The sequence below is a fragment of the Lithobates pipiens genome, unplaced genomic scaffold (genome assembly GCF_037356315.1).
Source record: "Lithobates pipiens isolate NorthernLeopardFrog02 unplaced genomic scaffold, aLitPip1_a1.2 Scaffold_8, whole genome shotgun sequence".
Taxonomy (NCBI): domain Eukaryota; kingdom Metazoa; phylum Chordata; class Amphibia; order Anura; family Ranidae; genus Lithobates; species Lithobates pipiens.
Window position 1 is genome coordinate 656,747,289 of NW_027507903.1, and position 255,830 is coordinate 657,003,118.

General features: G+C 47.3%; 3 protein-coding genes across 3 annotated transcripts; all 3 read right to left on the bottom strand.

Annotated features, from left to right (window-relative positions):
* Positions 1-54,128: 54,128 nt before the first annotated feature.
* On the bottom strand, positions 54,129-94,469 carry LOC143961743 (uncharacterized). The gene is made up of 21 exons (XM_077471084.1): positions 94,374-94,469; positions 93,882-93,941; positions 92,250-92,345; positions 92,105-92,161; positions 91,741-91,836; positions 91,596-91,652; positions 90,790-90,885; positions 90,647-90,703; positions 89,250-89,345; positions 89,105-89,161; positions 88,141-88,236; positions 87,997-88,053; positions 87,637-87,732; positions 87,495-87,551; positions 86,707-86,781; positions 78,831-78,905; positions 78,232-78,303; positions 72,139-72,213; positions 68,891-69,039; positions 64,699-64,805; positions 54,129-54,720 (listed from the first exon to the last, which is right to left on the bottom strand). Exons 1-21 carry the CDS (start codon positions 94,408-94,410, stop codon positions 54,573-54,575), a joined length of 1,716 nt encoding a protein of 571 aa, XP_077327210.1. The 5' UTR covers positions 94,411-94,469; the 3' UTR covers positions 54,129-54,572.
* Positions 94,470-94,634: 165 nt separating this feature from the next.
* LOC143962479 (uncharacterized) lies at positions 94,635-156,020 on the bottom strand. The gene is made up of 8 exons (XM_077471754.1): positions 156,003-156,020; positions 119,405-119,956; positions 116,708-116,798; positions 113,295-113,411; positions 110,209-110,292; positions 110,063-110,119; positions 108,103-108,111; positions 94,635-94,645 (listed from the first exon to the last, which is right to left on the bottom strand). The coding sequence occupies exons 1-8, from the start codon at positions 156,018-156,020 to the stop codon at positions 94,635-94,637; spliced, it is 939 nt and encodes a 312-aa protein (XP_077327880.1).
* A 29,235-nt stretch (positions 156,021-185,255) lies between these two features.
* On the bottom strand, positions 185,256-211,456 carry LOC143962480 (cornifelin homolog B-like; the record flags this gene model as incomplete). Its single annotated transcript, XM_077471755.1, has 4 exons — positions 185,256-185,716; positions 189,106-189,275; positions 190,013-190,133; positions 211,427-211,456. Coding segments are annotated over 4 exons (543 nt in total), but the record flags the coding sequence as incomplete, so codon positions are not given.
* Between the last annotated feature and the right edge of the window lie 44,374 nt (positions 211,457-255,830).

A 255,830-nucleotide genomic window follows, 5' to 3' on the forward strand; every position in this document is an offset into this window, starting at 1 on the left:
ATTAAATTTTTAGAATTTTTTTTCACATAAATAAAGCTTTCTTTTGGGGGTATTTTATCCCCACTGTGTTTTCTACTTTTTTTCAAATAAACAAAAAAAGATGGAAAATTTTGGAAAATAATGTGTTTTTCTTCATTGCTGTTATAAAACTTTGCAAATATATAATTGTTTTTCATAAATTTAGGCCAAAATGTATTCCGCTCCATTTCATTGGTGAAAATAACCCAAATCGGTGTATATTATTTAGTCTATAGGTAAGTTATAGAGTTCACAATCACAAACTATGGCATATATATCTGAAAATTGATCAATCCTGATGTACTGATGGCCAATCTCGATTCTTAAGGCCCAAAGACATCAGGACAGTACAAATACCCACCAAATGGCCCCCTTTTTGAAAAGTAGACAGTCCAAGGTATTTAGTAAAAGGCATGGCAAGTTTTTTGAAGTTGTAATTTATGATTTTTTTTTTGGAAAATTAAGAAATAAAAAAAATATATTCATAATTTTTTATTTTTACATACTGTCACCAGTATAATAGTACATCATATAACGGGTGTGGCGGTGTTCATGAAAACTGACTGGTGAAATTATGAAAAAAAATGGAAAATTTATTGTCAAATACTTACCATAATTTTCCTTTCCTGCTGGACTCCATGGCAGCCTACGTGTGGTTTGACCCCGCCTCCACTCCAATGCTATAGGACCCCATTCATATAAATGAACACTCACCACTCCACACGGTGTTCCGTAACTAGCCTACTCATATGACTCATGGGTGGAAACTCCTTCTGCCATGGAGTCCAGCAGGAAAGGAAAATTACGGTAAGTATTTGACAATAAATTTTCCTTTTTCCCTGACAGACTCCATGGCAGCCTACATGTGGGAAATAACTAGCCAACCACAAGGGTGGGTATGCTTAAACAGAAAACATTTAATTTGATTTATCAGCCGATAAAATCTTTAAATCAAAATTTACAGAGGATAAAGAAGCAGGCTCAATACAGTAATGTGACATAAACGTATTAATAGAAGACCAGGAAGCTGCCTTGCAGATAGTGTCAAGAGCCACATGACGAGCCGCTGCCCATGAGGCTGCCATTCCCCTGGTAGAGTGAGCCATCACCACCTCTGAAGGAGCCAAACCCTTCGCCCTATATGCCTGTTGTATAGTTCTTACAATCCAGGTGGCCAGTGTCCTGGTTGAAGCTTTCTTCCCCTTGTTGCTACCTGAATGTAAGATAAAGAGATGGTCTGAGCGTCTGAAGGGGGAAGTAATAAGAAGATATTACTTCAGGGCTTCTCCAATATCCAGAGGATGAACATCATTAGAACCTGGTGACCTGAAGGTAGGCAAGACAATTTCTTGATTTTGATGAAACACCGAAGTAACCTTTGGATTAGACCCCAACATGGGAATGAGGACTACCTGGTCCGTAAAGAACGTCAAAAAGGGTTCTTCGAAGCCCAAGGATCCTATTTCCGATACACTTTTGGCTGAAGTGACTGCAACTAAGAAAACAACTTTTGCTGAAAAGTCCTTAATAGAGAGCGGGGATGGCCCCATTGAACTTAGACCTGAGATTGAATCCAGGACCAGAGAAAGATCCCACTTGGTAAATCTAGGCTTTCTCTGGGGTTTGAGTCTTGAGGCTCTCCAGAAGAACTGACGAATCAATGGATGCACTGCCCAAGATTTACCTGAGAAGGCCGACAGAGCCGATACTTGCACTCTGAGGGAGCTTATTGACAAAGGAAGATCGAGGCCAGTCTGCAAGAAGCCGAGAATTTCCTGGACTCCTGGATGTTCAAAAGATCTATTCGAGGATGAGTAGAACTCCACAAATTTGGCCCAGATTCTGCCATACACTTTGTTCGTACTTGATCTCCTTGCACTCATAAGGGTGGAAATTACACTTAAAGCACACCCAATGGATTCCAGCCTCTTCCTCACAAGAACCAGACCATCAGTCTCAGAACTGCTGGGTAAGGGTGCAGGACTGCACCCTGAGAAAGAAGGTCCGGCCTGAGAGGAAGAGGTATGGGATCTCGAACACTGAGTTGGACCAGGAGGGGAAACCAAGGCCTGTTGGGCCAATAGGGAGCTACTGTCACTACCTCTACTGCTTCCACTCGGAGCCTCTGAAGGAATCTGAGGATCACGGGAAGTGGAGAGAAGGCATACTCCCTCCTGAACCTCCACTGGTCCGTCAGAGCATCCATCCCGCAGGCCTGACTGCAACGACTTAGTGTGTAGAATCTCTCCATCTTGAAATTGCAGGGAGAGGCAAACAGATCTACCTCTGGACTGACCCCCAACGACAGGATCCACTTGAAGGTTTGAGCATGAAGAGACCATTTGTTGTTGTCCAGCTGAGACTGGGACAGAAAATCCACTTGAGAGTTCTGAACTCTTGGCACAAAGACCGCTGAGATGTTCATCAGTAGGGATGAGCTTCGAGTTTGAGTCAAACTCATGTTCGACTCAAACATTGCCTGTTCGCCTGTTCAGCAAACAGTGAACAATTTGGGCTATTTGCGTCAAATTCAAAAAGCTGGAACACCCTGTACAAGTCTATGGGAGAAATCTAAAGTGCTAATTTTAAAGGCTAATATGCAAGTTACTGTCCTAAAAAGTGTTTGGGGACCCGGGTCCTGCCCCAGGGGACATGGATCAATGCAAAAAAAGTTTTAAAAATGGCAGTTTTTTCAGGAGCAGTGACTTTAATAATGATTAAAGTGAAACAATAAAAGTGTAATATTCCTTTAAATTTCGTACCTGGGGGGTGTGTATAGTATGCCTGTGAAGGGGTGCATGTTTCCCATGCTTAGAACTGTCCCTGCACAAAGTGTAATTTCTGCAGGAAAAAAAGTCTTTTTTTGACGCGGGGTTCCCCTTAATATCCATACCAGACCTGAAGGGCCTGGTAATTGATTTTTTTTTTATCAATGAATGAATTGTCGGCTCCCGTAATACAGAGAACACTCATTGAGTGTTCTCTGTATTACGCCACAAGTGATTTTAAAAGACTTTTTTTCCTGCAGAAATGACACTTTGTGCAGGGACAGTTCTAAGCACGGGAAACATGTGCCCCTTCACAGGCCTACTATAGACACCCCCCAGGTACGAAATTTAAAGGAATATTACACTTTTATTGTTTCACTTTAATAATTATTAAAATCACTGCTCCAAAAAAAATGGCCATTTTTAAAACTTTTTTTTTGCATTGATCCATGTCCCCTGGGGCAGGACCCAGGTACCCAAACACTTTTTAGGACAGCAACTTGCATATTAGCCTTTAAAATTAGCACTTTAGATTTTGAACGTTCGAGTCCCATAGACTTTAATAGGCAAAAGCGCTCCAGCCACCATACAGGGGGAAAAAACAGGATGCCAGGGAGAAAGCCACAAACACATACAAATATATGACTGCCAAGGAGAAAGGAAAAACACTGCAGACCTTGCCAGCCGTAGTAATCTTGATCGTTCATCCGGGGCATACCGAGGCAACCACCCTCATACAGGGGACTGTCCAGCCTCAAAGCTACTCGCCCACCCATGGCTGGGCACTGAGCTTGCACCGCACAGGTATTCCAAAGGAGAAAATCCAAAATCCAAACGAACAGCATGTGAAGGTTCATATGGAGGGACTCCACCGTGTGGAGGGGTGAGTGTTCATTTATATGAATGGGGTCCTATAGCATTGGAGAGGAGGCGGGGTCAACCCACATGTAGGCTGCCATGGAGTCTGTCAGGGAAATATGCATTTTATTTTTTATTTTTTTAAATTATTTATTTTATTTCTTTTATTTTATTTTTTAAAGAATTTTTTTGTGACCAGAACAACCCAGTGTTACCATAGTAACACTATAGTACTCTGGGAGGTGATCAGGATTTATCTTTTTTTACACACTATGATTGCTTATAACAGTGAATATCACTGTTATAAACAACCATTTTTTGGGAATAAAATCTATTTATTCAGTGTTTACTATTGTGAACTGCAGTAAATGTAGGCAGATGCAGCAATCTATTTTCTACTCTGCAGGTGGCGCTCCCCCGCAGTGGCATTGCTGCTAGAGAGGAAGTCAAGAGGGACATGGTTCCTCTATGGTTTCCTGGGTCACTTGGGAAGCTACCCGATTGGATGCTACTGTCCCATGTGACTCAAGCAACCATCATGGGTCAGGCAGAGCCTATTTTAGGCCCTGGCTCCCAGGTTTGGTGTGCATTTGAGACAGGTTAGGGACAGAACTAGCGACAGGAAAAAGCTCCAGGCGAGGAGGGAAAGTGTAACTTGCAACTTCTATGGACATATTTCCACTAGGACACGAGGCTCTGCCCCTCCTAACAGGTGCTGTCAGTTCGGCTGTAACCTGCTCTCTACACGCTGTTGGGACCCATGACTGTTCCCGGTTGGGCCGTCTTCCCACCGGGTTTATTGTGAACTGTCTCTGCATTGTCTTAATACAAATTCTTTTCATCGCACTTAAGACTGTGTGTGCTATTACCAAGGCACCACACTGCACCCCATCTACATACAGATAAAGATAACAAATGTAGTAATATTGGTAAATGTAACAAGAATATTTAGTTATAGATGGTTTTTCACCATGGAGTCCCATGTCTTTATGGCATGGCACGATGATCAAACTAGACGCGTTCTTGCCTTAGTACAAGGCCCACTGGGATTGATTTACTAAAATTGATGTGCAAAACCTGATGTATCTCTGCTTCTAGGTTTTATTGTCAAAGCTTAAGAGCCGGTTCACACAGGGGCGACCCGTCATGCTACTCTTGTAGGTTACAGTCTTGTGGAAAAACATAGTTTTGAGGCTTCTGTTGGTCAAGAGAGGAGCGGTAGAGAAGGGGGCCGCCTCAGTGATGCATTTCAAATTTTTTAGTCCTCAACACCCAACACATGTGAGCTTCCACATCCCATCGGCAGCGTCTGAATCATATGGTGGGTGATTATTTGGGGTCGAAAAACAGACATGGAGAGCTTTCCAGTAGATGATCCACTGGGTTACTGGGTCATGAGAATAGACCACTGGTCAGAACGTGCCCAGGATGCAATTAAGCTGCTAATATTTATTTATTTATGCTGCATTGCCATTTGCACATATTTATACATTGTTTTTGCACATTGCCTATTTGCACGTATGTTCACATTTTTCAAGAAGCACATTGTATTGAGTTTTAAGGAGCACATTGCATTTATTCATCGTCCAAGGATGATACATTTAATTAAGGTTGGTAAGACCGCACCAGTTGTTCACAATTTATTGTTTACATTTATCACTTATCTCTTGAGTGTGAGAGCACTTATATATTGGTTGCAGCTTTATCATTTAGGTATCTTGTTTAACCACTTACAGACCGGACCATTTTGCTGGCTTAAGACCAGACCACTTTTTGCGATTCTGCACTGCGTCGCTTTAACTGACAATTGCGCGGTCGTGCGACGTGGCTCCCAAACAAAATTGACGTCATTTTTTTCCCACAAATAGAGCTATCTTTTGGTGGTAATTGATCACCCCTACGGTTTTTATTTTTTGCGCTATAAACAAAAATAGAGCGGCAATTTTGAAAAAACGCATTATTTTTTACTTTTTGTTATAATAAATATCCCACAAATATATATATATATATATATATATAAAAATTTCCCTCAGTTTAGGCCGATATGTATTCTTCTACATATTTTTGGTAAAAAAAAATTGCAATGAGCGATCATTGATTGGTTTGTGCAAAAGTTATAGCGTTTACAAAATAGGGGATAGTTTTATGGCATTTTTATTAATATTTTTTTTTACTAGTAATGGCGGCGATCAGCGATTTTTTTATTGTGACTGCGACATTATGGCGGACACATCGGACATTTTTGACACATTTTTGGGACCATTGTCATTTATACAGCAATCACTGCTATACAAATGCAGTGATTCCTGTGTAAATGACACTAGCAGTGAAGGGGTTAACCAGTGGGTGGCAGTGTAGGGGTTAAGTGTTCCTAGGGGTGTGTTACTAACTGTTGGGGGCTGGGCTTTCTTTTAGTGAACACTGATCTCTGCTCCAATCACATGGAGCAGAGATCAGCGTCACTTGTTGCTAGGCAGAATGGGGAGATGCTGTTTACAATGGCATTTCCCAGTTCAGCCGCCCCGTGAGACGATTGCGGGTATGCCCGCGGTGATCGAGTCCACGGGACCCGCCACCGTTCTCACGAGGGTCCCAACCGGCATGTGTGCATGGCGCACTCACGATGGCAGGGTGGCATTTAAGATTGTGACGTACCTGTATGCCAATATGCCTGCCCGTGCCATTCTGCCGACGTACATCGGCATGCGCCGGTCGGGAAGTGGTTAAATTATCTTTCCGGAATTTGAATCATATCAGTGTGTCATGGTTATGTAGTAATCTTCCTCTGTTTGCTTACCTCCCCTCATGTGTTCAGACTAAGAGGCCAGCCACTTCCACCTGGTGGTTTTTATAACCTCTCCTCTAAGCATGGCTCCACCCCAGGCCCTATCAGGGAGTCCTATATTAACCTGTGCACCGCAAGCCAGCAGTGCTGATCAACCATTGTGTATTCACTGTTGTTTGGCTTCCTGTTTCTTGCTTGCTGTGTGCTCTACGTTTGTCTCTGTTACCGACCCTAGAGTGTTCTCGACTATTCCTGTCTGCTTGTGACCTTGACCTTTTAGTATGTCTCTGACCATCCCTGTCTGCCTGTGACCCTGAACCTTTGGCATGTACTCTGTTGTTCCTGTCTGCTAGTTGCCCTGACCTCTGCCTTATCCCTTTACTATCCTTGTTGTTCCAGCCTGCTGCTTCCTTTCTTCTGTAGTCTACTGTGAGCGTGAGCTGTGAGACCCTAGGGGTCGTGACCGGGAACCAGACTGCAGAGAAGTCCATCCTCACCACTGGAGGCTCTGGTGAACACCTGCTGGCTCTTAGACTCCGTGCCCTGGGGAATCTATGATCTAGCTCCCACTGGGATCTGTGCTAGTGGTCCAGTAGACCTGCTTCCTGAATCTCCCTGGGTACAATCCGCAGCAGTCAGTCTTAGGGTCCACTATCTTAGTGGTGCACTTTCGATTCCTATGGAGTGCATCTGTCACCTGCTCTCAGGTGACCTGACAGTTTGATCAGCCATGGACACGGCTTATGTGCCGCTAGCCACAGATGATCCGTTGCAGGGCCTAGTTCGCAAACTTGAGACCCAGGAATCGCATCAGACCCAGGTGATGCAATTCTTTCAGGATTTGACCTCCTGTTTTGAACAGGTTCAGGTCTCATTAGGACCCCCGGTTCAACCACCTCAAACGCTATCTGCTGCTGCACCTATCGCACCAGTCGCAGCAACACATTCATTACAACTGCCAGTTCCGTGCCGCTTCCCTGGGGACTCCAAGGCCTCCAGAGGGTTCCTTAGCCAGTGCACAATTCATTTTGAACTCCAGTCCCAATTGGGTGAAGGTAGCCTATATTATATCCCTCCTGTCCGGCGAGACATTAGCCTGGGCTGCTCCTCTGTGGGAACTTAATGATCCAGTGGTTTCTAGCCTGTCTGATTTCTTGAAAAAAAATTCAGAATATCTTTGAGTAACCGGATCGTGTCTTCTCAGCGACCAGCGCTCTTTTACGTCTCCATCAAGAGTCCGCTTCTGTGGGACAGTACGCTCTTCATTTTTGTATTTTGACTGCTGAGCTTGAATAATGAGGCCCTAGTTCGAAACATTTTTATATGGCCTCTGAATTAGCAGGAAGATCCCTTCCTGCCGATCTGGACCATCCATCACCTTGTGTAACCAGAACAATATCCGCTTTCAGGAGATGGCCCTGGAAAAAAGACGCCAGCACTCCCCGTTCTTTAGGGAGCCTGAGCCCCCAGTCCCTTCTCTTTGATCCGAGGAATGCCCCCTACCTGCTGGGGAACCTATGCAGCTGGGCTGGACCAAGTTATCTCCCGAAGAATGAGCTAGGTGCAGAACTCTGGGCCTGTGCCTCTATTGTGGAGCCAAAGGTCATTTTCGTGACACTTGTTCTCTTTGTCCGGACAACCGCTCGGGGCTAATATCGGAAGGTGGAGTATTAGACCCTGAAATATCACCTTCCCCTTCTCGTCTTCTCCTTTCTGTGTTCCTTCATGTCGGCGCTTGCTCTCGTTCGGTCTTGGGACACACCTGGATTCCAGAGCTGCTGGCATTTTCATGGATTGGGAAACTGCATCCTCCATGAGACTTACCCTTTTGCCCCTTACAACACCATTGGTGGTCTTGGCGATTGATGGCACTGTTCTCCCACGGGGCCCTATCCACTTCCAGACCCTTCCTGTTAAGATGTCAGTAGGGACACTCCACCAGGAGTGGATATCCTTCCTCGTCTTACCTAAGGCTTCATCTCCTATCATATTAGGTCTTCCTAGTTACGGCTCTATTCTCCACATGTTGACTCGACTGCTGGACAGATCCTGGCTTGGGGTTCCTCCTGTTCCTCTTCCTGCCTACTCAAGGTTACCCCAAAAGAGAAACTTCCTGTTGCCACCATCCCAGTATCTTCTGCTCTTCCCGCTGTATATAGTGATCTCTGGAATGTGTCTTGCAATAGTCGGACTGATGCACTCTCTAGGTCATGTGGCACTCTGGATGAGAAGCCCACCTATGAACCTGAGCCGATCATTCACTCCAGTTTGCATAACCATTTACCTTTGCCTGTCCCTAATTTATTTATTTCAGGTACTTATATAGCGCCGTCAATTTACGCAGCGCTTTACATTTACATTGTACATTCACATCAGTCCCTACCCTCAAGGAGCTTACAATCTAAGGTCCCTAACTCACATTCATACATACTAAGGACAATTTAGACAGGATCCAATTAACCTACCAGCATGTTTTTGGTGTGTGGGAGGAAACCCACGCAGGCACAGGGAGAACATGCAAACTCCAGGCCGGTAGTGTCGTGGTTGGGATTTGAACCAGCGACCCTTCTTACTGCTAGGTGAGAGTGCTACCCACTACACCACTGTGCTGCCCTAATCTCCCTTGGACGCATGGCCAGGCTAACTTGTTCGCAAGTTCCACAGTCGGATTGCCCTGTGATACGATTGAGATGGTCGCTACACCTGACAATACTATTCAGTCGGCCTCTGCACCAGTTATGCCAGTCCAGTCTGTGCCCAGTGAGCTTCCTGCTTCTTCCTATTCAGGACCTTATAACCAACCTGACCTCAGGGATCCACTGACCTCTGCCCAGTCTGATGGTCCTGTGCTGGATGTCCAGCTCGTCTTTAACGGTCTAGGGGACCCTGCTCAGACTCCTGATGGTCTTCTCATGGACTTATCATTCCTAAGAAGCCCCCTCAATAAGTCCTCTCATCCTTTCCCTACCTTGGTTCCGGTTTCTGAGGATAATCCAAAGTATGTGGTTAGTCAAGTTCTGGATTGCCGGTGCCGTAAAGGCATTCTTCAGAATCTCGTACATTGGAAGGGGCTTGGTCCTGAGGAGGGGTCTTGGATCACTGCATCTGAGATCTTTGCATCTCGTCTGTTGAGGAGGTTTCATCTGGAGTTTCCCTTTAAGCCCGGGTCCAGGCGGGGGAGGGGGAGGCCTCATAAGAGGAGGGGTACTGTCATGGTTATGCAGTGATGTGTGTCTGTCAGCTTACCTTCTCCATGTGTTTCTTAAGATGCCAGTCACTTCCACCTGGTGGTTTTTATAACCTCTCCTCTAAACATGGCTCTACCCAAGGCCCCACCAGGGAATCCTATATTAACCTGTGCACTGCAAGCCAGCGGTGCTGATCAACCATTGTGTATTTACTGTATGTTTAGCTTCCCGTTTCCTGCTTGCCGTGTGCTCTATGTTTGTCTCTGTTACCAACAATGGCATGTTCTTCACTATTCCTGTGTGCTTGTGACCTTGACCTTTTGGTGTGTCCCCGACCATCCCTGTCTGCCTGTGACCCTGAACCTTTGGCATGTACTCTGTTGTTCCTGTCTGCTAGTTGCCCTTTATGCCTTTACTATCCTTGTTGTTCCAGCCTGCTGTTTCCTTCTCCTGTAGTCTACCGTGAGCGTGAGCTGTGAGACCCTAGGGGCCGCGATCTGGAGCCAGACTGCAGCGAAGTCCATCCTCACCACTGGAGGCTCTGGTGAACACCTGCTGGCTCTTATGCCGCGTACACACGGCGGACTGTATGGCGTACTTAGTCCGTCGAAACACATTTCAGCGGACAGTCCGCTCGTGTGTGGGCTTCAGCTGACTTTTTCAGCGTGCAGTCTGGCGTACTAAGTATTTCGGATTTTTCGAAATTCTGTCCGTCGTACTTTGGTTTCAGCGGACAATCCGCTCATCAGTAGGCTAGTTTGACGGACTAAGAATGGCGCATGCCCAGAAAGGATTTAAACGGCGGAAGGGTGCTTTGCTGTGTATTGGACTTCCTATTTCTAGTCCCGTCGTACGTGCTGTACACGTCATCGCGCAAGCTTTCGACGGACTGTTTGTGCATCCGTGTGTGGTCAAGTCCGTTCAGTCAAAAGTATGATGGACTGTCCGTCGGATTGTATGACGGACTAAGTACGCCATACAGTCCGCTCGTGTGTACGCGGCATTAGACTCTGCGCCCTGGGGAATCTATGCTCTAGCTCCTACTGGGATCTGTGTTAGTGATCCTGTAGACCTGTGTCCTGAATCTCCCTGGGTACAATCCGCAGCAGTCAGTCCTAAGGTCCACTACCTTAGCGGTGCACTTCCGACTCCTACGGAGTGCATCTGTTACCTGGTCTCAGGTGACCTGACAATCACATTATAAATGTACACATACAGTTAGGGCCATAAATATTTGGACAGTGACACAATTTTCGCAAGTTGGGCTCTGCATGCCACCGCATTGGATTTGAAATGAAACCTCTACAACAGAATTCAAGTGCAGATTGTAACGTTTAATTTGAAGGGTTGAACAAAAATACCTGATAGAAAATGTAGGAATTGTACACATTTCTTTATAAACACTCCACATTTTAGGAGCTCAAAAGTAATTGGACAAATAAACATAACCCAAACAAAATATTTATTTATTCAATATTTTGTTGCAAATCCTTTGGAGGCAATCACTGCCTTAAGTCTGGAACCCATGGACATCACCAAACGCTGGGTTTCCTCCTTCTTAATGCTTTGCCAGGCCTTTCCAGCCGCAGCCTTCAGGTCTTGCTTGTTTGTGGGTCTTTCCGTCTTAAGTCTGGATTTGAGCAAGTGAAATGCATGCTCAATTGGGTTAAGATCTGGTTATTGACTTGGCCATTGCAGAATGTTCCACTTTTTTGCACTCATGAACTCCTGGGTAGCTTTGGCTGTATGCTTGGGGTCATTGTCCATCTGTACTATGAAGCGCCGTCCGATCAACTTTGCACCATTTGGCTGAATCTGGGCTGAAAGTATATCCCGGTACACTTCAGAATTCATCCGGCTACTCTTGTCTGCTGTTATGTCATCAATAAACACAAGTGACCCAGTGCCATTGAAAGCCATGCATGCCCATGCCATCACATTGCCTCCACCATGTTTTACAGAGGATGTGGTGTGCCTTGGATCATGTGCCGTTCCCTTTCTTCTCCAAACTTTTTTCTTCCCATCATTCTGGTACAGGTTGATCTTTGTCTCATCTGTCCATAGAATACTTTTCCAGAACTAAGCTGGCTTCTTGAGGTGTTTTTGGGCAAATTTAACTCTGGCCTGTCTATTTTTGGAATTGATGAATGGTTTGCATCTACATGTGAACCCTTTGTATTTACTTTCATGGAGTCTTCTCTTTACTGTTGACTTAGAGACAGATACACCTACTTCCCTGAGAGTGTTCTGGACTTCAGTTGATGTTGTGAACGGGTTCTTCTTCACCAAAGAAAGTATGCGGCGATCATCCACCACTGTTGTCTTCCGTGGACGCCCAGCCCTTTTTGAGTTCCCAAGCTCACCAGTCAATTCCTTTTTTCTCAAAATGTACCCAACTGTTGATTTTGCTACTCCAAGCATGTCTGCTATCTCTCTGATGGATTTTTTTCTTTTTTTTTCAGCCTCAGGATGTTCTGCTTCACCTCAATTGAGAGTTCCTTTGACCGCATGTTGTCTGGTCACAGCAACAGCTTCCAAATGCAAAACCACACACCTGGAATCAACCCCAGACCTTTTAACTACTTCATTGATTACAGGTTAATGAGGGAGACGCCTTCAGAGTTAATTGCAGCCCTTAGAGTCCATTGTCCAATTACTTTTGGTCCCTTGAAAAAGAGGAGGCTATGCATTACAGAGCTATGATTCCTAAACCCTTTCTCCGATTTGGATGTGGAAACTCTCATATTGCAGCTGGGAGTGTGCACTTTCAGCCCATATTATATATATAATTGTATTTCTGAACATGTTTTTGTAAACAGCTAAAATAACAAAACTTGTGTCACGGTCCAAATATTTATGGCCCTAACTGTACACCACAAAAAGTGCTGCCACATCCCAATCCCATACCCAGTTTCTATACCCCTATATACCTTCATTTTATATCTTTCCCTAATCAAAAGCTGTTTCTACTCCACCTCTTCTTATACTAATAATCATACACAGAGATGGAATATAACACCAGCCCAGTATAATACCATCCGAATTACCTAGCTCGGATCATAAAGAGGTAATAATTATAGGAAAATACGAATCTTTTTTTTTTTCCAAGAAGGTTTATTGGGAATTGCAGATTCCAATCATAGTATGCATGCATACAAAAGTACAGAAACAGAAATTAAATAACTCAAGAGTAGGGATGAGCTTGGTGTTCGAGACGAACATATGTTCGACTCGAACAACGGCTGTTCGTCCGTTCGGCAAATTCCGCTCACAGCCCACAATGCACTGCGTCATCGCAGTGCATTGCTGGCTCATGATTGGCCAAGCATGCACTGTGACCCCGCATGCTTGGCCAATCACAGCGCCAGCAGCGAGGAGAGCCATGATTGGCCACAGGCAGGATGCCTGTGGCCAATCATAGCTCAGGCTGTGTAGTACACGCCCCACACTATATAAGGCCGCCAGCGTGGCGGCCTTGTGTAGTGTGTTGCCGTCTGAAGCAGTTAGTGGGTGTTCTGTGTACCTTCAACACAGTATACACCGATCGTTATCGGCCGATTTTCGATCTTGCTCTTCTGTAGTGGTTGTTGTCTGTGTGCTCTGACCGCAGTATACACCGCTATATTCACCTCACCTATATAGCTAGTGATCTATCTTTTATAATAGAGTTTGCAGTCAGTAGTGTTAGGAGCTTGTGCGTGCTGTCTGCGTGCTCTGTACCCAGTACACACCGCTATATCCACCTACATAGCTGTTCTCTATTTGAGCCCACTTGCCATCTGCAGGAGTTATTGGAAGTTGTGTATGCCTCCAGCACAGCACAGTATACATCTGTATATACCCCTTTATCTCTGGTGTTCTATAATAAAGGCATCTGCAGGAGTTAGTGGGTGTTGTGTGCCTCCAGCACAATATACACTACCCAACTGCTGTTTTACCCAACTCCCTTCAGGCCATTACCATGTCTGGAAGGCCAGCAAGGAGAGGCAGACAGGCGCGAGCCGATAAAAGAGCGCAAGCAGGCTCTGTGTCTAGAGACAACAGTGCTGGTCGTGGACGGGGTGCATTGTCATCAGCACGTGGCCATGGGACACACTTGTCCTTCTTTTCGGCAGCTGGACATATTGAGCCGCAACATGCCAACGACTTGGTAGAGTGGATGACCAAGCCCTCTTCATCCTCCTCATCCTCTCTCACCCAGTCTCAGGGTACTAGCAAAGCAGCTGCCAATGCATTGTCTTCCCTCGCCTCAATGTCATCATCAGTGACTCCTTTCCTAGACCCACCACGTCCTCCTGAGGAGTCTCCTGAACTCTTTGAGCACAGTGTTGGGTACATGCTCCAGGAGGATGCCCAGTGTTTTGTAGGCTCTAATGATGACACTCAGCTAGAGGAAAGCAGTAGCGTGAATGCAGAGAGAGGGGATGCTCAAGAAGGACAGCAATCTGGCAGTCATGTTCCACAAGCTGCAGCATACTGCCAGGTTTGCTACAGCGATGAAGAGGAAGGGGATGATGAGGGCACTGACTCCACATGGGTGCCTGGTAGGAGAGAGGAGGAGGAGGAGGAGGAGGAGGCACATGTCCAACGAGGCAGGATGCCCTCCGGGGGCCAGCTTAGGGGCAGCACACCGACTGAATCACACCGCAGAGCTCCGCCTGTGCAGGGCGCTGCCTCTGCGCGTTATTCTAAAAGTTCTTTGGTGTGGGCCTTTTTTGAGACGAGTGCATCAGATCGCACTGCTGCTATTTGCAACATATGTCTCAAGCGTATCTCACGTGGCCAAAACATCAGCCGCTTGGGCACCACATGCTTGACCAGACATATGTTGACCTGCCATGCAGCTCGTTGGCAAACGTACCTCAAAGACCCACACCAAAGAACAAAGCGGACCTCTCCTTGCTCCTTATCAGCTAGCATCTCCAACCCCACTAGACCTTCAGTCCTCTCTGAAACCTGCTCTGAGAGGAATGAAGGTGTAGAATTAGGTGTGTCACAGCCAAGTGCTTCCAGGCACTCTGCTAGCAGTATACCCACGTCCGATTATAGCAGGCAAATGTCCCTGCCCCAGCTGCTGGACCGGCGAAAGAAGTTCACTCCCAGCCATCCACATGCCCAGGGGTTGAATGCTAGCTTGGCTAAATTGCTAGCACTTCAACTGCTGCCTTTTCAGTTGGTAGACTCGGCTCCCTTCAGTGAGTTTGTACAATGTGTGGTTCCTCAGTGGCAGGTCCCCAAACGCCACTTTTTCTCACGGAAGGCGATTCCGGCTCTCTACCGGCATGTGGAAGGCAATGTCCTTGCCTCGCTGGACAGGGCGGTCAGCGGTAAGGTGCATATTACCGCTGACTCATGGTCCAGCAGGCATGGCCAGGGAGGTTACCTGTCTTTCATGGCCCATTGGGTCACTCTTCTGGCACCTGGGAAGGATGCAGGACAAGGTGCAGTAGTGTTGGAGGTTGTTCCGCCACCACGCCTCCAAAATGCTACTATTGGTTGTGACACACCTCTCTCCTCCACCCCCTCCTCTTCTTCTTCCTCCATGGCCTCTTCCAGTGCTCTGTCCTCAGAACCAGCAGTGCTCCATAGGCGCTCCAGGGGCTATGCAGAGTACGCAGGCAAAATGATGCCATGTCGTGCTTGCGCTGGTTTGTTTGGGGGACAGGAGCCACACTGGGGCGGATGTTTCGTCAGCTTTGCAGGGGCAGGCCGAGAGGTGGTTGATGCCACACCAGCTTAAGCCAGGAATGGTGGTTTGCGACAATGGCACAACCTCCTCTCTGCCCTCAGACAGGGACAACTGACCCATGTGCCCTGTGTAGCTCACGTCCTTAACCTGGTGGTGCAGCGGTTCTTGGGCAGGTACCCGGGCTTACAGGATGTCCTGAAGCAGGCCAGGAAAGTCTGTGTGCATTTCTGCCGATCATTTAATGCCTGTGCTCGGCTGGCTGAGCTCCAAAAGGAGTTGAACCTGCCCAAGAACCGCCTAATATGTGACATGCCCACCAGGTGGAACTCAACGTTGGCCATGCTGCAGTGGCTGCACACGCAGCAGAGGGCCATCAATGAGTACCTGTGCGACTACGGGACCAGGACAGGGTCAGGGGAGCTCGGTTTTTTCTCACCACGCCAGTGGGGCATGATCAGGGTTGCATGCACTGTCCTGTCACCGTTTGAGGAGGCCACAAGGAGGGTGAGCAGTGACAGTGCATGCATCAGTGACACTGTACCTCTTGTCCACCTCTTGGAGCATACGCTGCATGGAATAATGGACAGGGCAGTTGAGGCAGAACAGAGGCAGGAAGAGGAGGACTTCCTTGCCTCTCAAGGCCCCCTTTATCCAGACAGTGTTCCTGCTGTGCCACCCATCACACAGGAAGAGGATGAGGAGGAGGAAGAGGAGGAGGAGGATGATTGTGTCAGCATGGAGGTGGAGGCTGGCACTCAGCATCAGCAGCAGTCTTGTAGGGATGATTTACAGTCCCAAGAAACACGTGGACTTGTATGTGGCTGGGAGGAGGTAGCTGCGGATCATGTTGTCCTTAGTGACCCAGAGGACTCCGGAGCGAATGCCTCAGCTAACCTACGCTGCATGGCCTCCCTGATCCTGCAAAGCCTACGGAAGGATCCTTGTATTCTTTGGATCAAGGAGAGGGACCATTATTTGATCCACGGTACAAGGGTAAGGTTGCCGACCTTATCTTGCCATCGCAGAGGGAGCAGAGGATGAGACATCTCGTTCCCAGAGACTGGGAGGTTACAAACTCCTGGTCCTGGACAACGTGTTGCTGAGGCATCGGTCAGAAGGAGCGGTGGAGAAGGTGGCCGTCTGACTGATGCTTTCAGACAATTTTTTAGTCCGCAGCCCCAAGGTATGATCGGTTCCAGCAACCATCGCCAGTGTCTGATTTACATGGTGCAGGAATACTTAGGGGCAAGGTCAGACTTGGACACCTTTCCCACCAAAAATCCTCTGGCTTACTGGGTCTTGAGGATGGATCACTGGCCAGAGCTTGCACAGTATGCAATTGAGCTACTGGCCTGTCCTACATCCAGCGTTCTTTCGGAACGCACCTTCAGTGCTGCTGGTGACTTTGTTACTGATCACAGGGTGTGCCTGTCCACCGAATCAGTTGATCGACTGACCTTCATCAAGATGAATCAGTCTTGGATAACCCACAGCTACCAAGCACCTGAAGCTGATGTAACCGAATAATTTTTTTTGAAATATCACATCCCTTCAAGACTGCCTATGCTGATGCTGAGTGACTGTCCTGTTATGTTGATTGTCTATCCTCTTTCTCCTCCGCTGATATGTTGGAAGAACATTTCTGGTTCTAGGTGATGCCATCAGCCCAATTTTTCTGCCCCTGTTTAACAGGGGCATTTAAGTACAATTTTTGATGCAATGCTTTGCAGCAGGGCTAATTCCTGCTATAAAACTAGAGTATATGGGAGAGGTTGCAGTGTCGTGGCACCAGCACCAGTGCCTAAGGCTCAATTTTTCTGCCCCTTTTTAACAGGGGCGTTTAATTACAATTTTTGATGCAATGCTTTGCAGCAGGGCTAATTCCTGCAATAAAACTAGAGTATATGGGAGAGGTTGCAGTGTCGTGGCACCAGTACCAGTGCCTAAGGCCCAATTTTTCTGCCCCTGTTTAACAGGGGCGTTTAATTACAATTTTTGATGCAATGCTTTGCAGCAGGGCTAATTCCTGCAATAAAACTAGAGTACATGGGAGAGGTTGCAGTGTCGTGGCACCAGCACCAGTGCCTAAGCTCCAATTTTTCTGCCCCTGTTTAACAGGGACATGTAATTACAATTCTTGATATAATATTTCACAGGAGGGCCCATTCCTGTTCCCACCCAGAGTAACTGTGAGGACTTATAGTGTTGTGGCACCAGCACCACAACCACCAAAGGTCAATTTTTCTACCACTGTTCAACAATGGCATGTAATTACAATTCTTGATATAATCGTTCACAGCAGGGCGCTCCAGCGCCCACCAAGAGTCACTTTGAGGGCTTGCAATGTTGTGGCAAAACCAACACCTTGTTCCGCCATTTCTGCAGAGCATATAGGGCAGGCCCCTACTTTCAAACATCCAACTTACAAACATCTCCTACTTGCAAAGGGAAGGAGACAACAGCAAGTGAGATGAAAAAAGATGTACGACAAAACAAATTATACAGGGGTGATAACCCTTCCCTATGTTTTCCAAAAAGCTTAAAAATAGATTTTTTGACTGGAGCTACACTTTAAAAATGTACCAGTTGAAAATTACAAACAGATTCAACTTAACACAACAAACCTAAACAGTCCCTGTCTTGTTTGCACCGCCTGTATACTGCTGTTCTGAGTATATAGGGCCTGGGGGCCACACGCATTTCCTTTTTTTAATATGGGTACAGGGTTCCCCTTAATATCCGTACAAGACCCAAATGGGCTGGTAATGGGCAGTGGGGGCTACCCATGCCATTTTTCTCAATGATTTTCATCCATATTGCCGGAACCACATATAACATTAAAACCGCAAGCAGTTTTAAATTATGTTATTTGCGTTAAATGTCATTTTGTGCAGGGACTGTTCTAAACACGGGAAACACGTGGCACTTCACAGGCATACTACAGACACCCCCCAGGCACCATATTTAAAGGAATATTTCACTTTTTTTTTCACTTTAATCGTCATTAAAATCAGTGCTCCCGCCAAAACGGCCATTTTTAAAAACATTTTAGGCATTGACCCATGTCCCCTGAGGCAGGAGCCAGGTCCCCAAACCCTTTTTAGGACAGTATCTTGCATATTAGCCGTTAAAATTAGCACTTTTAATTGTGAACGTTCAAGTCCCATAGACTTCAATGGGGTTCTAAAGTTCGTACGAATTTGGGGTCCGTTCGAAAGTTCGGGTGCGAACAGAACCGGGGGGTGTTCGGCTCATCCCTAATGTTGATGGATTGACATGAGCGCTACCCATTTTAGTATGACATTGTTCCCCTGTAGAACCAAAATAAAAAAAAGGGAGAAATATTACCAATAAAAAGGGGAAGAAATCACATTCTATATCAGTGTCACATGTTGTTATGTTTGTCAGAATTCTATTTCTTGCGGTAATCTCTGAACTTCCACAATTGAAGGTTTTAGAAGTATCACGGCAAAGTGCCAGAGCTCTGACATAACTGCCGAGGATGGTTAACCGCAGACCCAAGAAAGAGATGTGGCTTCTGCTGACAGATGTCTACAGAAGGGCTGGGTCTCCATAATGGAAGTCAACCATTGGCTGTTATTGGAAAGAAAAATATAAGATCCTAATACATTACTATCGTAATTAACTATTTACTGTATGTGTTGGAGATTCAATCTTATCTGCTTTGACTTGATGGAAACTTCTCCCAAAATGAATAATAATTACATAGCAATATTATACATTGTGTTCTGTGTCTGTACACCCGCTGTGCCCATTATGAGGGGTTCTCACCATCTCTGTGCTGAGTTCCTAGACCTGTACACCTGCTGTGCCCATTATGAGGAGTTCCCATTATCCCTGTGCCAAGTTCTCGGGTCTGTACACCTGCTATGCCCATTATGAGGGGTTCCTTTCATCTCTGTGCTGAGTTCCCAGACCTGTACACCTGATGTGCCCATTATGAGGGGTTCCCACCATCCCTGTGCTGAGTTCCCAGGTCTGTACATCTGCTGTGTCCATTATGAGGGGTTCCCATCATCCCTGTGCTGACTTTCTGGACCTGCACATTCGTTGTGCCCATTTTGAGGGGTTCTTACTAATCCTCTGCTTAGTTCCTGGGTTTGCACATCTGCTCTGCCCATTATGAGGGGTTCTCAATAGAGCTGCATGATTCTAGGAAAAATGAGAATCACAATTCTTTTTTTGCTTAGAATAAAGATCACAATCCTCAAAAACTTTTTTTATTTTAAAGATTCTCTTTTATATATATATATACACATATATATATATATATATATATATATATGTGTAGCACTAACCCCTGAAGGAGCTGCTGGTTTTTGTTGGGCCTGTACTCTGAGTGTGCACCCCCAGTAGCTTGGCTCAGTCTCCTTGACACAGTTATGGTACAGTACTGTGTAAAGTAATAACAGAGGATGACCCCACAGTATACAATACAACAATAATGTACCTTTACCTGCCCTGGGTATCCACTGCTTCACCTGCGGGTGAAGGAACAATGCTTCACACCAACTGTAGTTAACCAGAACATATTTTTCAAGGCTATTGCCAAGACTCATTACAGCCATAATCAGTTTTAAATTACAATTTTTCCTTTAGAAATGACATTTTGCTGTGCTATGCCTTGTACACACGGTCAGAAATTCAGACGGAAAAGGTCCGATCGGATTATATTGTTGGAAAATCCAATCATGTGTGGGCTCCATCAGACTTTTTTCATCGGAAATTCTGACGGAAAAAAATTTGAGAGCAGGATCTAAAATTTTCCGACAAAAAAATTTGATCTGACTTTTTCCAATCGCTTGTAAAGAATTCCGAACAGACAAAGTGCCACGCATGCTCAGATTAAATTGCGAGATCAAAGCTATTGGCTACAAGCCTCTACGTAGTCCCGTTGAACACAACAAACGTCACCGCGTTCCAAACGATCGGATTTTCCAAAGACTTTGTCCGACCGTGTCTATGCAACAACAGTTTCAAACAAAATCCGTTGGAAAAAATCTGACGGATTTTGTGGTCGGAATGTCCGACCGTGTGTACGAGGCATTACTGTTCTAAACACGGGAAACATGAAAATGCACCACTTTACAGGCATACTATAGACACCCCCCAGGCACAACATTTAAAGGAATATTTCATTTTTATTGTTTCACTTTAAGCATTAAAAATATCACTGCTCCCGAAAAAAAAAAATGTTTTGCATTGATACAAACACTTTTTTTCACAATAACTTGCATATAAGCCTTTAAAATTAGCACTTTTGATTTTTCGTGTTCCATAGACTTCAACGGTGGCTTTCGAATTTTCCGCAAACACTGCATATTGTTCGCTGTTCGACGAAGAGGCGAACACCCGATGTTCGAGTCGATCTTACATTCAACACGAACATCGGGCTCATCCCTAGTAGGAAGGTGCAGGCAGGTGTCTGCGGTCAGCATGGAGTCTGTACCTATCGTTAGCATGTCACAAAGCCTCCTGAACTTGTGCCCAAGTGGAACGAAGACCACGGAGATGCTCCTACACAGGAATACTCTGCAGAACAAATGAGCCAGGCAACGTGGAAGGTTGGTAACTATGGTTCGCCATAAATGGGGACAATCGAGAAGCAGAATTCAAGGCACTATTGTGAGAAAACTCCGCCCATGGTAAGAGGTCTGACCAGTTGTTATGATAGTGAGAAATATAGCAATGTAGGAATTGCTACAAGGACTGATTGGCTCGTTCTGCGGCCCCATTAGACTGCCGGTGATACACAGCAAAGAGGAGAATGCAAGCTGGATTCCCAACTGTGCACAAAAGGCTCACCAGAACTGGGACACAAACTGACTACCCCTGTCCGAGACAATCACCTTGGGTAGTCCATGTAAGCGAAAGATCTCCCAAGCAAAAATGTAAGCCACTTCCTTAGAAGTGGGCAACTTCTTAAGTGGAATACAATGGGACATTTTTGAGAACCGGTCAACCACCATAAGGATAACTGTGTTGCCCTGGGAGTTAGGTAACTTCACAATGAATTCCATAGACAGGTGGGTCCAGGGCCTCTCTCCATTGGATATGGGTTGTAGGAGGCCCACTGAAAGGTGTCGTGGAGTCTTACTCTGAGCACACATGGAAGAGGCAGCTACGAAGGTGGTGCCATCAGCACGTAGACTAGGCCACCAGAATTGTTAGGAGATGGCCCAAAAGAGTTGATTCTTCCCAGGATGGCCAGCTGCCTTGGGAGAATGGTAAGTCTGGAGCACTGCAGTACAGAGACTCTCTGGGACAAAGCAGCAGTAACAAGGTTTCTCAGGAGGAGCATGGACATGAGAGGCTAGGATTTTGCCACCCAAAGGAGAAGCGAGACTGGTGCGAACCGTAGCCAGAATATGATCAGGAGGAATCACAGGGACGGGAACCGACTTGCATGTGGAGGAAAATTGTCATGACAAAGCGCCAGCCCTTATATTCTTAGTACCCGGTAAGAATTAGACAATGTAATTGAAACTAGACAAAAAAAGAGCCCATCGTGCCCTTCTAGGAGAGAGGCGTTTAGCCTCAGACAAGAATATGAGATTCTTATGATCAGTAAGAATGAGAACAGTGGTACATTTGAGGTGATGTCTCCATTCTTTCAGGGCTAAAATAATCGCTAACAGCTCTCTGTCACCAATCTTGTAATTGCATTCAGCAGCTGACAATTTAATGGAAAAGTAGCCACAAGGATGCATAGCGCTCTCAGAGGTAGGACATTGAGACAGAAGAGTGCCAACTCCAGTCTCAGAAGCATCAACCTCAAGGATAAAAGGTAACGTAGGATCAGGATTTGCCAACACAGGAGCAGAAACAAAGGTAGCCTTGAGAATCTCAAAGGCCTTTATGGGCTGCGGAGACCAACTCTGTGGGTTACCGTCCTTTCTGGTCATATCAGTCAGGGGCTTGACCAGAGGCGAGAAGTTACAAATAAACTTCTAAAAATAGTTGGCAAAGCCAAGAAAACCCCACAGAGGATGTAAACCCACGTGTCTGGGCCACTGTAGGACTGCTGAAAGTTTCTCGGGGTATATCGAAAAAAACAGCAGTGGAAATTACATAACCCAGGAATTTAACGTGTTCATGATGGAATTTGCACTTCTCCAATTTACAATAGAGATGGTTCTCTCTTAGTTTCTAAAACACATGACAGACATCTGTGTGGTGGCTCTCCAGGGCCTTGGAAAATATGAGGATATCATCGAGATAAACCACCACACACAACTGCAACAAATTGGGGGGGGGGGGGGGGCATCATTAACCACTTACAGACCGGACCATTTTGCTGGTCAAAGACCAGACCACTTTTTGCGATTCGGCACTGCGTCGCTTTAACTGCGCGGTCGTGCGACGTGGCTCCCAAACAAAATTGACGTCCTTTTTTTCCCACAAATAGAGATTTCTTTTGGTGGTATTTGATCACCTCTGCGGTTTTTATTTTTTGCTCTATAAACAAAAATAGAGCGACAATTTTGAAAAAAACGCATTATTTTTTACTTTATAATAAATTTATAATAAATATCCCCCAAAAATACATAAAAAAACATTTTTTTCCCTCAGTTTAGGCCGATACGTATTCTTCTACATATTTTTGGTAAAAAAAATTGTAATAAGCGATCATTGATTGGTTTGTGCAAAAGTTATAGCGTTTACAAAATAGGGGATAGTTTTATGGCATTTTTATTAATATTTTTTTTTTACTAGTAATGGCGGCGATCAGCGATTTTTATTGTGACTGCGCCATTATGGCGGACATATCGGACATTTTTGACACATTTTTGGGACCATTGTCATTTATACCGCAATCACTGCTATATAAAGTTAAGTGTTCCTAGGGGTGTGTTACTAACTGTTGGGGGCTGGGCTTTAATTTAGTGAACACTGATCTCTGCTCCAATCACATGGAGTTGCTAGGCAGAATGGAGAAATGCTGTTTACAATGGCATTTCTTAATCCGGCCGCTCCGTGAGACAATCGCGGGTATGTCGCGGCGATCGAGTCTGCGGGTCCCGCGACCAGACTAACGGGGGTCCCGACCAGCGCGGGAGCGCGGCGGCGGCGGCGCGCTCCCGATGGCAGGGCGGCAAATTTAAAGGGACGTACAGGTACGCCCATTTGCCTGCCTGTGCCATTCTGCCGACGTACAACGGGGTGTGCTGGTCGGCAACTGGTTAATAAATTCCTGGAAAACTACTGGGGCATTACAAAAGCCAAAAGGCATTGCGAGGTACTCATAATGGCCTTTTCTGGTATTAAATGCAGTTTGCCACTCATCGCCTTCCTTAATCCACACAAGATTGCATGCCCCTCTCAAATCAAGCTTCGTGGAAACCATTTCTCCGTGGAGGCAGTCAAATAACTCCGTAATCAACAGAATCGGATAGGCATTCTTAATCGTGAAATGATTGCGACCCCTATAATTAATACAAAGTCTCAGTTCACCACTCCTCTTCTTCACAAAGAAGAAACCAGCACCAGCAGGAGACAAGGATTTGCGGATGAAACCTCGAGAAAGTGAGTTTGCAACATACTCCTCCATGGCCTTATCCTCCAAGACCGACAAACACAAAAAGGAAAAGGTCTGGTGTCACCCGCAAACCACCTCCATCCCAATATATGCAACAAAAAACAGGAAGTCGCCCCGGGACTTTAAATGGGGTGAATATGATTAGCCAATTGACAGAGTAAATACAGTCTCAAAATGTATTTAAAAAGTCCTACAAACATAAATGAATCATAGCCAAGCCACTGAAATGATACATACAGTAGAAAATGTCATTACACATATGATATAAAATGTAAATTGCAGAGTACACAAAGATAAAAAGTATCACAATGCATTTCGCAAGCTTCATCAAGGGTAAATGTGTGTGTAGTACATCTGTACGGGATATAATGAACCAAATAAGTATGAACACAGACATGGTATCATGACAATTAGTCAAGACGGTCCAAAAATGCATGGCCCTATATATATCCAAGACTGACAAAGGGTAAACCTGGCCACAAGGAGGTATGGCTCCTGGTTGAAAGTCAATTGCGCAATTATACGACCGGTGTGGAGGCAAACTACTGGCTTAACCTTTGTCAAAGACATTGCTAAAATCGCGGTACTCCTCCGGCAGGGAGGAGAGTGAAGAGGTGCACAGGACCTCAGATGCCTTCAGGAAGCATGTTTTACTGCATTGTGGTGAACAGGAGAGAACCTCAGCACAGAGCCAATCAAAAGAGGGGTTGTGCCTCTGTATCCAAGGATAACCAATAACCAGCGGAAACTTAGGTGAAGAAATAACTTTGAATTGGATTATGTCATGGTGAAGAGCCCCTACGGCCATGGACAATGGAACAGTCTCATGAGTCACACTGGTAGGCTGTAGAGGTCTTCCATCATCTTCCATCAAGAGACTCAATGGCAAGTGGAGTGTCATGCAGCTGCAGCGGAATCGAGTGCTTCAATACTAGGGATGAGCTTAGTGTTCGAGTCAAACTCATGTTCGACTCGAACATTGCCTGTTCCCCTGTTCAGCGAACAGTGAACAATTTGGGGTGTTCCTGGCAAATTCGAAAAACCGCGGAACACCCTGTACAAGTCTATGGGAGAAATCTAAAGTGCTAATTTTAAAGGCTATTATGCAAGTTATTGCTCTAAAAAGTGTTTGGGGACCCGGGTACTGCCCCAGGGGACATGTATCAATGCAAAAAAAAGTTTTAAAAATGGGCGTTTTTTCTGGAGCAGTGATTTTAATAATGATTAAAGTGAAACAATAAAAGTGTAATATTCCTTTAAATTTCATACCTGGGGGTGTCTATAGTATGCCTGTGAAGGGGCATATGTTTCCCGTGCTTAGAATTGTCCCTGCACAAAGTGTCATTTCTGCAGGAAAAAAAGTAATTTAAAAGCATTTGCGGCTATAATGAATTGTCGGCTCCCGTAACACAGAGAACAGTCATTGAAAGTCATTGATAAAAATAAAAAAAAATGTGTGGGGTTCCCCCAAACTCAATTACCAGGCCCTTCAGGTCTGGTGTGGATATTAAGGGGAACCCCGTGTCAAATTGAAGAAAAAAAAATGACGTGGGGTTCCCCCGAAATATCCATACCAGACCCTTTATCCTACCTTTATCCAACCTGGCAGGCCGCAGGAAAAGAGTGGGGGGATGAAAGAGCGCCCCCCCCTCCTGAACCATACCAGGCCACATGCCTTCAACATTGGGAGGATATTTTGGGGGTCTGTGACACCTCAAAGTACCATGTCCCCATATTGATTGGCACAAGGGCCTCATCCCCACAACCCTGGCCGGTGGTTGTGGGGGTCTGCGGGCGGGGGGGCTTATCAGAATCTGGAAGCCCCCTTTAACAAGGGGACCCCCAGATCCCGGCCGCCCCCTGTTTGAAATGGTAAGGGGGTACAAAAGTATCCCTACCATTTAACAAAGAAAGTGTAAAAAATTGTTAAAAAACACAAGGACACCGTTGGGAAAAGTCCTTTATTAAAAATAAAAAAAGTAAAAAAAAGATTCCAGCGGTATTAATCCACTCTTGCTATCCAGCAATGGCTGATCTCTTCTCCAGGGTCCAGCGATGGGTGATCTGATCTCTTCTCCAGGGTCCAGCGATGGGTGATCTGATCTCTTCTCCAGGGTCCAGCGATGGGTGATATCTCCTGATGTTCCAGCACAGCACATCCTGTCTCCACCAGAGACACTGCGGGAATCCCAGCAGCCTGACAGGTCTTAGCTGAGAAGGACGGGGCCACCCATCACCTGACCCCGCCCCCTCTTCCCCAGTGGTGTACGGGTGACCCCGCCCCCTCTGATGTAACGCAGGTTTGGGGTCAATTTGGGGTGATTTGTTCGCTGTTCGGCGAACAGGCGATGTTCGAGTCGAACTCGAAGCTCATCCCTAATCTTCACAGACCGACTCTGTACCATGAGGTATGGGAGGGGAGGGAGGCAAGGGTGGGACTGCAAAGTTCGGAGACAAATGTACAGGAGGCTTCCACAGCCTCGTTATTCTGAGTCTGGAGTCAATGAGGATGGCAAACGTGATCAACCTCTCCAGCTCAGTGGGTATATCTCGAGCTGTTATCTCTTCCTTGATAGTATCCAAAAGACCATGATAAAATGAAGCCATGTGGGCTTTATTGTTCCAAGCAACCTCTCCTGCCAAAGTACGGAATTCAATGGCATAATCGCCAACAGTTCTCATACTCTGATGGACATGGACAAACTCAGGGTAACTGAAGACAACAGGTTTTTGCGTCTCACATAGAGGGTTTGCCCAGGCCAAGGCTCTGTCAGAAAGCAAAGATATCACAAAACATACTTTTCTTCTATCCGTGAGCAACACCTGGGGCACCAGCTCAAAGTATATCTCAACCTGGTTGAGAGACTCCTCTGGATTGGACTGGATTGCCCCCAAATCGCTGGAGAAGTGGAGCAGAACCAGACATACTTCTTATAGAGGTAATATTCGCGGTACCTGCAGAGAGACTGGAGCAGCAGCGGGGATGACATGCAACACAGGTTGTACCAGAGAAGCCACAATGGGAGATTCCAGGTGAGCCGCGCGACTCAGGAGCGTCTGTAACGACATGGCAAACTGATCCGCCTACTGTCAGAAACCATGAATCAGACTGAGACAGAAGTACAATTAAATCACACTTATTTAATGATAATAAAAAAAAGATAAACAGAGTAAACATAGTCAAAACATAGCCAGAGTTTAGGAACCGGAACGGATAGTCAGACAAGCCAAAACGTCAGGGAGCCAGAGATGAGCGTATTAGAACAGCAAGCATGATTTAGAGCCAGAAGGAATGTCAGCCAAGCAAGTCTTTAACAGGAACACAGGAGAGCGTCTCTAGAGACTTTGAGCCTGACTCCTCCTGTTCTCACTTTCAGGGGAGTCTGGAACTTAGGGAAGCCCTCTCTCCATTGGCCTCCAGCACCAAGTACGTGATACCCACACTTCACTCCATAGGTTGAAAATATGACGAGTCCACTGGTCACAAGACAGGAACACCCAAGATCAGAGCTGATTAACAGCCAAACATCATATAAATAAACAAATTATACTAAAAGATAAAGCAAAAATATCCACCAGAAACAGCTTCATGAGTGTTTGGCTATAATTAACCAGTTGCCGACCGCCGCACGATGATGTACGTCGACAGAATGGCACGGGCAGGCATATGGGCGTACCTGTACGTCCCTGCCTTCCCGCGGGTGGGGGGCCCGATCAGGCCCCCCCCCCCCGGTGCCAGCGGCAGTCGGAATCCATTCAGGAGCGATCCGGGATGAGGGGCAGCCATTCGTTCATGGCCACCCCCTCGTGATCGCTCCTGACGAATGGAAGTGCAGCGTGACATCACTTCCTCTCCTGTAATGTAAACACAGGCAGAGGAAGTGATGTAATCTCTCCTCCATGTCGGTATTTTTCGTTCCGGCACCGAGGAGAGAGGATCGGTGAGTTGCACCAACACTACACAATACAGTAGAACATGCCAGGCACACTCTCACCCCCCCTTCACCCCCCGATCACCCCCCCAATCACCCCTGCACCCCCAGTCACAGTGACATCAATTGCATTTTATTTTTTTAATTTTTTTTGCATTGGTGTCATTTGTGACTGTAATAACTGTTAGGGCAGTTAGGGTTAGCCCCCTTTAGTTCTAGGGTACCCCCCTAACCCCCCAATAAAGGTTTAACCCCGTGATCACCCCCCGTCGCCAGTGTCACTAAGGCTGGGTTCACATTGCAGCGGTTTATGAGAACGGATGTGATTCGCACCGCACTGCAGTGCAAATCACATCCGATCTCTGTGCGATTCGAGTTCAGCCATACAGATAGTATGGCTGAATTTGCATCGCACCCGCCGCACCCGCCGCACCCGCCGCACCCGCCGCAAACTCGCATGGGACCCTTTTTTGGTCCGCAGCAGAATCGGATCGCATGGGTGTTCACACCATGCGATCCGATTCCTGTCCGAGTTTGCAGATCGCACTGCCATATGCGAACTGATCTGGGGGTGTCATTAACATTTCACTGACACTCCCAGCAGTTCGCATAGGGCAGTGTGATGCGGGAACCCGCCGCGGATTCGTGGCGTTCCCGCATCGCTCCAGTGTGAACCCAGCCTAATAAGCGATCGTTTTTCTGATCGCTGTATTAGTGTCACAGGTGGCGCTAGTTAGGCAGGTAGGTATTTAGGTTCGCCGCAGCTTTTTATAGCGCCAGGGACCCCCATATACTACCGCATAAAGCCCCCTGATTGCCCCTGTCATGAACCAGATGTGACCAGAACTGTGTGACTGCGACAAAGTGAACCAGACACAAATAAGTGAAGGTAAATTTATTAAGCAAACGCATATAAATGTGAACACACCACCAATACGAACCAAGTGAACAACCAAACAACCAAACAGTAAATAAACCAGTATATGTAACAAAAGAGAGTACCGGAATCGTAGTCAAGCCAGGCCGGGGTCATAAAATAGGAGGTCAGCAGATGGGGGGACAAGGAGAAGGGAACAGGTACAGGAGGCAGGATGCAGGGATCAGGTAACAGGGATCAGGTAACAGGGATCAAGGTATCAGGGATCAAGGTATCAGGGATCAAGGTATCAGGGATCAAGGTATCAGGGATCAAGGTATCAGGTAACAGGTATCAGGTATCAAACAGGCTGCAGGTCAGGGCTCAAGGACAATACCAAGGCGAAGTGTATATGAACTTGCCGGGTATTTATAATGGCTGCTGTCAGTCATGTGACGCCTGACTGCAGAGGGCAATACCTGCTCCATACTGCCAGGATCCCTCCGCTGGTGGACACCAGTACTGCGGACCAAAGATGACATAATTCCAGCAGGAGACACCTGCTGGTGGATCGCAGTACTGCATGCCAAATGATTGATATTACCAGCGGAGGGAACCTTTCCTGACAGTACCCCCCCTCAAAGGAGCGACCTCCGGATGCTCCAACTAGCAGTTGCTGGGGAAAGTCCACTGCGTCAAGCTGGGCTATGGGCACAGTCACATTAGGTTGGGTAATGGACACTTCAAGCAAGGCAGCAGACAGAACCACATCGGACCAGGAAGCTGGCACATCGGGCTGGAAGGCGGGCAGCGGCACGTCAGGCTGGAAGGTGGGCAGCGGCACATCAGGCTGGAAGGCGGGCAGCGGCACGTCAGGCTGGAAGGCGGGCACATCAGGCTGGACAGCAGGCACATCAGACTGGAAGGCATCGGACTGCAAGGCCGGGACATCAGACTGGAAGGCGTCGGACCGCGAGGCCGGGACATCAGACTGGAAGGAATCGGACTGCAAGGCCGGGACATCAGACTGGAAGGAATCAGACTGCAAGGCCGGGACATCAGACTGGAAGGAATCAGACTGCAAGGCCGGGACATCAGACTGGAAGGAATCAGACTGCAAGGCCGGGACATCAGACTGGAAGGAATCAGACTGCAAGGCCGGGACATCAGACTGGAAGGAATCAGACTGCAAGGCCGGGACATCAGACTGGAAGGAATCGGACTGCGAGGCCGGGACATCAGACTGGAAGGAATCGGACTGCGAGGCCGGGACATCAGACTGGAAGGAATCGGACTGCGAGGCCGGGACATCAGACTGGAAGGAATCGGACTGCGAGGCCGGGACATCAGACTGGAAGGAATCAGACTGCGAGGCCGGGACATCAGACTGGAAGGAATCGGACTGCGAGGCCGGGACATCAGACTGGAAGGAATCGGACTGCGAGGCCGGGACATCAGACTGGAAGGAATCGGACTGCGAGGCCGGGACATCAGACTGGAAGGAATCGGACTGCGAGGCCGGGACATCAGACTGGAAGGAATCGGACTGCGAGGCCGGGACATCAGACTGGAAGGAATCAGACTGCGAGGCCGGGACATCAGACTGGAAGGAATCAGACTGCGAGGCCGGGACATCAGACTGGAAGGAATCAGACTGCGAGGCCGGGACATCAGACTGGAAGGAATCGGACTGCGAGGCCGGGACATCAGACTGGAAGGAATCGGACTGCGAGGCCGGGACATCAGACTGGAAGGAATCGGACTGCGAGGCCGGGACATCAGACTGGAAGGAATCAGACTGCGAGGCCGGGACATCAGACTGGAAGGAATCAGACTGCGAGGCCGGGACATCAGACTGGAAGGAATCGGAGTGCGAGGCCGGGACATCAGACTGGAAGGAATCGGACTGCGAGGCCGGGACATCAGACTGGAAGGAATCGGACTGCGAGGCCGGGACATCAGACTGGAAGGAATCAAACTGCGAGGCCGGGACATCAGACTGGAAGGAATCAGACTGCGAGGCCAGGACATCAGACTGGAAGGAATCAGACTGCGAGGCCGGGACATCAGACTGGAAGGAATCAGACTGCGAGGCCGGGACATCAGACTGCGAGGCCGGGACATCAGACTGCGAGGCCGGGACATCAGACTGCGAGGCATCAGACTGCAAGGCCGGGACATCAGACTGGAAGGCATCAGACTGCAAGGCCGGGACATCAGACTGGAAGGCATCAGACTTCAAGGCCGGAACATCAGACTGGAAGGCATCAGACTGCAAGGCCGGAACATCAGACTGGAAGGCATCAGACTGCAAGGCCAGGACATCAGACAGGAAGGCATCAGACTGCAAGGCCGGGACATCAGACTGGAAGGCATCAGACTGCAAGGCCGGGACATCAGACTGGAAAGCATCAGACTGGAAGGCCGGGACATCAGACTGGAAAGCATCAGACTGGAAGGCCGGGACATCAGACTGGAAGGCATCAGACTGGGAGGCCGGGACATCAGACTGGAAGGCATCAGACTGGAAGGCCGGGACATCAGACTGGAAGGCCGGGACATCAGACTGGAAGGCCGGGACATCAGACTGGAAGGCATCAGACTGGGAGGCCGGGGCATCAGACTGGAAGGCATCAGACTGGGAGGCCGGGGCATCAGACTGGAAGGCCGGGGCATCAGACTGGAAGGCATCAGACTGGAAGGCCGGGGCATCAGACTGGAAGGCCGGGGCATCAGCCTGGAAGGCATCAGACTGGAAGGCCGGGACATCAGACTGGAAGGAATCGGACTGCGAGGCCGGGACATCAGACTGGAAGGAATCGGACTGCGAGGCCGGGACATCAGACTGGAAGGAATCGGACTGCGAGGCCGGGACATCAGACTGGAAGGAATCAAACTGCGAGGCCGGGACATCAGACTGGAAGGAATCAGACTGCGAGGCCGGGACATCAGACTGGAAGGAATCAGACTGCGAGGCCGGGACATCAGACTGGAAGGAATCAGACTGCGAGGCCGGGACATCAGACTGGAAGGAATCAGACTGCGAGGCCGGGACATCAGACTGGAAGGAATCAGACTGCGAGGCCGGGACATCAGACTGGAAGGAATCAGACTGCGAGGCCGGGACATCAGACTGGAAGGAATCAGACTGCGAGGCCGGGACATCAGACTGGAAGGAATCAGACTGCGAGGCCGGGACATCAGACTGGAAGGAATCGGACTGCGAGGCCGGGACATCAGACTGGAAGGAATCGGACTGCGAGGCCGGGACATCAGACTGGAAGGAATCAAACTGCGAGGCCGGGACATCAGACTGGAAGGAATCAGACTGCGAGGCCGGGACATCAGACTGGAAGGAATCAGACTGCGAGGCCGGGACATCAGACTGCGAGGCCGGGACATCAGACTGGAAGGAATCGGACTGCGAGGCCGGGACATCAGACTGGAAGGAATCGGACTGCGAGGCCGGGACATCAGACTGGAAGGAATCAAACTGCGAGGCCAGGACATCAGACTGGAAGGAATCAGACTGCGAGGCCGGGACATCAGACTGGAAGGAATCAGACTGCGAGGCCGGGACATCAGACTGCGAGGCCGGGACATCAGACTGCGAGGCCGGGACATCAGACTGCGAGGCCGGGACATCAGACTGCGAGGCATCAGACTGCAAGGCCGGGACATCAGACTGGAAGGCATCAGACTGCAAGGCCGGGACATCAGACTGGAAGGCATCAGACTGCAAGGCCGGAACATCAGACTGGAAGGCATCAGACTGCAAGGCCGGAACATCAGACTGGAAGGCATCAGACTGCAAGGCCGGGACATCAGACTGGAAGGCATCAGACTGCAAGGCCGGGACATCAGACTGGAAGGCATCAGACTGCAAGGCCGGGACATCAGACTGGAAGGCATCAGACTGCAAGGCCGGGACATCAGACTGGAAAGCATCAGACTGGAAGGCCGGGACATCAGACTGGAAAGCATCAGACTGGAAGGCCGGGACATCAGACTGGAAGGCATCAGACTGGGAGGCCGGGACATCAGACTGGAAGGCATCAGACTGGAAGGCCGGGACATCAGACTGGAAGGCCGGGACATCAGACTGGAAGGCATCAGACTGGGAGGCCGGGGCATCAGACTGGAAGGCATCAGACTGGGAGGCCGGGGCATCAGACTGGAAGGCATCAGACTGGAAGGCCGGGGCATCAGACTGGAAGGCCGGGGCATCAGACTGGAAGGCATCAGACTGGAAGGCCGGGGCATCAGACTGGAAGGCATCAGACTGGAAGGCCGGGGCATCAGCCTGGAAGGCATCAGACTGGAAGGCCGGGGCATCAGCCTGGAAGGCATCAGACTGGAAGGCCGGGGCATCAGCCTGGAAGGCATCAGACTGGAAGGCCGGGGCATCAGACTGGAAGGCATCAGACTGGAAGGCCAGGACATCAGACTGGAAGGCCGAGACATCAGGCTGGAGGGCGTCTGGCTGGAAGGCCGGGACATCAAGCTGGAAGGCGTCTGGCTGGAAGGCCGGGACATCAGGCTGGAAGGCATCAGACTGCAGGTTCGGAACATCAGACTGCAAGACATCAGACTGAAAGGCCGGGACATCAGGCTGGAAGGCGTCTGGCTGGAAGGCCGGGACATCCGGCTGGAAGGTGTCTGGCTGGAAGGCCGGGACATCAGGCTGGAAGGCGTCTGGCTGGAAGGCCGGGACATCAGGCTGGAAGGCGTCTGGCTGGAAGGCCGGGACATCAGGCTGGAAGGCGTCTGGCTGGAAGGCCGGGACATCAGGCTGGAAGGCGTCTGGCTGGAAGGCCGGGACATCAGGCTGGAAGGCGTCTGGCTGGAAGGCCGGGACATCAGGCTGGAAGGCGTCTGGCTGGAAGGCCGGGACATCAGGCTGGAAGGCGTCTGGCTGGAGGGCCGGGACATCAGGCTGGAAGGCGTCTGGCTGGAAGGCCGGGACATCAGGCTGGAAGGCGTCTGGCTGGAAGGCCGGGACATCAGGCTGGAAGGCGTCTGGCTGGAAGGCCGGGACATCAGGCTGGAAGGCGTCAGGCTGGAAGGCTGGGACATCAGGCTGGAAGGCGTCTGGCTGGAAGGCGTCAGGCTGGAAGGCCGGGACATCAGGCTGGAAGGCGTCAGGCTGGAAGGCCGGGACATCAGGCTGGAAGGCGTCAGGCTGGAAGGCCGGGACATCAGACTGGAAGGAATCAGACTGCAAGGCCGGGACATCAGACTGGAAGGAATCAGACTGCGAGGCCGGGACATCAGACTGGAAGGAATCAGACTGCGAGGCCGGGACATCAGACTGGAAGGAATCGGACTGCGAGGCCGGGACATCAGACTGGAAGGAATCGGACTGCGAGGCCGGGACATCAGACTGGAAGGAATCGGACTGCGAGGCCGGGACATCAGACTGGAAGGAATCGGACTGCGAGGCCGGGACATCAGACTGGAAGGAATCGGACTGCGAGGCCGGGACATCAGACTGGAAGGAATCGGACTGCGAGGCCGGGACATCAGACTGGAAGGAATCGGACTGCGAGGCCGGGACATCAGACTGGAAGGAATCGGACTGCGAGGCCGGGACATCAGACTGGAAGGAATCGGACTGCGAGGCCGGGACATCAGACTGGAAGGAATCGGACTGCGAGGCCGGGACATCAGACTGGAAGGAATCAGACTGCGAGGCCGGGACATCAGACTGCGAGGCCGGGACATCAGACTGCGAGGCCGGGACATCAGACTGGAAGGAATCGGACTGCGAGGCCGGGACATCAGACTGGAAGGAATCGGACTGCGAGGCCGGGACATCAGACTGGAAGGAATCAAACTGCGAGGCCAGGACATCAGACTGGAAGGAATCAGACTGCGAGGCCGGGACATCAGACTGGAAGGAATCAGACTGCGAGGCCGGGACATCAGACTGCGAGGCCGGGACATCAGACTGCAAGGCCGGGACATCAGACTGCGAGGCCGGGACATCAGACTGCGAGGCCGGGACATCAGACTGCGAGGCATCAGACTGCAAGGCCGGGACATCAGACTGGAAGGCATCAGACTGCAAGGCCGGGACATCAGACTGGAAGGCATCAGACTGCAAGGCCGGAACATCAGACTGGAAGGCATCAGACTGCAAGGCCGGAACATCAGACTGGAAGGCATCAGACTGCAAGGCCGGGACATCAGACTGGAAGGCATCAGACTGCAAGGCCGGGACATCAGACTGGAAGGCATCAGACTGCAAGGCCGGGACATCAGACTGGAAGGCATCAGACTGCAAGGCCGGGACATCAGACTGGAAAGCATCAGACTGGAAGGCCGGGACATCAGACTGGAAAGCATCAGACTGGAAGGCCGGGACATCAGACTGGAAGGCATCAGACTGGGAGGCCGGGACATCAGACTGGAAGGCATCAGACTGGAAGGCCGGGACATCAGACTGGAAGGCCGGGACATCAGACTGGAAGGCCGGGACATCAGACTGGAAGGCATCAGACTGGGAGGCCGGGGCATCAGACTGGAAGGCATCAGACTGGGAGGCCGGGGCATCAGACTGGAAGGCATCAGACTGGAAGGCCGGGGCATCAGACTGGAAGGCCGGGGCATCAGACTGGAAGGCATCAGACTGGAAGGCCGGGGCATCAGACTGGAAGGCATCAGACTGGAAGGCCGGGGCATCAGCCTGGAAGGCATCAGACTGGAAGGCCGGGGCATCAGCCTGGAAGGCATCAGACTGGAAGGCCGGGGCATCAGACTGGAAGGCATCAGACTGGAAGGCCGGGGCATCAGACTGGAAGGCATCAGACTGGAAGGCCGGGACATCAGACTGGAAGGCCGAGACATCAGGCTGGAGGGCGTCTGGCTGGAAGGCCGGGACATCAAGCTGGAAGGCGTCTGGCTGGAAGGCCGGGACATCAGGCTGGAAGGCATCAGACTGCAGGTTCGGAACATCAGACTGCAAGACATCAGACTGAAAGGCCGGGACATCAGGCTGGAAGGCGTCTGGCTGGAAGGCCGGGACATCAGGCTGGAAGGCGTCTGGCTGGAAGGCCGGGACATCAGGCTGGAAGGCGTCTGGCTGGAAGGCCGGGACATCAGGCTGGAAGGCGTCTGGCTGGAAGGCCGGGACATCAGGCTGGAAGGCGTCTGGCTGGAAGGCCGGGACATCAGGCTGGAAGGCGTCTGGCTGGAAGGCCGGGACATCAGGCTGGAAGGCGTCTGGCTGGAAGGCCGGGACATCAGGCTGGAAGGCGTCTGGCTGGAGGGCCGGGACATCAGGCTGGAAGGCGTCTGGCTGGAAGGCCGGGACATCAGGCTGGAAGGCGTCTGGCTGGAAGGCCGGGACATCAGGCTGGAAGGCGTCTGGCTGGAAGGCCGGGACATCAGGCTGGAAGGCGTCAGGCTGGAAGGCTGGGACATCAGGCTGGAAGGCGTCAGGCTGGAAGGCCGGGACATCAGGCTGGAAGGCGTCAGGCTGGAAGGCGTCAGGCTGGAAGGCCGGGACATCAGGCTGGAAGGCGTCAGGCTGGAAGGCCGGGACATCAGGCTGGAAGGCGTCAGGCTGGAAGGCCGGGACATCAGACTGGAAGGAATCAGACTGCAAGGCCGGGACATCAGACTGGAAGGAATCAGACTGCAAGGCCGGGACATCAGACTGGAAGGAATCAGACTGCGAGGCCGGGACATCAGACTGGAAGGAATCGGACTGCGAGGCCGGGACATCAGACTGGAAGGAATCGGACTGCGAGGCCGGGACATCAGACTGGAAGGAATCGGACTGCGAGGCCGGGACATCAGACTGGAAGGAATGGCCTTGGTATTCTGTCATGAACCAGATGTGACTAGAACTGTGTGACTGCGACAAAGTGAACCAGACACAAATAAGTGAAGGTAAATTTATTAAGCAAACACATATAAATGTGAACACACCACCAATACGAACCAAGTGAACAACCAAACAACCAAACAGTAAATAAACCAGTATATGTAACAAAAGAGAGTACCGGAATCGTAGTCAAGCCAGGCCGGGGTCATAAAATAGGAGGTCAGCAGATGGGGGGACAAGGAGAAGGGAACAGGTACAGGAGGCAGGATGCAGGGATCCGGGATGCAGGGATCAGGTAACAGGTAACAGGTAACAGGTAACAGGTAACAGGTAACAGGTAACAGGTAACAGGTAACAGGTAACAGGTAACAGGTAACAGGTAACAGGTAACAGGTAACAGGTAACAGGTAACAGGTAACAGGTCAGGGCTCAAGGACAATACCAAGGCGAAGTGTATATGAACTTGCCGGGTATTTATAATGGCTGCTGTCAGTCATGTGACGCCTGACTGCAGAGGGCAATACCTGCTCCATACTGCCAGGATCCCTCCGCTGGTGGACACCAGTACTGCGGACCAAAGATGACATAATTCCAGCAGGAGACACCTGCTGGTGGATCGCAGTACTGCATGCCAAATGATTGATATTACCAGCGGAGGGAACCTTTCCTGACAGCCCCCTAGTTAACCCTTTCACCAGTGATCACCATATAACTGTTACAGGTGACGCTGGTTGGTTAGTTATTTTTTTATAGTTTCAGGGCACCCGCCATTTATTACCTAATAAAGGTTTAATCCCCTGATCACCCGGCGGGTGATATAAGTTTGAGGGTCAGATAAGGTCTGCGTCGCCCCAGGCAGCGTCAGGTTAGTGCCAGTACCGCTAACACCCACGCACAAAGCATACACCTCCCTTAGTAATATAGTATTTGATCAGATCTATATTAGCGTCGCCAGCAGTTTAGGTTTCCCAAAACGCATTGTTAGTGGGATCAGCCCAGATACCTGCTAGCACCTGCGTTTAGCCCCCCCGCCAAGCCCAGCCCAGCCCACCCCACCCAAGTGCAGTATCGATCGATCACTGTCACTTACAAAACACAACACACATAACTGCAGCGTTCGCAGAGTCAGGCCTGATCCCTGCGATCGCTAACAGTTTTTTTTGTAGCGTTTTGATACAGTCGCTGACAGCCTAGGTGCTTTTTTACCTGTGAGTCTCACTAGTGTACCCCTAAATTTAGGGGTGTCTACTTTCCAAAATGGGGTCATTTGGGGGGGGGGTTTGCCATCTTGGCATTTTATGGCCTTCAAAACTGCGATAGGTAGTGAGGAGTAAAATCAAAAATTTACACCCTTAGAAATCCTGAAGGCAGTGCTTGGTTTTCGGGGCCCCGTACGCAGCTAGACTCCCAAAAATTCCCACACATGTGGTATCCCCGTACTCAGGAGAAGTAGCAGAATTTATTTTGGGGTGTCATTTCACATATGCCCATGGCATGTGTGAGCAATATATCATTTAGTGACAACTTTGTGAAAAAAAAAAAAAGTTTGTAATATTTCCGCAACTTGTGGCAAAATATAAAATATTCCATGGACTCAACATGCCTCTCAGCAAATAGCTTGGGGTGTCTACTATCTAAAATGGGGTCATTTGTGGGGGTTTTGTGCCATCTTGGCATTTTATGGCCTTCAAAACTGTAATAGGTAGTGAGGAGTGAAGTCAAAAATTTACGCCCTTAGAAAACCTGAAGGCGGTGCTTGGTTTTCGGGGCCCCGTACGCGGCTAGGCTCCCAAAAAGTCCCACATATGTGGTATCCCCGTACTCAGGAGAAGCAGCAGAATTTATTTTGGGGTGTCATTTCACATATGCCCATAGCATGTGTGAGCAATATATCATTTAGTGACAACTTTGTGAAAAAAAAAAATAAATAAATAAAAGTTTGTAATTTTCCCGCAACTTGTGGCAAAATATAAAATATTCCATGGACGTAACATGCCTCTCAGCAAATAGCTTGGGGTGTCTACTTTCTAAAATGGGGTCATTTGGGGGTGTTTTGTGCCATCTTGGCATTTTATGGCCTTCAAAACTGTGATAGGTAGTGAGGAGTGAAATTACAAATGTATGCCCTTAGAAATCCTAAAGGCGGTGCTTGGTTTTCGGGGCCCCGTACGCGGCTAGGCTTCCAAAAAGTCGACCACATGTGGTATCCCCATACTCAGGAGAAGCAACAGAATGTATTTTGGTGTGTAATTTCACATATAACCATGGCATGTGTGAGCAATATATCATTTAGTGACAACTTTGTGTAAAAAAAAAAAAAAAAAAAAATTTTTGTCATTATTCAATCGCTTGAGGCAAAAAAATAAAATATTCAATGGGCTCAACATGCCTCTTATCAATTTCCTTAGGGTGTCTACTTTCCAAAATGGGGTCATTTGGGGGGGTTTTGTACTACCCTGCCATTTTAGCACCTCAAGAAATGAGATAGGCAGTCATAAACTAAAAGCTGCGTAAATTCCAGAAAACTTACCTTAGTTTGTAGATGTGACAACTTTTGCACAAAAAAATAAATATACAGTTATTGATTTTTTTTTAACCAAAGACATGTGGCTGAATACATTTTGGCCTAAATGTATGACTAAAATTGAGTTTATTGGATTTTTCTAATAACAAAAAGTAGAAAATATCATTTTACGTTTATATCGCAAAAAAAAAAAATCGCAGAGTCAGTCAAATACCTTTAAAAGAAAGCTCTATTTGTGGGAAAAAAAGGACGCACATTTTGTTTGGGTACAACATTGCATGACCGCGCAATTACCAGTTAAAGCAGCGCAGTGCCAAATTGTAAAAAGACCTCTGGTCATTGACCAGCAAAATGGTCCGGTCTGAAAGTGGTTAAAGAACAGTTATAAACAATAAATTGTTTGAAGGCATTGTGGGAATATTGAAGACTGTAGAAAAATCAACTTTTCACCCGCATGTATATTACATTCAGTACATATAATTTCATTAAAAATAGGAAGTTCATAAGAAACCACAAATTACATAAATAACTAATCACGTGAAAAAAAAAAAAAAACACATAAAAGAAGAAAAAAAAAGAATAGAAAAAAGGAAAAATATGTACGTTTATTACTCATTGTTCAGGAAACAGTTCACATCTTATTCGATATTCATGCCAAATGGGACATAATTTTTGAGGTCATAAATCCAGCGGGTTTCCATCCTCAAAATTTCCCACCTGACATGACTCCCTCTCCAACGTGGAGAAAATGTATTTATCCCCACAAAAAGGGAGTCCTCCGGATTTTTGCTATGGCAACGTGCATTAGAAATGTGGATGATGAAAAACGTTGTTTAGCTTTGTTAAGATTCGGTAATCCAGTTTCATTAAAGTCAGTTGAATCGTTCAATTCGTATTCAGGCTTCGTATTCAAATTTGGTATTTGGTAACTCTTTTTTCAAGTTTTCTTTGAATTTACCAATTTTTAAAACTCAAGATACACTATTAATGGCCTCCCCTCTAGTATATCATCACAGCGCTCAGTCACCCCCCCCCCCCCCCCCCAGCTGCCACTTAAATGTTTAAATATATATCACAGAAGGTGAAAAAAAGAAAAACTGACAATTAAATTACAACAATCACCTTGTGGCGCTGAAAGAAAAAACTGCTGAATAACAGTGTACTAAAGTGTTCAAATAAACCACGTGAAAATTATAAACACATGTGCATGAATAAAATACAATAAACGTTGAAGTAAATTGTGATTAAATATCCAGAAATAATACTAAGCAATCACATATGGATAATAAAATGTAAAAAAATATAACAAAAAATAAATACAAAAGATAAATAATATCCTCTAATAGTGATCTAATATCAATGTGAGCGATAGTGATCAAAGTCCCAAAAAATTTCAAGGTTCAATAATCAAACAAAAAAAAATTTTTTCCTTGTATGAAAATTATAATAGTAATAAAAAATTAGTTCAAAGACTCCTTTTCCAGTGAAAAATATACAACAAAGTGTCCATATAACGAAAAGCCTCCACCGCACCCTTGGTGTTCGTGCCCTCCTTGTTTAGAACACTCACCAGCAGTATTGCTCAGCACTCTCGTGTCGAGCAAAAATCGCTTTTAGTAAATAGAGATGATTAATACTTCTCCAGCCAACTCTTGTGACAGACTTCGCAGCAGAGGGTAATGATTTAATATCTCAGAATTACCTTATTGGCCAATAAGGTAATTCTGAGATATTAAATCATTACCCTCTGCTGCGAAGTCTGTCACAAGAGTTGGCTGGAGAAGTATTAATCATCTCTATTTACTAAAAGCGATTTTTGCTCGACACGAGAGTGCTGAGCAATACTGCTGGTGAGTGTTCTAAACAAGGGGGGCACGAACACCAAGGGTGCGGTGGAGGCTTTTCGTTATATGGACACTTTGTTGTATATTTTTCACTGGAAAAGGAGTCTTTGAACTAATTTTTTATTACTATTATAATTTTCATACAAGGAAAAAAAATTTTTTGTTTGATTATTGAACCTTGAAATTTTTTGGGACTTTGATCACTATCGCTCACATTGATATTAGATCACTATTAGAGGATATTATTTATCTTTTGTATTTATTTTTTGTTATATTTTTTTACATTTTATTATCCATATGTGATTGCTTAGTATTATTTCTGGATATTTAATCACAATTTACTTCAACGTTTATTGTATTTTATTCATGCACATGTGTTTATAATTTTCACGTGGTTTATTTGAACACTTTAGTACACTGTTATTCAGCAGTTTTTTCTTTCAGCGCCACAAGGTGATTGTTGTAATTTAATTGTCAGTTTTTCTTTTTTTCACCTTCTGTGATATAAATTTACCAATTTTATTCGTAACTTTCAAATTGATAAATTTTGAATCAGTCAAATCGAAAATGTTATTATTTCTACAGAGTTCTACAGACGCTTCTAGAATGGTGGCTTGGGCTTGCCAACTGCAGAAGACAATGTGGGTGGTCTTCCCTTTGTGTTCATTGCTGATGAAGTGTTTGGGCTAGGTGACCATCTCATGAGGCCATTTCCGATGAGGACCCTCACCCGGGAGCACTGGGTCTTTAACTACCGGCTGGGCGGGAGCCAGAGGAGTCATGGAGAATTCCTTTTGGATAATGGCTAGCCGGTTCCGCCTATTTCTGACAACAATCCACATGGCGGGATATAAACTGAACCATATTGTACTTGCCTGCTGCATTCTCTACAATTACCTCAGAAAAAATGCAATGAACTATGTGTCCTCAGTTGGGGCTGAGGCCGGATTTCAAAATACAAATCTGACGACACTTGAACCTGGTCGTCCTGGCTTGACCCCAAAGTGCCTGCGGACTTAGACAAAGTTATGTTGAGTACTTTACAGGTAGGGGGTCATTGATCTGCCAGAGAATGTTTGAAACATTTTTAAATTATTTTCTTTTTTGTAAACTGAACTAATATTTAATTTGATTTACTGTTTTTGTTTATTTTAGCTGTCTCATAGGTTCTCCAATGGCCTTTTATTTTTGAGCATTTTCTTCACCGATGCTTCAGAAGCATCACCTCTGTTGTCCGGCTGGGTCCCTGGCTTGACACTCACTGAAGTTTTCCCACTTCTTCCCAGCTGGTGAGAAGTCTGCTCTGGTACTGTCCTCAGCTTACTCACAGTGGTCTCCAGTAACAAGATGGATGGTCCTTTAGTGGGGACAGCTTCCCCTTGACCTCCCACCACAACTGCTTCCCCATCTGGCTTGGCTGCTACTTCTGGTTGGACTGCAAGCCCGCTCATGGAAAAGCCATCAGGCAGCCTAGCAGTCAAATGTGGACCTGAGAATAGGAGGATCCGGGCTGATCTGTGGAAAACCATTACAGACCAGGTAAGTATGACATCTTTATTATTTTAATGGAAAAGCTTTACAATCACTTTCAACTTGATAAAACGTCAAACGGTACAGCTGACACGTTTCAGGGGACTACAACTTCCCTTCATCAAGGCTTGATTGTGCCGGAAACCATGAAATTAGACCAAGACGGAAGTACAGTTAAAGCGGAGGTCCACCCTAAAATGGACCTTCCGCTCATCGGATTCCTCCCCCCCTCCGGCGCCACAATTGGCACCTTTCAGGGGGGAGGGGGGTGCAGTTACCTGGATAATCCAGGTAACTGCACCCACTTCCGGGCTAGCTCTCTGCGGAAAGGGGCGTACATTACGCCCCTTTCCGCAAGTGCCCACCCCCTTCCGCAAGTGCCCCGCTGCCTGCTGGGAAACACACAGATCCCAGAGGCAGCGGGGACCGTCCTCATTGCGCAGCGCGGCTCGCGCATGCCCAGTAGGGAACCGGGAAATGAAGCCGAAAGGCTCCATTTCCTGATTCCCATACCCAAGATGGCGGCGGCAGCACTCGAGTGTCGATCTAGAGATCGGCTTCGGGTGCCGACATCGCGGGCGCGCTGGACAGGTAAGTGTCACTATTTTAAAAGTCAGCAGCTGCAGTATTTGTAGCTGCTGACTTAAAAAAAAAAAAAAAACGCGGAGTCCCGGCGGACTCCCGCTTTAAATCACACATGTTTAATAATAAAAGTAAATACAAAAAACGTAGTCAAAACATAGCCAGAGTTCAGGAACCGGTACGGTTAGTCAGACAAGCCAAAATGTCAGGGGGTCAGAGAGCAGCGTAGTAGAACAGCAAGCAGGATCTGGAGCCAGAAGGAATGTCAGTATGCAAGTTTTTTAACAGGAATGCAGAAGAGTGTCTCTGTGATGTTGACTAAGGCAAAGGCAGAGATCTTCTGGGCTGCACGCCTTAAGTAGGCAGGACTGACAAGCAGAATATCATCAACAGCTGAGTAACTGTGGAGAGGTAGGAGCTGACAATTAGCTGACAGTTGAGCGGCCAGCTCAGAGAAGCTCCCTCCCCCTCGGAGGACCACCAGGCTTGAGGGGAAAATGTATATGGAAATCACGTAGGAGGACAGGGGCATATAAATCTGAGGATGAGATCCAAGAGTGTTCCTCCTGACCGTACCCTTTACAATGCACCAGGAACTGTATGTGCCCACAGAACCTACGGGAGTCAACAATGGACTGTACTTGATACTCCTCATGGTTATCAACCTGTACAGGGTGAGGACATGCACGGAGGTGGTAAAGCGGTTGAAGAACAAGGGTTTTAATGAGACATGAAATACATTTGAAATATGCATATTAGAAGGAAGGTCTAATGCGTAAACTACTGGGTTACTCCTGCGAAGAATACGGAAAGGCCCAATAAACCGAGGTGCGAACTTCAGTGAGGTAACACGAAGTCGGAGGTTGTGAGATGACTGCCAGACCCTGTTCCCAAACTGGTAGGAAGGTGTAGGCAGGCGTCCTCGGTCAGCACGGAGTCTGTAGCTATCATTAGCATGACGCAAAGCCTCCCAACCTTGTGCCCAAGTGGAACGAAGACCATGGAGATGCTCCTCTAATGCAGGAATACTCTGTGGAACAAACGTGTCAGGCAACATGGAAGGTTGGAAACCATAAACGGGGACAATCAGGAAGCAGAATTCAAGGCACTGTTGTGAGCAAACTCTGCCCACGGTAATAAGTCTGACCAGTTGTTACGATGGTCAGAAATATAGCAATGTAGGAATTGCTCCAAGGACTGATTGGCTCATTCTGCAGCCCCATTAGACTGCCGATGATACACAGAGGAGAAAGCAACTATGCACAAAAGCCTTGCCAGAACCGGGGACACAAACTGACTACCACTGTCCGAGACAATCACCTTGGGAAGCCAGTTCCTTAGAAGTGGGCAACTTCTTTAGTGGAATACAATGAAACATCTTTGAGAACCGGTCAACCACCATAAGGATAACTGTGTTGCCCTGGTAGTGAACTCCATAGACAGGTGGGTTCAGGGCCTCTCTTCATTGGATATGGGTTGTAGGAGGCCCACTGGAAGGTGTCGTGGAGTCTTACTCTGAGCACACATGGAACAGGCAGCTACGAAGGTGGCTACATCAGCACATAGATCAGGCCACCAGAATTGTTTGGAAATGGCCCAAAAGTGTTGATTATTCCCAGGGTGGCCAGCAGCCTTTCGGAGAATGGTAAATCTGGAAAACGGCAGTACAGAGACTCTCTGGGATAAAGCAGCGGCCACAAGGTTTCTCAGGAGGAGCATGGACCTGAGTATTACCAAATGTTCACTCTAACACACACTGAAGAAATGGTGCATGCAGACGCGTCTACAAGTGACGCTCAGGGTGGTAGCACCTTGACACTGAGCCCTTTCCCACTTCCAGCACTATGCGATACTAGTAAAACAGTATAGCACAGTATAATTACACAAGAGTTCCCCCTGTAATGTAGTGCAGTCCTTTGCATGTAACAGAAACACAAGGCCTTACAGTGACTGGTATATTCCCTTGTCTTCTTTCTTCAGCTAGCCATATTATACTGCAGTATTTGTATTCCAATGAGTTAGCAGATGGTAAAGTAACATAAAGTAGTGGATAACAGCAACTCCAGTTATGCAACACACTTATGCCAAGCCAAGCAAGTCTTTTAACGGGAATACAGGAGAGCGTCTCTGTGATGTTGACTAAGGCGAAGGCAGAGATCTTCTGGGCTGGAGGGCTTAAGTAGGCAGGACTGATGAGCAGGATATCATCAACAGCTGAGTAACTGTGGAGAGATAGAAGCTGTCAATTAGCCGACAGCTGAGCGAAGGAAGGGCTGAGCCCAGACCTGACAGATTGTTGGCAGTGATAGGGAAAATACTGAACAATAACAAATTAAAGATTTGTATAAAGGCAGTCTGGGCAACAATTTGGTAATCATAATTGGCTGTACCTTTTGAACCTTTATCAAGGCCACAAGTTTATAGTAGGTCCAGTATAAATTGAATTGGTATTTTGTTTCCCTTTATTCTGCATATAGTTACCAGTGCAGTACAGCGTCATGATTTGAGATGTATACAGTGGGCAGTCAGCAAATGGTTAATCAGGTAATGTAGCTCATACGCTATCTCACAAAAGTAAGCACAGCTCTCATATTTTTGTAAATATTTTATTCTAGCTTTTCATGTGACAACACTGAAGAAATGACACTTTGCTACAATGTAAAGCAGTGAGTGTACAGCTTGTATAACAGTGTAAATTTGCTGTCCCCTCAAAATAACTCAACACACAGCTATTAAACCGCTGGCAACAAAAGTGAGTACACCCCTAAGTGAAAATGTCCAAATTGGGCCCAAAGTGTCAATATTTTGAGTGGCCACCACTGTTTTCCACTGCCTTAACCCTCTTGGGCATGGAGTTCACCAGAGCTTCACAGGTTGCCACTGGAGTCCTCTTGCATGACAACATCACAGAGCTGATGGATGTTAGAGACTTTGCGCTCCTCCACCTTCCGTGGATGTCCCACAGATGCTCAATAGGGTTTAGGTCTGAAGACATGCTTGGTCAGTCCATCACCTTAACCCTCAGCTTCTTTAGCAAGGCAGTGGTCGTCTTGGAGGTACTGTACAGTATATGTGTATTTTACATACATACTATATTTATCTGCGAATTCTTTTATTTGCAGATGGAGACCAAATAATGGAGATCCCATATAATCCTTTAATAGTGATGTTCAATCTTTTTACATCTACAGTTTTTAATATAATAAACCCTGGTGATCCTGCCACGAAGGTCCTTGTTTTGGTAGGTCTGGTTGTAGGGTAACAATGCTCTCTGCCCCTGTCCTCCTTAGACATGTGCAGAGTAATATATTTCGTTTCGGAATTTTGTTTTCGTCCGAAAACTTAATTTATTTAGTTACTCCCGAAATTCGTTTTTATTTATTTCGTTTTTCGTTCAAAAATTGCATGCGTCCGAAAATCCACATGAATTATGGTCGAATCTGTCTTTGAAGGCTTATGGTGTCTGTCGAATGTATAAAGAAGATTCGACGGAGCTAGTATATAGCATACTTTAGAACCCTATTAAAGTCTATGGGACTCCAACGTTCAAAATCTAAAGTGCTAATTTTAAAGACTAATTTGCAAGTTACTGTCCTAAAAAGTGTTTGGGGACCTGGGTCCTGCCCCAGGGGACATGTATCAATGCAAAAAAAAGTTTTAAAAACGGCAGTTTTTTCGGGAGCAGTGATTTTAATAATGATTAAAGTGAAACAATAAAAGTGTAATATCCCTTTAAATTTCGTAGGTGGGGGGGTGTCTATAGTATGCATGGGAAGGGGCGCATGTTTCTGGTGCTTAGAATTGTCCCTGCACAAGGTGTCATTTATGCAGGAAAAAAAGTCCTTTAAAATCACTCGCAGCTATTATGAATTGTCGGCTCCGTAATACAGAGAACACTCATTGAAAGTCATTGATTAAAAAATAAATAAATAAATAAATAAAAAAAGCGTGGGGGTCCCCCAAATTCAATTACCAGGCCCTTCAGGTCTGGTATGGATATTAAGGGGAACCCTGCCTCAAATTTAAGAAAAAATTTGACGTGGGGTTTCCCCTAAATATCCATAACCAGACCCTTCAGGTCTGGTATGGATATTAAGGGGAACCCCGTGTCAAATTAAAAAAAAAATTGACGTGGGGTTCCCCCTAAAAATACATACCAGACCCTTTATCCGAGCACGCAACCTGGCAGGCCGCAGGAAAAGAGGGGGGGACGAGAGAGCGGCCCCCCTCCCTCCTGAACCGTACCAGGCCACATGCCCTCAACATTGGGAGGATGCTTTGGGGGTCTGTGACCCCTCAAAGCACCTTGTCCCCATGTTGATGAGGACAAGGGCCTCATCCCCACAACCCTGGCCGGTGGTTGTGGAGGTCTGCGGGCGGGGGGCTTATCAGAATCTGGAAGCCCCCTTTGACAAGGGGACCCCCAGATCCCGCCCCCCCCCCCTGTTTGAAATGGTCAGGGGGTACAAAAGTACCCCTACCATTTCACAAAGAAAGTGTAAAAAATGGTTAAATAAAACAAATACACTTTTGAAAAATTCCTTTATTAACCAGTTGCCGACCGCCGCACGCCGATGTACGTCGGTAGAATGGCACGGGCAGGCATAAGGACATACATGTACGTCCCTTGCCTCCCGCGGGTCGGGGGCCCGATCGGGCCCCCGCCCGGTGCCTGCGGCGGTCGGTTTTCGTCCGGGAGCGATCCGGGACGAGGGGGCGGCCATTCATTCATGGCCACCCCCTCGCGATCGCTCCCGACGAATAGAAATCCCCGGTGACATCACTTCCTCTCCTGTAATGTAAACACAGGAGAGGAAGTGATGTATTCTCTCCTCCGTGTCGGTATTTTTCGTTCCGACATGGAGGAGAGCGGATCGGTGAGTTGCACCAACACTCTACACACACAGTAGAACATGCCAGGCACACTCACACACCCCCTTTACCCCCCGATCACCCCCCCAATTACCCCTGCCCCCCAGTCACAGTGACACCAATGTCATTTTTTTTTTTTTTTTTTGCATTGGTGTCATTTGTGACTGTAATAACTGTTAGGGCAGTTAGGGTTAGCCCCCTTTAGTTCTAATGTACCCCCCTAACCCCCCCAATAAAGGTTTAACCCCGTGATCACCCCCCGTCGCCAGTGTCACTAAGGCTGGGTTCACATTGCAGCGGTTTATGAGAACGAATGTGATTCGCACCGCACTGCAGTGCAAATCACATCCGATCTCTGTGCGATTCGAGTTCAGCCATTCGCCGCACCCGCCGCACCCGCCGCACCCGCCGCAAATTCGCACGGGACCCTTTTTTTGGCCCGCAGCAGAATCGGATCACACCATGCGATCCGAGTTTGCAGATCGCACTGCGATATGCGAACTGATCTGGGGGTGTCAGTAACATTTCACTGACACTCCCAGCAGTTCGCATAGGGCAGTGTGAACTGCCGCCGGGAGGCATGCGATGCGGGAACCCGCCGCGCATTCGTGGCGTTCCCGCATCGCTCCAGTGTGAACCCAGCCTAATAAGCGATCGTTTTTCTGATCGCTGTATTAGTGTCACAGGTGACGCTAGTTAGGCAAGTAGGTATTTAGGTTCGCTGCAGCTTTTTATAGCGCCAGGGACCCCCATATACTACCGCATAAAGCCCCCTAATTGCCCCCTAGTTAACCCTTTCACCAGTGATCACCATATAACTGTTACAGGTGACGCTGGTTGGTTAGTTATTTTTTTATAGTTTCAGGGCACCCGCCATTTATTACCTAGTCTCACTAGTGTACCCCTAAATTTAGGGGTGTCTACTTTCCAAAATGGGGTCATTTGGGGGGGGTTTGTGCCATCTTGGCATTTTATGGCCTTCAAAACTGTAACGCCCTTAGAAAGCCTGAAGGCGGTGCTTGGTTTTCGGGGCCCCGTACGCGGCTAGGCTCCCAAAAAGTCCCACATATGTGGTATCCCCGTACTCAGGAGAAGCAGCAGAATTTATTTTGGGGTGTCATTTCACATATGCCCATGGCATGCGTGAGCAATATATCATTTAGTGACAACTTTGTGAAAAAAAAAGTTTGTAATTTTCCCGCAACTTGTGGCAAAATATAAAATATTCCATTGACTCAACATGCCTCTCAGCAAATAGCTTGGGGTGTCTACTTTCTAAAATGGGGTCATTTGTGGGGGTTTTGTGCCATCTTGGCATTTTATGGCCTTCAAAACTGTAATAGGTAGTGAGAAGTGAACTCAAAAATGTACGCCCTTAGAAAGCCTGAAGGCGGTGCTTGGTTTTCGGGGCCCCGTACGCGGCTAGGCTCCCAAAAAGTCCCACATATGTGGTATCCCCGTACTCAGGAGAAGCAGCAGAATTTATTTTGGGGTGTCATTTCACATATGCCCATGGCATGCATGAGCAATATATCATTTAGTGACAACTTTGTTAAAAAAAAAAAAAAAAAAAAAAGTTTGTAATTTTCCCGCAACTTGTGGCAAAATATAAAATATTCCATGAACTCAACATGCCTCTCAGCAAATAGCTTGGGGTGTCTACTTTCTAAAATGGGGTCATTTGTGGGGGTTTTGTGCCATCTTGGCATTTTATGGCCTTCAAAACTGTAATAGGTAGTGAGAAGTGAACTCAAAAATTTACGCCCTTAGAAAGCCTGAAGGCGGTGCTTGGTTTTCGGGGCCCTGTACGCGGCTAGGCTCCCAAAAAGTCCCACATATGTGGTATCCCCATACTCAGGAGAAGCAGCAGAATTTATTTTGGGGTGTCATTTCACATACGCCCATAGCATGTGTGAGCAATATATCATTTAGTGACAACTTTGTGTAAAAAAAAAAAAAAAATTTTTTTTTGTCATTATTCAATCGCTTGAGGCAAAAAAATAAAATATTCAATGGGCTCAACATGCCTCTTATCAATTTCCTTAGGGGGTCTACTTTCCAAAATGGGGTCATTTGGGGGGGTTTTGTACTGCCCTGCCATTTTAGCACCTCAAGAAATGAGATAGGCAGTCGTAAACTAAAAGCTGCGTAAATTCCAGAAAACGTACCTTAGTTTGTAGATGTGACAACTTTTGCGCAAACCAATAAATATACAATTATTGACTTTTTTTTTACCAAAGACATGTGGCTGAATACATTTTGGCCTAAATGTATGACTAAAATTGAGTTTATTGGATTTTTCTAATAACAAAAAGTAGAAAATATCATTTTTTTTCAAAAGTTGCGGTCTTTTTACGTTTATATCGCAAAAAATAAAAATCGCAGAGGCAATCAAATACCATCAAAAGAAAGCTCTATTTGTGGGAAGAAAAGGACGCAAATTTTGTTTGGGTACAACATTGCATGACCGCGCAATTACCAGTTAAAGCAGCGCAGTGCCAAAGTGTAAAAAGACCTCTGGTCATTTACCAGCAAAATGGTCCGGTCTGAAAGTGGTTAAAAATAAAAAAATAAAAAAAAGATTCCAGCGGCGGTAATCCACTCTTGCTATCCAGCGACGGACGGTCTTCTCTGCAGCGATGGCTCATCTCATCCAGCGCAGCGAATACATCCCTTTTCTGTCTCCAAGGAGGAGACACTGCAAGGATTCCGGCGGCCTGACGTTTCTTATATACGGAGGGCGGGGCCATCCGTCACCTGACCCCGCCCCCCCCTGACACAAGGGGAAACCCGGGGTTCCCCGTGACGTATGGGTGACCCCGCTCCCCTCTGATGTAACGGAAACCTGCCTGTGTTACATCAGAGGGGTGCGGGGTCACCCATACATCACAGGGAACCCCGGGTTTCCCCTTGCGTCAGAGGGGGGCGGGGTCAGGTGACGGGTGGCCCCGCCCTCCGTATATAAGAAACGTCAGGCCGCCGGAATGCCTGCAGTGTCTCCTCCACGGAGACAGAAGAAGGATGTATTCGCTGCGCTGGATGAGATGAGCCATCGCTGGAAAGACGACCGTCCGTCGCTGGATAGCAAGAGTGGATTACCGCCGCTGGAATCTTTTTTTTATTTTTTTATTTTTAATAAAGGAATTTTTCAAAAGTGTATTTGTTTTATTTAACCATTTTTTACACTTTCTTTGTGAAATGGTAGGGGTACTTTTGTACCCCCTTACCATTTCAAACAGGGGGGGGCCGGGATCTGGGGGTCCCCTTGTTAAAGGGGGCTTCCAGATTCTGATAAGCCCCCCGCCCGCAGACCTCCACAACCCCCGGCCACGGTTGTGGGGATGAGGCCCTTGTCCTCATCAACATGGGGACAAGGTGCTTTGAGGGGTCACAGACCCCCAAAGCATCCTCCCAATGTTGAGGGCATGTGGCCTGGTACGGTTCAGGAGGGAGGGGGGGCGCTCTCGTCCCCCCCTCTTTTCCTGCGGCCTGCCAGGTTGCGTGCTCGGATAAAGGGTCTGGTATGGATTTTTAGGGGGAACCCCACGTCAATTTTTTTTTTAATTTGACGCGGGGTTCCCCTTAATATCCATACCAGACCTGAAGGGTCTGGTTATGGATATTTAGGGGGAACCCCACGTCAATTTTTTTCTTAAATTTGAGGCAGGGCTCCCCTTAATATCCATACCAGACCTGAAGGGCCTGGTAATTGAATTTGGGGGACCCCCACGCTTTTTTTTTTTTTATTTATTTTTTTATCAATGACTTTCAATGAGTGTTCTCTGTATTACGGAGCCGACAATTCATAATAGCTGCGAGTGATTTTAAAGGACTTTTTTTCCTGCATAAATGACACTTTGTGCAGGGACAGTTCTAAGCACCAGAAACATGCGCCCCTTCACAGGCATACTATAGACAACCCCCCTTACGAAATTTAAAGGAATATTACACTTTTATTGTTTCACTTTAATCATTATTAAAATCACTGCTCCCGAAAAAACGGCCGTTTTTAAAACTTTTTTTTGCATTGATACATGTCCCCTGGGGCAGGACCCAGGTCCCCAAACACTTTTTAGGACAGTAACTTGCAGAATCTTTTCTCTCTGTCAAATCTTTTTTCTCTGTCGAATATTTTCTCTATATAATCTTGGACTAATAGAGGTAAGGTTAGGCACATTCGACCACAGGTTCTATAGACAGATTGTTATTGTCAGAGTCACATCGAATCTCCTATTCTATATCGAACTGTTGTAACAATGAAAACAAAGCATTTATTTATGTCGGATCTTTCGTTTTTCAGATTTTGTGCTTTCGTTATCGTTTGTCAAAACGAAAACAAAAATAGCTGAAATTCGGACGAAAATGCATTCGGACGAAAACGAATGCACATGTCTAGTCCTCCTGCGTTCTCACTCTGTCACGTTCAGCCCATGCTAACACACATTACTCAGGCACGGTCCACCATTGTCACCATCAAGATGTCGGTTCAGAGCCATGATGTGCAGGCAAGGCTGTGAGCAATTGCTTAGAAACATAAAATGTCTGAAAGAGGGTGGAGGAGACCAGCAGCACTGGATAAGGTAAAAAACAAGGGACGCTGCGATATACCCTGGCTACCAGTGTGTAGGTGGGGCCTAGGCCCAGGTTATCAGGGAGAGACCACACACACACACACACAGTTCAAGAAGTTGAATTTGTCTTATACAGTATATTGTATAACAGAAGTAGTAAACAAAGTTTTTGTAAGTACTGATATAATCAATATAACATGTGGTATTTTTATGGTGTTACCATGCTTGGACCAGTATAACCAGAGGGCGGCTTCCATTGGAGAGGTGGTGGTTTACCACGTACCAGAATGGCAATATGATGAGGAGAGCCCACTGAAGTGATCAAGGTACCGGGATGTTTTCCTCAAGATAGGCATTTTCTCAGGGCTGACCCTTCTCACCAGGAACCTCTCCCTGTGCTATGTACTTTTCCTAACCAGCAGGCTCTCTCCCTGACCTTCCACTCGCTCTAGGCATGCCCGAATGACGTTGGGACCTTATATTACCAGGTCAGACCCAGACAGCCTCCGAAGGTCACCACAGGTTACAACATCCAATGAGACAGCTTGATCCTGTCTCATTGGAGGAGAGAGACATTTCCCCTAAAAGACTCCAGTCCATCTGTATAATGGTACAGTGCTACCTACTGGATGGAGGGGAACACTACACCTGCCTACAGGCGTTTATGAGAATCCTCATCTACCTGAGTATCTGGTGGGGTCCAACATTCATATATCATTTAGTGCAAAAGGATGATATTATAACACAACACCACCAGTGACATCACTGGCTATAGGGCTCACATATGGAGATGGGGACAGATCCATTTTAATGAATAGGCACATGCCCAGGGGCCCCAGGGCCAGGAAAAAGGGGGGGGGAGATGTGTTGGGGAGTGTACTTTGATTTGGTCGCTTGTGCCACTGTTCTTTGACAGAAATAACTGAAATTTCACTCCTGTCAGAAGGAAAAGTGTCTGGCTTCTGCTGGAGAGAGGATTCTGCTTTCTCATTCCTCCTGCAGGGGACAGAAGAGAGCCGACACTGAGACTGAGAACTCACCTCAGTCTCAGCACAGGAGAGCAATGAGGAGCTGCCTTTCAGTGCAGGTGGGAACATCATTTGTGATCTGTGAGTACAAGGGGGAAATGAGGGGGGGGGGGACAACTCTGATGTATGAGGGCACTGTGATGGGGACACCTGATGTATAAGGATACAGTGATGGGGGAACCTTGATGCATGGGGACACTGTGATGAGGGGACCAGAAGTGTGGGGACACTATGATGGTGACACCTGATGTATGAGGATACAGTGATGGGGGAACCTTGATGCATGTGGACACTGTGATGAGGGGACCTGAGGTGTGGGGACACTGTGATGGTGACACCTGATGTATAGGGACACTATGATTGGGGACACTGTGATAGGGGACACCTGATGTATGGGGACACTGTGATGAGGACACCCATTGTATGGGGACAGGGTGATGGGGGACACCTGATATAAAGAGGCACTATGATGGGGGCACCTGATGTCTATGGGCATTGTGATGGAGACACCCAAAGCACGCTGGTAGGGGTCCCATTGCATTACTCTGCCAAGGGGCCCATGATGCTATTAAGATGGCACTGGATGGGGATCCTGACTTTGACCTTTTCTGTGCCCAATTTTATTCAAACAGGGTGTGCAAATCTGTTTGTACACCAACAAAAAATATTTCTAGTGACATAGAAAGTCAATGCCTGTATGAGATCATCTTTATTGATTGACTCCATTTACACATTAAAAGAAGCACAGGAGAAGCCGAAAGAGGGCAAACTGGTTAACGCCACCCAGAGCAACCAATCCAATTTCCCTTTAATGCAAATCATCAATTGAATAAGTTGTCTGATTGGCTGCTAGGTTTATGCACTGTACTGAATAAGCATGTATGTGCGTGAAAAGAAGAATGTTGGGGGGTCTTCTGGCTTCCCTACAGCTTCCTTGAGTGGCCCATGTAGGGGAATAGAAGCAAGCCCCCAAACCAATGGCTCTTGACACAGCTAAACATTGTTCCTTGAAAACTATACATTCCTTGAAAACTATACATTCCTATAGATTTGATTGACCTCATTGCTGGTGTTTGATGAGTACTATAAGTTGGTGGACAACTAGAGGAAGATATTGGTTTCCTCATATCTTTCCTTCAGAGCATTTTTTTCTCACAGATATATAAGTGCTTTGCGGAACAGTGGGCATCATTCCATCCTTCTCCCCCCCTCAACTGAGCGCAATCTTCCCCACCTTGGAGAGCTCGATTCGCATAGTTATCAGGTTGACCAGCCTCCCAGAACCTGCAGGGAAGAAACAACGTTTTTAATAAGAAAGAAGCACATGGAGACCCTAGTTCAGTGATGGCAAACCTTGGCACTCCAGATGTTTTGGAACTACATTTCCCATGATGCTCTACTACACTGCAGAGTGCAAGAGCATCATGGGAAATGTAGTTCTAATACATCTGGGGTGCCAAGGTTCACCATCACTGCCCTAGTTCAAAAGTCTTGGTCTTTGGATCTAAAACTTTTAATTCTGACCTACTGCTATGCAGAACATAAATAATGTACTTAATAGGTCATATAAAACTTATCAGAAGCAGCAAATCATTAATTAGAAGAGACATTAATTTCTGTTATCTTGGAACACCTTTTCAGCTTGAACAATCCACAGACTTCCAAATACCTCATTGTAGAACAAGTAGACTATATGTCTCCACATTCCACAACCAGATATTCAGAGAATCCAGACAACAACACATTGTTCTTGTTGCACCCTTCTAGATAGATGCTAGGTTAGTTACATTTAGTCTTCAGCTCTCTTGTAGTCAGCGGAGCTGCTTGTGGTAACTCTGTTCTGCTCTGAGTTTCTCATGCTGTGTGTTTGGCTGCTTTGCCCAGTTTCTGGATGGTTCTGGGAAGTAGTGGGCTCGGACAGTCCAATCAAAGGTATGAATATTTATTAAAATATGTTTATTAAAGGTTTTATAACAAACAACATAGAAAAACAACAGTGCTCACAGTATACAAAAGCTGTTTCATGACACAGAGATAGTCAATGCAACATAATACATCAGCAGACATAGTAGAAAACAAAAAGGGTATTCCACTGGCGGCCCCCATAACTTCTGGTAGCATATAGAATCCCCCGTCTTGTTCCATAATAACAGAAAACAAAAGACAGCTCCCCCCAAAAAAAGGGGAGGGGAGCACATATATGGCAGTACAGATCAAACGGATCAATACCCCCCGCAACCACAACCACCATCTCCATGCCAGACCTTATCGTATTTCCTTGGACATCCCCGATGCAGGTAAGTATCTTTGTAAAGGGGAAGACTGTTATTCACCAGGCGCTTCCATTGCACCACAGATGGGGGATCTGCCTTTTTCCAGTGCATAGCAATATTTTTACGAGCATAAAAGAGTAGCAGTCCAATCAACGTGCGTTTGGCCGTGGACTGCACCACCGGCTCAATAAGTCCCAGCATGCAGACCTCCATGGCCAAAGGCACCGTAGTCATGATGACCTTGCTGATCAGATGCAACACTGACTCCCAGAACTGCCGGACCCTAGGGCACAGCCAAAAAAATATGTGTAAAGTCCCCAGGGGAGGCACCACATCGCCAACAGCTCGGAGAGTGCGCAGGGTTCATCCTATGGAGTCTGTACGGGGTATAGTAGGCCCGGTGCACAATTTTAAATTGCACAAGGCGGTCCCTAATAGAGACCAGGGAGTTAAAAGGAAGGTCCCACACATCATCCCAGTCATCCGTGTCAAGTGAGGGGATGTCAGTCCGCCACCTGGCCCAAAGTTTATCAAGAGCCGGTAGCGACACCATTATGAGATGGGAATATAAAACTGAAGTAGGTTTCCTGTCACAGTCAGTCCTAAGTGTGTGTTCCAGTTTCGAGTGTGTCAGACTGCAGGAGGAATTCGGGAATTGTGCCGTGAACGCGTGGGCCAATTGAAGGTATCGGAATAGATAGTGACCAGGAACATTGTACTTGGAAATCAGGCTGGTAAAGGGGAGTAGAGAGCCCTGCTCCACAACATGCGACACAAGCTTAATCCCTAGCTTATTCCATGCGCATGGGTCAGGGATCTGGTATAGGTGAGACAGGCCAGGATTCAGCCACAGAGGGGCATTAGGGGACACATCAGAACGTTCACGGCCCTCCAGGGCCAGCCCCGCCCGCCATGCTCGCAGAGTAGCGACCATGGAGGGAGTCAAGGAAAAGGGAGCCCGAGGGCCCCGGTATATTAGGAGCCTGAGGGCCTCCAACGAACCCAGAACCGAGGCCTCCAGAACAGTGGAGGAGTTCGTTTGGTCCGGCTGCAGCCACCAGGCAACCGTGACTAGCTGTGCAGACAGATAGTATTTTTAACAGTCTGGGAAGGCCATGCCCCCCTGCGTCCGTGGTCTCATCAGAGTCGTCAAGCGGTACCTGGGAGATGAGGAGCCCCAAATAAAGGAGGAAAAAATCTGGTTCAGTTTTTTGAAAAACGACTTAGGCAACCACTGCGGGGAGTGACGGAACAGGTAAGTAAGTCTGGGGATGACCTTCATCTTAAGGAGATTTATACGCCCCCAGAGCGATAATGGCAGGTTACTCCATGATTTAAGTTTGGCCTGAATATCTAAAAAAACCGGGGTAAGATTGAGTGTAAGGTAATCTGACGCCAAGTGAGAAACCTGAACCCCCAGATACTTAAACGAGTCAACCCAGACAAGGGGATTGTCCGAGAGCGAAGTGGCGCTTGCCCCCTGATCAATCGGGAACAAAAGAGATTTGGACCAGTTCACCCTGAGACCAGTGACCTTCGCATACGTATCCAGCACATCCAACACCCCCCTCAGTGCAGGACCAGCATCATTAAGAAAGAGCAGCATGTCATCCGCGTACAGGGCCACCCTCTCCTCCAGCAGCCCAATACGCAGACCTGACACCTGGGGCGAAACATGCAGTGCCTCAGCCACAGGCTCAATCGCAAGGGCAAACAATGCCGGAGAGAGAGGGCATCCCTGCCTGGTCCCCCTAAAAAGCCTGAAGGGGCGGAAAGGGCTCCCCCCAACTGGACCGACGAGGTCGGGCTCCGATAAATCACCTGAAGCCAATTAATAAACAACAAGGGGAAGCCCATTTTCCGCAGTGTTTCCCACAAAAAAGGCCATTCCACCGTGTCGAAGGCCTTCTCGACATCCAAGGAGGCCACCACCCGGGTTCCCACGTTCAAATGTTGGGCGTGAATGTTAGTAAACAGTCTCCTGAGGTTAATGTCCGTGGACCTACGGGGCATGAAACCAGTTTGGTCAGAGTCTATCACCGAGGGGAGCATGGGGTAAAGTCTACCGGCCAAGTCTACCGGCCATGGGGTAAAGTCTTTCCCCCAATATAAGTGGCCGCACAGCGCGGCTCTGCCATTCCGGCCGGAGAGAGCGACGTGTCAACATCTCCTGGAGAAGAAGAAGAAGAAGAAGATGAAGAAGAAGAAGAAGAAGAAGAACGGAAGGCGGCGGCGACGACAGCGGCGACAGAAGACCGGGCCACCGCCTGCAAAAGAGCTATAAGAAGGCGCGGTGGCCCGGCAGAAGAACCGAAGAGGGGGACAAGACCCCCGAAGTCGGGAGAAGAGGCCGGCGGCGGGGAGGAAGAAAGCCAGACTCCTCCGCTAGCAAAAGAGCTACAAGAAGATAGCGGAGGAGTCCGGCGAGAAGACCCCCGAAGACGGAAGACCCCCCGGAGCTGTGCAATAAAATATTTTTTCCCTGTGTTGTGTTTTTTTTTGTACTTTATTTCACAGGTGAATGGGTAGGGGTACATTGTACCCCATACTCATTCACATAGGGTGGGGGGCCGGTATCCGGGGGCCCCCTTATTAAAGGGGGCTCCCGGATTCCGATAAGCCCCCCGCCCGCAGACCCCGACAACCAACGGCCAGGGTTGTCGGGAAGAGGCCCTTGTCCTCATCAACATGGGGACAAGGTGCTTTGGGGTGGGGGGGCCGCGCGGCCCCCCCTTCCCCAAGGCACCCCCCATGTTGAGGGCACGCGGCCTGGTACGGCTCGGGAGGGGGGGCGCGCTCGCTCGCCCCCCTTTCCTGGCCGGCCGGGTAGCGTGCTCGGACAAGGGTCTGTTGTGGACTTGGGGGGGACCCCCATGTCGATTTTTTTCGGCGTTGGGGTTCCCCTTTAAGTCCATACCAGGCAGCGGGGCCCGCGACGTCTCCGTCGCGGGCCCCGCCTACCTGCACACGCGCTCGAAATGAGCAGACTTTCTTCCGAGCGGGAACAGTTTGCTCATTTCGAAAGTGGCCTACACACGGGCGGACTGTTCGCTCAAACCAAGTTTCAGCGGACAGTTTTTCGGAATTTCCGAAAAACTTTGTTCGTCAAACTGTCCGCTGAAACTGTCCGCTGAAGCCCCACACACGAGCGGACTGTCCGCTGAAACACTGTTCAGCGGACAAAGTTGAGCGAACAGTCCGCCCGTGTGTACGCGGCCTTAGGAGTACAACCCTTCATAAAAGGCGCTGAAAGTCCGCAGTATATCCGAGGGGGAGGTCACGGTGTCCCCATCCGGAGTCTGCAAGGCAGACACCAGAGTGAGGGGATGATCATGCTGAGCCATCATTGCCAACAGACGTCCATTCCTATCTCCTTGTTCAAATACCCGCTGTTTCCCCTTATACATGTCAAGTCTGGTAATCTCCGTCAGGTGTAACTGCAAGTCCCTCTGAGCTTCCATTAGTAAGTCAAAATTTACCGGGTTGGGATTCGCCGTGTAAGTGGCATTACAATCATCAACTGCTCGTTGCAATGAGAGAGTCATACCCGTCTGTTTTTTCTTAATATCAGCAATACAGGAAATATATTGGCCCCTGGCATAAGCCTTAAAAGCATCCCAAACAGTTGCAGGGGAAGAGGTCCCCACATTCACCTCCCAAAATTCCGCCAGATGGTCCGGCAATTTGTCGGACAGGTCAGGATGCGAAACCCAGTGTGCACCCAACCGCCAAAGTGCCGCGTTACGGGAGGCTGGGGAGCGAAGCACCACCGCCAGCGGGCAATGGTCAGACAATCCACTGGGGAGATAGGACGCCTCCAACACGTCCGCTAACAGTGCGGGGTTGGAGAAGGCCAAGTCAATCCGGCATGCTGTCTTATAAGAAGCTGAAAAACAAGAATATGCCCTCTTGTCAGGGTGCCTCCACCTCCAGACCTCCTCCAAACCAACCGCCCGAGCCCATCCGGAAAGCTCCAAACACTGCCTCTTAGCAGGCGAAGGCCTGTCCAGGTCTGGAGACAGGGTGGCATTGAAGTCCCCCATCACCAGCACCCGCCCAGGACAGAAAGGTGAAATTTTGTCCAAAACATCATACAGTAATGTGGATGAGAAAGGGGGGGGGAATATAGAGATTCACAAAAATGTATCTTTGAGAATACAGGGTAAACACTAAGATCACAAACTTCCCCAGAGGGTCCGTGCGGACCTCTTCAATAACACACGGAAAATTCCTGTGTATAAGGATGGACACCCCCCTGGCATAAGTGGAGTAAGTGGCATGTATACCCCGTTGTATCCAGGGTTTCTTAAGAGTGAGGACCTTGCTGCCCAAAAGGTGAGTTTCCTGGAGAAGGATAAGCTGGGGGGAATGGGTTTTCAAATATTGGAAGAGCAGGGCTCTCTTAAATTTAGAATTCAGGCCTCTAACATTCCAGGAGAGGACAGTAAACGAATCCGAAACCTGGCTAGCCATTCGGTATATAAAGGAAAGGGGAGCAGGAGAAGCGGGGGGGACCCATCCAGGGGCACCCTGTAGGCAGCAAGATCATAATTACATTGCAGATAATACCGTCAGCACTGAGACACAACATAAAACACAAACAAACAAATGCAGTTGCACATAGAACTGTGGAGGTCAAAACAGGCTCCAAACTACCCAGGCACGGAATGCCTTTCCTACTATATCCCATCGCTCCCCCTAAAAAGAAAAACGAGGGGGGGTCCGGGAATAGTTTGTCCCCAAACAAAGAAAGTCCTAGCTAACAGGTGCAAGTGTCTCCAACTGGGACCCTACACCGGCAGTGGTCGCCCCAGTTCCACTGGTACAAAGGGGCGCGAACCACCGACCAGAAAAGGGAAAAAACAAAAATCAAAAATCAAAAAGTACATAAAGAAAAAGAGGGGGGGGGGACAAAAAAAAAGACTAGGGAGAGGGGTGGATGTGGGGGGCGGCAATCACGCCGCAGTGGCAGCACTTGCTTGTAGTAGTGTGTACGTGTCTTCCGTAGTCTGCTGAGTAGGCCCGCTCCTGCGAAAGTGCCCAGCAGAATAGTAGTGGCATCACAACCAGGCGTACAGGAAAAGAAAAATAGAAACTCAGGGGCGTAGGTGCCGGAGCAGGCACAAGGTAGATGGCAGTATTCCGATCCCTGTGTGCAGGCAGGATAAAAGATGAAAGTCAGTAGGTGCAACGGCCACCTGGCAAGGATCCAGCAGGGAAATCAAAAAAAGGAGTAGAGCGCCAGGCAGGCATTGTAAAGGTGCAGGTGGCATCCGCAGTGCGGTGTAGTTCATCTGCGGCCATCCAACCAGGACAAGGCAGCTTCTGGGTCCATGAAAAGGTGTGCACGATCATCAGCAATCACCCGAAGTTTACTTGGATACAGGAGGCTATACTTGAGGCCCTCATTTCGCAGGCGCTTCCTGACTTCAGTAAAGGAGCGCCTACGGTGCTGCACTTCTGGGGAATAGTCAGGAAAAAGCATTATCTTGGCCCCATTAAAGAGTAGATCCCGCTTTTCTCTGGCCGCCATCAAGACCCTGTCCCGGTCTCTGTAGTTTAACAGCTTAAATAGAAACGGCCGCGGTGGAGCCCCAGGAACAGGGGGAGTAGGAGGGAGTCGGTGCGCCCTCTCCACAATAAATGTAGGAGGCAGATCAGGCAAATCCAGGAGCGTCTTAAGGAAGGCCTCAGTGAATTCAGCAGGCCTCGCACCCTCTGCCTTCTCAGGGAGGCCTATGACACGGATATTATTCCTCCTGAGCCTATTCTCAGTATCTATGGACTTCTCCTGTAAGGCTTTAACTTGTAACTGTAAGGCATGGAGGTCCCGGGAGTCAGCTCTGGTGCTGTCCTCTAGCTGTGATATGCGGCCTTCAGCCTCTGTAAACCGGGCCCTAAATTTGTCCATGTCATGCCTAATGAGGCTCACATTGGCCACCAGATGGTCAATTTTCACCATCACCGAATCCCTGCCCTCCTTGATCGCTGCCAGGAGCTCAGCGTGGGAGTCTGCCTGGGATGGAGGAGGATCAGCTGCTGCCTGAGAGCCGACAGACATCGTGGCGACGGGGGACCGCGTGGGGAAGATGGCCGCCGCGGACCGGGCCTCACCTGCTGCGGACGAATGGAGCCTTCCCGGGGGCTGCGGAGAGGGCCGCGGGGTACCGGAGGGTTTCTTCCACCCCAGGGTGTCAGGGGGAGAGGCTGTGCGAAGAAAAAAACAGCGCTGGAAGTCGACAGGATAAGCGGTGGAGCGGAGCTCAGCAGTCACACGTCTGCTCTTGTTCACATCCCGGCCACGCCCCAAAAAGGTATGAATATTTATGTGGTTCCAGACAATCCCTTGGGAAGGGGGGGGTGCCAAAATGCTGGAAAGAAGTGAGCATAAACAGCCTGATGCCTGGAGCAGAGGGGTTCTTGTCCAGGAGGGGGAGATCTCAGCCTGAAGGGCTGCTTTGCTCATCAAGGTCTCAGGTGTGCTCTTTGGGGGGGGGTATTCCTACAGAACTCTTCTGGAGCTGACAGAGGTACTTCATTTGGGGGATCTGGTTTGAAGACTTCACAAGAATTATGTTTGGCAGATATTGGAAGGAGGCACCCAACTATCCATAAACATTAGTGAGTACAGAACGAAGTATGAGATCCCAGTGACTATATGCTGTTGCTATCCCTCCTTCATCAGAGTCCTGTTTGTGCTTAAAGCGGAGTTCCACCCAAAAATGGAACTTCCACTGTTCGGAATCCTCCCCCCCTCCGGTGTCACATTTGGCACCTTTCAGGGGGGAGGGGGGAGCAGATACCTGTCTAATTCAGGCATTTGCTCCCACTTCCGGGCATAGATAGCTGCAGTATCCACGGATATCAACGCCATGTCCGGCGCCTCCTCCGCCCCCCCCCCCACTGTCTTCTGGGAGACACACAGGTCCCAGAAGACAGCGGGGACCAGTGGGATTGCGCAGCGCGAGTTGCAAGTGCGCAGTAGGGAACTAGGCCATGAAGCCGCAAGGCTTCACTTCCAGATTCCCTTACCGAAGATAGTGGCGCCTCCACCTAAGAGTCGAGGGACAGCCCGATATCGCGGGTGCCCTGTACAGGTAAGTGTCCATATTTGAAAAGTCATCAGCTGCAGTATGTTGCCTTTAAAAAAAAAAAAACAATTTGGCGGAACTCTGCTTTAAAGCCGTTGTAAAAGCTTAAGGTTTTTTTTTTTTCCCTTCATCCATTCTATGCATGAATGTAAAAAATTTCCTCTGTGCAGCAGCCCACCCCCCCCAATACTTACTTACCTGAGCCCCATCTTCCTCCAGTGCTGTGCATGAGAGCCTTGGCTCTCCGGGGATTGTCCCTCCTCATTCACTGAGAATGGCTCCGGCTGCTGTCAATCACAGGCAGTGAGCCAGTGAGAAGTGGGGGGGGGGGTAGGGCACGCACCTGAATGAATTAGCATGATTGGGTGCCCCCATGCCAAGTTGCTTGCTCTGGGGGCACTTGGCAGGAGGGAGGTAGAAGGAGATAGGTGTTCTTAAGTTACTACTTGAAATTGCCAGAGTATCCCATGGTTACACTGCACCCATCCAAGTTCAAGTTTTCAATAAAGCCTATACCCCTACGCTTATCATTGAGCCAGAAGAGTGACTGAGACTATGTGCCTGGCTGTTAATGCACTTACTTGGGAAAGAACTTTGGGATCAAATCAACGTGTCTTTTTTGGGGGGGTGGGGGGGGGGGGGTAGTGAGCGCTACATTTTCATACATACAACGTATTTCTGCAAACTTAAACTTTTATTATATACAGAACCTAACATTAGCATATAAGAACTTAATATTGTAATTTAATCATAAGTAAAATACATGATAATTATGTTTATTCATCCTGTTAGTGAACAGAACTGATCGTTGGGCCAAGGCAGCCAAGATGGCAGTGAGACTAGTGCTAACCCTATTCCAAATGCAAAGAAATGTACGGCGCTGGAATGAAATATAAGCACAGGGCATACATGACGGGGTGGAAGGAACAATCATACTTCAAGGGGTTAAAGAGGGGTCGGGACGGTTTCAGAGAAGTCAATTTTACCATTACCTGATTGGAGGAGCTAGTGCAGGATAAGGAGGAGCTGGAGTGTAAGGAAGGGAGGAAGTAGGAGGCTCAGTTGCAGAAGACAAGTCGGTGTGGAAAGTCCCACCCTCCCGCCCCAGAGGAAAAGTTTGGAGGTGCATCAGGCAAAAGGTTTGGTGATTGGGGTCCTTGACGAAGGCACAAAAATTGAGGTATTGAATGATAAATACGGTTGTACCCGTCTCAGGTATGGAGTCCTCCTGGTTTGTCTAGTTCAGTCTAGACTAACAGGTAGTAAGGTGGTAGGGTTCTGTGGTCAGTTAGTAAGTCCCCGAGGCAGTGTTGTGGCTGGGGACAGAATCTAACATAGAGGTACCACAGATTCCTAAAAGTTTTGGATTGGTGTTGTCAAGGATCTTTCATATAAGGTTTATGGTTAAATATGTTTTTGAGTTAATAAAATACCAAGCGGCCATTTAAATCCAACACAGTGTCCGTGTTATTAATGGGAAAGGAAGGCAAAGGTTGGGTAGGTACATAATTGAGTTGGGGGAGTAAGTAATCTGAACTACCCTAGTCAAGAAAAATGTATATATAATGTAAACAAATCACCAAAAATTCCCAAATCTATGGGCAAGAATTCAAAGAAAGAAGACACTATATATGGACTTTTTTAGGCACCCCGAAGATCACAACCAATTAAAAATATAATATCTTTTTTTTAGCCATCAATGGCTTAAATAAAGACGTTATCATTTTAATTGGTTGTGATCTTCGGGGTGCCTAACAAAGTCCATATCTAGCTTTTTTTTTTCTTGAATACATTCAGGTTTAATTGGATATGGTGCCCTCCATTTAGGATCTCCTGCTACCACCCGTCAGGGACCTGGGGTTATTTTCAGTATAATCAATGAATAACAATTATCGTACTTTGGAGTCAACTCAAAGGAAGTGCCGTCCACCCAGTGCCAGTGATTGTCTATCTCTGTGAGGCCGATCCACCACATCTTCTTCTGAGAGAACGCACGTAGAAAAACCTTGAAGAAAAAACAAAAGACTGAACTGCATACAATGTAAAAGATGGGAACATCAAGTCTTTATTTAATGTAAAATTCAGTTCTGTGGATGTAGCAACAGATGTTCCTCTCTTACAAAACACATTTGTTTATTTTTTTTTAACAAAGTCATTTTTTTGTGCTGCAAAGCAGCATTTATGCATTTCTTGCCTAAGTGAGATTTTCTCCTCGACCTCCTGGGCGTGCACAGGGCTCAGATCCCAAAAGAGCCCTGTAGCACATTTGTGCATGTGCCGGTTATTCCAACCATCTGCCCATTCAGATAGCACGCTGGATGCAGGGCAGCCCAAACTAAATACATTTGGAAATGCATCCCTGAGGCAGCCCCATTCTCAACCGCTCCTCCTTTGACCAACAGAAGTCTCAAAACTAGTTTTTCCATGAGACTGTAACCTACCAGAGTCTGGAAAGGCATTACATAAACTCTTCTTTAAGGCGTCCTCAAGATATTTCCTCTCCCTGATCCCTCTGTGGGGATGGGTTGAGTTCAGAGATTTTACCCTTGTAACGGTGGTCAAGGAGGGTTGCCAAACAATAAAGATCCTTCTTCTTGATGGCACAAATTCTCAGGTTCTTTCGCAGGCTTTGCAGAATAAGGGAGCTCATGCACCACAAGTTTGCAGAGGCATGAGAAGCAGAGTCCTTGGGGTCACTGAGGGTTACAGTATGTGGAACTGCCTCCTCCCAGGCATGTACTGCTCCCAAGGGTTCTGGGGATGGAAAACCATCTCTTAAGGTTTGATGTATGTCTTCCTCTGCTTCAATGCCTCTAAAACTGCTAGAATCCTCCTCCTCCCTCTCCTCCTGTATGGTCTGTGGCGTGGCAAGAATGGTGTCTGCATAAAGCAGGCCTTGAGAGGAAAGGAAGTCCTCCTCTTCCTCCCGCTGCTCTGCCTCGAGTGTCCTGTTTATAATGCCACGCAGAGTATGCTCCAGCTGGAACACAACAGGGGTTGTGTCACATATGCATGCATTATCACGGCTAACCATCCTTGTTTCCTCCTCAAATGGTGACAGTACAGTGCATGCATCCTTTATCAGCAGCCATTGACCTTGGGGAAAATACAGAGCCAGCCTGAGCCTGTCCTTGTGCCATACTCAGACAGGTACTCTTTGACGGCCCTCTTCTGCATGTGCAGCTGCTGCAGCATTGCCAAAATTGAGCTTCACCTTGTGGGCATGTCACAAATCAGGCGGTTCACGGGCAGGTGAAATTTCTGCTGAATTTCAGCCAACCTAACACTGGATGTGTATGACTGCCTGAAATTGCTACAGATTCTCCTGGCCTGCTTCAGAAGATCTTGCAACCCTGGGTACCTGTTTAGGGAACGCTGCACCACCAAATTGAGGACATGTGCCCTGTAAAAGGGCAGACAGGAGGTTTCTGCCATTATTGCAGACCACCATTCCAGGCTGAAGCTGGCATGGCATGAACCACCGCTAGGCCTGATCGTGCAGAGCTGAAATAATCTCTGCACCGGTGTGGCTCCTGTCCCCTAGACAGATCAGCTTAAGCACTGCATGGCATCTTTTAGCCTGACTTGTTGAATAGGTCCTTGAATGCTTAGGGGGTACCTGTGGTTCATAGGACAATTCAGCAGAGGAGAGCATGGAAAAGGAGGGCATGGAGGAGGTGGAGGAGGGGATGATGCCGACAAATCTCACATCATCACCACCATGTTTGTTATTTAAAAAAAAAAAAAAAAAAAAAAAAAAAACAAGCCTTTACAATCACTTTAAGGTGAATACATTGGGCCTTTAGAACCATATTCATTTGGCTTGTCTCATTGTTGATCTAGATCTGGAGAGTCTGTCAGTGATCTGCTATGGTATCTGGGACCCCTAACCCTCACCTCCTTAACCTGGTGCCAAAAATCCTTTCTCCGTCTCCCGATTTTAGCCATGGACTGAAATTATAGCCTGCCCCTGTCACTAGAGGAGCTATCCTTACTTTGGGGTGTCAGAGAGGTGCTACAGCAGTAATAAAAAACTAAACATGAACAACATTAATTACAGTAAATTACATATAAAATATAACACAGAATAATCCCCATCCGATTATGAAGCCCCGGGCCCTTCCAATGGCCCAGTGACACTCCCATCATGACACCAATGAGGAATCAGAGAGTGAGAAGTGACTATTAGAGCTGATTAAATAACCAAAATGTTCACAGATTCGGGTTGCCAAATCTGAATTTTAGTGTTATTTTTGGTGGTTTGGATTCCCCAAAGGCTTTAGGGGGGAAAAAAAAGGGGCCGAAGACTTCAAAAGCTTTTTCTGCTTTATATCAGCTTTTGCTCTTCCCTGAGCACCCTTTCCATAACTACCGGTCCCGCTATGGTGAGATTTTTAAAGGAAGTGGCTCAGACTGCTTTTTTTTTTTTGGCACAATCTTCAATCAGAGCTGCCAGGAGCTTCTCGGACCATACTGCACACTTTTTTGTATTTCCTAATCTCTGGAGCCAGTTTTGGGGTTTCTTTTGACCTCAATGGGACTTTAGGCTCAGAAGCTCCTAATTTCAGAGGTTCACTTGTGGGCAGGACCAGTTGATTGGCATCCAAGGTGGAGTAAAGGCACACAGGGGCCAAGTAAAGTGGCTCCATAAGTATTTGGTTAATTATAAGTAACAAATAACACGCAGGAGACAGCGGCCAGGTGACTACTCAACAGTTGCAAAAAATATGGCATCAGAACGTTGATACCACAGGTGACTTGGGTCCAACAGTTCTCAGCCATGTTGACAGTATTTCAACACAGTCCCAGCACTTGAGATGACACTTTGATAATGCTTACTTTATCAGGCCAGCATCTGATTAAAGGGGTGGATGGTAGACAGAGCAGTGCTGCAGAGGCACTTAGTAGACTGATCCTTGTCCCCAGATGGTCAAGCCAGAAGTGGTATCCCTGCTCGACAAGAACCTCTCACTGGTGCTATTTACACTGTCTCTAAGCAGCGGGAATCCCGTCTCTACTCTGTCCGCTTTTCAAATGCACGCCAACTGCAGATGGGCAGTGTTATTTACTAGCCCTCACAAGAGATAGCCACCATGGTCAACCAGTGTTACGGCATCAAATTAGACAGCTGCTTTGTTGATGACATTGTTGTGGAAATTTTTTATTAATGTATGTTGTCAGATGTCCCCCAGTGTCAGTTTTTCTGTAATACGCTCATGCGAGGGTATTCGCACATATAAACATTGGTGGAAGACCATCAGTGGACACGGCAGATCTGTTTGCTCTTTTAAGGATGTTCGTACATGCCTCATCAAAGGACTGGCCACTCCATGGTGACCGCATCTAAACTCCTAAGTAAGCAGATCTGCGTACTTGGGAACCATAGCATAACCATACAAAATTATGGCCTGCTGAGCTGTGATAGAGTATGGCATGTCCCATTGGTAGCAGTGGGAGTGTGCACACGATCGTGTTCAGAGCCATGTAAGCAGTGTTCAAATTGTGAGACACTTTTGTCTCACGGGATGTTTGCCGCATGACTCTGCATACAACTGTCTGCACACGTCACTGCTGGAATTCTATTTGAATATATACATGTGTGTGATTGGTTCTTTTGAAAGAATACAAGTGTCTGATTGGCTGATTCCACTTTCCTTTGTTTATTCATGTTGACAGTATAAATAAAAGGAGTAAAGCATTCAATGGAGGATTCTGCTAAGCTCAAGGTGATACTAGCATCTGCGTCTGTGTTACTTGGAGATATACAAGCGCGCTTTCCCGGAATTATACAAGAGAGCTGTTTTTGTGCTTTTTAAGCACAAAGAAATTATTTTCTTATAGGGGAGAACCTTAAGATTTCCGGGACAACACTCACGAAGGCTTCAGAGGAACAAAGCTCCTCGCAACCTCTATTCCCTTTGTACAGCGGCCATCTAAACAGTGCCACCTACAGAGGGAAGGGTAGACTGCACCTGCCCACATGCTAACCAATCAAACCTTCCAGAAGCTGGATCATCTCTGGTGAGTGGTGACTACTGCTGAGTTTTACACACACTCTCTATGCACCTTCATTTAGCGGGAATTTCTTACCATCTCATCATTCCCATTAACGACCACCAGGTGAGCCTGCCTGTCCTCACATTGTTTCTTGGCGGACACCCATGGAACAGAATTCGAGCTCCAGTAATAACAGCCACCCGCAAAGTTTATCCAAGCTGTAGAACAGGGTTCACCAGATCCTGGGAGGGAGAGAAAAAAAAGAGAGGGTGAGGAAAAAAACAAAAAAAACAAACGCTGTTCATCCATTGAATCTGCATGATGGCCACTAGACATGTGCACTGACAAAAAATTGTTTGTTTTTGTTTCATTCTTTTTTTTTTTTTGCTTTTTTCGGAAATACGAAAATTCGGATTTTCAAATTTCCGAATTTTCCAAAATCTGAATTTCGACATTTCGAATTTTCACATTTTCACAATTTTCAAATCTTAGAATTTCCAAATTCTGCATTTCCACATTTTTAAACTTATTTCACATTTTCAAATTTCTAAATTTTCAAATTCCAAGATTCAAAAATTCAAAAAATCCGAAAAGAAAAAAAAATCTGTAAAATTCGAAATAACAACTAACTAATAATAACTTTTGGTATGTTAATTCACTACTCCGTCCCTCTCTTATGCAAATAATTTCTCAATATCTCGGTAAAGATATATAGAAAAGACAAACATAGTGTAATCCCGTAAAAAAAAAAAATATTCTTTAATTATACTTATAAAACCTTCAATTAATCCACTCACAAAAGAAGGAGAACACAAAGCATTGGTTCTCTATTCACAGCTCAGTGTTAGGTATGTGTGACCCTCAGATGATGTCAGAATGACGAAACGCGTCAGCTTGGAGCCATACGACGAGCAGAGTGACGGCAATGTGCGGGAGAGGACGGGCTAACCCTTTATCGGCTGCAGCAAGTTTCTGGCGTATACTGCAGAAGAGAGCGGTAGGACTGTCCCCACATACCTGACACTGAGCTGTGAATAGAGAACCAATACTTCATGTTCTGTTTCTTTTGTGAGTGGATTCATTGAAGGTTTTACAAGTATAACTGAAGAATAATTTTTTACGGGATTACAATATGTTTGTCTTTTCTATATATATCTTCACCGAAATATTGAGAAATTATTTGCATAAGAGATGGACAGAGTAGTGAATTAACATACCACAGGACTTTCTGATATGCCTAATTAACCTGGAGGTTCTGGTAAGAGCAATACCAAAGGAGAGTCTCCTCGTTCACACATCCCCTTGTGTGTGTTTTTCGGCACATGTCGAGGTGAATTGCGGAATTTGTTATTTCAGATAATTCGTAACTTCGGGTAAATTCATACTTGTTATGTTCACTTACAGCCAAATTTGAAAGGAAAATTCCAACACCTATAATTTAATATTTATCATTAGTTATTATTATTTCAGATTTTCGAGTTTTCTAATTTTCATATCTTCATTAAAATTTCCAAAATTTCGAATTTCTGAAATTTCAAATTTCTGAAATTTTCAAATTTTTGGAAATTCGAACATTTGGAAATTTGACAATTCGGAAATGCGAAAATTCAAGATTTCCGAAATTCAAAAAAATTCCAAAATTCAGAATTAACAAATTTGTCAAAATTTGTTAAAAAATTCATTTGGAATTAAACAAATTGCACATGTCTAAGCCCACGTACACACGGTCGGAGATTTTTCCAACCAAATCCATCGGATTTTGCCCGTCGGATTTAGTCCGACGGATTGTGTCCGAAACTGTTGCATACACACGGTCGGGCCAAGTTGGCGAAAAATCCGATCTTTCAGAACGTGATGACGTAATTTCGTTACGATGGGACTACATACAGGCTAGTAGCTAATAGCTTTGATGTAGGAATTTGATCTGAGCATGCGTGGCACTTGGCCCGATCAAAATTCTCTACACATGATTGGATTAGGTCCGACCGGCCCAGTTGGCCGGGAAATATTTCCAACATGTTGCAAAATTGGGTCGGACGGAGACGGAATCAGTCCGATGCATACCACACACAGTCGGATTATCTGATGACACGGTCCGATAGGACACATTCCGACAGATTCTCCGACCGTGTGTACAAGGGCTAATGGCCACTAGATTGGGCTAATGAACATACTTGTTTCCTATGACACTCTGCACTATCCGGTGACCACAATGCAGTATTTTAACAATTGAAACATTCTATCTGCAGAGAATATAGTCTGAGAACATTTGATTTTGCCCCATTCACACTAAATGAATTTCCATGCAGTTTTGATGGATGAGCAGCTATTTTTTAAATACACCCCGAATTTCCTGAATTTTAAATTCCGAATTTCCAATTTAAGGTCCAACTGTGGTAGGATTTTTAAAGGAAGTGGCTCAGACTGTTTTGTTTTTTTGTTGGCACCATCTTCAACTAGGGCTGTCAGGAGCTTCCCGAACCATCCTGCACACATTTGCATTTCCTAATATCTAACATGCCCCTTTTTTGGAGCCTGTTTTGGTGTTTCTTTTTACCTCAATTGGACTTTGGGTTCAGAGACTCCTAATTTCAGAGGTTCACTTGTGGGCAGGGCCAGTTGTTTGGTATCCAATATGGAGTAAAGGTACACAGGGACCAAATAAAGTGGCACCATTGTTATTTGGTTTATTAGAAGTAACAAATAACACATAGAAGATAGCGTCTAGGTGACTACTCAACAGTAGCCTGCGAACTCTAAAGTTCTGGGCCATTACACACAATGCAATTCCATGCACCTGGAGCAGTGATTCTCAACCTGGGTTTTGTGGAACCCTAGGGTTCCTCCAAAGGTTGCTAGGGGTTCCTTCAGCATTGGGCAATTTCTGCCTCTCAGATATGTTCCCACTCACACCATTGATCTTTTTAGCTATTTGTAAGGAGGTAATTCTTCCCAATGACCACAAGTGTGAGGACCATTCTTCCCACTGACCATCACACTAATGTATCACGAGTTGTAGACTTCCAATTTTTAGCAGGGGGTTCCCCCGAGACCAGAGAACTATTTCAAGTGTTCCTCTGTGTTGAAAAGGTTGAGAAAGGCTGCTCTAGAGGCTCTTCCCTAATTCACAAAATTCCTTGAACCCGATGGAACTGACCTACGATCACGGTAGAGCTCACTGTACTTTAAAATAAAAACACATATCTTGATCATCAATGAATTTGTGGTCACTGCTTATCCTTCCTAGAGCCCCCATCTTTACATAAGAGAGCAGGTACATTATGATGTAACATTGTATCAAGAGGTTCCAGATAAAATTGTTTTTTGGTGACTGAACTTACTTTTCACTTTTTGCATCTCTCCTTCCATTTTGTTCACAGATTCCAAAACCTTCTTGACATCTATGGAAAGAGAGCCTGTAATATAAAATGCATAAGCGGATGTTCAGTCAACTGCAGAGAAGGTGAGAGGACCCCTATTGAAGTGTACACTCAAATGGGGCTATAATGGCTTTTGGTCAATGGTACAGTGTATATTTATTTTGGTTACATGTATATAGCATCCTCTACATAGGTAGGTTTTAGAGGTTAGGATTTTTCATGAGTGCAGGCAAATTTAGGCAGGCCTAGCTGGACGGCATCACTTCACTGTAACCTCCCTCTTTCTTCTAAAGGAGGGGAGGATAGGTGGAGCTGTCTAGGGTGGTTCAGGGAGCCCTGACCAAACCCCAACTAGGATTTGCAGGGGGCAGGCCTCCTTAAATACCTAGAGTCAGCCCAGCTGGGGAGGAGTTGTCGGGTGAAAGAACTGGAGATGGAGTACTAGGCTGTCGGGGCCTTTGAGGGAGCTCCCCAGTTGAGGCGGGGGTGACCTTGGGCCTGAGACTTTGGTACAGGACGGAGCCTTTCAGGAAAGCATGAAGAATCTGGACAGGGGCACAGAAGGAGTCAGAGAAGACAGCAGGAGCTAGTACTTCCGGGTAAGTCTTCAGGAGGGGACCACCGGGTGCAGCCAGGAAGGCTTTTGAGTGACATGCACAGTTGGGGGGACTAGGGAGGCATGCCTAAATGGCCTGGGAGTGTGCAGTCTGGGATGGGTGCAGAGCCAGCAGAGTGGACTGTGATGTTACGGGAAGTGGAGTCAGGGAGCTGAAGCCAGTAGGGCTGGCAGGGCCTGAAGAAGGCTGACTGGGAGCAGTAGCCCATCTGTGGGACAGCCAGCACAAGAGACTTTCCATATTTTCTACTACACTATAAAGGCCCATGGTCCCTGTCTGCAAAGGTCAACTACTGAGGCCTGGCTGAGCCAGTGTCAGGCCTAAACATTTGCTAGCTGCTCCTGAAGTAAAGAGTTGTGCAGGAGGAAGAGGAAGAGAGAGCAATAGTCTGCAAGCAACAGATGTGCAGGAGGAGTCTGGAGAATAAATATGTACAAAGAATGCATATAGTTTCGTCCCATATGATTGCTATACAATCTGCAAATTTATTGTTCCACTGGGCATCCCATATATTCCTTTACCCATCCAAGTTTATCCCCTCAATAAAAACAACAAAAACAAACATATGGACTGTTCATTGTCTCTAAAGTGGCTGGGAAGTGAAAGCCAGGCTAGGTAGAGTGACAGGTGGGCCACATCACTAAGCAGCCCCTACGGGTATACCGATACATGTACTATGTATATTAGTTATTTCATGACTTACAGTATATGAAAAAAATTGTCAGATCATGCTGGAATTGATATGCCTGTATGCTTCATAATGACCCCAGTCTTTCCTTGGTACTTAACATTGGCCCGATTCTGTCCAAGGTGCTTCACATCAGCCCTAGTCTGTTCCAGATGCTCTAAATTGTCCACACTCTGTCTTAGATACTTGACATTGGCCTTCATTTGTCCTAGATAGTTAACATTGGCCTTCCTTTGTCCTAGATACTTGTTTAGCACTAACCCCTTAAGGAGCTGCTGGTTATTTTTGGGCTTACCATTACCTTTCGCTCTCCTCATCTGACGTCTAGGGGATGTCCCGTGGTAGATGGCCCAGTAACTTGAGACCGACAATAGATCCACTTGAACGGATTTTATTTGTAAAAACTCAAACCATTGAACAGTCTTTCAACTTGGGATCAGAGGGTTGGAAAGGAAAGTTCAGGTTCTCTCAATGTCAAAGTCAAAAACGTTAAAGAACTTTCTTTGACTGCATCCAGAAAATAGCCATTCACAGCTGGATGAACACTCAGATTGGACAGTCCCTCTCTCACAAGGCCTAGCAGCCAACAAGGTGCTTACTCAGGAACAAAGTCTTTATCACCGACGTTGTTGCAGAACACGTAGGGAAACTAAGCTGTAGAACACTTGTAGGATACCTGGATCTTTCAGCCCGCTTGGCGATATCCACAAAACCGCATTCTCTCAGTTACTTTAGCCCCTCCAGGCTCCCGTTAAGAAAACCAACCCATATGTGGTGTTCTTCTAAAGAGTCCTCCCCTGGAATGCTTGAAGTTCAATGGGTCTCTCCCGAACCGGAGACAGCACCCATCCACCTTGGAATCCTTCCTTAGTTCCCTTGCCTTGGGCTAGCCAGCCCCAAGGCATTAAAGTTGGGTGGATCCGCTCCCCAGGCCATAGCCTTCCTGGGGGCTGGTCAGGAGGACCAGGACTATGTAGTCAGCACAGCATACTGGACCAGAACCCAGAACCACATGACGTCCGCATCTTAAATACCCTCTCCCAGAGGGCACAGCGAGAGGGCCACTCCCACTGACCTGGCTCCGGAAGAGAGTAACTTAAGCACCTGACCAGACTATTGTTCCACGCCTGCCACCAGAGACAGTGCCCCCTGTGGCAGGCTGAACATCTCGCAGTCCAGTCAGACTGACACAGAAGTCAAATTTAGGCAAATAGACCCAAACCAAACTGTCATTTGGGTAAAGTTAAATTTTGAAAAACACAGCGCGTGCTCTTCAGGAGCCCAACACTACACTTGACATTGCTCTTCCTTTGTCCTAGATACTTGATGTTGGCCTTCCTTTGTCCTACATACTTGATGTTGGCATTCCTTTGTCCTAGATACCTGACATTGAACTTCCATTGTCTTATATGCTTGACATTGGCCTTCCTTTGTCCTAGATGTTCGACATTGGCCTTCCTTTGTCCTAGATGTTTGACATTGGCCTTCCTTTGTCCTAGATTCTTAACATTGCCTTCCTTTGTCCTGGATACTTGATATTGGCCTTCTGTTATCCTGGATGCTTGATATTGGCCTCCCTTTGTCCTAGATACTTGACATTGACCTTCCTTTGTTCTAGATGCTTGACATTAGCTATCCTCTTTTCTAGATACTTTACACTGGCCTTCCCCTGACCTAGATGCTTTCAATTTTCCTCACTCTGTCCTAGATACTTTACATTGACCTCCCTCTGTCCTAAGTGCTTTACATTGGTCCACTATATTTCACAAGAGAAGGGATGGAGGCTGATTCAAACAGTGAACAACACCAATCTCGGTCTTCACTGAGCAGCGAGCTGGAGACTGACAGTCAGTGGCCTTCTGCTCTGCCCCTCCAGCACTCATTGGAGTATCGGGCTGTAGAGGGGGTGAGAGCAGCTGGCTCAATATACCAGCAGCTGGTCCAGGCTTCTGGCTGGATTCCGAATGTAAAGCCAGGATCTTTCCTGGACAGGCTGAGTGACAACACTAAAGCTAAAGCATGCTGTCGGCTGAAAATGTTCACAGAAGTGCAGAACTAACTACTCACCTTTGGCCTACAGAAGTACAGCCAAAATAGCTTTGGCCATATTCCTCTTTTAATCTAAATGTACTTCTTAAACCTGACCCTAAAGCTTAAATAGATAAAAACTTTAATATTACACTGATTATGATGCCAAATGTTCCCCAAAAAGTCCCAAGCTCAATAACCAAATCATATGCCTCCATGACCCAAACTATCATGGCCAAAACTACTGATCCATCATGCACAAGCTCTCCATCAAAACAATATTATTGAATTATAGAGTTGATTATTCTACCTTATGTCCGAATCTTTGGTCCAACTGTCTTACATACAGTATATAAATCTCAGATTCAGATATCTTTTCATAGAAATGTCTGAACCCTTGGGCCCGACATCATACATAAAGAGTATTTGTATACAGATATCAGCTTGAGATATCTGTCCATAAAAATATCCAAACCCTTGGTCTTACTATCATACATACAATATACAGATCTCAGATTGAGATATCAATCCTTAGAAATGTCCGAACCCTTGATCCTACTATCATACATACGATATACAAATCTCAGATTGAGATATCTATCCATAGAAATGTCTGAACTCTTGATCCTGCTATCATTTGTATACGGATATCAGTTTGAGATGTCTATCCATAGAAATGTCTGAACCTTTGGTTCCACCATCATACATATAGAGTATTTGTATACAGATCATAGAAATGTGGGAACCCTTGGTCCTGCCATCATACATATAGAGCAGGGGCCTCCAAACTTTCAAAACAAAGGGCCGGTTTGTTGCCCTTCAGACAATAAGGGGGTCAGACTGTGACCAGGGGGAGTAGAAAATGGTGTCAGTGGAAGGAACATTGCCCCATCTTTGGTGTCAGTTGGAAGAATAGTGCCTGATTGTTGGTATCAGTGGGGGGAATTGCCCCTCACCACTGGTGTCAGTGGAAGGAATAGTGCCCATTCTTGGTGTCAGTGGGAAGAATAGTGCCCGATCATTGGTGTCAGTGGGGGGAAATTGCCCCTTGCTATTGGTGTAAGTGGGAGCAATAGTGTCCCATCGTTGGTGCCTGTAGGAGGAAAAGTGCCCCATCGTTGGTGTCTGTGGGAGAAATAGTCCCTTCTTGGTGGTGTCCAGTTGGAGGAATAGTGTCCAAAGGGCAAGGCAAAGGCAAGCAGAAGGTCACATCTGGCCCGTGAGACACAGTTTGGAGACCACTAATATAGAGTATTTGTATACAGATCTCATATTGAGATATCTATCCATAGAAATGTCTGAACCCTTGGTCCTGTCATCATACATACAGTATAGAGCAGGGGCCTCCAAACTTTCAAAACAAGGGTCAGTTTGCTGCCCTTTAGACATTAGGGGGGTCAGGCTGTGACCAGTGGGAGTAGAAAATGGTGTCAGTGGAAGGAATATTGCCCAATCTTTGGTGTAAGTTGGAAGAATAGTGCCTGATCGTTGGTATTAGTGGGGGGAATTGTCCCTCACCACTGGTGTCAGTGGAAGGAATAGTGCCCATTTTTGGTGTCAGTGGGAACAATAGTGACCAATCATTGGTGTCAGTGGGGGGAAATTGCCCCTTGCTATTGGTGTAAGTGGGAGCAATAATGTCCCATCGTTGGTGCCTGTAGGAGGAAAAGTGCCCCATCGTTGGTGTCTGTGGGAGAAATAGTCCCTTCTTGGTGGTGTCCAGTGGGAGGAATAGCGTCCAAAGGGCAAGGTAAAGGCAAGCAGAAGGCCACACCTGGCCCGCGAGACACAGTTTGGAGACCACTAATATAGAGTATTTGTATACAGATCTCATATTGAGATATCTATCCATAGAAATGTCTGAACCCTTGGTCCTGTCATCATACCTACAGTATAGAGCAGGGGCCTCCAAACTTTCAAAACAAGGGTCAGTTTGCTGCCCTTTAGACATTAGGAGGGTCAGACTGTGAGCAGTGGGAGTAGAAAATGGTGTCAGTGGAAGGAATACTGCCCAATCTTTGGTGTAAGTTGGAAGAATAGTGCCTGATCATTGGTGTCAGTGGGGGGAAATTGCCCCTTGCTATTGGTGTAAGTGGGAGCAATAGTGTCCCATTGTTGGTGTCTGTAGGATGAAAAAGTGCCCCATCGTTGGTGTCCATGGGAAAAACAGTCCCTCATTGGTGGTGTCCAGTGGGAGGAATAGTGTCCCATCATTGGTGTCTGTAGGAGGAAAAGTGCCCCATCGTTGGTGTCCATGGGAAAAATAGTCCCTCATTGGTGGTGTCCAGTGGGAGGAATAGTGTCCAAAGCGCCAGGTAAAGGCAAGCAGAAGGCCATATCCGGCCACATCCGGCCCACGAGACACAGTTTGGAGACCATTAATAAAGAATATTTGTATACAGATCTCATATTGAGATATCTATCCATAGAAATGTCTGAACCCTTGGCCCTGCTATCCTACATACCGATACACTATTTCTATATATATCTCAGTGTTTTATTATTTCCCATATTTCAGCATAGTGACCCAATCTTTTCATTCTTATTGGTTGAACTAGATGAACGTGCATATATGCAACTATATTCTCATAATTTTCTCCCTCTAGGCGGGTTTAAGAATTCAAAACGGTCTCAAGGAAATGGATGTTTGGGATATTTGCAGAATTGGAACCCAATACCCCCCAATATATCATTTCTTCATATTTATCAGTCTGCAGTCACCTATTGCGTCATTGGGCAGAACGCGTTTCACCAACGACTCAATCTCCGTCACTTTACTGAGCACTCTGGAAGCTGCAGACAGAGAAAAAAATGTTATTAGTCTATCTATAAATTTGCAGAGATGACCACACAAAGGGGTTGATTTACTAAGACTAGAGAGTGCAAAATCTGGTGCAGCATGGCATAGAAACCAATCAGCTTCTAACTTCAGCTTGTTCAATCAAGTTTTGACAAAAAAAAACAGAAGCTCATTGGTTTCTATGCAGAGCTTCACCAGGTTTTGCACGCTCCAGATTTAGTAAATCAACTCCAAAGAGTCTGAACTACAAAAAATACAACACTACAGAAAGACAACGAACAACAGAGAGATGCCGACTTACCGAGATACCCTGAACTATAAAGAAAGGCTGAATTACAGAAATACGTTAAACTACAAGCAGAGAGACTGAGCTACGCAGAAAGGCAATGAACTCCAAAGAGTACATGGTGGGAGACAAAAAGATGCAAAGAGAAGCTGAACCAAACATTCTACGCTCACGTTATGGAAAATTAAGGTTGGATAGGTAAGTGCTTCATTGAGGGAAGTTTAATAAACTTACGATTTGCGTTCTGGATTTCTACTGCCTGGTTCTGCAGAGCTTTCTCAATCTTTTGAATATCACTGGAAAGATCACCTGTAATAGAGGACAACATAAGTTTATTGAAGTGTCTTCAGTACATTCTTTCACAAAGGCAATAAAATATTAGGAAGGTCTCCTTCACAGGAGACAGCGAGAGGATCTCCTTTATAGGAGGCAATGATAAGATCTCCTTTATAGGAGACATTGAGAGAACCTCCTTCGTAGTAGTGAGAGGACTTCTATATAGGAGACATTGAGAGAATCTCTTTCACAGGAGCCATTGAGAAGACCTCCATTACAGCAAACAGTGAGAAGACCCCTTCACAGCAAACAGTGAGAAGACCCCCTTCAGAGGAGACAGTGAGAAGACCCCCTTCACAGGAGACAGTGAGAAGACCCCCTTCACAGGAGACAATGAGAAGACCTCCTTCACACTAGACAGTAAGAAGTCCACCTTTACAGGAGACAGTGAGAAGACCACCTTTGCGGAAGACAGTATGAAGACTTCCTTCACATGAGTAGGGATGGGTGAAAGGTTCGGCCTGAGCATGTTTGGGCCGAATTTTGGGCGTTCGGACGTTTGGCGAACAACGAACATTGTGTGGTGTTCGCGGCAAATTTGAAAGCCACGGAACCACGTTAAAGTCTATGGGACACTAACATGAAAAACCAAAAGCCAAAACATGCAAGCTATTGTCATAAAAAGTGTAGAAAAAAGTTTTAAAAACAGGCGTTTTTTTCGGGAGCAGTGATTTTAATAATGCTTAACCACTTGGGATCCGCGCTATTGCAAAATGACGGCAATAGCGCGGACCCACATTTTCGGGACTACGTCTATTGACGTAGTCCCGGTTACGAGCGGCCTGCGCGCCCCCTGAGGGGCGCGCGCGGCGCGCTCTGTGATCGGCGAGTCCGTGAGACTCGCCTGATCACCGATCCGTGTAAGGGGTCGATCCCGACCCCTTATCACGTGATCAGCTGTCAGCCAATGACAGCTGATCATGTGATAAAACGGAGCCGGTAATCGGCTAGTATTCCTCCTCGCGCTGACAGCGCGAGGAGAAAAAAAAAAAGCCGATCGCCGGCGGCCGTGTTCGGGACATCAGTCCCGATCACGGCCAGCAATATAAAAGGACACCTGCCCCCTGCCAGTGCCCACCTGCCACCCGCAGTGCCATCCTGAATAAAGTAAGTGCCCCCCTGTCAGTGCCACCCAGCAGTGCCCATAGTGCCCACAGTGCCACCCAGCAGTGCCCACAGTGCCACCCAGCAGTGCCCACAGTGCCACCCACAGTGCCACCCAGCAGTGCCACCCACAGTGCCACCCAAAATCTGCCTCAGGTGCTGCACCCCAGTGCCGCCCATCAGTGCCCAGCAGTGCCGCCCATCAGTGCCCAGCAGTGCCGCCCATCAGTGCCCAGCAGTGCCACCTATCAGAGCCACCTATCAGTGCCACCTATCAGTGCCCATCAGTCCCATCTATCTGTGGTACCTATCAGTGCCCATCCGTGCCACCCATCCGTGCCACTTATCCGTGCCACCCATCCGTGCCATCTTATCTGTGCCCATCTTTGCCCATCAGTGCCGCCTTATCTGTGCCCATCGGTGCCGCCTTATCTGTGCCTATTAGTGCCGCCTTAACTATGCCTATCAGTGCCCACCAGTGCAGCCTATCAGTGCCCACCAATGCAGCCCATCAGTGCCCACCAATGCAGCCCATCAGTGCCCACCAATGCAGCCTATCAGTGCCGCCTAATCAGCGCACTTCAATGAAGGAGAAAAATGACCCGTTTGCAAAATTTTATAACAAACTATTAAAACATGATTTTTTTTTTTTTTTTTTTTGCATCTTTTTTTGTTTGTTTAGCAAAAAATAAAACTCCGAGCTGTGACTAAATACCACCAAAAGAAAGCTCTATTTGTGGGAAAAAAATGATAAAAATTTCATTTGGGTACAGTGTTGTATGACCGCGCAATTGTCACTCAAAGTGCATCAGCGCTGAAAGCTGAAAATTGGTCTGGGACTGAGGGGGGTTTAAGTGCCCAGTAAGCAAGTGGTTAAAGTGAAACAATAAAAATGAAATATTCCTTTAAATATCATGCCTGGGGGTATCTATAGTATTCCAGTAAAGTGGCATGTGTTTCCCCATGTTTAGAACAGTCTGAGAGCAAAATGACATTTCTAAAGGAAAAAATGTAATTTAAAAGTAATTGCGTCTCTAATGGAATTGTCGGGTTTCTGTAATATAGATAAAACTCATTGAAAAAAAACGGCATGGTTCCCCCCCCCATCCATTACCAGGCCCTTTTGGTCTGGCATGAATAATAAGGGCAACCCCAAACCAAAAATGTAAAAACCCTGTGCCAAAATAAAAAAAAAAATGGTGTAGTGGTCCCCCCAAAAATCCATACCACACCCTTATCCGAGCACGCAACGTGGCAGGCCGCAGATCGAGAAAGCGCCCTCCCCTCCTCCTGAACTGTACCAGACCACATGCCCTCAACATGGGGAGGATGCTTTTGGGGTCCCCCCAAAACATCTTGCCCCCATGTTGATGGGGACAAGGGCCTCATCCCCACAACCTTTGCCCAGTGGTTGTGGAGGTCTGCGGTCGGGGGGCTTATCTGAATCTGAAAGCCCCCTTTAACAAGAAGACCCCCAGATCCCGGCCCCCCCCTATGTGAATTGGTAACTGGTACATTGTACCCCTAATCATTCACCAGAAAAAAGTGTCAAAAATAGTAAAAAAGACAGGAGACACTTTGGGACAAGTCCTTTAGTAAAAAATAAAAATGTGCCGCGATGTAAATCCATCTCATGCCACCCGACGAGCCAAAAATACGGGCAACCACGCCTTCCTCTGACATCACGGGGCATCAGAGGGGGCAGGGTCACCCATTTACATCAACCCTCATCTATATAACAGCTGTCACCGAGAAGAAGCATCACTTGACGGGAGCCACCCATGGAGGCGGAGCTGTTGCAGCTTTTTTTTTCTTTCTTCGGTCCGTCGGGTGGCATGAGATGGATTTACATTGCGAGACATTTTTATTTTTTAATAAAGGACTTGTTCCAAACTGTCTCCTGTCTTTTTTACTATTTTTTTTAAAAAATTGTGAAATGGTAGGGGTACAATGTACCCATTACCAATTCACATGGGGGATCGGGATCTGGAGGTCCCCTTGTTCTGCCGGCGTATATCGGCGTGAGGCGGTCCTTAAGTGGTTAAGCATTATTAAAATGACTGCTCTCAAAAAAACATTAGATTTTAAAACTTTTTTTTGCATTGATACATGTCCCCTGGGGCAGGACCCGGGTCCCCCAACAATTTTTATTGACAAAAATTTGCATATAAGCCTTTAAAATGAGCACTTTGGGTTTTTCAAGTTAGTGTCCCATAGACTTTAACGGTGCTTGCCGTGTTCGGCCAAATTTTTTGCCTGTTCACAAGTTCTGGTGCGAACCAAACCGGGGGGTGTTCGGCTCATCCTTACACATGCGACAGTAAGAAGACTTCCTTCACAAGAGATTGTGAGAAGACCTTCACAGGAGACAATAAGAAGACCTCCTTCGCAGGCAGGGCTGGACTGGGACAGAAATTTGTCCCTGGACTTCATCCAGACCGGCCCACTTAAATTTTGAGTGTTCCATTAACATTCCTTACATCAGAGTGTCCCATCACCAGCCCCCTTACATCAGAGTGTCCCATCACCAGCCCCCTTACATCAGAATGTCCCATCAGCACCCCTTACATCAGAGTGTCCCATCAGCACCCCTTACATCAGAGTGTCCCATCACCAGCCCCCTTACATCAGAGTATCCCATGAGCAGCCCCCTTACATCAGAGTGTCCCATGAGCAGCCCCCTTACATCAGAGTGTCCCATGAGCAGCCCCCTTACATCAGAGTGTCCCATCACCAGCCCCCTTACAAAGAGTGTCCCATCACCAGCCCCCTTACAACAGAGTGTCCCATCAGCACCCCTTACATCAAAGTGTCCCATCAGCACCCCTTACATCAGAGTGTCCCATCACCAGCCCCCTTACAACAGAGTGTCCAATCAGCACCCCCTTACATCAGAGTGTCCCATTACCAGCCCCCTTACATCAGAGTATCCCATTACCAGCCCCCTTACATCAGAGTGTCCCATTACCAGCCCCCTTACATCAGAGTATCCCATTACCAGCCCCCTTACATCAGAGTGTCCCATGAGCAGCCCCCTTACATCAGAGTGTCCCATGAGCAGCCCCCTTACATCAGAGTGTCCCATCGGCAGCCCCCTTACATCAGAGTGTCCCATCGGCAGCCCCCTTACATCAGAGTGTCCCATCGGCAGCCCCCTTACATCAGAGTGTCCCATCACCAGCCCCCTTACAACAGAGTGTCCCATCACCAGCCCCCTTACAACAGAGTGTCCCATCAGCACCCCTTACATCAAAGTGTCCCATCAGCACCCCTTACATCAGAGTGTCCCATCACCAGCCCCCTTACAACAGAGTGTCCAATCAGCAGCCCCCTTACATCAGAGTGTCCCATGAGCAGCCCCCTTACATCAGAGTGTCCCATCACCAGCCCTCTTACAACAGAGTGTCCCATCACCAGCCCCCTTACAACAGAGTGTCCCATCAGCACCCCTTACATCAAAGTGTCCCATCAGCACCCCTTACATCAGAGTGTCCCATCACCAGCCCCCTTACATCAGAGTGTCCCATCGGCAGCCCCCTTACATCAGAGTGTCCCATCGGCAGCCCCCTTACATCAGAGTGTCCCATCGGCAGCCCCCTTACATCAGAGTGTCCCATCACCAGCCCCTTTACAACAGAGTGTCCCATCACCAGCCCCCTTACAACAGAGTGTCCCATCAGCATCCCTTACATCAAAGTGTCCCATCAGCACCCCTTACATCAGAGTATCCAATTACCAGCCCCCTTACATCAGAGTGTCCCATGGAGCAGCCCCCTTACATCAGAGTGTCCCATGAGCAGCCCCCTTACATCAGAGTGTCCCATCACCAGCCCCCTTACAACAGAGTGTCCCATCACCAGCCCCCTTACAACAGAGTGTCCCATCAGCACCCCTTACATCAAAGTGTCCCATCAGCACCCCTTACATCAGAGTGTCCCATCACCAGCCCCCTTACAACAGAGTGTCCAATCAGCACCCCCTTACATCAGAGTGTCCCATTACCAGCCCCCTTACATCAGAGTATCCCATTACCAGCCCCCTTACATCAGAGTGGCCCATTACCAGCCCCCTTACATCAGAGTATCCCATTACCAGCCCCCTTACATCAGAGTGTCCCATGAGCAGCCCCCTTACATCAGAGTGTCCCATGAGCAGCCCCCTTACATCAGAGTGTCCCATCAGCAGCCCCCTTACATCAGAGTGTCCCATCAGCAGCCCCCTTACATCAGAGTGTCCCATCGGCAGCCCCCTTACATCAGAGTGTCCCATCGACAGCCCCCTTACATCAGAGTGTCCCATCGGCAGCCCTCTTACATCAGAGTGTCTCATCGGCAGCCCCCTTACATCAGAGTGTCCCATCACCAGCCCCCTTACATCAGAGTGTCCCATCACCAGCCCCCTTACATCAGAGTGGCCCACTGAGCCATCGGCCCACCGGGAAACTCCCGGTAGTCCCGATGGCCAGTACATGCTTGTTCGCAGGAGATTGTGAGAAGACCTTCACAGGAGACAGACAGTAAAAAGACCTCCTTTGCAGGAGGTATTGAGAAGACCTCCTTCGCAGGAGACAGCAAGACTTTCTTCACAGGAGATAGAAATAAGACTTCCTTCACAAAAGACAGTAAGAAGACTTCCTTTGCAGGAGACAGTAAGAAGATCTCCTCCACAGGAGACAGTAAGAAAACCTTCTTTGCAGGAGATAGTGAGAAGACCCCCTTCGAAGAAACAGTGAGAAAACTTTCTTCACCATTACCACTGTCATCCTTATAACCCACAGCGGAATGCAGGACAGTTCAGAAGGTTTGCTTCCCAAGTTCACAGGCAGATGATTGGTTGCTAGGATGGGCCTAGCAACCAATCACCAGCTTTCAGCTCCCATCCTCTGTCCAGTCTCACTGTCCAGGGCTGGACTTACCATTGGGCTTGACTGGGCTCAAGCCCATGGGCCCCGCCGAGATACATACCCGAGTGTACTCGGCTCAGCTCCGCTCACAGTCACGCCCAGTCCCTATGATGGACATAACACAGGGACTGGGCATGACTGTGAGCCGATCCGAGTACACTCGGCTACTCTCGGCTCCGCTCGGGACTGCAAGAGGACCCGAGAGCTGCCGAGAGCCAACCGAGAGGACCCGAGAGCCGCCGAGATACACAGGACTCTGCTCCATTTTTAAACTTCAAGACTGCAATGACAAGGCTGCAAATGACACTGGGGCAAGGTTGCAAATAACAAGGCTGCAATGACACTGGACAAGGCAGCAGATGGATGGACAAGGCTGCAGATGGGCACTGATAAGGCTGCATTGATGGGCATTTAAATGTAAGTTTTTTTCCTTAAACTTCCCTCCTAAACATGGGGTGCATGTTATATGCAGATAAATACGGTAATGTATAGAAGGTAGGGCCCGGAAGTGACTCAAGCCCAGGGGCCCCCACCACCCTAAGTCTTGCCCTGCCACTGTCCCATCCACTCTCCCATGTCTGTGTAAGGTAGAACAGGGGAGGGGGGTCAATGTGAAGAAAGGCTGCTTAAGAGTGACACTAATAGGTGGCTGAGGACAATAGGGTGACCTAGAACAGTAAGGGGGAGCTTACGGGGGGCTGGGGACAATTATGGGGGGCTAAGGACTGTAATATGGGGGGGTTTAAGACAGTGGTGGCACTGAGAATGGTAATGGGGGAGTTGAGGACAATTATAGGGGGCTGAGGACAGTAATGTGGGGGGGGGGGGCTAAGGACAAAAATGTGAGTAGGGCTAAGGACAAAAATGTGAGGGTAGGCTGAGCACAGTAATGTGAGGAGGGCTAAGGACAAAAATGTGAGGGGGGGGGGGCTGAGGACAATAATGTGAGGGGGGACTGGGGAGAGTAATAACAGGGGGGCTGAGGACAAAAATATGAGGGGGGCTGAGGACAGTAATAACAGGGGGGCTGAGGACAAAAATATGAGGGGGGCTGAGGACAGTAATAACAGGGGGGCTGAGGACAAAAATATGAGGGGGGCTGAGGACAGTAATAACAGGGGGGCTGAGGACAAAAATATGAGGGTGGCTGAGGACAGTAATAACAGGGGGGCTGAGGACAGTAATGTGAGGAGGGGATTTTGATGTGAAGGGGAGGGAACTGTGATGTAAAGAGAGGGACTGTGATATGAGGCTTAGTTCAGATTTGTGCATGCACAGTTCTGCTTTACACGTCACAGACAAGGCAGCCCTTAATTTTAAAATCACGCTGCACCAAGCCGCATGGTGCTTTGCCCTTATGCTGTTTGGTGCGTAAGAAAATGTGCCATAGGTGGTGATGTGTGTGGGTGCTTTTAAGAATGAATTGCACCCCCCGCACATCTGCTAAAGTGCAGCCCATTTCTCTGCAGGTTGGGGACGCAGCAAATTTTGCGCATATTCTCCAGCCACAGAGATGTGAACCTAGCCTAAGAGGAGAGAGGGGCTGTGAGGGGTCATTGCACAGACATGCGGTTTGGAACAAAATTAGTAAAACTCGTAGTAGACTGTTGGAAATGACCAGAGTAATAGGTGAAAGGGAATAGCTTGGCTTCCATAAATAATTGAGTTTGAAGGTGCCAAGCATTTACTACTGCTGGAGAGCTTGGCAAAAGAAAAAAAAAGGAGAACATTTGATGAAATGGGGATGACGTAAAGGAATACTCTTACTCTTCATTTTCTGGATCTCCTCTGCTTGGTTCCCCACTGCTCCCTCGACAGTTGGAACATTCTTGGAAAGAAGCCCTGTAATACACAGAGAACCAGTTCATCCCTGTCTTCCAAAGGGTTAGTTCTGTGTTAGGGATTGGATTAGGAGTTAGGTAAGTGTTAGCCCCTGTACACACGGTCGGAGATTTCGACAACCAAATCCATCGGATTTTGTCCGTCGGATTTTGCCCGTCGGATCTTGTCCGAAACTGTTGCATACACACGGTCGGACTAAATTGTCGAAAAATCCGATCATTCAGAACGTGATGACGTAATTTCGTTACGATGGGACTACGTTCAGGCTAGTAGCCAATAGCTTTGATGTAGGAATTTGATCTGAGCATGCGTGGCACTTGGTCCAATCAAAATTCTCTACACATGATCGGAGTATGTCCGATCGAACCAGTTGATCGGAAAATATTTCCAACAAGTTGGAAAATTGGATCCGACAGATATTCCGACGGAATCAGTCCGATGCATACCACACACAGTCGGATTATCCGACAACACGGTCCGATAGGACACATTCCGACGGATTCTCCGACCGTGTGTACAAGGGCTAAGAGTCAGGGGTTACGGGGCCAAGCTTAAGTGTTGGAGTCAAGTTTTGGAAGTCACGTTTAGGTGTTAAAGGGCTAGTTTCAGGTTTAAGGGTCAGCTCAAGCATAAGCGCAATGAGGGAGGTCACATTCTAAATGCTCATTTTAGAAGATAGCTGATCCCATGAACTCTCTCCTCTCATGGTGTACCGTTGAGTTCCTTTATTGATGTTTCCAGAACAAATAGTTTCTTCATCTCCTTGGAATCTGGGGGTGAAGAGCATTCACACAGTGAGTATACATAACCTCGGCCACTCAGTGCCTCCCCTCCCCCATATTAGTTCCCTCTTACCCTCCTGAGATAGCATGCTTTCTAAAGACTGCACCCCCATACTCAGATTCCTGAGCTTCACATCCATGTTCTGTTGCATGTCCTCCAGTATTTGACCTACCACAAACAAAGAACTGATGTTTATGCCTAGCAAGTAGGATGAGAGTTCATCAAATTGCATCCACATTTGACTCCTACTATGACCCAGATCTCCATCTGTCTCTTCCTTTTTTTAGATGTCATCTCAGAGTAAGTGTATATCTAGAGAAGTTGGACACATCTGCTCTCTGTACTATGTGATAACATGGGAATGTTGATTCACAGCAGTCACACAAAGGCCGAGATTAGTTGCTTCCCCCTTTACCACTGCCCCTGGATTACCTGTGAGGGCCTTCATTGAGGTTTCCATAGTGGACAGCTTCTCCATCATTCTGGAACCTGTGGGTAGAGAACATTCACAGGGTGAGTGGACATACCCTTTTACAAACATTGTTGCCCTTCAAGCGCACTGGTAGTCCCTCTTACTGTTCTGGGACAGGTGGTCCACTCTGGAACGTATATCCATACTCAGTTTCTCGATCGTCATCTCCATGTTCTTTCTAAACTCATCCAGCCATTGACCTACCAGAGAAAACTGAGATTTATTCAAATCAAGCAAAGATTAGGAAGATAAATCCTTCTAAGCCCTTGTACACACGGTCGAACATTCCGACAACAAAATCCGTCGGATTTTGTCCGACGGATTTTGTCAGAAACTGGTGTTGCATACACACGGTCGGACAAAGTTGTCGGAAAATCCGATCGTTCGGAACGTGATGACGTTATTTAGTTACAACGGGACTACGTTCAGGCTAGTAGCCAATAGCTTTGGTCTAGGAATTTGATCTGCGTGGCACTTTGTCCGATCGGAATTCTCTACAAAGGATCGGACAAAGTGCAATCGGACCATGTTATCGGAAAATTTTATAGCCCAGCGCTAAAACTTTGTCGGTCGGATATTCCAACGGGAACAGTCCGATGGAGCCCACACACGGTTGGATTATCCGACAACGCGGTCTGATCCGACATTTTCCATCGGAATGTCTGACCGTGTGTACAAGGGCTAACTCCACTCACATTGGATCTCTCAAGGGTTACCCAGCTCACTAGGTGTCTCAGCCTTGTTTATGTTGTCCTCCTCTGTAACTGTATATCTTGAGAAGGAAGTCATTTCATTTACATTTTTGTTTCTAGTTACTGGTGACATGGGAATTTTAATTCATGGCAACCACTCAAAGGTCCAAACCAATCACAGATTATGTTTTAGTGTAATAAATTGACCTTGTATCACCATTTGTGCAATATTCCAATTCTTTCCTTCCTTTTCCTCCCTTGTTACCTTTAAGGTCTTGCATTAAAACGTCTGTGGCTGACAGTATCTTCGTTATCCTGGATGCTGTTTGTGTTTTTCCCGATCCTCCCTCCCTCTTAACCGCATCCCTCAACTTACCCTTGAAGTCCTTCATTGATGTTTCCATGACTGACAGCTTCTCCATCATCCTGGAATCTAGAGTTGAAATGAACATTCAAAGCGTGACTACTAGACATATCCTCCATCATCCAATGTCTCCTCCTCCCTCAGAGGTTCCTCTTACCATCGTGGGATAGTTGCCCAACTACAGAATGCATCTCCATGCTCAGATTCCTGAGCTGCACCTCCATGTTCTGTTCCATCTTATCCAATCTCTGACCTGCCGGAGACAAAATACTGCAGTTTTTGATGGGGAGGTAATATCAATGGCAGCCACAAAAAGTCAAGATCTGTCATGTCCATGTTTTTTTTTTCCAACCCATCTAGTCATTGATCTACTAGAGATCATAATACCATATATATGTTATATCTTTCAAAGATCATTCACATGTACTCCTGAAGAAGATCGGTCGAAACACTGTGAGTCTACATGTGGATTATATTGAATCTAAACAATTACAAATTAAAGTTCAGTATTCTATTGTTTGTTTTGTGGTTTGGTTTTTTAATGAATGTTATAATAAAATGTATGTTTTTTTATATATGCAGTGTTCCTCTTGAAAACATGTCCCTCAAAAAGTTATTGGCTACCATTACTGTTGTTTGTGTGTGTGAACACATGGGCACCCCCCTGAAGCATGTGCACATACACCCCCACCCATAGGGAGAGGCACTTCCCTGAAGCATGTGCACATACACCCCCACCCATAGGGAGAGGCACGCCCCTGAAGCATGTGCACATACACCCCCATCCATAGGGAGAGGCAAGCCCCTGAAGCATGTTCACATACACCCCCACCCATAGGGAGAGGCACGCCCCTGAAGCATGTTCACATACACCCCCACCCATAGGGAGAGGCAAGCCCCTGAAGCATGTGCACATACACCCCCACCCATAGGGAGAGGCACGCCCCTGAAGCATGTGCACATACACCCCCACCCATAGGGAGAGGCACGCCCCTGAAGCATGTGCACATACACTCCCACCCATAGGGAGAGGCACGCCCCTGAAGCATGTGCACATACACCCCCACCCATAGGGAGAGGCACGCCCCTGAAGCATGTGCACATACACCCCCACCCATAGGGAGAGGCACGCCCCTGAAGCATGTGCACATACACCCCCATCCATAGGGAGAGGCACGCCCCTGAAGCATGTGCACATACACCCCCATCCATAGGGAGAGGCACGCCCCTGAAGCATGTGCACATACACCCCCACCCATAAGGAGAGGCACGCCCCTGAAGCATGCGCACATACACCCCCATCCATAGGGAGAGGCACGCCCCTGAAGCATGTGCACATACACCCCCACCCATAGGGAGAGGCACGCCCCTGAAACATGTGCACATATACCCCCACCCATAGGGAGAGGCACATGCCCGGTGGAATCCCTGTGTATAGGGTGGCAAGACACCAAGCCAAGATCAGTCACCAATTCCATATTTCTCTAAAGATGTACTTTTTATTTGTTTTCATCTCTAGCCCTTAATTCTTCTTTACCACCTCCATCAGCTTACCACTGAGGTTTTTCATTGAGGTATCTATGTCAGAAGGTTTCTCCGTCACATTGGAATCTGATGGTGAAGAATATTCACAGTGTAAGTAAATACAATCTCTGTCATCCGTTGTCTCCTGTCCACCCACCGGAGGTCCCTCTTACCATCCTTAGTCAGTTGCCCTACCACAGAGTGCATCTCCATACTCAGATTCCTGAGCTTCAAATCCATGTTCTGTTCCATCTCATATAGCCATTGACCTGTCAGAGGTAAAGCAGTGATATTCATTTTAATTAAGTAGTGATGAGGGAGGTCAGTTCCTCCCGCTCTATCCATATTGGACCTCTAATGGCCGGTCAACCATCTGTGTCTGCTTTTCATTAGTTGTCATCTTAGCCCTTGTACACACGGTCGGAAATTCCATTGGAATGTGTCCTATCGGAACCGTTTTGTCGGATATTCCGACTGTGTGGTCTGCATCGGACTGTTTATTCCGACGGACCAAGTTTTCCAACTTGCGGGTAAAATTTTAGAATTACTCCAACGGATTTGGTTGTCGGAATCTCCGACCGTGTGTACAAGGGCTTAGAGTAACTATAATTTGAGATGTTGGACATTGTGCGTATAGAGTTCCCCTGTCAGTATTGATGGTGTGTGAAGGTTGAATTGTGACAACCACACAAAGGCCAAGATCAATTACCAATACATTATGTCAGCGAATTGTATTTTTTTCTCTATTAGCCTGGATGGGGTGCAGACTGAGGCTGCTTCCACTCTTTACACACAGGGGTTTTGTATGATGTGTGGCTTTTTCAACTTTCACCTCATAGTTGTTTACGGAGCTGGGACGAGCTCTTTCCCTGCCTGAACTCTTAGTGGCTGACAACAAATGAGGACCTGCTGGAGCCTTGAGGGGCACCCTTAGTTCTTGTATGGGCTCCCTCCCTCTGAACCACATCCCTCAACTTACTCTTAAGGTCCTTCATGAAGGTTTCCATAGAAGACAGCTTCTCCATCACCCTGAAATCTAGAGTTGAAATGAACATTCACATGGTGAGTTGACATAACCTTCATCAATCATTGCTACCCTCCTCCCTATTGAAGGTCCTATTTACCATCCTGAGGCAGCTGGTCCACTCTGGAGCGTATCTCCATACTCAGATTCCTGAGCTTCATCCCCATGTTCTGTTCCATCTCAGGAAGCCATTGATCTGCTGGAGACAAGTACTGTTTATTTCGAGCAAGCAGTAGTAAAGGCCAGTATCCCCCAAACCTCATCCAGATTGGATCCCTAATGGACATCCGTCATCTCAGAAAAATTATTGTCTTGAAAATTGCAACTTTGTGTGTAGAGTTTTCTTTTCTCAGTAATGATGATGGCCACAGAACAATCAGTGCCAAATAAAAAAAAAATGGTGAATACTGGGATTTTTTTCATTTGTGTTCAAACCCTTTGCCCCTTTGCTTCTCTCCACCTACCACTGAGATCCATCATTGAGTTTTTCATAGATGAAAGCTTCTGCATAATCCTGGAATCTGAGGAAGGAGAACATTCACAATGTGAGTAGACATAACCCTTTTCACAAAATGTCTTCCTTCTCCCCCCACTGGAGATCCCTCTTACCATCTTGGGTCAGTTGACCCATTACGGAGTTCATCTCCAAACTCAGATTCCTAAACTTCACTTCCATGTTCTGTTTCATCTCATCCAGTTGCTGACCTGAGACAAAGAACTGATGTTTATTTCCATCAAGTACCAAGGGAGGTTAATCCTCCCCAATGACATCCAGATCTGAGATGTCATCTAAAAGTAACTGCATATCTTGAGAAGTTGGATACCATGAGTAGCCACCCCCTAAAGAGCCATGGGAAATTTTGGTCCTATTTCCCCCTCAGAGCACACACAGCCAGGCGCACAACATTTCCTGCATTCTTCCACTGGCTAGGGGTTTATTTTTGGGTTTTTATAGACAACAATGTACTGAGATAGGGAGAGGGAGCATGGGATACCCTGAAAATTAGAGAAATGAACAAGTTGAGCACTCTAGGATGTCTATGCTCATGGTGACCTGTACTCCTTCCAGAGTTTAACAGCTAAACACAGTCACTAATGCCGCGTACACACGACCGCTTTTTTCACGGTCTTTCCGACAGAGTTCCAATGGAGTTCCGCTGAAACGGACTTGCCTACACACAATCACAACAAAGTCTGTGGTGACGTACAACATGTACGATGGGACTAGAAAAAGTAAGTTCAATAGCCAGTAGCCAATAGCTGCCCTTGCGTAGTTTTTGGTCCTTCGAAATAGCATACAGACGAATGGTTTTCCCGATAGGAATTGATTCCATCGAAAGATTTAAAACATGTTCTATTTCTAAAAAAAAGTCAGATGAAGCCCACACATGATCGGAATATCCAATGAAATTATTCCGTCTGACCTTTTCTGCCGGAAAGTCTGGTCGTGTGTACGTGGCATAACTCCTCAGTAATAGGGTTGCCTACTCATCTAGTCACAGGATCGTCAGTTGCCTCCTGACGATATCCACCAGGTTATTCCTAGTGAGGGAGATGTAGACTCACACCACCATAGGACAGCTGGATTCTTTTCCACCAAGTTCCTCCTGGCTCTCTCCAGTAAGCTCCTCCAGACCCCGCTTGATCATTGGTTTTCAGCTTGCGAATAGCCTCCCCTCCCCCCAGCTAAGCCTAGCCAGGACCTCGGTCTGTGTCTTCCTCATACATCCCTCCTGAAAGCTGCCTCGGGGCGGAGCCCCTACAAAGGGGTCACCTCCAACAGGACTGGACCCAGGAAATCTACTCTTGCTGCTCAGGCCCCAGACTATTTATGGGCTCTCTCGCCACCTTCTGGGCACACCTCCCTATAAATTTTTCAGGCCACCTGCTCCGTTCTTCCTCCCACTGTACTTCTAGATTATTTTAGAAGACAGGGGAAAGTAACAAAGCAAAAGCTTGAGAAACACCGAGCAGTCCTAAATATTCAACCACCCAGCTCCTCTATTTACATGGGAGCCAAACTAAATTTTCCTAGAAGCATGCATACCCTAGAAGAGTGCTACACATGTGGACATTAATCTGCTCCGATGTCATGTGAATGTTGCTTCATGGCAACCAAATAAATGCCAACATCAATCACCAATTAAATTTTTCAGTAAATGAATTGACTTTTTTTATTCTCAATTTTTGTTCTCCTCCATCCCTTCCTCACATGTTATCTCATCACATCCCTCAGCTTACCTTTGAGGTTCTTCATTAAGGTGGCTTCAATGGCAGATAATGTCTCCGTCATCCCAGAATCTGAAGATGAAGAATATTCACATCATGAGTTGTCATCATATCCGCTTTCACCGTTCCTACCACCGGAGGTCCTCCTGGAACTTCTGCTCTACTCACATTAATGAGCTCTACCTCCATGATATGTCCAATCTGATGAAGTCGCTAAACATCTACATCATGTGTTGTCTGCATCACCGTCAACCACTGAGGCATCACCGTTGACCACCGTCAACCACTGAGGCGTCACCGTTGACCACCGTCAACCACCGTCAACCACTGAGGCATAATAACCTGACACTGATAACTTCCAACTCTTTGGGTGCCAGACATAAACCAGCCAAAAATACTACTTTATCAAGCAGTGCCTCCACAGCTCTAGTTGGGTTACTTACAACTTATCTTTGTAGACCTGGCAGAGTTCTCTTTATAGTTGATGAAACAGGATAGACTTACTTCTTCCTTTCTGGATCTCCTCTACCAGATTGTCCATCTCTCCCAGAATCTTCTGGGTGTCCCTGGAAAGTGAATCTAAAAAAAGAAAAGAAAAAGAAAGCCAGTTCATTTTAGTCTGCTATGGAGTCGGCCCTTCGACCGCATAAACTCAAGCATCAAGCTTTCCAGGGCAAAGGTTCAGCCCAGGAGAAGTCTTGGAAGGAGGCAGTACTGGTGGATGGTAGGAGAAGATTATTTGGAAAACTGAGGACGTGCGGTTAGTTAATGAGAGTCTGAAATGGAATTTGCACACATCTGAACAATGTTTATAAACCATGCTATGTTGCGTCTCTCTAACTCCAGTCTGATTCATGTTTTATTATTATTATTATTATTATTATTATTATTATTATGATTATAATGGTTTATATTGCATAAACAGTTTGTGCAGCGTTTTACAATATAAAGTGAGACACAGTACAGCTACAAAACAATTCAGGACAAGCGGGTTAGAAGGGCCCTGCTCCTAAGGCCGCGTACACACGCGGGGACTGTTCGCCCAACTTTGTCCGTCAAACAGTTTCAGCGAACAGTCCGCTCAAAATTAGCATGGACGGACTTGCCCACACACGACGAACGAACACAAACCGTGCGCGATGACGTGAACGGCACGTACGACGGGACGCAAAATACGACGTCCTATACACTGCAATACAACTTTCGGCGTGTAAATCCTTTCTGAGCATGCGCGGAACTTAGTTTGACGAACAAGCCTACACACGAGGGGACTGTTCGCTGAAACAAAGTTTCAGCGGACAGTTTTTCGGAATTTCCGAAAAACTTTGTTCAGCAGACTGTCCGCTGAAACTGTCCGCTGAAAGCCCACACACGAGCGGACTGTCCGCCGAAACACTGTTCAGCGGACAAAGTTGGGCGAACAGTCCCCGCGTGTGTACGCGGCCTTAGAGCTTACAATCTAAATAATCTATACACAATGTTAAGTGGGGTGCCCCTTTAAAAAAGAAAAAATAAAAAAATAAAAGTCAACAGCTACAAATACTGCAGCTGCTGACTTTTAATAATTGGACACTTACCTGTCCCGGGGGGTCCAGCGATGCGGGGAGAACGAAGCCCCCCCCCTCGTTCCCCGCTCCGCCAGCATTCTTACTGTGGCCACCCGGCTGTGGCTTCACAGCCGGGCACCCACTGCGCATGCGTGAGCGGCGCCGGGCGTGTGATACGCCGTACAGTCATGTGGGACACGTGACAGGTCCCAGATGACTGTGCGGCACGAGGTGAAGTGATGTCACCAGCCCGGGCATTGAAGAAGGCAGACTACGAGGGACCCCCTAGCAACCGGCATTTAGAGGTGAGTAAAAAAAATGTTTTTTCCAATTATTATTTTTTTTTTTTTTTTTTTTTATGAATTTTGAGCTATTTTTTTTTTGGTGGCAACATCATTTTAATTTGTATCTCTCTATCTCCCGTCTGATCAATATTTATAAACAATGTTACTTTGTATCTCTCTATCTCCCATCTGATCAATTTATATAAAAAATGTTACTTTGTATGTCTCTATCTCCTCTCGGATCAATGTTTATAAACACAGCCAACTCTGTACCCCCCCAGTACACAACCACCACTGTATCCCCCAGTACACAGTCACCTCTGTACCCCCCCCCCCCAGTACACAGCCACCTCTGTACTCTCCCAGTACACAGCCACCTCTGTACTCCCCCAGTACACAGCCACCTCTGTACTCCCCCAGTACACAGCCACCTCTGTACCCCCAGTACACAACCACCTCTGTACCCCCCAGTACACAGCCACCTCTGTACTCCCCCAGTGCACAACCACCTCTGTACTCCCCCAGTACACAGCCACCTCTGTACCCCCCAGTACACAACCAGCTCTGTACTCCCCCAGTACACAGCCACCTCTGTACTCCCCAGTACACAACCAGCTCTGTACTCCCCCAGTACACAGCCACCTCTGTACTCCCCCAGTGCACAACCACCTCTGTACTCCCCCAGTGCACAGCCACCTCTGTACTCCCCCAGTACACAGCCACCTCTGTACTCCCCCAGTACACAGCCACCTCTGTACTCCCCCAGTACACAGCCACCTCTGTACTCCCCCAATACACAGCCACCTCTGTACTCCCCCAGTACACAGCCACCTCTGTACTCCCCCAATACACAGCCACCTCTGTACTCCTCCAGTACACAGCCACCTCTGTACTCCCCCAGTACACAGCCACCTCTGTACTCCCCCAGTACACAGCCACCTCTGTACTCCCCCAATACACAGCCACCTCTGTACTCCTCCAGTACACAGCCACCACTGTACCCCCCCAGTACACAGCCACCACTGTACCCCAGTACACAGCCACCTCTGTACCCCCCAGTACACAACCACCTCTGTAATCCACCAGCACACAGCCACCTCTGTACTCCCCCAGTACACAGCCACCTCTGTACCCCCCAGTACACAACCACCACTGAATACCCCAGTACACAGTCACCTCTGTACCCCCCAGTACACAGCCACCTCTGTACTCCCCCAGTACACAGCCACCTCTGTACTCCCCCAGTACACAGCCACCTCTGTACTCCCCCAGTACACAGTCACCTCTGTACCCCCCAGTACACAGTCACCTCTGTACCCCCCAGTACACAGCCACTTTTGTATTCCCCCAGTACACAGCCACCTCTGTACTCCCCCAGTACACAGCCACCTCTGTACTCCCCCAGTACACAGTCACCTCTGTACCCCCCAGTACACAGTCACCTCTGTACCCCCCAGTACACAGTCACCTCTGTACCCCCCAGTACACAGCCACTTTTGTATCCCCCCAGTACACAACCACCTCTGTACTCCCCCAGTACACAGCCACCTCTGTACTCCCCCAGTACACAGCCACCTCTGTACTCCCCCAGTACACAGCCACCACTGTACCCCCCCAGTACACAGCCACCACTGTACCCCAGTACACAGCCACCTCTGTACCCCCCAGTACACAACCACCTCTGTAATCCACCAGTACACAGCCACCTCTGTACTCCCCGAGTACACAGCCACCTCTGTACCCCCCAGTACACAACCACCACTGAATACCCCAGTACACAGTCACCTCTGTACCCCCCAGTACACAGCCACCTCTGTACTCCCCCAGTACACAGCCACCTCTGTACTCCCCCAGTACACAGCCACCTCTGTACTCCCCCAGTACACAGTCACCTCTGTACCCCCCAGTACACAGTCACCTCTGTACCCCCCAGTACACAGCCACTTTTGTATTCCCCCAGTACACAGCCACCTTAGTACTCCCCCAGTACACAGCCACCTCTGTATCCCCCAGTACACAGTCACCTCTGTACCCCCCAGTACACAGCCACCTCTGTACTCCCCCAGTACACAGCCACCACTGTACCCCCCCAGTACACAGCCACCACTGTACCCCAGTACACAGCCACCACTGTACCCCAGTACACAGCCACCTCTGTACCCCCCAGTACACAGCCACCTCTATAACCCCCAGTACACAGCCACCTCTGTACTCCCCCAGTACACAGCCACCTCTGTACCCCCCAGTACACAGCCACCTCTGTACCCCCCAGTACACAGCCAGTACACGAGAAAAGGTTGACCATAAAACGGAAAAATGCTCCAAATAATGAAATATCGTTTATTAAAAATGTAAAAAAGGAAGAAATACACTTACAAGGTTGATGTGAAAGAAGGCATAACAAAAGGGATGCGTCGGCCGAACACAGTAATCCACAGTTGTATCCTTATGTTGATTGAGAGGCAAACTATAGCGTGTCACACCGCCCTACGCGTTTCGTGATATATCACGCCGTCTTGGGGTACGGGTGACACGCCATTTTGCCTCATATTTATATGCCAAACAATGGCCTAAGCCTCCTCCTCCATGGAAAGCCCAGGCCTTCTATACCAGAAGTGACACCAACATGTCCGGCGCGACTACCCAATGGCCGCATCCAGCTGACGCCGAGCGGCCAATCAAAATTGTTTTCCGCGCCATATTCAAGAGGCTGAGTCACGCCCTATACATTGTGTCCAATCGGGAGATCAAATCCCCGTAGCTGTCAGGCGGAAATGACGTCCGCTATCATCATCTTCCGCCCAACCACATGTAAGGGCGGAAATGACGTTTCTAAACTAAAGCGGAAATGACGTCCATTGTCATCGTCTTCCGCCCAACGTCATGTAAGGGCGGAAGAAGACGCTCCAGGACGTCACCGCCCGAGAGTCAAAGACTCTTGGGTAATCCCTTTAAAGAGAGTATTGCACCGAGATCTGAATTTCAACATTCTGGTCTCGCTAATGCATCACTTTTCAATCCCCCAGGATCTTTGGCACCTAGCATCAAGGTTTTTAGGGACGTAGTATTGCGAGACTTAGAGAAAATAGAAGTCAAAAAAGTCCGGATGCAGAGTGATTTACAAAAAGGTTTGGATACCTTATGTAACAATAAATCCCTTGTAATCAGACCAGCAGACAAAAGGGGGGGGGGGGGGGATTGTTGTCTTAGATAGGAGCGACTATTTAAAAGAGCTGCATCGAATTGTCGATGATGGCGAGACCTACACAGTACTAAATAGGGACCCAGTAGTCAAATACAAGAAGGAGTTGACGAGGATAGTTGAGGGTGGTTCCCAAAGAGGAATCCTCACCGATAAAGAAAAACTTCTTTGATACCGGTAGCCCCGCGGACACCAATAATATACTATCTCCCTAAGTTACATAAGAGCGTTACTTGCCCCCCGGGACGTCCAATAGTCAATGAGATAGACTCAGTGACGTCACGGGTGGGCAAGTATATAGACCATTTCCTCCAACCGTTGGTGCGGAAGATTCCATCTTATGTGAAAGACACCAAACAAATCCTTAATATGCTGAGTGGTATTAAAGCGGGAGTCCACCGGGACTCCGCGTTTTTTTTTTTTTTAAAAGCCAGCAGCTACAAATACTGCAGCTGCTGACTTTTAAAATAGTGACACTTACCTGTCCAGCACGCCCGCGATGTCGGCACCCGAAGCAGATCTGTAGCTCGTATCTCGGGTGCTGCCGCCGCCATCTTGGGTATGGGAATCAGGAAATGGAGCCTTTCAGCTTCATTTTCCGGTTCCCTACTGCGCATGCGCGAGCCGCGCTGCACAATAAGGATGGTCCCCGCTGCCTCTGGGATCTGTGTGTTTTCCCAGCAGGCAGCGGGGCACTTGCGGGAAGGGGCGGGCACTTGCGGAAAGGGGCGTAATATACGCCCCTTTCCACAGAGAGCTATCCCGGAAGTGGGTACAGATACCTGTACTGTACAGGTATCTGCACCCCCCTCCCCCCTGAAAGGTGCCAATTGTGGCGCCGGAGGGGGGGAGGGTTCCGATGAGCGGAAGGTCCACTTTAGGGTGGACCTCCGCTTTAAGCCTAAGGATGGTCTGGAGGCTGGAGGCAGTTAGACTCTATTTAGAGCGCAGTTCGGGTTTGGTTCAGATCCAGATAGATTTTATTTTAGAGCTCTTGGAATTTGCCGCAGGGCACAATTATTTCTGGTTCGACAACCAGTTTTTTCGCCAGGACAAAGGGGTGGCCATGGGGGCGAAGTATGCCCCCAGTTTGGCCAACCTATTCATGGCCAAATGGGAGGAGGACGTGGTCGATTCTCCAAGAAGACCTGAAATAGTGCTCTGGGCACGGTACATCGACAACGTCCTCCTCCTATGGGATGGGGAGGAACCGGAGCTCCATGGCTACATGGATATGCTAAATAGTAACAATAGAGGCATTAGATTTAATTATGAAGCCAGTAGGGAGGAGGTTAATTTTTTAGATTTAAACATTAGGGTGAACAATAATACCTTCACCTCCACATTCTTTAAATCAACAGATAGAAACTCATTTATCCCGTTGGGGAGCTGTCATCAAGACTCATGGTTGAGGTCAGTCCCCCTGGGGCAATTTTTGCGCCTGAGGAGGAACTGCACTGAGATCACTACGTTTGATGAACAAGCCATTGTCTTGTCCCAGAGATTCAGAGAAAAGGGATATGAAGCAAATCTGTTGACAGAGGCAGTTACCACTGCACGGAATAAGGATAGATCATGTTTGCTGGCGGAGGGGGGTGGTGACAGGGACAGGAATACGGTGGTCTTGCCTTTTGTCACCACCTTCTCTGTACAGCATCAGAAGGTTAAACAACTGATTCGTAAACATTGGCATTTGTTGACTAATGATCAGATTTCGGGTACCATTCTACCCGAGACCCCTAGAGTCATCTTCAAAGGGGCCTCCACATTGGGGAGTAAGGTTGCCCCCAGTGTACAGAACCCTCCGGAAAGGAGCAGATGCTTCTTTCAAAATTTGAAAGGGTATTATAGATGCAAAAACTGTCGAGTTTGCTCTTTGAATAAAAATAAAAATTCTAAGATTTGTGAGTTTATTTCCACCAGTATCCAAAAAAAATATACAGTTGAACCTTTTGTTACCTGTTCTTTGGAGGCAGTGGTGTATCTCATACAATGCCCTTGTGGACTCCAATACGTGGGGAGGACCAAGAGGGCCTTAAAAGTGAGACTAAACGAACACATCGGTAACATCAAACGCGGCTTCGACAAGCACCCTGTGTCTAGACACTACGATGAGGTACACGATAGGGATCCCTCCAACACCCTATACATAGGGATAGATAAGTATAAACCACATTGGAGAGGCGGGTCATTAGTGAGAGAGATTTCCCGCTTAGAAATGTCGTGGATCTATAGGTTGAAAACTTATGCCCCCTTTGGTATGAATATAGACACGGACGTTAATGCCTTTATAAACAATGCTTAGTCCAGTGGGAGAGTGTGGGTGGCAATTAAAGTCACGAGCTTTGGTGACTTTCCTTCTCCCCTTCTTTTAGAGGGGAGGAGGGGGAAAAGGGAAAAAAACAACTGTAGTCACTCCCTTTATTTGAAATATACAACAATAGTTTGTCTGGATAAACTGATTCGGTCTCGAAGCGTAAAAGATTTCTATAGGAATACACAAGAGTGGGAATCCGAATATGTTTTGTCACTGTAATATGTCATTTCAGTCTGGTCTCATTTTTTCTTTTGTATTATCCATTTTTATTATTATTAATATTTTTATATTTTATTTAGTTTTATTTTTTCATTTTATTGTATCCATGGAGCATCCATAGGGTTAATATAGATTTACTTATTTATTTTAAGAAACTCTTAGGATGGGTTGGATTGTGTTTTTAAATTAGATAAGACATTGTTATCTTGTAATTTATTGTTTATTGATTCGTTGTCAATAACATTGCAAATTTTTTCATGTGCTGGTGGATGGGCTTCTTCCTCCATTGGGGTCACCCAGTGCCTGGCGATACATATTTGGGGATCTAATGTGTCCTAATGTGTCCTCCGCCTCTCATCCCCCCGATTCATTTAAATTGGGATGAATGTACGGTGAGGCTTGGGAGCAATCATATATACGTGGGAGGAGCTATGATATTCAATGCCTGATGCATTGGGAATGAGGCTTGGTTTGTACCGAGCCTTAATTTCCGGTGCGAGCGGAAATGGGGTTTGGTTCTGTTTTTGTCTTGGTCATTGCTTCTCGATTTGTGCCGTCGGTGGGACGGAGTATGTGCGCCTATGCCGAGGTTTGCGCAAATCGAGGGCGAGGCTTGGTCCCCTGTGCACCTTGGGATGGGAAGGTAGCTTATGGTTGAGTCTTTGACTCTCGGGCGGTGACGTCCTGGAGCGTCTTCTTCCAACCCTTACATGACGTTGGGCGGAAGACAATGACAATGGACGTCATTTCTGCTTTAGTTTAGAAACGTAATTTCCGCCCTTACATGTGGTTGGGCGGAAGATGATGATAGCGGACTTCATTTCCGCCTGACAGCTACGGGGATTTGATCTCCCGATTGGACACAATGTATGGGGCGTGACTCAGCCTCTTGAATATGGCGCGGAAAACAATTTTGATTGGCCGCTCGGCGTCAGCTGGATGCGGCCATTGGGTAGTCGCGCCGGACATGTTGGTGTCACTTCCGGTATAGAAGGCCTGGGCTTCCCATGGAGGAGGAGGCTTAGGCCATTGTTTGGCATATAAATATGAGGCAAAATGGCTTGTCACCCGTACCCCAAGACGACGTGATATATCACGAAACACGTAGGGCGGTGTGACACGCTATAGTTTGCCTCTCAATCAACATAAGGATACAACTGTGGATTACTGTGTTCGGCCGACGCATCCCTTTTGTTATGCCTTCTTTCACATCAACGTTGTAAGTGTATTTCTTCCTTTTTTACATTTTTAATAAACGGTATTTCACTATTTGGAGCATTTTTTCGTTTTATGGTCAACCTTTTCTCGACTCATTGGAACACCTTTGAACTGTGACCTGATCCAAGAGTGGTAACAGAGCTGGGGAATAAGACATCTATGTGGTCTGGCTTGACCTTTTAAGGCGTGATCTACCAGGATGTCTGGTAAGGAGCCATCTTATCCCTTTGGTGGTGGTGCACTACAGCATGGTCTATAAGTTGGAGCGACAATCAGAAAGTTGAGGCTATTTGCGACACGTGGTGTTCTTTTCATGGTCTTACCTAAGGACTATAACCACTTAACAACCGCCCATTCCCGATTAACGGCTTCAGGGCGGTTGTTTAACTCTAAGAGGCCGTTAATTAACGGCCTCCCAGAATTCTGCTCTCGCGCGCCCCCTGGGGCGCGCACACGAGAGCATCCGTGACCGCTGGGTCCAGTGGACCCGGCGCATCACGAATCACGGTAAACGGCCGCTCATCGCGGCCGTTTACCACGTGATCGCTCCGTCAAATGACGGAGTGATCACTTGTAAACAAGCCGGCGTCATGTTATGACGCCGGTTCCTCCCTCCCCTCTCTGTACCGATCGGTACAGCAGAGGGGGAAGAGATCGGTGTCAGCAGCGATGTGGGCTGCATCTGCAGTGCCCACATCGCTGCTCACCGAAAATTAACCCCTCAATTCCCTGCAAATACTCTGCATTACTCTGCAATTCCCTGCAAATACTCTGCATTACTCTGCAATTCCCTGCAAATACTCTGCATTACTCTGCAATTCCCTGCAAATACTCTGCATTACTCTGCAATTCCCTGCAAATACTCTGCATTACTCTGCAATTCCCTGCAAATACTCTGCATTACTCTGCAATTCCCTGCAAATAATCTGCAATGCCCTGCAAATACTCTGCAATGCCCTGCAAATACTCTGCATTGCCCTGCAAATACTCTGCATTGCCCTGCAACACTCTGCATTGCCCTGCAACACTCTGCATTGCCCTGCAACACTCCGCAATGCCCTGCAACACTCCGCAATGCCCTGCAACACTCCGCAACGCTCTGCAATACCCTGCAACACTCTGCAACACTCTGCAACACCCGCCAATACCCTGCAACACTCTGCAATGCTCTGCAACCCCCGCAACACTCTGCAATGCTCTGCAACCCCCGCCGATACCCTGCAACACTCTGCAATGCTCTGCAACACCCGCCAATACCCTGCAACACTCTGCAATGCTCTGCAACACCCGCCAATACCCTGCAATGCTCTGCAACGCAGTACTCTGCAACACCATGCTCTGAGATACCCAGCCATAGTCGGTGATACCCTGCAATACCCAGCCATAGACATCTCCCGCCGCCCTCCGCCCTCCGGTGCTTCTACCGAATCGCTAATACGATCAAAGCCAGAATCTTTTTTTTTTTTCAGGCTTCCCAGCTTAGAGGTGAGATGTGGGTCTTATTGACCCCACATCTCACTGTAAAGAGGACCTGTCATGCCATATTCCTATTACAAGGGATGTTTACATTCCTTGTAATAGGAATAAAAGTGATCAAAAAAATTATTTTTGGGGAAAAAAATGTCAAACTAAAATAAATAAAGTAAAATGAACAATAAAAAAAAATGTTTTTTTAAAAGCGCCCCTGTCCCCATGTGCTCGCATGCAGAAGCGAACGCATGCGTAAGTCCCGCCCACATATGAAAACGGTGTTCAAACCACACATGTGAGGTATCGCTGCGAACGTTAGAGCGAGAGAAATAATTCTAGCCCTAGACCTCCTCTGTAACTCAAAACATATAACCAGTAAAAAAAATGTAAATCGTCGCCTATGGGGATTTTTAAGTAGCGACGTTTGCCGCCATTCCACGAGCGTGTGCAATTTTGAAGAGTGACATATTAGGTATCTATTTACTCAGCGTAACTTCATCTTTCACATTATGCAAAAATTGGGTTAACTTTACTGTGTTTTTTTTTTTTTAAGCACAAAACAGTTTTTTTTCCAAAAAAAAGCATTCGAAAAATTACTGCGCAAATACCGTGCGAGATAAAAAGTTGCAAAGACCACCATTGTATTCTCCAGGGTGTTTGCTAAAAAAACATATATAATGTTTTGGAGTTCTATGTAATTTTCTAGCAAATAAATGATGATTTTTACATGTAGGAGAGAAATGTCAGAATTGTCCTGGGTGCTCCAGAACACCTGATGGCGCTCCATGCATGTTGGGCCTCTGTATGTGGCCACGTTGTATAAAAGTCTCACACATGTGGTATCACCATACTCGGGAGTAATAGCAGAATGTGTTTTGGGGTGTAATTTGTGGTATGCATATGCTGTATGTGAGAAATAACCTGATAATATGACAATTTTGTGAAAAAAAAAAAAAAAGTAAAAAGAATCTTGATTTTGCAAAGAATTGTGGGAAAAAATGACAACTTCAAAAAACTCATCATGCCTCTTACTAAATACCTTGGAATGTCTTCTTTCCAAAAAGGGGTCATTTGGGGGGTATTTGTACTTTTCTGGCATGTTGGGGTCTCAAGAATTGAAATAGGCCGTCAGTACTTCAGGTGTGATCAATTTTCAGATATTGGCACCATAGCTTGTGGACTCTATAACTTTCACAAAGACCAAATAATATCCACCAATTTGTACTTATTTTTACCAAAGATATGTAGTAGTATAAATTTTGCCCAAAATTTATGAAGAAAAAATTACTAATCTGCTAAATTTTCTAACAGAAACAAAGAAAAATTCGTTTTTTTACAGAATTTTCGGTATTTTTTCTTTTATAGCACAAAAAATAAAAAACCCAGCGGTGATTAAATACCACCAAAAGAAAGCTCTATTTGTGTGAAAAAAAGGACAAAAATTTCATATAGGTCCAGTGTTGCATGACTGAGTAATTGTCATTCAAAATGCGAGAGTACCGAAAGCTGAAAATTGGTCTGGTTATTAAGGGTGTTTAAGTGCCCAGTGGTCAAGTGGTTAATTAAGGACTGTTCTTTCAGTTGATTAATTTTGCATATTATATTTTGTAGTTCACTATAGAGTGGCACTTATAATTTAGGTCGTCTGTTTGCACACATAATTTTTGGCATTGTTGCTTTTGTATGTAAATGAATGTTCTGCACATGTAATACATTTTTTTTGATGCTCATTAAGTTCACATTTTATACACAGTGGCTCTTTAATCACATAAATTGTCCCTGCATCAAGGGACACTGCACTTGTTTATTAGTGTTTTTCTTGAAATTTTAGTCTCTCGGTTGGAGGGACAAAATACCCTATATTAACCTTTAGGGATTGCGTGGTTCTCTTTGTTTTCTTCCCAGTACACAGCCACCTCTGTACTCCCCCAGTACACAGCCACCTCTGTACCCCCCAGTACACAGCTACCACTGTACCCCCGCAGTACACAGCGACCACTGTATCCCCCCAGTACACAGCCACCACTGTACCCCCGCAGTACACAGCCACCACTGTATCCCCCCAGTACACAGCCACCACTGTACCCCCCCCCCAGTACACAGCCACCTCTGTACCCCCCAGTACACAGCCACCTCTGTACCCTCCAGTACACAGCCACCTCTGTACCCTCCAGTACACAGCCACCTCTGTACCCTCCATTACACAGCCACCTCTGTACCCCCCCAGTACACAGCAACCTCTGTACCCCCCCAGTACACAGCCACCTCTGTACCCTCCATTACACAGCCACCTCTGTACCCCCCCCCCAGTACACAGCAACCTCTGTACCCCCCCAGTACACAGCCACCTCTGTACCCCCCAGTACACAGCCACCTCTGTAACCCCAGTACACAACCACCTCTGTAACCCCAGTACACAACCACCTCTGTAACCCCAGTACACAACCACTACGGTACCCCCCCAGTACACAGCCACCACTGTACCCCCCAGTACACATCCACCACTGTACCCCCCCCCCCCAAGTACACAGCCACCACTGTAACCCCCCCAGTACACAGCTACCTCTGTACCCCTCTGTCCACAATCACCTCTGTCCCCCCCAGTACACAGCCACCTCTGTACCCCCCAGTACACAGCCACCTCTGTACGCCCCCCTGTCCACAGCCACCTCTGAACCCCCCTGTCCACAGCCACTTCTGTACCCCCTACTACACAATCACCTCTGTCCCCCCCTCAGTCCACAGCCACCTCTATACCCCCCAGTCCACAGTCACCACTGTACCCCCCAGTACACAGCCACCTCTGTACCCCCCAGTACACAGCCACCTCTGTACCCCCAGTACACAGCCACCTCTATACCCCCAGTACACAGCCACCACTGTACGCCCCCTGTCCACAGCCACTTCTGTACCCCCTAGTACACAACTACCTCTGCCCCCCCCTCAGTCCACAGCCACCTCTGCACCCCCCCATTTCACAGCCACCTCTGTACCCCCCAATCCACAGCCAACACTGTACTCCCCCTTGTCCACAGCCACCTCTATACTCCCCAGTCCACAGCCAACACTGTACTTCCCCCTGTCCACATCCACCTCTCTATCCCCCTCAACTTCCTTTATTATTAGCAGGTGAATGCGGCCCACCGTGCATTCACATACATTGAATCCTGCCCTTATGTGGAAAAAAGGTTGCTGACCCCTGACCTACAGATCAAAGGGATGAACTTCCATCTGCAGATGAAGTCAGTTTAAAGCAACCTGTCAAGTAAAAAAAAAAAAACATTTTTTTTTTTTTTTTTTTTTTTTTTTTACTGTTCCTCTGTTTAACCCTTTATCAACCCTTAATTTACTCTAATCAGGACTAATTAACTCCTTATTCTCCTTTTTTTTCATTTCATTATCATTTTCCTGCTGATTTTTGTTGCTCACTATAATAGTAATTCAAACTTTTGTTTTATTTTGTTTTTGTATGCTTTGTTCATTCATATTTTTACACCTTTAACATATATGTACACATTTCAAAAAAAAAATAAATAAAAAATAAACAATTTCAAAAAATAAATGTTTTTCATTTGTAAATAACTTCTTTGTACAATTGCTGACAGCTGAAGTGGAAATAAATCACTTGTGGGTAGGTATCGGTAATTGGTACCAGAGTACTTAAAAAAAGAAAAAAAAGAAAAAAAAGAAAAAAAATATCGGTACTCGTACGCGCTGTAAAAAAAATGCTATTGGTGCATCCCTACTTCCTAACATTGCCTCAATAAGCTCACACTTTAGCAGACCATGCCCATTGTTGGGTAAGGTTCCTTCATTTCTATAGGACAGACAGTCGGGTTAATAGTGCTGTAATGGGGAGGGTTGAGGATTCGTCATATTGGCCACCTTACTACCCACCCCCCTCCCCCCCAATCCAAAAATTACCTTGTCATCTGATAATACCCCATTCACGGATGTCCCGTCTCTTCCCTCTTACCTTTGGAATCTGCAGAGGGAGGAAAACCACATCACCTAAATCATTATTGAGCTTATGAACTGGGTACACATGCATTTTACCCCAAAGTACAACTCTAGCCATAAAAATTAGCACGATAACAATGAATAGTCCAATAAAAGACAAAATAAGGCCAACGTTTGCTGAGATATTCATATTCAACCCAAGCAATTCTCCTGCAGTACTTGTTATCTACCACTAGATGTCCTCATCCATTATGAACACACTTCCTCTGAGCTCCGGACATCTTATGCCGCGTACACACGACCGGACTTTTTATTTTCGACAGGAACGGTCCGACGGAACGAATCCGTCGGACAGTTCGATCGTGTGTGGGGCTCCAACGGACCTTTGCTGTCCAAAAATCTGACGGACTTTACAAATAGAGCATGTTTCAAAATTTTTGGGCTCCGCCGGACTCAGTTCCTGACGAAAAATCCATTCGTCTGTATGCTGGTCCGATGGACAAAAAACGACGCTAGGGCAGCTATTGGCTACTGGCTATGAACTTCCTTATTCTAGTCCGGTCGTACGTCATCACGTTCGAATCCGTCGGACTTTGGTGTGATTGCGTGTGGCCAAGTCTGTTCATTCGGAAAAAGTCAGTCGGAACTCCGCCCAAAGTCCGTTGGGAAGACCGGTCGGGCTATGAACTTCCTTATTCTAGTCCGGTCCTACGTCATCACGTTTGAATGCGTCAGACTTTGGTGTGATTGTGTGTGGCCAAGTCCGTTCATTCGGAAAAAGTCAGTCAGAACTCCGCCCAAAGTCCGTTGGGAAGACCGGTCGGGCTATGAACTTCCTTATTCTAGTCCGGTCGTACGTCATCACGTTCGAATCCGTCGGACTTTGGTGTGATTGTGTGTGGCCAAGTCCGTTCATTCGGAAAAAGTCCGTCGGAACTCCACCGAAAGTCCGTCGGGAAGAACGGTCGGGCTATGAACTTCCTTATTCTAGTCCAGTCCTATGTCATCACGTTCAAATCCATCGGACTTTGGTGTGATTGCGTGTGGCCAAGTCCGTTCATTCAGAAAAAGTCAGTCGGAACTCCGCCGAAAGGCCATTGGGAAGACCGGTCGGGCTATGAACTTCCTTATTCTAGTCCAGTCCTATGCCATCACGTTGGAATCCGTTGGACTTTGGTGTGATTGTGTGTGGCCAAGTCCGTTCATTTGGAAAAAGTCAGTCGGAACTTCGCCGAAAGTCCGTTGGGAAGACCGGTCGGGCTATGAACTTCCTTATTCTAGTCCGGTCCTACGTCATCACGTTCAAATCCATCGGACTTTGGTGTGATTGCGTGTGGCCAAGTCCGTTCATTCAGAAAAAGTCAGTCGGAACTCCGCCGAAAGTCCGTCGGGAAGACCGGTCGGGCTATGAACTTCCTTATTCTAGTCCGGTCGTACGTCATCACGTTCTAATCCATCGGATTTTGGTGTGATTGCGTGTGGCCAAGTCCGTTCATTCAGAAAAAGTCAGTCGGAACTCCGACGAAAGTCCGTTGGGAAGACCGGTCGGGCTATGAACTTCCTTATTCTAGTCCGGTCGTACGTCATCACGTTCGAATGCGTCGAACTTTGGTGTGATTGCGTGTGGCCAAGTCCATTCATTCGGAAAAAGTCCATCGGAACTCTGCCGAAAGTCCGTCGGGAAGACCGCTCGAGCTATGAACTTCCTTATTCTAGTCCGGTCCTACGTCATCGCGTTCGAATGCGTCAGACTTTGGTGTGATTGTGTGTGGCCAAGTCTGTTCATTCTGAAAAAGTCAGTCGGAACTCCGCCGAAAGTCCGTTGGGAAGACCGGTCAGGTGTGCGCGGCACTAGGACCAACCCTCCAAGGCTGCGACTGGACAGTGAATGAAGAAGCAGCATGGTGATGAGCTCATCTCTTTGTCATTCTGTCTTCGGAAATTACCCCTCCCCTACAGCCCAACCCTCATCTCACCTTTAAGGTCCCCCATGGAGGTTTCAATGGCAGTCAGTTTCTCCAACGTCCTGTAATCTGAGTAGGAGGAAGAACATTCAGAAGCTGAGCATGCGGGACTCCGGTCATCCAACTTCACCCCCACTCCCACCAGAGGTCCCTCTTACCATCCTGGGACAAGCGTTCCACCCTGGAGTCCATCCCCAAACTCAGGTTACTGAGTCTCCCCTCGATGTTCTGCTCTGTCTGACCTGCAGGAGACAAAAAGCAAAAATTGAGAGGCTCCTCCTCACCTCAGCTTCCTAAGATATCAGCTAAAGCTGGCCACGCACAGCCCAACCCAACTGTACAATCGGCCTTTGTATCTACCAATAACGATGTACTATGTAGGGACCTCATAGTTGGGCTGCTTTCATATTTTTTGGCTTCACTAGAGTGTGCTGACTCGTAATTGATTGTTTTTGTCTGATCCGGGTTTCCTAAGCCGGGTGTTTGATTCCTCCCACCTGTCTTTAGAAGAAGCTTCCAGAATATAGGGCAGGGAGATGCAGATGACCAGTATGAATATTTATCACCCCCCCCCCCCCCGCCAATCTAGAAGGGTGGTTGTGAAGATGTTCAATGTTTGAGGAGCTCTGGATGGGGCCTTTCCATCTTCAGGGAATTTTCCAGTCTTCTAGGTTGGGAGTTTTTTTTTCGGAGACGGGAGATCACAGTCTGGGTCTCACCAGAAGCTCGGCTGAGGCAAAACATGACTTGGTAGTTGGTGGAGAAACCCTTGTTGGCAAACACAGAGGTCAGACGTTTCTGGTGGTTGGTCTCTAGGTTTGCAGACATCTCAGGAGGGATTTAGGTCCGCTCTTCTTTACGGATCTTCTCTAAAACCTTAAGGTTTCTTGGCTGAGGCTTGGTAACTTGAAAATTCAGCTCTAAATTTTCTATAGGATTATGGTCTGGAGACTGGCTAGGCCACTCCAGGACCTTAATGTGCTTCTTCTTGAGCCACTCCTTTGTTGCCTTGGTGGTATGTTTTGGGTCACTGCCATGCTGAAAGACCCATCCATGACCCATCTTCAGTGTTCTGTCTCTCCCATCCTCTGAAACTCCCTACCCCAATCTGCCTGGAGTCTCTCCCATCCTCTTGAACTCACTGCTCCAATCTGTCCAGAGCATCTCCCATACTTTGAGACTCCTTACCCCAATCCAGAGCCTCTTGCATCCTCTCGAACCCCCTACTCCAATCTGTCCAGAGCCTCTCCCATCCTCTGAGACTCCCTACCCCAACCTGTCAATAGTCTTTCACATCCTCAGGGACTCCCTACTGCAATTTGCTCAGAGCATCTCCCATCCTCTGTAACTCCCTTCCCCAATCTGTTTAGTGTCTCTCCCATCCTCTGGGACTCCCTACCCCAATATTTCCAGAGCCCCTTCCATCCTGTGGCACCCCCTACCCCAATCTGTGCAGAGCCTCTTTCTTCCTGTTGCACTCCCTACCGCAATCTGTCCGGAGCCTCTCCCATCCTCTGCAACTCCCTACCCCAATCTGTTCAGAGCCTCTCCCATCCTCTGGGACTCCCAACCCAAATCTATTCAGAGCACCTCCCATCCTCTGAGACTCCATTTCCAGAGCCCTTTCCATCCTGTTGCACTCCCTACCCCAATCTGTCCGGAGCCTCTCCCATCCTCTGCAACTCCCTACCTCAATCTGTTCAGAGCCTCTCCCATCCTCTGGGACTCCCAACCCAAATCTATTCAGAGCACCTCCCATCCTCTGAGACTTCCTGTCCCAATCTGTCCAGAGCATTGCCGATCCTATGGAATTTCCTACCACAATCTGTTCAGAGCCTCTCCCACCCTATGTGACTCTCTACCCTAATCTGTCCGGAGCCTCTCCCATCATCTGCAGCTCTCTACCCCAATCTGTCCGGAATCTCTCCCATCCTCTAGAGCTCTCTACCACAATCTGTCCGGAATCTCTCCCATCCTCTGGAGCTCTCTACCCCAACCTGTCCGGAGCCTCTCCCATTCATTGGAGCTCTCTGCCCCAATCTGTCTGGAATCTCTCCCACCCTCTAGGGCTTTCTACCCCAACCTGTCCAGAGTCTCTCCCATCCTCTGTAACTTCCTTCCCCAACCTGTCCGGAATCTCTCCCATCCTCTGGAGCTCTCTACTCCAACCTGTCCGGAGCCTCTCCCATTCATTGGAGCTCTCTGCCCCAATCTGTCTGGAATCTCTCCCACCCTCTGGGGCTTTCTACCCCAACCTGTCCGGAGCCTCTCCCATTCATTGGAGCTCTCTGCCCCAACCTGTCTGGAATCTCTCCCACCCTCTGGGGTTTTCTACCCCAATCTGTCCAGAGTCTCTCCCATCCTCTGTATCTCCCTTCCCCAACCTGTCCGGAGCCTCTCCCATCCTCTGGAGCTCTCTACCCAAACCTGTCCAGAGTCTCTCCCATCTTCTGTAACTCCCTTCCCAAACCTGTCCGGAATCTCTCCCATCCTCTAGAGCTCTCTACCCCAATCTGTTCGGAATATCTCCCATCCTCTGGGGCTTTCTACCCCAACCTGTCCAGAGTCTCTCCCATCCTCTGTAACTCCCTTCCCCAACCTGTCCAAAGCCTCTTCCATCCTCTGGAGCTCTCTACCCCAACCTGTCCAGAGTCTCTCCCATCCTCTGTGACTTCCTTCCCCAACCTGTCCGGAATCTCTCCCATCCTCTGGAGCTCTCTACTCCAACCTGTCCGGAGCCTCTCCCATTCATTGGAGCTCTCTGCCCCAATCTGTCTGGAATCTCTCCCACCCTCTGGGGCTTTCTACCCCAACCTGTCTGGAATCTTCCCACCCTCTGGGGTTTTCTACCCCAATCTGTCCGGAGCCTCTCCCATCCTCTGGAGCTCTCTACCCCAATCTGTCCGGAATCTCTCCCATCCTCTGGGGCTTTCTACCCCAACCTGTCCAGAGTCTCTCCCATCCTCTGTAACTCCCTTCCCCAACCTGTCCGGAGCCTCTCCCGTCCTCTGGGACTCCCTACCCCAATCTGTCTTGCTATTTCCTACTCCCTGAAAGCCATTTCTTCAAAGAAGCCTATCCTACCTCCACCTAACAACTGAACTTTTCCTCCTAATCCTCTTGTACTGAATTGTATTTGACCTGTATTGTCCCCCTTTACAAAGTGAACTGTTGACTCTGTATAAATCCTGAATAATAATAATAATACAATGAGTGTGTGTGGATGCAATGAAGGTGAACACACCTGTGACGGTGACAATGAGGATGACGATGACGAGGAAGAGGAGTGTGATGCAGAGAGCCCACAGGGAGCAGATGAGGGAGGAGGAGGGCCGGGAGATCCATCTGTCCCCGAATGTTACTGATAATAACAGAAGAGAAAGAGACAATTATAATGAAGATTCTCCACAATTCCTGTTTACTACAAATAACTCTTCATACCGCCGAGAAAATAATAATCTACAGGAAATACGGGAAGATTCCTCCACTGACACCGAGATAACCTCCCCATATACAGCAAACACAGGGCAGTATTGTGTCTCTTCTACTGGGTGTAATTCTCAGTATCTGTCCTTATTCTGTATGTATGGACTCTGCACAGTATCACTTCTCTTGTCCTGTATGCCGGGTGTAATTCTCGGTATCTGTTCTTATTCTGTATGTATGGACTCTGCACAGTACTACTTCTCTTGTCCCGTAAGTCGGGTGTAATTCTCGGTATCTGTTCTTATTCTGTATGTATGGACTCTGCACAGTACTACTTCTCTTGTCCTGTATGTCGGATGTAATTCTCGGTATCTGTTCTTATTCTGTATGTATGGACTCTGCACAGTACTACTTCTCTTGTCCTGTATGTCGGGTGTAATTCTCGGTATCTGTTCTTATTCTGTATCTATGGACTCTGCACAGTACCACTTCTCTTGTCCTGTATGTCGGGTGTAATTCTCAGTATCTGTTCTTATTCTGTATGTATGGACTCTGCACAGTACCACTTCTCTTGTCCTGTATGCCGGGTGTAATTCTCGGTATCTGTTCTTATTCTGTATGTATGGACTCTGCACAGTACCACTTCTCTTGTCCTGTATGTCGGGTGTAATTCTCAGTATCTGTTCTTATTCTGTATGTATGGACTCTGCACAGTACTACTTCTCTTGTCCTGTATGTCGGGTGTAATTCTCAGTATCTGTTCTTATTCTGTATGTATGGACTCTGCACAGTACTACTTCTCTTGTCCTGTATGTCGGGTGTAATTCTCGGTATCTGTTCTTATTCTGTATGTATGGACTCTGCGCAGTACTACTTCTCTTGTCCTGTATGTCGGGTGTAATTCTCAGTATCTGTTCTTATTCTGTATGTATGGACTCTGCACAGTACTACTTCTCTTGTCCTGTATGTCGGGTGTAATTCTCAGTATCTGTTCTTATTCTGTATGTATGGACTCTGCACAGTACTACTTCTCTTGTCCTGTATGTCGGGTGTAATTCTCGGTATCTGTTCTTATTCTGTATGTATGGACTCTGCACAGTACTACTTCTCTTGTCCCGTAAGTCGGGTGTAATTCTCGGTATCTGTTCTTATTCTGTATGTATGGACTCTGCACAGTGCTACTTCTCTTGTCCTGTATGTCGGGTGTAATTCTCAGTATCTGTCCTTATTCTGTATGTATGGACTCTGCACAGTATCACTTCTCTTGTCCTGTATGCCGGGTGTAATTCTCGGTATCTGTTCTTATTCTGTATGTATGGACTCTGCACAGTACTACTTCTCTTGTCCCGTAAGTCGGGTGTAATTCTCGGTATCTGTTCTTATTCTGTATGTATGGACTCTGCACAGTACTACTTCTCTTGTCCTGTATGTCGGATGTAATTCTCGGTATCTGTTCTTATTCTGTATGTATGGACTCTGCACAGTACTACTTCTCTTGTCCTGTATGTCGGGTGTAATTCTCGGTATCTGTTCTTATTCTGTATCTATGGACTCTGCACAGTACCACTTCTCTTGTCCTGTATGTCGGGTGTAATTCTCAGTATCTGTTCTTATTCTGTATGTATGGACTCTGCACAGTACCACTTCTCTTGTCCTGTATGCCGGGTGTAATTCTCGGTATCTGTTCTTATTCTGTATGTATGGACTCTGCACAGTACTACTTCTCTTGTCCTGTATGTCGGGTGTAATTCTCAGTATCTGTTCTTATTCTGTATGTATGGACTCTGCACAGTACTACTTCTCTTGTCCTGTATGTCGGGTGTAATTCTCGGTATCTGTTCTTATTCTGTATGTATGGTCTCTGCACAGTACCACTTCTCTTGTCCTGTATGTCGGGTGTAATTCTCAGTATCTGTTCTTATTCTGTATGTATGGACTCTGCACAGTACTACTTCTCTTGTCCTGTATGTCGGGTGTAATTCTCGGTATCTGTTCTTATTCTGTATGTATGGACTCTGCACAGTACCACTTCTCTTGTCCTGTATGTCGGGTGTAATTCTCAGTATCTGTTCTTATTCTGTATGTATGGACTCTGCACAGTACTACTTCTCTTGTCCTGTATGTCGGGTGTAATTCTCGGTATCTGTTCTTATTCTGTATGTATGGACTCTGCGCAGTACTACTTCTCTTGTCCTGTATGTCGGGTGTAATTCTCAGTATCTGTTCTTATTCTGTATGTATGGACTCTGCACAGTACTACTTCTCTTGTCCTGTATGTCGGGTGTAATTCTCAGTATCTGTTCTTATTCTGTATGTATGGACTCTGCACAGTACTACTTCTCTTGTCCTGTATGTCGGGTGTAATTCTCGGTATCTGTTCTTATTCTGTATGTATGGACTCTGCACAGTACTACTTCTCTTGTCCCGTAAGTCGGGTGTAATTCTCGGTATCTGTTCTTATTCTGTATGTATGGACTCTGCACAGTGCTACTTCTCTTGTCCTGTATGTCGGGTGTAATTCTCAGTATCTGTCCTTATTCTGTATGTATGGACTCTGCACAGTATCACTTCTCTTGTCCTGTATGCCGGGTGTAATTCTCGGTATCTGTTCTTATTCTGTATGTATGGACTCTGCACAGTACTACTTCTCTTGTCCCGTAAGTCGGGTGTAATTCTCGGTATCTGTTCTTATTCTGTATGTATGGACTCTGCACAGTACTACTTCTCTTGTCCTGTATGTCGGATGTAATTCTCGGTATCTGTTCTTATTCTGTATGTATGGACTCTGCACAGTACTACTTCTCTTGTCCTGTATGTCGGGTGTAATTCTCGGTATCTGTTCTTATTCTGTATCTATGGACTCTGCACAGTACCACTTCTCTTGTCCTGTATGTCGGGTGTAATTCTCAGTATCTGTTCTTATTCTGTATGTATGGACTCTGCACAGTACCACTTCTCTTGTCCTGTATGCCGGGTGTAATTCTCGGTATCTGTTCTTATTCTGTATGTATGGACTCTGCACAGTACTACTTCTCTTGTCCTGTATGTCGGGTGTAATTCTCAGTATCTGTTCTTATTCTGTATGTATGGACTCTGCACAGTACTACTTCTCTTGTCCTGTATGTCGGGTGTAATTCTCGGTATCTGTTCTTATTCTGTATGTATGGTCTCTGCACAGTACCACTTCTCTTGTCCTGTATGTTGGGTGTAATTCTCGGTATCTGTTCTTACCTTTTTTGGTCTGACTGTTTTCTGTAGGGTGGTCAATGAGTATCATGTGATCATGAAGCCTGGTGTAGGTCTTCAGGTTTACTGACATGATCTGCAAGAAAAAGATAGATAGATAGATAGATAGATAGATAGATAGATAGATAGATAGATAGATAGATAGGTGGGTAGGTAGGTAGATATCGAGCTGTGCATTCTGGGTGACCAAGAAAGAGGAGCGCCAAGCTTGCTCTCCTCCCTTCTGAACCAGAGGGGCCACTTACCTTCAGCATCAGTATGACATCCTGCCCCCCTATGGTGAGGAGACGAGGGTCTCATTCCCATTTCCTGTCCCCAAAAGGGATCGGGGAGTTTGTGTGGGGGGACCAAAATGGATGTGGGAGGTGAATTCTCCAAAGGGAGGTGTGTGATTTCTTGGAACACCCCCCCTCCCGTCCTGCAAATGAAGTCACAATACTGTACTTATTCCCTTTTGTCAAAAAAATGTGTAAAGGGGATGACTTAAACCTGTATGTGAAGTTAGAGAGCCGTATGATGTACTCCTTTAAAAGTGACGTTTTTCTTCATAGAGGCCAGGGATCTGTCATTTAGCTGACTGGCGTTACTTCCACCAAATAACAGATCCCCGCCTGGCTTTACTGCCACCATATGACAGATCCCCGCCTGGCTTTACTGCCACCATATGATAGATCCCTACCTGACTTTACTGCCACCAAATAACAGATCCTCGCCTGGCTTTACTGCCATCATATGATAGATCCCTGCCTGACTTTACTGCCACCAAATGACAGATCCCTGCCTGGCTTTACTGCAACTAAATGACAGATCCCTGCCTGGCTTTACTGCAACTAAATGACAGATCCCTGCCTGGCTTTACTGCCACTATATGGCAGATCCCCGTCTGACTTTACTGCCACCAAATGACAGACCCCGGCGTAGCTTGTCTGCCCCTAAATAACAGATCCCTGCTTGGCTCTACTGCCACTAAATGATAGATCCCTGCCTGACTTTACTGCCACCAAATGACAGATTCCTGCTCAGCTTCACTGACAGGAAATAACAGATCCCTGCCTGACTTTACTGCCACTAAATGACAGATCCCTGCCTGACTTTACTGCCACTAAATGACAGATCCCTGCCTGGCTTTACTGCCATCAAATGACAGATCCCCGTCTGCCTTTACTGCCACTAAATGACAGATCCCTGCCTGGCTTTACTGCCACTAAATGACAGATCCCCGCCTGGCTTTACTGACACCGTATGACAGATCCCCACCTGACTTTACTGCCACCAAATAACATCATATGACAGATCCCCGCCTGACTTTACTTCCACCAAATGACAGATTCCTGTCTGGCTCTACTGCCACCAAATGACAGATCCCTGCCTGGCTCTACTGCCACCAAATGACAGATCCCTGCCTGGCTTTACTGCCACTATATGGCAGATCCCCGTCTGACTTTACTGCCACCAAATGACAGACCCCTGCGTAGCTTGTCTGCCCCTAAATAACAGAGCCCTGCTTGGCTCTACTGCCACTAAATGATAGATCTCTGCCTGGCTTTACTGCCACCAAATGACGGATTCCTGCTCAGCTTCACTGACAGTAAATAACAGATCCCTGCCTGACTTTACTGCCATCAAATGACAGATCCCCGTCTGGCTTTACTGCCACTAAAGGACAGATCCCTGCCTGACTTCTGTTTGTATATAACAATCCTGGGTGACATCATTGATTAAACACTTCACCACCCGAAGGTTTTACCCTCTTCATGACCAGGGCTTTTTTTTGTTGTTGTTGTTGTTGTTGTTGTTGTGCGCTACTTTAACTGGCAATTGTGTGATTATGCAACACTTTATCCAAATGACATTTATATCATATCTTTGACACAAATCCAGCTTTATGTTGGTGGTATTTGATCACCACTGGGTTTTTTTTTTGTTTTTTGTTTTTTGCTATATAAACAAAAATGGAACGTAAATTTTGAAAAACAAATATGTTGTTTTTTTTTTTTTTGTTTTTTTTTTATATATATATATTTTTTTTTTTTAGTTTTTGTTATACAATTTTGCAGACAAATCAAATAATTGCTCTTTAAGGTCAAACTGTATCCTGCTACAATTTTTTTTTTTTTGGTGAAAATAACCCAAGTCGATGTATATTATTTAGTCTGTAGGACAGTTATAGAATCCACAAACTACAGGACCAAATTTTGAAGATTGATCATTCCTGATGTACCGACGGCCGATCTCATTACTTGAGGCCGTAAAACGCCAGGACGGTACAAATAAAACGCCAGGACGGTACAAATAAAACGCCAGGACGGTACAAATAAAACGCCAGGACGGTACAAATAAAACGCCAGGACGGTACAAATACCCCCCAAATTACCCCTTTTTGGAACGCAGACAGTCCAAGGTGTTTAGTAGGAGGCATGCCGAGTTTTTTTTTTTGAAGTTGTAATTTTTTGTTACAATTTTTTGGAAAATTTGCAAATTATTTTTTTATTTTTTTACATTATTTTTACATACTGTCCCCAGTGCAGTGTCATCCTATGAATGGGGGGGGGGGGGGGAGGTGATCAGGGACACTGACTGGTGAAAATATATAAAAAATAATTAAATATTTGTTATTTCAATGCCCTCCAGTTTCCTCTCTCTCCTCGTTCCCCTCTCTGTATCATCATCTCTCCTTCTTACCTTGTTGTGGCTCGGGTGACTCCTGTGGCTTGGGTGACTCCTGTGGCTCGGGTGACTCCTGTGGTTCGGGTGACTCCTGTGGCTCAGATGACTCCTGTGTCTCGGGTGACTCCTGTGTCTCGGGTGACTCCTGTGTCTCGGGTGACTCCTGTGGCTCGGGTGACTCCTGTGGCTCGGGTGACTCCTGTGGCTCGGGTGAATCCTGTGGCTCGAGTGACTCCTGTGACTCGGGTCACTCCTGTGGCTCGGGTGACTCCTGTGGCTCGGGTGATTCCTGTGGCTCGAGTGACTCCTGTGACTCGGGTCACTCCTGTGGCTCGGGTGACTCCTGTGGCTCAAGTGACTCCTGTGATTCTGGTCACTCCTGTGGCTCAAGTGACTCCTGTGATTCGGGTCACTCCTGTGGCTCGAGTGACTCCTGTGACTCGGGTCACTCCTGTGGCTCGAGTGACTCCTGTGATTCGGGTCACTCCTGTGGCTTGGGTGACTCCTGTGGCTCGGTGGACAGTTCTCCGAGGTTATGATATCAGAATCTTCTTCTCTTCTATTTTTCTATATGTCCCAAGGTCTTCCCGTGACTTTCTCCCTCACCCCCCTGTTTCCTCCCCCCATGTGGGGGATGGGGGGGGGGGCAGAGATTGGCTGGGATGGATGTATTGTGTTCTGGGTCTTCCATGAGATAAGAATTGTTTCGGTTTCATACATTCGGTGGAGATTAAATAAGTATCAGGGATGTTCTGTATTGAATGTCGGTGGAGGTTTAATAATTTCCCTTATTGCAGTGTATAATATTATCATCAGGGGGGCTCTGATGGGGAACCTGATGTAAGGGGGAACTCTGATGAGGACTCGGGTGTAAGGAGGGACTCTGATGAGGACTCTGGTGTAAGGGGGGACTCTGATGAGGACTTGGGTGTAAGGGGGGACTCTGACGAGGACTCTGGTGTAAGGGGGGACTCTGATGAGGACTCGGGTGTAAGGGGGGACTCTGATGAGGACTCTGGTGTAAGGGGGGACTCTGATGAGGACTCGGGTGTAAGGGGGGACTCTGATGAGGACTCGGGTGTAAGGAGGGACTCTGATGAGGACTCTGGTGTAAGGGGGGACTCTGATGAGGACTTGGGTGTAAGGGGGGACTCTGATGAGGACTCTGGTGTAAGGGGGGACTCTGATGAGGACTCTGGTGTAAGGGGGGACTCTGATGAGGACTCGGGTGTAAGGGGGGACTCTGATGAGGACTCTGGTGTAAGGGGGGACTCTGATGAGGACTTGGGTGTAAGGGGGGACTCTGATGAGGACTCTGGTGTAAGGGGGAACTCTGATGAGGACTCGGGTGTAAGGGGGGACTCTGTTGAGGACTCTGGTGTAAGGGGGAACTCTGATGAGGACTCTGGTGTAAGGGGGAACTCTGATGAGGACTCTGGTGTAAGGGGGACTCTGATGGGGACCCTGATGTAAGAGGGGACTCTGATGGGGACCCTGATGGATGTAAGGGGGGACTCTGATGGGGACTCTGATGTAAGGGGGGACTCTGATGGGGACCCTGATGTAAGTGTGGTCTTTGATGAGAACACTGGTAAGGACTCAGAGGTAAGGGCAGACTCCGATGGGGACCCTGCTGTAAAGGGAATGCTGATGGGGACTCTGGTGTAATGGAGGACTCTGATAGGAAATCTGGTGTAGGGGGGCACGCTGATGGAGACTCTAACTTAAGGGATGACTCTTATGGGGATTCTGATGTGAAGGTGGACTCAGTTGATGTAAGGAGGGCTCTGATGGGTGGACTTTTATAGGAACACTGATGGGTACTCAGAGGTAAGGGCATACACTGATGGGGACCCTGCTATAAAGAGGATGCTATTAGGGACTCTGGTGTAAGGGGGACTCTGATGGGGACTCTGGTGTAAGGGGGAGTGGGCTCTGATGGGACTCTAATGTAATAGATGACTCTGGTGGGAACTCTGATGTAAGGCAGGACTCTAGTGAGGACCTTGATGGAAGGGAGGACTCAAGTGGGGACTCTGATGTGAGGGGGACTCTGATGTAAGGGAGGACTCTGGTGGGACCCCTAATATAAGGGGGACACTATGGGACCCCAATGTAAGGGAGCACTCTGGACTCAAATGGGGAACCCAATGTAGGGAGAGACTCTGATGTAAAGGTGGACTTTGATGGGAGCTCTGATGGGGAGTCAGAGGTATGGGTATACTCTAATGGGGACCCTGATGTTAAGGGGATGCTGAAGGGGACTCTGGTGTAAGGGGGAACTCTGATGGGGACTCTGGTGTAAAGGGGACTCTGATTGGGGACTCTGGTGTAAGGGGGGACTCTGATGAGGACTCTGATGTAAGGGCGGACTCTGATGGGGTCTCTGGTGTAAAGGGGGACCCTGATGGGGACTCTGGTGTAAAGGGGGACTCTGATGGGGACTCTGATGTAAGGGGGACTCTGATGGGGTCTCTGGTGTAAAGAGGGACTCTGATGGGGACTCTGATGTAAGGGGGACTCTGGTGTAGTGGGGGACTCTGTTGGGGACTCTGGTGTAAGGGGGAACTCTGATGGGGACTCTGGTGTAAACGGGGACTCTGATTGGGGACTCTGGTGTAAAGGGGCACTCTGATGGGGACTCTGATGTAAGGGGGGACTCTGATGGGGTCTCTGGTGTAAAGGGGGACTCTGATGGGGACTCCAGTGTAAGGGGGACTCTGGTGTAGTGGGGGACTCTGTTGGGGACTCTGGTGTAAGGGGGAACTCTGATGGGGACTCTGGTGTAAGGGGGGGCTCTGATGGGGACTCTGGTGTAAGGGGGGCTCTGATGGGGACTCAGGTGTAAGGGGGGCTCTGATGGGGACTCTGGTGTAAGGGGGACTCTGGTGTAATGGGGACTCTGTTGGGGACTCTGGTGTAAGGGGGACTTTAGTGTAATGGGGGACTCTGTTGGGGACTCTGGTGTAAGGGGGGACTCTGTTGGGGACTCTGGTGTAAGGGGGACTCTGATGGGGACTCTGGTGTAAGGGGGACTCTGATGGAGACTCCGGTGTAAGGGGGACTCTGGTGTAATGGGGGACTCTGTTGGGGACTCTGGTGTAAGGAGGGACTCTGATGGGGACTCTGGTGTAAGGGGGGACTCTGGTGTAAGAGGAGACTCTAATGGGGACTCTGGTGTAAGGGGAGACTCTGATGGGGATTCTGGTGTAAGGGGGGACTCTGATGGGGACTCTGGTGTAAGGGGGGACTCTGATGGGGACTCTGGTGTAAGGGGGGACTCTGATATAAGGGTGAATTTACTGGAGAGTGTAGAATCTGGTGGAACTATGTATGATAGCCAATCAGCTTCCATTTTTTCTTTGTCAAAGCTTAACCCTTTTGCACGACCATGCTATAGTCAGAAGACGGCTACAGCACGGGGGTGGGGGGGGGGGAGGGCATCTATGGACTTCCTTCTGTGATGGCGGCCCCAGTGCCCTCACTGCGGTGTGCAGGCGCCACACTCTGTGATCGCTGTGTCCTTGGGACACCGCTGATCACAGATCGGGGTAAGGAGCCAATCACAGCTGATCGCAGTGTAATCAGGATTTGCCGGTTATCAGCATCTCCTCTCCTCACTCTGACTGCACAGGAGGAGAGGAGAGCCGAGAACCGCCAAATCTACACAGGGGACATCTACACCGATTATCAGTGCAGCCCCAACAGTGCCCACCAGTGCTGCCAGTCAGTGCCTAACAATGCCACCTATCAATGTCCATCATCGCTGCTCATTAGTGCCCGTCAATGCTGCCTATCAGTGCCCATTAGTGCCGCCTCATTAGTGCCCGTCAATGCAGCCTATCAGTGCCCATTAATGCAGCCTATAAGTGCCCATCAGTGTTGCATCATCAGTGCCCATTAGTGCCATCTCATCAGTACCCATCAGTGCAGCCTATTAGTGCCCACCAATGCAGCCTCATCAGTGCCCACCAGTGCTACATCATCAGTGCCCATCAATGTAGCCTATCAGTGCCCATCTGTGTGGCCTCGTAAGTGCCCATTAGTGCAGACTATCAGTGTCCATTAATGCAGCCTACAAGTTCCCATCAGTGCCACCTCGTTAGTGCCCATCAATGCAGCCTACAAGTGCCCATCAATGCTGCCTCGTTAGTGCCCATCAGTGCCCAATAATGCAGCCTATCAGTTCCCATCAGTGCCACCTTATAAGTGCCCATCAGTGCAGCCTATCAGTGCCCATTAATGCAGCCTATAAGTGCCCATTAGTGCTACCTCATCAGTGCCCATCAGTGCAGCCAAACAGTGCCCATCAGTGCAAACTATCGGTGCCCATCAGTGCTGCCTCGTTTGTGCCCATCAGTGCCCATCAATGTAGCCTATCAGTGCCCATCGGTGTGGCCTCTTAAGTGCCCATCAGTGAAGCCTATCAGTGCCCATTAAAGCAGCCTACTAGTGCCCATCAGTGCCACCTCATTAGTGCCCACCAGTGCTGCATCATCAGTGCCATTTCATCAGTACCTATCAGTGCAGCCTATCAGTGCCCATCAGTGCTGCCTTGCTTGTGTCCCTTAGTGCCCATCAATGTAGCCTATCAGTGCCCATCAGTGCAGCCTCATAAGTGCCCATCAGTGCAGCCTATCAGTGCCCATCAATGCCATCTCATCAGTACCCATCAGTGCAGCCTATCAGGGCCCATCAGTGCCAATCTGTGCAGCCTATCGGTGCCCATCAGTGCTGCCTCTTTTGTGCCCATTAATGCATCCTATCAGTGCCCATCAGTGTGGCCTCATAAGTGCCCATTAATGCAGCCTATCAGTGCCCATTAAAGCAGCCTACTAGTGCCCATCAGTGCCACCTCATTAGTGCCCACCAGTGCTGCATCATCAGTGCCATTTCATCAGTACCTATCAGTGCAGCCTATCAGTGCCCATCAGTGCTGCCTTGCTTGTGCCCCTTAGTGCCCATCAATGTAGCCTATCAGTGCCCATCAGTGCGGCCTCATAAGTGCCCATCAGTGCAGCCTATCAGTGCCCATTAATGCAGCCTATCAGTGCCCATCAATGCCATCTCATCAGTACCCATCAGTGCAGCCTATCAGGGCCCATCAGTGCCAATCAGTGCAGCCTATCGGTGCCCATCAGTGCTGCCTCCTTTGTGCCCATTAATGCATCCTATCAGTGCCCATCAGTGTGGCCTCATAAGTGCCCATTAATGCAACCTATCAGTGCCCATCAATGCCATCTCATCAGTACCCATCAGTGCAGCCTATCAGGGCCCATCAGTGCCAATCAGTGCAGCCTATCGGTGCCCATCAGTGCTGCCTCGTTTGTGCCCATTAATGCATCCTATCAGTGCCCATCAGTGTGGCCTCATAAGTGCCCATTAATGCAGCCTATCAGTGCCCATTAAAGCAGCCTACTAGTGCCCATCAGTGCCACCTCATTAGTGCCCACCAGTGCTGCATCATCAGTGCCATTTCATCAGTACCTATCAGTGCAGCCTATCAGTGCCCATCAGTGCTGCCTTGCTTGTGTCCCTTAGTGCCCATCAATGTAGCCTATCAGTGCCCATCAGTGCGGCCTCATAAGTGCCCATCAGTGCAGCCTATCAGTGCCTATTAATGCAGCCTATCAGTGCCCATCAATGCCATCGCATCAGTACCAATCAGTGCAGCCTATCAGGGCCCATCAGTGCCAATCAGTGCAGCCTATCGGTGCCCATCAGTGCTGCCTCGTTTGTGCCCATTAATGCATCCTATCAGTGCCCATCAGTGTGGCCTCATAAGTGCCCATTAATGCAGCCTATCAGTGCCCATTAAAGCAGCCTATCAGTGCCCATCAGTGCCACCTCATTAGTGCCCACCAGTGCTGCATCATCAGTGCCATTTCATCAGTACCTATCAGTGCAGCCTATCAGTGCCCATCAGTGCTGCCTTGCTTGTGTCCCTTAGTGCCCATCAATGTAGCCTATCAGTGCCCATCAGTGCGGCCTCATAAGTGCCCATCAGTGCAGCCTATCAGTGCCCATTAATGCAGCCTATCAGTGCCCATCAATGCCATCTCATCAGTACCCATCAGTGCAGCCTATCAGGGCCCATCAGTGCCAATCAGTGCAGCCTATCGGTGCCCATCAGTGCTGCCTCGTTTGTGCCCATTAATGCATCCTATCAGTGCCCATCAGTGTGGCCTCATAAGTGCCCATTAATGCAGCCTATCAGTGCCCATTAATGCAGCCTATCAGTGCCCATCAATGCCATCTCATCAGTACCCATCAGTGCAGCCTATCAGGGCCCATCAGTGCCAATCAGTGCAGCCTATCGGTGCCCATCAGTGCTGCCTCGTTTGTGCCCATTAATGCATCCTATCAGTGCCCATCAGTGTGGCCTCATAAGTGCCCATTAATGCAGCCTATCAGTGCCCATTAAAGCAGCCTATCAGTGCCCATCAGTGCCACCTCATTAGTGCCCACCAGTGCTGCATCATCAGTGCCATTTCATCAGTACCTATCAGTGCAGCCTATCAGTGCCCATCAGTGCTGCCTTGCTTGTGTCCCTTAGTGCCCATCAATGTAGCCTATCAGTGCCCATCAGTGCGGCCTCATAAGTGCCCATCAGTGCAGCCTATCAGTGCCTATTAATGCAGCCTATCAGTGCCCATCAATGCCATCTCATCAGTACCAATCAGTGCAGCCTATCAGGGCCCATCAGTGCCAATCAGTGCAGCCTATCGGTGCCCATCAGTGCTGCCTCGTTTGTGCCCATTAATGCATCCTATCAGTGCCCATCAGTGTGGCCTCATAAGTGCCCATTAATGCAGCCTATCAGTGCCCATTAATGCAGCCTATCAGTGCCCATCAATGCCATCTCATCAGTACCCATCAGTGCAGCCTATCAGGGCCCATCAGTGCCAATCAGTGCAGCCTATCGGTGCCCATCAGTGCTGCCTCGTTTGTGCCCATTAATGCATCCTATCAGTGCCCATCAGTGTGGCCTCATAAGTGCCCATTAATGCAGCCTATCAGTGCCCATTAAAGCAGCCTACTAGTGCCCATCAGTGCCACCTCATTAGTGCCCACCAGTGCTGCATCATCAGTGCCATTTCATCAGTACCTATCAGTGCAGCCTATCAGTGCCCATCAGTGCTGCCTTGCTTGTGTCCCTTAGTGCCCATCAATGTAGCCTATCAGTGCCCATCAGTGCGGCCTCATAAGTGCCCATCAGTGCAGCCTATCAGTGCCTATTAATGCAGCCTATCAGTGCCCATCAATGCCATCTCATCAGTACCAATCAGTGCAGCCTATCAGGGCCCATCAGTGCCAATCAGTGCAGCCTATCGGTGCCCATCAGTGCTGCCTCGTTTGTGCCCATTAATGCATCCTATCAGTGCCCATCAGTGTGGCCTCATAAGTGCCCATTAATGCAGCCTATCAGTGCCCATTAATGCAGCCTATCAGTGCCCATCAATGCCATCTCATCAGTACCCATCAGTGCAGCCTATCAGGGCCCATCAGTGCCAATCAGTGCAGCCTATCGGTGCCCATCAGTGCTGCCTCGTTTGTGCCCATTAATGCATCCTATCAGTGCCCATCAGTGTGGCCTCATAAGTGCCCATTAATGCAGCCTATCAGTGCCCATTAAAGCAGCCTACTAGTGCCCATCAGTGCCACCTCATTAGTGCCCACCAGTGCTGCATCATCAGTGCCATTTCATCAGTACCTATCAGTGCAGCCTATCAGTGCCCATCAGTGCTGCCTTGCTTGTGTCCCTTAGTGCCCATCAATGTAGCCTATCAGTGCCCATCAGTGCGGCCTCATAAGTGCCCATCAGTGCAGCCTATCAGTGCCTATTAATGCAGCCTATCAGTGCCCATCAATGCCATCTCATCAGTACCAATCAGTGCAGCCTATCAGGGCCCATCAGTGCCAATCAGTGCAGCCTATCGGTGCCCATCAGTGCTGCCTCGTTTGTGCCCATTAATGCATCCTATCAGTGCCCATCAGTGTGGCCTCATAAGTGCCCATTAATGCAGCCTATCAGTGCCCATTAATGCAGCCTATCAGTGCCCATCAATGCCATCTCATCAGTACCCATCAGTGCAGCCTATCAGGGCCCATCGGTGCCAATCAGTGCAGCCTATTGGTGCCCATCAGTGCTGCCTCGTTTGTGCCCATTAATGCATCCTATCAGTGCCCATCAGTGTGGCCTCATAAGTGCCCATTAATGCAGCCTATCAGTGCCCATTAAAGCAGCCTACTAGTGCCCATCAGTGCCACCTCATTAGTGCCCACCAGTGCTGCATCATCAGTGCCATTTCATCAGTACCTATCAGTGCAGCCTATCAGTGCCCATCAGTGCTGCCTTGCTTGTGTCCATTAATGCATCCTATCAGTGCCCATCAGTGTGGCCTCATAAGTGCCCATTAATGCAGCCTATCAGTGCCCATCAGTGAAGGAGAAAAATTACTTATTTACAACATTTTATAACAGAAACAAAGAAAAAAAATGTTGAGTCTTTTTTCATTTATTCAGTAAAAAAAATTCCTCTCCTAATAATCAATAATTCTTAAAGAGGTTATTAAATCCAAAATCAAACATGTATGATATTGCAGCTCATCTGATCATTAGATGTGACGGCTGCATTCCTTTTCTTTTTTTTTTTTTTAGTCTTTCTCCTATTTTAAGGTGCCCCCTGTGCCCCTTCATCCAGAGTGGAGTCACTCTAATACAAGGAGGTGTGTCACTGGCCACATCACCAGGAGAAAAGAGAAGGAAAACAACAACAACAACAACAAAATAAAATAAGCGGCGATATAATGACGTTGTTGGTTTTGGCGTTTTTCGTTTTTTTTAGAAGGTGCGATTTGCTTTTCTACCACTAGATGGGGGTGGTGTTTTTCTTTTACAGCAGGTACCTTATACAGTTATACGCTATATAATACAATATGTTAAAAACTGATTTTTTTTTGTCTGGAAAATAATTAAAACCCCAGAATACAATATATTTTCTGACTTCCATGGGCCCTGTAGAAAAAAAAAAAAAGATAGCAGCTGCCATTTTTTTTTTTTTTTTTAATGTTGCATAATATTTGCTAAAAATTTTTATATCGCCTATATTTTCACGAAAATACAAATGAAAAAATAATTTTATCACACACAAGCACTGTGGGATCTATGGTTGTGTTCACGCTGGGCGCCCTTTTAGCGTACACCCGTGCAGAGGGCCATGTTTGCCTGCTCGGGAATGCGCGGCGGTGGGGGGGGGAGGGGTCTGTGCATCCGCCTGCAGGCAGTCCCATTCATATCAATTGGGACGCACATCCGCTGTTACCAATTTACCATCCATGCGGGGGCGTCCCACCGAACTCACTCTGTTTGAATTCGGGGACATAAAACCAGGGCTGCCTTAATAGCATCATGGGCCCCTGGGCCAAGTAATGCACTGGGGCCCCTACTAACCTGGGCCAATTTACCCACCCACTCTCAAGAATTAAAGTATAAACAGTTGATAGAATGAAACGTATATTTATTAGGACTTTCAATGAATTTGATTTTAAACAAAAAGGAAACATGAATCAAAGACTGAGCAACACAAACAGCACAGTATGGGGGGACACAGCATGGGGGGGGCACGGTACAGGAGAAGTTAGGAGGGCACAATACTGGGATCAGGAGGGCACAGAACAGGGGGTGGGGCAGAAGGGTATAGTACGGGGGGGAGGGGCGGGAGGGCACAATACTGGGACCAGAAGGGCACAGTACGGGGGGGGGGGGGGGGGGTCAGGGTGGGCACAATACTGGGATCAGAAGGGTACAGTACAGGAGGGGTCGGGAGGGAAGAATACTGGGATCAGGAGGGCACAGTACAGGAGGGGTTGGGATGGCACAACACTGGGATCTTAAGGGCACAGTACAGGATGAGTCAAGAGGGCACAACACTGGGATCAGAAGGGCACAGTACAGGGGGGGTTGGGAGGGCACAATACTGGGATCAGGAGGGCACAGTAGAGGAGAGGTCAGGAGGGCAAAATACTGTGATCAGAATGGCACAGTACAGGAGGTTCCAGGAGGGCACAATACTGGGATCAGAAGGGCACAGCACAGGAAGGGCACAATACTGGGATCAGAAGGGCACAGTACAGGAGGGGTCGAGTGGGCACAATACTGGGATCAGAAGGGCACAGTACAGGAGGGGTTGGAAGGGCACAATACTGGGATCAGAAAGGCACAGTACAGAGGGGAGGGGCAGGAGGGCATAATACTAGGATCAGAAGGGCACAGTATGGGGGGTCGGGAGGGCACAATACTGGGATCAGAAAGGCACAGTACAGAGGGGAGGGGCAGGAGGGCATAATACTAGGATCAGAAGGGCACAGTATGGGGGGTCGGGAGGGCACAATACTGGGATCAGAAGGGCACAGTACAGGAGGGCACAAAACTGGGATCAGGAGGGCACAGTACAGGGAGGCTGGGAGGGCATAATACTGGGATCAGGAGGGCACAGTACAGGAGGGCACAATACTGAGATCAGAAGGGCACAGTACCAGAGGGGGTCAAGAGGGCACAATATGGGATCAGAAAGGCACAGTACAAGGAGGCAGGAGGGCACAATACTGGGATCAGAAGGGCACAGTACAGGGGGGTGGGGAAGGCACAATACTGGGATCAGAAGGGCACAGTACAGGAGGGGTCAGGAGGGAACAATACTGGGATCAGAAGGGCACAGTGCAGGGTGGGTTGGGAGGGTACAATACTGTGATCAGAAGGGCACAGTACGGGGGGGGGTGAGGAGGGCACAATACTGGGATCTGAAGGCCACAGTACAGGATGAGTCGAGAGGGCACAATACTAGGATCAGAAGGACACAGTATGGGGGGGGGGGGGGTCAGGAGGGCACAATACTGGGATCAGAAGGGCACAGTATGGGGGGGTTCGGGAAGGCACAATACTGGGATCAGAAGGGCACAGTACAGGAGGAGTCAGGAGGGCACAATACTGGAATCAAAAGGGCACAGTACAGGAAGGGCACAATACTGGGATCAGAAGGGCACAGTACAGGAGGGGTCGAGTGGGCACAATACTGGGATCAGAAGGGCACAGTACAGGAGGGGTTGGAAGGGCACAATACTGGGATCAGAAAGGCACAGTACAGAGGGGAGGGGCAGGAGGGCATAATACTAGGATCAGAAGGGCACAGTATGGGGGGTCGGGAGGGCACAATACTGGGATCAGAAGGGCACAGTACAGGAGGGCACAAAACTGGGATCAGGAGGGCACAGTACAGGGAGGCTGGGAGGGCATAATACTGGGATCAGGGGGGCACAGTACAGGAGGGCACAATACTGAGATCAGAAGGGCACAGTACCAGAGGGGGTCAAGAGGGCACAATATGGGATCAGAAAGGCACAGTACGAGGGGGCAGGAGGGCACAATACTGGGATCAGAAGGGCACAGTACAGGGGGGTGGGAAAGGCACAATACTGGGATCAGAAGGGCACAGTACAGGGTGGGTTGGGAGGGTACAATACTGGGATCAGAAGGGCACAGTACGGGGGGGGGGGGGTGAGGAGGGCACAATACTGGGATCTGAAGGCCACAGTACAGGATGAGTCGAGAGGGCACAATACTAGGATCAGAAAAGGACACAGTATGGGGGTGGGGGAGGGGGGGTCAGGAGGGCACAATACTGGGATCAGAAGGGCACAGTATGGGGGGGTTCGGGAAGGCACAATACTGGGATCAGAAGGGCACAGTACAGGAGGAGTCAGGAGGGCACAATACTGGAATCAAAAGGGCACAGTATGGTGGGGTCAGGAGGGCACAGTACAGGAAGGGGGGGTCAGGGTGGGAACAATACTGGGATAAGAAGGGCACAGTACAGGGGGGTGGTCAGGGTGGGAACAATACTGGGATCAGAAAAGCACAGTACAGGAGGGGGTCAGGAGGGCACAATACTGGGATCAGAAGGGGAGGTCAGGATGTCACAATACTGGGATCAGAAGGGCACAGCACAGGAGGGGTCGGAGGGCACAATACTGGGATCAGGAGGGCACAGTACAGGAGGGGTTGGGAGGGCACAACACTGGGATCTTAAGGGCACAGTACAGGACGAGTCAAGAGGGCACAACACTGGGATCAGAAGGGCACAGTACAGGGGGGGTTGGGAGGGCACAATACTGGGATCAGGAGGGCACAGTAGAGGAGAGGTCAGGAGGGCAAAATACTGTGATCAAAATGGCACAGTACAGGAGGTTTCAGGAGGGCACAATACTGGGATCAGAAGGGCACAGTACAGGAAGGGCACAATACTGGGATCAGAAGGGCACAGTACAGGAGGGGTCGAGTGGGCACAATACTGGGATCAGAAGGGCACAGTACAGGAGGGGTTGGAAGGGCACAATACTGGGATCAGAAAGGCACAGTACAGAGGGGAGGGGCAGGAGGGCATAATACTAGGATCAGAAGGGCACAGTATGGGGGGTCGGGAGGGCACAATACTGGGATCAGAAGGGCACAGTACAGGAGGGCACAAAACTGGGATCAGGAGGGCACAGTACAGGGAGGCTGGGAGGGCATAATACTGGGATCAGGAGGGCACAGTACAGGAGGGCACAATACTGAGATCAGAAGGGCACAGTACCAGAGGGGGTCAAGAGGGCACAATATGGGATCAGAAAGGCACAGTACGAGGGGGCAGGAGGGCACAATACTGGGATCAGAAGGGCACAGTACAGGGGGGTGGGGAAGGCACAATACTGGGATCAGAAGGGCACAGTACAGGAGGGGTCAGGAGGGAACAATACTGGGATCAGAAGGGCACAGTACAGGGTGGGTTGGGAGGGTACAATACTGTGATCAGAAGGGCACAGTACGGGGGGGTGAGGAGGGCACAATACTGGGATCTGAAGGCCACAGTACAGGATGAGTCGAGAGGGCACAATACTAGGATCAGAAGGACACAGTATGGGGGTGGGGGGGGTCAGGAGGGCACAATACTGGGATCAGAAGGGCACAGTATGGGGGGGGGGGGGTCAGGAGGGCACAATACTGGGATCAGAAGGGCACAGTACAGGAGGGGTCAGGAGGGCACAATACTGGAATCAAAAGGGCACAGTATGGTGGGGTCAGAAGGGCACAGTACAGGGAGGGGGGGTCAGGGTGGGAACAATACTGGGATAAGAAGGGCACAGTACAGGGGGGTGGTCAGGGTGGGAACAATACTGGGATCAGAAAAGCACAGTACAGGAGGGGGTCAGGAGGGCACAATACTGGGATCAGAAGGGGAGGTCAGGATGTCACAATACTGGGATCAGAAGGGCACAGCACAGGAGGTGTCGGAGGGCACAATACTGGGATCAGAAGGGCATAGTACTGGAGGGGTCAGGAGGGCACATTACTGGGATCTGAAGGCCACAGTACAGGATGAGTCGAGAGGGCACAATACTAGGATCAGAAGGACACAGTATGGGGGTGGGGGGTCAGAAGGGCACAATACTGGGATCAGAAGGGCACAGCACGGGGGGTTCGGGAAGGCACAATACTGGGATCAGAAGGGCACAGTACAGGGGCGTCGGGAGGGCACAATACTGGAATCAAAAGGGCACAGTACAGTGGGGTCAGGAGGGCACAGTACAGGGAGGGGGGTCAGGGTGGGCACAATACTGGGATCAGAAGGGCACAGAACAGGAGGGGGTCAGGAGGGCATAATACTGGGATCAGAAGGGGAGGTTAGGATGTCACAATACTGGGATCAGAAGGGCACAGTACAAGAGGGGTCGGGAGGGCACAATACTGGGATCAGAAGGGCATAGTACAGGAGGGGTCAGGAGGGCACATTACTGGGATCTGAAGGCCCCAGTATAGGATGAGTTGAGAGGGCACAACACTAGGATCAGGAGGACACAGTATGGGGGTGGGGGGTCAGGAGGGCACAATACCGGGATCAGAAGGGCACAGTACGGGAGGGGGGGTTCAGGAAGGCACAATACTGGGATCAGAAGGGCACAGTACAGGAGGAGTCAGGAGGGCACAATACTGGAATCAAAAGGGCACAGTACAGTGGGGTCAGGAGGGCCCAGTACAGGAGGGGTGGGGAGGGCACAATACTGGGATCAGAAGGGCACAGTACAGGAGGGGTCAGGAGGGCACAATACTGGGATCAGGAGGGCACAGTACAGGGGGGTCGGGAGGGCACAATACTTGGATCAGAAGGGCACAGTACAGGGGGGTCGGGAGGGCACAATACTGGGATCAGAAGGGCACAATACAGGAGGGGTCGGGAGGGCACAATACTGGGATCAGAAGGGCACAATACAGGAGGGGTCGGGAGGGCACAATACTGGGATCAGAAGGGCACAATACAGGAGGGGTCGGGAGGGCACAATACTGGGATCAGAAGGGCACAATACAGGAGGGGTCGGGAGGGCACAATACTGGGATCAGAAGGGCACAGTACAGGAGGGGTCAGAAGGGCACATTACTGGGATCAGAAGGGCACAGTATAGGAAGGGTGCCCCTGCTATGAGACAATCCTACGTACACCGGCACACACCCACATGGCTGTCAATTTGGGAGCAGCTACTGCATACCAATTGACATGAATGGGACTGCCTCCAGGCGGATGCATGGAATACCCGTGCATCCCTATGCGTTTAAAATCGTCCCTTCACATGGGTGTGCGCTTACGTATGCCTGTGTGAATGGAGCTCATGTATATTAAATGAATTCAACAAAACATGCTGCGATCTGTGATATATAATTATCTTGTAAGACCATGGGCACCATCTGGTGGCCGTAATGCAGTATTTTTGTTTTTTAAATACTTCAATCAAGGAAAAAAAAAAGTAATTTTGGCCATTAGATGGCGCTTTCAGTCATACAAAATAATGACATAACCCATAATACAGCAATTTTCATTGGAGCTGTGTGTCACATTCATTCAGCATTTTTTTTTTTATTTTTTTTTTATACATAGACCCCTGTGTAACCCATGAATTTTTGTTACAGAATCAAAGATCTGTTAAATAGATACCGGATGTGTCAGTGCAAAAATGGTGAAAAATTACAGTACCCAAATCGATCAATAGATGGCACTTTAAATGCCTTTACAGCTCATCAGTTTATAAGTAACTGCAAATGAGGAACCGAGAATTATTGCTCTCATTCCGAAGTACGCAGAGATACCCAACATGTGCAATACCCCTCCTCTGCAGATAATGAAGTGTATGTTCTGTCCCAACCATAATGTTATTTTGTGCTATACTACTATGCAATCATTTTACATTTGTTTTAAAGGGGCCCAGAAGAACCCCAGCTTAGTAGTATCCCCCTAGCTCTGCTGATCCCCTACTTTGTAGTAATATCCAGCCCTGCTAATCCCCCAATCAGTAGTAACCTCCATCTCTGCTGATCACCCGTTTAGTAGTAACCTCCATCTCTGCTGATCACCTGCTTAGTAGTAACCTCCATCTCTGCTGATCACCCGCTTAGTAGTAACCCCTAGCTCCGCTGATCACCCGCTTAGTAGTAACCCCTAGCTCCGCTGATCCTCCAGTTTTCTCATTCTCCTCTCTCTCTGGTCATCACTCATCCCCCCATTACATTGCTGCTCACTGAAGTCGTTTACAGGTACTTGATGGACCACCCAAAGGTTAATATTTCAGATAACCGGAGACCCCCGGTACCGTGAGACACCTCAATGAACACAAGATACCAGAAATTTGGTTCAGCTTACAAATCAAAATAGGGGAGGGGGAGTGGTTAGTAAAGGAATATATTGATAACAAATATATGATTTAGACAAGTCAGCAATATATGGTTATACAGGTCTGTGACCCTTAAAACACTCTCCACATAAGGTTACAAAAGTGAATAGGCCACCTGGTTATGAGTCATAAGTCATGCATCCTGCGACATCTGCTAGTTTCTCCTGCTCTGGTCCCCCAGCTCTGCTGATCCTCTGCCACACTGTCTTATCAATCACCTTCTGATATAGAGTTCCCATGTTGCACAGCATGTGTGCCGTCTGCTAGTTGCTCCGCTCCGGTCTGGACCACGTTGACCTTCCTGATGCTCCACGCTGCACACCAGATGTGACACCTGCACCAGACACTCCCAGAAAACATACCGTAGCCATGCCCCTTTAGAGGTTGCTGTGCATGGTGGTTCACCCGCCAGCTAGGCCTGCCTAAGTTTACCTACACTGCCAGAGAAAAACCTCACTCCAGCACCTACCTAACTAGAGGGTGCTACATACACATGAACACAGAAGTGACTGCTGATGACATCTTCCTGGTTCACTTGTTGGTTTCCCAGTGCATCCTGGGATATCTCATACATGTAATACCTCCTAAACAAAGCAAAGCTAAAGTTGAATAAAAGCCTTTTAAAAGCTTCCGGTGCTGTTAGTGAGTGTTGTCAAAGCAGGCTTTAACAAGGGGACCCCCAGATCCCGCCCCCCATGTGAATTGGTAATGAGGTACATTGTACCCCTACCATTTCACAAAAAAAGTGTCAAAAATGGTAAAAAAAAAAAGACAGGAGACAGCTTGGGCAAAGTCCTTTATTAAAAGCTAAAAAAAAAAAAAATGTCCCATGATGTAAATCCACGCCGTCCGACGGACCGAAAAAAAAAAGCCACAACAGTTCCGCCTCCATGGGAGGCTCCAGCCGACTGACGCTTCTTCTGGGTGACACCTGTTATATAGCTGAGGGCGGGGCCACCCGGTGACGTAAATGGGTGACCCCGCCCCCTCTGAAGCCACGGGGAAGCCCATGTGGAGTCAGGGGGGGGCGTGGTCATCCGTTTATGTCACTGGGTGGCCCCGCCCTCAGCTATATAACAGCTGTCACCCAGAAGAAGCGTCAGTCAGGGGGAGCCTCCCATGGAGGCGGAACTGTTGCGGCTTGCTTTTTTAAATTCTTTTTCAGTCTGTTGGGCGGCGTGGATTTACATTGCGCTTTATCTATATTGCCGAGACCCGACAATTCATTATAGCCGCAATCAGTTTTAAATGACAATTTTTCCTTTAGAAATGTCATTTTGTGCAGGGACTGTTCTAAACACGGGAAACATGCGCCACTTTACAGGCATACTACAGACACCCCCCCAGGTATGATATTTAAAGGAATATTTACATTTTTATTGTTTCACTTTAACCATTATTAAAATCACTGCTTCCGAAAAAATGGACGTTTTTAAAACTTTTTTTTTTTACATTGATACATGTCCCCTGGGGCAGGACCCAGGTCCCCAAACACTTTTTATGTCTCTACCAGCTTTGCCCATCTAGAGAGGGACATTTCTGCCCGTTCTTCTTTGCTAAATATCTCCAGCTCTGTCAGGTTGGATGGAGAGCGTCTCTGAACAGCAATTTTTAAGTCTTGCCACAGATTCTCAATAGGATTTAGGTCTGGACTGTGACTGGGCCATTCTAACACATGAATACAATTTTTTTCGGTTGTAACGTGACAAATTGTGCAAAATTTCGAGGGGTATGAATACTTTTTCAAAGCACTGTATATACAATCGTAATGTAAAGTCGGTGTTTTCCCTTCCCTTTGTCTCTTCACCCCTCATTGTCTGATATCTGTATTCCGTATCTTTGCCCCGCGGGGCACGCACTGTCATTTTATAATCGGGAGTGAAGGTTTTGGCGGGTCGGCGATGACGGGCGATCGGTATGCCGCACTCCCAGCGTGACGCACATATGTTTTTAGAAGACCTTTTCCTCCTGGCCGGGGGGGTGCCACTCCCTTCTGAGCTCTCGTCTTTTTTTTTCTGGCTGTTAGGGCGTATTATCGATGACGTCATCACGTGACTCGCATTCCAGGAAACAGAACAATTCAAAGTTTCGTTTCTGTAAATAAAAAGAGAAACTGCTTCTCCGGCTACATCGTCTATAAGAGTGAACTTCCAAGGTCATCTTAGGGGATCTATGTATAGGCCTTTCCGATGTGACAAACATCCGCACAGTCCAATAGAAAAACAATCCTTGAGGCAACCACCAGGAATTTTTTTTTTTTCAGCTGGAACTTGGTGGAACCACCACCTATGCGTCGGGCCTTCTGCACCCTTCTCATCGCTATCACTTGTAAACACAGAAGTCCGGCTTCTGTGGCAGCTTATCTCTCAACAAGGTTCTTTGAGGGGACCCCAAAGCACCCTCCCCATGTTGAGGGCATGTGGCTTGGTATGGTTTGGGGGAGGGGGGCTGGGATCTGAGAGCTTCCTTGTTAAAGGGGGATTCTAAATTCCGATAAACCCCCTGCAGCCCATGGTTGTCGGGAGGAGGCCCTTATCCTCATTAACATGGGAACAAGGTGCTTTGGGGTGGTGGCGTTGCAGAGCCCTCCTGCCCCAAAGCACCCACCCATGTTAATGAGGATAAGGGCCTCCTCCCGACAACCATGTTGAGGGCATGTGGCCTGGTATGGTTCAGGAGGGGGGATGCTCGCTTACCCCCCCTCTATCCTGACCTTGTCATGCTGCATACTCAGATAAGGGTCTGGTATGAATTTTGAGGGGGGCCCCATGCCAATTTTTTTTTTATTTTGGCAGTGAGTTTTCCGTAAATTCCGTACCAGACACAAAGGGCCTGGTATGGATTATGGGGGGGGGCACGACAATTTTTTTTTTACATTGTGGTATGGCGTTCCCCTTAAAATCCATACCAGACCCGATGGGCCTGGTATGGATTGGGGGAGGGGACCCCACGCTGTTTTTTTTTTTACATTTTGGCATGGAGTTCCCCTTAAATTCCGTACCAGACCCAAAGGGCCTGGTATGGAGGTATGGATTATGGGGGGGGGGCACGACAAAGGGCCTGGTATGGATTATAGGCGTGCGCAGCCTTCTGCATTTTGGTGTGCACCCCAAAGCTCAAACACACATGCGATATATATATATAAGTATTGGGACGCCTGCATTTACACGCACAGAAACTTTAATGGCATCCCAGCCTTAGTTCCGTAGGGTTCAATACTGAGTTGGCTCCGCCCTTTGCAGCTATAACACCTTCAACTCCTCTGGGAAGGCCGTCCACAAGGTTCAGGAGGGTGTCTATGGGATTATTTGATTATTCTTCCAGAAGAGCATTTGTAAGGTCAGGTACCGATGTTGGACGAGAAGGCCTGACTCGCAGTCTCCACTTTAATGTGAAGGCCAGTCAAGTTCCTCCCCCCAAAGGTAACTCATCCATGTCCAGATGGACCTTGCTTTGTGCACTGGTCCAGATCATTTGGTGGAGGGGGGATTATGGGGTGGGGGATTGTGGTGTGGGGTTGTTTTTTAGGGGTTGGGTTTGGCCCCTTAGTTCCAGTGAAGGGAACTCTTAAGGTAAATATCTATAGGAGAGGTTTCCACCATCCCTGCTATGTTTCATTTTTCAGTGTGATGTGTATTATATGGGACATCACATATCACAGAGACCGGTATTGGCACTGATCTAGGAGACGGAGTGCAAACTCGGCGCTGATGTCGGGGACTGAACAGCTAGCCTATCAAACGCAAGCCGACGGGATAGGGGCGAGGTAGGTCGTTCCGTGTATGTGGCTCCGCCCCCTTTCTTAAGCAGCCCAATCATTGGCTGGTGTTTGATAGCTGATAGAAAAGGGGGGGCGAAGCCACATACACAGAGCGGCCCGCCCAGCCCCCCCCATCCCGCTGTCTTGTGTTTGATAGGCTAGCTGTTCGGTCCCGCCAACCTCCGACATCAGTGGCAAGTTTTGACAGCTCTTCTCTGCAAGCAGTGACATTGCATGAGGGTTTCACACACTGAGCGGCTCTCACATGACTGCTCAATGGGAAACGGTTTCACAGGAAGCTCCTTATACAGCATTATATCATCATTATTATACAGTCTCTTGCAGCATTTTACAGCAGATCTCCATTAGAGTGTGCCCAGGCACACCCGGCACACCCCACACGCATGCCTATGTGTGAGATGTCCAAAGCCTGGGATATTTTTTTTTTATAACCTAACCCTGCTTTATACTTCTCCATAACTTTATCCCCGACCTGTCTGGTGTGTTCCTTGGTCTTCATGATGCTGTTTGTTCACTAAGACCCCTTTCACACTGGGGCGTTTTTCAGATGCTTTAGCGTTAAAAAAAAAAGCGCATGTAAAACGCCTGAAAGAAGCCTCATCTTCAATCCCAATGTGAAAGCCCCGAGTGTTTTCACACTGAGACTCCTTTCACACTATGGCATTTTTCAGGCGCTTTAGCGTTAAAATAAGTGCCCATAAAGTGCCTGAAAGAAGCCTCAACTGCAATCCCAATGTGAAAGCCCGAGTGCTTTCACACTGAGGCGCTGAGCTGGTGGGGCATCAAAAAAAGTCCTGCAAGCAGCTTCTTTGTAGCGCTTTTGCAGGGGTGAATACACTGCTCGTAAAGCGCCCCTTCCCGTTGAAATCAATGGGAAGCGCCTGCAAAACTGCCCGCAAAGCACCTGCAAAGCGCTTTTGGCAGCAGCGCTTTGTGGGCGCTTTTAACCCCACTAGCGGGGGGGTTAAAAATGCCCCATTAGCGCTCAAAAAATGCTGGTAAAATGCCGCAGTAATTTAAGCGGCGCTTTACAAGCGTTTTTTTCGGGAGCTGACATTGTGAAAGGGCTCTTAAAGCACTCGGGCTTTCACATTGGGATTGCAGACGAGGCTTCTTTCAAGCGCTTTGCGCCTGAAAAACGCCTGGAAAAATGCCCCAGAAAGGGGGTCTACGGTTCTCTAACAAACCTCTGAGGGCTTCACAGAACAGGTGCATTTATACTGAGATTAAATTACACACAGGTAGACTCTATTTACTAATTAGGTGGCTTCTGAAGGTAAATGGTTGCACTAGATTTTAGTTGGGGGTATCTCGGAGTAAAGGGGGCTGAATACAAGTGACACACACACACACACACACACACTTTTCACACATTTATTAGTATAATTTATCATTTTCCTTCCACTTCACATTTATGTGCCACTTTGTGTTGGTCTATCACATAAAATCCCAACAAAATACAATTTTTTTCGGCTGTAACGTGACAAATTGTGCAAAATTTCGAGGGGTATGAAAACTTTTTCAAAGCACTGTATATACAATGGTAATGTAAAGTCGATGTTTTCCCTTCCCTTAGTCTCTTCACCCCTCATTGTCTGATATCTGTATTCCGTTTCTTTGCCCCGCGGGGCACGCACTGTCATTTTATAATCAGAAGTGAAGGTTTTGGCGGGTCGGCGATGACGGGCGATCGGTATGCCGCACGCCCAGCGTGACGCACATATGTTTTTAGAAGACCTTTTCCTCCTGGCCGGAGGGGTGCCACTCCCTTCTGAGCTCTCATCTTTTTTTTTTTTTTTTTTTTTCGGCTGTTCGGGCGTATTATCGATGACATCATCACGTGACTCGCATTCCAGGAAACAGAAAAATTCAAAGTTTCGTTTCTGTAAATAAAAAAAGAAACTGCTTCTCCGGCTACATCGTCTATAAGAGTGAACTTCCAAGGTCATCTTAGGGGATCTATGTATAGGCCTTTCCGATGTGACAAACATCCGATAGAAAAACAATCCTTGAGGCAACCACCAGAAATTTTTTTTTTTTCAGCTGGAACTTGGTGGAACCACCACCTATGCGTCGGGCCTTCTGCACCCTTCTCATCACTATCACTTGTAAACACAGAAGTCCGGCTTCTGTGACAGCTTATCTCTCAACAAGGTGCTTTGAGGGGACCCCAAAGCACCCTCCCCATGTAGAGGGCATGTGGCTTGGTATGGTTCGGAGGGGGTGGGGGGGGCTGGGATCTGAGAGCTTCCTTGTTAAAGGGGGATTCTAAATTCCGATAAACCCCCTGCAGCCCAGGGTTGTCGGGAGGAGGCCCTTATCCTCATTAACATGGGAACAAGGTGCTTTGGGGTGGTGGCGTTGCAGAGCCCTCCTGCCCCAAAGCACCCACCCATGTTAATGAGGATAAGGGCCTCCTCCCGACAACCATGTTGAGGGCATGTGGCCTGGTATGGTTCAGGAGGGGGGATGCTCGCTCACCCCCCCCATCCTGACCTTGTCATATTGCATACTCAGATATGGGTCAGGTATGAATTTTGAGGGGGGCCCCATGCCTTTTTTTTTTGGCGGTGAGTTTCCCTTAAATTCCGTACAAGACCCGAAGGGCTTGGTATGGGTTTTAGGGGGACCCCACGCTGTTTTTTTTACATTTTGGCATGGAGTTCCCCTTAAATTCCGTACCAGACCCAAAGGGCCTGGTATGGATTATGGGGGGGGGGCACGACAATTTTTTTTTTTACATTTTAGTGTGGAGTTCCCCTTAAAATCCATACCAGACCCGAAGGGCTTGGTATGGTTTTTGGGGGGGACCCCACGCTGTTTTTTTAAATATTTTGGCATGGAGTTCCCCTTAAAATCCATACAAGGCCTGAACCTGGTATGGAGTCGGAGGGGGGTCAGGTGCTATTGCTGGGATTCTGCAATACATTACAGCCACAAGCAAGTTTAAATGACATTTTTTCCTTTAGAAATGTAATTTTGCTGCAGGATTGTAAAACACATTAGATGCACTACATTAAAGGCACACTAAGGGGACCCCCCCCCCCCCTCCAGCCTCAGCTGCACTAGAGATAAATGGACAGGAGACAGAGGCTGCTGTTAATTTATAAATTGAAACATTGAAAACACAGATTACTATTGTAGCGGATGACATTTTGGACAAAGTGTCATTTATGTGTAAATTTAGTTTTTGCCTCAGAACAGTAAAGGGGTTCTGAGGGTTAATTATGTAGGTTGACTTTGACATCAGTTTGGCTGGGCTGTGTTAGAAGTTCTGCTTGGTCATGTGTACAGTGAGGTGCACCTGACAAGCCAGAACCAGGCCTGGTTGGACGGTTTGGGTATCAGCCTTCTGAGAACCAATCAGTGGCTGTGCCGGGCCCCGCTGAGGAGTCTGGGGAGGGGTACTTAAGATGTTGAGGTCACGTGTTCAGTAGGAGTTCGTGAGGCCGGAGCGGTCTGTTCTTGTTTCCTGGATCGAGGTAGGTCCCGGTAATGGGGTGTTCAACATCCTGCAACATGCTTCTGTTGGTTACCCCCAATAGACCCGCCTGGTCCGGGTGCGCTTTCGGCGGGACAGATGCAAGGATTTTTGACACCCTAGGCGAACCCCCCCCCCCCGGCTGACTCCGCCCCCTTTTCCCTGCCCATGTAAATCCCACCTTTTTAATAAAGCACCCGTCAAATGCAGCCTCAGCAGTGCCCATCAAAGGCAAATGCAACCTCACCAACGCCCATCAGATGCAGCCTCACCAGCGCTCATCAATGCAGCCTCACCAGCGCTCATCAATGCAGCCTCACCAGCGCTCATCAATGCAGCCTCACCAGCACTCATCAATGCAGCCTCACCAGTGCTCATCAATGTAGCCTCACCAGTGCTCATCAATGTAGCCTCACCAGCGCCCATTAATGTAGCCTCACCAGTGCCCATCAAATTCTGCCTCACCAGCGCCCATCAAATGCAGCCTTACCAGTGCCCATCAATGCAGCCTCACCAGTGCCAATCAATGCAGCCTCACCAGCGCCCATCAAATGCAGCCTCACCAGCGCCCATCAATGCAACCTCACCAATGCCCATCAAATGCAGCCTCACCAGTGCCCATCAAATGTAGCCTCAACAACGGCCATCAATTAATGTTTTCTTGCTGCGGGTGTCAGGACACAGACACAGTCTTCCACCACTACTGCGCCTCTGACACTGTGTGAACGGAGCAGCAGCTGCCTGCTGATGCTGAGACTTAGTTGCTTGCTGCAGAAAGTAGGAAAACCAGTGGCCGGGCGCCCTAGGCAGCAAGGCACCCTAGGCAGCCACCTAGTTTGCCTAGTGGTACCACCGGCCCTGGCTCTCGGTTTGGAGGGGCACCACAGCTCGTGAAAGTGACCGGGGGAGGACTCTTCGGAGGAGGGCCAACAAGTGGCATCCCGAGAAGTGCCTGGTTACTAAGTTGGGAAGCACACTGACGAATCCACGCTTTTTCCAGTACTATCAAGGAGAAAGAGAATGTTCCAGGTACTGAGGAAAAAGGTTCCTGTTCACTTTCAGTTACAACTTGTTCAAGGTCAGAGATTTTACAAGTTCTGAATCAAAGCGCTGACTGCCATAATCCCTGGCTAGAGATTTGTTCAGCCATAAAGCGCCCAGCTGCGAGTGGCTACTCTCTGGGTGGTATTAGAGACTTTGTTATGTCTGCAGTTCAAGGTGCCTGAGTTCTTCAACCTTGCCCTCTGTTCCTATACGAGACTGTGTTGTTGGATGTTACCCCTGCAAAATAAAACCTTTCAAAAGGACTTTATTGGTGTCAGCGTCCAAGTTGTTGGGTATCAACCCTGGGAACCCCTAGACGTGGACAAGCCAAGCGGAGGTAACTGGTAAGTCCAATAAGTTAAGGCCGCCCTACAAAGGGTTATGGCCGCTACACTATGTTCAGTTATGAATGGACAGTCAGTGATTACTGACTCTGTGCATTCGGAAAAGGAAGGAGATGGAAAATTACATATTTAACGGCCCCTTCCTCCACTCTACATCCTTACAGATCTGGGACAAGGGGAAGGGGACCAGAGGAGGACACAGGGAGCCGGAGAGAGGGAGGAGGACATCAGAGAGAGGGAGAAGGACACCGCTGAGCTGGAAGAGGACAACGGAGAAAGGGAGGAGGACCGGGGAGCTGGAGAGAGGGAGGAGGACACCAGAGAGAGGGAGGAGGACAATGGAGAGAGGGAGAAGGACCAGAGGAGCTGGAGAGAGGGAGGAGGACACTGGAGAGAGGGAGGAGGGCACCAGAGAGAGGGAGGAGGACCCGAGGAGCTGGAGAGAGGGAGGAGGACACTGGAGAGAGGGAGGAGGACACTGGAGAGAGGGAGGAGGGCACCAGAGAGAGGGAGGAGGACACTGGAGAGAGGGAGGAGGGCACTTGAGAGAGGGAGGAGGGCACCAGAGAGAGGGAAGAGGACCCAGGGAGCCGGAGAGAGGGAGGAGGACACTGGAGAGAGGGAGGAGGGCACCAGAGAGAGGGAGGAGGACACCAGAGAGAGGGAGGAGGACCCAGGGAGCCGGAGAGAGGGAGGAGGACACTGGAGAGAGGGAGGAGGACACTGGAGAGAGGGAGGAGGGCACCAGAGAGAGGGAGGAGGACCCGAGGAGCCGGAGAGAAGGAGGAGGACACTGGAGAGAGGGAGGAGAGCACCAGAGAGAGGGAGGAGGACCCAGGGAGCTGGAGAGAGGGAGGAGGACCCAGGGAGCTGGAGAGAGGGAGGAGGACACTGGAGAGAGAGAGGAGGACACTGGAGAGAGGGAGGAGGGCACCAGAGAGAGGGAGGAGGACACTGGAGAGAGGGAGAAGGGCACCAGAGGGAGGGAGGAGGACACTGGAGAGAGGGAGGAGGGCACCAGAGAGAGGGAGGAGGACACTGGAGAGAGGGAGGAGTGCACCAGAGAGAGGGAGGAGGACACTGGAGAGAGGGAGGAGGGCATCAGAGAGAGGGAGGAGGACCCGGGGAGCTGGAGAGAGGGAGGAGGACACTGGAGAGAGGGAGAAGGACCCGGGGAGCTGGAGAAAGTGGGATGCGGACACTGGAAAGAGGGAGGAGGACACTGGAGAAATGCAGGAGGAAACTGGAGAGATGGAGGATGATACTGGAGAGAGGGACTTGGGAGGAGGACTCAGAGGAGGACACAGGGACAGTCGGGGGGTCATCAGTGTGGCGGTGGGGGCAGTTAAAGTCACCGATCTCCATATATAGCTTTCAATAAAGCACCTGACAGCTGAAGGAGGTAGAGGAGAGGATGAGAAGCGGCTGTCAGAAAAGCTTTACAGGGAAATCTGTGCTTGTAACTGCCCCCACCGCCACACCGATCACCTGTGAGGCTGCCCCCCCCCCCCCCCCGCTGCGCTTGAGGACACCTGGTCTGATACAACAGGTATCGGACCAAGCATTGGAGCATTTGCATGAGTACCGATACACATTTGGAGTTTAAGTCTGGGCTCTGACTAGGCCATGCCAAGGACATTCACCTTTTTCTCCAATGGGTTGGTGTGTGCTTTGGCTCATTGTAATGTTGAAAGGTAAACCACCTCCCAATTGACAACTTTCTGTCAGCAGAAGGCAGAAGATTTTCCATATTTTGCCCCATCCATTTCTCCTTCTATCCTAATAAGCGGCTTTTTTTCTTGCACCCCTTCCCCCATACAAGCCACACGTGTGGAGAATTTGTGATATCGGTGTCACATGCACACAATGAACACTCTTTGTCACAGTTGCTGTCGGTCTCTTGGTAGCCTCTCTGACCTCCTGATCCAGGGAGGGTCTGTGTTGTACCAAATACCTTTCACTTCATAGTAATAGACTTCACTGTGCTTCTATGCATTGATAAAGCCTTTGTATCCGTCTCTGGACTTGTGCCTGCCCACAATTTTATCCCGGAGATCCCGGTGACGGTGACACCCATAGTTGATTGCTTCAGTTGCACTACCAGAGACTGAAATGCTCCGGGAAAGCTCTTTTCATGCTGAGCTAATCAAAATGGCCCCAGCTGACCACAGGTGAAAATGGCTTTGTGTGCCATTGAGAAGGTGATTAGCTACACCTGACTCGTTATTCTTGTCTAGGGGTTCCCAGGGTTGATGACCCAGTAACTGTAGAGAACGACACTTGAGTTCCTTTTTAGGATTTTTAACAAATGCAGTCTCTTTGTTGGGAATAGAGGGTATCAGGATAAAGTTTAGCTCAAGTGCTGGGAACTGCTAACTTCAATAAAAGTCTCTCTGTGTATAATCCAGAGAATAGCCAGTCACAACTGGACTCTTTAACTGTTGGATAAATCCTTGACTTTGGATCTAGCAGCCAACAAGTGATTCTAGCTTCGCAAAGTCTCTCTCTAAGCCCCCTGTACACACGGTCGGAGATTTCCACAACCAAATCTGTCAGATTCTGCCCGTCGGATTTTGTCCGTCGGATCTTGTCCGAAACTGTTGCATACACACGGGCGGACAAAGTTGGCGAAAAATCCGATCTTTCAGAACGTGATGACGTAATTTCGTTACGATGGGACTACATTCAGGCTAGTAGCCAATAGCTTTGATGTAGGAATTTGATCTGAGCATGCGTAGCATTTGGTCCGACCAAAATGCTCTACACATGATCGGATTACGTCCGACCAGCCCAGTTGGTCGGGAAATATTTCCAACATGTTGGAAAATAGGGTCCGACGGAGATTCTGATGGAATCAGTCCGATGCATACCACACACAGTCGGATTATCCGACGACGCGGTCCGACCGTGTGTACAAGGCTTTAGACTTGGTTGAAAAACTTAGTTGCAAACGGAAGGATAGAGGTAGGAACTTTTCTTACTGTACCAGAATATTGCAGCCGGTCCGGCGATACCGTAAGAAATGTGGATTCAATCAATGTCCTTGGCAGCTCAGCTTCCAGGCTCTTACCGAGCAGCCAGCCTCGTGCGTGGCCCTCTTACTGAAGAGTCCTCTCCTGGTCGCATGTAGAGTTGCTGGGCCTCTCCAAACCTGAGACGGCCCCGGAACACCTTAGAATCCTCCTTCCAGTTACTGCGCCTCAAACTAACCAGTTCCGAGGCTCACAAACGGATGGATCCGCACCCCAGGCCATGAGGGCCTCTGGGGGCTGGTCAGAAGGACCAGGACCACGGAGTCAGCAACAACTTCTGGACCGGAACCCAGAACCACGTGGCTTCAGCACCTTAAGTACCCTCTCCCGGAATACACAGCGAGACGAACGCGCCCGCTGATTGGCTCCGAGAAAGAGATTGGTACCCAATGCGTCCAAGCAGACTACGTTCTAATGCCTCTCACAGGTGCGAACCCCACCTATGACCAGGCAGAACCTCAATACAGCCCAGCCAAACTGATGCCAAAGCATAATTTAGAACAATTAACCCCAAAACGCAACTATAGTTTTGGGCAAAAACTAAAATGACATACATAGCATGTACTCATCAGGAGTACCGGCGCTTCCCATAGTATAGGGCTTGAAATTCCCGGTGTATCATTTAATCTGAAAAACTGTTCTATCTCCCTCTCAACCTTACTTACAGAATCCTTATCCTGTAGCAGAGATTCATTCAATCTCCAATTCAACCTCGGTCCATGATCCTCTCCTATCTCCAACCTAATCATAACTGGTGCATGATCTGACACAGTTCTAACTTTTATTTCCGCCTTCTCAAGTGCTTTCAGAAATTAATGTTCCAGGAAGATATAGTCTATTCGAGAGAAGGAACCATGGACCGAGGAGAAGCATGAATAATCCCTATCCTTTGGGTGAAGTACTCTCCAGGTATCCTGTAGTTGGAATGCAGCCAGCGCCCTTAAAAACATTCTCTGCTTATATACCGATGTCCTAGGGCCTCCTGCTGAAGTATCAATTTTAGGGTTTACACTCCAGTTAAGATCTCCAGCAAGAATTAATTTCCCCTCTTTAAAATCCTCTAATTTATTCAATATTTTCCTTAGGAATATGTCCGCATTCTCGTTTGGGGCATAAATGTTTACAATTGTGCATTTAAGGTTAAACAACATTCCTTTTAAACACAGGTATCGTCCCTCCGGGTCCACCAGTCGCTCCTCTAAATTAAACCTCGTTGTTTTACTGAAACCTATTGCAACCCCTCTGGAGTACGAGGATGGGGAATCCCCATAAATCCATACCGGGAAATCAATCGAATTCAGTCTGACCCCTGAAGTGCATGTTAAGTGCGTCTCCTGGAGACATGCTATATTTGCCTCCATATGCTGCAGCTCATCGTTTATTCTATGTCTTTTCATTTTTGTATTTAAGCCCCTTACATTATAAGTAATAACGTTAACTATCCCCATACCTCTCTTCCAAGGGGCATTCTCCCTCTCTTTTTGGAGCGTCTAGTGAACCCGTTGGTGACCATACCTGCTACCCCTGTGGTAATAAGAGGGGTATTAATAGGGATTGGAGCAGGAAAAAAGAGAGAGAGAGAGAGGAGGAAAACCCTACTGTATGAAGAAATCCAGAGATTGGAGCTGGGTAGCAGACCAAGGGGACTACACGATACCCAGGATCTAGTAAAAAAAAAGAGAGAACTAGAAGACTACCTAGAACAGGACAGGAAGGGCCGCCTATCACATTCTGGGAACAGAGATGTATCAATGGGGAAACAAAGCCGGTAAATGGCTGGCTAAGAGGGTGAAGGATAAGAAAAGCAGAACCTTTATCCCAAAAGTAAGAAATGAGGCGGGGGACATACAAAATATGCCGGAGGATATAGTGAACACGTTCTATACATATTACAAAGCCCTATATAATATTCAACAGGAAACCTTAGAGAATGGAGGCCGGGATGCAATAAAGGACTATTTGAAAGGGATAGATATTCCCAAGGCTAAACAAATGGAAATGGAGGCACTAGAAGCCCCAATATCAAAGTTGGAAGTCGAATGGGCGATCAAAAATACAGCTAAGGGAGGGTGCCCCGGGCCAGATGGTTTCCCGATATCATACTACAAGGAATTTCAAAAACAGCTGGCCCCAAAACTATGCGCGTATTTTAATGCAGTGGGGAGGGATGGAAAATTTCGAGAAGAGACATTACTGGCGCATGTGGTCCTGATCTTGAAAGAGGCAAAGGATCCGTTGGCAGTGGAAAGCTACAGGCCAATTTCCTTGCTAAATTCAGATATTAAACTCTTTGCAAAAATTATCTCTGAACGATTAAGACCTCATGTCCCAGAGTGGATACAGCAGGATCAGGTTGGTTTCATTCAGGGGAGAGAAGGTCGGGATAACGTACTAAAGACCATTATGCTAAGCCAGGAAACCATAAGACAGAAGACCCCCTCGATACTCATGTCTATAGATGCTGAAAAGGCATTTGACAGGGTTAGTTGGGGGTTCTTATTCGAAGTGTTGGAGCGATATGGATTGGGACAGAGGATGAGAGGGTGGATAGAAGCTTTGTATACTAAGCCTAAAGCTAAAATAAGAATAAACGGGGCCCTGTCCTGCCCCCTTGAACTGTGCAACGGGACAAGACAGGGCTGCCCGCTCTCCCCAATACTATTCATTCTGGCACTAGAACCCCTCCTGACTGCTATTAGGAAGAATCAAAACATCCAGGGAATACGGGTAGATGAGAGGGATTATCGGGTTGCTGCTTTTGCAGACGATCTTCTGCTCTATATCTCTAGCCCGGAGACCTCTATACCGGCGATTATGGAAGAACTAAAAAAATATGGGAAAGTCTCCAATTTTAAGGTTAACGCAACTAAATCCGAAATTCTAAACTTAAATATACCAGTAGAAGAACAGAGAATCCTACAAACTAAATACCCTTTTAGATGGAGTGGGAGGGAACTGGCCTACTTAGGAATAAAGCTTACAGCAGGGATGGGGGACTTGTTTGAGGCTAATTATATCCCCCTACTGAACAAAATTAAACAGCATTTAGATAGGATCCAATACAAAGCTTTATCTTGGATAGGGAGAATAAATACAGTTAAAATGTTCATTTTACCAATGTTTACTTACATATGTCAAATGGTCCCCATATTATTACCACAGGGATATCTTAATAAATTAAAAACGATGATTAAAAGATTCATATGGAAAAAAAAAGCGGCGAGGGTGGCCCTTAATACTTTGATAAGAAGTAAAGTCAGAGGAGGATTAGCAATGCCCGATTTCAAAAAGTACTACGAGGCCATAGCAATCTCACGAATCACAGACTGGACACACAATAAAAAGGGGAAGGATTGGGTGGAATTAGAAATGAAGTTAAGCAGAAGGGAATTAGGGGAGATAATATGGATACCCGCAAAATATAGAGAATTAGGGATTAGCACAAATTTATGGACAAAAGGGTCACTGCGAATATGGGACACAATAAATGAGAGACACAAGTGGGAGCACAACTCACCATTTATGCCATTACTAGACACTAAATTTTTTTTACCAGGGCAAGAGGAATATGTATATTATAGCAGATGGGCTAAGAAAGATAAAATTAAATTACAAGAGGTTATGGAAGGGAATAGGGTATGCACATATGAGGAATTAATAGAAAAGTGGGGGCATAAGCCTTTAGATAAGTGGAGATATTCACAATTATATTATTTTATTCAGTCTTTAACACAACCACTACGAGGACAGGAGCAACTTAGACCTCTGGAGAAGCTGATAGGGAACCCTCAATGCGTTGTAAAAAGGATCTCAAAAATATATGACATCTTAATAGAGGTAGAAGAGCAAAAATACCCCCCCTATATGGAGAAGTGGGAAAATGAACTGGGACCGCTGAATAATGATCTCCATAGAAACAGGATTATTAGACGAACGTACTCGGTGGCCAAAGACCTTCAAACTAGAGAGATGTCATATAAACTTTTAACAAGGTGGTATATAACTCCACAGCAAGGAAATAAAATTAGTAGCGAGACCCCCGCAACATGCTGGAGAGGCTGCTCAGCGGTGGGGACCTTCGCCCATATATGGTGGGAGTGCCCTAAGATACAGATATTTTGGGAGAAAATTATAAAAGCTATCTTTGAAATAACAGGGGAAGGGATTAGAAGAGACCCATGGGTTTGCTTATTCCACGACTCGGAAAAAGGAGAGAGAGAGTATGGGTACTCCCTGGTTCCTGGTCTATTGAACTCCGCTAAGGCACTGATCCCGCGTAGATGGAGGAAACCCGACCCTCCCTCGTTGAAGGAGTGGGTAGAAAGGTTAGAAAGGACACGAAATATTGAAGAGACAATCTATAAACTGGATAACCTAGAAGGGAGATATCAATATAAATGGCGACCGTGGATACAATTTGGAAAAACTGAAGGTTATTTAAAGCTGCTTGACTGTTAGTAAAGAAGAAGGGAAAAAGCAGAAAGAGGGAAAAACAAGGCAGAGAGGGAAAAAATGGAAAAGGCCCGGGGAAGGGACCGAGTGAGAGGGGTGGGGAGGGAGGGATAAGGGAGATCATCCTTAAAGAAATGTTGTTGTACTTATCATTACGTTGAATAGTTTATGTTTGTATACTTTGAAAAATCTGAAAATAAAGAATAAATAAAAAGGAGTACCGGCGCTACACAAGTAATTTGCAGGAGGGAGGTGATCCTTTTTCCAACTCAGTGGTTGTTTTTGTTTTTCTGACATGTCGGTGTTCTATCTTTCTAAGTTGCACTGAGTAAATACAGCTGCATAAAACAAAAACTGTGTCTGACTTCATTTTAGGCTGCAAAGCAACAAAGTGTGATTATTTTAAAGGGGGTGTGATTATTTTATATACCCACTGTGTGTATATATATATATATATATATAAAAATATATATATATATATATAAAAATATATATGGTGTAGAAGAGTCTTGTGCTCAGTCCGGGATTTGAACCGGTATGTCAGTTTATCGGTTGCTTTTGTTTTCTTCTATTTTGGCAACAAAAGTTTCAGCTAAAAAAATCGCACATTTGATCGGCTTATATTCGTGTCACACTTCAAGAATAATCACACCCAACAAATAAAATGTGACCTTTATTAATAATAACCTCTGGCATTCACACAAGCAGTCTGAGGCTTCAATCACTGCACAACAATGATATGGTTTACAGCCACGGATTTGCCGGGACAATCTGGCATCTTGGAATTCAGTCCCGATAGTGCTGATGTCCCGGGATCAGCGTCACCCTTATTTTAGTTACTACACATTAACTCCACCGTAAGGGGTTGCCGAAAGTAGTGGTTCACCCGTCACCCTGCCCAGCCAGACATCCACCTCTCAGACACTCAGAGACGTAGAACAGTCCATAGCTTTGTTTTTGTTTTTTATTGAGGGGATTAACCGGTTCCCGACCAGCGCACGCCGATGTACGTCGGCAGAATGGCACGGGCAGGCATATTGGCGTACCTGTACGTCCAATCTTTAATGCCGCCCTGCCATCGCGAGCGCGCTGGTCAGGACCTCCATGAGTCCGGTCGCGGGTCCCGCGGACTCGATCGCCGTGGGCATACCCACGATCGTCTCACGGGGCGGCTGAACGGAGAGATGCCGTTGTAAACAGGATTTCCCCACTCTGCCTAGCAACTAGTGACGCTGATCTCTGCTCCATGTGATTGGAGCAGAGATCAGTGTTCACTAAATGAAAGCCCAACCCCCCCACAGTTAGTAACACACCCCTAGGAACACTTAACCCCTACACTGCCACCCACTGGTTAACCCCTTCACTGCCAGTGTAATTTATACAGGAATCAATGCATTTGTATAGCACTGATTGCTGTATAAATGACAATGGTCCCAAAAATGTGTCAAAAATGTCCGATGTGTCCGCCATAATGTCGCAGTCACAATAAAAATCGCTGATCGCCGCCATTACTAGTAAAAAAAAAAAAAATTATTAATAAAAATGCCATAAAACTATCCCTATTTTGTAAACGCTATAACTTTTGCGCAAACCAATCAATAATCGCTTATTGCGATTTTTTTACCAAAAATATGTAGAAGAATACCTATCGGCCTAAACTGAGGGGAAAAATTTTTTTTTTATATATTTTTGGGGGATATTTATTATAACAAAAAGTAAAAAATAATGCGTTCTTTTCAAAATTGTCGCTCTATTTTTGTTTATAGCGCAAAAAAAAAAAACCGCAGAGGTGATCAAATACCACCAAAAGAAAGCTCTATTTGTGGGGAAAAAAGGACGCCAATTTTGTTTGGGTGCCACGTCGCACAACCGCGCAATTGTCAGTTAAAATGACGCAGTGCCGAATCTCAAAAAGTGGTCTGGTCTTTGGCCAGTAAAATGGTCCGGGGCTGAAGTGGTTAAACATGGATGGGAAATGGAAAATTATGGAATGTTCAGGATATTCAGTGCAACTTGCTTGGAACATTTATATACACTCCAGTCTTCTCTTCAGCACAACACTTGCTTAAGACCTCTCATCCTTCACTCCTAAAGCACTTCCATGGCTGTTACTCCTCCAGACTAGCTAGCACCACATGGTAGGCCTGACACTGCTTCAGCCAGGCCTTTGTGAACTGCCTTTTGCAGGCAGGGGCCTCGGGCCCCTGTGGTGTATAATAGTTCAGGTGCTAGCTGTCCTCTATTCATCTACCACTCCCAAATAGCTCTCTTCAGGCCCTGCCAGGCAGCCTGGCTGCAATGAACTCTCTCCACAGTCCTCTCTTCTGGTTCTGCGCCCATCTCCAACTGCAATCTCCCAGTTCTCTCAGGCATGCCTCCCTAGTCCTCCCTACTGTGCTCACTCACCAGCCCTCCTGACTGTTACCAGTTGTCCTCCCTGGAGACTCTTATGCCCCGTACGCACGATCAGACTTTCCGACAACAAAACCGTGGATTTTTGGTCGAAGGATGTTGACTTGTCTTGTATACACACGTTTACACAAATGTTGGCCAACAATTATGAACGTAGTGACGTACAAGACATACATGAGATCTCCATTATGAACACTAGTTATATCTCTGGCTCCTACTTGATTCCGAGCATGCGTGGACTTTTGTCTGACGGTCTTGTGTACACACGATCGGAAAGTTCCACAACAAACATTTGTTGGCAGAAAATTTGAGAACCTGCTAGCCAACATTTGTTTGCGGAAAGTCCGACAACAAATGTTCGATGGAGCATATACGTGGTCGGACTCACATCAACAAGCTCACATCCAACATTTGTTGTCGGAAAATCCGATGCGGCATTAGAAGAGTGCTCTCTCCGCTCTCTCATGTGCCTCTCCATCCAGGATCACTTCACTCCTCCATGATGCACCCGAGCCCCAGCCCCCCCCCCAGACTGGGGAGCTCCCTGTGGGCCCAGACATCCTACACACCTCTCTTACTTCAGCTTTCCACCCGACAACTCCTCCCCAGCTGGGCTGACCCCAGGTATTCCAAGGAGGCCTGCCCCCTGCCAATCCAATTTGGGGATTGGTCAAGGCTCCTCAAGATACCCCAGGCAACTCCACCTCTCCTTTCTCCCTTTCCTTCCAGCACCTTCTAGAAAGAAGAGGGAGGAGACAGTAATGCTACCTGTGAGTCCCCAGCTGCTACCTTGAGCCACTCCCAGCCCAGAATGAAAACAAACAGACCCTGCCATCAGCTAGGCCTGCCTAAATTTTATTACTCTGCCAGAAAAATTCTCACTCTAGCACCTACCTAACTAGAGGGTGCTACACTCATTAGGACATGCATTACCATTGTAGCACTGACCCCCGAAGGAGCTGCTGGTTTTATTTGGGCTTACTGTTACCTCGCTTGTTTTCTTCTCCATCTTGAGGGTTCCCGTGGTAGATGGCCCAAAGAAAGTGGAAACTGACACTGAATCCTCTTTCGGGTTATTTATTTAGAACAAAAAAAAAATTCTCAATAAATGTTAGAGGGTTAGGAGTGAGTTCAGGCACTTAGATTGCAAGATGGAAGTCTTTAGAGAAAATCCAGGGAATACAAACTGTTTCACAACTGGATTTAGCTTCCCCCGGATAGACCTCTCTCACTAGGCCTAGCAGCTGGTGGGATGCTTGACAAAGTCTCTGCCACAGACTTGTGAGATACACTTGAGCGTTACTGAGGGATGTGAATAAATGTAAAGAACTGATATACGGTACCAGGTTCTCTCAGCCGATCCGGTGATACCGTATGAGTGTTGATCCAGGTAGCGTCCTTCAACTAAGCCCCCAGGCTCCTTCAGAGAAACCAGCCTTGCGCACGGTCTTCTCCTGAAAGAGTCCTTCCTTGTGGTTCTTCAGTTGCTGGGCCTCTCCCTTCAGATGAGACGGCACTGGACCTTTCTTGGATCAGTAGGTCCCGTAACTCACTCGGGGCCTGTCCCTGCAGTTGTGTTGCTTCGGGCCAGCCGGCCCCGGGACTCAGGATGCATAGTTCCACACCCCAGGCCAGGAGGGCCATGGGACTCGGTCAGAAGGACCACCAGAACCTAACAGACAGAAAATATTCCCCGTTAACATGATGTCATTACCTTAAATACCACCCCCCAGAATGCACAGCAGGAAAACACTCCCACTGGGCTGGTTAAGAGAGATAAGTGGCATTCAGTGCACCCAGCTAGACTGTGTTTCTACTCTTGCCGGCGATGACAGTGACACCTGCGGTCAAGGAGAACCCGAAATGTAGAAAAATAGTCCCGAAACCCAACTGTGGCTTCAGGCAACTTAACTTTTCAAAAACCATATGTGCGTGCATGTGCGTATACACGGGCACGCGTGCACCCCCCACTGACGCTGGCGCTAAGTGGACTATTCAAATGCAGCAGCTATACTAGCCAGTTTTGTCTGATCTGCAGCTCTTCCTGTGTTCCTATGTGCGTGCCTGCACTTGAATCCTGTGATTGACCCAGCTTGTCCTGATCACACATGAACACTGAACGCCTTGACCTCAGCCTTTCTTTGGATTCTGCTTGCTTATTGCTCAACTGCCTGCTCCAGTGTTGCTGACCTCAGCTTGTATCCTGACTATTCTCCTGCCTGCTGTCCATGCCTGTACCTGATCTGGCTTGCCTGACAATGCATGCTGTTTAACTATCTGCTGAACTCCACGCTCCATATGCTACTTACCTGGTCATCGATGTTCATCCGCCTGCCACGTGTTATCAGTCTACCCTGATCATGTGATCAGCCACCTGCCAACCAAACAACTGCTAGCCTGCTGTCTGCCAAGTCCAGGGTCTGCTGTTCCTGCTGCCATCTGCTGTGTTGGCCATCTGATCCATTCCTGGTGAAGCAACTGCTTTTCATCCATGCGGTTTGCTGGACACTCTACAGCATTGATATGCAATTAGCGGACCTCCAGCTGTTGCTAAACTACAAGTCCCAACATGCCTCTGCCTCTGGCTGTCATGTCTTGTGCCTCTAAGAGTCTTGCTATGCCTCATGGGAATTGTAGTTTTGCAACAGCTGGAGGTCCGCTAATTGCATATCCCTGCTCTACAGGCACTCATACCTCACCGAGCTCTCATAGTCACTGTCTCACTAGCAGTGGTCCATGTACTGGAGTTGTATGAAAGGCCTTCCTCTGCACATCGGGCTCTACCATCAGGTACGTGACACAGGGTAGACCTGGCCCAAAATGAAATATTTTTTATTTCTCTGTATAAAAGGAAATAATTTAATTCAAAAATAAAAAGACAAAAATAAAAAATAGTAGCACCCCCCTAATTAAATATAAGTTGTTTTGGCCCCTCTGTAGTGAGTAGAGTGGCCGTTGATTGTTTTGATCTGATAAGGGTTCCTAATCTGAGGATTTGATTGCTTCCCTTTGCCTCTGGAAGAAGCATCCAGAGCATAGGTAATGGGATTCAAATGATCGGTTCAATAATTATCAAGCCCCCGCCAATCCCTAAAAGGGGCATCCAGAAGGTGGCTGGGGGGGTGATAATTAGACAGGAGGCCTTAGCAGAGTGTTCTTCTTCTCCTCATCAGGGAGGATTCCAGAACCCCTGGGGTGCTGCCCCTAGGATGGCAATTGATGACTGAGACGAGAGAATAGGGTTTGGGCTTGGCTGAGGTCCTGAAGAGAGATATCTACTGAAGGACAATACTTCCAGGTCCAGGTCTGGAGGAGGACTTTGGCATGTACTTCCCTAAGGATCCACCTGTGTAGTCTGGGTGGCAAACAGCTTCTGGGACACTGTAAGTAGAGATCTTACTGGGGACTTATGGTTGCACAGAAGAGAAAAGGGAACCACTGGCCAGAGATTGTCCTGTGGTCTGCAGCTGAGGGGCCCTAAATCTGCAGACTGTTCCCTGCTACCTCCCTAGAAGTTGCTATTGAGGAACTAGAGAGAAGTTGCCTTTGTGTTTTAGTTGTGGATTGTTTTGGAGTATCCAGTGACCCGAAACCCCTTCCTCCCGTTAAATTCTTCTGCAATAAATCCTAAAAAGACTAGACCACATGTGTCAAATAGGGATGAGCCAAACACCCCCCCCCCCCCCCCCCAGTTCGGTTCGCAGCAGAACATGCGAACAGGCAAAAAATTTGTTCGAACACCGTTAAAGTCTATGAGACACGAACATGAAAAATCAAAAGTGCTAATTTTAAGGGTTAATATGCAAGTTATTGTCATAAAAAGTGTTTGGGGACCGGGGTCCTGCCCCAGGGGACATGTATCAATGCAAAAAAAAGTTTTAAAAATGGCTGTTTTTTTCGGGAGCAGTGATTTTAATAATGCTTAAAGTGAAACAATAAAAGTGAACTATTCCTTTAAATTTAATACCTGGGGGGTGTCTATAGTATGTCTGTAAAGTGACGCATTTTTCCCGTGTTTAGAACTGTCCCGCAGCAAAATGACATTTCTAAAGGAAAAAAAAGTAATTTAAAATTAATAGCAGCTATAGTGAATGTTTCCAGTGTTTACAACAGTCCGAGAGCAAAATGACATTTCTAAAGGAAAAAAAGTAATGTAATGAATTATATAATAATGAATATAATGAATTGTCGGTCTCGGCAATACAGATAAAAGTCATTGAAAAAAAACGGCATGGGATCCCCCCAGTCCATTACCAGGATATTTGGGTCTGGTATGAATATTAAGGGGAACCCCGAACCAAAATTGAAAAAAAAAATTGTGTGGGTGTCCCCCCAAATTCCATACCAGGCCCTTCAGGTCTGGTATGGATATTAAGGGGAACCCTGTGCCATTTTTTTCAAATGTTTTTTAATGGTGTAAGGGTCCCCCTCAAAATTTAGATTTAAATGGTGTAGGGGTCCCCCTCAAAATCCATACCAGACCTGAAGGGGAACCCCGTGGCAAAATGTAAAAAAAAATGATGTAGGGGCCCCCCAACAATCCATACCAGACCCTTATCCAAGCACAATACTTGTCAGGTCGCAGGAAAAGAGGGGGGACGAGACAGAGCACCCCCCCATGAACCGTACCAGGCCACATGCCCTCAGCAAGGGGAGGGTGCTTTGGGGTAGCACCCCAAAGCACCTTGTCCTCATGTTGATAGGGACAAGGGCCTCATCCCCACAACCCTTGCCTGGTGGTTGTGGGGGTCTGCGGGCGGGGGGCTTATCGGAATCTGGAAGCCCCCTTTAACAAGGGGACCTGAGATCCTGGTCTCCCCCTCTGTGTAAAGTTGTAATAGGGTACAAATGTACCCCTACCATTTCACAAAAAAGCGTAAATATTTTAAAAAAAAAGACAAGACACAGCTTGGGGACAAGTCCTTTATTAAAAAATGAAAATGTCCCACAAAGTCCATTCATCTTCTCTCACTGCGCCGATCCGCCTCTATGGCAGGCACCCGCTGTATGACGCGTCTTCACTTTGACACATAAACGGGTGACCCCGCCCCCCTCTGACGCCTCTGGAAAGCCATGGGGAAGTCCCTGGGCATCAGAGGGGGGCCGGGTCACCCAGGAATGTCACCGTGTGGCCCCGCCCTCAGTTATATAAGAACTGTCAAAATGAAGATGCATCATACGGTGGGTGTCTCCCATCGGCCGCGGCTTTGTTTTTGTTTTTTTTTCTTTTTCGGTCCGTCCTCTGGGCGAGAAAAGATGAATGGACTTCGTGGGACATTTTTATTTTTAAATTTTTTTAATAAAGGACTTGTCCCAAGCTGTGTCTTGTCTTTTTTAAAATTTTGACACTTTCTTTGTGAAATGGTAGGGGTACATTTGAACCTCGTTACCATTTCACACAAGGGGGAGGATGGGATATGGGGGTCCCCTTGTTAAACGGGGCTTCCAGTTTCCAAAAAAAAAAGCCCCACCCGCAGACCCCCACAACCACCGGGCAAGGGTTGTGTGGATGAGGCCCTTGTCCGCATCAACATGGGGACAAGGTACTTTGGGGGGCTACCCCAAAGCACCCTTCCCATGTTGAGGGCATGTGGCCTGGTACGGTTCAGGAGGGGAGGCACTCTCTTGCCCCCCCCACCTTTTCCTGAGGCCTGGCAGGTTGTGTGCTCGGATAAGGGTCCGGTATGGATTCTTGGTGGGACCCCCACACCATTTTTATTTTCATTTTTGTTCGGGGTTCCCTTTAATATTCATAGCAGACCCAAAGGGCCTGGTAATGGACTGGGGGGATCCCATGCCATTTTTTTCAATGACTTTTATCTGTATTGCAGAGACCCGACAATTCACTATAGCTGCTATTAATTTTAAATTACTTTTTTTTCCTTTAGAAATGTCATTTTGCTGCGGGACTGTTCTAAACACGGGAAAAATGTGTCACTTTACAGGCATACTATAGACACCCCCCAGGAACGAAATTTAAAGGAATATTTCACTTTTATTGTTTCACTTTAAGCATTATTAAAATCACTGCTCCTGGAAAAATGTCAGTTTTTAAAACTTATTTCTGCATTGATACATGTCCCCTGGGGCAGGACCCGGGTCCCCAAAACCTTTTTATGACAATAACTTGCATATTAGCCTCTAAAATTAGCAATTTTGATTTCTCCCATAGACTTTTAAAGGGTGTTCCGCAGCTTTCGAATTTGCCGCGAACACCCCAAATTGTTTCGCTATTCGGCAAACAGGCGAACACCCGATGTTCGAGTCTAACTTGTGTTCGACCCGAACATCGGGCTCATCCTTAGTGTCAAACCCAAGGCCCCCAGGCTGAATCTGGCCCTCGTCCCTCTTCTATAAATACTGCAGCTGCTGACTTTTAATATTAGGACACTTACCTGTCCAGGGGGCCCGCAACGTCCTCACCCGAAGCCGATCTGTCCCTTCGGCTCCCAGGTGGAGGCACCGGCATCTGTGGTAAGGGAATCAGAAAGTGAAGACTTGCGGCTTCACAGCCCGGTTCCCTACTGCGCATGTCGTGCTGCATGTCCTCACTGGTCCCTGCTGTCTTCTGTGACCTGAAGATGGGGGGGCGAGGAGGGGCCGGACATGGCGTAGATCACCGCAGAATCTGCCGGAAGTGGGAGCAAATATGTGTATTAGACAGGTATCTGCTCCCCCCTGAAAGGTGCCAAATGTGACACCGGAGGGAGGGGGGCTGGAAAAGCAGAAGTTCCATTTTTGGGTGGAACTCTGCTTTAAAGTGAATTAAAATTTTTTTAATAAACTGCCCACTAGATGGCGCTTTTGCTTCTATACACACACACAGGAGCGATAGGGGATTTGCACCCATTCATTTTGTATTAACACAAATCGCACAGCAAAGTATCAGTACTCGGTACTTGTCCGAAAGTTATGGTACTCCTACTCGCCAATAAAAAAACAATATGGGTGCAACCCTAGTATGTACTAAGGCGGTGGCAGGTGGGTGACGCCATGTTTTACTGCAACAGGTGACACCAACCCTAGTGAGCCCACTGTAGAGGAAATAACTGACTGTCATGTTCCCATACCAGAGGGCACATGGCAGGTGTAGATTGTAGCTCTACAAGACTACAGGAATGTGGTGGAACGGATTATGGGTTGTGACCATTGGAACAGGTCCACCTGGTTCCTCCACTGTCAGATGTTGTTTTCCCCCGAGAGGCAAAAATGTTTTCTAATCGTTTGACTTCACGGCTTTTAGACCAAAGCCCAACTCCAGACTGCATACTTGTGTTCCCATCCCCCCATCCGGCAGTATTTGATTCTATTTAAAAAATTTTATCCTTAGATTGTATCATTTCTGAAGTCTTCAGTGGGGTCAACCCACGATGCAGCTTCCTCCTTTGGGCACTAGGTGGCCCCGAGGCCTCATTCACACTTGTGCAACCTAAAAATCCTGTGATTTCCGTTACGACTTTACCCTCGCGACTTGATGGGGGACTTTGGGTGAGCGCGACTTGTGCAGAATCGACAAAAATTTGTTAGGTGTCTTTATTTTTCTAACGAAGACCACATTTTCAGAACAATTGGAATTTGAATCGGTGAAAACAAAATTGATTGACGGATTCAATATCTTTGTAAAGGATAGCTGTTTTTTTTAAGGACGGGTCAAGGAAGCCGGTCACTGCGTCCTTAACAACCGACTCATCAGCTGTATGCCGGCAATAAAAAACAAAACAAAACAAAAAATACCAAAAAAAAATGGCGTGGGGTCCCCCCGAAATCCATACCAGAACCTTATCTGAACATTATTGGCTATGCAGAGCAGACACGGACACAGCCCCTTCCCCCAACCCAAAGCACCTCCATCCCATATTGATTGGTAAAAGGTCCTCTGCCCCACAACCCTGGACGGTGGTTGTGGGGATCTGTGGATGGGGGAGTTATTGGAATCTGGAAGCCCCCTTTTAACAAGGGGGTCCCCAGATCCTGCCCTCCCCTCTCCCTTGTAAATGAGTATGAGGTACTGTACCCCTACCCATTCACCGGAAAAAGTGTAAAAGGTGAGTAAAGATAGTACACCAATTTTTGACAATTCCTTTTTTTTTTTTTTTATTAAAAAATGTCCCCTGATGTAGATCCTTTGTCAATCACGCCGCCCGTTGGACCCCCAAAAAAAAAAACAAGGGTGTACTCACTTTTGTTGCCAGTAGTTTAGACATTAACGACTTGCTTACTGTGCAATTAAACCCCCCTCCTGCCCAGACTGCGCTGTCATACAATACTGTACTCAAATCACATTTTTATCATTTTTTTTCCCATAAATGGAGCTTTATTTTGGTGGTATTTGATCACCTCTGGGCTTTTTATTTCTTGTTAAAAAATTTTAAAAAGACCTAAATTTAATATATACAGTATATATATATATATATATATATATATATATATATATATAAATTGTTTTATATTTTATTAATACATTTTGCAAATGGGTAATTTTTCTTCTTCATTGATGTACGCTGATGAGGCAGCATTGATGGGCAATGATAGGCTGCAGTGATGGCCACTGATAGGCTGCACTGATGGGCACTAATAGGTGGCACTGATGAGCACTGATTAGGTGGCACTGGTGGGTACTGATAGGCTGCAGTGATGGGCCCCCATAGGCTGCACTGATGGGCACTGGTAAGGCAGCACTGATGGGCACTAATAGACAGCACTGGTGAGCACTGATGAGGTGGCACTGGTGGGCACTGATAGGCTGCAGGAATGGGCACTGATAAGCTGCACTGATAAGGCGGCACTCATGGGCACTAATAGGCGGCACTATTGGGCACTGATGAGGCTGCAGTGATAAGCTGCAGTGATGGGCACTGATAGGCTGCACTGATGGGCACTGATAAGGTGGTACTGATGGGCACTAATAGGTGGCACTGGTGGGCACTGATGAGGCTGCACTGATGGGCACTGATAAGCTGCAGTGATGGGCACCGATAGGCTGCACTGATAAGGCGGCACTGCTGGGCACTAATAGGTGGCACTGGTGGGCACTGATGAGGCTGCACTGATGGGCACTGATAAGGCAGTACTGATGGGCACTAATAGGTGGCACTGGTGGGCAGTGATATGGCTGCACGTATAAGCTGCAGTGATGGGCACTGATAAGGTGGCACTGATGGCCACTGACAGGCTTCACTGATGGGCACTGATAAAGTGACACTAATGGACACTAATAGGCATCACTGGTGGGTACTGATAGGCTGCAGTGATGGGCCCCCATAGGCTGCACTGATGGGCACTGATAAGACAGCACTGATGGGCACTAATAGACAGCACTGGTGAGCACTGATGAGGTGGCACTGGTGGGCACTGATAGACTGCAGGGATGGGCACTGATAAGCTGCACTGATAAGGCGGCACTCATGGGCACTAATAGGCGGCACTGGTGGGCACTGATGAGACTGCAGTGATAAGCTGCAGTGATGGGCACTGATAGGCTGCACTGATGGGCACTGATAAGGTGGTACTGATGGGCACTAATAGGTGGCACTGGTGGGCACTGATGAGGCTGCACTGATGGGCACTGATAAGCTGCAGTGATGGGCACCGATAGGCTGCACTGATAAGGCTGCACTGATGGGCACTGATAAGGCAGTACTGATGGGCACTAATAGGTGGCACTGGTGGGCAGTGATGAGGCTGCACTGATAAGCTGCAGTGATGGGCACTGATAAGGCGGCACTGATGGGCACTGACAGGCTGCACTGATGGGCACTGATAAGGTGACACTAATGGGCACTAATAGGCGTCACTGGTGGGCACTGAGAGGTGCCACTGGTGGGCACTGATAGGTGGCACTGATGGGTGGCACTGAATGGCATTGATAGGTGGCACTGAAGTGCACTAATAGGTGGCACTGATAGCTGGCAGTGATGGGCACTGATAGCTGGCAGTGATGGGCACTGATTGGCACTGGTAGGTGACACTTATAGGCAGCACTGTTAGGTGGCACTGATGAGGCACTGATTGGCACCCCTGGTGGGCATTGATAGGTGGCATTTGTAGGCAATGATAGGTGGTACTGATTGTTGGCACTGTTATGCACTGGTGGGCACTGATTTATGGCACTGTGGGCACTGGCAGGTGGTACTGGTGGGTACAGATGAGGCGGCTTTGCCTCTTCCTCTTTGGGACTGATGTTCCTTGCACAGAAGTCAGTGATCGGATTTTTTTTTTCATCGCGCTGTCAGCATGAGGATAACAAAAAAAAAAAAATGACTGATCTTCTGTTTACATCACGTGATCTAAAAAACTAAATATACCGCTCTGTCTACACAATAGCAGCCAGCGCAAAAGTGTAAAATAAACAGAAATGTATATGGAAAATGTGCAGCACCAAGCAAATAACGATCAATATCAAATATAAAATTGACATATGAAAAAATGCAATATAAATAGAGACACGTGTTCCCTGAGAAATGAATGTCTGAGGTGTAAACAAAAAAAGGGACGCAGACAAGTCCCCGAATGTATTCCAAAACGATGGAGAAGGCAGGTAAAACAAACGGGAAAATAAGCCCAACCATAATGGGAAAAGAGAGGAAGAGCGGGGCACATGGCGTCATTCCACAAGGAATATTTATTGGTGTAAACACAAGAATTGCACTTACATTCTACAGAGTAAAAACAAGCGCTTCATATGTGTATGTATGCATGTGTGTGTGCATGTATGTATGTGTCTGTATGCATGTGTGTGTGCATGTATGTGAGTGTGTGTGTGTGTTCATATATGCGTGTGTATGGTTGAAACGATAGGTGCACGGACGCCTATCAGAAGGCAAGGACGGGAGATGAGGAGGGCAGGAGACACACGGAGGGCCCCGCTTGTACCCGTCACCGACTGCCCCACCAACACAGGGTAAGTGCTGGGCAGACGGCAAGCGGGCGGGGAGGGATTCACAGTGGCAGCATTTGATGGCACGCTGCCAGCAGTTGATGTCGCAGTGGCAGAATTTCATGGGCACAGTGGCAGCATTGATGGGCACGCTGGCAGCATTTTAAGGGCACAGTGACAGCATTTAATGGGCACAGTGGCAGCATTGATGGGCACACTGGCAGCATTTTAAGGGCACAGTGGCAGCATTTAATGGGCACAGTAGCAGCATTTGATGGCACAGTGGTGGCATTTGATGGCACAGTGACAGAGCTTGATGGGCACAGTGGCAGCATTTGATGGCACAGTGGAAGCGTTTGATGGATACACTGGCAGCATTTGATGGGCACACTGGTGGCATTTGATGGCACAGTGGCAGCATTTGATGGGTACAACTGGCAGCATTTGATGGGCACAGTGGCATTTGATGGCACAGTGGCAGTGTTTGATGGACACACTGGCAGCATTTGATGGGCACACTGGCGGAATTTGAGGGCACAGCAGCAGAGTTTGATGGGCACAATGACAGCATTTTATGGGCACAATGGTGACATTTGATGACACAGTGGCAACATTTGATGGGCACAGTGGCGGCATTTGATGGCACAGTGGCAGCGTTTGATGGCACAGTGGCAGAGCTTGATGGGCACAGTGGCAACATTTGATGGGCACAGTGGCGGCATTTGATGGCACAGTGGAAGCATTTGATGGATACACTGGCAGCATTTGATGGGCACACTGGTGGCATTTAATGGCACAGTGGCAGCGTTTTATGGGTACAACTGGCAGCATTTGATGGGCACAGTGGCATTTGATGGCACAGTGGCAGCGTTTGATGGGTACATTGGCAGCATTTGATGGGCACACTGGCGGCATTTGATGGCACAGCAGCAGAGTTTGATGGGCACAATGGCAGCATTTGATGGGCACAATGGTGACATTTGATGGGCACAGTGGTGGCGTTTGATGGCACCGTGGCAACATTTGATGGGTACAGTGGCAGCATTTGATGGGCACGGTGGCGGCATTTGATGGCACAGTGGCAGTGTTTGATGGGTACACTGGCAGCATTTGATGGGCACACTGGCGGCATTTGAGGGTACAGCGGTAGAGTTTGATGGGCACAATGACATCATTTGATGGCACAGTGGCGGCATTTGATGGCACAGTGGCAGAATTTGATGGGCACACTGGTGGCATTTGATGACACAGCGGCAGAGTTTGATGGGCACAATGGCATCATTTGATGGCACAGTGGGGGCATTTGATAGGCACAGTGGTGGCGTTTGATGGCACAGTGGCTACAATTGATGGGCACAGTGGCTGTAATTGATGTTTTTTTCAGAACTTTTCAGTTTGCGCCCCCCTAAAAATTTTGAGCACCAGCCGCCACTGGTTTATATGTGCGTGCATATGTGCATTTATATATAAATATGTGTGTGTGTGTTTACATGTATGTATGCACATTTTCTGTAAAATATTGTTCCTCCAAAAAGTGATCCATGCTCAGATCACTTTTCAGAGGCAATTGACAGCCGGTAAAGAGGCAATATGTTGCCTACTGACCACCTGTTTTAACCCCTTAAATGCATCATCACTATGCTGTAACAGCATGCAATGCACACAGTTGCAGGGGGGTTGCAGTGCAGCCCCATTCCCCTAGGGGTGTACTTCAAGGGTGTCCTGACTGGAAAAAGATTGAGAAACACCGACATAGAGGAACTCATCTCTCCATTTTCCTCCTGCAGCCGCTGAATGCCTGTGGGTGGGAGAGGAGAGGAAGAGAAGTGTGGGCGGGGGCTTGGAGAAAGGAGCCTTGTCCAGAGGTCAGGGGAGCCCTCCATGGTCTCTTACATTGGAGCCCCGAGGGTTCTAGTTACACCGCTGGTGGTGGGGGTGTAATGGTGGGGGGGGGATATTTTCTTGGCACACTTTGGGCCCCTTAGTACCCATTGATCATGATTTAATCACCACGGCCTCCCTGAGTATTGTTGCTGACCATGCCCATCCCTTTATGACTACACTGTCCCCATCTTCTGATGGCTCCTTCCAGCAGGATAATTGACCATGTCACAAAGCTCTGATCATCTCACCACCGGACAATGAGGTCACTGTCCTCCAATGGCCTCCACACTCACCAGATCTCATCCAATGGCCTCCACACTCACCAGATCTCATTCAATGGCCTCCACACTCACCACATCTCATCCAATGGCCTCCACACCCACCAGATCTCATCCAATGGCCTCCACACTCACCACATCTCATCCAATGGCCTCCACACTCACCAGATCTCATCCAATGGCCTCCACACTCACCAGATCTCATCCAATGGCCTCCACACTCACCAGATCTCATCCAATGGCCTCCACACTCACCAGATCTCATCCAATGGCCTCCACACTCACCACATCTCATCCAATGGCCTCCACACTCACCAGATCTCATCCAATGGCCTCCACACTCACCACATCTCATCCAATGGCCTCCACACTCACCACATCTCATCCAATGGCCTCCACACTCACCACATCTCATCCAATGGCCTCCACACTCACCACATCTCATCCAATGGCCTCCACACTCACCACATCTCATCCAATGGCCTCCACACTCACCACATCTCATCCAATGGCCTCCACACTCACCACATCTCATACAATGGCCTCCACACTCACCACATCTCATCCAATAGAGCACCATTGGGATGAGGTGGAACGGGAGATCGGCATTGTGAATGCGCAGCCGACAAATCTGAAGCAACTGCCATCATGTCACTATGGAGGAAAATCTCTGAGGAACGTTTCAAACACCTTGTTGTAGCTACAGTATCTCACAAAAGTGAGTACACCCCTCACAGTTATGCAAATCTTTTCTTCTATCTTTTCATGTGACAACACTGAAGAAATGACACTTGTCTACAATGTAAAGTAGTGAGTGTACAGCTTGTATAACAGTGTAAATTTCCTGTCCCCTCAAAATAACTCAACACACAGCCATTAATGTCTAAACCGCTGGCAACAAAAGTCAGTACACCCCTAAGTGAAAATGTCCAAATGGGGCCCAATTGGCCATTTTCCCTCCTCGGTGTCATGTGACTCATTAGTATTACAAGGTCTCAGGTGTGAATGGGGAGCAGGTGTGTTAAATTTGGTGTTATCGCTCTCACTCTCTCATACTGGTCACTGGAGGTTCAACATGGCACCTCATGGCAAAGAACTCTCTGAGGATCTGAAAAAAAGAATTGTTGCTCTACATAAAGATGGCCTAGGCTACAATAATATTGCCAAGACCCTGAAACTGAGCTGCAGCACAGTGGCCAAGACCATACAGCGGTATAAAAGGACAGGATCCCCTCAGAACAGGCCTCTCCATGGTCCACCAAAGAAGTTGAGGTCACGTGCTCAGCGTCATATCCAGAGGTTGTCTTTGGGAAATAGACGTATGAGTGCTGCCAGCATTGCTGCAGAGGTTGTAGGGGTGGGGGGTCAGCCTGTCAGTGCTCAGACCATACGCCGCACACTGCATCAAATTGGTCTGCATGGCTGTCGTCCCAGAAGGAAGCCTCTTCTAAAGATGATGCACAAGGAAGACCACAAACAGTTTGCTGAAGAGAAGCAGACTAAGGGCATGGATTACTGGAACCATGTCCTGTGGTCTGATGAGATCAAGACAAACGTATTTGGTGTCAGATGGTGACAAGCGTGTGTGGGGGCAACCAGGTGAGGAGGACAAAGACAAGTGTGTCTTGTCTACAGTCAAGCATGGTGGTGGGAGTGTCATGGTCTGGGGCTGCATTAGTGATGCCAGCATTGGGGAGCTACAGATCATTAAGTGAACATGAATGCCAACATGTACTGTGACATACTGAAGCAGAGCATGATCCCCTCCCATTGGAGACTGGACCGCAGGGCAGTATTCCAATATGATACTGACCCCAAACACACCTCCAAGGCAACCACTGCCTTGCTAAAGAAGCTGAGGGTAAAGGTGATGGACTGGCCAATCATGTCTCCAGACCTAAACCCTATTGATCATCTGTGGGGCATCCTCAAATTGAAGGTGGAGGAGCGCAAGGTCTCTAATATCCACCAGCTCCGTGATGTCGTCATGGGGGAGGGGAAGAGGACTCCATTGCCGACCTGTGAAGCTCTGGTGACCTCCATGCCCAAGAGGGTTAAGGCAGTGCTGGAAAATAATGGCGGCCACACAAAATATTGACACTTTGGGCCCAATTTGGACATTTTCATTTAAAGGTGTACTGATTTTTGTTGCCAGCGGTTTAGACATTAATGGCTGTGTGTTGAGTTATTTTGAGGGGACGGCAAATTTACACTGTTATACAAGCTGTACACTCACTACTTTACATTGTAGACAAGTGTCATTTCTTCAGTGTTGTCACATGAAAAGATAGAAGAAAAGATTTACTATAATGTGAGGGGTGTACTCACTTTTGTGAGATAATGTATAGCACAAAGAATGAAGGCAAAGGGGGGTCCAACCCGCTACTAGCAAGCTAGAACCAATAAAGTAAAATAAAAATTCTGGATGATTTAATGGCACTCTTATGCCGCATACACACGATTGGACTCGACCGTGTGTGGGGGCTCCGGCGGACTTTTTCTTCACAAAAGTCAGATGGACTTTGAAAGAAGTCTTGACTCAAAATTGTTCGCCGGACTCAGCAGTCTCCGTTATCTTCTGCTCTTTTGCTAGCGGAGGAGCCCAGCTTTCTCCTTCGTTGTTGCCGTCGTCTTCTTTTTCTTCTTTTTCCTGTGACATCATAAGGGGCGGGGTCACCATGTGACATCACCCCGGTGACCCCGCCTATTATGCCTATATAAGTCGCTGCACAACGTGTCCCCGGCATTACAGCGGGAGAGAGCGTTGTGTCAACATCGGAAGAAAAGAAGACGGAAGAAGAAGAAGAAAGCCGGGCTCCTCCACTAGCAAAAGAGCATCAAAAGAGCAGAAGATATAGTGGAGGAGCCCATCAAGAAGAACCGGAAAGCGTGGAAAAGTCAGAAGAAGACCCCCGAAGTCGGAAGAAGACCCCCAGACGGCGCCGACGTCGAAGGAGAAAGCCGGGCTCCTTCACTAGCAAAAGAGCGGCAAAAGAGCAGAAGATAGAGGAGGAGCCTGGCGAGAAGACCCCTGAAGTCGGAAGAAGACTCCCGGAGCTGCCTAATAAACTACTTTAAAAACTTTGTTGTGTGTTTTTTTATTGACACTTTTTCCCTCCAACTAAGGCCGCGTACACACGGGCGGATTGTCTGCCCAACTTAGTCCGCTGAACCGTGTTTCAGCGGACAATCCGCTCGTGTGTGGGCTTCAGCTGACTTTTTCAGCGGACAGTCTGACGGACTTAGTCTTTCGGAATTTCCGTAAGACAGTCCGTCCAAACTTGGTTTCAGCGGACAGTCCGCTCGTGTGTAGGCAAGTTGGACGGACTAAGTATGGCGCATGCTCAGAAAGGATTTACACGGCCGAAGGTTGCATTGCAGTGTATTGGACGTCGTTTTTCTAGTCCCGTCGTACGTGCTGTACACGTCATCGCGCAAGCTTTCAGCGGACTGTCTGTTCATCGTGTGTGGTCAAGTCCGTTCATTCAAAAGTAGGACGGACTGTCTGTCGGATTGTCTGACGAACTTAGTTGGGCAGACAATCCGCCCGTGTGTACGTGGCCTTAGTCTCAGCATCAGCAGGTATCCACTGCTCCGTTGGCACATGGTGTCAGAGGTGCAGCAGTGACGGAGGACTGTGTCTGTGTCCCGGTTCCTGAATGTGTGGAAGCAAGCAAACTTTCACGTTCACTGATGGGCACTGGTAGGCTGCATTGATGAGAGTTGGTGAGGCTGCAATGATGGGTTCTCCTGAGGCTGCAATGATGGGTTCTCCTGAGGCTGCATTGATGGGCATTGGTGAGGATGCATTGATGGGTGCTGGTAGGCTGCATTGATGGGCACTGGTGAGGCTGCACTTGATGGGTGCTGGAAGGCTGCATTGATGGGCACTGGTGAGGCTACATTTGATGGGTGCTGGTAAGCTGCATTGATGGGTGCTGATAGGCTGCGTTGATGGGCACTGGTGAGGCTGTATTTGATGGGCACTGGTGAGGCTGCATTGATGGGTGCTGGTGATGCTTCATTTGATGGGCGCTGGTAGGCTGCATTGATGGGCACTGATGAGGCTGCATTGATGGGCACTCGTAGGCTGCATTGATGGGCACTGGTGGGGCTTCATTTGATGGGCGTTGGTAGGTTGCATTGATGGACACTGGTGGGCTGCATTGATGGGCAATGGTGAGGTTGCATTTGATGGGCGCTAGTAGGCTGCATTGATGGGCACTGGTGAGGCTTCATTTGATGGGCGTTGGTAGGCTGCATTGATGGGCACTGGTGAGGCTTCATTGATGGGCGCTGGTAGGCTGCATTGATGGGCACTGGTGAGGCTGCATTGATGGGCGCTGGTAGGCTGCATTGATGGGCACTGGTGAGGCTCCATTGATGGGCGCTGGTAGACTGCATTGATGGGTTCTGGTAGGCTGCATTGATGGGCACTGGTGAGGCTGAATTTGTTGGGTGCTGGTAGGCTGCATTTGATGGGTGCTGGTAGGCTGCATTGATGGATGCTGGTGAGGCTGCATTTGATGGGCGTTGGTAGGCTGCATTGATGGGTACTGGTAGGCTGCATTGATGGGCACTGGTAGGCTGCATTTGATGGGTGCTGGTAGGTTGCATTGATGGGTGCTGGTGAGGCTGCATTGATGGACACTGGTGAGGCTGCATTGATGGGTGCTGGTAGGCTGCATTGATGGGCACTGGTAGGCTGCATTGATGGGCGCTGGTAGGCTTCATTGATGGGCACTGGTAGACTGCATTGATGGGCGCTGGTAGGCTGCATTGATGGGCACTGGTGAGGCTGCATTGATGGGCACTGGTAGACTGCATTGATTGAGGGCTTCCCTGCCTGCTCCTTAGCAACCAGCTATACATAGTGTATTAAAGAAAAAAAAAAAGCAAAGTGTTCAAAGGCATTGGCTACTTCTTTGACTTTGTGGCAAATAAAGACCCGTGAGATTTGCAAACTACCCAGTGGCAATCTCACCTTTCTACTGTCACCAAGACCCCCAAGGACTCCTTTGTGGTCCACCTCTTCCTACTCTTCCAAGGGAGCCACCTTTGTTTCAGAACTGAGGACTATCCTTCAAATTGAAGTCCAGCTCTCCACCAACGCCTCGTTCCTATGTGCAGGAACATCTCATAGTCCCAACATGGAAGTACGGGAACATTTTGTTCTTGAACTCTGCTCTACCTGGAGTTCGTAGACAGAAGAGATAGACAAGAAAACGAACGGCATCCAGGGTTACGGGACAGAAGAAGAGATGACAAAAATGAGAAAAGAATGTTGTGAAGGCGCCACATACGTCACGTGATATTGAGAAATATTTTTTGGTCAGCTAAAAATAGAATCTACGTGGAATTCAAGGCTAGAGCTCAGCCTAAAGTGATTGTTACGGTAAAAAAAAATTTCTTCTTCAGATCCGCGCTATAGCCAAATGGCGGCTACAGCGCGGACCTACTTTGCCGGGATTGCGTCAATAGACATCCCCGCATGCTTGAGCGGCCTGTGCGCCCCCTGCAGGGTGTGCGCGGTATGCCGCCCGTCTATGTGCTGGTCCGCCGGACTTTCCAAAGGAACGATCCCGACCCCTTACCACGTGGTCAGCTGTCAGCCAATGACAGCTGATCATGTGATGTAAACAGAGCCGGTAATCGACTATTTTTTCTCCTCGTTCTGATAGCATGAGGAGAACAAAAAACTGTTAACCAGCTGCTGTCAGAGAGACATCGGTCCCGATCAAGAAAAGCACCCGCCAGCTCATCTGTGCCCACCTGTGCCACCTGCCAGTTCACAACAGTGCCACTTACCAGTGGCCAACAGTGCCACCTACCAGTGCCCACGGTGCCACCCATCAGTACCCATGGTGCTACCTATCAGTCTCACCAAACAGTGCCTCATCAATAATGCTGCTCATCGCCTACCAGTGCCCATCAGTGTCACCTACCAGTGCCCACCACTGCCACCTACCAGTGCCTTCAGTGCCACCCATCAGTACCCACAGTGCTACCTATCATTGTCACCAATCAGTGCCTCATCAATAATGCTGCTCATCACCTACCAGTGCCCATCAGTGTCACCTACCAGTGCCCACCACTGCCACCTACCAGTGCCTTCAGTGCCACCCATCAGTACCCACAGTGCTACCTATCATTGTCACCAATCAGTGCCTCATAAATAATGCTGCTCATCACCTACCAGTGCCCATCAGTGTCACCTACCAGTGCCCACTAATGCCACCTACCAGTGCCCTCAGTGCCACCCATTAGCTGCATATGATGGGCACAGTTAGCTGCATATGATGGGCACAGTTGGCTACCTATGATGGGCATAGTTGGCTGCATTTACTGGGCACAGTTAGCTGAATATGATGGGGACAATTGGTTGCATATGATGGGGACTGATGAAGACATTCGCTGTATTCAATGCGATTCAAATGAAAGCTTTACAGTTAGCTGTATATGATGGGCACAGTTGGCTGCATATAATGGGCATAGTTGGCTGTATTTTCTGGGCACAGTGGGCTGCATATGGTGGGCATAGTTGGTTACATATGATCGGCACAGTTAGCTGCATATGATGGGCACAGTTGGGTACATATGATGGGCACAGTTGGCTGCATTTGCTGGGCACAGTTAGCTGAATATGATGGGGACAATTGGCTGCATATGATGGGCAGAGTGGCTGCATTTGCTGGGCACATTTAGCTGAATATGATGGGCACAATTGGCTGAATATGTTGGGCACAGTTGGCTACATATGATGGGCAGAGTTAGCTGAATATGATGGGCACAATTGGCTGAATATGTTGGGCACAGTTGGCTACATATGATGGGCAGAGTTAGCTGAATATGATGGGCACAGTTGGCTCCATATGATGGGCACAGTGGCTGCATATGATGGGCACAGTTGGCTACATATGATGGGCACAGTTAGCTGAATAGGATGGGGACAATTGGCTGCATATGATGGGAAAGTGGCTGCATTTGATGGGCGCAGTTAGCTGAATATGATCGGCATAGTTGGCTGCATATGATGGGCACAGTGGCTGCATATGATGGGCACAGTCAGCTGCAGATGATGGGCAAAGTTGCCTACATATGATGGGCACAGTTGGCTGCATTTGCTGGGCACAGTTAGCTGAATATGATGGGGACAGTTGGCTGCATATGATGGGCAGAGTGGCTGCATTTGCTGGGCACAGTTAGCTGAATGTGATGGGCACAGTTGGCTGCATATGATGGGCACATTGGCTGCATTTGCTGGGCACAGTTAGCTGAATATGATGAGCACAGTTGGCTGCATATGATGGGCACAGTTGGTTGAATATGATGGACACAGTGGCTGTAATTGCTGGGCACAGTTAGCTGAATATGATGGGCACAGTTGGCTGCATATGATGGGCACAGTTGGCTGCATATGATGGGCACTGTTGGCTGCATATAATGGGCACAGATGGCTGCATATGATGGGCATAGTTGGCTTCATTTGCTGGGCACAGTTAGCTGAATATGATGGGGACAGTTGGCTGCATATGAAAGGGACATTTGGCTGCATATGATGGGCACAGTTAGCTGCATATGATGGGAACAGTTGGCTGCATTTGCTGGGCACAGTTAGCTGAATATGATGGGGACAATTGGCTGCATATGATGGGCAGAGTGGCTGCATTTGCTGGGCACATTTAGCTGAATATGATGGGCACAATTGGCTGAATATGTTGGGCACAGTTGGCTACATATGATGGGCAGAGTTAGCTGAATATGATGGGCACAGTTGGCTGCATATGATGGGCACAGTGGCTGCATATGATGGGCACAGTTGGCTACATATGATGGGCACAGTTAGCTGAATAGGATGGGGACAATTGGCTGCATATGATGGGAAAGTGGCTGCATTTGATGGGCGCAGTTAGCTGAATATGATCGGCATAGTTGGCTGCATATGATGGGCACAGTGGCTGCATATGATGGGCACAGTCAGCTGCAGATGATGGGCACAGTTGCCTACATATGATGGGCACAGTTGGCTGCATTTGCTGGGCACAGTTAGCTAAATATGATGGGGACAGTTGGCTGCATATGATGGGCAGAGTGGCTGCATTTGCTGGGCACAGTTAGCTGAATATGATGAGCACAGTTGGCTGCATATGATGGGCACAGTTGGTTGAATATGATGGACACAGTGGCTGTAATTGCTGGGCACATTGTGAATATAAATATTGACAGGGAAAAGGGGAAATGAGGGGAAAAAAATAAAAAAGAAATGAAAGAACCTTCACACAAAAAGACCTCAAAAAATGTGGGTTCAGTTGGACTTTTTAGGCATAAAGAAAGTTGTAAACACAACCAGTATGAAAAATAATTATTTCTATTTATTTAAAATAAAAAAGACAATTTAAAAAGAACAGGAAAAAGTTCAATTTCCCTTTTACACAAAAAAAAGGGAAAAAGTTTCCTCCTTAAAATTGCACAATTAAGACCTAATTGACATCCTATCAAGCATAATAACAACCTTTTCAAATTTCCAAAAAAGGAAAAGAAAAAAACAAAGTATATATCTATACAAATGAGGGATCAAGGATATCAATCATACAGTCAACGGTTACATATATTTTTGGTGCTCTACATGTTTCGTGTCTACAATGACACTTCTTCAGGAGCTGATAATAATGTTCTGAATTCTAAGGAGAGAATATAAATGAGTAAAAGGAAAACGGATATATGTATAAAATACTAGAAAGAAAAAACATACATCTATAAACATTCATATAAATAACATACATATATCCAACAAATTTCGTTAGATCACCCATCAAAATACTAAGGTGTAAAAAAAAAAAAAAAAAAAAAAAAAAAAAAGGGGGGGGGGGGGGAAAGAGAGGGGGATTTTTCCTGAGACCACAATGTGGGGGCGGGTATAACATTCCTATTTAATGCCATATAGTATCAGCCACTCGATACTTACATTCCTTCGTAAAAGGGTGTCCTAAATAGGGAGATCACCGTTTCCAAAGGAGGAAATTGGTACGATTGATTACACAAAACTTTTCTCCACAGAGGGAAACAAGAAAAAGAAGAGAGAAGAGGGGGAGAGGAAGAAAAAAGAAAAACAATTGTTGAGCAAGTATATAAACAAAAGTTAAATAAAAAAATATATTTTTTGAACTTAGTGAAATCGCTATAAAGGTGTATTCACCTCATAAAGATTAAATCTTCAGTGTGTTTAGTAAAAATTCTTGAGGCGTAAGTGAACACAGATAAATCCGTGATGGATACTCTTTGGTATCTCCTGAGCTGTATAATTAGAAGATAAAATAAAAAAAAAAAAAGAACCATAAAAAAGTGGGGATTTTTAGAATATATAGATAATATCCAAGAATATAAAGAAATATATCCATAAGGATAAGAAAAAATATATATATATGAACTCACTATATAAGTGAAACATCAGTTATTTAAACAGCAAAGAGAGAAAGAGGGCCAGCAAGGAGGAATTGTGCAGTGTGTGCTAAAACTAAGCTATTAATAGTGCCTACACCATAATAGATTTAGAGGAGATGAAAAAAATATATCAAATAAAAGCATATATAAAGTTGTGTAAACCAATTACCTCAAGTTGCAAAAAACGGATCAAATTCCCACTGGGTAAAGGAGGAAAGTAAAGGGGGAATCAAAGAGGCAGACTAATCGGCCCATTCACCCCTCTCATATTGTTTTTTGTGTGTAGAAGATGGCCGCCGTTCATGGACACCAGCCACGTGTGTCCTTTTATCTATATCCGTCCCGGTAGTGACGCCAATCCGCAATCGACGGAAGTGACGTTTATCTACCCGACCAACGTCTCCTACGATGCGTTCGGTTGATACCGACGTTACACACGAACGTGCAACGTCCTCGCATAGAGCACGTGTGTACGTTCGTGAGGCCAAAGGAAACACCTACGTCTGGCCAATATAACGTACAGACGTGCACCAGATAGGGGAGGAGCACCTTAAAGGTTCCTCCCCGATCTGCGGAGGTGGAATAGGGGGCCTCGTTCCGATGCAGCGAATGGAGACAGTACCAGAAGGGACTGTGAGAACAGCCCACAAGTCCCTATGGTAGAGCGCCAAACCCCATATCCCAAATGGGGTAATTAGGGGTCGCGCTCGCGTGGTCGCACATTGTGGTCAAGGAATAAAAAAAAAAAAATAAATAAAAAAAACACCTAAGCATTGATGAAATAATAATTACAGTGAACTCAAAATATACATAATTCTTTTTAAGCAAATTAGACTGTTACAGAGAGGCAGATCAAATTTAAGTTGATCAGCCAGATCATTAATTATTAATTACATCCAAATGCGGTGTGTATAAGATTCAAAACAGACAAAACAACATCCATATATTCAAAAAATATTTACATTCCGCATTGGGTTATTGTGTATATAAGCGAGAGACAAAAAAAAAAAAAAAAGGGGGGGGAAAGGAGAAAAGGAGGGGGGACAGATGTACTCTACAAAAAAGACTTGTATGATTGAGTCTCATTTAGGCCAGGGGCTTGGGTAGCATTGAGTTTCTCAATCCAAATCGTTTCACGTTGTAAAATGCGTTTGTCCCAATTTCCTCCACGTGGATCCTTTGGAATGATCTCTAAGATACTAAAAAGGACACATGTTGCATCAAAAGCATGACATAGATCAATGTGTCTACTCACTGTTGTTAACATTTTCCCATTGGAGGATACATATACATGGTCCTTGATGCGTTGCCAAAGACATCTCATAGTCTTTCCGACATAAAAAGCTCCGCATGTGCATGTCATTAAATAAATGACACCCTGTGTTTTGCAATCTGCCCTGGATTTTAAATAGACAAATTCACCATTAGGAAGTGCGACTTCTGCACCCTGTTTGACCCAGGGGCAGAAATCGCAGGTCCCACATTTGTACAGACCCCTGCCATTATTGATATCTCGTCCTTTAGGTAAATAAAAGCTTGATACCAAATGATCTCTCAGCGAGGTAGTGCGTCTAAATGTCAGTTGGGGTCTTTTCCCTATGTATTTTTTGATTACCGAATCTTGGTGTAAAATATGCCAGTGGTTTGTAAGGATATTGCGGACCTCTTCATGTTGAGATGAAAATCGTGTTATTAATCTTGTATTGCTTTGTATTTCAGGGTTACATTCTTTCTTTGAGTATAATAAAGTGTTCCTAGGTTTTCTGTACGCACGATTGTACGCCCTTCGTAGTTGAGATTTACTATACCCTCTAGCTAATAGGCGTATACGGAGGAGATCTGCTTCCTTGTGAAAGTCATTATCATGAGTGCAATTTCTACGTATTCTGACATATTGTGCATAAGGAATATTTTTTACCAATGAACTGGGATGAGCACTTGCTGCGTGAAGTAAAGTATTTCCTGCAGTTTCCTTGCGATATAATTTTGTAGCTAGACAGTTGTTTTTGTCTTTAAAGATTGTTAAGTCTAGGAACGTTATTTTTTGAAGATCCATATTTAGGGTAAATTTCAAATTGTATGTGTTGATGTTAAGGAATTTAATGAAGTCTATCAGACTCCTAGTTGTTCCCGTCCAGATTACAAAAATATCGTCGATATAGCGCATCCACGACATCACACAATCGGTAAATATTGACAAAGATTCATTTGAGAAAATTTCCCGCTCCCACCCCCCCAGGTACAGGTTCGCATAGGACGGTGCACAGCACGTACCCATGGCGACACCCTGCACCTGGAGGTAGTGGGACCCATTGAAACTAAACCAATTATGCGTCAAGACAAAATCAAGAAGGGTGAGGATAAAATCGTTATATTTCCAATTGGTGTGTGGTTCCTCATGGAGGAAGGTGCGTATCGTCTCGACGCCCTTCTCGTGAGGGATGCTAGAATATAGAGCTTCCACATCAAGAGTCATGAGAAGGGCGTCGGGAGGAACCACCAAACCCTCCAATTTTTGTAAATGTAAATATTTTTTGAATATATGGATGTTGTTTTGTCTGTTTTGAATCTTATACACACCGCATTTGGATGTAATTAATAATTAATGAACTGGCTGATCAACTTAAATTTGATCTGCCTCTCTGTAACAGTCTAATTTGCTTAAAAAGAATTATGTATATTTTGAGTTCACTGTAATTATTATTTCATCAATGCTTAGGTGTTTTTTTTTTTTATTCCTTGACCACAATGTGCGACCACGCGAGCGCGACCCCTAATTACCCCATTTGGGATATGGGGTTTGGCGCTCTACCATAGGGACTTGTGGGCTGTTCTCACAGTCCCTTCTGGTACTGTCTCCATTCGCTGCATCGGAACGAGGCCCCCTATTCCACCTCCGCAGATCGGGGAGGAACCTTTAAGGTGCTCCTCCCCTATCTGGTGCACGTTTGTACGTTATATTGGCCAGACGTAGGTGTTTCCTTTGGCCTCACGAACGTACACACGTGCTCTATGCGAGGACGTTGCACGTTCGTGTGTAACGTCGGTATCAACCGAACGCATCGTAGGAGACGTTGGTCGGGTAGATAAACGTCACTTCCGTCGATTGCGGATTGGCGTCACTACCGGGACGGATATAGATAAAAGGACACACGTGGCTGGTGTCCATGAACGGCGGCCATCTTCTACACACAAAAAACAATATGAGAGGGGTGAATGGGCCGATTAGTCTGCCTCTTTGATTCCCCCTTTACTTTCCTCCTTTACCCAGTGGGAATTTGATCCGTTTTTTGCAACTTGAGGTAATTGGTTTACACAACTTTATATATGCTTTTATTTGATATATTTTTTTCATCTCCTCTAAATCTATTATGGTGTAGGCACTATTAATAGCTTAGTTTTAGCACACACTGCACAATTCCTCCTTGCTGGCCCTCTTTCTCTCTTTGCTGTTTAAATAACTGATGTTTCACTTATATAGTGAGTTCATATATATATATTTTTTCTTATCCTTATGGATATATTTCTTTATATTCTTGGATATTATCTATATATTCTAAAAATCCCCACTTTTTTATGGTTCTTTTTTTTTTTTTTTTTTTATCTTCTAATTATACAGCTCAGGAGATACCAAAGAGTATCCATCACGGATTTATCTGTGTTCACTTACGCCTCAAGAATTTTTACTAAACACACTGAAGGTTTAATCTTTATGAGGTGAATACACCTTTATAGCGATTTCACTAAGTTCAAAAAATATATTTTTTTATTTAACTTTTGTTTATATACTTGCTCAACAATTGTTTTTCTTTTTTCTTCCTCTCCCCCTCTTCTCTCTTCTTTTTCTTGTTTCCCTCTGTGGAGAAAAGTTTTGTGTAATCAATCGTACCAATTTCCTCCTTTGGAAACGGTGATCTCCCTATTTAGGACACCCTTTTACGAAGGAATGTAAGTATCGAGTGGCTGATACTATATGGCATTAAATAGGAATGTTATACCCGCCCCCACATTGTGGTCTCAGGAAAAATCCCCCTCTCTTTCCCCCCCCCCTTTTTTTTTTTTTTTTTTTTTTTTTTTTTTTTTTTACACCTTAGTATTTTGATGGGTGATCTAACGAAATTTGTTGGATATATGTATGTTATTTATATGAATGTTTATAGATGTATGTTTTTTCTTTCTAGTATTTTATACATATATCTGTTTTCCTTTTACTCATTTATATTCTCTCCTTAGAATTCAGAACATTATTATCAGCTCCTGAAGAAGTGTCATTGTAGACACGAAACATGTAGAGCACCAAAAATATATGTAACCGTTGACTGTATGATTGATATCCTTGATCCCTCATTTGTATAGATATATACTTTGTTTTTTTCTTTTCCTTTTTTGGAAATTTGAAAAGGTTGTTATTATGCTTGATAGGATGTCAATTAGGTCTTAATTGTGCAATTTTAAGGAGGAAACTTTTTCCCTTTTTTTGTGTAAAAGGGAAATTGAACTTTTTCCTGTTCTTTTTAAATTGTCTTTTTTATTTTAAATAAATAGAAATAATTATTTTTCATACTGGTTGTGTTTACAACTTTCTTTATGCCTAAAAAGTCCAACTGAACCCACATTTTTTTGAGGTCTTTTTGTGTGAAGGTTCTTTCATTTCTTTTTTATTTTTTTCCCCTCATTTCCCCTTTTCCCTGTCAATATTTATATTCACAAAGTGATAATTAGGACGCGGCATTTTTTCTATCAGTGTATCCACAGACACCACCCTGTGATAGATACACAATTGTTCATTTTTCCAAAATCAATTGCTGGGCACAGTTAGCTGAATATGATGGGCACAGTTGGCTGCATATGATGGGCACAGTTGGCTGCATATGATGGGCACTGTTGGCTGCATATGATGGGCACAGTTGGCTGCATATGATGGGCATAGTTGGCTTCATTTGCTGGGCACAGTTAGCTGAATATGATGGGGACAGTTGGCTGCATATGAAAGGGACATTTGGCTGCATATGATGGGCACAGTTAGCTGCATATGATGGGCACAGTTGGCTACATATGATGGGCACAGTTGGCTGCATTTGCTGGGCACAGTTAGCTGAATATGATGGGGACAATTGGCTGCATATGATGGGCAGAGTGGCTGCATTTGCTGGGCACATTTAGCTGAATATGATGGGCACAATTGGCTGAATATGTTGGGCACAGTTGGCTACATATGATGGGCAGAGTTAGCTGAATATGATGGGCACAGTTGGCTGCATATGATGGGCACAGTGGCTGCATATGATGGGCAGAGTTAGCTGAATATGATGGGCACAGTGGCTGCATATGATGGGCACAGTGGCTGCATATGATGGGCACAGTTAGCTGAATAGGATGGGGACAATTGGCTGCATATGATGGGAAAGTGGCTGCATTTGATGGTCGCAGTTAGCTGAATATGATCGGCATAGTTGGCTGCATATGATGGGCACAGTGGCTGCATATGATGGGCACAGTCAGCTGCATATGATGGGCACAGTTACCTACATATGATGGGCACAGTTGGCTGCATTTGCTGGGGACAGTTTGCTGAATATGATGGGGACAGTTGGCTGCATATGATGGGCAGAGTGGCTGCATTTGCTGGGCACAGTTAGCTGAATGTAATGGGCACAGTTGGCTGCATATGATGGGCACAGTGGCTGCATTTACTGGGCACAGTTAGCTGAATATGATGAGCACAGTTGGCTGCATATGATGGGCACAGTTGGTTGAATATGATGGACACAGTGGCTGTAATTGCTGGGCACAGTTAGCTGAATATGATGGGCACAGTTGGCTGCATATGATGGGCACAGTTGGCTGCATATGATGGGCACTGTTGGCTGCATATGATGGGCACAGTTGGCTGCATATAATGGGCATAGTTGGCTTCATTTGCTGGGCACAGTTAGCTGAATATGATGGGGGCAGTTGGCTGCATATGAAAGGGACATTTGGCTGCATATGATGGGCACAGTTAGCTGCATATGATGGGCACAGTTGGCTACATATGATGGGCACAGTTGGCTGCATTTGCTGGGCACAGTTAGCTGAATATGATGGGAACAATTGGCTGCATATGATGGGCAGAGTGGCTGCATTTGCTGGGCACATTTAGCTGAATATGATGGGCACAATTGGCTGTATATGATGGGCACAGTTGGCTGAATATGTTGGGCACAGTTGGCTACATATGATGGGCAGAGTTAGCTGAATATGATGGGCACAGTTGGCTGCATATGATGGGCACAGTGGCTGCATATGATGGGCACAGTTGGCTACATATGATGGGCACAGTTAGCTGAATAGGATGGGGACAATTGGCTGCATATGATGGGCAAGTGGCTGCATTTGATGGGCACAGTTAGCTGAATATGATGGGCATAGTTGGCTGCATATGATGGGCACAGTGGCTGCATATGATGGGCACAGTGGCTGCATATGATAGGCACAGTCAGCTGCATATGATGGGCACAGTTGCCTACATATGATGGGCACAGTTGGCTGCATTTGCTTGGCACAGTTAGCTGAATATGATGGGGACAGTTGGCTGCATATGATGGGCAGAGTGGCTGCATTTTGCTGGGCACAGTTAGCTGAATGTGATGGGCACAGTTGGCTGCATATGATGGGCACAGTGGCTGCATTTGCTGGGCACAGTTAGCTGAATATGATGAGCACAGTTGGCTGCATATGATGGGCATTGGGCACAGTTGGTTGAATATGATGGACACAGTGGCTGTAATTGCTGGGCACAGTTAGCTGAATATGATGGGCACAGTTGGCTGCATATGATGGGCACTGTTGGCTGCATATGATGGGCATAGTTGGCTTCATTTGCTGGGCACAGTTAGCTGAATATGATGGGGACAGTTGGATGCATATGAAAGGGACATTTGGCTGCATATGATGGGCACAGTTAGCTGAATATGATGGGGACAATTGGCTGCATATGATGGGCAGAGTGACTGCATTTGCTGGGCACAGTTAGCTGTATATGATGGGCACAGTTAGCGGAATATGATGGGGACAATTGGCTGCATTTGATGGGCAGAGTGACTGCATTTGCTGGGCACAGTTAGCTGTATATGATGGGCACAGTTAGCTCAATATGATGGGCACAGTTGGCTGCATATGATGGGCACAGTTGGCTGCATATGATGGGCACAGTCGGCTGCATTTGCTGAGCACAGTGGCTGTATTTGCTGGGCACAGTTAACTGAATATGATGGGCACAGTTGGCTGCATATGATGGGCATAGTTGGCTTCATTTGCTGGGCACAGTTAGCTGAATATGATGGGGACAGTTGGCTGCATATGAAAGGGACATTTGGCTGCATATGATGGGCACAGTTAGCTGCATATGATGGGCACAGTTGGCTACATATGATGGGCACAGTTGGCTGCATTTGCTGGGCACAGTTAGCTGAATATGATGGGGACAATTGGCTGCATATGATGGGCAGAGTGGCTGCATTTGCTGGGCACATTTAGCTGAAAATGATGGGCACAATTGGCTGCATATGATGGGCACAGTTGGCTGAATATGTTGGGCACAGTTGGCTACATATGATGGGCAGAGTTAGCTGAATATGATGGGCACAGTTGGCTGCATATGATGGGCACAGTGGCTGCATATGATGGGCACAGTTGGCTACATATGATGGGCACAGTTAGCTGAATAGGATGGGGACAATTGGCTGCATATGATGGGCAAGTGGCTGCATTTGATGGGCACAGTTAGCTGAATATGATGGGCATAGTTGGCTGCATATGATGGGCACAGTGGCTGCATATGATGGGCACAGTGGCTGCATATGATGGGCACAGTCAGCTGCATATGATGGGCACAGTTGCCTACATATGATGGGCACAGTTGGCTGCATTTGCTTGGCACAGTTAGCTGAATATGATGGGGACAGTTGGCTGCATATGATGGGCAGAGTGGCTGCATTTGCTGGGCACAGTTAGCTGAATGTGATGGGCACAATTGGCTGCATATGATGGGCACAGTGGCTGCATTTGCTGGGCACAGTTAGCTGAATATGATGAGCACAGTTGGCTGCATATGATGGGCATTGGGCACAGTTGGTTGAATATGATGGACACAGTGGCTGTAATTTCTGGGCACAGTTAGCTGAATATGATGGGCACAGTTGGCTGCATATGATGGGCACAGTTGGCTGCATATAATGGGCACTGTTGGCTGCATATGATGGGCATAGTTGGCTTCATTTGCTGGGCACAGTTAGCTGAATATGATGGGGACAGTTGGCTGCATATGAAAGGGACATTTGGCTGCATATGATGGGCACAGTTAGCTGAATATGATGGGGACAATTGGCTGCATATGATGGGCAGAGTGACTGCATTTGCTGGGCACAGTTAGCTGTATATGATGGGCACAGTTAGCGGAATATGATGGGGACAATTGGCTGCATATGATGGGCAGAGTGACTGCATTTGCTGGGCACAGTTAGCTGTATATGATGGGCACAGTTAGCTCAATATGATGGGCACAGTTGGCTGCATATGATGGGCACAGTTGGCTGCATATGATGGGCACAGTCGGCTGCATTTGCTGAGCACAGTGGCTGTATTTGCTGGGCACAGTTAACTGAATATGATGGGCACAGTTAGCTGCATTCGTTGGGCACAGTTAGCTGAATATGATGGGTACAGTTGGCTGCATATAATGGGCACAGTGGCTGCAATCAATGTTTTTGTTTCAGTATTTTGCAGAATTATTTAGTTCATTTGTGCCCCCCAAACATTTTGCTCACCAGCCCCCACTGCTGCTGGGACTGAACCATGATTTGGTGATGTATGAAAGACAACAAAGATGACTGACGAAGACATTCGCCGTATTGTTCATTGAAGCACAGGAGCCTGCATTTTGCACGACGGTTCTCCAACGTCCATTTTACACCGATTGGACATTTCCTCGATCGTTTCGCCAATGTTGGAGCTTCTGACATATGGAATGTGGAAAGATTTTTAATAACTTCTTACACCAACTTTCCTCTTATCTTTGGTATAAATGAAAATATAAGAACGCATTTGGAGAAGAAAAGAGACTTTAATTGCAGGCTGTTCCCACTTACACATACAGAAGGTCATTTTTATTTCAACCAGAAAAAAATCTAAAACAAAGACTTAAAAGTGATTTAAAGATTTGTCTAAAATGATTCTTGATTATATTTATCATGCGTTACATCAAACGGTGACCACCCCCCATCCCCCGTGTCTCCTCGTTGGGTGGTGGGCCTCCACTGAGAAGGTCGGCTCTGTCCCTCCACTAGTGCCCTGTGTTCACATTGTTCACATTTATAACGTTGGTTGGTTGGGGTTGGTATGAGGGGACGGGGTACATGACGGTCTGCCCTGGCATCGTCACTGTGGTGGTCTGAGCCGTCATGATGGAAGCCGGTCGCTTGTATCTCTTGATCTCTCGAGCCATCTGGCACCAGGCACAGCACAAACACCAATACACCATACAGCAGTCATCGCAGATCGATCCCTGGGGGGAGAGAGAGAGAGCACAGGGGGAGAGGAGAGGGGGAGAGAGAGCACAGGGGGAGAGGAGAGGGGGGAGAAAGAGAGAGCACAGGGGGAGAGGTGAGGGGGAGAGAGAGAGCACAGGGGGATAGTAGAGGGGTGAGAGAGAGCACAGGGGGAAAGGAGAGGGGGTGAGAGAGAGCACAAGGGGAAAGGAGAGGGGGTGAGAGCGAGAGAGCACAGAGGGAAAGGAGAGGGGGGAGAGAGAGAGAGCACAGGGGGAGAGGAGAGGGGGAGAGAGAGCACAGGGGGAGAGGATAGGGGGGAGAAAGAGAGAGCACAGGGGGAGAGGTGAGGGGGAGAGAGAGAGCACAGGGGGATAGTAGAGGGGTGAGAGAGAGCACAGGGGGAAAGGAGAGGGGGTGAGAGAGAGCACAAGGGGAAAGGAGAGGGGGTGAGAGCGAGAGAGCACAGAGAGAAAGGAGAGGGGGGAGAGAGAGAGAGCACAGGGGGAGAGGAGAGGGGGGAGAGAGAAAGCACAGGGGGAAAGGAGAGGGGGTGAGAGAGAGCACAAGGGGAAAGGAGAGGGGTGAGAGAGAGAGAGCACAGGGGGAAAGGAGAGGGGGGAGAGGGAGAGAGCACAGGGGGAGAGGAGAGGGGGGAGAGAGAAAGCACAGGGGGAAAGGAGAGGGGGTGAGAGAGAGCACAAGGGGAAAGGAGAGGGGTGAGAGAGAGAGAGAGCACAGGGGGAAAGGAGAGGGATGAGAGAGAGAGAGCACAGGGGGGAAGGAGAGGGGGTGAGAGAGAGAGAGAGCACAGGGGGAAAGGAGAGGGGGGAGAGAGAAAGAGAGCACAAAGGGAAAGGAGAGGGGGCGAGAGAGAGCACAGGGGGAAAGGAGAGGGGGGAGAGAGAGCACAGGGGGAAAGGAGAGGGGGGAGAGAGAGAGCACAGGGGGAAAGGAGAGGAGGCAAGAAAGAGCACAGAGGGAAAGGAGAGGGGGTGAGAGAGAGAGCACAGGGGGAAATGAGAGGGGGGAGAGAGAAAGAGAGCACAAAGGGAAAGGAGAGGGGGCGTGAGAGAGCACAGGGGGAAAGGAGAGGGGGGCGTGAGAGAGCACAGGGGGAAAGGAGAGGGGGGAGAGAGAGAGCACAGGGGGAAAGGAGAGGGGGGAGAGAGAGAGCACAGGGGGAAAGGAGAGGAGGGAGAGAGAGAGCACAGGGGGAAAGGAGAGGAGGCAAGAAAGAGCACAGAGGGAAAGGAGAGGGGTGAGAGAGAGAGCACAGGGGGAAAGGAGAGGGGGGAGAGAGAAAGAGAGTACAAAGGGAAAGGAGAGGGGGCGAGAGAGAGCACAGGGGGAAAGGAGAAGGGGTAAGAGAGAGCACAGGGGGAAAGAAGAGGGGGGAGAGAGAACACAGGGTGAAGGGAGAGGGGGAGAGAAAGAGAGCGCAAGGGGAAAGAAGAGGGGGGTGAGAAAGAGCACAGGGGAAAAGAGAGGGGGAGTGAAAGAGAGCAGAGTGAGCGAGGTAGAGGAGAAGAGTTATTAGGTCTTTAGGCCTTCTTCTATTGAAGGACAATACAATATACATGTACCAGTGATAATAAATGAGTCTTTCCCTCCACTTCCAGAAGGGGGTGTATTTAGAAGAGGCGGAGTCTCTTGCGGAGCATACCATGTCATTTACCATTAGGTACAATCTGGCTATAGGATGACATTGACATGAACACAGTATAGCTATGTGGAGTCAGATGTAAAGGGAGCACTCTGTAGAGTCTGATGTAAATGGGAACTCTGCACAGTCTGATGTAAAGGGGAGCTATGTGGAGTCATATGTAAAGGGAGCACTCTGTGGAAACAGAGCTTCCCCTTTACATCAGATTCCACAGAGTGCTCCCTTTACATCTGACTCCACATAGCTCCCCTTTACATCAGACTGTGCAGAGTTCCCTTTTACATCAGACTCCACAGAGTTCCCCTATATATCAGACTCCACAGATTTCCCCTTTACATCAGATTCCACAGATTTTCCCTTTACATCATACTCTGCAGAGCTCCCCTTTACATCATACTCTGCAGAGTTCTCCTTTTACATAAGACTCCACAAAGTTCTCCCTTACATCAGACTCCACAGAGTTCCCCTTTACATCAGAGTTTCCCCTTTACATCAGATTCCACAGAGTCTGATGTAAAAGGGAACACTGGGGAGTCTGATGTAAAGGGGAACTCTGTGAACTCTGATGTAAGAGAGAACATTGTGGACTGCCATGTAAAGGGGAACTCTGTGGGCTCTGATGTAAGAGAGAACATTGTGGACTGTGGTGTAAAGGGAGAACTCTGTGGACTCTGATGTAAAACGGAACTCTGTGGAGTCTGATGTAAATGGGAACTCTGTGGAGTCTGATTTAAAGGGGGAACTCTGTGGAGTCTGATGTAAATGGGAACTCTGTGGAGTCTGATGTAAATGGGAACTCTGTGGAGTCTGATGTAAATGGGAACTCTGTGGAGTCTAGTGTAAAGGAAAACTCTGTGGAGTCTGATGTAAATGGGAACTCTGTGGAGTCTAGTGTAAAGGAAAACTCTGTGGAGTCTGATGTAAAAGGGAACTCTGGGGAGTCTGATGTAAGGGAGAACTCTGTGGAGTCTGATGTAAATTGGAACTCTGTGGAGTCTGATGTAAATTGGAACTCTGTGGAGTCTGATGTAAAGGAAAACTCTGTGGAGTCTGATGTAAAAGGGAACTCTGTGCAGTGTGATGTAGAGGAGAACTCTGTGGAGTCTGATGTAAAGGAGAACTCTGTGGAGTGTGATGTAGAGGAGAACTCTGTGGAGTCTGATGTAAAGGAGAACTCTGTGGAGTGTGATGTAAAGGAGAATTCTGTGGAGTGTGCTGTAAAGGAGAACTTTGGGGAGTCTGATGTAAAGAAGAACTCTCCGAAATCTTATGTAAGGGGGAACTCTGGGGACTGTTATTTAAATGGGGAGAGGGGGCTCTAGTGACCAAATACCCCCTTACATCAGACTTTCCCTTTACACCAGAATCCAACTTCTAATTTTATTGAAGCTCCTCTTGAAGGTTGGCTCAGTTAGTCAGTCTTTTTTGTCTGCATGAAGGCGTATGCACCGGAAATGTTTCATTTTTTAATACGATATTCTTTGTTCTGAGGTTTATTTGTGTCTGTGAGGCTGTCGGTTGTGGTACAGTAATTAGGAATAGTCTGTGGGTACAAGGACTGGTATATGTGTGCAGTGTGTGTATAGCAACTAGGCACAGATTCTGCTTAACGATACCCCTTTAAGCCCCTCCCACTCCCCTCCCAAATTCTGGCTATGCATAGTGATCACTTCATCCCGGGGGCTCCTCGGGTCTTTCATCATCCTCCTAGTCATACTTCATCCGCAGCCAGATACTTACAGGAATTTTGTACCGCTCCCGTACAGATGCCCGCATTGCCAGAGATATAGGGGGACAAGCTGGGGAAAAGCCTGCGCATCCTGTGTCCATCAGGGGGAGGCACAGACACTCGCCGTGCTCGCTGACCGTCGCGCACTGGAAGCAGGGGAAGAGCCAGTAGGCAAAACAACCTGAGAAGAGACGGGAGAAACTCTGTTATATCATGGAAAATCCTATCTAGCAGAGAATGAGATTTTAGTCAGTTGTACACAGGCTGCCTGCAAGCAGGCAGTCAGTGCTGGACTTTGTTATAGGAAAGCCGAGTATGTGTGCACACTGGGTATTGATGCCACTCGTTGTGATAAATATGTATCTGTAAGAGGTTCTATAAATTGATCAAACGGGCCATTATACTTCCTTTTAAAGTGCTTTTTGTATGCTAAGTCCCGCCCCTGAGGAACCAGAGACAAGTGTAGCATTGAGAATTAGGGCAAGATTTGCACCGCCTGCTCTGCCCAGGACTGGCGCAGCCTTACCCATCTACAGAGCTCCTCGCATGCTCTGCAATACAGTGCTTACTTGGCCACAAAGAATTATGGGATGGCTGTTATTCCCAAAACTTCAGTGGCCCTAGGCAGAGTGGTGAATACCGATTGCAGATCTGCTATGTGGTTCCGGGATGTTGCATGAAAGGTTTTCCTGAGCTCTCCACTTGCCTGGTGCTCCCCAGGAATGCTTCTTATTGCAAGTCATGCCTAGTTCAGTTTGAAACAGAGAAGTATAAAGAACTTGTTTTTTATGATAAGCCCCGCCCCTGCGGAACCAGAGACAATCAGGAACTAGGGGAAGGTTTGCATATCCCTCTATTTGAAAAGCCGTATGAACCCCACAGGTGGTGTGTGAATTCTCAGGGGAGAGTGACACTTACATGTGCCCATGTCTTCGCAGCAGTCGCAGATTCCGGAACTCCAGCCGTTTGGTGAGGCTTGTGTTATCGTTGTTGTGTGGGAGACCATCGAAGGTGGCTGTACTGCGATGGGATACATTGTCTGCAAGGGGACAACCAATAAAAAAAAAAACTTAATGACCCCATATGTCAATTGAATGAATTTTAAGGCACACAAACACAATACAATACCCGATTGTTTTTGTATAATATAAAAGATGATGTTATGCCGATTAAATAGATACCAAATATGTCATGTTTTAAAAAATGCGCATGCACGCTCGTGGAATGGTGACAGACTACTAAAAAAATACTCAACTTACTACTTAAAATTCTCCATAGGCTATGCTTTAAAAAAACCTTTACAGTTTACCAGTACAGAGCTACAAAGGAGGTCTAGTGCTAGAATTGCTGCTCTCACTCTGAGGTTCATGGTGATACTTTATATGTGTGGTGCGACCGCCGTTGACGTATGCCTTCTGCTCTCTCCCAAGCCCTGCCTTCCACTCTCTCCCGAGCGCTGCCTTCAGCTCTCTCCCGAGCGCTGCCTTCAGCTCTCTCCCAAGCCCTGCCTTCCGCACTCTCCCGAGCCCTGCCTTCCGCACTCTCCCGAGCCCTGCCTTCCGCACTCTCCCGAGCCCTGCCTTCCGCTCTCTCCCGAGCCCTGCCTTCCGCACTCTCCCGAGCCCTGCCTTCCGCTCTCTCCCGAGCGCTGCCTTCAGCTCTCTCCCGAGCGCTGCCTTCAGCTCTCTCCCGAGCGCTGCCTTCAGCTCTCTCCCGAGCGCTGCCTTCAGCTCTCTCCCGAGCGCTGCCTTCAGCTCTCTCCCGAGCGCTGCCTTCAGCTCTCTCCCGAGCCCTGCCTTCCGCACTCTCCCGAGCCCTGCCTTCCGTACTCTCCCGAGCGCTGCCTTCAGCTCTCTCCCGAGCGCTGCCTTCAGCTCTCTCCCGAGCGCTGCCTTCAGCTCTCTCCCGAGCGCTGCCTTCAGCTCTCTCCCGAGCCCTGCCTTCCGCACTCTCCCGAGCCCTGCCTTCCGCACTCTCCCGAGCCCAGCCTTCCGCACTCTCCCGAGCCCTGCCTTCCGCTCTCTCCCGAGCCCCGCCTTCTGCTCTCTCCCGAGCCCTGCCTTCAGCACTCTCCCGAGCCCTGCCTTCTGCTCTCTCCTGAGCCTAGCCTTCCGCACTCTCCCGAGCCCTGCCTTCCACTCTCTCCTGAGCCTTGCCTTCCTCACTCTCCCGAGCCCTGCCTTCCAATCTCTCCTGAGCCTTGCCTTCCTCACTCTCCCGAGCCCTGCCTTCCAATCTCTCCTGAGCCTTGCCTTCCTCACTCTCCCGAGCCCTGCCTTACACACTCTCCCGTGCCCCGCCTTCCGCTCTCTCCTGAGCCTTGCCTTCCGCACTCTACCGAGCCCTGCCTTCCTTACTCTCCCGAGCCCTGCCTTCCGCTCTCTCTCGAGCCCTGCCTTCCGCACTCTCCCGAGCCCTGCCTTCCTCACTCTCCCAAGCCCTGCCTTCTGCTCTCTCCCGAGCCCAGCCTTCCACACTCTCCCGAGCCCCGCCTTCCGCACTCTCCCGAGCCCCGCCTTCCGCACTCTCCCGAGCCCTGCCTTCCTCACTCTTGCGAGCCCTGCCTTCCGCTCTCTCCCGAGCCCCGCCTTCTGCTCTCTCCTGAGCCTTGCCTTCAGCACTCTCCCGAGCCCTGCCTTCTGCTCTCTCCTGAGCCTTGCCTTCAGCACTCTCCCGAGCCCTGCCTTCCGCTCTCTCCCGAGCCCTGCCTTCCACACTCTTGCGAGCCCTGCCTTCTGCTCTCTCCCGAGCCCAGCCTTCCACACTCTCCCGAGCCCCGCCTTCCGCACTCTCCCGAGCCCCGCCTTCCGCACTCTCCCGAGCCCTGCCTTCCTCACTCTTGCGAGCCCTGCCTTCCGCTCTCTCCCGAGCCCCGCCTTCTGCTCTCTCCTGAGCCTTGCCTTCAGCACTCTCCCGAGCCCTGCCTTCTGCTCTCTCCTGAGCCTTGCCTTCAGCACTCTCCCGAGCCCTGCCTTCCGCTCTCTCCCGAGCCCTGCCTTCCACACTCTTGCGAGCCCTGCCTTCTGCTCTCTCCCGAGCCCAGCCTTCCACACTCTCCCGAGCCCCGCCTTCCGCACTCTCCCGAGCCCCGCCTTCCGCACTCTCCCGAGCCCTGCCTTCCTCACTCTTGCGAGCCCTGCCTTCCGCTCTCTCCCGAGCCCCGCCTTCTGCTCTCTCCTGAGCCTTGCCTTCAGCACTCTCCCGAGCCCTGCCTTCTGCTCTCTCCTGAGCCTTGCCTTCAGCACTCTCCCGAGCCCTGCCTTCCGCTCTCTCCCGAGCCCTGCCTTCCGCTCTCTCCCGAGCCCTGCCTTCCACACTCTTGCGAGCCCTGCCTTCCGCTCTCTCCCGAGCCCCGCCTTCTGCTCTCTCCTGAGCCTTGCCTTCAGCACTCTCCCGAGCCCTGCCTTCCACACTCTCCCGGCCCCGCCTTCTGCTCTCTCCTGAGCCTTGCCTTCAGCACTCTCCCGAGCCCTGCCTTCCGCTCTCTCCCGAGCCCTGCCTTCCGCTCTCTCCCGAGCCCTGCCTTCCACACTCTCCCGAGCCCTGCCTTCTGCTCTCTCCTGAGCCTTGCCTTCCTCACTCTCCCGAGCCCTGCCTTACACACTCTCCCGAGCCCCGCCTTCCGCTATCTCCTGGGATGACAGCCATGGAGACCAATTTGATGCAGTGTGCTTCAAATATGGTCTGAGCACTGACAGGCTGACCCCCCCCCCCCCCCCACCCCTTCAACCACAGCACTCATACGTCTATTTCCCAAAGACAACCTCTGGATATGACGCTGAGCACGTGATCACAACTTCTTTGGTGGACCATGGTGAGGCCTGTTCTGAGTGGAACCAGTCCTGTTATACCGCTGTATGGTCTTGGCCACCATGCTGCAGCTCAGTTTCAGGGTCTTGGCAATCTTCTTATAGCCTAGGCCATCTTTGTGTAGAGCAACAATCCTTTTTTTTCAGATCCTCAGAGAGTTCTTTGCCATGAGGTGCCATGGTGAACATCCAGTGACCAGTATGAGAGAGTGAGAGCGATAACACCAAATTTAACACTCCTGCTCCCCATTCACACGTGAAACCTTGTAACACTAAAGAGTCACATGACACAGGGGAGGGAAAATGGCTAATTGTGCCCAATTTGGACATTTTCACTTAGGGGGTGTACTGACTTTTGTTGCCAGCGGTTTAGACATTAATGGCTGTGTGTTGAGTTATTTTGAGGGGACAGCAAATTGACACTGTTATACAAGCTGTACACTCACTACTTTACATTGTAGACAAGTGTCATTTCTTCAGTGTTGTCACATGAAAAGATTTTGTGAGATACTGTATATATATATATATATGTATATTTATATATTTTTTTTCAATTATTATAAATAAATATATATATATATTCTTCTTTTTTTTTCCTTTCTATCTCAATTGATATTTCTAGCTGAGTGGTCGGGCAGTTCTCGGCAGGCGGTTGGCTGTCATTGGCCGGGACGGTCAGAGTCTGGCACGCGGTAGTAAGAGGTGAATGCGCTGACACAGCATAGAGCGGTGACATCTGTCAATCACCGAGCGCCATTGTCTGTAGGTCACCTCTATACCGCCGTCTGAGCGGAGCCCGAGACCCACATCACCGGTCTATCTCCAGAGGAACAAACAATGGGGAATAATACACAGGGGGGGGAGGAGGACTCTTCTCCTTCCTCTGTAACTCTCCTCTCCTGAAATAGTCTGCAATGCTGGAGGACTCTTCTCCTTCCTCTATAACTCTCCTCTCCTGAAATATACTGCTCTGGTGGAGGACTCTGCTCCTTCCTCTATAACTCTCCTCTCCTGGAATACTCTGCACTGCTGGAGGACTCTGCTCCTCCCTCTATAACTCTCCTCTCCTGAAATACTCTGCACTGCTGGAGGACTCTGCTCTTTCCTCTATAACTTTCCTCTCCTGAAGTACTCTTCTCTGCTGGAGGACTCTGCTCCTTCCTCTATAACTCTCCTCTCCTGGAATACTCTGCACTGCTGGAGGACTCTGCTCTTTCCTCTATAACTCTCCTCTCCTGGAATACTCTGCACTGCTGGAGGACTCTGCTCTTTCCTCTATAACTCTCCTCTCCTGAAATACTCTGCTCTGCTGGAGAACTCTGCTCCTTCCTCTATAACTCTCCTCTCCTGGAATACTCTGCTCTGCTGGAGGACTCTGCTCCTCCCTCTATAACTCTCCTCTCCTGAAATACTCTGCTCTGCTGGAGGACTCTGCTCCTTCCTCTATAACTCTCCTCTCCTGAAATACTCTGCTCTGCTGGAGGACTCTGCTCCTTCCTCTATAACTCTCCTCTCCTGAAATACTCTGCACTGCTGGAGGACTCTGCTTCTTCCTCTATGACTCCCCTCTCCTGAAATACTCTGCACTGCTGGAGGACTCTGCTCCTCCCTCTACAACTTTCCTCTCCTATCTCCTCTCCTGAAATACTCTGCTCTGCTGGAGGACTCTGCTCCTTCCTCTATAACTCTCCTCTCCTGGAATACTCTGCTCTGCTGGAGGACTCTGCTCCTCCCTCTATAACTCTCCTCTCCTGAAATACTCTGCTCTGCTGGAGGACTCTGCTCCTTCCTCTATAACTCTCCTCTCCTGAAATACTCTGCTCTGCTGGAGGACTCTGCTCCTTCCTCTATAACTCTCCTCTCCTGAAATACTCTGCACTGCTGGAGGACTCTGCTTCTTCCTCTATGACTCCCCTCTCCTGAAATACTCTGCTCTGCTGGAGGACTCTGCTCTTTCCTCTATAACTCTCCTCTCCTATCTCCTCTCCTGAAATACTCTGCACTGCTAGAGGACTCTGCTCTTTCCTCTATAACTCTCCTCTCCTGAAATACTCTGCATTGCTGGAGGACTCTGCTCCTTCCTCTATAATTCTCCTCTCCTGAAATACTCTGCTCTGCTGGAGGACTCTGCTCCTTCTTATATAACTCTCCTCTCCTGAAATACTCTGCTCTGCTGGAGGACTCTGCTCCTTCCTCTATAACTCTCCTCTCCTATCTCCTCTCCTGAAATACTCTGCATTGCTGGAGGACTCTGCTCCTTCCTCTATAATTCTCCTCTCCTGAAATACTCTGCTCTGCTGGAGGACTCTGCTCCTTCTTATATAACTCTCCTCTCCTGAAATACTCTGCTCTGCTGGAGGACTCTGCTCCTCCCTCTATAACTCTCCTCTCCTGAAATACTCTGCAATGCTGGAGGACTCTTCTCCTTCCTCTATAACTCTCCTCTCCTGAAATATTCTGCACCGCTGGAGGAGTCTTCTCCTTCCTCTGTGACTCTCCTCTCCTGAAATACTCTGCATTGCTGGAGGACTCTGCTCCTTCCTCTATAATTCTCCTCTCCTGAAATACTCTGCTCTGCTGGAGGACTCTGCTCCTTCTTATATAACTCTCCTCTCCTGAAATACTCTGCACTGCTGGAGGACTCTGCTCCTCCCTCTATAACTCTCTTCTCCTGAAATACTCTGCACTGCTGGAGGACTCTGCTCCTTCCTCTATAACTCTCCTCTCCTGAAATACTCTGCACTGCTGGAGGACTCTGCTCCTTCCTCTATGACTCCCCTCTCCTGAAATACTCTGCTCTGCTGGAGGACTCTGCTCCTTCCTCTATGACTCCCCTCTCCTGAAATACTCTGCACTGCTGGAGGACTCTGCTCTTTCCTCTATAACTCTCCTCTCCTATCTCCTCTCCTGAAATACTCTGCATTGCTGGAGGACTCTGCTCCTTCCTCTATAATTCTCCTCTCCTGAAATACTCTGCTCTGCTGGAGGACTCTGCTCCTTCTTATATAACTCTCCTCTCCTGAAATACTCTGCTCTGCTGGAGGACTCTGCTCCTCCCTCTATAACTCTCCTCTCCTGAAATACTCTGCAATGCTGGAGGACTCTTCTCCTTCCTCTATAACTCTCCTCTCCTGAAATATTCTGCACCGCTGGAGGAGTCTTCTCCTTCCTCTGTGACTCTCCTCTCCTGAAATATTCTGCACCGCTGAAGGAGTCTTCTCCTTCCTCTATAAATCTCCTCTCCTGAAATATTCTGCACCGCTGGAGGAGTCTTCTCCTTCCTCTGTGACTCTCCTCTCCTGAAATACTCTGCACTGCTGGAGGACTCTGCTCCTCCCTCTACAACTTTCCTCTCCTGAAATACTCTGCACTGCCGGAGGACTCTGCTCCTTCCTCTATAACTCTCCTCTCCTGAAATACTCTGCACTGCTGGAGGACTCTGCTCTTTCCTCTATAACTCTCCTCTCCTGAAATACTCTGCTCTGCTGGAGGACTCTGCTCCTCCCTCTATAACTCTCCTCTCCTGAAATACTCTGCATTGCTGGAGGACTCTGCTCCTTCCTCTATAATTCTCCTCTCCTGAAATACTCTGCTCTGCTGGAGGACTCTGCTCCTTCTTATATAACTCTCCTCTCCTGAAATACTCTGCACTGCTGGAGGACTCTGCTCCTCCCTCTATAACTCTCTTCTCCTGAAATACTCTGCACTGCTGGAGGACTCTGCTCCTTCCTCTATAACTCTCCTCTCCTGAAATACTCTGCACTGCTGGAGGACTCTGCTCCTTCCTCTATGACTCCCCTCTCCTGAAATACTCTGCTCTGCTGGAGGACTCTGCTCCTTCCTCTATGACTCCCCTCTCCTGAAATACTCTGCACTGCTGGAGGACTCTGCTCTTTCCTCTATAACTCTCCTCTCCTATCTCCTCTCCTGAAATACTCTGCATTGCTGGAGGACTCTGCTCCTTCCTCTATAATTCTCCTCTCCTGAAATACTCTGCTCTGCTGGAGGACTCTGCTCCTTCTTATATAACTCTCCTCTCCTGAAATACTCTGCTCTGCTGGAGGACTCTGCTCCTCCCTCTATAACTCTCCTCTCCTGAAATACTCTGCAATGCTGGAGGACTCTTCTCCTTCCTCTATAACTCTCCTCTCCTGAAATATTCTGCACCGCTGGAGGAGTCTTCTCCTTCCTCTGTGACTCTCCTCTCCTGAAATATTCTGCACCGCTGAAGGAGTCTTCTCCTTCCTCTATAAATCTCCTCTCCTGAAATATTCTGCACCGCTGGAGGAGTCTTCTCCTTCCTCTGTGACTCTCCTCTCCTGAAATACTCTGCACTGCTGGAGGACTCTGCTCCTCCCTCTACAACTTTCCTCTCCTGAAATACTCTGCACTGCCGGAGGACTCTGCTCCTTCCTCTATAACTCTCCTCTCCTGAAATACTCTGCACTGCTGGAGGACTCTGCTCTTTCCTCTATAACTCTCCTCTCCTGAAATACTCTGCTCTGCTGGAGGACTCTGCTCCTTCCTCTATAACTCTCCTCTCCTGGAATACTCTGCACTGCTGGAGGACTCTGCTCCTCCCTCTACAACTTTCCTCTCCTGAAATACTCTGCACTGCCGGAGGACTCTGCTCCTTCCTCTATAACTCTCCTCTCCTGAAATACTCTGCACTGCTGGAGGACTCTGCTCTTTCCTCTATAACTCTCCTCTCCTGAAATACTCTGCACTGCTGGAGGACTCTGCTCCTCCCTCTACAACTTTCCTCTCCTGAAATACTCTGCACTGCCGGAGGACTCTGCTCCTTCCTCTATAACTCTCCTCTCCTGGAATACTCTGCACTGCTGGAGGACTCTGCTCCTCCCTCTACAACTTTCCTCTCCTGAAATACTCTGCACTGCCGGAGGACTCTGCTCCTTCCTCTATAACTCTCCTCTCCTGAAATACTCTGCACTGCTGGAGGACTCTGCTCTTTCCTCTATAACTCTCCTCTCCTGAAATACTCTGCACTGCTGGAGGACTCTGCTCCTCCCTCTACAACTTTCCTCTCCTGAAATACTCTGCACTGCCGGAGGACTCTGCTCCTTCCTCTATAACTCTCCTCTCCTGAAATACTCTGCTCTGCTGGAGGACTCTGCTCCTTCCTCTATAACTCTCCTCTCCTGGCAAAGCATGGCAATGAAGTAGGTGGCACTAATGTCGGGCTTTATAGTTATCTTTGGTATCTTCTTCTTCTCTGGGTCACTTCCTCTTCTCCTCCTAATCTATAAAGTGATCATATGAGAGATTGCAGTAAAAAAAAAAAAAAAGGGAACTCATCGCCAACAATCGGCCACTGTATTTTCCTTCATGCGTCACTGCTCACCGGCTCCGCAGACATCCAGTATAACCAGTTCTCCTCGCCCGCCCCGTATACCCCCCATTCACCTGAGCACAGTGTTTACCTTTCTGCTATGGGACTGTTTATTCAGAAATTATTTCTCAATTGTCTGAGATAAAAGAGTATTTCCTATATGACAAAAAACACGGCTTACTTGTCCAGAGATTGTCTCGCCATTATTTTTATTTTTTTATTTTTTTTATGCAATCTTTACATCAAAAACTAAAAAAAAAAAAAAAAAAAAAAACTAAAAAAAAAAAAAAAAAAAAAATTAAACTAAAAAATATATATATTTTTGTGGTTTTATTATTATTAGTTTAAGAAAAAATAAAAAGCACTGTAGAAATCATAATCAATTGCTATTTAAAAAAAAATGACACTAAAATCAAGATTCTGAAATTAAGTGTGTCAAAAAATTAAATAAAGTTTTTTTATTTTTTTTATTTTTTTATTTTTTAGTTTAGCCCCTTTTTTAATGAAACATAAAAAAAAAATAAAAAAAAATAAACGTGAAAAAAGTTTGATTACTAATGTTGAAAAATAGAAAAATAAATTAAAAAAAATCAGGGAAATAATAGGGAGAGGGGAAAGAAGGGGTTAATTAGGGCTTAGTAAGGTAAACCAATTAGAGGTTAAAAGGGAACACAATTTATTTTAAAAAAAAAGCAAGGAAAGAATTATTATTTTTTTTATTTTTTTTTATTTCCATGTCATTTTGCTTTAATTGACATCAACCCTTCCGTCTGCAGAGGACTTTCCTGTGAAATCAAAATCTTTTTATTATTTTTTTGGTCTTCAAAAATATGTTATCTTCAATTTCTTATATCGATATCAACAATAAAGATTTTTTCAGTGGTTTTTGTTATTTGGGTGGCCTCTCTCTTGTGGAGGACACAATGGAATGCTCAATGTTACTTTGTATCTCTCTATCTCCCGTCTGATCAATGTTTATAAACAATGTTACTTTGTATCTCTCTATCTCCCGTCTGATCGATGTTTATAAACAATGTTACTTTGTATCTCTCTATCTCCCGTCTGATTAATGTTTATAAACAATGTTACTTTGTATCTCTCTATCTCCCGTCTGATCAATGTTTATAAACAATGTTACTTTGTATCTCTCTATCTCCCGTCTGATCGATGTTTATAAACAATGTTATTCTGTATCTCTCTATCTCCGGTCTGATCAATGTTTATAAACGCTGTTACTTTGTATCTCTCTATCTCCCGTCTGATCGATGTTTATAAACAATGTTACTTTGTATCTCTCTATCTCCCGTCTGATCAATGTTTATAAACAATGTTACTTTGTATCTCTCTATCTCCCGTCTGATCGATGTTTATAAACAATGTTACTTTGTATCTCTCTATCTCCCGTCTGATTAATGTTTATAAACAATGTTACTTTGTATCTCTCTATCTCCCGTCTGATCAATGTTTATAAACAATGTTACTTTGTATCTCTCTATCTCCCGTCTGATCGATGTTTATAAACAATGTTATTCTGTATCTCTCTATCTCCGGTCTGATCAATGTTTATAAACGCTGTTACTTTGTATCTCTCTATCTCCCGTCTGATCGATGTTTATAAACAATGTTACTTTGTATCTCTCTATCTCCCGTCTGATCAATGTTTATAAACAATGTTACTTTGTATCTCTCTATCTCCCGTCTGATCAATGTTTATAAACAATGTTACTTTGTATCTCTCTATCTCCCGTCTGATCAATGTTTATAAACAATGTTACTTTGTATCTCTCTATCTCCCGTCTGATTAATGTTTATAAACAATGTTACTTTGTATCTCTCTATCTCCCGTCTGATCAATGTTTATAAACAATGTTACTTTGTATCTCTCTATCTCCCGTCTGATCGATGTTTATAAACAATGTTATTCTGTATCTCTCTATCTCCGGTCTGATCAATGTTTATAAACGCTGTTACTTTGTATCTCTCTATCTCCCGTCTGATCGATGTTTATAAACAATGTTACTTTGTATCTCTCTTTCTCCCGTCTGATTAATGTTTATAAACAATGTTACTTTGTATCTCTCTATCTCCCGTCTGATCAATGTTTATAAACAATGTTACTTTGTATCTCTCTATCTCCCGTCTGATCGATGTTTATAAACAATGTTATTCTGTATCTCTCTATCTCCGGTCTGATCAATGTTTATAAACGCTGTTACTTTGTATCTCTCTATCTCCCGTCTGATCGATGTTTATAAACAATGTTACTTTGTATCTCTCTATCTCCCGTCTGATCAATGTTTATAAACAATGTTACTTTGTATCTCTCTATCTCCCGTCTGATCAATGTTTATAAACAATGTTACTTTGTATCTCTCTATCTCCCGTCTGATCAATGTTTATAAACAATGTTACTTTGTATCTCTCTATCTCCCGTCTGATTAATGTTTATAAACAATGTTACTTTGTATCTCTCTATCTCCCGTCTGATCAATGTTTATAAACAATGTTACTTTGTATCTCTCTATCTCCCGTCTGATCGATGTTTATAAACAATGTTATTCTGTATCTCTCTATCCCCAGTCTGATCAATGTTTATAAACAATGTTACTTTGTATCTCTCTATCCCCAGTCTGATCGATGTTTATAAACACTGTTACTTTGTATCTCTCTATCTCCCGTCTGATCAATGTTTATAAACAATGTTATTCTGTATCTCTCTATCTCCCGTCTGATCAATGTTTATAAACAATGTTACTTTGTATCTCTCTATCCCCAGTTTGATCAATGTTTATAAACGATGTTACTTTGTATCTCTCTATCTCCCGTCTGATCAATGTTTATAAACTATGTTACTTTGTATCTCTCTATCTCCCGTCTGATCAATGTTTATAAATGATGTTACTTTGTATCTCTTTATCCCCAGTCTGATCAATGTTTATAAACAATGTTACTTTGTATCTCTCTATCCCCAGTCTGATCACTGTTTATAAACGATGTTACTTTGTATCTCTCTATCTCCCATCTGATCAATGTTTATAAACGATGTTACTTTGTATCGCTCTATCTCCCGTCTGATCAATGTTTATAAACGATGTTACTTTGTATCTCTTTATCCCCAGTCTGATCAATGTTTATAAACAATGTTACTTTGTATCTCTCTATCTCCCATCTGATCAATGTTTATAAACACTGTTACTTTGTATCTCTCTATCTCCCGTCTGATCAATGTATATAAACAATGTTACTTTGTATCTCTCTATCCCCAGTCTGATCAATGTTTATAAACAATGTTACTTTGTATCTATCTATCTCCCGTCTGATCGATGTTTATAAACAATGTTATTCTGTATCTCTCTATCTCCGGTCTGATCAATGTTTATAAACGCTGTTACTTTGTATCTCTCTATCTCCCGTCTGATCGATGTTTATAAACAATGTTACTTTGTATCTCTCTATCTCCCGTCTGATTAATGTTTATAAACAATGTTACTTTGTATCTCTCTATCCCCAGTCTGATCAATGTTTATAAACGCTGTTACTTTGTATCTCTCTATCTCCCGTCTGATCGATGTTTATAAACACTGTTACTTTGTATCTCTCTATCTCCCGTCTGATCAATGTTTATAAACAATGTTATTCTGTATCTCTTTATCTCCCGTCTGATCAATGTTTATAAACAATGTTACTTTGTATCTCTCTATCCCCAGTTTGATCAATGTTTATAAACAATGTTACTTTGTATCTCTCTATCTCCCGTCTGATCAATGTTTATAAACTATGTTACTTTGTATTGCTCTATCTCCCGTCTGATCAATGTTTATAAACGATGTTACTTTGTATCTCTTTATCCCCAGTCTGATCAATGTTTATAAACAATGTTACTTTGTATCTCTCTATCCCCAGTCTGATCAATGTTTATAAACACTGTTACTTTGTATCTCTCTATCTCCCGTCTGATCAATGTATATAAACAATGTTACTTTGTATCTCTCTATCCCCAGTCTGATCAATGTTTATAAACAATGTTACTTTGTATCTATCTATCTCCCGTCTGATCGATGTTTATAAACAATGTTATTCTGTATCTCTCTATCTCCGGTCTGATCAATGTTTATAAACGCTGTTACTTTGTATCTCTCTATCTCCCGTCTGATCGATGTTTATAAACAATGTTACTTTGTATCTCTCTATCTCCCGTCTGATTAATGTTTATAAACAATGTTACTTTGTATCTCTCTATCCCCAGTCTGATCAATGTTTATAAACGCTGTTACTTTGTATCTCTCTATCTCCCGTCTGATCGATGTTTATAAACACTGTTACTTTGTATCTCTCTATCTCCCGTCTGATCAATGTTTATAAACAATGTTATTCTGTATCTCTTTATCTCCCGTCTGATCAATGTTTATAAACAATGTTACTTTGTATCTCTCTATCCCCAGTTTGATCAATGTTTATAAACAATGTTACTTTGTATCTCTCTATCTCCCGTCTGATCGATGTTTATAAACAATGTTATTCTGTATCTCTCTATCTCCGGTCTGATCAATGTTTATAAACGCTGTTACTTTGTATCTCTCTATCTCCCGTCTGATCGATGTTTATAAACAATGTTACTTTGTATCTCTCTATCTCCCGTCTGATCAATGTTTATAAACAATGTTACTTTGTATCTCTCTATCTCCCGTCTGATCAATGTTTATAAACAATGTTACTTTGTATCTCTCTATCTCCCGTCTGATCAATGTTTATAAACAATGTTACTTTGTATCTCTCTATCTCCCGTCTGATTAATGTTTATAAACAATGTTACTTTGTATCTCTCTATCTCCCGTCTGATCAATGTTTATAAACAATGTTACTTTGTATCTCTCTATCTCCCGTCTGATCGATGTTTATAAACAATGTTATTCTGTATCTCTCTATCTCCGGTCTGATCAATGTTTATAAACGCTGTTACTTTGTATCTCTCTATCTCCCGTCTGATCGATGTTTATAAACAATGTTACTTTGTATCTCTCTTTCTCCCGTCTGATTAATGTTTATAAACAATGTTACTTTGTATCTCTCTATCTCCCGTCTGATCAATGTTTATAAACAATGTTACTTTGTATCTCTCTATCTCCCGTCTGATCGATGTTTATAAACAATGTTATTCTGTATCTCTCTATCTCCGGTCTGATCAATGTTTATAAACGCTGTTACTTTGTATCTCTCTATCTCCCGTCTGATCGATGTTTATAAACAATGTTACTTTGTATCTCTCTATCTCCCGTCTGATTAATCTTTATAAACAATGTTACTTTGTATCTCTCTATCTCCCGTCTGATCAATGTTTATAAACAATGTTACTTTGTATCTCTCTATCTCCCGTCTGATCGATGTTTATAAACAATGTTATTCTGTATCTCTCTATCTCCGGTCTGATCAATGTTTATAAACGCTGTTACTTTGTATCTCTCTATCTCCCGTCTGATCGATGTTTATAAACAATGTTACTTTGTATCTCTCTATCTCCCGTCTGATTAATGTTTATAAACAATGTTACTTTGTATCTCTCTATCCCCAGTCTGATCAATGTTTATAAACAATGTTACTTTGTATCTCTCTATCCCCAGTCTGATCGATGTTTATAAACACTGTTACTTTGTATCTCTCTATCTCCCGTCTGATCAATGTTTATAAACAATGTTATTCTGTATCTCTCTATCTCCCGTCTGATCAATGTTTATAAACAATGTTACTTTGTATCTCTCTATCCCCAGTTTGATCAATGTTTATAAACGATGTTACTTTGTATCTCTCTATCTCCCGTCTGATCAATGTTTATAAACTATGTTACTTTGTATTGCTCTATCTCCCGTCTGATCAATGTTTATAAATGATGTTACTTTGTATCTCTTTATCCCCAGTCTGATCAATGTTTATAAACAATGTTACTTTGTATCTCTCTATCCCCAGTCTGATCACTGTTTATAAACGATGTTACTTTGTATCTCTCTATCTCCCATCTGATCAATGTTTATAAACGATGTTACTTTGTATCGCTCTATCTCCCGTCTGATCAATGTTTATAAACGATGTTACTTTGTATCTCTTTATCCCCAGTCTGATCAATGTTTATAAACAATGTTACTTTGTATCTCTCTATCTCCCATCTGATCAATGTTTATAAACACTGTTACTTTGTATCTCTCTATCTCCCGTCTGATCAATGTATATAAACAATGTTACTTTGTATCTCTCTATCCCCAGTCTGATCAATGTTTATAAACAATGTTACTTTGTATCTATCTATCTCCCGTCTGATCGATGTTTATAAACAATGTTATTCTGTATCTCTCTATCTCCGGTCTGATCAATGTTTATAAACGCTGTTACTTTGTATCTCTCTATCTCCCGTCTGATCGATGTTTATAAACAATGTTACTTTGTATCTCTCTATCTCCCGTCTGATTAATGTTTATAAACAATGTTACTTTGTATCTCTCTATCCCCAGTCTGATCAATGTTTATAAACGCTGTTACTTTGTATCTCTCTATCTCCCGTCTGATCGATGTTTATAAACACTGTTACTTTGTATCTCTCTATCTCCCGTCTGATCAATGTTTATAAACAATGTTATTCTGTATCTCTTTATCTCCCGTCTGATCAATGTTTATAAACAATGTTACTTTGTATCTCTCTATCCCCAGTTTGATCAATGTTTATAAACAATGTTACTTTGTATCTCTCTATCTCCCGTCTGATCAATGTTTATAAACTATGTTACTTTGTATTGCTCTATCTCCCGTCTGATCAATGTTTATAAACGATGTTACTTTGTATCTCTTTATCCCCAGTCTGATCAATGTTTATAAACAATGTTACTTTGTATCTCTCTATCCCCAGTCTGATCAATGTTTATAAACACTGTTACTTTGTATCTCTCTATCTCCCGTCTGATCAATGTATATAAACAATGTTACTTTGTATCTCTCTATCCCCAGTCTGATCAATGTTTATAAACAATGTTACTTTGTATCTATCTATCTCCCGTCTGATCGATGTTTATAAACAATGTTATTCTGTATCTCTCTATCTCCGGTCTGATCAATGTTTATAAACGCTGTTACTTTGTATCTCTCTATCTCCCGTCTGATCGATGTTTATAAACAATGTTACTTTGTATCTCTCTATCTCCCGTCTGATTAATGTTTATAAACAATGTTACTTTGTATCTCTCTATCCCCAGTCTGATCAATGTTTATAAACGCTGTTACTTTGTATCTCTCTATCTCCCGTCTGATCGATGTTTATAAACACTGTTACTTTGTATCTCTCTATCTCCCGTCTGATCAATGTTTATAAACAATGTTATTCTGTATCTCTTTATCTCCCGTCTGATCAATGTTTATAAACAATGTTACTTTGTATCTCTCTATCCCCAGTTTGATCAATGTTTATAAACAATGTTACTTTGTATCTCTCTATCTCCCGTCTGATCAATGTTTATAAACTATGTTACTTTGTATTGCTCTATCTCCCGTCTGATCAATGTTTATAAACGATGTTACTTTGTATCTCTTTATCCCCAGTCTGATCAATGTTTATAAACAATGTTACTTTGTATCTCTCTATCCCCAGTCTGATCACTGTTTATAAACGATGTTACTTTGTATCTCTCTATCTCCCATCTGATCAATGTTTATAAACACTGTTACTTTGTATCTCTCTATCTCCCGTCTGATCAATGTATATAAACAATGTTACTTTGTATCTCTCTATCCCCAGTCTGATCAATGTTTATAAACAATGTTACTTTGTATCTCTCTATCTCCCATCTGATCAATGTTTATAAACAATGTTACTCTGTATCTCCCGTCTGATCAATGTTTATAAACAATGTTACTTTGTATCTCTCCATCTCCCATCTGATCAATGTTTATAAACAATGTTACTTTGTATCGCTCTATCTCCCGTCTGATCAATGTTTATAAACAATGTTACTTTGTATCTCTCCATCTCCCGTCTGATCAATGTTTATAAACAATGTTACTTTGTATCTCTCTATCCCCAGTCTGATCAATGTTTATAAACAATGTTACTTTGTATCTCTCTATCCCCAGTCTGATCAATGTTTATAAACAATGTTACTTTGTATCTCCTGTGTAAATAACATTTATAAACAATGTTTACAATGGGAGGGGCTGTCCGGGTGTTTATCATAGCTTCCTAAAAACATCTCTTCCCCAGAGCTCTGAGCCTTGATGTAAGCAGTGGGCCGGCTCTTGGGAGGAGTTATGCAAATATCTAAATATCTTGATGGGTGGAATGTGGGATTGGAGGAAAGGGCCTTCCTAAGCCTTCCATTTTGGGAGACATTTCAGGTTCAGCAACAATGCCCCATCCCTGAGGACAATATTCCTTTTCCGGAAATAATGCTCAATCCACAAGGGCAATATTCTATCCCAGGGAACATCGCTCCATCTCAGAAGACAACGCTCCATCCTAGGGGGCAATAATTCATCTCAGGGAGATTATTCCCAGGGCAGTAATCCATCTTTGGGGGTAATACTCAATCCTAAGGGCAATATTCAATACTCGTGGTGGACAATGCTCTTCCCCGGGAGATAATGTTCATTCCCAGGGAACAATGCTCTTTCTAATTCCGCGTACACACCACCGGACTTTTCCAGGGACTAGGTCCGACGGACTTTCGGTGGAGTTCCGACAGACTTTCCGAATGAATGGACTTGGCCACACACAATCACACCAAAGTCCGACGGATTCATCCCGGGGAGCAATGCTATATCCCAGAGGGCAATATTCCTCTTCAAGGGAGACGATGTTCCATTCCAGATGGCGATATTCCATCCTAGTGAACAATATTCCATTTCAGAGGACAATATTCCACCCAGGAGACAATTCTCCATTTCAGACGACAATATTCCACCCAGGAGACAATTCTCCATTTCAGAGGACAATATTCCACCCAGGAGACAATTCTCCATTTCAGAGGACAATATTCCACCCAGGAGACAATTCTCCATTTCAGAGGACAATATTCCACCCAGGAGACAATTCTCCATTTCAGACGACAATATTCCACCCAGGAGACAATTCTCCATTTCAGAGGACAATATTCCACCCAGGAGACAATTCTCCATTTCAGACGACAATATTCCACCCAGGAGACAATTCTCCATTTCAGAGGACAATATTCCACCCAGGAGACAATTCTCCATTTCAGAGGACAATATTCCACCCAGGAGACAATTCTCCATTTCAGAGGACAATATTCTATCCCCGGTAACAATGCTCCATTTCAAAGGGCAATATTCCATCCCGGGGAACAATGCTCTATCTCAGGTGGCAATATTCCACCCTATGGGAGAATACTCTGTCATTGAGGGCAATTATACATTTCAGAGAACCTATTTCCAGGGCAGTGATCAAACTTTGGGGGTAATACTCAATCTCAATTGAGTACTGCTCTACCCAGAGGGCAATATTCCACCCCAGGGGACACCGCTCCATCTCAGTAGTTAATAATGCATCCCGGGAGGCAATATTCTATCTCAGGAGACAACGTTTCATGATCGGGAATAAAACCTCATCAAAAGGGACAATAGTCTGTCCCAGGGAACAATTCTTTGTTTCAGGGAGCAATATTCCATCTCAGAGGACAACATTTTAAGCTTGGGGGCAATTCCTCACCCCAGGGAGCCATGCTATATCCCAGAGGGCAATATTCCACTTCAAGGGAGACAATGTTCCATTTCAGAGGACAATATTCCACCCAGGAGACAATTCTCCATTTCAAAGGGCAATATTCCATCCCGGGGGAACAACGTTCTACCCCAGGTGACAATATTCCACCCTATGGGAGAATACTCATAGAGGGAAATTATACATTTCAGAGAACCTGTTTCCAGGGCAGTAATCAAACTTCGGGGGTAATGCTCAATCTCATTGAGTACTGCTCTACCCAGAGGGCAATATTCCACCCCGGGGGACACCGCTGCAACTCAGTAGTTAATAATGCATCCCGGGAGGCAATATTCTATCTCAGGAGACAACGTTTCATGATCGGGAACAAAACCTCATCAAAAGGGACAATAGTCTGTCCCAGGGAACAATTCTTTGTTTCAGGGAGCAATATTCCATCTCAGAGGACAACATTTTAAGCTTGGGGACAATACCTCATCCCAGGGAGCAATGATATATCCCAGAGGGCAATATTCCACTTCAAGGGAGACAATGTTCCATTCCAGATGGGGATATTCCATCTTAGTGAACAATGTTCCATTTCAGAGGACAATATTCCACCCAGGAGACAATTCTCCATTTCAGAGGACAATATTCTATCCCCGGTAACAATGCTCCATTTCAAAGGACAATATTCTATCCCAGGGAACAATGCTCCATTTCAAAGGGCAATATTCCATCCCGGGGAACAATGCTCTATCTCAGGTGGCAATATTCCACCCTATGGGAGAATACTCTATCATTGAGGGCAATTATACATTTCAGAGAACCTATTTCCAGGGCAGTGATCAAACTTTGGGGGTAATTCTCAATCTCTGTGAGTAGTGCACTGCCCAAGAGGGCTATATACCACCCCAGGGGACACTGCTCCATCTTAGTGGTTAATAATCAACCCAGGAGGCAATATTCCATCTCAGGAGAAAACATTTCATGCTTGGGAACAATATCTCATCACAGGGACAATATCCTATCCCATGGAACAATGCTACATCCTAGAGGACTATATTCTATTACAGGGGACAATGTTCCATCTCAGTATTTAATAATGCATCCCAGAAAGCAATATCCCAACTCAGAGAACAACATTTCACAGTTGGGGACAATACCTCAACCCAGGGGACAATATTCCATCCTAGGAAGCTATGCTAAATCTCAAAGGACAATATTCAATCCCAGGAAGCTATGCTAAATCCCAAAGGGCAATAACCCATCCCAGGGGGTAATTCTTCATCCCAGGGCACAATATTCTATTCCAGGTGATAATTATCCATTCCAGAGGACAGTATTCCACCCCTTGAGACTAAAATCTATCCAAGGGGACAATAACCCATCTCAGATTACCTATTGCTAGGGTAGTAAACTCTCTTTAGGGGTAATGTTAAATCTGATTGAGTAATGTCCCACTCTAAAGGGCAATATGGTGTCCCCAGGAACAATGTTTCATCTCAGGAGACAACATTTCAAGATTGGCGACAATGCCTCATCCCAGGGGACAATATTCCATCTCAGGGAACAATGCTCCATCTCAGAGGACAACGTTCTCTCCTAGGAGGCAATAATTCATCTCAGATGACTTATTCCTAGGGTGGTAATCACTCTTTAGGGGTAATGTTCAATCCCATTGAGTAATGCTCCACCCTAAAGGGCAATATGGTGTCCCCAGGAACAATGTTTCACCTCAGAAGACAACACACTATCCTAGGGGGCAATAACCCATCTCAGATGACCTATTCCTAGGGTAGTAATCCCTCTTTAGGGGTAATGTTCAATCTTATTGAGTAATGCTCCACCCTAAAGGGCAATATGGTATCCCCAGGAACAATGTTTCATCTCAGGAGACAACATTTCGTGTTTGGCGACAATGCCTCATCCCAGGGGACAATATTCCATCTCAGGGAACAATGCTCCATCTCAGAGGACAACACTCTATCCTAGGGGGCAATATCCCATCTCAGATGACCTATTCCTAGGGTAGTAATCCCTCTTTAGAGGTAATGTTCAATCTCATTGAGTAATGCCCCACCCTAAAGGGCAATATCGTGTCCCCAGGAACAATGTTTCACCTCAGAAGACAACACACTATCCTAGGGGGCAATAACCCATCTCAGATGACCTATTCCTAGGGTAGTAATCCCTCTTTAGGGGTAATGTTCAATCTCATTGAGTAATGCTCCACCCTAAAGGGCAATATGATGTCCCCAGGAGCAATGTTTCATCTCAGGAGACAACATTTCAAGATTGGCGACAATGCCTCATCCCAGGGGATAATATTCCATCTCAGGGAACAATGCTCCATCTCAGAGGACAACACTCTATCCTAGGGGGCAATAACCCATCTCAGAAGACCTATTCCTAGGGTAGTAATCCCTCTTTAGGGTAAAATATTCAATCCCATTGAGTAATGCTCCACCCTAAAGGGCAATATGGTGTCCCCAGGAACAATGTTTCATCTCAGGAGACAACATTTCAAGTTTGGCAACAATGCCTCATCCCAGGGGACAATATTCCATGTCAGGGAACAATGCTCCATCTCAGAAGAAAACGCTCTATCCTAGGGGGCAATAATTCATCTCAGATGACCTATTCCTAGGGTAGTAATCCCTCTTTAGGGGTAATGTTCAATCTCATTGAGTAATGCCCCACCATAAAGGGCAATATGATGTCCCCAGGAACAATGTTTCATCTCAGGAGACAACATTTCAAGATTGGTGACAATGCCTCATCCCAGGGGACAATATTCCATCTCAGAGGACAACACTCTATCCTAGGGGGCAATAACCCATCTCAGATGACCTATTCCTAGGGTAGTAATCTCTCTTTAGGGGTAATGTTCAATCTCATTGAGTAATGCCCCACCATAAAGGGCAATATGGTGTCCCCAGGAACAATGTTTCATCTCAGGAGACAACATTTCAAGTTTGGCAACAATGCCTCATCCCAGGGGACAATATTCCATCTCAGGGAACAATGCTCCATCTCAGAGGACAACGCTCTATCCTAGGGGGCAATAATTCATCACCGAGAGCTTATTTCCAGGGCAGTAATCCATCTTTGAATATAATTCAATACCTGTGGGGAATGCTCTACCCCAGGAGATAATATTCAACCCCAGGGAACAATGCTTTTTTTTCTAAATGGTTGATCATCAATCCCAAAAGGCCATATTCCATCGTAGGGGACATTGCTCTATCCCGGTGGTCAGCGGTCTATGCGAAGAAGCAATACTTTATCCCAGGGGACAACACTTTATCCCAGGGGACAACACTTTATGCCTGGGGACAATGATCCACATCTGCACAGTTGTCTCAAATACACATACAATTTGACAAATCCCAGAGAAAAAAAAGTAGAAGATTGGAATGAAGAATTAGGATATCGCTGTCCCCAGTAACTGGTTCTAACATTGTCAGATCATCACTCACCTCTGTCTTTGCCGCTGTCCTCGCTGAATGTCACCTGCAGGAGTCAAATCTTCTGTGAACCTCACCCAACCAGTTCTGCCCAATATATACAGAATGTCCTTACACTCAATCCGAGAGCCTCCCCGGGAACACCCCTAACCTGTGTATAGACTTAACCGCAATTGATGCATTTTATTATTACATTTCTTTTATTCCGATATAGGCACCGACTGTGAAAGGCCACTTCTCTTGTTCTGTATGGTGGGTGTAATTCTCAGTATTTGTTCTTGTTCGTTTTATTCCAAAAGCATTATATTCACAATCTAATCATTACAAATATAGGTGTGCGCAGGCTGCTGCATTAGGGTGTGCACCCCAAAGCTCAAACACGCACGCCTTTCTCTGCAGCCTCAGCTACACTGGACAGGGAATGAATGGGAAGTGCTCTGTGCCGAGCGGCTTCCTGTTCATTCACAGACCGAAGCGTAGTAAACATGGTTTACTATGCTTCGGTTGTGATTGAACACAGTGAGTAAGTTTGTTAGCCAGTGGCGAACTGTTCATTAGGGGTGCACGGGTGCTGCCCCCCCTCCCATTCATGTGTCCGCCCCCCTTGTTCTACATATAGGGCACTGGACTATGGATTCCAATGGAGGAGGGGTGTTTTTCTGAAGCATGTGATTAGAGCCAGAGGCTCTAATAGGCTTCAAAAAAGGGTGGCCTTGGGGCGCAGAGCACCGTGCTCCAAGCCCATCCAGTTGTTCGACAATAGTGAATGAATATTCGCAATTTTCACACTAAACATCCTCCCCGGCAATCAGGAAGCGGGTCGTGAGACCCATTTCCCGAATGACCAAAATATTGGGTGAGCCTATTGGACGCCTAGCACCTAAGAGTAGGAGAGAGGAGATGCACGGCTGAAGGTGCCATGCTGGAGGAGAAGACACAGGAGCAACTGCCCCCAGCCCACCGCCCGCCTGAAGGAGAGGACACCAGAACCGCTTGCCACCACTCGCTATCTAGGTGGGGGTCCGCTGTGCTGGAGGAGAGGAAACTGGAGCCGCTGCCCGCCACCCACCACCTAGATGGGGTGTGTTGTGCTGAAGGAGAGGACACCAGAGCCGCTGCCCGCCACCTGCCACCTAGGTGGAGTCCGCCATGCTGGAGGAGAGGACAGCAGAGCTGCTGCCCAATACCTTCCACCTAGATGGGGTCCGCTGTGCTGGAGGAGAAGACACTGAAGACACTGCCCGCTACCTAGATGGGGTCTGCCGTACTGGAGCAGAGGACACAGGAGCCGCTGCCCGCCAGATGCCACCTAGATGGGATCTGCTGTGCTGGAGGGGAGGACAACGGAGTCACTGCCCGCCACTTAGATAGGTTCCACCTTGCTGGAGGAGAGGACACTGGAACCCCTGCCCACTAGTTGCCACCTATAATGGGGTCTGCCGTGCTGGAAGAGAGGACACCAGAGCCGCTGCCCACCACCCGCCACCTAGATGGGATCCGTTGTGCTGGAGGAGAGGACACCGGAGCCATTGCCCGCCACCTAGGTGGGGTCCACCATGCTGGAGGAGAGGGCACTGGAGCTGCTGCTTGCAACCCGCCACCTAGATGGGGTCCGCTGTGCTGGAGGAGAGGACACCAGAGCTGCTGCCTGCAGCCCGCCACCTAGATGAGGTCCACTGTGCCAGAGGAAAGGACACTGGAGCCGCCGCCTGCAGCCCGCCACCTAAATGGGGTCCATTGTGCTGGAGGAGAGGACACCCGGAGCCGCTGCCCGCTGCCCGCCACCCGCCACCTAGATGGGGTTCATTGTGCTGGAGGAGAGGACACCGGAGTCACTGCCCACCACCTAGATGGGGTCTGCTGTGCTGAAGGAGAGGACACCAGAGCCGCTGCCTGCCACTCACCCCCTAGGTGGGGTCCGTCTTGCTGGAGGATAGGACACCGGAGCTACTGCCTGCCAACCCAACACCTAGATTGGGTCCACTGTGCTGGAGGAGAGGACACTGAAGCCACTGCTGCCATCCGCCACCTAGATGGGGTCCATTGTGCTGGAGGAGAGGACACCTGGAGTTGCTGCCTGCCACCCACCACTTAGATGGGGTTCATTGTGCTGGAGCAGAGGACAACGGAGTCACTGCCCACCACCTAGATGGAATCCGTTGTGCTTGAGGAGAGGACACCGCAGCCATTGCCCGCCACCAAATGGGGTCCTTTGTGCTGGAGGAGAGGACACTGGAGCTGCTGCCCACCACCTGCCACCTAGATGGGGTCTGCCGTGCTGGGGGTGAGGAAACCGGAGCCGCTGGCTGCCACCTGCCACCTATATGGGGTCTGTCGTGCTGGAGGAGAGGAAACCGGAGCCACTGCCCGCCACCCGCCACCTAGATGGGATCCGTTGTGCTGGAGGAGAGGACACCACATCCATTGCCCGTCAAAAAATGGGGTCCGTTGTGCTGGAGGAGAAGACACTGGAGCTGCTGCCCACCACCTGCCACCTATATGGGGTCTGTCGTGCTGGAGGAGAGGAAACCGGAGCCGCTGCCCGCCACCCGGCACCTAGATGGGATCCGTTGTGCTGGAGGAGAGGACACCACAGCCATTGCCCGCCACCAAATGGGGTCCGTTGTGCTGGAGGAGAAGACACTGGAGCTGCTGCCCACCACCTGCCACCTAGATGGGGTCTGCCGTGCTGGAGGAGAGGAAACCAGAGCCGCTGGCTGCCACCCGCCACCTAGATGGGGTCCATTGTGCTGGAGGAGAGGACACCGGAGCCGCTGCCTGCAGCTAGCTGCCTAGATAGGGTCCACCCAGGGCCGCTGTTAGAAATCACGGGGCCCCCTACAACCTACCTGACAGGGCCCCGGGGAAATCAAATCGCTAAAATGCCATGGTCACAATGGTATGCTTTGCAGCCATTGCAGAAATAAGAGCCTTGCTACTGCTGCCTCATGACACCTGTTGTTTTTATTTTACATTTTACATTGTGAGACCGCATTGCAGCTGTAAGCCAAGTATTTGGCTTCAAGGTGCAGAGCAGCCCCATTGAACTCAATGGGAAGTTTGACAGGTGGTGCTGCCTGTCAAATTCTGCCGCCTGCAGTACAAATGCCTCAGCTCTGAAGTAAAGCATTGCAGCCATGGCATGTATACAGCCCGGTATGACAGCTGGCTTATGTCGAAGGGGCTTGATCAAAAAAGGGCTGCTGACCATCTCCCTGACCGGAGTGTTCTGGTGGGGCGTCCCCTTGTCAGAGCACAATAGAATAGCAGGGGAGATCACTGTACTAACAATAGATTGTTAGTACAGAGGCTCTGACCTGAGGTGTCAGGGTTTTTTTTTCGTTCAGCCTGTGGGGTTTAGCAAAAGTAAACTAGCAGTGTATATGAGACATTAGGTCACATTCACGTTGGAGGTTATCTGCATGTGTGACAAGTGCACAAGTAATGGGCAATTTGCAGTGCATTTTGGAAATGCGCTGCACATGCGCATAGAACTTGTGGTGCACAATAATTGTTAATGTCACCCCAAATGCAATGAGAAGACATGCGTTTTGTCATGTGGCAACGCTGCATGCCTTAAAAGTTTCTGAAGCCTCTATGCGTTTGTCACATATATGGCAGCCCATTCAAGTGAATGGGTTACCCTATGTGTGAAAAACAAGAAAAAAAGAAAATGTGAGCAGGAATGTTTGTTACTGCTATATGAAGTATAAAGGGACCTTAGGGATGGTATATAGAAATGGCTGGGCAGAGATGCCTGGCAGCTGGAGAGAGAGAGATGTGTCCACTGGCTTCTTGCTCAGCACTGCATTGACAGTTATCTGCAGTTCTAGGCTGGCTTCATATTCACCCTCTCTCCAAAATCCTAAAGTTTTGTGACTTTGTTCCAGCAGCAACCCCCCTACTCACCCCCCCCCCCCCCACTCACCCCCTCCAGCAGAAGCACTGCTCCATCCAAACCCTGGAGTTCAGTGAGCACAGAGCAGTGAGAGCAGATCTGGAGGGGGATGAGAGGTCAGCACTCAGGGAGGTGGTGAAGCAATTGTCCTGCTCATGCTGACCAGAGATAACATTGATGAGGGGGAGTTTCGGGACCCGGTGTCTTGTCTAATAACGTCCTCCATCGGATAGTGTCCGCTGTGTACTGCGCATGCGCAGTACACAGCAACACAGATTCCGAAAATAGCCGAGGATGAACGGCGCCTGCACACTGAGTCCAGGTTGGTTCTATCCCCACTATCCAAGTGGACATAGAGTAGGAATAAAAAAGAGCTGAGTGCAGCAAGGCCGAGCCCGAAGCGTGGCAAGCGAAGCTGGCCCGCGAGGGGCCCTTTAACCACTTGCCGCCCGCCCTATTACAAATTGACGGCGGCAAAGTGGTTTCATAATCCTAACCGGACGTCATATGACGTGATTAGGATTATGAGCCGCTGCGCGCCCCCGGGGGCCCGCATCGCGCCGATCGTTGTTGCGGGGTGTCAGTCTGACACCCGGCAACTACGATCTCGGTAAAGAGTCTCCGACGGAGACTCTTTACCATGTGATCAGCCGTGTCCAATCACGGCTGATCACAGTGTAAATGGGAAGAGCCGGTGATCGGCTTTCCCTCACTCGCGTCTGTCAGACGCGAGTAGAGGAGAGCCGATCGGCTGCTCCTCTGACAGGGGGGGTCTGTGCTGATCGATTATCAGCACAGCCCCCCCGAGGATGCCCACACTGGACCACCAAGGACACCACTAGACCACCAGGGAAAAGGTAATAAAAATGCATAATCCTCCCTAGACCACCAGGGTGCCAGTCAGCACAATGGGTGCCAATCAGTGCCCATAATGGATGCCAATCAGTGGCCACAATGGGCATCACTGATTGGCATGCATTATTGTTTGGCACTGATTGGCATCCATTACTATAACACCGATGCCGCCTATGAGTGCCCACCTGTGCCGCCTATGAATGCCCACCTGTGCCGCCTGAGTGCCCACCTGTGCCGCCTGAGTGCCCACCTGTGCCGCCTATGAGTGCCCACCTGTGCCGCCTATCCATGCCCACCTGTGCCGCCTATCTATGCCCACCTGTGCCGCCTATCCATGCCCACCTGTGCCGCCTATCCATGCCCATCCGTGCCGCCCATCCGTGCCGCCCATCTGTGCCAGCTATCAGTGCCAATTTGTGCCACCTATCAGTGTCCGTCCGTGTCGCCCATCCGTGTCGCCCATCAGTGCCGCCTATCAGTGCCACTTCATTGGTGCCACATTGGTGCCCATCAGTGCCACCTTATCAGTGCCCATCAGTGTAGCCCCATCAGTGCCCATCAGTGAAGGAGAAAACGTACTTATTTACAAAGTTTTGAAACTGAAACAAAAAAAAACATTTTTTTTTTTTTAATTTTCGGTATTTTTTTATTTGTAGCGCAAAAAATAAAAACCGTAGAGGTGATCAAATACCACCAAAAGAAAGCTCTATTTGTGGGAAAAAAATGATAAAAATTTCATTTGGGTACAGTGTAGCATGACTGCGCAATTGTCATTCAAAGTGCGACAGCGCTGAAAGCTCAAAATTGGTCTGGGCAGGAAGGTGTTTAAGTGCCCGGTATTGAAGTGGTTAATACTCACAACCCTATGTCCGCTTGGATGGTGGGGCTACCACCTCCACTCACGGCGCAGGCGCCGTTCAGCTTCGGAAATTTTCCGAAGCTTCGTCTGCTCCGTACTGCGCATGCGCAGTACGGGGCGGACACTATTTCATGGCCGGACACTATACGGCAGAACACCGGCAGAGACACAGGCAGACTGAGACTTCAGCTGTCTTCTGCTCCAGATCGGGACACTTTACCAATTGCCAGTATGAAGAACTGAGATGCCGGAGGGAGAAAGCTGGCAGTGCTGCAAGGAGATCCACAAATGTCAGAAGGCAGTTCGGCTAGCTCTCCTGCTCTGCAGGTTCCCAGGCTCCTCTTCTGAAGTGGCAGAGCTCAGGCCCCCTACAGGAAGGCTGGCTGTACTGCCCTATCAGTGGCCCTGGGTCCACCCATCTAGGATTAGCGAGTGACTGAGCGGGGAGGTTGTGCTTGTTTGCCTCCCCCCCCCCCAAAAAAAAATTCCAGCCGCACTTGTGTTCACTGTGTTCATTTAGAAAAGGAAGGGGCCTTGTAAATGATACATTGATTATCCCTTTCCCCACTCTCCATCCTGAAACATCCCCCCACAGCAGCCGGAGGGAGAGTAGGAAAGCCAGCGGCACTGCAGTGGAGGCACAATGCGGGGAGCTGGGGAAGCCCGGGCAGTAGGGGGCATCGGCACTGCACATGCACAGAGTGATTAGGGTGAGCCCAGGCACACCTGTCACACCCCCTGCCCACACCTATGATTACAAAGAATTTAAAATACAGGATTTCCAAGGCTTTTATGGGGTTGTACTGGGAGCAGCTCTGTGGGCAACTGGTAGGATACATGTTTTTGAACCGGCACACTTATAAATATTTAAAAAAAAAAACTTTCTTCGATTTCTGAGAAATCTCCTTGTCTTGTAGGACTTCCTGACATTATCTGTGCGTTGAGCTGACTCAGAATTTTCATTGTTTTTGTTGCGTGTCACCGAGAGAAGCAATTCGCAGATCCCGGTCCAGGGAGATGGAAAACATTGTATTGGGCCAACTACTGCATTATCTGTATGTGAGAATGGATCACTTAGGGGGGGTCTATCCAAAAAAAAAAAAAAGAATCTGTACAGCCTTTCATCGAGTGAATGTGAATGTCGACTCATTCTGTGCGAATATGGAAAAAAAAAACTGACTTTCATTGGCCGATGTATAAAGAATTAACAGCGAGAGACAGAAGAACAACCAAAATATCCAGAAAAATGCATTTCAAAAAAAGTTATAAAATGATTTGCATTTTAACGAATGGAATAAGTATTTGATCCCCTATCAATCGGCAAGATTTCTGGCTCCCAGGTGTCTTCTATGCAGGTAACGAGCTGAGATTAGGAGCACTCTCTTAAAAAGGAGTGCTCCTAATCTCAGCTTGTTACCTGTATAAAAGGCCCCCCTGTCCACAAAAGCAATCAGTCAAGTTTCCAATCTCTCCACCATGGTCAAGACCAAAGAGCTGCCCATGGATGTCGGGGACAAGATTGTAGACCTACACAAGGCTGGAATGGGCTACAAGACCAGCTTGGTGAGAGGGCGACTACAAATGGAAGAAACACAGTATAATGGTCAATCTCCCTCCTGGTCTGTGGGTTCCATGCAAGATCTCACCTGGTGGAGTTTCAATGATCATGAGAACGGTGAGGAACCAGCCCAAATCTACACGGGAGGATCTTGTCAATGATCTCAAGGAAGCTGGGACCATAGTCACCAAGGAAACAATTGGTAACACACTACACCATGAAATCCTTCAGTGCCTGCAAGGTCCCGCTGCTCAAGAAAGCCCATGTACAGGCCAAATGGAAGAAATGGTACAAATGGAAGTAACACAATATAACGGTCAATCTCCCTCGGTCGGGGGGTTCCATGGAAGATCTCACCTGGTGGAGTTTCAATGATCATGAGAAAGGTGAGGAACCAGCCCAGATCTACACGGGAGGATCTTGTCAATGATCTCAAGGCAGCTGGGACCATAGTCACCAAGAAAACAATTGGTAACACACTACGTCATGTAGGACTGAAATCCTGCAGAACCCGCAAGGTCCCCCTGCTCAAGAAAACCCATGTACAGGCCCGTCTGAGGTCTGCCAATGAATGATTCAGAGGAGGACTGGGTAAAAGTGTTGTGGGCAGATCAGACCAAAATCAAGCTCTTTGGCATCAACTCAACTTGCCGTGTTTGGCGAAGGAATACTGCCTATGACCCCCAAGAACACCATCCCCATCGTCAAACATGGAGGTGGAAACATTATGCTTTCGGGAGGTTTTTCTGCTAAGGGGACAGGACAACTTCACCGCATCTAAGGGGACGATGGACGGGGTCCACATACTGTCAAATCTTGGGTGAGAACCTCCTTCCCTCAGCCAGGGCATTGAAAATGGGTTGTGGATGGGTATCCCAGCATGACAATGACCCAAAACACATGGCCAAGGCAACAAAGGAGTGGCTCAAGAAGAAGCACATTAAAGGGGTTGTAAAGGTTTGTTTTTTATTTTCTACATAGGTTCCTCTAAGCTACTGCATTGTTGGTTCACTTACCTTTTCCTTCGATTTCCCTTCTAAATGTTTTTTTTCTTTGTCTGAATATCTCACTTCCTGTTTCTCCTCAGTAAACTTCTCACCATCATCCGAGCGGTGGTTAGTCAGCCAGAACAGCTTACTAAACAGCTTAGTGAGGAGGAACAGGAAGTGAGAAATTCAGACAAAGAAAACAAAGAAAAAAAAACATTTAGAAGGCAAATCGAATGAAAATAATTAATTATAATAGACCGACCATTAAAATTATAGACTGATCATTTCTTTGTCAGTGGGGCAAACGTACAAAATCAGCAGCCGATCAAATACTTTTTTTCCCCCTCACTCTACTCATTGTGTGCAGTCTATAGAACAGGAAATTCGGAAATTCAGAAATCCAAAAATTTGAAATTTTCACATTTCCGAATTTTCAAATTTCCAAATTTCGTATTTCTGAATTTTTGAATTTCCGAATTAAAATAAGAAAAAGTGAGAGGTTCCCCTTCCAAATCCATACCGGACCTTTATCCAAGCAAGCCAATTATTGAAGTGTTAGTGGTTGTTACATTTCCCCGGCTAAAAGCAATTTAGGAGAATATTTCACACGTATTACAAACATTACCGGAATTCTTTGTTATGCCTGAATAAATGTTGATATTTTTATTTTTTATTGCATTTTAGTGTAAATATGAGATGTGAGGTCTTTTTGACCCCCCAGATCTCACATTGAAGAGGTCCTGTCATGCTTTTTTTTCTATTACAAGGGATGTGTTTACATTTCTTGTAATAGGAATAAAAGTGACACAATTTATTTTTATTTTTTTAAAGAAGGACAGTGTAAAAAAAAAAAAGTAAAATAAATAAGAAAAAAAATAAAAATTAAGCGCACCGTCCCGCCGAGCTCGCGCGCAGAAGCGAACGCATACGTAAGTCGCGCCCCGCATATTAAAACGGTGTTCAAACCACACATGTGAAGTATCGCCACGATCGGTAGAGCGAGAGCAATAATTCTAGACCTCCTCTGTAACTGTAAACATGCAACCTGTACAAAACTCTAACCGTCACCTATGGGGATTTTTACTTTCAATAGTTTTTTTATTGAGAGTTTATAAAGATACAAAAAGACGTTGTCACAGTGCACAATTATACCATTTAACAAAGTAGAGTACAGTGTTGGCAGAACATAAACCCTGAGGCCTAATGAACAATGCTAAACTCAGAAATCCAGCCGGTTAATACCAGTAAATCCTAAAGTTATATAATGTAAGCAATACAGCGTCTTATTAGCACTAACTCTCTAGGTCCCGAAAATCCCACATATGAACTGGTAGGTCAAGCCTCCTGGGCCAAGCACCCCGACTGGGAACTTGCTGTGCCGAACACCCGGAGACCCCACCCATCCCAAGATCGAATACTTATTGTAAAAAACATCAACAGGACCAAGTATTGTAAAGCAAATGTCCCGTAGCGAAGTACCTTAAGGTTCCTTGAACAATATATAACCAAACTGATTGATCAAAAAAAAAAGACTATGAGCAATCCACTAACAGAAATGAGGCTTGAGGTTTATAATCTTATAGAGAGCACCAGGCATGTACTGGCCATAGGGACTATAGGGAGTTTCCCGGTGGGCCGATGGCTCAGTGGGCCGGTTTCAGTGACAGCCAGTGGCATCGTTGGGGGGGACTTTTGGGGCTATAGCCCCCGAATCTGGGGCCCATAGCCCCAAGTCAGTCCAGGAGTCCCCAACCACAGGGTCCCGGCCCACTACCTGCCCTCTTTCTGGTGACCCTGATGTAAGGAGGGGCTCTCTGGGGACCCTGATGTAAGCCAGGGGCTCTCTGGGGAACCTGATATAAGAGAGAGGCTCTCTGTGGACCCCGGATGTAAGGGGGGGCTCTGTGGGGACCCGGATGTAAGGGGTTGGCTCTCTAGGGACCCTGATGTAAGGCGGATGATCTCTGGGGACTCTGATGTAAGAGGGGCTCTCAGGGGACCCTGATGTAAGGGGAAGGCTATATGGGGACCCTGATGTAAGGGGAGGCTCTCTGGGGACCCCGATGTAAGTGGGGGGCTCTCTGGGGACCTAAATGCAAGAAGGGGCTCTCTGGGGACCCTGATGTAAGGGGGGTTCTCTAGGGGCTTTTTTGCGCAATTGCATACAGTTTATATACTGTTTTTTGCATGTTTGCAAAATTAAAGTGGGCCAGTCTGGATGAAGTCCAGGGCCAAATTTTTGTCCCAGTCCAGCCCTGGAGAGCACCAACCTTATGTTGTACCTACAATAAGCCTGATAAGAGGCACTAAATACAAGGTAAGATGTATTCAGAGATAGTAAGAATGAAGGGAAAGAAAAGAAAAAAAAAAGGAGAAGAAAAGGGATAAGAGAATAGATAGCTACGTTTGAAGTGGAACTCTCTCACCGTACCTCAACGTGGGGTCCCAGGTAAATGTAGACACTTAGAGGTGTATCTGATCCAAGGATCACATATCGCCGTGTGTTTGTCCACCGCATCGAGGAAGATGCTCACTGTTTTTTCCTGGACCATGATCCAAGAAATTTTCCTTTTAACCATTCTTAGCCCTTGTACACACGGTCGGACATTCTGCCAACCAAATCCGTCGGATTTTGCCTGTCGGATCTTATCCGAAACTGTTGCATACACACAGTCGGACCAAGTTGTCGGAAAAATCCGATCATTCAGAACGTGATGACGTTATTTAGTTACAATGGGACTACGGTCACGCTAGTAGCCACTAGCTTTGGTCTAGGAATTTGATCTGAGCATGCGTGGCACTTGGTCCGATCTGAATTCTCTACACATGATCGGAGTATGTCCGATCGGACCAGTTGGTCGGAAAATATTTCCAACATGTTGGAAAACTGGGCCCGATGGATATTCCGACCAAAACAGTCCGATGCATACCACACACAGTTGGATTATCCGACAACACGGTCCGATAGGACACATTCCGACGGATTCTCCGAACGTGTGTACAAGGGCTTAAGGAGACCGAAGGTTTTTTCCAGGCCTTAGCAATAGTGAGTTTAGTTCCGACTAGAATAAATCTAATGAGTTGTTGAGTTAATTTGGGGACTCCCAGCAAGGGGAAATTGAGTAAAGCTAAGTGTGGTGTTTTGTGGATGGGGATGGTTGTGATCTTCCGTATAATGTGGAAAACCTTATTCCATACATTCCTGATTTTCGGACACTCCCACCAGATATGTAACATAGAACCTACAGGACCACAATTACGGAAACAAAGGGGAAGAGGTATTCGGGTAGATTTTAGCCAGTCTGAGAGGAACCATGTACCATCTCATGAGAATCTTTAAGTTAGCTTCAATGAGAGTTGCATTCAAAAAGCCTTTGAAGGCCGTAATAGACGCCTTATGCCATTCCCCTAAGGACCATTGTTGTTGTAGATCTGTTTCCCATTCTCGCATGAACAGTGTTTTAGCTTCTGCTTGGGTAACAGCACGATAGATCACCGATATCCCCCCCCCCCCTTCTGCTCCATGGCTTGACCGCACCAAAGTTCATATTCAGTGATAGAAAGAGGGGGGTCAGCCGAAAGACCCAAAGACTTTAGAAAATAAGCATAGATTGGAAAAACTGAGCCTGCCCTTTGTTTGGAGCATAGTACGAGACAAGAGAGTAGATTTGTTCATCTGGATCTCTAAATTCGGAAACCAGAGAAAATTGAACCCTACCTGAAAAAAAAAGACCTACCCCCTTGGTTTTGTTGTCAGAATTAGCTAAGTAAAATTTGGGGAATTTGGCGTGAATGAAAGAGGGCTGATAAGATTTCGGGAAACGTATAGTGACTCAAAGAGAAAGGACCCGAGGGCGAGATAAAGTGGCCAATCCTCTATAACCCTCTGTCTAGCCACCAACGGAAGGCCAAAATATCCTGACCTGGAGGGAAGAGAGGATTCCTGAATATGTGGGAAAGTGGTTTCCAGTGGGAGCTAAGAAAACGATTCGTTTTCAAAGAGTCCCAAAGGGCGATGGAGTTGGAGAGAGTAGGTGCCATAACGGCTGGTCTGGACTTAGGCGCGCTCCATAAAAGGTAATCCAAAGTATGGCTGGGGACCGCCTGTCTCTCCATCTGAACCCAATCTGGTTGGGATATTTTAAGGTATATAGTAGATAGTTGGAAGAGTTGCGCCGCCTGGTAATAATAAAGGATGTTTGGGAACCCTAGACCCCCTTGATTTTTGTTGCGGAAAAGAGCTTCTATAGAGATTCTGTGACCCTTAGATCCCCAAATAAATTTCATGATTCTGGACTGAAAACTACGAATACGGTCCCTAGGGACATGGATGGGTAGAGACCGAAAGAGATATAAAATACGTGGGAGAAGCGTCATTTTAACCGAGTTTACTCTGCCTAGCCAGGATAAATTAAGGGTATCCCAGAAGGCCAGATCGTCCTCCAGCTTGCGGAATGTCGAGGGGAAGTTGGCTGAGTACAATTTGTCAATGGAAGCTGTCAGGTGTATCCCTAGATAAGGAAGGATCGAGTCTGACCAATCAAAATGGAAGTTATGTTTAAGTTGTGAGACAAGTATAGACGGAAGATTAACGTTTAACACTAATGATTTGGCATAATTGACCCTAAGCCCAGAGATTCTGCCAAAGTCTTCGAGGAGCTTGCATATTACTGGGAGCGAGGTGGTCGGAGAGGAAATAAAAAGCAGTACATCGTCTGCAAATAGGGCACACTTGTGTATCTTCGATCCACATCTTATACCCTTAATGTCAGGGTTCGCTCTAATTGATATAGCAAGTGTTTCAATGACCATGGCGAAAATCAACGAAGATAAGGGACACCCCTGCCTTGTGCCCCTGAGGATTGAGAAGGGGTTCGAATAATATCCCTGCATCTTTATTTGTGCCTCTGGATTTGAGTAAAGTGCATGAATGACGTTCACGAAGGATTGCCCAAATCCCCACTTTTCCAGTGTGGGGAACAGGAAAGACCAGGATACTGAATCGAATGCCTTCATTAGATCCAGGGAGAGGAGACACCCCTGTTGAGGAGGACCCCCGTCCCACCTGGACTGTAACAGTGAAACAATGTCTACTGCCCTCCTTATTTGATCCGGGCCTTGTCTCCCCGGGATAAAGCCCACCTGGTCAGCATGAACATATAGGCTAATGAAGTTAGATAGTCGATTAACCAGAAGTTTAGTCAAGATTTTAAGATCATTATTGATCAAAGATATAGGTCTATAGTTAGACACACAACTGGGGTCCTTCCCAGGTTTGGGAATAACCGTAACGAAAGCTGAATTCAAGGCTTTATCCAAGGGAGATCCAGATCTGAGGTGAGTAAAGAAGCGTGCCAGATATGGGGCTAGAGTTTGCGAAAAGTGTTTGTAGTAAGGTACCGAGAATCCATCGGGCCCCGGTGCCGAATGTGACTTAAGATTCTTAATGACCCCTTCTATTTCCTCAGCTGAAATTGGAGCTTCCAATTCATCCCTATGGTGGTCTTTTAGTGTGGGGATTTGAGTAGACTGTAGGAAGGAGTGAAAAGCGTCGGGGGATGAGCTACTATCTTTATTGCCATAGAGGGAGAGATAAAAGTCATGAAATGCATCCAAAATTTTTTGGGGAGTTTGAGATAGGGAACCATCTTTCATTTTGATTTTGGAAAGCGAAAATAGTTTGGTTTTAGGGGTGAGACGTCTCGCAAGTCGGGTACCGATTCCATTGTTGTGTTGATAGAAGCGTCCCCCCTCCCATCTGAGGTCTTTTTCTGCAACAGCTGTAAGTGCAAGATTTAAAGCGTTGCGGGCCACATCTAGTTTTTCTGCTGAGAGTTGTGTGGGGTTAGCTTTACGTTTGCTTAGGGAAGAAAATTCCCTTTCAAGCTTGTTTATATCTGCCTTACGAGCCTTTACGTAATCTGGAAGAGAGTTGGATGAGGACTCCTCTGATGGTGGCCTTATGAGACGCCCATAACGATGAGGGGGAAATGTCCTCGACATCATTTAGGCGGAAGTAGTCCTGGATATGTTTTTCTATTTCCTTAACGTGTACAGGGTTGCTGAGAATGGAGGCGTTTAGGCGCCAGTGAAACCCTGAACGAGGGATCATGCCCCCCTGAATGTAGAGAAGGACAAGGGAATGGTCCGAACAAGCAGAGTCCCTAATGATCGAACGGTGAACTAATGGGATATGTTGTTGGAGGATAAAAAAGTGATCAATTCTTGCAAATGTTTGGTGAGGACTAGAGTAGTGAGTATAATCTCGAACTCTGGGATTAAGTTCCCTCCAGGCATCAATCAAGCCATAGTGAAATAATTGTCTTGCTACCTTAAGGCTCTGCTTAGTCGGACGGACCCTGTTCCTTCCTGGGGGCCGTGACTTGTCCACTCCAGAATCAAAAGCCAAATTAGAATCTCCACCGTATATTACTATTCCTTCCGTTAGCAGAGACAGGGTACTAAACATAGATTGGAAAAACTGAGCCTGCCCTTTGTTTGGAGCATAGTATGAGATAAGAGAGTAGATTTGTTCATCCATAATAATTTTAATGAGAATAAATCTACCCCCTGGATCTCTAAATTCGGAAACCAGAGAAAATTGAACCCTACCTGAAAAAAAAAAGACCTACCCCCTTGGTTTTGTTGTCAGAATTAGCTAAGTAAAATTTTGGGAATTTGGCGTGAATGAAAGAGGGCTGATAAGATTTCGGGAAATGTGTTTCTTGAAGAAAGAGTATATCAATTTTAAGGGCATGATAATGCTGAAAGATCTTTTTACGTTTGATTGGGGAATTAAGACCTTGCACATTGTGGGAGGCTAGGCGCATAATTGGTTTGTGGTGGGGTGTGTTAGCCATGGAGCAGGGAGGCATAGAAGATAGGGATACCGTGAGGACCTACCTTCTCGCTAGTTACCAGCTGCAGACTGCGGAACACCAGTAAGGACTTCCAAGCTTCATCACGGGCTTCAAAGGTGAGAGAGACCACTTCATGAGCTATAATCAGGAAAGAGAAAAGGGAGAGAAAGGAAATGAAACAGAGAGAAGAGAAATGTAAAAAGGAAGAACGTTCCCAAGGCGGGGGATCAGAACTAATCCACACACCAAAGGAGACCAACATTATCATCCTCCCAAAAGGAGGAGTCGTCCCGACTAGATGAGACAGGCCCCTCAGGGACTATCTCACCCAGAGAGGAGAGAGTGCTCAGGAGGTTCGTCCCAGCCCCTGCAGCACCAACCTAAATGCAAACAGTTATAACAAAAAAAAAAAAAACTGAACACCTATAGCACGTCGTAACCAATGGCTAAGATGAAAGGACGGCAAAAAAAAAGCCATGTCAAAATATTCCGTATAAGAGCATGCAAAAAAAAAAAAAAGGGGGGGGCAGGGGGGTATAAGTGGAGTAATTTATAAGATAAGATTTGCAAATGGCCCTGAGGCTGAAGAACCTAAAAGGTCCAGACCTAAAAAATGAGTCCCACTGAGAAAATTAAATTTTGAACCAGAGGTAGGACCGTCTCAGTTTCAAGGAGGAAGACCATCTTTAGCTTTCTTGTGCCTGGGGGAGATCCATAGTGAGGTGAGAGGGCTGGATGGTGGCGGACGTTTGGACATCCCAGATGAAGAAGTCTGCATGGGGGATGGTGGAACCGTGGGGATGTTGCCAAGCTTGCGAAGTAACAGTTCTCCTTCATGGAGTGAGGTGAAGCGGTAAGGTTTACCATTGAAATCAAATTTCAGGCCAAAAGGGAACAACCACCAGTACTTAATATTCTTCTGAGTCAGGATCGACAGCAAAGGCTTGAGAGATCGCCTTTTTTGAATGGTGAAGGGAGAAATGTCTGCGTATAGTTGTATCTGGTGGCCCATAATTTGAAGTTGGGGTGACGACCGAGCTCTCTTCATTACCTCTTCCTTGACGCTGAAGTAATGTGGTTTAACCACTATGTCGCGTGGAAGGCCATCTTGGCGGGGGGGACCCAGAGCTCTTTGAGCGCGATCCAGCTCCATTCTGTGGGATCTGATGTCAGGGATGAGGGTCTTTATTAGTGAATGGACTGCTTCATGGACATCTGTTACTGATTCAGGAAGACCCCTGATGCGGAAATTGAGTCTGCGGGATCTATTTTCCAAATCGTCGATTGTGGCGTATGCTTCTTCAAGTTGATCGTGCAGTTCCTGAAAACGATCGGAATTCTGATTCACACAATCAATCGTGGCATCCATCTTAAGTTCAATACTTTCAATGCGGGAGCCCAGCATATGGAGATCAGATTTAATGTCAGAAGTAATTCTAGATGCAGTCTGTGCTTGCCCCCTGTCTAGCATTTCAGCAAATTTGGTGAACAATAGCGACATGTCCTGTGGCTGAGGGGAAAGGGATGGCTGAGGGATGAGCTGTGCAGCTTCCTTGAAAGCAATAGCATGCTGAGAAAGGTGATCCCCTTCAGGGGATAGGCCCTGGATATCCTCCAATGTTTGATTTATCAAGGATACTGTGGTGGCAGGGGACAGGGGTCCTCCCTGGGATAGTGGGGAGCGACCCCCTCCACATACCTCTTCGTGGAGTCTGTCTCGCCAGGGAGAAGATCCTGCTGAGCCAGCTAGGGCCTCGTGAGGCGGCCGCTCCGCCGCCATCTTAGAAGATTCGGCCGCTCCGGGAAGACCTGCTAAACGGGTGCCAAGCCTGGCCGTCCTTCCGAGCACCTGCAAGTGCCCCTGTGTCAGCGGGCACCTCCGCTATTCGTATTGTTTCTTCGTTCGAAGGTGTTCAGCCGCTAAGTGAGCAGTATGGCTGGGATGATGCGGAGCCCTGTGTTCAGGCGACCATCACAGGGCGCCACGCATGCGCACTTGCCTATGGGAATTTTTAAGGGTCAGACAGAGGACAGTGCCCTGGGACCAGTGGAAAGGGCCCCGGGACAGATAGAAAAAATAAAAACCGCAGGGGTGATCAAATACCACCAAAAGAAAGCTCTATTTGTGGGAAAAAAACGTGCAATTGTCAGTTAAAGCGACGCAGTGCCGAATCGCAAAAAGTGGTCTGGTCTTTGACCAGCAAAATGGTCCGGTCTGCAAGTGGTTAAACTGGGGTCCAGCCCTACACCAATAACTCATTTCTAAGTGCAGGAACCACTCGCAGTCCCAACCTGAAGTACAGGAACTTTGTATTTTTTCTTGAGCTCTGCTCCACAAATGTCAGTAGATGGAATCAAGAAAACAAAAGGAAAACACCGCGCTAATTCAAACAAAAACAAGTGAAAGGAAAAGTGATAAAACTACAAAATTTCTGTGAAATTCCGCCTATGGCGGAATTGCTCAAATATGGAGGACTATCGGTCACAATCAATGGTTCTGAGACAGAAGTTCCTAGAAAAAGGTTATAAACCAGAAACTCTTGATAGGGATATTGTAGCCGTACAACAAGTGGACAGAAAATCATTGCTGGTTCCCAAACAAAAAATTAGAGAAGCAGACCATTGGAAATGGTCCTTTTTTACTTCCTTTTCTGTCCAGTATCGAGAAATTACCAAAATATTGAATAGACATTGGAAGGTCTTACATAACGATAAAATATTAGGACCATCTTTACCAGAATGAGCTGCAGTTATTTTTAGGGGAGCACGTTCAGTGAGGGGGGAATTGGCTCCTAATGTCATTGACCCTCCTAGGAAGCCTGTTTTCTTTCCGGAGTGTAAGGGTCCTTTCACACGGTCCTTTCACACATCAGTTCTGATCCGCCCCGTGGATATCCGTTTGCTCAGCGGGGATCACTCCGCCGATCCCCGCTGAGCAGGGAAATGACAGTTCCGTCTCTGCACACTGCGCAGGGACGGACCTGTCACAGCGCCGCTCTCCCCTATGGGAGATCGGATGACGACGGACCGCAGTGCCCGTCGTCACCCGATCCGATCCACAGACGGATGGAAAAATAGCTTTTTCCTCCGTTACACTTTTTCGGATCGGAGCGGGTCGGATGTCAGCGGACATGTCACCGCTGACATCCGACGCTCCATAGAGCTCTATGGAGCACCCGTTCAGGTCCGCCTGAAAAACTGACAGGCGGGCCTGAACGGGACGTCAGTGTGAAAGAGGCCTAAGGGATATTTTCCGTGTAGAAGGTGCAATGTGTGCTCACACAATGTTTTGAAATCGGATTCTTTTATGTCCAGCACCACATCACGTGTGTATAACATGAGACATTTTGCTACCTGTGCCACGAAATATGTGGTGTATTTAATTACTTGCCCGTGTAAAATGCAGTATGTTGGTCGCACTAAGAGAGAGATTCGGTTCGCATTAATGAACACATTGCGAAGATTAAGAAAGGATGCGACAAACATACTGTACCCCATCATTTTCTGGAGCATCATCAGAAAGACCCTAAAGGGACTATGTTCCAGATAATTGCCAAGTTCACCCCCAATTGGAGAGGAGAACAACGGGTTAGTGGTATATCCCGTCTTGAGACCTACTGGATACATGAGTTGAGGTGCTACTCACCTCATGGTATGAACGTCGAATGGGACATTAATTGTTTCATCGACCGGGGGGGAGTGGCACCTCATTAGTCTCTATTTAGTTATCTTTGTATTTTTGTTTTCATCTTTATTTTTATTTTTACTTTAATTTTATTCTATTTTCACCATTTTATTTTTCATTTTCTCTTTATTTTCATTTACATATATTTAGATTTTTATTGATTTTTTATTATCATTTTCATTGTTATTTTCATTTTTATTATTTTCATTTTTATTATTTACATTATTATTTTTTTTTTTTTTACATTCTTCTTTATTCTCATTCTTATATTTTCATATTTATTTTCATATTTATTCACAATTTTATTTATATTTATTTTCATTTTTATTTTATTTTCAATTTTATTTTATTTTTATTTTCAGTTCCATTTTTATTTCTATTTTTATTTTTATTTTTATTTTTACATTCTTCTTTATTCTCATTCTTATATTTTCATATTTATTTTCATATTTATTCACAATTTTATTTATATTTATTTTCATTTTTATTTTATTTTCAATTCCATTTTTATTTCTATTTTTATTTTTATTTTTATTTTCATTGATTTTTTCATTTATTTTTCATTTGTATATTGATTTATATTTATTTTTATTTATATTTTTATTCATATTCTTATTTTATTTTCCTTTCAATTTCTATTTACACTCCTTATCACTCTCCATTCTCATTTCATTTCAATCTATTCTATTTACCCATTGATTCATTTGATTTCATATTGTAATGGTTCTCCACGGAGAGTGGACGTCCATTGTTTATTATCAGACGTCACTTCCTCCTTTCCTTAGGCATCAGGATGAGGCTTGGGGCACGGTGGGGATATGGCGTCGCTGATTTGTCGGCCGCTCATTTCCGCCGACGAGATTTACACTAGAAGTCCCTGCGGATGTGACGTCGCTGGTTTTGTTTACCAGCGACGCCGTTTCCGCTCTGGAGATGGTAAAACGTCATTTCCGGGAACCGGACGCGAGGCTTGGAACGCAAGCCAGCGTTCCGGCCCCGTTAATAAGGATGCCCCCGGTATACGGGGATGACTGCCTTCAGACATAAAAAGTTTTTTGGGGTGAGACGGGTACAGATGTCCGTCCAGAGCCACCCGAGGGATATGATGGCGCCGGTTAATTGATACACCGGCGTCATCACACAGATATACCAACACACTTCCTGCTTCCGGTTTCAGTTGGAACGCAGGAAGTACGATAATTTAAATCTATCTGAGCCTATAGTTGGTTACGTATGAGTGCTATACCAACGACAGGTACTGTGTGTCGTGCTGTGACTGTGGGCACGGAATTTGAGTATGCTGAGAAGCGTTCAGAGTCCTGTGTGTTCGCGTTCTTAACATGGTGTGAGCATACATGGGGTTAACTTTGGGGGTGGAGTTTTCCCATGAGCCTTTGTTTTTCTAATTGAATATTCAGTCTATATATTGCAGCAATGTGGGGGAGTCAGGCTATGCCCCTGTTGAAGACTTTGAGGTTGAAACGCGTAGGGCTAGCAGTTGTCTGCTCCCCACATTGCTATTTTTTATGTATCACGTGATTTTATAATTTTAGTTTTGTTCATCGAATTTTTTTTTTTATAAACCATCATTGGTTGTATTTCACCATGCGAAGCGTATTCTATGCTCTATTTCCTTTATGGTGAACTTTTGCGGGACGTCTGGCATCAAGTTCGATCGCAGCGTTTGGCACGGAAATCCCACTCACCTTTCCTATCCGCAGACCGCGAGGAACACTCAGAGGAAAATATATCGGGTCGGTGTACTGCGGTGAGTGGCCGGAGCCCCCCCATAAGCTCGCAAGACACACTACTATAAGGTGGATGTGTCCAACCCATCTGGTAAGGGTACTTATTTTTTCTACTTGCTTATAATTGAGTTCCAAGAGTCGCCAAGGGCGGAGAACTTAGCAGGATAATTCACCCTGAATGCCATCTGCGGACTTGTAATTCAGCTTGAGACGCACCAGAGTGAATAATTTTTTGGGACTGTTCTCAAATACTTCATGAACTTTTGTATTCACTTGCTTGTATTGTCAGTTATACGCATTATTTACTTCTTTCACCTATTTAAATAGGTGCCTTCAAGCGCAGCACTTATTGTATTGATGGAATCAAGAAGACATTTTTCTGAAAAATACCATGAGATCAGTGAAGCAAACAAACTGAAGAATGGCATCCAGAGCCATGGTACAGAGGAACTTGTAACTCACAACAAAAAAAGACAAGAATGTCATGAAGGAACCACGTGGGTCATGGGATATGGCGAACTGTTTTTTTTTTTTTAGGTCTATAAATAGAATAGGGAAATAAAAATAGAATAGAATAAGGGAAAAAAATAGACCAAATCCTTTTAGATGTTTATTGATACCTTTGACCCCACAGAAAATAAAGTGAATAAGGGTTCGATTCTCTTAGCTGTGTGTTGATGGGAACAGAGAAGGTGACCACCCCCCACTGTCCTTCTCAGTGTCTCCTCGTTGGGTGGTGGACCTCCACTGAGAAGGTTGGTTTCATCCCTCCACTGAGAAGGTTGGTTTCATCCCTCCACTGAGAAGGTTGGTTTCATCCCTCCACTGAGAAGGTTGGTTTCATCCCTCCACTGAGAAGGTTGGTTTCACCCCTCCACTGAGAAGGTTGGTTTCATCCCTCCACTGAGAAGGTGGGTTTCATCCCTCCATTGAGAAGGTTGGTTTCATCCCTCCACTGAGAAGGTTGGTTTCATCACTCCACTGAGAAGGTTGGTTTCATCCCTCCATTGAGAAGGTTGGTTTCACCCCTCCACTGAGAAGATTGGTTTCATCCCTCTACTGAGAAGGTTGGTTTCATCACTCCACTGAGAAGGTTGGTTTCATCCCTCCACTGAGGCCGCGTACACACGGGCGGATTGTCTGCCCAACTAAGTTCGTCAGACAATCCGACAGACAGTCCGTTCAACTTTTGAATGAACGGACTTGACCACACACGATGAACAGACAGTCCGCTGAAAACGTGCGCGATGACGTGTACAGCACGTACGACGGGACTAGAAAAACGACGTCCAATACACTGCAATGCAACCTTCGGCCGTGTAAACCCTTTCTGAGCATGCGCCATACTTAGTCTGTCCAACTTGCCTACACACGAGCGGACTGTCCGCTGAAACCAAGTTTGGACGGACAAAACCAAGTTTCAGCTGAAAAAGTCCGCTGAAGCCCACACACGAGCGGATTGTCCGCTGAAACACGGTTCAGCGGACTAAGTTGGACAGACAATCCGCCCGTGTGTACATGGCCTGAGAAGGTTGGTTTCATCCCTCCCTGAGAATGTTGGTTTCACCCCTCCACTGAGAAGGTTGGTTTCATCCCTCCACTTAGAAGGTTGGTTTCATCCCTCCCTGAGAATGTTGGTTTCATCCCTCCACTGAGAAGGTTGGTTTCATCCCTCCACTGAGAAGGTTGGTTTCACCCCTCCACTGAGAAGGTTGGTTTCATCCCTCCACTGAGAAGGTTGGTTTCACCCCTCCACTGAGAAGGTTGGTTTCATCCCTCCACTGAGAAGGTTGGTTTCATCCCTCCCTGAGAATGTTGGTTTCATCCCTCCACTGAGAAGGTTGGTTTCATCCCTCCACTGAGAAGGTTGGTTTCATCCCTCCATTGAGAAGGTTGGTTTCATCCCTCCACTGAGAAGGTTGGTTTCACCCCTCCACTGAGAAGGTTGGTTTCATCCCTCCACTGAGAAGGTTGGTTTCATCCCTCCACTGAGAAGGTTGGTTTCATCACTCCACTGAGAAGGTTGGTTTCATCCCTCCATTGAGAAGGTTGGTTTCATCCCTCCACTGAGAAGGTTGGTTTCATCCCTCCACTGAGAAGGTTGGTTTCACCCCTCCACTGAGAAGGTTGGTTTCATCCCTCCACTGAGAAGGTTGGTTTCATCCCTCCACTGAGAAGGTTGGTTTCACCCCTCCACTGAGAAGGTTGGTTTCATCCCTCCACTGAGAAGGTTGGTTTCATCCCTCCACTGAGAAGGTTGGTTTCAACCCTCCACTGAGAAGGTTGATTTCAACCCTTCACTGAGAAGGTTGGTTTCAACCCTCCACTGAGAATGTTGGTTTCATCCCTCCACTGAGAAGGTTGGTTTCATCCCTCCACTGAGAAGGTTGGTTTCATCCCTCCACTGAGAAGGTTGGTTTTATCCCTCCACTGAGAAGGTTGGTTTCATCCCTCCCTGAGAAGGTTGGTTTCATCCCTCCACTTAGAAGGTTGGTTTCATCCCTCCCTGAGAATGTTGGTTTCATCCCTCCACTGAGAAGGTTGGTTTCAACCCTCCACTGAGAAGGTTGGTTTCATCCCTCCACTGAGAAGGTTGGTTTCAACCCTCCACTGAGAATGTTGGTTTCATCCCTCCACTGAGAAGGTTGGTTTCATCCCTCCACTGAGAAGGTTGGTTTCAACCCTCCACTGAGAAGGTTGGTTTCATCCCTCCACTGAGAAGGTTGGTTTCAACCCTCCACTGAGAATGTTGGTTTCATCCCTCCACTGAGAAGGTTGGTTTCATCCCTCCACTTAGAATGTTGGTTTCATCCCTCCACTGAGAAGGTTGGTTTCATCCCTCCACTGAGAAGGTTGGTTTCATCCCTCCATTGAGAAGGTTGGTTTCATCCCTCCACTGAGAAGGTTGGTTTCACCCCTCCACTGAGAAGGTTGGTTTCATCCCTCCACTGAGAAGGTTGGTTTCATCCCTCCACTGAGAAGGTTGGTTTCATCACTCCACTGAGAAGGTTGGTTTCATCCCTCCACTGAGAAGGTTGGTTTCATCCCTCCACTGAGATGGTTGGTTTCACCCCTCCACTGAGAAGGTTGGTTTCATCCCTCCACTGAGAAGGTTGGTTTCATCCCTCCACTTAGAAGGTTGGTTTCATCCCTCCCTGAGAATGTTGGTTTCATCCCTCCACTGAGAAGGTTGGTTTCATCCCTCCACTTAGAAGGTTGGTTTCATCCCTCCACTGAGAAGGTTGGTTTCATCCCTCCACTGAGAAGGTTGGTTTCACCCCTCCACTGAGAAGGTTGGTTTCACCCCTCCACTGAGAAGGTTGGTTTCACCCTTCCACTGAGAAGGTTGGTTTCATCCCTCCACTGAGAAGGTTGGTTTCAACCCTCCACTGAGAATGTTGGTTTCATCCCTCCACTGAGAAGGTTGGTTTCATCCCTCCACTGAGAAGGTTGGTTTCATCCCTCCACTGAGAAGGTTGGTTTCATCCCTCCATTGAGAAGGTTGGTTTCATCCCTCCATTGAGAAGGTTGGTTTCATCCCTCCACTGAGAAGGTTGGTTTCATCCCTCCACTGAGAAGGTTGGTTTCATCCCTCCACTGAGAAGGTTGGTTTCATCCCTCCACTGAGAAGGTTGGATTCATCCCTCCACTGAGAAGGTTGGTTTCATCCCTCCACTGAGAAGGTTGGTTTCACCCCTCCACTGAGAAGGTTGGTTTCATCCCTCCACTGAGAAGGTTGGTTTCACCCCTCCACTGAGAAGGTTGGTTTCATCCCTCCACTGAGAAGGTTGGTTTCATCCCTCCACTGAGAAGGTTGGTTTCATCCCTCCACTGAGAAGGTTGGTTTCATCCCTCCACTGAGAAGGTTGGATTCATCCCTCCACTGAGAAGGTTGGTTTCACCCCTCCACTGAGAAGGTTGGTTTCATCCCTCCACTGAGAAGGTTGGTTTCATCCCTCCACTGAGAAGGTTGGTTTCATCACTCCACTGAGAAGGTTGGTTTCATCCCTCCACTGAGAAGGTTGGTTTCATCCCTCCACTGAGAAGGTTGGTTTCATCCCTCCACTGAGAAGGTTGGTTTCATCCCTCCACTGAGAAGGTTGGTTTTACCCCTCCACTGAGAAGGTTGGTTTCACCCCTCCACTGAGAAGGTTGGTTTCACCCCTCCACTGAGAAGGTTGGTTTCATCCCTCCACTGAGAAGGTTGGTTTCATCCCTCCACTGAGAAGGTTGGATTCATCCCTCCACTGAGAAGGTTGGTTTCATCCCTCCACTGAGAAGGTTGGTTTCATCCCTCCACTTAGAAGGTTGGTTTCATCCCTCCCTGAGAATGTTGGTTTCATCCCTCCACTGAGAAGGTTGATTTTATCCCTCCACTGAGAAGGTTGGTTTCATCCCTCCACTGAGAAGGTTGGTTTCATCCCTCCACTGAGAAGGTTGGTTTCACCCCTCCACCGAGAAGGTTGGAGAAGGTTGGTTTCATCCCTCCACTGAGAAGGTTGGTTTCATCCCTCCACTGAGAAGGTTGGTTTCATCCCTCCACTGAGAAGGTTGGTTTCATCCCTCCACTGAGAAGGTTGGATTCATCCCTCCACTGAGAAGGTTGGTTTCATCCCTCCACTGAGAAGGTTGGTTTCATCCCTCCACTTAGAAGGTTGGTTTCATCCCTCCCTGAGAATGTTGGTTTCATCCCTCCACTGAGAAGGTTGATTTTATCCCTCCACTGAGAAGGTTGGTTTCATCCCTCCACTGAGAAGGTTGGTTTCATCCCTCCACTGAGAAGGTTGGTTTCATCCCTCCACTGAGAAGGTTGGTTTCACCCCTCCACCGAGAAGGTTGGAGAAGGTTGGTTTCATCCCTCCACCGAGAAGTTTGGTTTCATCCCTCCACTAGTAGTGCCCTGTGTTCACATTGTTGACATTCACAATGTTTGTTGGTTGGGGTTGGTATGAGGGGACGGGGTACATGATGGTCTGCCCTGGTATTGTCACCGTGGTGGTCTGAGCCATTACAATGGAAGCCGGTCACTTGTATCTCTTGATCTTCTCGAGCCATCTGGCACCAGGAACAGAATAAACACCAATACAACATGGAACAGTCATTGTAGATCGACACCCGGGGGGGGGTGTAGAGTAGAGGGGGTATGGCGATATAGGGGGGAGGGGAAATAAGAGAGGGGTGGGGGAGAAAGGGAGAAGGAGGGGGGGGGGGCAGAGAGGTGGGGGAGGTGGATAAAATTAAGGGGAGGTGGCGAAAGGGAGAGATCAGATTAAGAAGGAGAGAGTGGGGGGGGGGGGTTGAGAGGAGAGAGAGGAGGATACAAAGCAGGGCAGGAAAGAAGAGAGGGGAAGAGGGTGTATAGAGAGTAGTGAGTGGGGGGGAGAGAGAGGAGAAATAGTGCGAGGGAAGAAAGAGGGGGTATAAAAAGTAGATAGGAAGAGGAGAGAGAAATCTGGAGTACAGGAAAAAAAGAAGGGGGGGGGGGGGGTGCGGCAAAGGAAGGTGAAGGAGGAAAGAAAAGAGGATATAGGAGAAAATGGAAACATAAAGAGAGAGGTAGAGAGGGAAGAAAGAAAGAGAATGGGGGAGAGGTGAGAGAGAAGATATACAAAGCAAAGGGAGGGGGAGAGAGTGGAGCAAGAAAGGAGAGAGAAAAGAAAGGAGAAAAAGTATGATTGAAGAGAGAAAGAGAGATAGAGAAAGTAGACAGAGGGAGAGTAGAGAGTGTAATGTGGGGTACAGGAGAGAAAGGAGAGGGGAGAAAGAACGAGAGCAGAGGATAGGAGAGAAAGAAGGAGAGAAAGAAGGAGAGGGGAGAAAGAAGGAGAGGAGAGAAGAAGGAAATGAGAGGAAGAAGGTGAGGAGAGGAGAGAAGAAGGAGAGGAGAGGAGAGAAAGAAGGAGCAAAGGAAGGAGAGCAGAGTAAGAAGGAGAGGAGAGGATAGGAGAGAAAGGAGAGGAGAGTAGAAGGGGAGAAGAATAAGAGGGGAGAAAGAAGGAAAGGGGAGAGGAGAGAAAGAATGAGAGGAGGATGGGGGAGAGGAAAGGAGAGGAGAGAGAGAGAGAGTGGAGAGTGTGAAGGGGAGGAGGAGGAGAGAACGAAGAAGAGGAGAAGATATAGGAGAGGAGAGAAGAGGAAAGGAGAGGAGAGAGAGAAGGAGAGGAGAGAAGAAGGAGAGAAGAGGAGAGGAGAGATAGAAGGAGAAGGTGAGTGAATGAATAATAGGGGAAGAGATGGGAGGGAAGGATGAAGGATATGAGTAGGGATGAGCCGAACACCCCCCGGTTCGGTTCGCACCAGAACTTGCGAACGACCCCCGCGTTCGGTACGAACGTTAGAACCCCATTGAAGTCTATGGGACTCGAACGTTCGAATTGGAAAGTGCTAATTTTAACGGCTAATATGCAAGATAGTGTCCTAAAAAGGGTTTGGGGACCTGCCTCCTGCCTCAGGGGACATGGGTCACTGCAAAAAAAAGTTTTAAAAACTACCGTTTTGGCGGGAGCACTGATTTTAATGACGATTAAAGTGAAAAAAAAAAAGTGAAATATTCCTTTAAATATGGTGCCTGGGGGGTGTCTGTAGTATGCCTGTGAAGTGCCACGTGTTTCCCGTGTTTAGAACAGTCCCTGCACAAAATGACATTAAACGGAAATAACACCATTTAAAACTGCTTGCGGTTTTAATGTTATATCTGGTTCCTGCAATATGGTTGAAAATCATTGAGAAACATGGCATGAGTAGCCCTCCCTGCCCATTATCAGCCTATTTGGGTCTTGTACGCATATTAAGGGGAACCCCGTACCCATATTAAAAAAAGGAAATGCGTGTGGCCCCCAGGCCCTATATACTCAGAACAGCAGTATACAGGCGGTGCAAACAAGACAGGGACTGTGTAGGTTTGTTGTGTTAAGTTGAATCTGTTTGTCATTTTCAACCGGTACATTTTTAAAGTGTAGCTCCAGTCAAAAAAACTATCTTTAAGCTTTTTGGAAAACATAGTGAAGGGTTATCACCCCTGTATAATTTGTTTTGTCGTCCATCTTTTTTCATCTCACTTGCTGCTGTCTCCTTGCGTTTGCAAGTAGGAGATGTTTGTAAGTTGGATGTTTGAAAGTAGGGGCCTGCCCTATATTATAGCGGTATGTACTGGGTACAGAGCACGCAGACAGCACGCACTATCTCCTAACAATACTGACTGCAAGCTCTATTATTAACCACTTGTTAGCTCAATGTTTGCATAAAGTGAAAGATGAAGTTATGCTGAGTAAATAGATATCAAACATGTCACTCTTCAAAATTGCACATGCCCGTGGAATGGCGCCAAACGTCGCTACTTAAAAAATCCCCATAGGCGACGCTTTAAATATTTTTTTACTGGTTACATGTTTTGAGTTGCAGAGGAGGTCTAGGACTAGAATTATTGCTCTCGCTCTAACATTCTCGGCGATACCTCACATGTGTGGCACATGCGAGCACATGGGGACATGGGCGCTTTAATTTTTATTTTATTTTTTTATTGTTCATTTTACTTTATTTATTTTAGTTTGACATTTTTTTTCCCAAAAATATATTTTTGATCACTTTTATTCCTATTACAAGAAATGTAAACATCCCTTGTAATAGGAATATGGGATGACAGGTCCTCTTTACAGTGAAATCTGGGGGGTCAATATGACCCCACATCTCACCTCTAGGCTGGGAAGCCTGAAATAAAAAATAAAAAAAAGATTCTGGCTTTGATCGTACTGGCGAGTTGGTAGAAGCACCGGAGGGCGGTGAGGGGTGGGGGGCGTCTATGGCTGGGTATTTCAGGGTATCACCGAGTATGGCTGGGTATCTCTGAGTATGGCTGGGTATGGCAATTTATGGCAGGGTATTACAGAGTATTGGCGGGGTATTGGCGGGGTACTACAGAGTAATAGCAGGGTACTGCACTGCAGAGTAATGGCAGGGTACTGCACTGCAGAGTAATGGCGGGGTACTGCACTGCAGAGTAATGGCGGGGTACTGCACTGCAGAGTAATGGCGGGGTACTGCACTGCAGAGTAATGGCGGGGTACTGCACTGCAGAGTAATGGCGGGGTACTGCACTGCAGAGTAATGGCGGGGTACTGCAGAGTAATGGCAGGGTACTGCAGAGTAATGGCAGGGTACTGCAGAGTATGCACTGGTATTGCAGAGTATTGGCAGGGAATTGAGGGGTTAAATTCGGTGAGCAGCGATGTGGGCACTGCAGATGCAGCCCACATCGCTGCTGACACCGATCTCTTTCCCCTCCGCTATACCGATCGGTACAGAAAGGGGAGGTAGGAACAGGCGTCATAACATGATGCCGGTTTGTTTCCAAGTGATCACTCCGTCATTTGACGGAGCAATCACGTGGTAAACGGCCGCTATGAGCGGCCGTTTACCGTGATGCGCCGGGTCCTATGGACCCGGCGGTCACGGATGCTCTCGAGTGCGCACACCTCGGGGCACGCGAGAGCAGAATTCTGGGAGGCCGTTAATTAACGGCCTCTCTGAGTTAAACAACCGCCCTGAAGCCGTTAATCGGCAATGGGCAGTTGTTAAGTGGTTAAAGCTAGATCACTAGCTATATAGGTGAGGTGAATATAGTGGTGTATACTGCAGTCAGGGCACAGACAACAACCACTACACAGCAGCAAGATAGTAAATCAGCCAAAAACGATTGGTGTGTACTGTGTTGAAGGTACACAGAACACCCACTGCTTCAGATGCAAAGTAACACACTACAGGAGGCCGCCTTAAAGGCGGCCTTATATAGTGTGGGGCGTGCACTACACAGCCTGAGCTATGATTGGCCACAGGCAGGATGCCTGTGGCCAATCATGGCTCTCCTCGCTGCCGGCGCTGCGATTGGCCAAGCATGCGGGGTCACAGTGCATGCTTGGCCAATCATCGGGCAGCAATGCACTGCGCCAACGCAGTGCATTGTGGTCCGCGCGCGCGTCACTCGAATTTTGACGCGAACGGCCAAAACGTTCGGAATTCGCCGAACGGCCGAACGGCCAATGTTCGAGTCGAACGTGCGTTCGACTCGAACACGAAGCTCATCCCTAGATATGAGAGAAGAAAGAGAAGAAGAAAGGAGAGGAGAGAGGGAAGGAGAGGAGAGGAGAGAAGCGGAGAGGAGAAAGAGGGAAGAGAGTGAAGGAGAGCAGGAGGAGAGAATGAAGAAGAGGAGAAGAGATGGAAGGAGAGGATGAAGGATATGAGAGAAGAAAGAGAGAAGAGGAGTATAGGAGAGAAAGAATGAGAGGAGAGAAAGAAGGAGTGGAGGAAGGAGAAGAGAGTAAGATGGGGAGAATAGGAGAGAAAGGAGAGGAGAGAAAGAAGGATATGAGAGAAAGAAGGGGAGGAGAGAAAGAAGGAGAGGATAGGAGAGGAGATAAAGAAGGAGAGGAGAAAAGAGAAAGAAAGAGAGCAGAGAAAGAAGAGGAGAGAAAAAAGGAGAGGATAGGAGAGAAAGAAGGAGAGGAGATAAGAGAAGGAAGGAGAGGAGAGAGGAGAAATAAGGAGAGGTGAGAAGAGTAAGAAGGAGAGGAGAGAAAGAAGAGGAGAGAGGCTAGAGCCTAGAGCCTAGAGGCGATTCAGTTCGCATTGTGCGCTATACAAGTATTTCATTCATTCATTCAGAAAGAAGGAGAGGAGAGAAAGGAGGAGAGGAGAGAAAGAAGGAGAGGAGATAAGAGCAAGAAGGAGAGGAGAGAAGAGAAAGAAGGAGAGGAGGAATGAAGGAGATGAGAGAAGAGAAAGGAGAGGAGAGGAGTAGGAGAGGAAAGAAAGAAGGAAAGGGAGAAGAGATGGGAGGAGAGGATGAAGGAGAGGAGAGAAGAAAGAGAGGAGAGGAGAGGGGAGAGAGAAGGAGAGGAGAGTTAATCAGCCTCCAGGCCTTGAACAGAAATTCTTTCATTGAAGTAGAATAATAAATGAGTTACGGGTTTCATTCCAGAAGGGGGTGTATGGAGAAGAGGCGGAGTCTCATATCCTGTATTGGATTTATGATGATTTTTAGCTTTCCTTTCCAGGTAAATAATACTATTGCATCGCTCCCAACTGTCCCCGATTTGGAGCAATGTCCCTCTGTCCCTCATTCCTCCTCATTTGTCCCTCATGTTGGTCTGATCTCTATAGTTGTATATAAAATGCACTTTTTATCTTTCAAAAAGTGTTTCCCGGCGCTAAACCTTTCATCCAACTTCTAAATTGCTGCATTTGTAAATTTTAAAAGCCAATATAAAGGAAAAGTAGTAAAAAAAAGTCTCGAAGGAGACCGGGCGGCACAACCTTACCCCTTCTGTAGCCCCGCAACAACCTCTTTACCAACATATACATCTCCAACCTCCGAGAACTGAAACCAACATGCCAAGCCGGCCATTTTTTGACCCAACTTAGAAATCGAGGCCCCGTCCTCCACATTCCTGCCTATGAACTACAGTAACAAACACAAGCGATCGTCATCACCACAACAAGCGCCTACCTCATTCACCAGGACCTGCCATTCCCCCTAAGCTTTTTCGTGGGCGCTCCAAGTGGCCGGGGCGCACCGAATTCCAAGGTAGCCCAGCTACCGCTCCAAGGCAACGTCCCACAAGTGGTCCGGGCAAAGGCACCCCATGCCGCTCCACTTCCGGTGCCACTGCAAGCGAGACAATGCATCAGCCACATTGTTGTTCACACCCGGCACATGCACCGCACAGATATAACAATTCAGACACAAACATTGAAGCACCAGGTGTCTAAGGGAAACGCACCACCGGTGGAGAAGAACCGGAAAACTTGGGGGCACCACCCCCAAGTTGTCACAATGAAAACGAACCCTCTTGTTCTTGAATTCCTGAATTCTCTACCGCCAGTACTACTGGAAACAATTCCAATAGAACCGGGTTGCCCAGCAAATCTGCCTTCGCGCTATGACTCCATTGACCACCAAAAAATGCCCTGTGTGCCACCGCACATGATGCATCCATAAACAAATCCAAATCCCAGTGAGAAACCATTGCCTCCATCCACAAGGACCGCTCCTTTGTACTTTTCCAGGAACAGCTGCCACACCCATAAATGGGCCTTGTGGCTGCAGTCAACTGAACAGAATGGTGGGGCGACCTCATACCCGCTGTAGCCAACCTCCTGAGGGTTTAGACATGCGAAATTCAGCTTGCCCAGAAGCGACTGCAGGGAATGCAACTGAATCTTTTTGCTGCCAAGGGCAACAGACGCAACAGACCGCGGGTCATCCATTTTCTCAAGTCGGAGCCATCATTCCATCACCTCTGTGCCAATCACCATACCCAGAAATGTCAATGAATACCCAGAAATGCCAATGAGGTGACCGGCCCTTCCGTCTTCTCAGCTGCCAAAGGCACTCCGAAAAACTCAAATACATGTTGCAGGGTGCCAACAGAGTATGACACTCGAGGGGCCAATCACCAAAAAGTCATCCAGGTAGTGGATTATGGTCCACAAGCCCAACACGTCCCTCACCACCCATTCCAAGAATGAGCTGAAAGCCTCGAACAAGGAACTCTAAAGCGGTCAGCTCCCCCTCTGATCTGTCCTCCTCCACAGGCAGGCTGTGGGATCGCTGTTCCAGCGCTCAGTGATGATGTCACTGGCAGCCACCACTCCGTCTCCCCGATCACTCCTCATCCTGCACTTCACTCCCTGCCTGGAAGGCCTGGCAGAAGCAGTCCACCAGTCCTGAGCAGGTGTAGACACGCCAGCGTACCCCCCCCCCCCCCCCACACCCGACGCTAGTCTGTAACGAGGATTCCTCCAAGCCCCACCAGCCGACAGAGCAGGTGTTCTTTTAGCGGTGGAGGCTGAAGGGTCCATGATTGGGCTCCCAACGAGGCGACAACCCCTCAGGGTCAAGTCAAGGCTCAAGCGCATGGGAGGCCCGTGACCTTCTAGCGCATGGAAGCTCCGGGGCGGGTGCAGCAGTCACCTGCATCGACCCTGGCAGCAAGCCAGAAACCTGGTCGCATAGCCACTGCGGCCCATTTGTGACCGCAGACGAGCGAATGTTGACCAGCATGCTCTCAAGACCCTCCATTACTGGTGCAGCAATTCCAAACTCAGCAGGCAGTAAAACTCCTGTCTGGCGCTGTCCCCTGTGCCATCTGAAGCTTGACGGGTCGCCTCCCACCAAGGAACACTTAGGACCCCACTCTGCCCCACCCTAACCTCCACCAATTGACTGTAAAGTGTAATGTGAAGAGCCTTAAAAAGATCTCTGCTCCTTTCTCTATAACTCTCCTCTCCTGAAATACTCTGCACTGCTGGATGACTCTGCTCCTCCCTCTGTAACGCTCCTCTCCTGTAATACTCTGCTCTGCTAAAGGACTCTGCTCCTTCCTCTATAACTCTCCTCTCCTGAAATACTCAGCTCTGCTGGAGGACTCTGCCCCTTCCTCTATAACTCTCCTCTCCTGAAATACTCTGCTCTGCTGGTGGACTCTGCTCCTCCCTCTATAACTCTCCTCTCCTGAAATACTATGCTCTGCTGGAGGACTCTGCACCTCCCTCTATAACTCTCCTCTCCTGAAATACTCTGCTCTGCTGGTGGACTCTGCTCCTCCCTCTATAACTCTCCTCTCCTGAAATACTCTGCTCTGCTGGTGGACTCTGGTCCTCCCTCTATAACTCTCCTCTCCTGAAATACTCTGCTCTGCTGGTGGACTCTGCTCCTCCCTCTATAACTCTCCTGAAATACTCTGCTCTGCTGGAGGACTCTGCACCTTCCTCTATAACTCTCCTTTCCTGAAATACTCTGCACTGCTGGAGGATGCAGCTCCTTCCTCTATCACTCTCCTCTCCTGAAATAATCTTCTCTGCTGGAGAACTCTGCTCCTTCTTATAAAACGCTCTTCTCCTGAAATACTCTGCTCTGCTGGAGGACTCTGTTGCTTTCTCTATAACTCTGCTCTCCTGAAATACTCTGCACTACTGGTCCCTGCCTGTAATGGGCTCAGGGTCCCTGCCTGTAATGGGCTCTGGGTCCCTGCCTATAATGGGCTCGGGGTCCCTGCCTGTAATGGGCTCGGGGTCCCTGCCTGTAATGGGCTCAGGGTCCCTGCCTGTAATGGGTTCTGGGTCCCTGCCTATAATGGGCTTGGGGTCCCTGCTTGTAATGAGCTCAGGGTCCCTGCCTGTAATGGGCTCGGGGTCCCTGCCTGTAATGGGCTCAGGGTACCTGCCTGTAATTGGCTCGGGGTCCCTCTCTGTAATGGGCTCCGGTTCCCTGCCTGTAATGGGCTCGGGGTCCCTGCCTGTAATGGGCTCAGGGTCCCTGCCTGTAATGGTCAAGTGCTGTGTCAGATTAACTATCAGTGTGCCAGTTGGAGTTCTGCGAGCAAGCTAGTGCTGGAGGAAGAGAAGAGTGTATACAGACCAGATAGAGGAAAGTTGTCCCTGAAGATGTTTAAAGTCAAGAGGTTATCTTATAATAGCCCCTACACCCCATCCAAGTCCAATACACTCACTAAAACAAAACAAAAAAACAACAACGTACTGGCCTATTTTCTAACTCTGAAAGACTGTGAAAATTCAATGTGCCTGGCTGCGCAGGGTGGGGGGATCCCATTCTACTTGCATGTCCTTAGGGGGGCGCCATACAGGATAAAGCACTGTGGTACATAACACAGCTCCTGACAAGAGCCTCCAGGTCTAATGAATCAGTCTTCATTTTTAGAAGGTGTGATTTGCTTTTCTACCACTAGATGGGGGTGGTGCTTTCATTTTCCAGCATTAACCAACTTCCCGTCTGGATTTTTTTTCTTTTCATTTTCCGCACACGCTAAAATTTGGCATTTATTTTGAAATCTGATTTTATCTTGAAAACACAGAGGCTCTGTGGGTATAAAGGGATTGCAGTTGCGTTCTTTTTTATTTTATTTTATGGGTGACGTGTGCATTTATTTTTTATTTGAATTTTTTATTATTATTTTTATTTTAATAATTACACTATATTCTCAAAAGTATTGAGACACCTGCCTTTATACCCACATGAACTTTAATGGCATCCCAGTCTTAGTCCGTAGGGTTCAATATTGAGTTGGCCCCCGCCCTTTGCAGCTATAACAGCTTCAACTCTTCTGGGAAGGCCGTCCACAAGGTTTAGGAGTGTGTCTATGGGAATGTTTGACCATTCTTCCAGAAGAGCATTTGTGAGGTCAGGCAAGGATGTTGGACATGGAGACTTGGCTCACAGTCTCCACTCTAATTCATCCCAAAGTTGTTCTATCGGGGTTGAGGTCAGCAGGACTTGGTGTAGGCCAGTCAAGTTCCTCCACCCCAAACTTGCTCATCCGTGTCTTTATGGACCTTGCTTTGCGCACTGGTCCAAACCATTTGGTGGAGGGGGGATTATGGCGTGAGGGGAAGGGGGATTATGGTGTGGGGGGTTGGGTTTCAGGGGATGGGTTGGCCCCTTGGTCGTAGTGAAGGCAACTCTGAAGGCTTCAGCATACCACGACATTTTGGACAATATCATACTCCCAAATTTGGGGGAACAGTTTGGGGGACGGCCCCTTCCTCTTCCAACATGACTGCCCACCAGTGCACAAAGCAAGGTCCATAAAGACATGGATGAACGAGTTTGGGGTGGAGGAACTTGACTGGTCTGCTGACCTCAACCCGATAGAACACCTTTGGGATGAATTGGAGTGGAGACTGCGAGCCAGGTCTTCTCGTCCAACGACAGTGCCCTGACCTCACAAATGCTCTTCTGGAAGAATGGTCAAACATCCCCATAGACACACTCCTAAACCTTGTGGACGGCCTTCCCAGAAGAGGTGAAGCTGTTATAGCTGCAAAGGGTGGGCCAACTCAATGTTGAACCCTACGGACTAAGGCTGGGATGCCATTACCGTTCATGTGCATCACCTTCTAGTCACGAGGCTGTAGTTCACATTTCATAGTGAATTTCCCCCTAGCTCCTGTAGCACCCTCCAGGTTAGGCTGCTGGGTCTGGTAAAGCAAATTTAGTTGTTTGTGGCTCTCTTATAAACAGTTGAGCCTTGTGTGATTGCTTTGGGCTTCTCTGGGTTCTACAGGCTTCAGATTTGATTGCCTCCCCCTTGTGTTCTGGAGTCTTCTAGAACCTAGTGGGTTGGAGGGTGAAACAGACAGCCTGAATATTTATGCAGCTCCAGCCAATCGCTGGGGAGGTGTGCCCAGAAGGTGGTTGGAGGATCCATAAATAGTCTAGAACCACAGAGAGGGGATATTTTCCGTGCAAGAGAGGTCCCCAGCCAGAAGGGCTGCCAACCCTTCCTGGCCATCTTTCTGAAGGTCTAACCTGTTCATCAGCCATGCTCAACAGGAGGGGGGTGGGGGTGTCTACCCAACCACAAGCCCTTTAGGTGCCAAAGAGAAGTGCCGCTGAGAATCTGCCCTGGAGGTTTCACAGAGGAGTCTACCTGCTGCAGTCTGATGGAGACATTCCAAGCCTTGGTGGACACCAAGTGAGTACAGACCTAAGGAAGAAAGATCTCTGTGACTGTTGTGGCAGTTAAACCCTGCTGCACAGAATATAAGGTTTGCATGGCCTGCAACATTGCTTCAGGAGCCCCATCAGTGGCGGGTGTGCCCATAAGGGCACACTAAGGGCGCTACCTTCAAATTGCAACACAATTAAGTGAAAAATAAGTGCACAGAAATCAATACAATACAATCCTTAGTCTGCTTGTCTTCAGGAAACTGTTTGCAGGTTTTCTTGTACATCATCTTTAGAAGAGGCTTCCTTCTGGGATGACAGCCATGCAGACCAATTTGATGCAGTGTGCGGCGTATGGTCTGAGCACTGACAGGCTGACCCCCCACCCCTACAACCTCTGCAGCAATTCTGGCAGCACTCATATGTCTATTTCCCAAAGACAACCTCTGGATATGACGCTGAGCACGTGACCTCAACTTCTTTGGTGGACCATGGCGAGGCCTGTTCTGAGTGGAACCTGTCCTGTTATACCGCTGTATGGTCTTGGCCACCGTGCTGCAGCTCAGTTTCAGGGTCTTGGCAATCTTCTTATAGCCTAGGCCATCTTTATGTAGAACAACAATTCTTTTTTTTTTTTTTTTTCAGATCCTCAGAGAGTTCTTTGCCATGAGGTGCCATGTTGAACTTCTAGTGACCAGTATGAGAGTGAGAGCGATAACACTAATGAGTCACATGACACCAGGGAGGGAAAATGGCTAATTGGGCCCAATTTGGACATTTTCACTTAGGGGTGCACTCACTTTTGTTGCCAGCGGTTTAGACATTAATGGTTTGCCAATGTTTGTCACTGTTAAAGGAGCAGCAACCTAGTTTTACATATTTTAGTTTTTATGGGGAGGGGACAGAGGGAAAGAAGAAAGGGGGTATAGATAGAGAAAGAAGAGGACATGAAGATACAGAGAGTTATTTAGTCTCCAGGCCTTGAACAGAAGTATAATACAATATACATGTATCTCAGTAATAATAAATGGGTCTTTGCTTAATTCCAGAACAAGTTTTATTCAGAAGAGGTGATGGATTTAAAATTGTTTCAGCTTTCTTTTCCAGGTAAAAAATACTACTGAAGGTTGAAATCAAAAGGAAACAGTAAAGAGCAATCTGAAGTAATCTTGTAATTAAGATACATAGTAGGTGAGGTTGAAAAAAAGACACAAGTCCATCAAGTCCAACCTATGTGTGTGATTATATGTCAGTATTACATTGTGTATCATCAATGCCCCCCAATGAGACCACCGCCTGTGGAAGGGAATTCCACATCCTTGCCGCTCTTACAGTAAAGAAGCCTCTACGTAGTTTAAGGTTAAACCTCTTTTCTTCTAATTGGCCACGAGTCTTGTTAAACTCCCTTCTGCGAAAAAGTTTTCTCCCACTACTACTACTACTACTACTACTACTAATAATAATAATAATAATAATAATAAGTATTATAATTATTAGCATTATTAATTTATTTTGATTTATTTAACCCATTTGATGGCCTGAAATGGCATTTATCTGAGGTTCCTGAATATTGATTATCTATCGAATGTTATCTGGCATTCATTTTTATACTTACAATACTCTTGGCTATTGGGTATTTGGTTTCAAATATTGACCCCCCCAAGGACGGGAAGTTGCATTGATATCTGATTGATATGGAGATGTCCTTATGGTTTTTGTAGCCCCGATGAAGGGGGTACTCTTTGAACCTCTGAAATGCATTGGCTACTTTTTGGATTGTCCCCCCAGACTTTTATTGGAGTAAAGTTGTATCTGGACCTATCAGCAGTGGTGTGGTGCTTCAATTTCCGTTTTTGTTACATTACACAACAAGCCAAGGAGACCGTTGGGGATCCTCTGGTGTGTTGAAGTTCCCCGACCTGCAACCAGATCATTTACATCAATAATAATACTCAATGTAGCAATACCAGTTAGATAAGCCTATGGGTCCAGTACTATTTTTCCACTTTCCTCAACATACCCAAATCCATATCTCCAAGCTAAAGACTCGTTCCTCTTATTCTACATGGACAACATGGATGGTGACTGCTACGGTCCATCTCCACTCTCCATCAAAGATATGGAAAAGTATATTATCCGCACTCCAAACTTAGCTCCTCTTGTTGCCTACAACAAGGTCTCCACCCAAAAACCAAGCTTCCTCCATGTGTTTTACCATTACTGCCATGCCCACAAGGATAGGGCAAGCCAGGCGTGGTGAAACCCATCAAGAAAGGTTGTTGTTTTTTTTGGATGGAGAGAATGTATGGAAACATTTTGCCGAAGATCAATTAAGTACGGCAAGAGGAGCTTAGTTTGGAGTGCAGTTTTATACTTTGTTCTATCTCTGATGAAGAGTGGAGACCGACCATAGCAGCCAGCATTCATATTGTCCATGTATAATAAGAGGAACAAGTCTTGAGAGGAGCTATGTTTTTGAATATATTCTTGTTCATGTTTTTTATTTATTTTTTCCCAGACGTATGGCTAGCAATCACTTAGTATGTATCCTTCATGTTAAGCGTTAGGCCTCAGGCTTGGAATGTTGCAAGCAGGCGTCTGGGTCCAATGATGAGTCCAAGATGGTGGTTACAAAGGCATGTAGGTGGGTGCTCTATCCAAGAAGAAGCAGGATGACGAGACTGGCTCAACTTGGTGCCAACCTCTGCCCATTCCAAGTCCCCTACAACCCATTGGGGGACAACCCTACAAAAGGAACTTACACCCCATTACACTCTTGGTAGGGTGTGCATCATTGTTCTCGGTGTTGGCTAGCTCCACATATAGTTGTCTATTATCATTCAGTTAGTATTCAGTTAGAATGTATCTGTTAGGTGTTCCAAATGCTGTCAACCACCCAGAAAATGAGGAAATAACACCAAAACCTCCCCAACCCTTCCCATTCTCCGGATGCTGACTGTTCTCCCTGTAAATGGCAGGTCTTCATTGAAGGAGCTTGTTACCTGATCCTGCCAGTCAGGGCCAGATCCAGGGCTGTGCCCCATACAACCTACCTGACCCGCTCTCCATCCTTAAGATCCCCAGTAGCAGCCAGCAAGAGGGAGAGGAGAATTAGCCATTAGCACTTCGGGAGGAGCATCCGGGGGGGGGGGGGGGGGTGCCCAGCAACAGGGGGAAGATGTTTATTTACAGGAGAGATGATCGATGTGGTAGGGGGCATTTACGAAAAACACATCCCCTGTAGTTCCCCTCTGCAGCTGCTTAAAGCTGGTGGGAGGGGGAGGAGATGAATCCAGCCTTCCTGTAATCCCCCCGCCCTCCCGCCTGTGCTGCACCGGTCACCCCCTCCTCTCCATGATATGACTCCTGCTGTTGCTGGGCCCCCCTACTGAACTATCAGCGGCCCTGCTCAGATTGGTATGTCTACAGGCCTTTATCCTTATGCCTTAGTTCCCATGAGGAGTCGGCCATATTGGATTTTGTTGGCATTGTTGTGAGTCCTTATTGTCTCTGTATATCAGATTAGATGTGCCTTCAGCTGCTGCAAACAGAGCCATACGAGGGATCGGTTCCTGTAAGCCCCCCTGCACCCCCTGCACCGGTTACCCCGTCCTGTATATGATCCCATTTATGCTGCTGCCCAGACCCCCCTGCTGAACTGATGTGGTCTGGGCCCCATACAGGAGGACCGGTGGTACCCCCTATCAGTGGCCCTTCTAAGATCAGAGAACATTGGTATGTCTACAGCCCTTTATCATTACTCCTTAGTTCCCACGAGGAGTCGACCATATTGGATTTTGTTGGCACTCCTTGTTGTCTCTTTATATCAGATGCCATCTGCCTTCAGCTGCTGCAAAGAGAGTCATACAGACGATCGGTTCCTGTAATCCCCCCGTTGCACCAGTCACCCCCTCCTGTCCATGATCCCATTCCTGCTGCTGCCCAGGCCACCCTGCTGAACTGATGGGGCCTGGGCCTTGTACAGGAGGACCGGAGGTACCCCCTATCAGAGGCCCTGGTCAGATCAGAGAACATTGGTGTGTCTACAGCCCGTTATCATTATGCCGTAGTTCCCAGGAGGAGCCGGCCATATTAGATTTTGTTGTCTCTGTATATTAGATGCCATATGCCCCTCCCTACCCCCACCACACTGATCACCCCCTCCTGTCCATGATCTGATTCCTGCTGCTGCCCAGGCCACCCTGCTGAACTGATGGGGCCTGGCCCCCGTACAGGAGGACCGGAGGTACCCCCTATTAGAGGCCCTGGTCAGATCAGAGAATATTGGTATGTCTACAGCCCGTTATCATTATGCCGTAGTTCCCAGGAGGAGTCGGTCATATTGGTTTTGGTTGGCAGTCCTTGTTAGGGTTGCCACCTCATCCATTTGAAACCGAACACATGTGAGTTACACGGGTTCTGTGGCTGATTGAGGTGGCAATTAAATTCACTTGGTGCCTTATCTGTATTAAATTAGCCTCAGAACCCGTGAAATTCAGATGTGTTCGGGTTTAAAGGGATGAGTTGGCAACCCTAGTCCTTGTCGTCTCTTTATATTAGACATCCTGTGCCTTCAGCTTTTGCAGAGAGTACAATACAGGGGATTGGTTCCTGTAATTCCAACCCCCCCCCCGCCTCTGCCGCACCGATCACCCCCTCCTGTCCATGATCTGATTCCCGCTGCTGTCCAAACCCCCCTGCTGATCTGATGGGGCCTGGGCCTTGTACAGGAGGACCGGAGGTACCCCCTATTAGAGGCCCTGGTCAGATAAGTGAACATTGTATCACAGTAATACAGGAAATGAAGCAAGCCTTCCTGTAATCCCCCCGCCCTTCCGCCTGTGCTGCACCGGTCACCCCCTCCACTCCATGATCTGACTCCTGCTGTTGCTGGGCCCCCCTGCTGAACTGATGTGGTCTGGGCCCCATACAGGAGGACCGGTGGTACCCCCTATCAGTGGCCCTTCTAAGATCAGAGAACATTGGTATACAGCCCTTTATCCAGTGCTGGGAAAAGGTCTTCTAGAGCCCAGGGCGAACATGCCAAACTGCGCCGCCCCCCCCCCCCCCCCCCCAAGATGTATAAGTATTATGTGGCAACAAAGATCCTCCTCAACAAAAAACTGAACACTAATCCCATTCACTCCCCCTAAGCATAATTTTCCCTCCTCGCAGTGCAAATCATCCGGAGATCCAATTGGCCAAAGTCCGTGTAGACCATCAGGAGACCATTGTGGCCATGATGGAAGGCAGAGATGGGATGGATCATTCCCTCTGCTGAAATCACCCCTCCCAGCACAAATCTTTGCCCCCCCATCCCCCCAGCACAAATGCCCCCCCCCCCCCAAAAAATGAGGTGGCAACCCTAGTCCTTGTTGTCTCTGTATATTAGACGCCATATGCCTTCAGCTTTTGCAGAGAGAGCAATACAGGGGATTGGTTCCTGTAATTCAAAACCCCGCCCCCCACCCCCGCCTCTGCCGCACTGATCACCCCCTCCTGTCCATGATCCGATTCTTTCTGCTGCCCAGGCCACCTTGCTGAACTGATGGAGCCTGGGCCTTGTACAGGAGGACCGAAGGTACCCCTTATTAGAGGCCCTGGTCAGATCAGTGAACGTTGGTGTGTCTACAGCCCATTATCATTATGCCGTAGTTCCCAAGAGGAGCCGGCCATATTGGTTTTGGTTGGCAGTCCTTGTTAGGGTTGCCACCTCATCCCTTTAAAACCGAACACATGTGAATTACACAGTGGCCCTGGTCAGATCAGAGAACATTGGTATGTCTACAGCCCTTTATACTTACTCCTTAGTTCCCAGGAGGAGTCGGCCATATTGATTTTGGTTGGCAGTCCTTGTTAGGGTTGCCACCTCATCCTTTTAAAACCGAACACATGCGAATCACACAGAGGCCCTGGTCAGATCAGAGAACATTGGTTTCTCTACAGCCCTTTATCCTTACTCCTTAGTTCCCAGGAGGAATCGGCCATATTGGATTTTGTTAGCAGTCCTTGCGTCTGTCCGGCATTAACCTGCACACATGGGCAATCCATGAACATAGAACGAATATTTAAGAATACATTTGTAGGATATCAGAAGAGGTGAATTGGCCTCACGCTTCGGTCATAGCCAGGTACTTACACGTATTTTGTAACGTTCCCGGACAGACGTTCGCATTGCCAGAGATGCAGGGGGGACCACCGGAGAGTAGCTAATCCAGCTTGTGTCCAGTATTGGAAGCAGCAGAAGGCAAAGAAACCTGAGAAGAGACGGGAGAAGGCAAGAGGTGGAGAGAGTCCGTTATGTCATCGAGATTAGAGGTCATATATACAATGAAATGCCTTGGAAATTGGCCCCTTAAAGGACACCAACATGAGGGCCCCTTTGAAGGCATCTCGCACCTCCTTCCACATAAATATAGACACAAGTCCTTCTCAATGAAGACGTAACTAATGGTAAAAGAGATTTTTCCTTATTTCAGTGTTCTTTCATTTTTTTTTACGTTATATTTATCTAGATTTATTATTAAAAAATGGGTAAAAAAATAATAATTGTGGTCAATAAATCAACAAATATCCCATCAGCTGCCATCCTCCAGCACCAGATTGCATCGGAAATGGAATGGCGGGAGATCAGGTTATACCGACTGCAATGAGCCAGAGAAGAGAGAATACCTTCTCCTATCAGAGGTTGACAGTTTAGCCAGTTGCACACAGGATGCCTGCAAGCAGGCAGTCAGTGCTGGGCGTTCTTATAAGAGAGGCGAGCCTAGCAGGTTTCTTCTACACCGGGGGGGGTCTCCAAACTTTCTAAACCAAGAGCTGATTTACTGTCCTTTAGAGCTTATGAGGGCTGGACTGTGGCCAGTGGGAATAGAAAATGCCCCAGCCTCAGATGCCCCATCAATGCCCCACCATTGGTTCTAGTGGGAGGAATAGTGCCCCATTGTTGGTGTCAGTGGGAGGAATAGTGCCCCATTGTTGGTATCAGTGGGAGGAATGGTGTCCCATCATTGGTATCAGTGGGAAGAAATAGTGCCCCATCATTGGTGTCAGTGGGAGGAATAATGCTCCATCATTGGTATCAGTGGGAGGAATGGTGTCCCATCATTGGTATCAGTTGGAGGAATCGTGCCCCATCATTGGTATCAGTGGGAGGAATAGTACCCCATCATTGGTGTCATTGGGAGGAATAGTGACCCATCATTGGTATCAGTGGGAGGAATAGTACCCCATCATTGGTGTCATTGGGAGGAATAGTGCCCCATCATTGGTATCAGTGGGAGGAATAGTGCCCCATCATTGGTATCAGTGGGAGGAATAGTGCCCCATCATTGGTGTCAGTGGGAGGAATAGTGCCCCATCATTGGTGTCAGTGGGAGGAATAGTGCCCCATCATTGGTATCAGTGGGAGGAATAGTGCCCCATCATTGGTGTCAGTGGGAGGAATGGTGCCCCATTATTGGTGTCAGTGGGAGGAATGGTGCCCCATCATTGGTGTCAGTTGATTTTTTTCTAATTGCCCTAGAAGAAGAGAAGGGACACTTACATGAGCCCATGTCATCAAAGCAGTCAAAGATGTCGGTTCTCCAGTCATTGTTATTGGACACCATTGTTGTTGTGACCACCGAGGTTGGCTGTACGGTGACGGCCTGCATTTCCTGCAAGGGACAACCAATAAACACATAGTGACCTCATATGTTACCATTCTGTGCAAGGAACGACCAAGGACAACATAGTGACCTAATATGTTACTATTCTGTGCAAGGGACAACCAATGGCAACCCATTGACCTCATAAGTTACCATTCTGTGCAAGGGACAACCAAGGAAAACATAGTGACCTCATATGTTACCATTCTGTGCAAGGAGCAACCAAGGAAAACATAGTGACCTCATATGTTACCGTTTCCTGCAAGGAACAACCAGACAAAGCTGTTCTTTGCCTAGGCTGAGATGATGTCTTCAGTTTGCTGCAGGCAATAGGAAGCATTTCCTCAGTCCCCCCCCCCCCCCTCCCTCCCTGTGATCAGACCAGTGGCGTGGCTACAGGGGTGTGGGGATTGCGAACCGCACCTGGGTAAAACCCACCAGAGGGGTGACACCAGGGTTGCCCCAACCACCCATAAAAAAATAAATACAGTTGCAGGATGACTTTGGAACCGCGCATGTGAAATTCCAAAGCCGACTAGGCTCACATATGCTTGCCTATTTTGAGGCAGGCGCAAGCGCAGTGAGCCAGTGACGTCATGGCGCTGCCTGGCACCATGTTTGAATGAATGGCAGCAAAACAACACGGAAGCGAGCATACCTCCCGGGTCCCGACCTGGAGACCGGATCCCGGCCGGCCTTCCCACCACCATGTGACAACACTGAAGAAATGACACTTGTCTACAATGTAAAGTAGTGAGTGTACAGCTTGTATAACAGTGTAAATTTGCCGTCCCCTCAAAATAACTCAACACACAGCCATTAATGTCTAAACCGCTGGCAACAAAAGTGAGT

What these genes read in the sequence shown, in the direction of transcription:
- LOC143962479 (XM_077471754.1), bottom strand. An exon ending in GTCACCCGAGCCACAACAAG is followed by an intron (nt 116,799 to 119,404) that starts GTAAGAAGGAGA and finishes TTTTTCTTGCAG; the next exon opens with ATCATGTCAGTAAACCTGAA. An exon ending in AAACAGTCAGACCAAAAAAG is followed by an intron (nt 113,412 to 116,707) that starts GTAAGAACAGAT and finishes TGTTATTATCAG; the next exon opens with TAACATTCGGGGACAGATGG.
- LOC143961743 (XM_077471084.1), bottom strand. Translation starts at nt 94,410, where the DNA reads ATGGACAATCTGGTAGAGGAGATCCAGAAAGGAAGAA. An exon ending in CTTAATGAAGAACCTCAAAG is followed by an intron (nt 92,346 to 93,881) that starts GTAAGCTGAGGG and finishes TCTTTGTCTCAG; the next exon opens with GTCAGCAACTGGATGAGATG. An exon ending in GGACCAGCTGCCTCAGGATG is followed by an intron (nt 91,653 to 91,740) that starts GTAAATAGGACC and finishes TTTCAACTCTAG; the next exon opens with ATTTCAGGGTGATGGAGAAG.